General features: G+C 41.7%; 1 protein-coding gene across 1 annotated transcript; it reads left to right on the forward strand.

The window, feature by feature from the left end:
* The first annotated feature begins 41083 nt into the window (after nt 1-41083).
* Nucleotides 41084-225898, forward strand: LOC122798644 (zinc finger protein 615-like). Its single transcript, XM_044067730.1, has 4 exons — nt 41084-41269; nt 124690-124816; nt 185393-185515; nt 223810-225898. Exons 1-4 carry the CDS (start codon nt 41258-41260, stop codon nt 225762-225764), a joined length of 2217 nt encoding a protein of 738 aa, XP_043923665.1. The 5' UTR covers nt 41084-41257; the 3' UTR covers nt 225765-225898.
* The last annotated feature ends 62460 nt before the right edge of the window (nt 225899-288358 follow it).

Genomic DNA, 288358 nt, shown 5'->3' on the forward strand with positions numbered 1-288358 from the left:
TATATTATAAAAGCAAATCTAAATATGACACTCTCTTAAACATATAAATTATGTGCTAAATTCAAACCCTGGCTCACATGTATTGTGAGAATTAACCTATACCAGTTTCCACAGTGAATGTTATTTATGGACAGTACCTGATGTACTTAAATTCTTCTACTTGAAGTAACCGTTCCACATCACCTGTAGAGAGGAATCCATTGTTTTCTGGAAGAGAATCATGATCTCTGATTTGAAGTGCTAATTTTCTTCCTACCAGCTCCATACTCACTGGAGATCTACTTCATTGCACTTAAGAGATCACACTCAGTTAAGGCCAAGACAACAGCATCAGTGCTAAACCATATAGATGTGAACATTTTATATCCCCAGATTGCACATCTGTATACCTGGTCTATACCTTGATATCCAGTCCCCAAAATTTATGAATAACACAGGACACAAAACACTTCCTAATGTTAGTCATATACCAATCTTTAACATATTCTACTTAACTCAGAATGCATTCTGAACTCTTGCTCTGCAAATGCAGGGACTAGATGCACACAACAGTGGCCCATGAATCCCATCCTTTTGTAGCACTTCATACCTTTTCCATGACACACAAGGATGTGATGAAGGGAGATACTACCAGCACAGCTATCAGAAATTTTGTAAATAATTATGTGTCATTTTTGAATATAAACATGATTTATATAGAAATGTGACAAAGGGAGATACTGCCAGCATGGCTGTCTGGAAGTTTGTAAATAATTATATGTCACTGGTGAATACCGAAATAATTTATATAAGATGCTTGTGTTACAACTGTATTACAACTGCATGTCATGTGTTTATCAAACTGCTGGTACAGAAGTGTGTGTTGGAAAGATTTTTGCAAAGTGATATTTAAAATGTAACCACAGTGTGCTCTTCTGGAAGAGAACAGAAATGTACATGCACTATTCTTCTTCTTCTTTTGGCTTTTCCCGATTAGGGATCGCCACAGCGGATCACCTGTCCAGCTTTGATTGGCAGTGAAGTTTTACGGTGTCGAGTTGCCAGCCCGGTGCCCAACCTTTGACAGAAGGCACACATATGCACGCACTCATGCCTAGGGCCAATTTAGAGTGTCCAATCCACCTACAGCATGTCTTTGGGATGTGGGAGGAAACCGGAGCACCCGGAGGAAACCCACGCAACCACAGAGAGGACATGCAGACTCTGGACAGAAGGCACCCCAGCCGAGGATCGAACCGGAAAACCTCTTGCTGTGAGGTGACAATGGTAACTGTTTAAATATATTTTAACAGTGGAAACTTGAATACAGGAGGTTAACTTCAGTCCAGCAAAACTTCAGAAAAATAGCTGAAATTAAATTACTTTATGGCAACAAGAGACACAGGTCTGTGCTGAGAAGCTTTTGTTATTGTCTTTGGAGAGAACTAATACTACAATTGTTTTATGACTTTCAGCATCTGTCAAAGATCTAAGGTTTATGTATTTTAACAGGTAGATGCTAAATACTACTAGCTTCCAGCGGTGGGTCTTTCACCTGGGATAGAGTCAGATGACAAGAAATTATGTCATTCTGAAAGTTATCCCAGCAGAAATATTTGAGATATTAATTTAAGAAGTCTCTTAGACACAGCATTCTGCATTCTGTCTTGGATCTGACAACAACTTAAGAAGACACATTCACCACACATCTGCCATGCTTGTTCTTAAGTTGATTGGGGTATAGTAGCTGTCTTAGATTTACTTAAGACTATAGTGAAGCTTAGCTTAGATATTTTTCTTTATTTATTTGAGACTGTCCTGCAATGTTGTTTTAAATATTTCCTGTGATTTTGAACTCTGATGTCACTGTAAATATATATTTAGTATTGTCTTTTTCTTGTATTATTTATTATTAAATATATTTAAACCTCTTATTGTGGCTGATCTGTGTAGAGATATTTAAGCTCTGGGAGTGCTTGCATATTTATTTGGTGACACTGTGTAGGCCACTCCTAATAGCCTTGCTCTTGGTCAAACTACCATTTGTATTAATAGTAACATTATACAGTAAGAATGGATAGCCTTTGTTAAGGGCCTTTAAGTAGCTGATAAGGAGTTGGCTGGTGGAGGCGATAACTACCTTATAGCCTGAGCAAAAAGGGGGATAGCTAGTGAACCTGTGTCAGCCTTTCCCAGCTGTGTGTGTGTGTGTGTGTGTGTGTGTGTGTGTGTGTGTGTGTGTATAAACCAAAACTCAAAGAGTCTGTGTGTCAGCTACTTGAAAAGGGACATGAAGCACAGGTTGGACAGAGAGGGTGCTGGAGGTCTTGGTTTGGTGACTCAGTGGCAGCAAGAGACACATGTCTGTGCTGAGAAGCTTTCTTTATTGTCTTCAGAGTAAATGAATTACTACAATTGTTTTATGACGTCCGGCATTTGCCAAAGATCTGAAGTTTATGTATTTTCACATGTAGATGCTAAATACTGCTAGCTTCCAGACATGGGGGTTTCACCTGGGATAGAGTCAGATGACAAGAAATTATGTCATTCTGAAAGCTATCCCAGCAGTAATATTTGAGATATTAATTTAAGAAGTCTCTTAGAGAGACACAGCAGTCTGTATTCTGTCTTGGACTTGACAACTAAAGAAGACCCATTCAGCACACATCTGACATCTCTTAAGTTAACTAGCATATAGTAATTCTCTTAGATTCAGACAGGAATATAGTGATGCTTAGTTTTGATATTTTTCTTTATTTATTTGAGACTGTCCTGCAATGTTGTTTTAAATATTTCCTGCGATTTTGAACTCCTATGTTACTGTGAATATATATTTAGTATTGTCTTGTTCTTTTATTATTTATTAAATATATTTAAAGCTTTCATTGCAGCTGATCTGTGTAGAGATATTTAAGTTCTGAGAGTACTTGCATATTTATTTGGTGACACCGTGTAGGGCAATCCTAATAGCCTTGCTCTTGGTCAAACTACCATTTGTATTAATAGTAACATTACACTGTAAGATTGGACAGCCTTTGTTAAGGGCCTTAAAGTAGCTGATAAGGAGTTGGCTGGTCGCAGTGATAATTACCTTATAGTCTCGGCAAAAGGGGGCATAGTTAGTAAAACTGTACGAGTCTTTCCCAGGTGTGTGTGTGTGTGTGTGTGTGTGTGTGTGTGTGTGTGTGTGTACATGTGTGTGTGTGTGCGTGCGTGCGTGTGTGCATGTGTGTGTGTGTGTGTGTGTGTGTGTGTGTGTGTGTGTGTGTGTGTGTGTGTGTGTGTGTGTGTGTTTATAAATCAAATCTCAAAGAGTGTGTGCGTCATCTACTTGGGCAGGGACACAAATCACTGGTTGGACAGAGAGGGTGATGGAGGTCTTTGCTTGCCACTCAGCTGAGATCTCAACTCTATAGCTGTGTCAGTGGGGAGTCTTACTGGGGCTCTAGAGAAAGATGGAGAAACCAGCCCCAGACTGACTGTGGTCTCTGTGTACTCTTAAGGGAAATCGCACTTGATGCAGAGAACTACATCTGGAAATACTGTGTGGGTGTACCTTGTCATTCTCTCAGTGTACACCACCCACTGTTGCCAGTGGTAAGGACTGAAGCTCCTTGATTATCGGTCCAGTGGTGGGTCGTCACAAAGGTTACAAGATCAGAAACATGCATCCAGATAGGATTGGTAACCTTTCCAATTTGTACAATGCCCCCAGATCATGTTTTGCTCCACTGCCATCAGTTATACTCCACCAGCAGATATTTAACAAGGATTACTGTGGCCAGGGCATGGTACTTTACATTTGTACATTGTGCGCCATGAGTTTGGGACTCTCCCATCCTCACCTGCCACTATGTTGATGATGTTCTGTATCCTCATTGTTTGACATCAACATACTTATGAATACTAGACTCAAGAAGGACCCCTGTGGTACTCCATTAGTCCATTTCCTTATTCTCAACATCATAATTTTCACCATAAAACTTGTGTCTTGCCAACTGACCATGCAGCACTGCCATTCATTAGTTGTGTACCCACCTCTAATCAGTGCAGTTTTTAGCAGCCACCAGTATGAGACCAGGCCATAGACCTTGGTGAAGTCCTGATACATTGCATCTGCCAGTAGTTCGCTGTTAAATTGTCTTGTAAACCAGGCATAACACTTGATAGGATTTCACTCAAAGCTGATGTTGTTCATTTATTTATTTATAGTATATTAACAAGGCTAGTGAGCTGGTACAAGATCCTTTTCTGGCACTTTCCATATCATAAAGCTACAAGAGATAAAATAGCACATGTATAAAATGAGTAAATGGTCAATGTTGCAGCACAAAACAGTTTAGAGAATGAACAGCAGACGTGTGTGTGTGTGTGTGTGTGTGTGTGTGTGTGTGTGTGTGTGTGTGTGTGTGTGTGTGTGTGTGTGTGAGAGAGAGAGAGAGAGGGAAACAATTTGTCAAATACACTTGGCAACAAAGAAGTATTAAAGTAATTTGAAATAAGAGCATGGAATGCTGTGATAAAGAAAGCATTGATGTTTTTATAGATTTTTATCCAATATCTCAAAAATATGTCAATTTATTGTCATTCATTAAGTGAGATTTTAATTGTTTTCTATCTACTGACAGAACCTGTTGTTCAGCAAACTGGCCAGGAAGACTTTTCCAGGAAGCAGAAGCTTCATTCCGAGGTAGCTAGGGTAAAACGTTGACCTATTCAACTTAATAGTAAAGTGAGATCATCAACCTTGTGTAGGATGAGTTTTGAAATGTAATCATTTAACCAGAGGATGGCAGTATCTGTACAGGAATAGTCTGAACATAAGTTTGTTGCTCAAGAGAGATGCTTTAGTGGAGTCAAACAGGAGTAGTACTGTAAACTAACTTCTTATATGTCCTAAATATGTGACTGAGGGTTTCGAAGTATTGACAGTAAGTTTATTTATTTATTGACATTTGTTGACCGGGAAAATCCACTGGGTCAGAGACCCATTTTCAGTGGAGGCCTGGGGAGAAAAAATCCAGGAAAATACAAAATATTAACATCATTGTCACTAATAGAACAGTACAAAGCAGATAATATTCAGTTTTGATAAACTGACATTATAATTTTATGTCGACAAACATTACAACAAATGATAAAAAATTGCTGTTAATAAACAAGAAAAATTATACAATAACTATGAAAATCAGGAAAGTTTAGGGAGGGAAATGGTTTAATCTGGCAGTGGGCAGATTAAGAGTCAGTAATAGGAAAAGTTAGTAAGGGAAATAAACTTTCTCAGTCTTTGAAACTGCTATTGCAAGCGCTAGTAAAGAAGGTTCTAGGAAGAAACAAGGTGTAGGTATGCAAATGTATAAAAACTGGATATGGTGGTTTGTTTTAAGTAAGCCAGTCACAAAGCAATGATAAGTCACTATGCTAAGAGGAGGTGATTTGTTTGACACATTCCTTAGCAGTACTGAAGACGATACCATCTGTATAAAACATTATGTTTAGGAAAGGCAAGTCTCAAGGAAGACTGTTTATATATAATGAAAAAAGCAATGGATACAGCACAGAGACTTGAAGCACCCCAGAGATCCATAGGAGAAGTGACCCCTTTGTCCAGTAATGAGAACTGTTTTATCTGTAAGAGAGATACTATACCAAGTAGCTACATCTGATTAAAAATTTAATCTGCAAATGTGCTAAGCAGCAGACTGTAAGTATGTTATTTTTACGTAAAGGAAATGGCCCCAGCTGGGAAACTCTTTTTCATATTTGATAAATTGCCAGAGGTGAGTTTGTTTTTATTTGTTTTTTATAAATTTGTAAGAGCAATGCTGTCTTCTAACAGTGCAGCTCACCTTCTGCCCGGGTTTTCTTCATGATCTTTCCTGCCACTGCTTTTAAGCTAACATGTCAATAACAACCATGTATTTACTGAAATGTACAAAAGTAAGAAAAACAGGTGAACATATTATTGCATAACCCAACTCAGATATTTTCACATACCTATATCATGAGTTACAAACAGAATAAACACAAGAATAGGTGGTAAATAGGGCACATTAACATATCCTATCAGTAACAACAAACAGTTAAAAAAATAAATGTTATGGTGTAGTCAGAAGTAAAAATTATATGTGTTTTCCTGCTCCTCCCTTACTTAAGGCCACCACACTTGATGTCATCCATTCCTCAGGCACTTCCCCATTAGCCAATGATATACTGACAGCCACTGTGAAGGGATGTGTCAGCACTCTGGCCACATTTCCAAGGTTCCTGAGAGGCAGTCAGTTTCATCCCATTGCTTAATTCTCTTATAGTGAAGGCAGTTTATTCTTATCCTCCTTCATGACAGTTGTGGTGTCTGATCATTGGTCTCTCCACTCTGCTATATCTTCCATTCAGAATAGTGCCTTCCTTACGTTCCACTTTAAGGACTGAATTGGAACATTCATGAAACCTCAGCTTGGCCACATTTTTCTATGCTTTGCCTCCCATTTTTGCTCACTCTGGCAAGGTCTGACCCTCCATATCTTCTTCATGGTATGCACCTAACGAAGCATTGGTTCTCTCCTTGATCTCTTCTGCAAAGTCCAGTTCAGCTTCTATCTCTGCTGCCCACCTTTGTTTCATTAGTTTGCATTGACTTCTTGTAATTTGCCTCATCCACCCCTCCCTTCTATCTCTTGAATGCCATTTTGAGCTGATAACTAAACTTTGCCATCATGCATATCCACATTTACATTCTATCTGCCAATTCCCTCTTCCTCCAATACTTATCCACAACCATATTTATTCTATCTTATTGTAATACACTCCTCTAATCTCCAAAATCATTGTCTTTCTTCTTATGTTCTAAACCTTCCTCCTTTTCTGAGTTATCCTATGCCATGATCATTTGTGGCTAATGACATCTCCTCCTGGACTCGCTGATTCCCTCCATCTTGCGTAGGACAGCATTCAGGATTCTTTTCTTTCCCAAGGTTTAGGAAGAAGATGCAGTCATCTGTTACCCTGAGTATAAAAGCAGTACATTAAGAAACTCAGGTGATTTATTATAAGGAAGAATTTGAAACAGGAAGAATACATTAGTGTAGGTATAAAGAAAGAATCTTTAAGGGATATAGTAGTTAGCTTATCTCAGACTGCAAAAAAGTTCCAAAAATGAGCCATTGAATGTAAATATGATATAGTTAATTAATGAGATGTAGCTGCTGATGGAGAGACTACTATCCACAGAAATGCATGGCTGTATAGAAAGAATAGACAGGACAATGCAATTAGTCAGAAAGCATTTTCATTCCTAATACCTAGGTACGCCAGAAACTAATCCCAAAGATCCCGGACTTTGCATGAGGCAAATAAAACAAGAGCATTACAGCAATTTGAAAAAAAAAAAAAAGAAACAGCCAGTACAGAAAGAATAGAAGTAATCTTAAGCAAATGTAATGAAGGCCAAAGAGTGGCCACTTTCAAGCAAAAACAATGCTGTGACTGTCCCATCCTGTTATTTGTATCCCCAAACATTCTGAGTGGGATAGTCTCCTTCTTCCAGTAGCAGTGGTCCTTCTGGACCTTCAACAGATAGGTAAGAGATGATGGTTAAATCATAGATTTTGCTCAGTTCCCTCTCTTTCTTTGAATGTCACCTCTCCCAGAGAATCTGTTGTTCCATGCTGTTTTCATTCTTCAACAGCTTCTGGACCACAAAGTAATGGAATTTCTTCCATTCTCAGAGAAAGGGAAATTATTCTCCTAAAGACTACTCCTGTGATCCAAGGGTGGGGGAAATTGGAGGTATGTTCTGGATGTGCGCTGCCTCAAAAAGTATGCGACAGGACCTGCCGAGTTATGCAATTACCTGTGTCTCAGCTGCTCATTTGTTTTCTTCCTAGGTTGAGAGAGAGACCTTCTCAGATTAGCAGAGACCCATCTGGTCATTAGTTCCTTTGTAGGGTGCTGTATCAGCTCGTTCAATCCCCTGAAGGTGATAGTCAAACATTAGAGAGTGGGCCAGACTGCTAGTCCAGTAGAGTTCCCCCAGCCTAACTCTTTCTTGTAAGCATTTCCACAAATGCTGCTACTTAAAGAGGAGCATGATTCCATGGCTTGAAAGCACTTTGCCCTGCCACAAGGGCAAGCTAGGCCCATTGTTGAATGTAATAGACTTGCTGTCATACCAGCCATTCCACCTTTCTCTCACAGGGTGTGGCTTTCACTGTCTCCGTCCTTACCTACCTGATCATTCCTGTGTCTCTGCCACTGGTTAAACACAAGTCATTTAGGATGTAGTTAGGGGTTTGTCTCTCTCTCTCTCTCTCTCTCTCTCTCTCTGTACATCACAGGGCCAGGTAATGAACCTGATCAAGGAGTATATCAAAAGACAACTGATCTTCCAGACTATACTTGTGGTGACCCATTTGCTTTATTTCTACCTAAACTGGCAGATGGAACTAAAGAAGAAACATCTACATATAAAATGGGAGATACTTCTCCATAACACTCTTCATGCCTTCCAGTCAGTTCTCAACATTAGTGTCCTTCAGATTGTGAGGAACAATGCTACAGTTATTTGTTACATAAAGGAGGAGGGGCAATCTTTCCTACCCCAATCTCCCCCTCACAAATCACCTGGGAACCTTTGGAACATGACAGTCTCAATCTAATCCTTCTGTCAGTCCTACAAATTTGCTTAACAGATCATCAGAACAGGGACCAGAACAATTATTCTGAATGGAGAGGGCCTTATTGACAACAGAATGAGATTTTACAGCACAGGCATAGACCTAGCTGAATCTCAAGAAAAAAATAAATAAAAAAATACTATCTCTAGAGGTTCTGCTCAAAGTATTCTTGCTCATGGGCGTTTGCCACCAGTGCCTGCTGTACACTTTTCCTTCATCTCCAATCACACATAAAGTACTTCTGAAAGCAAGCAGAGAAAAGCAAGTCTAGTATTGATAGCTTTGTGTTGGCCAAAGCAAGAATGATTTTCTCAGGTAATGCATATGTCCAAAGCAATCCATGCAGTAAGATTTGACTCATCATGACCCTCTACTTCAAAGGACTCAGGATACCCCTCCACATTCACCTTTTTTCTCCTTATTTGATTCCTAATCTAAATGAAGCAAGAAGACCCAACACAGGAAGTCTTGCATATCTGCTGATTTGTATGGAAAAATCTATTTAACTAAAATAACTGCAGTTTCTTTCTGGTTTTACAGAACATCTCATGGTTGTGTGATCAAGGCCTTGTCTGCTTATATTTTATGTATTTATTTATGTTTTTGCCTTGTATGTCCACCGGACATATGAACCTTTCCTTTGGTGACCTGAGAGCACTGTCTGTTTAAGTGACATACCCAGAGTCACATAGTAGGTAAGGGGGTGCGAATGGAGAGATGATAAAATCAGCAAGCAAAAGAGAGTAGTATTGCTGAAATTGAATTCATCCTCAAGTCTTGGTGAGTATCTTCGCAAGGTAAACCCTGTTTTTTTTTTTTTTTTTTTTACAAAATCTCACCAAGATGACACTGATATATAGACTGTTTTTTATATAGCGTGTATCATAGACAGAAGTAGGTTAAAAAAATAAAAAAGATAGCTGGGTGCACAAGACCCAGGATAAAAAAGTGCCCAATCCTGGTAGGCACACTGGTACCAGGACTAGAAGCATTCCTACAGAGAGGCTAGGCGAGGCACAGGGGGAGGATGCTCCCAATGTTGTTGAAGGTAGTAGCAGTCGACAAAAAACACAAAAACTGATAAACGAAAAAAGAACTATAAAGATGATAGAGTGGACCATTAAGAATAAGAAAGAAATTATGTATTGTTACTATTATGTAAAAAGCCCAGAATTTCCAAACAGAAGTTATACAAAAGATTAAGAGAGAAATTAGAGGAAAGAAAAATACTTCCACAAGAAAAAGTCATAAGCTTCAAATAAAAATTTAGGTTCATTAATACAAGAGATTTATGAAAAACAGTATATAGACCAAGGTAGTCTGTGTGCAAACTGAAGTAATTGAGGAAACGTGTCAATGTAAGGGGTAAAATCTAAAGACCTTTGAAAAATATAAAAAAGAAATATGGACGTGGAAAAGAAAGAGAGAACTGATATGGTGCGATAGTTATTCAAAGGAGAAAGCTAAAGTAATCAACACAAAAAAGGCAGCCTTAAAAGATATTCAAAGAAAAATACAGGCAAAGCCATCTAGATATGGAAAATTTCACAAAAAAATATAGGATCACAAAGAGAGAACAAAGAACAGAAGATTAGTAAAGTAGAAGTTAAAAAAATAGAAGATGAAATGATGGAATACTTGTGAAGTGAAGGATTTATTATAGAAAATCTTACACGGGTTACATCACAACATGATGGAACAATGGATCCCCAAATTAAGGTAAAACCAGTGGAGTGGGAAACATCTGATCAGCTGCCAGATGAAGATACATTGCGGCCTTCCATGGGAAACCAGTACAAATTTTCAGCTGAGTTAAACAGCAAGGGGAGAAACAGGAAACTGTGGCAACTCTAATGCAGCCAATGTTGTAGGGTGACAGGCCGGTGAGTTCCCAAATGAAAGAGCAATGGATGACACAGGAGGCTGCAATGCTGAGTTCCCAAATGAAAGAGCAATGGATAACACAGGAAGTTGCAATGCTCTTTAATGTTGGTTACTAATAGGTCCAGTATGTTTGAATCTCTGATTTGGATTGCACATTATCTGGTCCAGGACGTTTATGTTGATAAAGTCCAGAAACCATTCTGCCTACGTTAGATGCAATATATGTTTCACAGTCTATAGAAGGGTAGTTAAAGTCTGCAATGAATAGGATAAATAGTTGGATGGTGAGCACCAGTAGTAGGTATAGGTAAGAGTTGGGATCATCATGGGTCATAGAGGGTGACCTGTAGCTAGCCAGGGAATGGAAAGGAACCTTATTTATGGAGACTTGGACATGGGGTGAACTCCTGGGCATCATCCTGTTCAGCCAAGCTGGAGTTGTATTTGAACCAAGTCTCAGTAACAGTACAGATGTTAACATTCTCCAAAGTGAGGAAAGATTGTAGGGTATGGAGTTTTGTGTTTAGGCTCCTAGTATTGAGCAGTAACACCGTAAAGTTGCTTTGAGTTTTTTTTTTTTTTGCTATGTTGATAGTTTTGTTATTTTTACATTGCCTAAAACATTTTAGCCAGCATCTGTGATGGATTACATTAGCAAACAAGACAGAGAGACAGATCAACAAAGCTGCTGCATGCAGACAATGTGGAATTACAGGCAGACTCTGAGCAAGAACTTCAGTAAAGGATAAGGGAATGAAATACAAAACTGAAAGCATGGGATGAAACTAAAAACAGATAAGATAGTGGTAATGGCAGCAAATTGGGGAAATCAGAAGAAGCTGAGAACTCTGATAGAAGGAAAGAAAGTGGAACAGGGGTGGCTGAGGAGAAAAGATGTCTGAATGAAGAGGTCAAAGCTAGAGTGAGAGGGGCTGCAGTCAACTGGCATAGAGTGTCAGGTGTAGTGTATGACAGAAGAATGCTAAAGAAGCTGAAAAGTAAGTTGTACAGGATAGTAGTGTGACCTGTACTACTGCTTGGTACAGAAACCTGGGCAGAAAAGGCAGATCAGATGAAGAAGACAGAGGTGATGGAAATGAAGTGCCTGAGATGGGTAGTAGGATTCACACTGTGGGAAAGATGAATAAATGAGGACATAACAGCAGAAGCCAAAGTAGCTCCAATTGTAGAAAAGGTAAAAGAGAACAAATTACAGTGGTTTGGGCACATGTGCTGAAATGCAGAAGACAATCTGATGAAGAAGATTTGGGGCAGACAGGAAGAAGGCAAGAGGAAATGAGGACATCCAGCAAAGAAGTGGATGGATTGTGTGTGAGAAGATGTGTGACAGTCAGGAATGAGTATTGAAGAGGGTAAGAGTGTGGCACTGAATCAAGAGAGATGGCGATAGTCAACATGACACCCTGACCCCATATAGAAAATGGGAAAAGGGGGTTGATGATGATGTGTAAGAGGTGGCACAGGACTTGACTTTAAGACTTTATAGGTCAGGTAGGGTCTCCCTCAAGAGTCTGTAGGAAACAGACAGGTAAGGTAGTCAGGGAAGAGAATATGATAGCAGTAAGGAAGTAAGTGGAGAAGGGATAGTAAGGAGGCATAAGGAATGAAAGTGTACTTGTTCACATTTAGGGATATAGTTTATCCTGGTTTTGAGCAAGAACAGAGACAGATTTTAGCTAGGAAGTATTTCAGAGTGGTTTTGAAAGATGGGAGGGAGGTTACTGACCTGATGGATATAGGTAAGGCGTTCCAGGCCTTAGCAGCCTTATACAAGTACAGACAATGCCCAGCAGATTTTTTAGGTTTGTAGACAGACAGGAGGTTTTGGTCACTGGATCAGAATGACCAACTGGGAACATAGTTGTGTAGAATAGTTTTTAGTGCTGGACAGGCAGATGGATGCTGGGTAATTTTATAGGTGGTAAGAAGCTGTGTGTATGTTAGTAAATGAGGCAGTTCTAACCAATTTAGGCTTTGTGGTGTTATATAGTGGTGGGTTTTGAAAGGGGTATTTGCTGCAAATGTAGCAACTTTGTTATAGCATTGTTTAAGTTTTCATTTTTGTGAAGCCTGGGGGTTAGTAGGTTTGGGAGCACCATAAAGAAGAGGGGAGAGGAGATAGTGGCAAGTGTAGTTTTAGTTGCATTGTTGAGAAAGTTTTGGGCTCTGTAAAGCATCCCTAGTTTTTGATGAGTTGTTCTTATGCAGTTTTGTATATGCAGGTCAAATTTAAGATTATCATCCCTTATCACCCCTAATAATTTGCTATGAGAAGAGACTTCAATGGTTGTATTAGGAAGAGAGAGGACTTTACATTTTTTATTCATGAGAGAGGGGTTTTGGGAAAAAGGTAGTAGTTTGGTCTTTTTTTGGGTTGGGCATGAGTTGTGAGTTATACCTTTTGCACCGTGGCACACATGAAAACATAGCAGAGCCACGGTAATGTCGTACTATATAAGGAGTTTGCTGGTAGCTAATGTCAGCATGATTGATGGCTAGTAGTATACTAGTGGAATTATAAAGTGCAAAATAAAAACAGTTTCTGTAAAGGTGCAGGCATGTACAGAGACAGTTTGAACATGTTCTTGGACAGCCCTGTTTATGGAGTAATCTTTCACCAATTAACACTTACATTTATACTCTATAAATACAGGTAGGTAGCGGGGTGTGCCTTCTGTGTGGAGTCTGCATGTTCTCCCCATGGTTGGGTGGCATTCAAAAGACATGCGTAAATGGGCGTGCCTTCGTTTAAGGTTGGACGTCGAGCTGGCACCTCGGCATTCATGAAAAATCTACTGCCAATCATTAGCAGACCAGAGTTCCACCGTGGCGACCCTTAACCAGGAAAATCCGAAAGACAAGAGCAACATACAGGTAGGTAGCCATATGAGAGGGATACTCCAATGACATGGGGTGGGAGGTTGGTATAATGGTTAAGTTGTTTACCTTACAGGCACAAGGTGCAGGGTTTGATTTTTACAAGGGGTAATTGGCTAGGCTTAAAATGGCCCATAATGGCAGTTAGTATAGTACTAATCTATGAAGCTATGAACATATGACAGGCTCACATTGGTGGGAAGGGTGACAAATACTCCTTACCACACAATGTGCCTCCTTGAAGTTGTCTGTGGTCTGAATACTCCAGTTTTTATCTCCAGTCATTCAGAAGTCAGTAATGCAGTGGTGTGCAATTTAGTGTACAGAATGGCAGTAAGGTCACTGTTTGTCTCATTACATGCCTGACTGAGTAATAGTTATGCAAATGAGGACAGGTAGCATAAGTGACAAAGACTTTGTTTATGTTTCTGATGTGCATCAGCTGAACAAAGTGTAATTTGACACCTACACACACCCCAGACATCTTATGGCTGTGTACTCAATTCATAAGAGCTGTACGTATATGCACAATGCACCTTACTGCATCTACTAGGAGCACTAAGTAAAATTCAGGGTCACAATAAGAGTGCGATTTACAAGCCATCATCTTGTATCACAGCAACCTGCCAACATTTTATTTTATTTTTCTGTACTTTTTCATCTTAACCTGGCATACCAGCCCCAATTCCCTAGTACTGGAGATTCCTTGCCCTTTCAGATCTGCATGGGAGTCTGTCTTATGTACAGAATTGATGCCATCCACACAGTGGAGGTGTTTTTTGTACTCCATGGGGGTGATGTACCCAGGTATATCACTATGAAGATTGTCTGTTTTCCCATCATACCTAGACATGCATGCTACACTCCTTTGCATTCACAGAAAAGAGCTACCATCATCTACTTAGGTAGTCACACAACATGCCCTTCCCAAATGACCACTGCTTTTGGTCCTATGTACAGCTTCTGCCTCATGACATCAGAGCACCAGAACTGGCCAGCCATGATCCACCCCCACACAGAATAGGAGCTGCACATCTTCCCTTGCTTTCTCATTAGTCATTTGAGACACTAATCAAATCTGGGTCACATAGGCTGCACTCAGGACTTTATCAACATGTGGTTACCTGTCAACAACATTTTATAACTGTTCACACTGCAATGACCACTTCATCTAGAGTCCAAAGGAGAGCACCTGCATGGTGTAGGACAGCAAAAGAATGCTGTAACTTCACTACCACTATGGGAAGAGGTTACTAGATACCCCCAATGAAGGTTCATTCTATGAAGCTGATGCCTGGTGTGACCTTGCCAAGGAATTGTCCTCACCCCTTGGCATATCCAGGTCAGGGGGCAGTGCAGGCATTGTTATAATGATCTGTGTCTGGGAAATGAAGATTAGGGAAGCACAGACCCAAAAGCACTGTAAGTGCATACTTTGTTGGTTGTTTAACTTTTTGGGTGTGTCTGCTTTGTGTATGGATGTTTCCCTTTGCTGTGGAGAGGAGTTTATTCCTGTATTTTTTGCTTTGGAAGGGTGTGTTTGGAGCACACACTGTGGCACTGTCAGGCCTGTCTGCTTGCATCACATGTTCATGGCAGCTGATTTATATTCCCAGGCTGTTGTGAGGGTGGTGGTGTCATATGCTTTGATATGCCTACACATGCATTTTTGCCTGTCCAGAACTGTGATGATGCTATGACATGCTCCACCTGTGGTGTCCATGTACCTGTCTTTATGTATATATGTATGTGTATCTAAATGCTGATTCACAGTGACCTTGTGCCTGGGATGTACCTAAGGTGGATATACACAAAAGACTGTGCCTTCTATGTGGCAGTCTGACATCCTTCCTTACACATATCACAGTCTTCTGATGTGGCCCTTTGTCTTGCAGTACAGGCAGAATATAAGCTGATCTGTCCATAAGAGACAGTGCTGATTGGTGGCCAGCTATGGTGAGTTATAGGTAACTATGCCCACTTGTCTTCTGCATCTCCATTCTTTTTAGAATATGACCGCTCATGCCATTTGTCTTTTGTGAAGTTCCCTCTCTACAGGTTCAAATGTCCCATGTACTCTGTAGGCAGCTCTGCTATAGCGCATCCCTTGTGAGTCTGTTGGGGGGGGTGATGAGACTGTGAGTGTCTCACCAGAGGGTAGTTCCCACAACTCAAAGGCAGTTCGTCTGCCACCATTACCTGCAACAGACCAGCTACAGCTTCCACATAGAAAGAAGAGAAGCCAGGCATATAGAAAATTCTCATTAACTCCTAGACTGAGATTGATCTGCAACATTACTTATCTGGCCTGACCATGGATGACTGTACATCCAGAAGAGGGCACTACTACCAACAGAATACCTGGTCCGTATAGCAGTGATAAATAACAGTTTTGACCTTCTGAGCCAGTACAACAGATGGCATGGTGCTGCCTGTTATTCACCATTTATTCAGAATAGTGTTCTCCTTATTTTTATAGGTTCATAGGTTCATAGGTTCATACTAGGCTATCTGCCCGAGGGCATTTATAAGCCTAGCCCATTGTTTTGTGGCTTACGCCACCCCTTTAGTATGGGGAACTATACCCATTATTTTGCTGTGCCTCTGTCGAGCAGTGACACTGAGGTAATTCCTGGGGTATATCTGCGATCTCCCATCCATTGGTCAAGATTTCTCTTGAACAAGGCCAGCGAGGTGCTCTGCCTCACATGTACCGGGATTTTGTTCCACAGCATAGGGAGTCTTTGGGTGATGAATCTATCTCTCCAGCACGTCCTATTAATAGCCGTGTCGAGGTTTAAGTCTCCGCCCTTGTGGCTCTGATGGATCTAGATTTTTGAGGTGAAGCATATTCATCAAATCTGGGTTTGACATGGCCTTGTATGTTAGGCAAAGGTCACCTCTGAGCAAGCGGTGGCGACTGAATAGAGCTGGAGTTCTTTCAGTCGGGCAGCATAGGACAGATTTTTGAGACCCTTTATCCTTTTGGTGAGGAACTTTTGTGGCCTCTCCAGCTGCTGCAAGTGTCGGGTCAGATACATTCCGAATGGGGCATTGTACTCAATCATTGGTCTGATGAGTGATGCGTAAAGGGAGACTATGACCTCCCTTGATCTAGATGAGAATCCCTTCATGATAAGGTGGGCAATGTAGAAGGACTTCCTAACTACTTTAGCTACATGGGTGTCGAATGACAGACTACTATCAACCTGGGTCCCCAGGTCCCTGATAACTTCTTCTGTGCTCAGTGGATTGCCACCTATTTGGTAGCTAGGGGTAACCTTGTTTTTCCCGAAGGGTATGACTATGCATTTTTTGGCATTTAACTTTAGGCCGTGGCTCTGGCACCAGTTATCCGTTTCTGTGAGACCCTTCTGAAGGATATCTGTGTCAGATGTGTTTTCTACTATGGCCCAGTTTGCAGTCATCTGCAAACTTTGTCAGCCATAACCCTCCTGTGTTTGCTTGTACTTGGAAAAGTAGATGCCAAACAAGAGTGGGCCCAGGACTGAGCCCTGTGGGACACCACTTGTGACAGGCTTTGAGTCTGACATGGCGCCAGCAACTCTGACCCTGTGGGTTCTGTCACTCAGCCAGTTTGTAACCCATCTTGTGATGTATGGGTTAACATTTAAGCTGATGAGTTTTTCAATGATACCCGAGTGGGGTATTGTATCGAAGGCCTTAGCCAGATCGAGGTAGGCTGTATGGACTGCCTTTCCCTCATCAATGGCTTTGGTGACTGTTTGAAAAAGTCAACCAAGTTTAAAAGGCATGATCTGCCTTTGACAAAGCCAAACTGGGTTGGATCCAAAGTCTGCAAATTCCCTATGTCTTTATTTATGAGGTCCATTATGATCCTCTCCATGGCTTTGCAGATAAGGCTCGTCAAGCTAATGGGCGGTAATTTCCAGGGTCTGTGGAGGCACCGCCTTTGTGAAGTGGGACCACAGTTGCAGTGCGCCACTCCTGGGTGCGTATCCAGAGGTAAGACTTTGATTAAACAGCTGTCCTAGCTGTGGGTTTAATTCCCCATTGAGTTCGTGGAGCGCACAGCCGGGGACACCATCGGGTCCCATGGATGCTGTGTTTTTTGGTGTGGAGAGGGGAGTTGTGACTTGGGCGCTGAAGATGTTTGGGGGCTGCACTCATTTGGTATAGATATCTCTCCTTTTGGGGAGGGGAGAAGTTTGCACTGAACCTGTCAGCCAGTATGTTGGCAATGTCTGTAGGATCAGTAATCTTCACATCATTTTGAACTAGTTCTGAGCATATCTGGGAGTTTCCTCCTAGGTTTCTAACATAGCTAAAGAAGGCCTTATGATTGTCTTTTGAGTCTTTAGCTATTTTTCTCTCGAAATTTGCTTTGGATGATTTTATGAGAGCTCTTAGTTTTTACTTATAGTGATCAAGGGTGTCTTACCTTTTAAGGATTTTGCTCTATCTTGTAGTAGCTTCCTCCTTTTGTTGTAGAGTTTGTTTATGGCTGGGGTCCACCAGACTGGACGCTTGCCTTTGGTACAAAGAGTCTTTGTTTTGCTTGGGATTGCCTTATCCATGCAGTCCTGCAGGTGCTGGTAGAAGGCGTTTGTAAGTGATTCAGCGGCTTGAGTATTGTTTTCCGCCGGCTCGGGGCCTGAAAGGAGACCACACTAGTCTTTAGAAGTGTGAAGTTGGCTTTTGAGAAGTTCTTTACTGTGGTCTTTTTATTTCAGGTGGGGTGGGATGAGGACCTCCAGCGAGATTAGTTTGTGATCTGATCTCACCAGTGAGGGGTATACTTCCAGTGTTGAACATTGTGCTCCCATGTTCGTGATGATGAGATCAAGTATGTTATCTCCTCTTGTGGGGATGGTGACTAGTTGTTCCATGGCATTTGAGTTTATGAATTCCAGGAACTTTTGGGCTAGGGTGTTTGGGCTTGAGTAGTGTTCCCAGTCTATATTAGGGTAATTGAAGTCACCTAGTATGATGGTGTTTGGTGATACATTTATCCCCTCTAGTGTTTTCAGGAAGGCCATGTGAGTTTCCTGAGTTTGTGAGGGTGGCCTGTAACATGCTATAATTTGCAGAGCAGTCTTGCCTATGGTTAATTGCACCTGGATGGTCTCCGATGCATCGTGCGTTGCCACCAGTCTTGAGGTGTGGGTGTCCTTGATGAATATGGATACCCCTCCTTTCTTGGTATTGTCCGGATTTTGGGGCGGAACGCATGATATGAGGTAAAACCTGATAGCTGGGGTGCTCTCAGGAGCCTTGAACCAGGTTTCTGTCACAGCACAGACATCGATGTTCTCCATACTGAGAAGGGCCTCGAGTGCGTGCATTTTGAGATTTAGACTTCTGGCATTGAGCAGCATTACCCTTAGTTTTTTTCCTTTTTTGTTCTAGGGTGGTAGGTTTAGAATTTGAGCCTTGCCTAAAAAAGGCACTATGGGGGTGGCAAGAGCCTTTGCCTATATCCGAATCCCAGGGTGACAGGTGCAAGCCGTCCCTTGAAGCAGCGTGGCTTGTCCAGCATGTCATCCCAGGCAGACAGACACTGGATCCCCTTTGAATGACACCAGTGTTTAAGCCAATTGTTAAAGCTGATCATCTTATCTCTGTATTGTGGCATCATTCTTGGTGAAGGTAGGATACTGCTCAAGGTCAGGGTCATACCTGCCTGGGCTACATAATCAGAGAGCTCCTCAATGTCTCTTTTCATGTAGTCCAAGGAGGTACGTCTCAGGTCGTTTACACCAGCGTGGACAATGACTGAGTCATATTTGTACCTGCTGTTGAGAGACCTGAGTGCTTGCGTTATGTGGCGGATTCTAGCGCCCGACAGGCAGCTTACTGTGACCTTCTCCTTTTGTATCACAGTCCCATACCCTGTGTGTTGTCCAACCCTTGCCACCCCCCCTCTGTCTGATATATGTCTGTGTCCATCCTCTCTCTTTCACAGTAGTGTGATCACATCCACCTTTCCTTCTGTTCTGTTATATATCTGCTTATGTGCTTTTATACAGTCCTACTTCCCTATCATTCCCTTTTCTTCCTGTCACAGATACCTCCCTTCCCTTCTCCTTCACATAGAAAAATGGGAAGAAAATGGTGCCCTGCCTTCTCCCCACTTTTACCTTCCTGTCATTGTGTGTGCATGTGTGGGGGGTTGTGTAGGGCTATCTGCTTGCTGATGTTTTTCTGACTTTACTGTTTACCTTTTTCCTCAGATTTTAATGCAACAAATGAGTGCCCATGTCATTGGATACCATAGGGATAAAGTTTAGTGCTCTATGAATGGCATTCCCTGAGTGCCACTTGGTGCCAACTGTAGTAGAAGGAAGTCACCCAAGGCTTGCATGCAATAACACACATCCATTCATTCCTAAGCCTTCTGCACTAAAGGATGTATACTTTCCTAAACAGGCAGGCTTAGTATTGCCTCCTATCCAGATTTTTCTTTGATGAAGAATTTAAAAATCAGAATGACTGTTTGGAAAACAGTGTATAAACATTGTTATTCTGTTCAGCAAAACAAACTAATGCAATGTGAACAGGTCTGTAACCAGAAAATGAAGACATCACACCACCACTAACATGAGCATCTATGTCAGAAAATGGGTGTGGATATGGGTGGAGTCTGTGGAGAAAAGTGGAAGAGCCATGTGTGATTATGAGTAGTGACAGGGGTGTGGCTGAGGTCTGGCTTTGGCTACAGCAAAGGTGTTAAACCTAGTTAGGCTGTCTTGCTTACCTGCAGCCATGTCCAGTTACATAGTAATGAGCTCATCCAAGTGCCTGGAAGGGATACTTCTCTGATTTGAATATTCATTAATGATTGGCTGTGCAAGCCTTTTGCATTTACACAGTATATTTCTAGGGGTAGGACAGTGGTGCAGCACTTAATGTCACCTCACAAGAGGTTCTCCGGTTTGATTCTCAGCTGGGGTGCCTTCTGTGTGGAGTCTGCATGTCCTCCCTGCATTCATGTAGGTTTCCTCTAGGTACTCCGTGTCCTCCCACATTATGAAGACATGTGTGACACCCCTGGACTGGCCCAGTAATCAAGGAGCCTCAGTTCTCACCACTAACACCAGTGAGGGACGTGCTCATTGGGAGGATGACAAGTACACACACAGTAAATTACAATTTCCCTTAAGAGCACACAGAGATCACAGTCAGTCTGGAGCTGGTTTCTCTCTCTCTCTCTCCAGATCCCCAATAAGACTCCCCACTGGCACAGCTGTAGGGTTAAGATTTCATCTGAGTGGTCATGCCAAAACCTCCAGCACCGTCTGTGTCCAACCAGTGGTTCGAGTCCCTGCCCAAGTAGCTGACACATACACACACTTTGAGATCTAATTTATATGCAAACACACCAACATTCCTCGGGACGGTTGGCACAAGTTCAATATCTATGCCCCCTTCTGCCCAGACTATAAGGTACTACCAGCTGCTACCAATCACTACTTATCAGCTACTATAAGGCCCTTACCAAAGGGTGTCCAGTCCTACTGTGTAATATTACTGTTATCCAAATGGTAGTCTTGACCAAGCTTTTAAGGCTACTTAACTCATTCACTCTGGAGCAGCTCAGAAAAAGCTGCCTGCTTAATTCCACCATAGGAACAATAGTGCATCCTGAGCTCATTTTCAGAAAATCCATTTGTAATACCATACAGAAAACAAATGTTCATAACTCTTTAACTATGAGAGCTAGATTAAAAATGGAAATGCAAAAGTTGTTCAGACGACACTGACCTTTCCAACACTGTAAATGTTGATGGGGCATATCAAAGTCATTGTTAAGTATTTGGCAAGGAATGTTGATATTGTGCAAATTTTTTACCTTTTTGGAAAAGCAAAGCACAATATCTTGGTTAATGTACCATGTAGACCCATACAATTTAGATTAGTTTGTTAGTATGAATATCAGCTTTAAAATGATACCTTAACCATTACTGTGTGATGCTCCTTTACGGAGATATTCACAGAAATATGATTAATATAATATTTCCTCATAATTGATAAAAAAGCATAATATATCATCACCTGTAACAGAGCCTACATATCCATGTAGAAGTTGTGCATCTCAATGTCAGCTTCAAAATGATGCATCATTTGTGTCATCACCATGCTCCCTTGCAAAGATATGCGCATAATATTGAGAAGTATTGGAAATGTATAATTTTCATAATCCTACAAGACTAAACAAACTGCAATATCTGTACATGTGTACACTGCACAGACACATTTCTTTTACTATGTTGTAAGGAGTAACACTGTCTTCAAAATAAGGTATTACCTGGCACACTGACATGCTCTCTTGAAAAGTTATTTACCAAAATATGAAAAAAAATAATAATTTCCATAACCTAACTCCAAAACAAAATTTGATATTGGCACATGTGTACAACATACAGGCACAATTCTTTTACCATGTTGGAACCAGCAATACTGTCTTCAAAATGAGGTATTACTTAGCACATTCAGATTCTCCCTTGCAAAATTATTTACCAAAATATGAAAAAAATCATAATTTCCATAACCTAACTCCAAAACAAAATTTGTTATTTGCACATGTGTACAACGTACAGGCACAGTTCTTTTACCATACTGGAACTATGAATACTGTCTTTAAAATTAGGTATTACTTAGCACATTCAGATGCTCCCTTGCAAAGTTATTTACCAAAATATGAAAAAAAAAAATAATTTCCATAACCTAAGCCCAAAACAAACTTTGATATATGTACATGGTGTACAACATACAGGGACAGTTCTTTTACTGTGTTGGAACTATCAGTACTGTCTTCAAAATGAGGTATTACATAGCACATTCAGATGCTCCCTCGCAAAGTTATTTACCAAAATATGAAAAAAAATCATAATTTCCATAACCTGAGTCCTAACAAAACTGATATCTGTACATGTGTACAGCATTCAGAACCAGTTGTTTTGCCATGTAGACACATATGATAGTAAATCTACACATTCTTGGTGTAGCCAACATACTGCTGAATGGGTGCATGTAAAGAGAAAAAGCAAGGTAAGGACTGCCACTATACTAATGAACCCAGAAGAGCCATGGGACTTCACTGGCAGGCAAGGCCATCTGATCTGTCCAATAGCTGTGCTGGCTACCCAGTCAGACAGCTGATGCCAATGCAGTCTCACAACCTCCTTCAGTGTCAGCAGTCTGCCTTACCTGTGCCTTTTCTCTTTACATGTGTCCATTCAGTAATGGACATAAGGGATCAAGTTCTGTATTAGTAAGCCCTTCCTGTCATCTAAACTCTTCACATGCCTGATAAAAGCAGAATAAAAAAAGAGGTATTGCAGGATGGTCACTGACATATTAGATTGTACGTGGTAGCACTCTTCTGAAACAGTTGTTCTTTCTCAGCATCTTCACCAGCTTCTTACTACAGTTATTTGTCAAACTCAGAAAAATATATTTTACACAACACATTTCATAACAGAATTTTACTTACCATACTGGTCCTACTTGGTCATGGGTGTTTTTCATTCTTCTCACAAACTGCATGTTACCAATCCTGCAGAGCGCTCCTCATGCTATTGTGGAGGTCAGTCAAGAACAATGCAATTCCCTCCTCAGTTAGGTGAATGCTATCCATTCTGAACAGGTGAACATCTTCCTTGGTGATGCTGTCATGGCAGATTGCAAATCCACTGACCCTGTGCATCAAGCCATGCATGAACTCATTCTGTAAACATCTGGCCTTGTGAGCTGCCCATTGACTGTTTGCTGTTTTCCATAGCTGTCGAGAAATTATATCAGACCACACAAAATGACAATGTGACTACCACGACTGCAGGTGTTCAAAAATTGCTGTGATTTGAAACCATAGCCTTCCGAGTGGTTGACTGATGACATCATTCCCTCCAATGTGCAGCACAAGAATGTCGGGCTCAGGGTAGATTGAACACTTCTCTTTCAACAATTGCAGTACTCTGCTCCAATGCATATCTCTTCTTGCAATCCAGTATGCCTTCACACTGGAGTTGGGGAAGCTCAAGTTGTACTGGTTTTCAATTTCGGAAGCATGGCTGGCAGCCCAGTGAATGTAGGAATGGCCACATACTCACACTCCCATTTGTCTTTCTCCTGGCCGTGAAGCCATGTCAGTGTCAGAAGGTGGACAAACCTGCACAGGAAAGAAAATGCAAACAGATTACTACTGATGTTTGACAGTTGTATTGGAAGACTGCATAAATATGTATGTCATATACATTATCTGGTTAGCCCATTCAAATCGTCCATCCTAGCCACATGGGCAGTATTCTTTGCATTATGTACATAAGTGGTGATGATGTTTCAGAGGTACATACCTACTACCCATGAAAACATGAATCACATGCAATTCAATTGTTTATTGATTAATTAGTTCACAGGATATGATGTCATGTATTAAAGAGTATATATAGGATATTTTAAAGATTTTGGTATTTTGGCTTGAAGAAGCCCAGTGGGGTGAAAGCGCTTGCCATATCTGTTTATTTGTTTAATAAAACAGAAACTTTATCCTATCCATGAGGTGAAGACTGATTTTTCTGATGGTGAAGTGAAGACTGCCTGTCTTTTGCTTTGTTTCTCTTACGGAGATTCGTTGATGTGGATTGCCTTACTCTGCCGACTTGTACTCCTGTGTTTTGCCTTTGATCTACTTAGATTTTTGTACAGGAGTTTTAACTTTTGGGCAGCATTTGTTGACACTCAATTCATTATATTACATTGTGCAGCTGTTATGTAACACAGACTCATTATCATCAGTAAGGAGAAGCCCTGAGTCATTCGGTCAAATAGTATAACACTTAGATATTACTGAGCCCTTCCTCCCACCTAATTTCCAGGCATGACTGACAAAGCCAAGAAAAATTCCCCAAATATATGGTAGCTCCATGCTGGTAGTAGTCAGCTGTTAGTAACATTTATCTCACTCAGGCAACTACTGAGTATAATCAGAAATATAATAAGACAAGCAAAAATGTCAAACTTATCTGGCTGATTCATTTAAGAATTAATCCCACAAGTAGCAATTCATGTTATCTCACCTAAACATACATCTGGTTACAATACGGCACACAATTCAAAAAGGCAGAAATATTGGCAAAATATCTAGTTGAGCTATGCCAACAACCTGATAACAAACAAAGGTTAGACCTAAAATTTGCATGAAAACCATGGACATTTCTGAAAAGTGTTGTGTTGAACACCAAGACATGTTACCTAGTCTACATAGCTTATCTGCTAATAGAAAATATACTTTAGCAGTGTCATAGGTTGCTACTAGCAAAAAACTTAATATTTCAGTGTTTCATCTACAAATTCAATGCCTGCTGCTCTTGAAGAAGAAATAGCCTATGTTACATTAAAAAAAATGGTAAGCTGTTAATATTGCAATAAGGAATGGATGGAAAACTGAAAACAGGTTCATAGTTACTACGTATCTCACCAAAAACAGCTGAAGCCAAAGTCCACAGGAAATGATGAAGGAACACAAATTTTATTGTTGTAAAGCGCTTTTCGTCGCTCAAAGTTTGAGCAACTTCTTCAGACATAATCCACTTACTTAATTAACTATTTATAGAACAAACAATTTAAAAACCACTCTTATTTAAAGTGGTATGATGTTAAATAAAAACCAACTCACATAAAATAGTAAGCTGGTCTAGCTTACTTTTTAACTTACTTTTTGTGAAACATGCAGTCACATATAAAAACTTTTATACTAAAAACAATAGTATTAATATGTTAAACAGTGTTCATAACTGTATGTAATTGTGCTGAAGACTAAATAGATTCGTCTTTACCCAATAAACCAATATGAAATAGTACTTCTTAATAAAACTGAAAACACTCCAATAAGTATACTAATACATAGACAACTATATAGGTAACTTGTCTTTGTAAAGTAAATATTGTGCAAATAAATATGTATTATATATTACATGTAACCGTAAATAACCTGTTTTGTTTTTAATTTTTTAAAATTATTTAAGTAATAGAAAGAAAAATAGAAACTACTTTTATTACTCTATGAAAAAATATTTATATATTGTATATAGTTTGTCATCATAGCCTACTAAGTTATAGTTAAACTTAATAAAATGCAATAGTGTAAATTATTCTAAAATTTTAAAAGTTTTAAGAAATTTTACACTAATACCAAGTTCAACTAATTTTTCAACTTTTTCAATTTTTTCAATTTTTTCAATTTTTTCTTTTCTTTTCTTTTATTTTGGTTTTCTATTTTCTGTCTAAACTTCTTAGCTTCAACAAACAACTGATGTTACAGTGTTCATTTAAACCTGGTTTTACAAAAGCGTTTGTTCTCCACTGCCATGTCAATTCACGGTCTTCTAATAACAAATTGTATGGACCCCCTCTAATGTTAGTTTGAATTTGGTCAAACGCAGTGAACTTAAAATTGTGGCCTGGGTTAGTTGAAATGTGTTTAACTAAGGCACTGTCTGTCTTGTTGTTTAATATAGCATATGTATGTTCATAGACTCTCTCTTTGAACTGACGTTCAGTCTTTCCAATGTAGAAAGCTGGACATAGAGTACATGTAGCGACATACACTATAAGTTTTGAATTACAATTAAGTTTGTATTTTATTTTATATTTTGTGTTGTTAATAGTGACTACGTATCTCATCCAAAGCAGGACAAACTCAGGACTGCAGCACCCCTGTTATGAAGAAAAACAATAATGGCAATCCTACAATATCCAATATATGCCAGTACCAATAAAAGCAACATTAACAGCAACAGCAATCCAGTTAACACCAATTGGCCTAAATTCAAAGTAATGCCAAAAATATCAGCAAAGATCCATTAATGGATGAATAGTAAAATTCAGTTCACTTCACCCCCAACCAAAAAAAGGAAATTTCCTGGGAGTACAAGATCAAATCAGAGGCACTTTAACACATGAAATGCTGAAATAATGTTTCAAAATCTATAACTGATTCCTTGTGCATCGTAGATAATGCTCTGAAAAATACCCTTTCACACAGCTTAAATGATATTTCATCCATTCATGCACTAATACTGTCACAATCTCACAAACACACACACACACACACACACACACACACACACACACACACACACACACACACACACACACACACACACACAAGCCTAGCTTTTACAGTTTACATATCGGCTCACCATCTTGCTCATTACAAAGTTGTAGGTTTATGCATAAATAACATACTGGAGATATAAAGCGCTGTTCCATTCCATGTGCCAGAAGCGGAGGCACAGAAGATGGTACAGCTGTCCTCAGTCTGCAAATCCTGGATTCTCACAGTGAACTTTTTGTCTGACGTATCATATCTTGCAGAGAATCTAGACTGCAATTTTTGGGGCACGTAACTCTAGTTAACGAATTCAAGTAAAATAAAGTAACAAATAAAATGCATAACGTTAATGGTTTCATGCTTATTTGCATTATCTGTACTGCTTTAATGTATTTGTTCACTTTGAGTTTTTGTCAATTCATTTGAAAGTATATATAATATGGTTCTTTTTTGTTCTGCACTAAAGTTCTGAGGAAGTTCTGATTAAAGGAGGAAAGTGCTTTGCTTTATATTTGTGCAGTGGCAGCTTGTTTTGCCGTCTTCTGTTTTTTAATAGTTTACAGATTAAGGTGTGTTTTTATCCGCTGGTGTTTTCTCTATGGAATTGTTTGCAGAATGGAACCCGGCAGTAGCACAGCTGTTGGTTTCTTTGACAATTGAACTTAACTGTTCATTCCATGCCCTCTGACCTTCTGGATTTGAGCCAACTGCTCATTAACCTTATTGCTAGAGCACATTTTGTGTTAACTGATATTCAAAACCATAGGAGCAGTTCTGCATTGTATGCTATGGCTGGTAAGAGTGTCTTTTGATAGCCAGAAAAATTTACCTGATGAACGAATACATTTTGGACAACAGTCAGTTTCTAACATTCATTCTATGGGTTCCTGCTTTGATGTGGACGGTCTGTTACAAGTGAGCATTAATCCTTTTATGATTCTTTGCCATTCGGTATTCCAGCTGATGTTGGTTCTCTCAAAGATTGTAAACAACAGATTTTGGAGTTGGAAAAGCAACTGACTAAGTTAAAGACTTTAGAGTTGGAAGTCTTTTATTTAGAAGATTGTATAGGTTCATAGGTAAGTACTAGGCTATTGGCCCTAGGGCATAATTAAGCCTAGCCAAAATGTTTCGGCTTTTGCCTCCCATGAGCATGGCCAGAGACGTGATTCCCGGGGTGAATGTTCTGTTTCCCATCCATTTTTATGTATTATGTTGCAACAGGTTCCATTCAGTTTGCGAGTATTTAAATTTCCAAATGGAACCCAATTCAGTAATGGACTGTACAGTAAGCTCAGGAATTTATTCAATAATATTGGCATACAGCTTATGATACTTGTAGCAGATTATAAAGAGAGAATTAAGTCTTTAAGAGAGTCTGTTAAAATTTTAGATGAAGTTGTTCACAAAAATAAGCATTTTACTGATTGTACAGTTGAGTATAACACTACTGTGGCATAACAAGTGTTCAATTTCCCACCATCTGTACTGTCGCACTCAAAAGATAGTCTGATCTCCTTTACTGCAAAATCTGGCTTCTGGGTTACTTTCACTTCACCCCAAACACCTGCAACAATCAACATACATTCATGAGCACCGGAACAAGCACTATTTATTACACTGTAATAAAAAACCCTTCTTCCTTGACATGACATTATAGTATAGAGGCAGAAGTTTTACAACAAACATGTATGTTGCTGAGTTAACAAAAGATATAATCTATACTAACTCCTGTAGTATCGCATGACAGTGTGATGGACTGTCCGATAAAATGTACGTTGCTAGGTTAACTATTTCATTTTCACTATTCTGGCTACTGCTTTAGTTTAATATCAAGTTCTTTATAATTGTTAATATGTTGAAGTTTTTCTCAGTCTAAGAGCATGCCATGACACCACCACAAATCACTTTCACAAATGGCTAGTAGGTAATTGAAGGATGAGGGATCCAAGGGAACAAAGACAAAATCAGGGACAGTTTATTACTGTTATAAAGTTGGTAGACTAATATGTTTCACATAAAAACACTGTCTTAACTTAGATCTGGGGGATGGAGGTGTTAGTCAATTGCTGACTTGGATTCCAAGAATCAGATTGGCTGCCACCAGTTGCTTCCTGCAACACATACAGAATTGGCTTGCTGTGATCACAAGCCGATACACAGTTCATGGCAAGCCAATTTTCTCATAAACTTTAAATATAAAGCTGATATTACTCCACACTGAAAACAAAGTTGAGAAGGTACCTGACAAAGTTCAGGTACTTTTTCAACTTAATTTTTAACAGTGGAGCTAAAACTTTTAATGCAAAGTTACTGGCACTTGCAGAAGTCACTCGGGTGGAACAGCATGGCTTTTCAAGCATCTCAGAGAGCGCTCGGCTGTAAGCACAAAGGCGACCTGAGAAGGTACTTGGGGTTAATGAGTTAAGAGTGGCCTGTACAGTGTCACCAAATGCAAATGCAAGTACTCCAAAAGCTCAAATATATATCACAAATAGCCACAAATATAGGTTGAAATATATTTAATAATAAATAATAAAACCACAAGACAATACTCAATAACTCAAAACAGTGACTACAGAACTACAGAGTTCAGGATCACAGGAAATACTTTAAAACAACATTGCAGGACAGTCTCACATAAATACAGAAAACATCTAAACTAATCTTGCTATATTCCTATCTATCTCTAAGAGAAATCAATGTAATCTAGTTCTTACTATTATCAACGTAGAAGTGCTGGTGAGAGGATGTTTCTTGATCCAAGACAAGATACAAAACACACAGACTTACTCTCTGAGATGGGTCTTAAATTACTATCAAACATTTCTGCTGGGCTACCTCAGATTACATCATTCATTGTCACCTCTGCCTTTAGTTCCCAGGGTAACAGGAACTTAAAATATAACACCTCTGTGCCAAAAACAGTTACACACTTTTACCTTTGAAACATGAAATGATTTATGTTTCCAGACAATAGAAAGAATTTCTAACTGCAGACATTCTGCATCTTTGCATTAACTAACTTTACAGCACAGTCGTAAACAATTTCAACTTATTTTCTCAGAGTTTTGCAAGTTAACAACAATTTCAACTTATTTTCTCAGAGTTTTGCAAGTTAACTCTGTATGTTCCAACTTCTACCATGAAAACACACATTTGCACAGGCATATAGTGTATACGCATTTCTGCTCTTTTCCAGCAGGGTACACCGTGGTTACATTCTTGAAGATCAGCACATAACATACAGTTTAACATAACATATAGTGTAATTACATTTGTAAGAATCAAGCATACAAACCATAATACTATTCACAAATAATACAGAATTATTTTGCAAAATTCCAGCTAGCTGGGCTGGCAGTCTTCACAATTCTCCCCATATGAGAACTCAAGCTAGTTTTTCAAGTGATCCTTGAGAAACACTGCTTGATAGGGTTGAGCCTATCTGGGAATACCTTACCCCATTCCCTGTCTTGAGAGTCCATCTGCATGCTGCACTGTCATATCATATGCTTGCATCCCTAGGCTCCACCTTAGTAACTTATCATTTTGCTGGCTGGCTCAATGTAGCCCTGTTAGGGGATTGTGGTCTGTAACTACAGTGAATTTCCTTCTATACAGATAAGGCTGAAGTTTCTGCAGTGCCCACACTATGGGTAGGTATTCCTTTTATTTATTTATTTATTTTACATTTGTTGACCGGGCTAGTCTAGCTGGATACATGTCCATTTTCAGTAGAGGACCGGGGAGAAAAGCTCCAATAAATCATACAAAGTTAATATAGAAGTTATGACAGATATTATAAAAACTGCAATTGTTACATAAGAACATTAGTGGGTTTTTTTTTTCACACAAGAAGTACAAATTATAATACTCATAGTGATTTTGTGAGAAGGTACAATATACATATATACATAAATTTTATATGCAATGATATAGTATATTGAAACATAAAGGGAAGATAATAAAGGATGTAGGGTGAGAATTAGTGAATAGGAAAAGAGTTCATCAGGGTTAGTACAGGAGCATAGCCAGTGTTTATTGAGAAATAGTTTTAGATTCCTTTTAAAAAGTGGGAGAGAGGTCTGAGATGTTAGGTCAGGTGGTAGTTGATTCCATAATTTTCCGACAGCGTTAGAGAACAAGGAGTCACCTGCTGAGTTGTTGGGTTTGGTAGTATTGATCAGCAGTTTATTTGAGGAGCGTAGATTCTTGAGATTATTATAAGGTGTAACGAGGCAAGAGAGTATTGGAGTGTTGCTGGGTTGATACAGGGTCTTGTAGGCTATTGTGAGCTGGTAAAATTGGAGCTGGTTAAGGAATTCTAGCCAGTCTAGTTGTCTTAGATTCAAACAGTGATGGGTCCTAAAAGGAGAGCCTGTAGCAAATCTAGCAATATTATTATAGGATGTTGCTAGTTTGTTGAGGTTGTTTTTAGAGAGATTGGTGTATATTGGAGAAGCATAGAGTAGAGTGGAGATTAGGTGAGTTCTGGCTATAGCGGTCCTGGCTACTTGTGTAAGATAGGGTTTAATTCTGTAAAGGGATCCTAGTTTTTTGTTAACTAATTTTATTGTGGTGCTTATGTGAGTATCAAAGTTGAGATTGTTGTCTATTGTTATTCCTAACAGTTTAGTGGTTGGGTCAGGAGAATTAAGAGTACCGTTGTTGGAAGTGAGAGTGAAATGTAAAGAGGTGGACTTTAGGGTTGGTGTGAAGAATAACAGTTTAGTTTTCTTGGGGTTTAGGAGGAGGCAGTGGTGTGAGAACCATTGTTCTACAGTGTTGAAAGCTTTTCGGGTAAGAGACTGAAGTTCAGTTTGAGAAGTGGCTGAATAGATTATAGTAGAGTCATCTGCATATTGAATGCAGGTAGAGTATGGAATAGCTGATCGCAGGTCATTAATATAAATGTAAAATAGGGGTGGGCCTAATATGGAGCCCTGTGGGATCCCGAGGGAGATAGAAAGGTGATTAGACAGTTTATTTTGCCAGAGTACAGCCTGCTGTCGGTTTTCTAGGTAAGATGTGAACCAATTCATAGATAGAGGATCAAGTGAAAGAGAATTCAGTATGTGTAGAAGTAGTTGGTGATTAACCATGTCAAAAGCTTTAGATAAGTCAATGAAGACTGCAGATGAAAGAATATTTTTGTTGCGGTTATTGTTGATGCAGTTTGTGAAGGATAGCAGGGCAGTGGTGGTACTGTGGAAAGGTCTGAATCCATGTTGACAGTTGGCAAGTAGGTTGTTATGGAGAAGGTGGTTAAGTAGTTGTTTATGGATGCACTTTTCCATAATTTTTGCAATAGGGGATAGTAGAGCTATGGGATGAAAGTTAGAAAAGTCATTGGAGTTCCCCCCTTTATGTAGTGGGATGATATGAGAAATTTTCCAGATAGATGGGATAGTTCCTTCACTTATGGATCTATTTATCAGAATGGAAATGGGATAGGCAATGGCTTTAGCTCCTTTTTGCAGGAATTCTGCTGGGAGTTTGTCAGCTGAGGGGGTGGTAGGTTTTAATTTTTCTACAGCTGCATAGCATTCCTTCCAGGGTTGGAGCCTGTGACTGAGATAAACCACTGGGTGCTCTTCTCCCTCTTTAGAAATCTGGCTAAGTCCAGCCCCCAGCCATGGTTTGAAGCATACATGTGAACAACAGATTTTTTGCTGTAATCTGGACTAGCTAACACAGGGGGTACTCCCAAAGCTCCTTTACGCGTCTGGAATGCCTAATTACATGCTGGGGTCCACAGTACCTTATCTGGCCTGTTTTCCTTGTCAGGTCTGTGAGGGGAGCGGCTATAGTATTATAATTAGGGACAAACTTTCTGTAGTAGCCTGCTGTCCCTAAAAATCCCCACTTGCTTTTTGGTAACAAGAGCAGGCCATGCCTGAATGGCTTCCACTTTGGCAGGTTCTGGCCTGATCTTACCACTCCCCAGTCTATGTCCTAGATAGGAGACCTCTGCCATACCCACTTGACATTTGCTGGGCTTAAAGGTCAACCCTAACCTCTGTAGTCTGCCCAGCACCTCCCTGACATGCTGAAGGTGGTCTTGCCAGGAATGGCTGTAGATGGCATTATCATCTAGGTAAGCAAGGGCAAAAATGCCTGCTTCTGCTAGGATATGATCTACCAGCCTCTGGAAAGTCACTGGGGCATGTTTCATCCCAAAGGGTATCTTTGTGAACTCATACAAGCCAAAAGGAATCACAAAGGCTGACCTCTCTCTAGCACTGGGAGTCAAGGGCACCTGCCAGTAATTATTGGGAAGATCAATGGTGGTAAGATACTTAGCCCCACCCAGCTGCTCTAGGGCTTCATCTGTCCTAGGTATGGGGTAAGCATATGACTCTGTGTGACTATTTAATTTCCTGTAATCCACACAGAACCTGGTGCTGCAATCCTTCTTTGGTACCAGCACCACTAGGGAGGCCCAGGGACTGCTGGACTCCTGGATTACCCCTAGTTCCAATATTTCTTGTATCTCCTTCCTCAGAGTCTGTTTGACTCTTTCAAGCACCCTATAAGGGCCCTGCTTAATAGGCTTTTGGGGTCCTGTATCCACATGATGCTGTACCAGGTGGGTGCACCCTGGTTTCCCAGTGATATGTCCCCAAACTCCTGTAACACTGTTCAGATTTCTCGAACTTGGATAGGAGATAGCTGGTGGGACATTTCTACCCCTTCCACTGAGGTGTCAGTCCGAGCCTGACTGAGGAGATCAGTCACTAGATCTCCCTCAGACTCCTCCTGCAATCCACTGCAAATACTCAGCACAAGGGCCTCCCTATCACAGTAAGGTTTTATCATGTTAACATGGTACAATTTGTGCCCCTGTCTCCTGCCTAGCAGTTTCACCATGTAGTTAACATCACTGACCATCCTTACCACCTTGTAGGGTCCCTCCCAAGCTGCCTGCAGCTTGTTGTGTCTGACAGGAATGAGAACCATTACCTGCTGCCCTACAGCATACTCTCTAGCTCAAGAATTTCTGTCATACCAGATGTTTTTCTGCTGTTGGGCTTCTGACAGGTTCTCCTGGGGCAAGCCCATGAATTCCCTGACCCTTGTCCTGAGGTTTAGGACATATGCCACAACAGACTCCTTGTGGGATTCACACTCACCCTCCCACTCATCTCGAATCAAATCTAGAGGTCTCCTCACCCTATGCCCATACAGCAACTCAATGGGTTAAAAAACCTGTGGATTCCTGGGGAACCTCTCTATAAACAAACAACAGATGGGGCAAATATTTGTCCCACTACCTCTTAAACTAGTCTGCAAATGCCTGTAGCATCATCTTGAGGGTAGAGTTTAACCTCTCAACAAGACCATTAGTCTGGGGATGGTAGGCAGTGGTCTTTAGGTGCTTCATCACACAGTACTTCAACAGACAAGCCAGCAGATCTGACATGAAATTGGCACCTCTGTCAGGATTTCTTTTGGGAAAGCTACCATGCTGAAAATCTTTAACTAAGCATTTGCCACCTTTTCTCTCTCAATGGAGGACAGAACCACTGCCTTAGGGTCTCTTGTAGCATAATCTACTACCACTAGGATATACTTTTTCCCTGTGGTACTTGGGATACTCAGAGGCCCCACAATATCCATAGCTACCTTCCAAAATGCCCCCTCAATCACAGGCAAAGGCATCAAAGGAGCTTTCACCATGTCTCCTGCCTTGCCTACCCTTTGGCACTGCTCACAGGTCCTGCAGTATCCTGTTACATCTCTGGAAATCCCAGGTCAATACAAGTTCTGCATAATACTTCTCTTTGTGCGTTTTATGCCCATATGACCTGCAAAGGGAATGTCATGGGCTATGTCTAGAAGTGCCAGATGGTTGGCTCTAGGCACATCCAACTGCTGTATTTTCTCATGCTCTACCCCTCCCTCAGGGGCCACTCTCTGTACAGTAACCCTTTGTCCCAGTATACAGATCCCCCCTTCCCTTGAGAAGCAGGTGCTTCACTAGCTACCTCTCTTAGGCCTTGTAATGCAGGGTCTGAGAGCTGAGCCTTTCTCAGCTCACTCTTTGTAACCCTTCCCAGCTCCCCATTCATAGGAAGTCTGGTATCCTCTGACAGCGGTGCTCACTGTCAGCTTGGGTACTACTACTCAACTCTGCCCTTGCAGTCACTTTGTCCAAGGCAACATCAATACCCACAAGCAGCTGTGGCTCACCTTCAGTCTCACTGCTACAGGGTAGCTCCCTCCCTGAAGTAACCACCTCACCAGTCCTGGCTGCAAGCATGAGGCCTGTCTGGGTCCCCCCAGGCTAACAGACCCACATGCTTGTCTCCAAGGCTGACTACATGTAACTGCATAAACATATGGTATTGCATTACCAAAATAATTCCCTATTAGGACATCTGCAGGGTGGTAGCTTGGTACCCTTGTTGTCTTAAGACAACCTACCGTTGGCATTTTGTCATTCCCACATACTGGCTCTCCCAAATTTTGTTCCCCAACTTGCCTCCATGGACATCTGTATGCTACATGGCCCCACTGGTTGCATTTAAAACATTTAACCCTAGGTCCTGGATTTGTACCTGGATTAGTGGCTTCCCTTGCTACTGGTGGACTCTGTTGGGGCAGTCTGGGCTGCCCACCATGGGTTTTCTTAGACCCATGAGCAGCACTGGGTGTCCCTTTCCTGTGCGGTGATGCCCTGCTTGCTAGGTATAGGTCTCCATTCTTCACCAACTCATCTGCAGTACAGCATTGTCTATCAGCTAACTAGATTCTGATGTCCTCAGGCAAAGTGCTAAGGGCTTGTTCCCTCACAAAAAGGTCTGCCTGTCCTTCAAAAGTGGTGATCTGACATCCACTCACCCACCTATGAAAATAAGTGCTTAGTTCAGCAACATATTCACACACAATTTCATATGCCTTGCGTCTATGCTCACAAAACTTTTTTTCTATAAGCTTCAGGTGTTAACTCAAAAAAATTCTACCAAACAGTTCTTTACAACATTATAATTTAAGCATTCATTATCAGACAATTTGGAGATAACAGTTACAGATTTACCATAGAGTAAGGGGGTTAGGAACTGTACCCAGAACCCTTGGTCTACATTATACTGTTTACATACCCTTTCAGAAATATGAATGAAACTATCAAAATTATCCCCCCTCTGTAAATCGTGGAAGAAATTTACTGACCTTTGTTGCTTCTGGGGTTTGGTTACCCCCTTTCTGATCATGATTCCCATGATTCTGGCAAAGAGTCAGTATCCCCTTTTCATGTTGCCTCTGCCTCCCCTTCTCCTCATCTTCCAGGTGTCTCAGTCCCTCTGCTGCTTCTATCTCCAAATGCTTGGCATCCAACCCAAGTCTCTTTAACACTCGACAGATTTTTAAGTCCTCTGAGGAAAGGCCGAGCTGTCCATTTTCTGTGAGTTGCATATCTCCATGAACAGTCTGATTATCTTCCTGGTTACTATTCTCCAAAGCAGCCATAACTACTAAAGCTGCAATCATGTCTGCTTTAGTCAGGTTGGCATGCAGCAATCCTTTAGCATGGCACATCTCTGCCTACTGGCTCCTTGTCAGCTTGCCATACTTCTCTGCTGACATGCTTTCCTGCTCTCCCTGAGTAACTACGCTAACAAAAAAAATAAAATAAAACAATTGTGATATGAACTTTGAATGTTCACTGTGTGGCTGATTAAGAGTACAAATACCTTCAGTGATCACCGTACACAAGCTACAGGAATTCAATATCCACACCAATACAAGCCAATTAATATGTTGTGAGGCTGTCTCACCACTATCAACCAATTACTATGTGATGTGTGTATCCCACCACTGCCAAACAATTAATATGGGATGGCCCTGCACTGGTCCCAGTAATCAAGGACCCTCAATCCTCACCGCTAACACCAGTAAGGAACGTGCACATTGGGAGGATGAAAAGTATACACATAGTAAGAGCACAAAGAGATCACAGTTAGTCAGGGGCTAGTTTTTCTGTCTTTCTCCAGATCCCCCAATAAGACACCCCACTGGCACAGCTATATGGTTAAGAATTCAGCCAAGTGTTCAAGCCAAAACCTCCAGGACCCTCTCTGTCCAACCAGTGCTTCGTGTCAGTGCTCAAGTAGCTGACACACACACTTTGAGATCTGATTTATATGCAAACACACAAACACTTCTGGAGAAGACTGGCAGAGGTTCACTAGCTATGCCCCCTTCTGCCCAGACTATAAGGTAGTACCATCTGCCACTAACCACTACTTATCAGCTACTATAAGGCCCTTACCAAAGGGTGTCCAATCCTACTGTGTAATGTTACTGTTATCCAAATGGTAGTCTTGACCAAGCTTTTAAGGCTATTTAAGAGCGGCCTGTACAGTGTCACCAAATACATATGCAAGTACTTTAAAAGCTCAAATATGTATCATAAATATTAGCCACAAAGATAGGTTTAAATATATTTAATAATAAATAATAAAAGCACAAGACAGTCCTCAATAACTCAACACAGTGACTACAGAGTTCCCTTTTTCTCCTGTCACCCATAATTCCCTTCCCTTCTCCTTCACATAGAAGAATGGGAAGAAAATGGTGCCCTGCCTTCTACCCACCTTTACCTTCCTATCACTGTGTGTGCATGTGTGGGGGGGTTGTGCATGGCCCTCTGCTTGCCAATGTTTTTCCTGACTTTACTGTTTACCCTTTTCTTCAGATTTTAATGCAATAAATGAGTCCCCATGTCATTGGATACCATAGGTATAAAGTTACTGCTCTATGCATGGCATTCCCTAAATGCCTCTTGGTGCCAACTACATTAGAAGAAAGTCTCCAAGCGTTTGCATGTACTAACACACATCCATTCATTCCTAAGCCTTCTGCACTAAATGATGTATACTTTCCTAAAAAGGCAGGCTTAGTATTGCCTCCTATCCAGATTTTTTTATGGACAATCTAGTAATCAGAATGACTGTTTGGAAAACACTGTACAAACTTTGCTATTCTGTTCAGCAAAACAAACTAATGCAATGTGAACAGGTCTGTAACCAGAAAATGAAGACATCACACCACCACTAACATGAGCATCTATGTCAGAAAATGGGTGTGGATATGGGTGGAGTCTGTGGAGAAAAAGGGAGGAGCCAGGTGTGATTATGAGTGGTGAGAGGGGTGTGGCTGAGGTCTGGCTTTGGCTACAGCAAAGGTGGTAAACCTAGTTAGGCTGTCTTGCTTACCTGCAGCCATGTCCAGTTACATAGTAATGAGCTCATCCAAGTGCCTGGAAGGGATACTTCTCTGATTTGAATATTCATTAATGATTGGCTGAGCAAGCCTTTTGCATTTGCTCAGTATTTTTCTAGGGGTAGGACAGTGGTGCAGCACTTAATGTTGTCACTTCACAGCAAGAGGTTCTCTGGTTTGATTCTCAGCTGGGGTGCCTTCTGTGTGGAGTCTGCCTGTCCTCCCTGCATTCACATAGGTTTCCTCCAGGTACTCCAGTTTCCTTCCACATTCCAAAGACATCCATTTGGAGTTTTTCTCACCAGGCCTCCACTGAAAATAGGTTCTGTCCTAGTTGGACTTTCCTGGTCCACAAATGTTAAATAAATAAATAAATGCTATCCTCTGCTTCTGTACTGCAGAACATACACATTAATGGTATGGTATTCCCAAACTACTTTTTATGCTGTCTAGGGGGAGGCTAAAGGCCTATTCTATGGTTTGAGGGAGGCTTACTATCAAAGAGTTTGAGAACCTGTGGGCTGCAACAGTGTATCAGCATACCATTCTGCTGTCAGGCAATGCTTAACGCATTAAGTCCCTTTCACATTAATGCACCATTCTTTGGGGATGGTGCTGCTGTTTCTGTGAATCACAATGTTATGGGGCATCACAAAGCACAATGCAGTAACTTGCAATGCACTGGGAGACAGATAAGTAACTGGTGGTAATTTTACTGATGGACAATGCTGCCATTGCATATCAATGAAAACACCTTTCATCAGTCGCTCACTTTGCACTTTTCTACACTGTCGTGCAACCACTCAGTCACAAATCAGGGTGTTGGAGTTCTCCTTTAGCCTCCTTGTTAAAAATAAATCTTACTTTGTGATTTCCTGGAAGTGTTTTTCAGCTGTATGTTTTCCTAGACTTGTGCATCAGAAATTTACATTCAGTGCATCATCGTAAACCTAACAGACTTTGGGTTTATTATTCAGTTAAAAAGTGTTTGAGTCCCTACACATCCCTAGTTTGAGTGAAACATCAGCCTTGTCCAGTGTCACATTTACGCATCCCATCATGACCACCACTGTGTACTTTTTGCATGGGGTCTGATTCAGCACTATTTTTCTATTGGTTTCAATTATAATTTTATTTCCTTTGCCTATTGTCATTTTCCATGGTCATTCCTCTCCTTCTTGCCTTCTGTCTACATTCCATTCCATTTAAGGCTTTAGGATCATCTACATAAATACACATGAATTGCTCTACACCTTCTGTAAGATCTCCTTCAGTGAGGTTAACAAGGGACTTGACAAGTTCTAAATTAAAGTAATATAGGATTGGACTGCCATAAGATAGTTGTAAGACCAGTGCTATCCAGTTATCTTCTCCTTCTCTGAGGATTTACATCACTACTTGTAGACCGGTCTATTAGTCACCATCATCTGAGACACTCCCATCTCCCAAATGTGTTTGTTAAACCTCAAATGATATTTATCAGGTACCTGACCAAAGTCTATGTGGCCTGTGTTGATTACCCATTCACAGCTGTATTAAGCAACGTAGCTCCCAAAAACAAATTGTGGAGTGGTCATCTGACAGACACTTTTAAGTTAATCCACATTGTCCTGCATCATAAGTTCCTTTACATGATTAAAATAATCTCACATTTCTGCATGAAAACCAGTACCAGAAAACTGACAAAACCATAAAACAAAAGTAGTAATGGCAGTGTTTACTTATAACTGTGAAAGGGATGAGCTGCATATGCAGCATAGCTGACTTTCTTAGCTTGTCTCCCTTCGCCATAAACAATGTTATCTCTGGAGAATATTTACATTAGTGAGCGGGGTGGTGGGGAGTCACTTTATCCAGCAATATATTGGACAGACTTCATTTCAGAAATGGAAGCCATTCACAATTACAAAATATGCAAATGAGTTGTGCCCGATCATTATAGGTAACCAACTCTTAAAGAATAATAATCTGGAGGTAAAAGAAAACTTCCAGCCCACAAGAAGCCTGCACTCCTACATGTCCTCCTACTTGTTTTCACAGTTTGTGGAGCTTAAAAGTGTTTACTTATTTCATGTAAACTCTCTAGTTTGTACGGTACCAGAGTTGACATATTCAGTTAGCAGGGCTGTGGGTGGCAGGAGGACTGGCAAGGTGCATTGCTCTTTTTTTCTTTCTTTGCTTTTATTGTCAGGTTATTATTTCACATTTCTCTTGTGATTTCATTTTTAACAGCCTGCAGGTATCCATCTTTTATGCTGGTATTTTGTGATACAGAACCTTTTAAAAGTATATAGCAGACTTCAATTACTTTGGGCTTGTTTTTTGTCAGAAGGAAGGAAGGAATACATTCCTCCACTCTTTGTGAACTTGTAGTGTTGGCACATAAGCACTGCACTTTAGGCTACATACTGACTATAATGCTATAGGGTACTGTATAAAGAAGCAGAAAATAGAGAGAGAGACAGTACTGTGGCCATGTGTGTTGAAACAGCTCAGGTTTTATAATACATAAAACTATATCCACCTAAAGTATTGTTGTATAAGTTCATTAACATTCTGGTGGGCAGTACCCACCCAGGCAGGAACAATGATATTACAGGTAACCAATTATAAAACCCTTTTATGAAGCACTGTTTGTGCATCAAGGGCAAAAATGATTCCTCATCAGTTTGAGCAACAGTGTATCTTCTGAATGTCTCGTATTAGAAACTGATCTAGTTATTGAGTGCATATAATGTGAGAGTAACTATTTCTTATTTCCTTTTATTTTTCTGGTTCTGGTTATTCCTAGCCCGTTTAGCAGGAATGCATTCTGTACTTGCTATGTAAGGGTACTTCCTATCATTGCCTTATCTTTTTCTCATAACAAATAGCAGTAGGACCCATCGTATGAAGAGGCTGAAAGGGACAAATGTGCCTGAATGAGAAATTACACAAGTGAGCACACTGCATTTTTATAATATTTTATTTATATATTTTATAATGCATCCAGTGGATATATTTCCATCAGCAGTCAGCCCAAACAACCAAACTGCTGTTCCAGAAAATTCACTATTGTCTGATTGCAATGTGAAGGAATGAACCACTTAGGTACAAAGTGAAAAAGAAGAAAAGTGGACAGATACGCATTACTTCACTATATTTCACAGTGAAGGGATAACACCTTCTTGTCAGCGTTGGGCTGTAAATAAAAGCACACCGATGAAACTGTTAAGTGTTAAGTATCCTCCCACACAAGCTAAAGAAACACTCCTCCCACCACCTTCACATATTATGAATATTAATCAGGTTACCAGCACAGGGAAGAGACACAGTTCAGAGGCAGACAGGAAGTGAGTTTTAACTTGCATGAGCTTTGGATCCTGTACAGAAGAGCATAAGCGTACATTGATTTTTGTGATTGTTTATTCTTCTTGTGTTTTGGCACTTACAAAAGGCAGTTGTTTAAGTTCCTGAATACTGTGGCTTGTGGGGCTGAAGACTGAAGCAAGAAATCATGAAGTTGGAGGTAAGAACTTTGTACATGATGGGAAAATCAACTTTCTGTGTACTTATGTCCTTTATTCTGTTATTCTCTGAAAGGCAGCAGGACTTGAGCTTATAAACAATGCACTGTGTCTTGTAGGGCAGAGGCAGGGTGAAAACAGGGAACATGAAATTGTGGCCAAGTAACTCTGATCTTCAGTGAGCTAGAAAAGGAATTGGTTATGTTAGTTCTTTGTATTTCTAATCCTGAAACATAAAAGGGCAGCAGTATTCTTGTGTTTCTGCACTCTGTAGTTTATATTTGTGGGCTTAGAAACAGTATCATGATCTTGTGGATAAGAGATGTGAAATACAGCAGGAACTACAGGGAACTGAGTTTCTGTGAATAATTATCTTTGTGGTTTAAAACAAGTTTGTAGAGTAACACAAAAATAAAGCTAAAATTCAGCTGTGCTGCCCATATTTGCTGTCCTGTTTTATAATTTTCAGTATTAAATATTAGCAAATATATAAATATTTATTTTCAAACACATGCTGTTATAAAATAAATAAAATATAAAATTTTGAGAAAAAAATAAAAGCAAGGTAGGGAAGCTTAGTAGCACATATTTTAGAGTGCTTACTCACAGGTAGTGGTTGTCCAGTTCATTTCTTGTCTGGGGTCCTCCCTGTACCCATGTTGGTTTGTGCCTGCTGTGGTTTAATTCCTCTTCCCAAACATGTGGTACAGCTAAACTGATGATCCCACAAGCTTTGTGTGTGTGTTTGTTTTGTAACATGCTGGCACCCCCATTTTGAATTAGGTTTTCTGCCTTATGCCCATAGAGTGGCAGGAAAGGCTCTTGCAAAATAATGTAACATACTGCCATGATGCTGCTAGTTTTAGCATTCTTGGAGGGAGGGGGGGCTGTCATCCTTATTAAAATTAAAAGAAATGCCAAATTAATTAAAAAAAAGAAACACAGGAAACTATAGTCAAGCTACTGTTATGATTAACTAACTGCCCTCAGAAAGTAAAAGGAATAAAATGACTGCATTTTTTTTTCACTACCGTTGACATTCTAGTACAATTGTGTAATATCTTACCATAACAGTAAATGTCCTTGCTTTCACTGCTGCAGTATTCACTCTGTTTGGTATACTGACCAGACAATGGGCTCTCATGGCATTGAATCCCCCAGATGTTAAGAATACTGCAGCAGTGAATGTAAGGACATGCTGCTGTTATAACAAGTTTTCCAGTAGAGGTTGCAGTGAATCAGGTGGTCAGATGGTGGATGGCAGCCCCACACACATGCTAAAGCCAGCTGAAATGTAGACTTCATTTCATAAATTATACTGATTTCCAAGAAAAGCTTCAAAGAAGTGGGAGAGTAGGTTTAACATGCATAAAGGAGAAATTATGTATATGTGTATGCAGCTCATAATAGTTTTCATCAGGCTACAACACAGCAAAAATTCAGCAGGTGAACATGAGAGCTACCTCTGAACCTGATGATTCATGCCTTGCCCCAGGATGACATTAATGGAAATTGCCCTATTTATTTTAGTCACATGTAGCAGACAAGGATATTTCCCAGTCTGTAATCTGGTGATAATTCAGAAGCTGCACAATGAGTTTTATGAAGCAGTAAAACACTGTTATAACAGGAGTAATAGCAGGGTGTGAGGGAGACATTTGCATCACTATATTTGCCTCATGATGATGGTGTCAGTAGCATCAGTGAGTCACCAAGTCCATGCTCCGTTCTAACTGTAACTAAAGGCAGGAATATCCAGGGTTGTGAAAACTAAAGTGGGAGATACTACACTGCAATATAACGCCCTCATGACCCTGACTGTTAAGTGGGTAATTAGAGAATGAATGTCTAAGTGGAAATTGTGACACTGACCACATTCTCATTTGCTGGAAAGCTACAAAAACAAGCAAAAGTTCTGACTACTATGTAATATTCATTACATTTTGGGTTAAAGAGGGACCTAGACACTATAAAATTGTAGAGATATAAATCATTAATGTAAATCATGTAGGTCAGCTGTACTCCGCCCAATCCAATAAACATGTTGATGTATGGGTCTTTCTTATTCACACCTAAACTGTATCATCTGATTTTAATATGTTTTGCTGAACTTCCAAGTTATGCGTGTACCTTTTCTTCAAAATTTGGAATAGTTACTTAGCTCAAATTATGGTACAGACTGTAGTATTTATTTGTAAGTATGCCACAACTGTTTTCTGGATCATATCGTAATAGAAATATGAGCTGTAATTAATTGTGATAAAACTTGCAGCAGGTAAATTAAAAAAGTAATTTTTTTGCAGTATGTAAGTGTTCCTCACCATGAGTATATGTATAAACTTCAACCCATTTTTTCTGTGAAGATAAAATGAAAAAAAGATGAATATGGAATTTGTCTAGTGAAATTCTTTCCATTTGCTGGGCAACACAGTGATTAAGTTTTGGATGTGAAATGTGTGACTCAAATGTGAAAACATAATCACAGAATATTGGTCTATTTCCTGCCAGGAAGCCATTGGCCATAAAAAGAGCAATTAGATTTTTTTCAAAAATATATGAAGACCAGAGCAAGTAGGTAGGCACATTAATATGCAAATGTGAAAATGCATGTATGTCTGCGAAGATATAAGCTATGGCTGATGGAACATTTTTAGAAAAAATACTTAACAGTTTACCTGATGCAATTGTCTCTGCTTTATTCTATTGCAACTTACTGTTCAGTAATTCTTCTATATAAGAATAGCCAGGAAAAAATGTCTGGAGGAACCCAGTTGAGTAATCTGGGGTGAGAAAGTGAGAATGTAAGAGATTATTTAAAGTATATCTACAGTGGGCAAGAGAACACTAGAAAGCCTCGAAATTTGAAAGAGCGGTTAAGAAGGATATTTGAGGAACTAGCCAAAGACACTGCTTAATGTGAGGTTCAGTGTGGAGCCCCTTCTTGGATGTGGACAGTGAAGACTCATTCCCAGGGCAACAGCACCTGCTTGCTGCATACTCTTACGGCTAGTCTACTGTAACTGAATTATTTAGCTATTTGTGTGCCGTGTTTATACTTTGGCATCGGTGCTGTAAATGAGAGACCATACCCCTTGTAGCCATTTACATTGCTTAACAGCGGTGGGATTCAAACTCTATCTGACAATCTTTCTTTACATTGGGTAGCAGAGGTAGAATTCAATCTTCACCTGTTTGCTAACATCACTTCCTTTTAAATTAATTGGCCATCATGGGATTTAAACCCCATTCAAATATCAGGATTTTCATACACAGACTATGTAGCAGAGGTTAAAGTGTATAGAAATGGTGATCTGAGTATGGGAAGTGAGAACTATTTTTTGCGGTATTGTGGAGGCATAATGTAAATATATTGAACTGAGGTCCCCATCTGGGTAAGCTGGTGGAAGCTCATGTGGATGTAAAACATCTCTCAATACATATCAAAAAGAGTAGGGATACATTATTAAAATCACACAAATAAATAAACGTAGCACAACCTACACCATATAACGATTACATGTTAACAAAGTGTAAATTAAATAAATAATTCCAGTTAAAAAAAAATAAAAGAATGCTCAGAGGCAAAAAAGAAAATTATATTTTTGTATTTCTTAAATTCTGCCCCTCACTCTTTTTGTCATAATCAGTACTTAAGCTTCACCACTTATCTCATTGAACAGAACTTCCTTTGTTTTTGTCTCAGAAACATTGTATATTATCACCATAGATACTGTTTCTCGTTTCCTGTATTTCTATGGTCAAGATAATATCCATATATAATCTTTTGCATGTTAATATCCTTAGGTTTTTCCCATTCTTATCAAATTTTTGCATAACATTTTTAACTTAAGGACACTGTTAAGAATAGTTACCTCTGCAGTAAAGTCACGTCTTTCTTCTACTTTACATTTCATACAGTCTTGCATTCTTTGCTTTATAGAACATTATGTTTTTAACCAATCATTTCTGTAATATTAATCACCACAGGAAATCTTTCCGCTCCTCCCATGTCTTAAATCATTCTTTCCTCCTCTTAGTAAACCTGCCTTAGGATCATACTGAAGGGTGACAGACTGGAAATGTTTTCGCTGAATCTGTCAGCCAGCAAGTTTGCTATATCTATGGCATTTGTTTATCTGGTGTCTTTGACCACCAGTTCTGAACAGATCTGGGTGCTTCCTTTGAGGTTGCAGATGTGTGAAGAAGGCCTTATGATTGTCTCTAGTAGATGTGGCCGATTTGGACTCTATAAGTTTGCTTTGGAGGATTTCACTAGTGCTCTTATTTGCTTGCTCAGGCTAAAGAGACATTGCTTTCAATTGGGTATCTGCTCCTTCTTGGACTTGAGCAATTTTTTCCTTTTGTTATAGAGTTTATTTATTGCAGATGTGCACCAGACAGGTTTACTCTTTCTTGCGGAGAATGACTTGGTCCTGCTGGGTATTCCTGATTCCATGCATCTATATAAATGCTCGTATAGTGCTTTGGTGTAGTTTTGGATATTGGTGCCAGTTCCTAAAGAGGGGGAGGGGGTTGTGAAGCTGTTTATACCATCCCTCAGGAGGCTGTAATCAGCTTTAGAGAAGTTTTTATGTCTGATTCTAGCTAGAGGGGAGTCAGGGGAGATGGTGACTTCAAAAGTGACTGCTTTGTGGTTGGATCTTACCAGGGTGGATGATACTATAGGGATGCTGCAGTGGTTACTCATGTTGGTTAATACCAAGCCCAAGATATTATCACCCCTTGTGGGGGTATCGACTAGCTGTCCCAAGGCATTTGCATTGACAAAAATCAAGGAATCTCTGGGCATTTATATTCTGGCATGAGTAGTTGTTTGGGAAGTTGAAGTCATCCAGGATCAGGGTAAATGGGTGAATCTTGATAGATGTGAACAGGTCCAAATAAGCGGATTGGGCAGATTTGTGGAGCAGTAGCTAGCTATAATTTGAATAGGGGTCTTGTCAGTGGTTAACCTGGAGTGTCTCCTGTGCATCATACTATTTGACCATCCTAGAGGTGTTTATGTTTTTAATGTTTATTGAAACTCCACCTCATTTGGCTTTACTGCCCACAGTTTGGGGTCTCATTGTATAATAGGACGAGTAACCAGGTAAGGCTGGGGTACTATCTACAGCTTTGAACCAGGTTTCTGTGACTGCACAGATGTCAGCATTTTCCAGAGTTAGGAATGGTTGCAATGAGTGCAGTTTCATGTTTAGACTCCTAGCGTTTAGCAGCATGACCTTTAATTTGTGTTTTGTTGACATTTTTATGTTGGTAGTTTTAACCTCATCACTTTTCCTATAGGGGAGGCAAGAGTCTTTGCCAGAAGCCTGAAGCCCAGGTGAGACAGATGCAGGCCACCTCTGGAAAAGCATCGTGGTCTGTGAGTCAATATCTTTCCAGGCTGTCAGGTATCGCATCCCCCAGGAATTACACCGGAAACTAAGCCAATTATTAAAGTCAATTATTTTCTGTTTGTATTGGAGCATCATTCTGGGTGACGGCAGAATGCTGCTTAAGGCAAGAGACATACCTACCTGGGACACATAATCCAGTGAGCTCAATCATGTCTCTGTTTATATAGTGCAGAGAGGTACAGTACATCTCGAGTCATTCTTGCCAACATGGACTATGACGGAGTCATAACAGTACCTGTTGTTGAGGGACATAAGTGTGTGTGTGTGTGTGTGTGTGATTATGGCAGATTCTGGCACCTGACAGCCAACTGACCATGACTTTCTCCTTGTCCAGCTTGGTGAGAGGCACATCTGTGTGTCTTACAGTGGAGTCTTCTATGACTAATATGTTGGGTTCCTGGTGAATCCTTAAGTGGTTGCGAGGCATAGGTGTGTGGACTATGCATGGTATGTGGTGTGGAGGTCTGTGGAGATCATGTGTGTTTTTGCCTTGGAGGTCTCCTTTGTTTAGGTGTGTTTGTAGGTGTGGGTGGTGTTTGAGGTGTAGTGATTATGTTGACAACCTTTTCTGTGCCAGATATTCTGTTTTGAGAGGGAGAGAGCTTGGACTCTGTGCTCCTAGGTGGTAGTAGTAGATGGTTGTCAGTGTACATGAGACAGTTGCTACACTGTCTCAGGATGCCAATATCAGCCAAGCTGGCAGGAGAAACTGTCCATCCATATTTGTCAGAATCTGAGGGAGAAAGACCAGGGAGAGCTAAGGGGTGGACCTAAAGCCCAAGTGCTTAAACCAAAACTAAGAGCTTAGAATAACACTTAAGAATAACACATAATTCAGACAGGCTATAAACAAGCAGTAATAAATGCAACAGAAAAGATGCAGTTGAACACTTTAGAGAACAGGCAACAAGTAGTAGGAAAAAGCAAAGCAAGATGAAGTAATGGAGTAGTAGGAAGAAACAAATAAAAAAAACAATGAACTGATGAAAGAACACACAAGGCTGATGGTAATCTCCAAAAAGTTTATGTAAGCGCTTCCGTTGAACAAGTAATCCAACTTCTTCAGACACAGGACAACAGTTAACCATTCAATTTAAAATATTCCAAAAGGAAATGACATCAGCAATAATGTCAACAGGAAATGACATCAGTAATAATGACATACTTATAAAAAAATATAAAAATATGTTGTTTGTACAATACTACTATGAATAAAGCTATAATATTAAACAAGTATAGTTTATATACACCAATTGTAAAATAATGCCTCCCAAATAAAACTTATTCATCTTTGAAGTGCTTTTAACTTTAAAATGCACTTCTAAGAGCAGTACTCATTGAGACATGGATAGGCAGAAGCATTAAGTTTCAACTGCCAATACAATTCTCTACTTTCTAAAATTAATTGCCATGGGCCATCTCTCTTGTTTTTTTGGTGTGTGTGTGTGTGTGTGTGTGTGTGTGTGTGTGTGTGTGTGTGTGTGTCTGTCTGTATCTATATGGCCGAGACCATTTGATCGAACATATGAAATATCGAACATAACAAAAAATAAAACACAAAAACGACATGTTTTTAGCAAGGGACAAATCCCCCACACCCCTTGCAATAAATATACAAACTCAGAGATTGCACTACATTGCAGAAGAGGGAAATCTTCCCATTCTGCTCTGTATGGAAATTTCCATTCAGATGGTTTGAACTTTTAAAGGTTCAGTCATATGGTCTCGACCATATGAAAGTTAAGCTTTTAAAAGTTCGACCATCTGAAGGGGATCCAACTTCCTTTATCCACATCTCTTTATAAAAAAAAATATATATATATATATATGGGTCTACTTTACTTCATTGAAATCCCATTTCATTGACATTCATTTCACTGAGACCAAATCACCTGAAGTTCACAACACTGACAACTTCATTTCACTGACAGCTTACAATGCTACATTTCACAAGACTAAATGGGAAACAATAAACAAATTCACAAAACTAAAGCCTACCTCTTTCTACAACTTAAAAACTACTTATTTATCCTCTTAACAGAAACCAGACAATATAAAACTAAACTAAATGGGGGGCTACACACCCCTCCTAACTATATATATATATATATATATATATATATATATATATATATATACTAACTCCAGGTCACACTACAGTGGGTATAAGGGCATATACCCTTTACTTGCCTTACAGTACTCTACACACTGCTACATCAAGTCTATAGCTTACATTTAAGTGAAATGAGATTCAGTGAAATTAATTTTCAGTAATTTGAACTTTAGGTGATTTGGTCTCAGTGAAATGAATGTCAGTGAAATGGGATTTCAGTGAATTGAAGTAGACCTATATATATATATATATATATATATATATATATATATATATATATATATATGTGTGTGTGTGTGTATGGATCTATGTTGATGCATCGAAATTAGTTCATCGACACGTAAACAAGCGCCCCTGCACCCCCCCATGTGGGGGGCTGCACCCCGCACAGCCCCCTACTTAAATATACTAACTCCAAGATTATACTACAGTGGGGAAAAGGATATATTCCCTTATCCCCACTGTAACATGATACAGTGAATCAGCTTTCGCGAAAGTGCACTTTCGATGTAGTGCACTTTCGCGGAAGTGGGCCTGGCCTTCTGTTTGTCGAAGTGTACTTTCGACAATAGGAGACCAATAAAAAAAAAAATATATATATAATGAATAGTTGCCTCTGCAATTAAGTTGCTTCTCTTATTTTTTTTCATATATTCTCTTTTCACTAACTATACATGGATTATTTTTCCTTGTAATGAATTCATTGTAGCCTCTATCCATCCATCATTGTATCCTTTATGTGTTGTTTGTTTTTGCATTCCATTTAAACTTCCAAACTGGACTTGTTAGCTTTATATATGGGGTCATACGTCTGTTCCCCTGTGCAAGTTTTTGCAAGATAACCTTATGGAATTCTAATACTGTGGTACAAAATACGCACATATTGTTTCATCAGAATGTTCCCCTCTACAGCTTTGAACCAGGTTTCTGAGAGGCTAAACCATTTGTGTCTATGACACACAGATATAGAGGTCACATTTTTCTTTGACAGATACTCCTTCCAGTACACCGTATCAGTAATCATTCAGAAAGGGTGCTACAAATGGTCTTTCTTTCATATATTGTTTCTCTTCCCAAGGTGTTGCCATATTCTGTATACTTCTAATGACTTATTAAGAGGAAAATGAAAAACACAATGACCAAAAATACTTATTTCACCTTGAGGCTGCCATACACACACTGTGCTCTCAACAAGCCATATCATTTTTATTCAGCAGTGATGCATTCATTTACTTCATGCCTTTTCACACCTGCTTAAAGAAAAAAAAAACAACTCCCGATATGTGTTCACATTTTATGTCTGATTGTGATGAAAGTGAAATAAATGATGACCACAGCAATTTAGCTCAACCTGTTGCATTTTCTACATATGTACATGCCTCTGAAGTAGCCATTTCCATGATTGCTCTGCAAGAGTCATAGCTACCCTTTACTTTAAGACACAGTTTTTAAGACAGTTTCTATGAAATTGTTTGATGTGTGGTTGTGAAAAAAGGAAGGACATTGTGACCTCAGAAATTAATTTTAACTCACAGCTCATAAAACACAGGCACTGCCATAACATTTGCCACATCACATAATTATACCACACTTTACACATAACTTGCCTCCTTAACCCTGCAAAAATAACCACCTTCTGTGTACCCCCTCTGATAGGTTGTGGTAAAATGCAGGGAAAATATCACAGTAGTGTATGTCAGCTTGTAGCTCTATAACACAAAACCCTGTTCCCATCCCACCAAGCCACAATAGCCATCATGTTACTATGATAATCCCAGACGTGCTTTGTGTGCTATATACTGCCATTCTGAACAGATGTCACTTCTGGGAATTAACTGTCATGTGTTATAACCAGACATGGTGACAAAACTTCCACTATACATATTTTTAAATTCATACTAGTCGTCAACCCAACCTCAGATTGATCATGGAAGATGGTAAGTTTGACAAATAAATAGGAGTGTTTTGTGCTGTGGACAATGAATATTGTTGCCACTGGTCACATATCTATCTTGTTTCATACCAGTATGGAAAAAAAAAACATACATGCCAAAGAAAAACATCACTGAATATTGAAGTCTCCTTCAAGTAATATGACCAGAGATTGCTGGGAAAGCATTAAGATTGGTTGCTAACAGCTACCAATTGCTTGATACACTGGAAAGTATTAGGGTACAACCCAACACCCTAATAATGGGTGATTTCAACTACCCTACCATTAACTGGGAAAACTACTCGTGTACCAACTCTTTTGCTCAACGTTTTCTGGAATTCATAAATTCCAATGCCTTGGATCAACTTATTCACACCCCCACCAGGGGCAGCAATATCCTAGACCTGGTCATTGCCAACATGGGCAACCGATGTTCCACACCAGAGGTCAATCCCTCGTTGGTCAGACCCAACCACAAGCTAATCACCCTAGACATCCACATCCCGCCCCTACCCCCAATTAGGGAAACCACCATAAAAAAACTTCTCCAAAGCCAACTTCACACTTCTTAAGACAGAAGTGGCAAACTTCATGACACCCATGCAGACGGACAATAGAGGTACGACTGCTGAATCCTACACAAATGCACTTTATAAGCACTTACACAAGTGCGTGGATCATGCTATCCCTAATAGAACCAAGATGCTATTCTCCAAAAAAAGGAAGCCAATCTGGTGGTCCTCTGCTATAAACAAACTGTACAACAGAAGAAAGAAACTGTTGCAAAAAAGAGTAAAATCCCATGACTGGAGGAACTCCCTGGTCAACCTCAGTAAGAAGCTGAGATCCCTCATAAAATCCTCCAAAGCTAGTTATGAAAACAAAATTACCACTGACTCTAAAGACAACCACAAAGCATTCTATAGCTATGTCAAGAATCTCGATGGCAACATTCAGATCTGCTCTGAGTTACAGCATAATGGCACTAAATATACAGAACCAACTGATATTGCCAACATCCTGGCAGATAGGTTCAGTGCTAACTTTACCCCCCTCTCACCCCCTAGAGGGCCCTTACCCCCCTCTCACCCCCTAGAGGGCCTATCTCTATACCGGAAGAATGCAACGTTCCTGTAATCACGGCTGCACAGGTAAAAAAAAACACTCTCCAAAGCCAAGAACACAGCATCCAAGGGACCTGACAATATCCCAGGATGCGTTCTACACGAACTACAGAATGAACTAGCACTCTACCTAAGTACCATGTTCAATCATAGCCTCACCTCAGGCTTTGTGCCCACTGAATGGCGCACTGTGACGGTTATCCCACTCCACAAAGGGGTAGCCACGATGGACCCTGGGAACTACCGCCCCATTAACCTGACGAGCCTGGTCTGCAAGGCTATGGAAAGTATCATCATGGAACTCGTAAACAAAGGCATTGGTAATCTCCAAACTCTGGTCCTTACCCAGTTCGGATTTGTAAAAGGCAGATCATGTCTCCTAAACCTGATTGACTTCTTTGAAGCAGTCACCAAAGCCATAGATGAGGGTAAAGTGGTTCACACAGCTTATCTAGATCTCACCAAGGCTTTCGACACCATCCCCCACTCTGGAATTATAGATAAGCTCACTAAACTAAGTATAAATCCCTATGTCACAAGATGGGTTGCCAACTGGCTCATGGGCAGAACCCACACTGTGAAAGTAGCGGACTCCAAATCCGACTTCAGACCAGTGACAAGTGGAGTACCACAGAGTTCAGTCCTGGGTCTTCTCCTGTTTGGTATCTACTTCTCTGAAGTACAGGCTAACACAGAAGATCTTTGGCTAACAATGTTTGCAGATGACTGCAAACTAGGAGCCATAATCAAAACTCCTAATGATGTGGACATACTACAAAAGGGCCTCACTGAGACAGATACCTGGTGTCAAAGCCATGGCCTGAAGCTCAGTGCCAAAAAGTGTATTATCATCCCCTTTGGTAAAAACTCTGTACCCATGAACTACCACATAGCTGGTAGTCTACTTAATGCTGAAAATGTGATGAGACCTTGGGACACAAGTGGAAAGTAGTCTTTCCTTTGATAATCACATCGCCACAGTGGTCAGGAAATCCTTCTACGTGTCTCACCTCATTACAAAAGGTTTCTCATCCAGAAAAAAAGAGGTCATTGTTCCCCTCTACTCATCACTCATTAGATCCATTGTAGAGTACAACGACCCTTTTGGTATGTACCTCACAAGACATCTACAACAACTGGAAAGGCCACAGAAATACCTCACAAAGAGGATTACTGGCCTCAAACAGATGCCCTACGCAGACCGTCTCAAAAAACTCCAGCTTTACTCCGTCGCATATTGCCTACTCAGAGGCGATCTCTGCCTAACATACAAAGCTATGTCAAACCCAGAGCTGTTGGACATGCTCCACTTAAAGAAATCCCAGTCACTCCGAGCTACATGCTCTAGGGACCTAAATCTTGTCACCACAATAAACAGACATGCTGGAGGGATAGATTCCTGTCCCAGAGACTTCACATACTCTGGAACAGACTACCTATCTATGTCAAACAGAGCTCCTCATTAGCACTCTTCATGAAAAATCTTGATAATTGGATGGGAAATAGGAAATTCATCCCAGGATCACTTCTGTGGCTCTGCTAGACAGGGGCACAGTACTTTTTTGGCTAGGCTTATATAGGCCCTAGGGCCAATAGCCTAGTACCTACCTATGAATCTATGAATTAGGTGGTATAGTAATAGACTTGAGTTGACTACCCATGTCCTGTCACTATGTTTGTGGGAGTAGAGATCTGAAGTCCTGGTAATGAATAGCATAACCTCACTTCCAGGTTAGACTTTACATTGATTGTAATCAGAAACTTCAGGGTAATTATTTGGCTGGTACAGTTACTGAACTAGACAAATAATTATCTCACAGATATGCTGAGCAAGGGAGATTTTTTTTTAATTGGCTGCACACCTGTTTTAAAATAATAGTGTAATAAAGAAAAAAATGATTAACCTTGGCACCCACAATTGGATCGCTTTCATTTGTGCTGAGATAACTTGGCACCTATGATTTAAAGTTGTGATTTTACTTATCCAACCTCAAACAACCGAGCAGTTAATTGAACCCAAGTTGCTGGGCAGTAGTCAGGACTTTATCCCTGCATGACATTACATGTTTTTGTAGATCTGTTCCTTAGCAGCTAGCAAAGAAGAGATGGGTGTACACTGACCTCTGAGAATTCCACTCATGTCCACAAGGGACTTTCCCTCCAAGCAACTCTTCCTTACCTCTGTAAAGCATGAGGGATAGTTTACTCAGTGTTCATCAGGTAAATCACAGCAAGTCACTGTACCCTTTAGTTTGCACAACCCTTCCCACCACCAAGAAAGGCAAGTGGGACGTGTCCCTTCACTTCTTCCTCTTCCCTGCCTTGCTTCTCCAGTGGTAGCCCACTAACTGAATCCTAGTCACCTTAGTCTTCTATGTGAGCCATGGAACCAGGCTAATTTAGCTCAGAAGAGAGCACCATCAATGAATGATGCATATAAATAAATTCCTTCAGAAGTGGATACATTTTACGTTTTTGAACAAGCATGTGGTATATTTGGAAGGTTTTTATTTTGTGTTATAATATACCAGCAATCCAGCAACAGCTACCTTAGAGCCGGAGAGAATTGTGTGCGCATGTGTGTGCGTGTGTGTGTGTGCCTGCGTGTGTGCGCGTATGTGCTAACAAAAGTAAATATAATCATCCTAATGCTGTAATTCCTAATAATGATGTTTAAGCCTAAAAGGGGTGAGTCTGTAGCATTAATGTTGCTTTTAAAGAATGGTACCTTTTCAGAAAATCTTTGTTGAACATCAAATTTTATTGTTTTAAAATCATCAAAAAAAGTAGTGCTCTAGAATGCTCTGTAATAGTGCAATGTTTGTATATCTGTGTTTCTTAATACCAGACAGTGCCCCTGAGGATCAGTGTTCTACCCTGGTTAACAAATACAAATAAATAATACTCTGCCCCTTGTTTCATCATTTCTTATGCCACCAATGATCCTTCCGCTTATTAGACCATCAGGTGGCTCATCTGATTCATATTCTTTAGCTTTGTTTCTCTGCTCATGCACATCCATCAGCAGATTCAGTAGGGGCCTTTTCTCTTCTAATATCACATGTCCAATAAATAGCAAGTTCTTTTTAGGTTGACGCTAATGACTGAAATTTTCTCTTAGAATTGCTGTTTTGTTTTATATCTCTTCAAGAAGAGAAGTTAGATTTATGTATATTTATGGATTCATTCCCAAAAAGGGCATACAGAAAAGTGTACATCCCAGTTTGTAAAGATTGTTCAGCTAATCCATTCGCAGTGAGGACTATGTCAAAATTCTATGCAAGGTTCTAGTTTTTAGACCAGTTCCCTTCCTGATGCACACGTTTTTCAGTGGATTGTAGCTGAACTATTTCCACTAGGAATTAGTATTTCTGTAGGTCCAAATACAATATTGCTTGTTAAAAAGTATATCTCTTCAATTTTGCAGGTGCATTTCTTTACTTCCAGCTGATATTTTTATCCCCTCCCTCAGACCATGCCCTGTCTGGAGACTTGTATATAACCCATGTAAAGTAGATGTGGACACAGTTCTGTGAGGCCTGCACGGCTAACTGAATTCTCTGGGACTTCTGTGTAGTACATGATGTGACAGTCCCACTCCCTTAGACCATGTCATGTTTGGAGACTTGTATATAACCCATATTAAGTAGATGTGGACACAGTTCTGTGAGGCCTGCCCTGCTAACTGAATTCTCTGGGACTTCTGTGTAGTACATGATGTGACAGTCCCACTCCCTCAGACCATGTCATGTCTGGGGACTTGTATATAATCCATATTAAGTAGATGTGGACACAGTTCTGTGAGGCCTGCCCTGCTAACTGAATTCTCTGGGACTTCTGTGTAGTACTTGATGTGACAGTCCCACTCCCTCAGACCATGTCATGTCTGGAGACTTGTATATAACCCATATTCAGTAGATGTGGACACAGTTCTGTGAGGCCTTTGCACTGCTAACTGAATTCTCTGGGACTTCTGTGTAGTACATGATGTGACAGTCCCACTCCCTCAGACCATGTCATGTCTGGAGACTTGTATATAACCCATATTAAGTAGATGTGGACACAGTTCTGTGAGGCCTGCACTGCTAACTGAATTCTCTGGGACTTCTGTGTAGTACATGATGTGACAGTCCCACTCCCTCAGACCATGTCATGTCTCCAGACTTGTATATAACCCATATTAAGTAGATGTGGACACAGTTCTGTGAGGCCTGCACTGCTAACTGAATTCTCTGGGACTTCTGTGTAGTACATGATATGACAGTCCCACTCCCTCAGACCATGTCATGTCTGGGGACTTGTATATAACCCATATTAAGTAGATGTGGACACAGTTCTGTGAGGCCTGCACTGCGAACTGAATTCTCTGGGACTTCTGTGTAGTACATGATGTGACAGTCCCACTCCCTCAGACCATGTCATGTCTGGAGACTTGTATATAACCCATATCAAGTAGATGTGGACACAGTTCTGTGAGGCCTGCCCTGGTAACTGAATTCTCCGGGACTTCTGTGTAGTACATGATGTGACAGTCCCACTCCCTCAGACCATGTCATGTCTGGGGACTTGTATATAACCCATATTAAGTAGATGTGGACACAGTTCTGTGAGGCCTGCACTGCGAACTGAATTCTCTGGGACTTCTGTGTAGTACATGATGTGACAGTCCCACTCCCTCAGACCATGGCCTGTCTGGGGACGTGTATGTAACCCATATTAAGTAGATGTGGACACAGTTCTGTGAGGCCTTTGCACTTCTAACTGAATTCTCTGGGACGTCTGTATAGTACATGATGTGACAGTCCCACTCCCTCAGACCATGTCATGTCTGGGGACTTGTATATAACCCATATTAAGTAGATGTGGACACAGTTCTGTGAGGCCTGCACTGCTAACTGAATTCTCTGGGACTTCTGTGTAGTACATGATGTGACAGTCCCACTCCCTAAGACCATGTCATGTCTGGAGACTTGTATATAACCCATATTAAGTAGATGTGGACACAGTTCCGTGAGGCCTGCATTGCTAACTGAATTCTCTGGGACTTCCGTGTAGTACATGATGTGACAGTCCCACTCCCTCAGACCATGTCATGTCTGGGGACTTGTATATAACCCATATTAAGTAGATGTGGACACAGTTCTGTGAGGCCTGCACTGCTAACTGAATTCTCTGGGACTTCTGTGTAGTACATGATGTGACAGTCCCACTCCCTCAGACCATGTCATGTCTGGAGACTTGTATATAACCCATATTAAGTAGATGTGGACACAGTTCTGTGAGGCCTGCCCTGGTAACTGAATTCTCTGGGACTTCTGTGTAGTACATGATGTGACAGTCCCACTCCCTCAGACCATTCCCTGTCTGGAGACTTGTATGTAACCCATGTAAAGTAGATGTGGACACAGTTCTGTGAGGCCTGCACTGCTAAATGAATTCTCTGGGACTTGTAGTACATGATGTGACAGTCCCACTCCCTCAGACCATGTCATGTGTGGAGACTTGTATATAACCCATATTAAGTAGATGTGGACACAGTTCTGTGAGGCCTGCACTGATAACTGAATTATCTGGGACTTCTGTGTAGTACATGATGTGACAGTTACTGTAGCTCATCGTCATGTAAAGGTGCGCACCCCTTACCCAACACAGACTAAAGGGGAACATAGTTAGAGGATTACTGCAAAAACCTGATGCACCGACAGAGACTGAAAAGTAGTATAGATAGCAGTGGCAGTGGAATATCCCTATTATTATGTATATATGTAGGTAGTCAGTTATTGCTGAAATCTGAGGCAGTGACTCATTTAGTTCGAGATATATATATGAGGGGCATATGTCGGAAGCTAGTTTCAGGTGGGGGGGTTGTTGAGCCAGCCCATCTTAGTTGTTAATCATTGCACGAGGTGTATTTTCTGTGTTGTACTTCCAATACAAACAGCATTTCTGTGAATTTGTCCAGAGCCGATAGATCTAACTTCTCCTGGCTGTGTGCAGAGTTGGAATCTATTCCCATCTGATATTCCAAACTGATGAGTACACTTTTTGCATACTCAATTTGCATTGTGCTGCATTTATATATTTGCTTTATTATTTATATAATTGCTGTGTTGTTTCTGTCCTTTGTTGTCTGCACTGTGTTTGCTCCCCACCATCCCTCCCAATTGTTGTAGTTGTCTTAAACTTTGTGGCTTTGAATTTGCCCGGCCCTGCTGTAAATCTGATCTTGGTCACTGCTCCCAGTACAATGTCAGTTGATCACTCAACATAGTGCAGTGAGATTATTTGGGCAGGACTACCCCCTTGTTTCTTTGATTTTGAACACTCCTTCCTGTCCTATCTCATCAGCTTAATGTACACAGTAGAAAGAGAGAGCATTTTGGTCAGGCCTACCCCCTTAGTTCCCTAATCTTGAACTGTCTTCTTTTTCCTCCTCCATTTAAAAAAATGTGTACACTTTATTCAGCTGCTTTTATTGTAATTGTGTTCTTCATACTTTGTTACGCTGTTGCCTTATTTTTGCTATGTGCTCTTCGCTGTTCAAGTGTTTTTGTTCTGCTGCATTTATTACTGCATGTTAGTAGCCTAATTGAATTTATCTGTTATTCTAAGCATTTTAAGCTTTGGTCTTAGCATTTGTGTTTCAGGCTAGTTACTTTACATTCCATTTAAGAAGGTTCTTGTGGTCTACACTCTTGTGGACAAACGCTTAACAAAATCCTCTCTCCATAAATATACCTAAGCATTAGGAACACTGTGTCTGGACAATTCCCATCACTTTCTCCTGCCAGCCTGGTCAAAATGGACATACTGAGACAGTGTAACAACTGCCTCATGTTTACTGACAACCCTCTTCTCCTAGCACATAATTCTTCCACCTGCAAGAAATTCATGTACATTGGTAACCTGGAGTCCAAGCTCTTTTATACCACAGTCACTAATTCTGACAGAGGAGATTGCCAGCACAAACACCACACCACTCACATCACATAGTCGAGCACAACACACACACACACACCTATGCAAAGGTCCTCAATAAAAACTTAGCTAAAGCAGAGACCTTCAAAACACACTCACAAGCATTCCACACACAACACCAAACACATCACGCACAGCATCACAAACGCAGCCCATAAGGCAAAACAATAAACCATTGCAGCCCACAAGCCATAATAAACCAAACACACTAGTCATTGGTTACTCAATTGTGAGACACAGCAGTGTCCTCCTCATCAGGCTCAACAAGGAGAACGTCACGGTCAGTTGTTTGTCTGCTGCCTGAATCTGCCACATCACTCACACACTTAAATCTCTGCACAGCAAGTACAAGTATGACACTGTCATTGTCCATGTTGGTGTGAATGACTTGAGATGCACCTCCCTGGACTATATGAAGAGAGACATGATTGAGCTCTCAGAGCATGTGTCCCAGGCAGGTATGACCCTAGCCCTAAGCAGCATTCTACCTTCACCAAGAATGATACCACAATACCAACAAAAAATAATTGACTTCAACAATTGGCTTAGTTTTTGGTGTCATTCCAAGGGGATCCAGTATCTGTCTGTTTGGGATGACATGGTCGATAGTCCTCAATGCTTTGCCAGAGATGGCCTTCACCTGTCACCACTGGGTTTCCAGATCCTGGCCAAGGCTCTTGCCTCCCCCATTGTGCCTTTTTTAGGCAATGTCCCAAAGACAAACCTTCCAACATAAAAGATCTGTCAAAAAGTAAATTGAAGGTCATGCTGCTTAATGCTAGGAGCCTAAACCTGAAAGTGGACTCGCTGAAGCCCTCCTTTCACTGGAAGATGCTGATGTCTGTGCAGTCACTGAAACTTCCTGATTATTCGCTTATGTGAGCATTCGCTGTTTTGATTTTTCGGCATTCTAAAGTAGACCCTTCTGAAAGCCTCTATGCTGTTTTTCACTTCTGGGAGGCGAATAAAGTTTAAGACAAGAACAGATACAGCCTGTGCTCTTACTTACACTAACTGCTAAGTTGCATCTTAGCATGAATACATTTTTGGTTAGGTATTTAGGTAATACATGTGTGTGCAGCCGTCTGTTTGGGACGGTTTGTCCTATACAACCTGGTTTAAACGTAATTATTTGAAGACTTGCATAGCTTTGTGTGTTTTTAAGTTATGGGGGTATTTGGTGTGTTTTTGAGGGTTTTCATTAAAACAAAATCATGTAAAATGTGACACAGGTTCAAATGGAGATTTGATGAAACAACTGTGTAAAATCAGTTTGCCAAACATTAGTGGATGCATGCAACACAAAAGCTGGAAGTAAATTATTAAAAGCTGTCCATATATATAAAAGGTGAGAAATACATACTTAAGTATGCTAGATTGCACTGCATGTGAATAGTTTTTACTACTTTTCTGTAAAAAAAAAAAAAAAAAAAAAACTAAGCCTGTTTCCTACCTTTCCTGTAACTAGTGTTTCAGGTACAGATTTGCTATATCGAGGACTGTATGTAAGCTTCTGAGCCCCCCAAGCCTTTCTGTGTTGGAGGGAAGCCTTTTAGCTTATCAGTGGGGAGGGTAAGCACTAGGCAACCTGTCTACCACATAAGGAGTGGTTCTAGCCCAGAAATTGTTATTGGCCGTTTGGGCAATCTCTTCCATTTCCCTCAATTTTCTGATTTGAAAGCCTGCATTTGCACTTGTTTCTGTCCTGTAACTCCTCTAGTGCAGATGCAGATTCGTAGTTTTAACACTTAAATTTGCTTATTCATGCTCAGCACTTGTTCAGAACTTGTAAGCACTAAATAAGCTACTAATTACTATAGCACTCAATCTTCCTCATTACCTAGAGGAAAACATTTTTTGTACTTACTTTTCTGACTTGCTTGGAGAAAAACAGCTCTTGTACTCACTTTCCTCACTTATCTAGAGGAAAATAGTTTTTATTCAGGCGTGTCGAAGGGTCAGCTCCCCGTGTTCTCTCCTGCCTATCAGATGAATCTGGGCATCTTGAGGCAATGTAGAAATTGCCTCATGTGTACAGGCAACCCTCTCCTCCTATCACCCAACACTACAACTTGTGAGAGATGCACTTATCTAGCCAAACTGGAGGTAAAGCTCTCTCCAACCAAGTTTGAACTTGACAGTCATGAGGAGAAGGTAAACATTTGCACCACACCACACTCATCACATAGTCTCACTAAATCTACACCACCAAAATCCACACATAGTAACACAAAAACATTTGCAGAGGCTCTCAATAATAATCTGTCTAAGCAACAGAGACCTCCAAAGCAGAAATGCAAACAACCTCCATCCCCCAACACAACCCAAGTGACACATAGCCCACAGAATGTGTGCAACTCAACCACAGCCAATAAGGGAAAACAACGTACCCAACACACTAGTCTCAGGTGACTCTATAGTCAGGTACACTGATGTCCCACTCACCAGGCTAAACAAGGAGAAGGTTACTGTCGGCTGCCTGTCAGGTGCCAGGATCTGCCACATAACCTTGCACTCGGGTCACTCCACAACAAGTACAAATATGACTCTTTCTTTGTCCATGTTGGTGTGAATGCCCTGAGACATACCTCCCTGGACTACATGAAAAGAGCCATGGAAGAACTCTCCAGTCTTATAACCCAGGCAGGTATGACCCTAGCCCTGAGTAGCATTCGGCCATCGCCCTGAATGATACTGTAGTACAAGGACAAAATGATTGACTTCAACAAATGGCTAAGTTTATGGTGTCATTCTAAGGGGATCCAGTATCTTTCTGCATGGGATGACATGACCACGATGCTTTGGCACAGATGGCCTGCACCTGTCATCCCTGGGATTTCAGATACTGAGTAAGGCTCTTGCTGACCCTATAGTGTCTTTTTAGGCAAGGTTCAAATAACAAATTCACCACTGTAACAAGAACAGGCAAGCAAAAACTGAGGGTAATACTACTCAATGCTAGAAGTCTAAGTCTCTGAATGCACTCACTCGAGGCACTCCTTAAAATGGAGAACATCAATTTCTGTGCAGTGACTGAGACCTGGTTTAAGGCTCCAGAGAGCACCCCTGCACTACCAGGCTATAACTCATACCACACTTTTCGGCCATGTAACCTGGACCGAAACACCAAAGGCAGAGGTGTGTCCATATTCATTAAAGATATCCACACCTCCAGGCTAGTTGCTCAGCATAATGCATCCGAGGTTATCCAAGTGCAACTAACTCTGGGCAAAACTGCAATCCAAATTGTAGCTTGCTACAGATCCCCCACCATGCCCCAGGATTCCCACCCCTCTTTTCTTGATGTACTGGTAAATATTAGGGTTCAACCAAACACCCTAATAATGGGAGGCTTCAACTACTCTACCATTAACTGGGAAAACTACTTGTGTACCAACTGCTTAGCTTAACGCTTTCTGGAATTCATAAACTCCAATGCCCTGTATCAACTTATCCACACCCCCACCATGGGCAACAATATCCTAGACCTAGTCATTACCAACATGAGTGACCGGTGTTCCACACCTGAAAGTCATCTCCTTGTTGGTCCGATCCGACCATAAGCTAATCATAGTTTCATAGTTTAGTACTAGGCTATCTGCCCTGGGTCATTTGTAAGCCTAGCCATAGTGATGTGGCTTTTGCCACCCCATGAAATGGTACAAAAATGTACAGAATAAATTTAGAATACTGTGCCTCTGTCTAGTAGTGACACAGATGTGACCCCTGGGGTAAACTTACGATCTCCCATCCACTCATCAAGATTTCTCTTGAAGAGAGTCAGTGAGGGGCTCCGCCCAATATGAACTGGGATCTTGTTCCAAAGCATGGGAAGCCTCTGGGTTATGAATCTATCCCTCCAGCATGTCCTATTCATACTTGTGCCGAGGTTTAAGTCTTTAGCTCTCGTGGTCCTGATGGATTTGGATTTTTTGAGATGGAGCATGTCCATCAGATCCTGATTGGACATGGCCTTGTACGTCAGGCAGAGATCACCTCTGAGCAGGCGGTATGCTACTGAATAGAGCTGAAGTTTCTTTAGTCTGGCAGAATAAGACATATGTTGGAGACCCTTGATCCTCTTGGTGAGGTACTTTTGTGGTCTCTCCAGCTGTTGCAAATGCCGGGTGAGGTACATACCAAATTGGGCATTGTACTCAATCATGGGTCTGATGAGGGAGGAGTATAGGGGTACAATGACATCCTTGGATCTGGATGTGAATCCCTTCATGATGAGGTGTGCAAGGTAGAATGTTTTTCTAACCACTTTGACAACGTGGGTGTCAAATGAGACGTCATTGTCGACTTGGGTCCCTAGGTCTCTGATTACTTTTTCGGTACTCAGTGGGTTGCTGTCTATGTGATAATTTGTGGGTGCTTTGTTTTTCCCAAAGGGGATGACTATACATTTTTTGGCATTTAGTTTAAGGCCGTGACTCCGGCACCAGTTGTCCATTTCCGTGAGGCCTTTTTGTAGGATGTATGTGTCCGCTGGTGTATCGACTATGGCGCCTAGTTTGCAGTCATCTGCGAACTTTGTCAGCCACAACCCTCCCATGTTTGCTTTAACATCTTAGAAATAAATGCCGAACAAGAGGGGTCCCAGGACAGATCCCTGTGGGACACCACTTGTGACTGGCTTTGAGTCTGACATTGCTCCAGCGATTTTAACTTTATGGGTTCTGTCCTTTAGCCAGTTTGCAACCCATCTAGTGACATAAGGGTTTAAGTTTAAGCTGTTGAGCTTATCTATGATGCCTGAGTGGGGTATTGTGTCGAAGGCCTTAGCCAAGTCCAGGTAGGCTGTATGGACTGCTTTGCCCTCATCAATGGCTCTAGTGACTGTTTCAAAAAAGTCAACCAGGTTCAAAAGGCAGGATCTGCCCTTTACTAAGCCGAACTGGCTGGGGTCAAGTGTCTGTAGGTCCCCTGTGTCTCTGTTTATGAGTTCCATAATGATTCTTTCCATAGCTTTGCAGACCAGGCTGGTTAAGCTTATGGGGCGGTAGTTCCCAGGGTCTGTAGAGGTACCCCCTTTCTGGAGTGGGACCACTGTTGCTGTACGCCAGTGTTCAGGTACATATCCTGTAGTAAGGCTAAGGTTAAATAGCATTTTTATGTGCGGGTTTAGCTCCTCTTGGAGTTCACATTGCACTCAACCTGGGATACCGTCAGTTCCCATTGATGCTGTGTTTTTAGCTTTGTTGAGGGCGGTTCTCACTTGGACATCTGAGATGACAGGGAGATTACATTCAGCTGGGATAAGTATTTCTTCTTTTGGGGGTGAGGGAGGGGAGAAATTTGCACTGAACCTGTCAGCCAGAATGTTGGCAATGTCTGTGGGTTCAGTGTATTTTTTGTTGTGAACTAACTCTGAGCATATCTGAGGGTTTCCGCCCAGGTTTCTAACATAGCTGAAGAAGGCTTTGTGGTTATCTTTAGTGTCTTTAGCGATTTTTCTCTCAAAGTTGGCCTTGGATGTTTTTATGAGCGAACGTAGTTTTCTGCTAATGTTGATCAGCGATGTCTTCCCTTTATGGGATTTTGTTCTGACGTACAGTAGCTTCCTTCTTTTGTTATACAATTTGTTAATGGCTGAGGTCCACCAGACAGGATGCTTGCCTTTGGTGGAGAGGGACTTGGATTTATTTGGGATTGCATGATCCATGCATTCTTGGAGATGTACATAGAAAGCATTTGTGAAGGATTCGGCATTGTGGGATGTGGTATCCACTGGCCCAGTGGGCTTAAAGGATACCATCTCAGTCTTAAGAAGAGTGAAGTCTGCTTTTGAGACGTTTTTCACTGTGGTCTTTTGTGCTGGGGGTAGAGGTGGGATATGTATAGCCAGGGTGATTAGTTTGTGGTCAGATCTCACTAGTGAGGGGTATACCTCCGGTCTGGAGCATTTTGTCCCCATGTTTGTGATGATCAGGTCTAGTATATTATCTCCCCTAGTGGGAGAGGTGACTAGTTGTTCCAGTGCATTTGAATCTATGAATTCCAGGAACCTTTGGGCTAGGGTGTTAGGGCTAGAATAATGTACCCAATCTATGTTTGGGTAGTTGAAGTCTCCCAGTATGATGGTATTTTGTGATACATTCATATCCCCCAATGTCTTCAGGAAGGCTGAGTGGGGTTCCTGAGATTGGGAGGGTCGTCTGTAACATGCTACCAGTTGTATAGCAGTTTTGCCTATGGTTAGTTGCACCTGTATGGTCTCTGATGCTTCATGTGTTGCTACTAACCTGGAGGTGTGGGTGTCCTTGATGAATATGGACACTCCCCCTCGCTTTGTTGTTCGGCCCGGGTTTTGGGGCCGAAAAGCATGATACAAGGTGTAGCGCTGGGGTGCTCTCAGGAGCCTTGAACCAGGTTTCAGTTACTGCACATACGTCAATGTTCTCCATGCTGAGGAGTGCATCGAGTGCCTGCATCTTGAGATTTAGACTTCTGGCGTTGAGCAGCATTACCCTTAATTTTTTTCCATTTTTGTTTTCTAAGGAGGTAGGTTTGTCTTTTGAGCCTTGCCTAAAAAAGGCAGTATGGGGGTGGCAAGAGCCTTAGCCAATATCCGGAAGCCCAGTGGTGACAGGTGTAAGCCATCCCTTGCGAAGCAGCGTGGCTTGTCCAACATGTCATCCCAGGCAGACAGACATTGGATCCCCTTAGAATGACACCAGTACTTAAGCCAGTTGTTAAAGCTGATCATCTTGTCTTTGTATTGTGGCATCTTTCTTGGTGAGGGCAAGATGCTGCTAATCACCCTTGATATCCACATCCTGCCCCCGCCCCCATTAAGGAAACCATGGGAAAAAAATTTCTCCAAAGCCAACTTCATGCTACTTAAGACAGAAATGGTGAACTTCATGACACCTATGCAGATAGACATTACAGTTACAACTGCTGAATCCTACACAAATGCACTCTATAAGCACTTACACGAGTGCATGGATCGTGCTATCCCAAACAGAACCAAGACACTATCCTCCAAAAAAAGGAAGCCAATCTGGTGGTCCTCTGCCATAAACAAACTGTACAACAGAAGGAAGAAATTGTTGCAAAAGAGAGTAAAATGCTATGAGTGGAGGAGCTCCCTGGCCAGCCTCAGTAAGAAGCTGAGATCTCTTATAAGATCCTCCAAAGCTAGCTACGAAAACAAAATCACCACTAATTCTAAGGACAACCACAAAGCATTCTATAGCTATGTCAAGAATCTCAATGGCAACACCCAGATCTGCTCTGAGTCACAGCACAAAGGCAAGAAAATTACAGAACCAACTGATATTGCAAACATCCTGGCAGATAGGTTCAGTGCTAACTTTACCGCCCCCCCTAAAGGGCCCATATCTGTACAGGAAGAATGCAGAGTCCCTGTAATCACAACTATGCATGTAAAAGCTATACTCTCTAAAGCCAAAAACACAGCATTCATGGAACCGGACAACATCCCAGGCTGCGTTTTACACGAACTTCAAAATGAACTGGCTCCCCACTTAAGCACCATGTTCAATAATAGCCTCACATCAGGCTTTGTGCCCACTGAATGGCGCACAGCAACAGTTATCCCACTCCACAAAGGGGGAGCCATCACTGATCCCGGGAACTATCGACCTGTTAGCCTGATGAGCCTGGTCTGCAAGGCCATGGAACGTATCATCATGGAACTCCTAAACAAAGACATTGGTAACCTCCAAACTCTGGATCCCACCCATTTCAGGTTTGTGAAAGGCAGATCATGCCTCCTGAATCTGATAGACTTCTTTCAGGCAGTCACCAAAGCCGTAGATGAGGGTAAGGTGGTTCACACAGCATATCTTGACCTCGCCAAGACTTTCAACACCATCCCCCATTCTGGAATTATAGCTCAACTCACTAAACTAGGTATAAATCCCTATGTCACAAGATGGGTTGTCAACTGGCTCACTGACAGAACCCACACTGTAAAAGTTGCAGACTCCAAATCTGACCTCAAAGCAGTGACAAGTGGAGTGCCACAGGGTTTCGTCCTGGGACCTCTCCTGTTTGGTATCTACTTTTATGAAGTACAGGCTAACACAGAAGGCTTCTGGCTAATGAAGATTGCAGATGACTGCAAACTAGGAGCCATAGTCAAGTCCCCAAATGATGTGGACATCCTACAGAAGGGCCTCGCTGAGACAGATGCCTGGTATCAGAGCCATGGCCTCAAGCTCAGTGCCAAAAAGTGCAATGTCATCCCCTTTGGTAAAAACTCTGTACCCATGAACTGCCACACAGGCAGCAATCTACTTAACACCGAATGTGTAATAAGAGACTTTGGGACCCAGGTGGACAGTAGTCTCTCCTTTGATAGTCACATCACCACAGTAGTCAGGAAGCCCTTCTACATGGCACACTATCATAAAAGGGTTCTCATCCAGGAAAAAAGAGGTCACTGTTCCCCTCTACTCGACATTCATTAGACCCATTATAGAGTACAACGCCCCTTTTGGAATGTACCTCACAAGACATCTGCAGCAGCTGGAAAGGCCACAGAAGTACCTCACAAAGAGGATTACTGGCCTCAGATAAATGCCCTACACTGACTGCCTCAAACTCCAGCTTTACTCTGTACCATATCGCCTACTCCGAGGTGATCTCTGCCTAACATACAAAGCTATGTCAAACCCAGAGCTGTTGGACATACTACACCTAAAGAAATCCCAATCCCTCTGAGCTACACGCTCTAGGGACCTAAACCTTGTCACCACAATAAACATGACATGCTGAAGGGATAGATTCCTGTCCTAGAGATTTCCCATACTCTGGAACAGGCTACCCATCTATGTCAAGCAAAGTTTTTTATTAGCACTCTTCAAGAAAAATCTTGATGAGTGGATGGTAAATAGGAAATACATCCCGGTGTTCACTTCTGTGTCTCTGCTCGACAGTGGCACAGGAAAATAACTTTCTTGGGTGGTGTAAACCAGGGTACCTTGTTAGCTAGGCTTATGTAGGCCCTTGGGCCGATAACCTAGTACCTACTTATGAACCTTATGAACCTAGAGCACCCCTGCCTTACTAGGTTATACCTCATTCCACACATTCCGACCCCAAAATGAGGTTGGGAAGACTAAGGGTGGTGGAGTCTCTATCTTCATCAAGGACAGGCAGACCTCTAGACTGGTTTGCCAGCATGATTCACTGGAACTACTCCAGGTACAACTGACAGTTGACAAGACACCCATTCAAGTTACAGCTAGCTGTAGACCTCCCTCCATGACTCAGGACAGGCACTCCTCTTGCTTGGATGTATTCGACTCCATCAAGGTACCCCCTAACACCCTGATCCATGCTGATTTCAACTACCTCACCATAGACTGGGTGAACTATTTTTACACTAATGCACTGTCTCAATGATTCCTCGTCTTCATCAGTTCTAATGCACTAAATCAGCTTGTCTCATCCCCCACAAGTGGAGATAACATTCTGGACTTGGTTCTCACCAACATGGGTGACCACTGCACCACACCCATAGTATGTCCTTCCCTGGTTAGATTAGATCATTGGACTGTCTCATTCAAAGTTTCTTTCCCACCCAACCTCCCCAGCCGAAATCAAACTAAAAATCTTCTCAAAAGCTGACTACAACCTCCTAAAGCAAGACAACATACCTAACACTTTAGTCACAGGTGACTCTATAGTCAGGCACACTGATGTCCCACTCACCAGGCTGAACAAGGAGAAAATTACAGTCAGCTGCCTGTCTGGTGCCAGAATCTGCCACATAACACATGCACTCAAGTCACTTCACAACAAGTACAAATATGACTCTGTCATTGTCCATGTTGGAGTGAATGACTTGAGACGTACCTCCCTGGACTACATGAAAAGCGATATGGAAGAGCTCTCGGATCATGTGGCGTGGCCCAGGCACATATGACCCTAGCCCCGAGTAGCATCCTGCCTTTGCCCAGAATGATACCACATTATAAGGACAAAATGATTGACTTCAACAATTGGCTAAGCTTTTGGTGTCATTCAAAGTGGATCCAGTATCTGTCTGCCTGGGACGACATGATCGACAGACCATGATGCTTTACCAGAGATGGTCTGCACCTGTCGCTCCTGAGATTCAGGTTACTGGCTAAGGCTCTTGCCACCCCTATAGTGCCTTTTTTAGGCAAAATTCAAAGGACAAAACCTCCACTATAACAGGTACAGGCATGCAACATCTGAAGGTAATGCTACTCAATGCTAGAAGTCTAAACCTCAAAATGCTCTCTCTCTCGGGACTCCTAAAAATGGAGAACATCGATATCTGTGCAGTAACTGAGACCTGGTTCAAGGATCCAGAGAGCACCCCTGCAATACCAGGCTACAACTCTTACCATACTTTTCGGCCACCAAACCAAGACCGAAACACTAAAGGTGGAGGAGTGTCCATATTCACCAAGGATATTCACACCACCAGGCTAGTTGCCCAACACAATGCGCCTGAAATTCTCCAGTCACAACTAACACTAGGTAAGACTGCAGTCCAAGTTGTAGCTTGCTACAGATCCCCCACCATGCCTCAAGATTCTCCACTACACCTTTCTAAACATACTGGAAAATGCCTCAAGATTCTCCACTACACCTTTCTAAACATACTGGAAAATATTAAGATACAACCAAACACCCTAATACTGGGTGAGTTCAACTATCCTACAATTAACTGGGAAAACTACTCATGTACCAACACCTTTGCCCAACGGTTCTTGGAATTCATAAATTCCAATGCCCTGGATCAACTAATCCATAGTTCCACCAGGGGCTCCAATATCCAAAACCTGGTCATTACCAACATGGGAAATCAATGCTCCACACCTATAGTCACCCCCTCTTTGGTCAGGTCTGACCATAAGCTAATCATCCTTGACATCCACATCCCTCCTCCACCCCCCAGTAAGGAAACCTCCATAACAAACTTCTCCAAAGCCAACTTCATGCTATTTAATTCAGAAGTGACAAACTTCATGACACCCATGCAGATAGGAACTGAAAGTTCGACTGTTGAATCCTACACTAAGGCACAGTACGAGCACATCCGTGTTTTCATGAATTGTGCCAAGATGCTCTCCTCCAAAAAAAGGAAGCCAGTCTGGTGGTCCCCTGCCAAAAACAAACTTTACAACAAAAGGAAGAAACTGTTGCAGAAAAGTGAAAAATCCCAGGATGCAAAAAACTCCCTTACAAACCTCAGTAAGAAGATGACATCCCTCATAAAATCCTCCAAAGCTAGTTACGAAAATAAAATTTCCAAAGATAACCACAAGGCATTCTATAGCTATGTCAAGAATCTAACTGGCAATGCTCTGATCTTCTCTGAGCTACAACAGAATGGCATTAAATATGCTGATCCCAAAGATATTGCCAGTATCCTGGTAGATCTATTCAGTGCCAACTTCACCCCCCTCTCACCCCCTAAAGGGCCCATCTCAATACTGAAAGATTGCCAAATTCCAGTAATAATGGCCACACAGGTAAAAAATGCACTCTCCAAAGCTAAGACTACAGCATCCATGGGACCAGACGACATCCCGGGATGTGTACTACATGAACTACAAAATGAACTGGCACCTCACCTTAGTTTCATGTTTAGTCAAAGCCTCACCTCAGGCTTCATGCCCATGGAGTGGCTCACAGCAACATGTGTCCCACTCCACAAGGGCGGATCCACCTTGGATTCTGGGAACTACCGCCCCATCAGTCTGACAAGCCTGATCTGCAAGGCCATGGAACGTATTATCATGGAACTTATAAACAAAGACATTGGCAACCTTCCAACACCGGACCCCACCCAGTTTGGGCTTGTGAAGGGTCGATCTTGTCTCCTGAACCTGATTTACTTCTTCAAATCAGTCTCCAGAGCTGTGGATGAGGGTAAGGCAGTCCACACGGCCTATCTGCACCTCACCAAGGCCTTTGACAGCATCCCCACTATGAAATCATAGATAAACTTACTAAGCTGGACATTAATCCCTACGTCACTTGATGGGTTGCCAACTGGCTTACTGACGGAACCCACACTGTTAAAGCAGCCAACTCCAAATCTGTCTCCAGACAAGTGACAAGTGGAGTACCTCAAGGTTCAGTCCTGGAACCGCTCTTTATTTGCCATCTACTTCTCTGAAGTTAAGGGACTCTGGCTAACAAAGTTTGCAGATGACTGCAAACTGGGAGCCATTATTGAATCCCCAAATGATGTGGATATTCTACAAAAGGGCCTTACAGAAACAGATACTTTGTGCCAGAGCCATTGGCTCAAGCTCAATGCCAAGAAATGTATAGTTATCCCCTTTGGGGAAAAAACATGTACCTGTGAATTGCCACATAGGTGGCAGTACACTAAACACCAAAAGTGTGATAAGAGATTTAGGGACACAGGTGGACAGTGGTCTCGCCTTCGATAACCACATCGCCACAACAGTCAGGAAATCCTTCTATGTGGCACTCCTCATCACTAAGGCCTTTTCATCGAGAAAAAAGAAGGTCATTGTCCCACTGTACTCATCTTTCATTAGACCCATTATAGAATACAATGCCCCATTTGGTATATACCTCTCAAGAGATTTGCAACAACTGGAAAGGCCACAGAAATACCTCACTAAAAGAATCACAGGTCTAAAGCAGATGCCTTATGCTGACCATCTAAAAAAACTCCAGCTATACTCTTTCGCCTATCTTGTACTCAGAGGCGATCTCTGCTTAACATACAAGGCCATGTCAAACCCAGAGATGTTGGACATGCTACATTTAAAGAAATCCCAATCCCTCAGAGCCACATGATCCAGGGATCTAAACCGTGTCGTCATCACAATGAACAAAACATGCTGGAAGGATAGGTTCCTGACTCAGAGACTCCCCAGACTCTCAAAGAGACTGCCCATACATGTCAAGCAGAGTGTCTGTTTGGCCCTCTTCAAAATGAACCTTGACAATTGGATGGGAGATGGGAAATTCACCACGGGGGTCATGTCAGTTGCCCTGCTAGACAGGGGTCCAGGGAAGTAAATATTGTGGGAAGAAATAGCCAGGGGATTGTTATGGCAAGGCTTGTATAGGCTCTAGGGCCGATAACCTTGTACCAACCTATGAACCTATGGAATGATATTCCTCATTTTTCTGTGCTTTTCCTATGTACATACAAAATAGCATCACCTCCTATTGGTCAGGAGTGCACTTATTCCCTCGATGCAGGTGGTCCTAATTTGCATAAGGATGAGAGTCACCCACAAAGGGCTGTTGTCAAGGCAGCAATGGAGGAGTTTGTGCCCTGATTGAACCTCTTCATTTGTGAGCTCTTATTTATTGTATATGTTTATTAATATCTTCATCAAAATCATTATCAGTACCTTATTCATAATGATAGCCGCACTAAAGAGAATAAAGTACAAAAGTACAAAGGAAAAAGAACATAACTATAATTCTTCCATTCCCATCTGTTTACTTCTCTTCCCTCAAAAAAAATGTACACATATCTACATGGTTCAGTATTTGAATTGCCCCGTTCCATAGCTATGACATAAACCTTTAACCAAAAGCGGAGTCTCTCACTGATGTTCGTCATGTTTCACTGTTGCAGTCATTACTGTTGGTTATCCTGCTGGCAGGCGACCCGCGGTCGGCCAGAATTCCAAAGTCTAGGTCCGGCGTCGGTTGCTGTCGCCTCTTCCCTGACGTCAGTGCGCCACAGGTATAAAAGATGCAGTCAACGCCATTTTCTTCAGTTTTTCTTGCCCCAGATGTCAGGTGCCCCCAAAATAGGGTAAAAATATTATGCCAATAATTATGCATGCAGTAAAATAAACATTTCCTTCATCTACAAGCAAATACACCCACATAGGTTGTATAAGATAGAGAAGTATAGGTAAGTCCTAGCAAAGAAAAGGGGGATGGAGGGAGAACAACCTGGACAGCAACAGTGAATACACTTGAACATCTACATTTATGGTAGGTACACAACTGTACTATGTTCATCGTGTTTCACTATTGCAGTCATTACTCTTGGGTTGAATCCCAAAGCTAAGGCTGGGTGGCTGGGCCTAAAGAGGATTATGAGAGGCTAGAACACCTTGTAAAACTGCAGTGGTGAAGCCTGCTCCGGATTTAGAGTAGAGAGGTAAATGGTAGTGCTTTGTAAAAGTGTGCACTGAACTCCAAGTTGCAGCCTCTAAAATGTCTTTGGTTGGTACTCCTCTGAGAATGGCTGCTGTCCTGGTAGAATGAGGTTTAATGGCCTTGGGCACTCATTTGCCATGTTGTGAGTAGCAGAAACGAATGCAGTGGCCTATCCATTTTGAAATAGTCTGTTTTGAGATAGGCTTTCCTTGAGATCCTGCAGCATATGCCACTAAAAGTTGCTCAGGTTTTCTGAAAGCTTTAGTTCTGTCCAAGTAGAAGCGTAGTTGTCTGTGTATGTCCAAGGAATGCAGAAGTCTTTCACCCTTATTTTGCGGGTTTGGATAAAAGGTAGGCAGATGAATAGTTTGGTTGAGGGCCATACTGGACACTACCTTAGGCATAAATGTAGGGTTCATTCTTAGAGAAGCCCTGTCTGGGTGGAAAATGATGAAAGGTTCCACAGCCATGAGTGCCTGTAACTCTGAAAACACAACTGTACTTTTTTTTATCATTTTGACCTTCCTGTATCTTTAAATCCCTTTAACACTCTTACTAATTGTCTATGTATATGTTTGTAAAAGTTAGTCTTCCAATTATTCATTATGCATTTTCTTTTCTTTAACCAGTAATAATGTTATCAAGTTGCCCAGTACTCATCCAGTTTCCCATATCTTCTTCTTACCTTTCCACCTCTTGGGGGTAATGGCTAGTATCCACAGTTTCCTGTCAAATGGGATCTTAATGTTATAGATCTGCTTCCTTAAAGCTTTCAGTGCTTTCCAGCATTGTGGGGAAATGTGCCCTACCAAAATTTATGCTGAATCCTATATCTGCAGCATCTGTAATTCATTTTACATGTTTCCTTAAGTAGACATTTTGGTGTAAGATGCCAGTTGTATAACAATCCTTTTTGTTGATCATAGTGCCTGGATGACCTTTTCAAATAACTTGCATTACTAGTGACAAGTGACAAGTGGAGTACCTCCGGGTTCAGTCCTGGGACCGCTCTTGTTTGGCATCTACTTCTCTGAAGTACAGGCCAACACTAAGGGACTCTGGCTAACAAAGTTTGCAGATGACTGCAAACCGGGAGCCGTTATTGGATCCCCAAATGATGTGGATACTCTACAAAAGGGCCTTACAGAAACAGATGCTTGGTGCCAGAGCCATGGGCTCAAGCTCAATGCCAAGAAATGTATAGTTATCCCCTTTGGGAAAAAGCATGTACCTGTGAATTACCATATAGGTGGAAGTACACTAAACACCGAAAGTGTGATAAGAGACTTAGGGACACAGGTGGACAGTGGTCTCACCTTCGATAACCACATCGCCACAACAGTCAGGAAATCCTTCTATGTGGCACACCTCATCACTAAGGTCTTTTCATCCAGAAAAAAGGAGGTCATTGTCCCACTGTACTCATCCCTCATTAGACCCATTATAGAATACAATGCCCCCGTTTGGTATGTACCTCTCAAGACATCTGCAACAACTGGAAATGCCGCAGAAATACCTCACTAAAAGAATCACAGGCCTAAAGCAGATGCCCTACGCTGACCACCTTAAAAAACTCCAGCTATAATCTGTCGCATATTGTGTCTACTCCGAGGCAATCTCTGCTTAACATACAAGGCCATGTCAAACCCAGAGCTGTTGGACATGCTACACTTAAAATTGTTGAAACCAGTGGAGTATAGTTCAGATTTGCTCAACCAATAAGAGATTGCAGCTATACCAGCCTCATGGGGGATGCTTGTATAAAGAGATGACACATCTAGAGTACATAACCACCAATCCGCTTCCAATTGTGAATCTTGAATAATGTTAAGAAATTCTGTGGTATCTTGCATCCTTGATCTAACATAAGACAAAAGCGGTTTCAAATAGTACGTGAGGAAAGCGGAAAATGGTTCCGTAAGAGAGCCTCTCCCAGAGACTATGGGTCTACCTGGGGGGGGGGGGGGGGTTAGTAAAGTGTTTATGGATTTTAGGAAGAAGATATAAATATTGGGGCATAGGTTCAACCACTTTAAGTTGTTTGCAAACCTGTCTGCTAATAATACCTTCTTCTGTCGCTAACTCCAAGAAAGAGTCTATCTGTGCCTTAAAGTAAGGCGTAGGATCCACAACCATCTTAATATAAAAAGGGGCATCTGACAGCTGTCTATAAGCCTCATCCTTATATCTGCTGTGATCCATAACAACTATACCACCCCCCTTGTCAGCTGGAGTAATGACAATATCATGACTGAGTTGAAGTTCAGTTAATGCATATCTCTCTCCTTGAGTAAGATTATTGTTGATAGGTTGGTATCTATTTGATAAGTCTTTAATGACACATTCCTTAAAAATAGAAACATGTTTATCCATTGGTGGTACAAAATCTGATTTGTCAAATTTGAAACCAGTAGATCTTTGAGTAGAATCATGGTCTGAAAAAAATATTTTAAGATTAAGCAACCTACAAAAATCATTAACATCATTTAGCAAACTGAATTCAGAAACAGGTGAAGAGGGGACAAAATTAAGACCTTTATTTAGTACTTGGTTATGTACAGGTGATAATTCAAAAGATGAAATATTATGTACATTATTCACTATTTCACAATCTGTTGTAATAGAACCTGTAAACTGGATGTTCCTGTTTCTGTTTCTATGCTTTCTGCCCCCCCTGCGTGTCTTGTGTCTAAAGGGTCAGACTGTTTTCTCTTAGCAGCAGGAGACACCTGGTGTGAAGGGACATCATAGTCTGTAGCAAAGGAAGTTTCGTCCTCTGACGTGACGCTAAAGGAAGATTCTGTCCTTCTTAATATTGATCTAGGCCTTTTTCTGCCCTGAGTGTTTTTGCTGGTTCTGTCTGTGAACCTAACATTCTTAGATGTAACAAAAGGTTTGCCCTTGTCGTAGTCCGACAAGTCTCGGTTAAATTTGTCTGTTTTTCTTTTAATCAGTTGTTGTTCCAAATTAGCCAAATCTTTCGCTAAAACCGAAATATGTTCCTTGTTGAATACTTTTGTTTCAAGCACTGAAGAAGGCTTTTTATAGCCGAAACCGGTTTGCTGCAAGCCATTTATTTATTATAAATGGCATTGATGCTCACAATAAATTTATTTAACTGCATTACCATTGTGCTGGTCCATTTTTGAATTTTTCGTCTTTAAAAGGAACCTTGGCAATTGGATGGGTGAAAGGAAATTCACCCCGGGGATCACGTCAGTCGCCCTGCTAGACCGGGGTCCAGGGAAGTAAATAGTGTGGGAGGAAATAGCCAGGGAATCGTTATGGCTAGGCTTGTATAGGCCCTAGGGCTGATAGCCTAGTACCAACCTATGAACTACGTATTGTCTCATTCTTCTGAGGCTAAAAAACTCCTTCATTCTGCCATATTTTATGAAGTGTTCCATACTGCTCAGTCTCTCTTCCCAAAGATGCCTTTTAAATTAATTTCACCCATCCTATCTTCATCCCATTTTTTCAAGGTATTAGTCTTACCCCTTCCACCTCTGTCGGATTCAATATTTCTTTTACGCAGTTTGATATAACTCAACCAATCTCATGATTTGAGCCAATATCTCTGATTGGCTTCTCCATACTTCATATAATCGTCTCTTACTTTTCTGCTTGACATCCTTTTTATGTTTCCACTCACATAATCCCTTATTTTCCCACTCATTTGCTCTTCTCTTGGATAGGCCTTCTAATATAGCTGGATGTTGCCAAATTACATCCACCAGTCCATGCTCCTGTTGATAATCCCCAAGTATACACACCACCTTTTCCATTCATCCATCTATGCTCAACCCCTTTTTCCCATTTTGCACATGGGGTAGGGGTTTCACTTCAAGAATGACAATCATCTTGGGCCAAGGTTTACACTACCAGGTGGCTAGCCTTGCTGCGGTAGTTCAGTTGTACCACACACACACACACACACACACACACACACACACACACACACACACACACACACAATTTTCTGCTTTTTGCCACTCTATAAATCAGTTAGGGTTCACACTCCCTTAATCTCCCAACCCATCTGTTTTCAAGAATCAAATGTCCCTGATCTTCCCACCACATTTGTATTAATTACACCAAATGAGTTGCAGGTATGTGCTGTTTTAAATCAAGAAGAACCCTGTCCTCCATAGGAACCTGGTAACTGAATTTTGCCTCTGAAATCCTTCTTCCTATCTATTACACATTAATTTATTTTTTTGTTATCTTGCTATCTGTGGATGAAAAGGTCATAAGGAGATAATCCTAACTGTAAATAATGTATGTGGCAATATCATTATTATAATTAGTATTTATTTTCCCCACAAGGGTAGAAGACTTTCCTACTTTCTCCACCCTCTTCTTTCCACCTTTCCATCACAAGATACAAATTTTTTGTACATGTATCCCCTAAGTAGACTACCCTACCATTCCCAAATATTTGTGATATACTTTTTCCTTAATAGCCAAAATATAAACAATTTGGGAAGTGAGGACCATCATTGTCTTGTCCCTCTGCTTCTCTGTCCCACTTGTTAAAGGTCACCATTAAGAAAACACCGTAAGTCGTTAATTCTGATATAGTGCTTTTATTTAATTGATACATCTTTTCCATCATGTTACTGCTTGAGGAAAAATGTTCCATTCTGCCAAATCAAAAGCCTTTTGAATATTAAAAAAAAATAGGAATCCAAAGGAATCCATCAGATTTAGTAGGCATGACCTACCCTTGACAAAGCTGAATTGGGTTGGGTCCAGTGTTTGGAGGTTTCCTACATCATTACTGAGCAGGTCCATTATTATTCTTGTGATGACCTTGCATATAAGACTCATCAAACTTATGGGTCTGTAATTTCCTGGGTTAGCTGATGGTCCCCCTTTATGCAGTGGGATGACTGTTGCTGTCCTCCACTCTATCTGGACAAAGATGGTCCAGAGGCTGTAGTTAAATAGAGATCCGGATGGGCCTGGTGTATCATTGGCACCCATCAAAGCTCTGTTTTTAGCTTTAGAGAGCTCTGTGGAGACCTCTTCTTTGGTAATAACTGGTGGAGGAATAGTGGAGGGTATTTTTTGGTGGGAACCAGGGGTGAAGGGGAGGTAATATTTTAGCTGAATTTATTGGCCAGAATGTTTGCTATATCTTCTTCATGAGTATAGGTGATGCCGTCTAGAACTAATTCTGCACATTATTGGGTATTGTTTTCAGGATCATGAACATAACTGAAAATGCCTTATGGTTATCCGTATCTCAGGGATGCTATTTCTTCTCAGAATTTGCTACCAAAAACTTTTCTAGTCCCCTGATTTGCTTGTTTAGACTAACGAGGGGTCTTTTTTGCTGCTGTGCACATTCTCTTTTAATTCAACAGAATGTTCTTTCCTTTCTTGTACGACCTACTAATACTAGGGTTACCTGTTTTTGCAGATTGGCCTGTGCTTCTGTTGGTCTGGTACTGATTTTTCTATGAAGTTGCTTATATGGTCACAAAAAGCTTTTGTGTATACCTCCGCATAGGCTTCTTTGTTTTCTGGATTTGTGGGGACCTTGGAAACTAGCGAGGTAGTCAGTTAATGGGATGTAGTTTGCCTTAGAAAAGTTCTTAAAGCTTTTAGGTTAGGTGGGGGGGGGTCTAGTTTTAAATTTATTTCAAGGGAGGCCACTTTGTGATCTAATCTAACCATTGAGGACATCTCACTTGGGGGGCCTGTAGTGCCCTCACATTTTTGTGAGTACCAGGTATAGGGTATGTGTTGCCCTAGTGGGAATACAGACTAGTTGCTCCAGTGCATTTGAGTTTACAAAGTCAAGAAATCCTTGGGCCTGTATGTTGGTGTTCATACATGCCTCCCAGTTCATGGAGGAGTAGTTAAAATCACTCATGAGAATGATATTGGGCTGGATAGTGAGTGATTCAAGTAACTTAAGGTGTGAAGTATGGTCTTCCTGGTTCATGATGGGGGACCTGTAGCTAGCAAGAATCATCATCATCATCCCCCTTTCCCCCCATTTTCTGCATTTTATTTTTTTGATTTTATTTTACATTTGTTTACCAGGAAATTATGACTGAACACAGGTCCATTTTCAGTGGAGGCCAGGGGAGAAAAGCTCCAATATCATACAATATATAAAGAAAAAGTACTGAACACAATAAAAAAATTCGGTACACAATCCATAGTTTTTAAGGATAAAAAGATGCAATGTAGTAAAAGATCTATCGCCATAAGGTAATTATTTATAACAGGTAATGGTTTCTAAGAATATAATAAATATTTTTAGTACCATGCAGTAAATGGCAAAAATAGTAACATTGTTTGAGGTATAATCAGAATAACAGCCTGAGTGTGTCTGTTACCATCTCTCATGATTCAATGCTACACTCCTGCCTTCTTCAACACTTTTGTGCCTGACTATCGCAGACCTTCTTTCATACAATCCATCTGCCTCTTTGCTTAGACACCCTCATTTCCTCTTACCTTCTTACTGTCTGCCCCATATCTTCTTCACCAGATTGTCTTCTGCTTTTCTGCACTTGTCCAAACCACCATAATCTTTTTCTCTTTGATCTTTTCTGCAACTGAGTTACTTTGGCTTCTGCTCTTATGTCCTCATTGCTTTATTTGTCCCACAGTGTTCACCCTACCACCCTTCTCAAGCACTTATTTCTATCACATGTAGCTTCCTCATCTGCTCTGCCTTTACTTCCCAAGTTTCTGTACCATACAGTAGTACTGGTCACACCACTGTCTTGTACAACTTAATTTTTGGCTTCTTTGACATTCTTTTGGCTTTCACTACATCTGACTATGCCAGTTTGGCAGCAGCCCCTCTAATTCTACATTTGACCTCTTCATTCAGACTCCTTCCCTTCTCCTCAACCACCCCTCCCAGACACTCAAAGCTATTAACGTGTTCCACTATCATCCCTTCTATCTCAAGTCTCGGCTTCTTCTGATTTTCCCAGTTTGCTGCCATTATCACTGTTTTGTCTGTACTCATTTTCATCCCACGTACCTTTAGTTTTGCTTTCCATTCCCCTATCCTTTGCTGAAGTACTTGCTCATTGTCTGCTTGTAATGTCACATCATCTGCATACAGCAACTTTGTTGATCTGTCCCATACAACCTGTTTACTAATGTAGTCTGTCACCAATATGTAAAGCAGTGGGCTCAGAGATGAAGCCTGGTGCACACTTTCTCCCATCAGGAGCCCTTCTGTGAGACAGAACACTGTTTCTACTTGAGCCATTGGGCCCTTGTACATAGCCTGCAGTAATTCTACTAATCTTTTGGAGACTTTGAACCACCCCAGTTCTGCCGAAATCTGTATTCTTGGGTCTTCGCCATATGCTTTCTCCAAGTCTAGGAATGTCCAGTTGGACTTTTTCCTCATGTCTTGCTTCTTTTCAACTGTCTGTCCCACTTCAAATATCAGGCCATCTGTGCTGCATCCTGATCTGAATCTGAACTGGTTATATCACATATTACTTTCTGCTACTCTGCATATCTATTTATCAGTTACCATCTCCAGAACTTTCATGGAATGTAACAGGAGTTTGTTGCCTCTTTACTGTCCATAGTTTTGGATGTCCTCTTTGTTCTTGTACAGTGGCATGAGTATGTTTATTCTCCAGTCATCTGGGCTACACCTTTTTCTCCAGATTGCTGTGAGTACCCTCAGGAGCCCTTTCTTCTCTGTCTCACCCAGCATCTTTATCATAACTGCTGTGACCTCATCTCAGCCTGCTTCTTTCCCTACGTTAATTTTCCTTAATGCTGTTTTTACTTTTTCAAGGGTGGGTGTGAAGGCTGCCAGCCCAGCTAGCTGGAATTTTGTAAAATAGTCTTATCTCATTTGTGAATAGTAATATGGTTTGTATGCTTGATTCTTACAAATGTTAGAAAACTATATGTTATGCTCAACTATATGTTATGTGCTGAGCTTCAAGAATGTAACCACAGTGTACCCTGTTGGAAAAGAGCAGAAATGTGTATACACTTTATGCCTGTGTAAATGTATGTTTTCATGGTAGAAGTTGGAACATTCAGAGTTAACTTGCAAAACTCTGAGAAAACAAGTTGAAATTGTTTATGACTGTGGTATAAAGTTAGTTAATGCAAAGAGACAGAATGTCTGCAGCTAGAAATTCTTTCTATTGTTTGGAAACAGAAATAATTACAGGTTTCAAAGGTAAAAGTGTGTAGCTGTTTTATGACTTTTAGTTTTAGGCAAACTTCTAAAAGATAAATATTTTTGACACCAGAGTGTTATATTTTAAGCTCCTGTTAGCCTGGGAACTAAAGGCAGAGGTGACAAAGAATTATTTAATCTGAGGTAGCCCAGCAGAAATGTTTGATAGTAATTTAAGAGCTCTCTATGAGAGGCATTTTGTATCTTGTCGTGGGCTGGTAAACATCAATTCAGGACTTGTATTTGTCTTGCTCTGTAAATACGATTTAGGTAAAGTATTTATCTTAGAGATAGATAAAATACAGTAAAGAGTAGTTTAGATGTTTTCTGTATTTATGTGAGACTGTTCTGCAGTGTTGTTTTAAAGTATTTCCTGTGATTCTGAACTCTGTAGTCACTGTGTTGTTATTGAGTATTGTCTTGTTCTTTTATTCTTTATTATTAAATATATTTTAAACATTTTAATTGTTGCTGATTTGCTAGAGATATTTAAGCTCTTACAGTACTTGCATATGTATTTGGTGACACTGTACAGGTCACTATTAAATAGCCTTAAAAGCTTGGTCAAGACTACCATTTGGATAACAGTAACATTACACAGTAGGATTGGATACCCTTAAGTAAAGGGTCTTACAGTAGCCAATAAGTAGTGGTTGGTGGCAGCTGGTACTACCTTATAGTCTGGGTAGAAGGAGGCATAGCTAGTGAACCTGTGCCAGCCTTCCCGAGGAGTGTTTCTGTGTTTGTGTAAAAATCAGATCTCAAAGTGTGTGTGTCTGTGTGTCTGTGTGTGTCTGTGTGTATGATGAAGCAGTGGTTGGACAGAGAGGGTACTGGAGGTTTTGGCTTCACCACTCATCTGAAATCTTAACCCTATAGCTGTGCCAGTGGGGATCCGAAGAGAGAGGGAGAAACCAGTCCCAGACTGACTGTGATCTCTGTGTCCTCTTAAGGGAAATTGTAGTTTACTGTGTGTGTACTTGTCATCCTCCCAATGTGCACATCCCTCACTGGTGTTAGTGGTGAGGATTGAGGCTCCTTGATTACTGGGCCCGTGCAGGGGCATCACAGTGGGGTCCTGTTCTTTCATTATAGGCTGTGTTTGGGTCAGTACAGCTTCTGTGGGTTTTTCTTAATTCAGAAGCTGTTGGAAGTACTCCTTCCTTCTGCCTTTGATGTCCTATAGACTGGTGAGGAAGTTGTTGCTGGCATTCTTTATGAAGGGTGTCTGACTGTCTTCTATAGCTTTCTGTCTTTACCTTGAAATATGGTATAGTCTCTTTGTGCCACCTACTGAGTCACTTTCCAGAAGCTGGTGGAGTGCCCCTTTTCCTTACTATTGCAACTTCTTTCTTAGCCAACCAGTAATACATCCTAGCCTGTTCTGTCAGATTTCTATCTCCCAATGTTTCCTGCACTCCCTTCTTTTGATGACTTCTTGGGCTTCATTCCACCACCAGCTTTTCTTATGTACCTTGTTTCCATACCTGGCTCGAGAACATATCTGTTTTGTAGTCATCACTCATATCATTTTGAGGCACTGCCATTCTTCAACTCCACCTATTTCCTCATCTTCTTGGGGTGCTACAGCCCTGAGTAATTCATTGAACTGTTGTACTTTCTCTCCAGTCAACTTCCAGATCTTCAGTCTGGGCTCTGTTAACCTTACTGCCTTCTCTGACCACTGCTTGAAGATGATTGTGGAAACCAGTGGTATATGTTGTGGGTCGACTGTTTCACTGGGGATGATTTCAGTCATTGAGTCTACCCCATTGCCCTTTCCTTATTAGGATGAAGTCTACCTGAGCTGGATGGTAGCTATGGTTGTAGGTGATGATGTGACTGTCTCTTTTCTAAACCATGCGTTGGCTACTATGAAGCCATTTGCCAGACAAAAGTCAAGAATGGCCTCTCCTTCTTTCTTCCTGTTGCCCCACCCATGTGGACCCAGGCAGTCCTCATATCCTGTTCTGGCTGTCCAGATATGGGCATTCAAGTCACCCATTATCAACACTAATTCATGTTGTCCTGCTTTATCTAGTAGGTCTTGCAACTTCTGTCTGAATGCTTGCTTTTCTTCCTTGTCACAGTCCTGCTATGAGGCATGGGCTGAGGCTATGAATACTGCCCTGTAATTATACTGGAGTCTGATTGCCATGAGTCTGATATCCCTCACTGCCTTCTGAATCCTCTCTCTCCCCACAATTCCTACACCATTTCTAGCCTGTCTTCCTTCTGAGTAGTAGACTCTGGATCCCAAGTCAAGTGGCTTTGCTACACGGCCCTTCTATCTTGTCTCTTGCATACATAGGTTGTTCAGCCTCCTCCATACCATCATGTCACAACTTCAAGCTGCATCCTGTCAGAGGACCTACACTAAGTGTAGCAACTCTCAGTTCATGTTTGGCAAGTTGATTGGTTTTACATTCAGCTTTCACTCAACAGAGCTATCCCAGGTAACCCAGGCTGGTGAACTGGACATTGTGGAGTTGGCCAGTAGCTTATTGACCCAGGATGGCTGGACTTTATGGCTGGCACACACACACTGGCCAGTAGGAACATGTACACCCTTTCCATTATTAGCATGGGTACCTGGCGTAGGTCAGAGTAGACCTTGTTCTCAACCCACTTATCACTGGCAAATACACATGCCCATTTGGCAACAAAAGTCAACATGACCAAGTCACCTAGAGCCATATTTTACACTGAGTGGCTAGCCCTGCCATGACACTCATTCTGTGATCCATATTCTCCTATCTTGAGGATACCGTGCACCACAGTAGATGCCCAAAGTGGTTGGTTTATAGAACTCTTCCCCCTATTGGGCACCACACCCACAGCTCCACTCATTGGTGAGGTGGAAAAACTCAGCATGTTTTTCAGAGGTGGGTGGAACGCCAAGATGCCACAGAGAGAACATGCAAATTCCAAACCGGCATTGGTCTGAGATGATAATTGAACCATGTACCTTGTGCTGGAGGCAAATACCTTAACCATTGTCAACTGTAGCTAGCAATAACATGATAATGGATTTTTTCCATGGTTAGCTGGACATGGAGCAGCTCAAGCGTGTCATATTGTTTGACCAGTTCTGAAGCTTGCTTATCCTTTATGTGGATAGATACACCTCCTCCTTTTGCTCAATGTTCAATGGGTGATTGGAACATATGAAAGTCATTAGAGCTATGCACTGCCAGAGTGTTTTCTGTGGCTTTGAACCATGTTTTAGTAACTGCACAGATGTCAAGCATTCTCTAGGGTCAGGAGAGCTTCTTGCTTCAGTTTCTTGCTGAGATTCCTACCATTGAGCAGTAACACCTTTAGCTTGTTCCAAGTAGATTTTGCTGTGTTGGAAGGTTTGCCTGTCTGGCAATACCTAAAAACGACACTATAAAGGTGGAGAATGTATTTGCCATTATCCAAAATTCTAGTACTGACAGGTGAAGACCATCATTAATAAAACAGCATGGCCTGTCAACCGTTTTCTCCCAGGCTGACAAGTATTGGACCCATTTAGAATGACACTGGTAGCTAAGCTGATTGTTCAAGTCAATCACTTTGGGTTAGTATTGTGGCGTCTTCCTTGAGGATGGTAGAATGCTGTTCAGTGCTAGGTTCATACCTGCCTGTGACACATACTCAGAGCTCATAGGTTCAGAGGTGTGCACTAGGATAATGACAACAAAGGCCTTTATAAGCCAAGCGATGCATCCAAAATCTGACAAGTTCTGGAACCCCAGATAAGTGTAAGCAGGAGCTTGAGAGGAAACATTTATAATCAGGGTTCCTGGGAGAGGGACCATTTAAAGGCTGCCTGTGTTACATAGGTACCAAACCTGGGATAAATTTCCTTTTCCCCATCCAATTGTCTGAGTTGCACTTGAATTGGATTAAGGAGGAACTCTCCATCACATGGATGGTAAGTCTGTTTCAGAGTAGGGGTAGTCTCTGGGATACATACGTGTCTCTCCACTAGGTCCTATTTATATCACAGGTAAGATTTTCGTCTTTAGAATGGGTAGTTCTTTTGCTGTTTGTTTGGCGGATATGCAGAAGTTCCATCAGAGTGGGTCTGACAATGCCTTGTATACCAGGCATAGACCTCTCCTATGTACTGTAGGACTGTAGGAGACACACTACAGGGATAGGGCCTTGAGGCAGCCTGCATAGGACTTGTTACTTGTATGCTATATTCAGTCTCTCAGAAAGATCGTCTCTTTTCATGCAGTCCGGAGAAGTACTTATCGGGTCATTTACACCCACATGGACTATGGCTTGAGTCATACTGGTAATTGTGTTTGTGAACTGAGTGCTTGCATGATCTGGTGTATCCTGGCCCCTGAACTGACCTGGTCTGTGACCTTCTCCTTATCCAGCCTGATGAGAGGAACCTCCGTGTGTCTTACAATGGAGTCTCCTATGTCCAGAATATTGGGTAGTGGGGTGTTTTGTCTTATGGGGTTCGTAGTTGAGATAGAATGAGGTATGGTTTTATGTGTTGTGTTGGTAATTGTCTTGTTTATGTTCATGTGGAGTTTCAGAGGACTGCACCTTTGAGGGGGGTTTGGATAAGTTATATGTTAGCATCTCCACATATCTGGGTCTATTTGTCTGGTCCTTTGTAGGTGCAGTCAGTGGCATGTGTTTGTCACTAACAGCCTGTTTGTTGTTTTTTGTGTCTCTATGTGAGAGTCTAACCTCCTGTGTCATTGTGTAAGTACATCTCTAACATACTGTGTTTGTCTGTTCCAGAATTCAGTTGCCAGTGTACAAACGTCAGTTGCTTTATTCCCTCAGGATGTCCATGTCCACCAAGCTTGGTGCAGAGACAGTAGGAAAGTTCAGTTCCTAATATGTTGTTGTTGTGTCTTTCAACTTTTCCCGGTTAGGGGTCGCCACAATGGAACTCCGGTCCGCTAATAATTGGCAGTAGATTTTTACGTGCTGAGTTGCCGGCTCTGACGCACAACCTTCAACGAAGGAACGCCCATTCACGCATGTCTCCACACAGAAGACGCTCTAGCTGAGAATTGAACAGGACAACGTCTTAACTGTGAGGTGACAATGCTACCGCAGCAGTACAACCATCGCAGTTCCTTGCAACGGATAGGAGTGTAGGAGTGTGTTTGTAATGAGAAGAGAGATGGATGCATACTTGGTGTAATCTATGGCTAACCAATCCAGCAATGCTGCCCAGCATCCAAACCAGATGTTTTTAGAGCAGCGATTGTCCTGTGTGCAGTAACAATGTAAATTAGACCTAAATAGTCCTAAGTAAATGTGGCAGTGCTGCTCGGTGTGCAGTCTAATTGTACAGTAAGTAGTGCAGGACTGGTGAAATTTCAGTAGTAGGTTTTATAGGGAAAGTATAACTTTTGGTGATTGCAGATACACGGTGCACCTCTAACTGCCACTGCACAAAGAGCAGTGTATGCAAACTTATGGAATTAGGTGTTAATGCTTGTGACACATTCTGGGTAGCCGGCTAGTTCTCCGACAGGAATCAAAAAGTTAGGATAGAGGAGACCACATTCACAAAGAGGCCAGTCACTAACAAGAGTCTCTCAGGCTTGTGTACTGGGTCTGAACTTTTTTGGCATTTACGTCTTGTAAATCAAAGCCATTATCCAAGGTCTCCAGCTGATCAAGTTTACAGATGATTGCAAACTAGGAGAGTCAAAGAATCCCCAGAATACTAACATCCTACAGGTTCTGACCATAGCAAACTAGGAGAGTCAAAGAATCCCCAGGATACTAACATCCTACAGGTTCTGACTATAGCAAACTAGGAGCAGTCATATAATCCCCAGGATACTAACATCCTACAGGTTCTGACTAAAGCAAACTAGGAGAGTCATAGAATCCCCAGGATACTAACATCCTACAGGTTCTGACTATAACAAACTAGGAGCAGTCATAGAATCCCCAGGATTCCAACATCCTACAGGTTCTGACTATAGCAAACTAGGAGAGCCATAGAACCCCCAGGATAATAACATCCTACAGGTTCGGACTATAGCAAATTAGGAGCAGTCATAGAATCTCCCAGGATGCTAACATCCTACAGATTTTGACTGTAACAAACTAGGAGAGTCATAGTATCCCCAGGATACTAACATCCTACAGGTTCTGACTATAGCAAACTAGGAGCAGTCATAGATTCTCCCAGGATGCTAACATCCTACAGATTCTGACTACAGCAAACTAGGAGCAGTCATAGAATCCCCCAGGATACTAACATCCTACAGGTTCTGACTCTTGCAAACTAGGAGAGTCATAGAATCCCCAGGATACTAACATCCTACAGGTTTTCACTATAACAAACTAGGAACAGTCATAGAATCCCCAGGATACTAACATCCTACAGGTCTGACAGTAGCAAACTAGGAGAGTCATAGAATCCCCAGGATACTAACATCCTACAGGTTATGACTATAGTAAATTAGGTGCAGTCATAGAATCCCCAGGATACTAACATCCTACAGGTTCTGACTATAGCAAACTAGGAACAGTCATAGAATCCCCCCAGATACTAACATCCTACAGGTTCTGACTATAGTAAATGAGGTGCAGTCATAGAATCCCCAGGATACTAACATCCTACAGGTCCTGACTATAGTAAATTAGGAGCAGTCCTAGAATCCCCAGGATACTAAAATCGTACAGGTTCTGACTATTGCATACTAGGAACAGTCATAGAATCCCCAGGATACTAACATCCTACTGTTCTGACTATAGCAAACTAGGAACATTCATAGAATCCCCCCCAGATACTAACATCCTACAGGTTCTGACTATAGCAAACTAAGAGCATTCATAGAATCCCCCCAGGATACTAACATCCTACAGGTTCTGACTCTTGCAAACTAGGAGCAGTCATAGAATCTCCTAGGATACTAACATCCTACAGGTTCTGACTATAGTAAATTAGGTGCAGTCATAGAATCCCCAGGATACTAACATCCTACAGGTTCTGACTATAGTAAATTAGGAGCAGTCATAGAATCCCCAGGATACTAACATTGTACAGGTTCTGACTATAGCATACTAGGAACAGTCATAGAATCCCCAGGATACTAACATCCTACTGTTCTGACTATAACAAACTAGGAGAGTCATAGAATCCCCAGGATACTAACATCCTACAGGGTCTGACTGTAGCAAACTAGGAGAGTCATAGAATCCCCAGGATACTAACATCCTACAGGGTCTGACTGTAGCAAACTAGGATAGTCATAGAATCCTCAGGATACTAACATCCTACAGGTTCTGAATATAACAATCTAGGAGTGTCATAGAATCCCCAGTGTACTGACATCCTACAGGTTCTGACTATAGCAGACTAGGAGCCATCATAGAATCCCCGGAATATTAACATCCTACAGGTTCTGACTATAGCATACTTGGAGTAGTCATAGAATCCCCCAGGATACTAACATCCTTCAGGTTCTGACTATAGCAAACTAGAAGCAGTCTTAGAATCCCCCCAGGATACTAACATCCTACAGGTTTTGACTGTAGCAGTCATAGAATCCCCAGGATACTAACACCCTACAGGTTCTGACTATAGCAAACTGGGAGAGTCATAGAATCCCCAGGATACTAACATCCTACAGGTTCTGACTGTCGCAAACTAGGAGCTGTCATGGAATCCCCAGGATACTAACATCCTACAGGTTCAGACTATAGCAAACTAGGAGCTGTCATAGAATCCCCAGTGTACTAACATCCTACAGGTTCTGACTATAACAAACTAGGAGAGTCATAGAATCCCCATGATACTAACATCCTACAGGATTTGGCTATCACAAACTAGGAGCAGTCATAGAATCCCCAGGATACTAACATCCTACAGGTTTTGGCTATTGCTAAAGAATATTCACAGCCAAATGACTGAAGCCAAAGCAATGGCGTAAAACTCAGTGCAGAGAAATGCATAATAGTGACCTTTGAGAAGTCATTCATCCTAGGAAACTACCTTATTGATAACACACCCCTAAGACTTAGCACTGTGATCAGAGACTTGGTGCATATGTAGATAGTGACCTGGTTTTTGACCAACATGGGTCTGAGTTAGTATGGAAATCATTGTTCACCTTATAAGCAAGAGCCTCACATTTTGGTCCAAAAAGGTCAGTATTCCTCTGTGTTTGTCCCTTATTAGACGCTGACATTTACATGACTAGGCACATACAGTAGCTAGAACATCCCCAGAGGTTCCTCACAAAAAGAGTGCAAGGTGTTAAAAACATGGTATATGCAGATCTCCTCAAAGCAGTATTTCTGTACTCTTGTTTACTACAGACTTTTAAGAGATCTTTGTATGGCATACAAGGCATCCATGGATCCTGCTCAGATGGATATTTGCATATCCTCAAAACAAATAGTATCAGAAGTACTTGATCTAAGGACCTGAACCTTGCTTCCAGTGTAAATAATACATGTTGGAGGAACATTCCCTTTCTTTGGAACAGGCTTCCTAGCTATGTGAAGCGGAGTTCTTCCCTACCTCTATTCAAACAACCTGAAGCAGTGGATGGGCTCTATTAACCAATGGGTTGCCTTCCCTTTTTAGCCATCAGTATATTCCCTTCTTCATTAACTGAACTTCAGGCTGGAAAATATATAGCAAAAAAATTCTACATTTAAAAATTCCTCTCTTTTCCTAAGTTCCTCTGTTTAATCAGTATTTCTGCTTGACTCCCGTTGTACTCTGTGTGTAACTGATATCCCTTATCCTTTAAATTTAAACAGTTTGTTCTTCTTCTTCATCTTATTCCTTCCCTCTCCCATTAATTGTCCCATAAGAACAGCCTTGGATGCTTCCCACCATTTCTGGCAGGGGATTTTGTATTAATTGCATTCCTCCTAATAACATCATTTACCCAGTTAGCTACTTGCTGCCTTCCCTGCTGTGTATTCCATTTATAAAGCATCCATCCCCATCATTTGATCCCTTAGTACTGTCCATCTAGTATTTGTAATGCATCCATCCCCATCATTTGACCCCTTAGTACTGTCCATCTAGTATTTGTAATGCATCCATCCCCATCATTTGATCCCTTAGTACTGTCCATCTAGTATTTGTAATGCATCCATCCCCATCATTTGACCCCTTAGTACTGTCCATCTAGTATTTGTAATGCATCCATCCCCATCATTTGATCCCTTAGTACTGTCCATCTAGTATTTGTAATGCATCCATCCCCATCATTTGATCCCTTAGTACTGTCCATCTAGTATTTGTAATGCATCCATCCCCATCATTTGATCCCTTAGTACTGTCCATCTAGTATTTGTAATGCATCCATCCCCATCATTTGACCCCTTAGTACTGTCCATCTAATATTTGTAATGCATCCATCCCCATCATTTGACCCCTTAGTACTGTCCATCTAGTATTTGTAATGCATCCATCCCCATCATTTGATCCCCTTAGTACTGTCCATCTAGTATTTGTAATGCATCCATCCCCATCATTTGATCCCCTTAGTACTGTCCATCTAGTATTTGTAATATACCCAGCCATGGGGCATGATCAGAAAGGGTGACCTCCTAAGAGCTCACAATTATAAATCGTAGGTACCAACTGTCGCTCGTCTGGTCAGGATAAAACAGACAAGTGGATGCGGGTTCTGTTCAAGCAGCTTTATTATACACAAACACATCAGAAATTAGACTTTGTAACTTAAATAAACTTTTAAACAGACTGACTACTGCATTCATACATGCTAACACTCTGGTTCTTCTCTTAAAATGGCACTGCTGCCTGCACGTGCTGTGTGTTTACATGCACGTGCTGAATCTGGAAATGTTTCTTAAAGGTACATAGACACGCACCGATCTACATCCTCCCTCTTTGAGAAATAGTCCGTATTACAAAATGACCATTTTCATTGACATGCAATTTACAGAAGTGATCTTTTGACATGCAGTTATACACATCTCATCATTTGACATGCAATCTTATGAAATCAGACAGATGTAAAACAATTATGTCCAAGTTACTGTGTATTTTATGCTATGTCTTGAAATGCGACCTGACCATGTAACATAAAAGTCAGAATTGAGTCTAGCAATGGGGACTGTCTTCTGGGAATGTTCAGCTTTGGGGACATCTGGTATATCATCAGGAATGGAAAAGGATACTTTGACATGTTCATGGCTATGAACATTGTCAGGGTTGCTCTGAGATCTAGTGTCTGTATGACAGGTACAATGCTGCAATATCATTCCTGTCACAGGAGGCAGATGTCTGCACGTTCTCCTGTACTCTGTACCCTCAGATTCCACTAAGCAGGATCTCAGTTCAGTACATATATCTCTCGCATGACCAGTTCGATCAAACCTTTAGCCGTTTGCATCCTCGCTGTCTCTCCTTTTAACGGATGAAGAAATCTGCTCCTTTTGTCATAGCTGGACTTCTGAGAAGAACAATTCTTAAAAAGTTGGGCTTTGATTGCTCTGCTGTATTAGCATTAGGTGCCAACAAACTAGAGCTGATGGGCAATGTTCTGGTTTTTCTGTATAAGTGTCTGAGTAGGTGAACCTTGTAGATTGTCACGGGGTATATTACTAGGTTGAGTAAATTCAAGAAGATGTCAATATTGTCACGCTTTGACCTTTCCAGCAATTGCTTTGCAGTCTGTACTGTACATTCAGCAAGTCCATTTGACTGAGGATATTCAGGACTGCTAATAACATGGATAAAGTCCCACTTTTTAACAAATCTCTGAAATAATTGACTGGTAAATTGAGAACGATTGCCAGATATAAGTTTGTGTGGACTACCATAGACTGAGAAGTGATGTTTCATCCTAGTACTGTCAGCACTGGACATTTGGTTAGGTAGCAAATTGATGTCAAACCAGTTTGAGTAAGAGTCTACCAACACTAAGTAACGTTGATTGCTCCACTCAAATATGTTAGTTGCTATTCTTGACCAAGGTAGTTTAGGAATTTAGCTGAAGTGGCTCTTTTTGCAAGTGCAGCTTTGTACTGTTGCACACTGAACAAGAAGAAAGTACTTTATCAATGTCTTTTACTAGAGAAGGCCAAAATACTGTTCCTCTCACCCTTCATTTGGTAGAGTCAGAAGCAGGGTGGCCACGATATAAAATCTGAATGTATTCCCATTGTAAGTAAGTAGGAACAACAACTTTTGGACCTTTGAAAACGATACCATCTTCCATCAGCATCTCATCTCTGTATGGAAAGTAAGGTTGTACTTCTGGCAGTACACTAGATTTCTTTGATGGACATTCTGCATTGATGTAGTGGTTGAGCTTCTGCAAAAAATAGATCAGTCTTTGTATCATCTCTCGGGTCTTCGTGGTAGAAAAATCACATACTTCCATTACATCAAAGTCAAAATTCTCTGCATCAAGCTGTTCCATATTATTTCTGTGCAATCTGGATAAGTTATCAGCCAGACAAAGATGTTTATTTTATTTATTTCACATTTTTTAACCGGGTTAGTCCAACTGGGTAAGAAATTACCCATTTTCAGTGGCGACCCGAAGGGAAAAGCCCCGAACAAAACATACCGATACATACAAATAGAGACAAGTTAATAGTATAAAGAGCAAAACAAACTTATGGATACAATGGATAAGAAAAATAAATATAATCCAAAGAATAGTACATAGCTATATAGAAGGTCAGAAGATGGAAAGTGCAAAAGAAGATAGGAGTAGAGCAAAAATGAAGTCATGTAGAGGAAGGAGGAAAAAAAGAAGAACAGTAGGATAACGTAAATTATATAAAGAAGGAGGGTATAGAAAGAAGGACAGTAGGATAAAGTAAATTATATAAAGAAGGTGGGTATAGAAAGAAGAACAGTAGGATAAAGTAAATATATAAAGAGGGAGGGTACAGAAAGAAGAGCAGTAGGATAAAGTAAATTATATAAAGAAGGAGGGTATAGAGAGAAGAGCAGTAGGATAAAGTAAATTATATAAAGAGGGAGGGTATAGAAAGAAGAGCAATAGGATAAAGTAAATATATAAAGAGGGAGGGTATAGAAAGAAGAGCAGTAGGATAGAGGGAGGGTACCGAAAGAAGAGCAATAGGATAAAGTAAATATATAAAGAGGGGGGGGTATAGAAAGAAGAGCAGTAGGATAAAGTAAATATAAAAAAAGAGGGAGGGTATAGAAAGAAGAGCAATAGGATAAAGTAAATATATAAAGAGGGAGGGTATAGAAAGAAGAGCAATAGGATAAAGTAAATATATAAAGAGGGAGGGTATAGAAAGAAGAGCAGTAGGATAAAGTAAATATATAAAGAGGGAGGCTATAGAAAGAAGAGCAGTAGGATAAAGTAAATATATAAAGAGGGAGGGTATAGAAAGAAGAGCAGTAGGATAAAGTTAATATATAAACAAGGAGGGTATAGAAAGAAGAGCAGTAGGATAAAGTAAATATATAAAGAGGGAGGGTATAGAAAGAAGAGCAGTAGGATAAAGTAAATATATAAAGAGGGAGGGTATCGAAAGAAGAGCAATAGGATAAAGTAAATATATAAAGAGGGAGGGTATAGAAAGAAGAGCAATAGGATAAAGTAAATATATAAAGAGGGAGGGTATAGAAAGAAGAGCAATAGGATAAAGTAAATTATATAAAGAGGGAGGGTATAGAAAGAAGAGCAGTAGGATAAAGTAAACTATATAAAGAGGGAGGGTATAGAGAGAAGAGCAGTAGGATAAAGTAAATTATATAAAGAGGGAGGGTATAGAAAGAAGAGCAGTAGGATAAAGTAAACTATATAAAGATGGAGGGTATAGAAAGAAGAGCAGTAGGATAAAGTGAATATATAAAGAGGGAGGGTATAGAAAGAAGAGAAGTAGGATAAAGTAAATATATAAAGAGGGAGGGTATAGAGAGAAGAGCAATAGGATAAAGTAAATTATATAAAGCGGGAGGGTATAGAGAGAAGAGCAGTAGGATAGGGAGGGTATAGAGAGAAGAGCAGTAGGATAAAGTGAATATATAAAGAGGGAGGGTATAGAAAGAAGAGCAGTAGGATAAAGTGAATATAAAGAGGGAGGGTATAGAAAGAAGAGCAGTAGGATAAAGTAAATTATATAAAGAGGAAGGGTATAGAGAGAAGAGCAGTAGGATAAAGTAAATTATATAAAGAGGGAGGGTATAGAAAGAAGAGCAGTAGGATAAAGTAAGATAAGAAAGAGGAAAAAGGTCTTAATGATAAGTCTAGTAAAGGAATGGGAATATGGAAAGGGAGGAGTTAAGTAGGATGGTTACAGGTACATATAGGGTTGTTATGGAGGTACAAAATAAGGTCATGTTTGAAGTTAGGAAGAGAGGTATGACTTCTAATATGGAATGGAAGATTATTCCAAGTAAGGGAGATGGAGTGTTTATAAAGTATTTTACCTATGTTAATACTGGGTTTATCGGAGCTGTGCAGGGATCAGGGAGGGGTGTACTAGGAGATCAGGTTGGACAGAGATGGACAGTCAGAGTTAGAATTAAGAATTCGGAAAGCTTGGATCAAATGACATTTGGTCAGAAGGTGTGGGAATTCAAGCCAATGTAGTTTTTTGAGAGTAGAACAGTGATTTGATTTATAGGGGCTGCTGGTGTCAAATCTAGCAATTTTGTTATAAGTTTGGTCAAGTTTTGCCAGCAGGTTATATTGTAAATTGGAAAATAGAGGGGAGCCATAGAGGAGGGCGGGAGGAGATAGGATTGGGCTAGCAGTAGTTTAGAGTTGGAGGTCAGGAATTTTTACCTTTTGTATAAACCATTTTGAAGTTGTACTTTTGTAATTTAAGCATCATTCTTTGTAGTATCATTGTAGCAGAACCCATAGGCTTCTTTAAAATAATGACTAGAGGTTGATGGTCAGTTTCTGTCAGGATTGCTCGGCCATAAATATAATCATGGAACTGCGAACATGCGAATACAATTGCCAAAAGTTCCTTCTCAGTTTGAGCATACTGCGTCTCAGATTGGGTAAGAGTTGTCGATGTATAGGCAACTGGTCCGCCTTACTGAAGAATAACTGTGCCAAGACCGAACTTTGAAGCATCACAGGAAGGAACAACTGGTTTGAGGACATCATAATATCTTAATGAAGGTGTATTAGCAATTTGTTGTTTGAAGTTTTCAAATGGTGTCTGGTATTGTTCTGATATGACCATACAACATTTTTGTGTCAGCTCTCTTATAGGTGCTGATAACTCACTAAAGTTAGGGATAAACTTGCCCAAATAGTAAACCATACCAATAAATTATTGTAGAGCTTGGACATTGTCTGGAACTGGCATCTCAAGAATGGCTGTTTGAAGGAACTGGTAGTAAGCCTGTACTGGTAAATAAATGACCTACATAAGTAACTTCTGCTAGTCTGAATTTGTACTTCACAGAATTGAGCTTTAAATTTATATCACGCGCTCTGTACAGAACTTTCCTGAAGTTTCTGTCATGCTCTGCTTCACCATTACCTACAACAAGTAAATCATCAACTATTATTGAACATGGGTAGCCTGAAAAAATTTGCTCCATTGCATGCTGAAAGACTTCACTAGCAGAATGTAAAGGCATCCTGAGGAATCTGTATCTACCAAATGGGGTACTGAATGTAGTCAGTACTGAAGATTTGCAATAAAGCATCACTTGCCAAAAGGAATTCTTTGCATCCAAGACTGAACAAATAGTGGCATTTAGCATGAGGGTTGCAATCTCTTTGACTGTACGCATAGGATGATGAGGTATTTTTAATGCCTTGTTCAAGTCTCTTGGCTCAATGCACATTCCGATTTAATCTGAATTTTACTTATGAGCAGCTACCATGGCAGATACCAGTGGGTTCTGTGACTGGATAAATCACACCTTGCTGCACCATTTTGTCTAAATGGACCTTGACTTTGTCCTGTATAGCTATTGGAACTCTCCTTGTTGATCTGACCCCTGGATTGACCTCTGGGTCTAACAACATGGAGTACCAAACTGGATGTTTGCCTAGCCTATCAGTGAACACATCAGCATACTCTGAGAAAATAGCATTACTGAAGCTGGAACTGAGACATGTGCTTACATGTACTTCTTTCGTAAAAGAAAGTAGTTTCTTTTTCACACTGTCTCTGAGACCTAATAATGACTGTACAGGTCTTCAGACTATATAAAATTGCAAGCTGTAACTGTTCCCATCTGAATAGCATGAAAGCACTACAGAGCCTTTGGTTTGAATCTCTTCACCTCCATAAGCAACAAGCTTTACACAGTTGAGTTGACCAAATTAAGTTGCTCACCAGCTCGCACTTTAGCAAATGTCTGCTGACATCACATTACACTTTCAACCAGTGTCTACTTTGAGCTCTGTGGATTTACCATTTGTCAGGACAGTACAAAATACTTCATTCTTTGCAAACAAATCTACTGCATTAAACTTTTCACCAACCACCGATACACCATCGACATAGAAAGTAGAGTTGCAGCTTTCTATGTTATCAACTTGCTTTTTTGAGTGACCCTTCTTAATAACTGAATAAGGTTTGCTTGATTTACAAAACTTTTGAAAATGGTTCCAGTTTTTACACTTTTGGCATTGTTGACCAAATGCTATGCACATGACTCTCTTAGACTCATGGTTGGCTCCACAATTATGACAGTTAACAATAAGACTTGACTTGGGTTTTGCTGACTCACCCTTACACTGTACTTAGCAGGCACCTTTAACTGAACTCATCTTGGAACTTGCTAGAAAGCTACAGGGTTTCCTTGCCACACCCACAGGGATTGCTTCTGCCATGTGCTTAGGCCTACTTCTGCTTGCCATGTGTTGCATGCTATCTATGTTTGCTCTAGAAGCTGCTGAAACCATACTCTTATCATTTACATGCATACTTGTGTGCCTTTCTGTGAGCTCCTGGATTTGACAAATCTCTATGGCTGTGCAATGTTAAATCACTGTCATGAAGCAAAATCTTTCTCACTGCAGCACTATTAACACTACACAAAAGCCTGTCCTTTATTAACTCATTTTTCAAGTCACCAAATCTGCACATTTTCGCTTTATTTCTCAAGTCAGTGATATAAGCTGCAAATGTTTCAGCTGGCTTTTGGTCTATTGTATAAAATAAACATCTCTCTAATGTAACATTTGCCTGGGGATTGCACATTTCCCTAAATTTATGTTTTAAGTACCCAGCTTCCTCCCTTGATTCAGCCGGTGGTTCCCCCTTCTCCTGCATATACTTCTGATAAATACACAAATGAGCGCTTTCTTTCAGTAGCTTCTGACACAGCTAAGTTAAGCAAAATGAATGCCCTTGTTTGTGCATCTTTATCTGAAAAAGCTGCTTGTATGAAAATATCGTATCCCTGCTCCGATACTCTCCAGTGCTTTGCTGTATTATGATCAAGCACAAGAGGTGATGGTCTGCAAAATGCGTCTGCCATATCAACATACAGTAGTGAAGGTGCTTGGAATTATGTACGAATGTACACATACATAAATATGCCAGACGTTTATGCCAGTACTTATAAGTATGCCCAGTAGCGCAACAATCTCTTTGAAAATAAGTCTCTGTATCACAAGAACACACTGAATTATGCCCAGTAGCACAACAATCTCTTTGAAAATAAGTCTCCGTATCACAAGAACACACTGAATTTACTGTACTTTATGAAACTACTTCTTATCAGTATAAGAAATACTCAATGACTGCACTTTATGAATAAATTGTGCACAATGGAAAGAGCTCAGATTAAAAAGCACTTTGAAATAATGCACTTTGCAAATAAACTGTATACCATATAAGAACCTTTCAAAATGGCTGTACTTTGTGAAATAACTCTGCACAGTGTAAGAAACACTCTGAAATGGCGCCTTTCTATGAGTAAATGCACAAACAATGATTTTTATTTTCAAAATGTCTGTACTTTGCACTTTGCAATATAATTGTACTTTGCACACAGCAAACTCTTTGAAATAGTTGCACTGTAATAAAGCACATGCTCTGCGGACACTTTACACACACTGCAATACTTTGAACAAACTCCAGTTATGCATTGAATGGCTTCAGTCAATTCGAAATAGTAGTTTATGCCCAAACACAGTCTTTTACTGAAAAACATGCAGATACCTTGCCCTTTTAGTTTAATTTGCCCTTGTATTGGACTTGTAATGCCTTTTAATCTCTTATCATGCTCGTTGTACTTTTATTGTGCTTGTAATGCCTTTTAATCTCTTCAGATGCTCATTGTACTTTTATTGTACTTGTAATGCCTTTTAATATCTTATCATGCTCATGGTACTTTTATTGTACTTGCAATGCCTTTTAATCTCTTGTCATGCTCATTGTACTTTTCTTGTTCTTGTAATGCCGTTTAATCTCTTATCATGCTCATTGTACTTTTATTGGACTTGTAATGCCTTTTAATCTCTTATCATGCTCATTGTACTTTTCTTGTACTTGTAATGCCTTTTAATCTCTTATCATGCTCATTGTACTTTTCTTGTACCTGTAATGCCTTTTAATCTCTTACCATGCTCATTGGACTTGTAATGCCTTTGAATCTCTTATCATGCTCATTGTACTTTTTTTGTGCTTGTAATGCCTCTTAATCTCTTATCATGCTCATTGTACTTTTATTGGACTTGCAATGCCTTTTAATCATGCTCATTGGACTTGTAAAGCCTTTTAATCTCTTATGCTCATTGTACTTTTATTGTACTTGTAATGCCTCTTAATCTCTTATCATGCTCATTGTACATTTATTGGACTTGTAATGCCTTTTAATCTCTTATCATGCTCATTGTACCTTTCTTGTACCTGTAATGCCTTTTGATCTCTTACCATGCTCATTGTACTTTTATTGTACTTGTAATGCCTTTTAATCTCTTATCATGCTCATTGTACTTTTATTGTACTTGTAATGCCATTTAATCTCTTATCATGCTCATTGTAATTTTATTGGACTTGCAATGCCTTTTAATCTCTTATCATGCTCATTGTACTTTTCTTGTACTTGTTATGCCTTTTAATCTCTTATCATGCTCATTGTACTTTTATTGTACTTGTAATGCCTTTTAATCTCTTATCATGCTCATTGTACTTTTATTGTACTTGTAATGCCATTTAATCTCTTATCATGCTCATTGTACTTTTATTGTACTTGCAATGCCTTTTAATCTCTTATCATGCTCATTGTACTTTTATTGTGCTTGTAATGCCTTTTAATCTCTTATCATGCTCATTGTACTTTTATTGTGCTTGTAATGCCTTTTAATGTCTTCAGATGCTCGTTGTACTTTTTTTGTACTTGTAATGCCTTTTAATCTCTTATCATGCTCATGGTACTCTTATTGTACTTGTAATGTCTTTTAATCTCTTGTCATGCTCATTGTACTTTTCTTGTTCTTGTAATGCCATTTAATCTCTTATCATGCTCATTGTACTTTTATTGTACTTGTAATGCCTTTTAATCTCTTGTCATGTTCATTGTACTTTTATTGTACTTGTAATGCCTTTTAATCTCTTATCATGCTCATTGTACTTTTATTGTACTGGTAATTCCTTTTAATCTCTTATCATGCTCATTGTACTTTTATTGGATTTGTAATGCCTTTTAATCTGTTATCATGCTCATTGTAATTTTATTGGACTTGTAATGCCTTTTAATCTCTTATCATGCTCATTGTACTTTTATTGTACTTGTAATGCCTTTTAATCTCTTAACATGCTCATTGTACTTTTATTGTACTTCTGTCTTTTAATCTCTTATCATGCTCATTGTACTTTTCTTGTGCTTGTTTTACTTTAAACATGCTCATTATGTAAACCAAACATTATTCTGAGCCCCATATGAAAAGTTTTGCACATTTTATCAAATATGGTAGTTTGTTAACATTTTGTTTGCTTAATATTGATTAATGAGTTTTGTGCCTTATAAATGGGCAGTTTCATTTTATTTGCCAAATGGATCACTTGTGCAGTTTTCTTTGCCTTTAGCTTGTTTCTGGCCCTATTTTGTCTGTCTGTGCTCGGTTTCACTCCATCTGCTTGGCTTGCTTTCACCTTCCACTCTGCACCTGAATCTATATTACGTTGTCGAAAATTCAAAATGTCGAACAGCACAACAGCAAAAGTGCTAAAAAGTCAAAGGTCTGTTTTTGAGATCTTAGTACAGTGAAGATTAGGATATTTGCCCTTTCCTTACTGTAGTGCGGTCTCGGAGTAAGAATATATGTTTAGTGGGGGGGGGGGTTTGGCACAGCCCCCCACAATACGGAATTCAGGTTTCGACATTTTCACTTTTGTGAGCATTCAACATTTTGTGTCTTCGATGTTCTAATGTGGACTCCTGCACCTCATGGCTTGAAGAAGTATCTTTCTTAATCCCTCTTCTAACACCATGTCACTCGTCTGGCCAGGATAAAACAGACAAGCAGATGTGGGTTCTGTTGAAGCAGTTTTATTACACACAAACACATCAGAAGTGAGGTTTTGTAACTTAAACTTAAATAAACATAAACAGACTGACTACTGCATTCATACATGTTAACACTCTGGCTGTTCTCTCAAAATGGCATTGCTGCGTGCACATGCTCTGTATTTATATGTATATGCTGTATCTGGAAATGTTTCTGAAAGGTACATACACACGCTCTGATCTACACCAACTAATCTAGCATCATGATCAAATCAGTCCTGCTGACTTGTCTAGAAATTCTTCTAGAACACATATCAATATCCTGGCCATGTAGTCTTCTGCACATATCCATGTTTTTGCTACTTTTGCTGCTTAATGTTCTTTTTCCCCAAAAGTTAATCTAAACTTTACTCCAGGACTAAGTTAAAATTCCCAAGCAATGCAACCACATCTACATTTATTACAAAGGAATCCCTGTATGTAGTAAATTAATAAAATATTGTAACTATTTGGAGCATGAATATTGTCTGTCACTCTTATCTTCCCATAGATTCATAGGTGATTACTAGTCTAATGACACAAGAACCTTTACAAGCCTATCCATGCAATTAACAGTTCCCCATCCAGTAGGACAAATTATTTTTGAAGAGAGCAAGGGTTGGGTTTTGTTTTACAAAGAAGGGAAGTTTATTCCATAGATGAGATAAGCCTTTGAGATACAGATCTGTCTCTCCAGCTTGTTAACCTCTTCCTTTTACTCATAATTTCTCGATCTACAGCTATGAAATTCTCTACATGTGAACACCTTCATTTTATATGGCTTTAACAGCTTACCCAAACTTGTTATGTAATATTACATGTATAAAATCGTAGGTTATTTTAGGTTTATTGTATGAAACAGTTATGTCTATAATTTCTATTTCTCAAATTTGTAGCCTGTGGCATCTTATTTCTACTTTGTTTATGTTATATACTATAAACATCTTCCTATTTCTGTGTCAGAGCTTTTCTACTCCGGTGTCCACTGAAAATGGGCCTTAATTCACTTGGACCAACTCTATTAACAAATGTCAAATAAAATAAATTAATAAATAAATAAATACATTTCTGCTAGAGTCAAAAATAAGCTTCAGGTCCACAGAACCCTGTAACACACTTATAATTTTTCTTGCAAATATGTAACGTTGTCATGAGGGATGGATCAGAGAACATCTCGAAGGGCAGGCATAAGTCATCCCCCAGTAAACAATATAAGATGGAGTAAAGGGATAGGGCCATTAGTCGGTCTGCATAAGATGTGTCTTATGCTTTGTATTTTTTTTAGTGAGAAACCCTGGGACCACCACATTTGGTGTAAGTGCCATGCAGAAGGGATCATTGTACTCAATTATGGGCCTGATGAAGGCCGAGTGCAATGGCACTATGACTTCCTTGGATCTTGACACAATGCATTTACTTATAAGTTGAGCCACACAGAAGGATATTTCCTCACTACTTTAGCTACCCGGTGGTCAAATTGTATGTTACGTCTGTCTGTCCTGTGTTCCTAGGTTCCTCACCACTGGGTCTACTTTTAGGGGTCATTATTATATTATAATTTGTGGGGATATCTGATTCAGTGAAGGGTATGTTTGTGCATTTTTTATCAATTAGTCTCATATCATAGTTTTGGCACCAGTCATTTCTCATTTTTAGGCCTGTTTGCAGGATGTCAGCATTGTTTGGGGATTTAGTGATTGCTCCCAGCTTACAGTCCTCTGCAATCTTGGTGAGCCAGAGGGCCCCAACATTGGCCTTCACTTCAGAGAAATATATACCAAACAGGAGAGGTCGCAACACTGAATCATGTGGGACTGCTTGTAACCAATTTCTTACTGGAAGCAAGTTCATCTATCTGGACAACATGTCCTGTCAGTGATCCTGTTGGCTATCCATCTGACACTATAGGGGTTTATGCCTAACTTAGTAAGTTTATCTATGACCCCCTATGTGGGGGATTGTGTTGAAAGCTTTGGCCAGATCTAGATAAGTGGTATGTACCCTTTTATCCTCATCGATGGCCCTGGTGACTTTCTTGAAGAAGTCCACCAGACTGAACAGGCAAGACCTCCCTTTGACAAAGCCAAATTGGGTGTGGTCCAGTGTTTGGGGAGTTTCTGTGTCTTTATTGATCATATGACTTGTCAAGCAGCTTATGGGTCTTTACTTCCCTGAGTCAGTTGAGAGGCCCTCCTTGTGCAGACTGACAACTGTTGCAGTCCTCCATTCCTCTGGGACAACGGCCGTCCAAATGCTGTGGTTAAAGAGGGTTTCTTGTGGCGCTGATAGTTTAAAAGAGAATCTATTTAAGAAGCATCCTGGAATATTGTCAAGACCCACAGAGGCTGTGTTTTTGGCTTTAGTGAGCGCAGGAAGGACCTGTTCCCTTGGAATGACTGGTACGGGGATGGTTGCGGGTATTTCATTGGGTGTGGTAGGAGGTGATGGGAGGTTTGAACTAAACTTGTCAGCCAGCAAGTTTGCTACAGTTTCAGGCTGGGTGTAAGTGCTGCTGTTCATGATTAACTTGACACATTGCTGAACATACGAACATAGTTAAAAAAAGCCTTATGGTTATTTCACCTAGGAGGCTATCTTTGCTTCATAGTTTGCTTTGGCAAATTTGACCAATTGTCTACTTTGTTTAGACTGGTGAGTGTCTTTTTGCACTGTTTTGTGTGTTCCTTCTTGAATTTGGAGAGGACTTTTTTCCTTTGGTTGAATAGTCTGTTTATGCTAGGGGTTCACCAGGTTGGCTTATTTTGCCAGTTTGCACAGGTTTGACTCTGAAAAGTACTACCTCCTCTATGCAGCTGTGAATGTGGTTGTACAGTGCTTTTGTGTACAGCTTAGAATAGGCCTCACCGTCATTCAGGTTTGGAGGGACTTGGAAGTTTAATGAGCTGTCATTTTGAGGTAATTGGTCTTAGCTAGGTTCTTAACAGGTTTGGAGTTTTCATAGGTTCATAGATTAGTACTTGGCTAACTACCCTTGTGGGCCATTTCAAGCCTAGCCTATTACCCCATGTGAGAATCAAACCCTGCAACTTGTGTTCGTAAGGTAAACACCTTAACCATTATGCCATCCTCCCACCCTTTTAACACTAAAGGAAATCATTTTGTGGTCATATCTTACCAGGGAGGACTTAATGTTCGGGAGTGAGCAGCACCCTCTATGTTTGTGAATACTAGGTCTAGGATATTTGTATATCTAGCTTAGAAGCTAACTACTTGCTCCAGGTTGTTTGCATTGACAAAGTCCAAAAACCTCTGAGTAGGTGAGTTATGGGTTGTATAAGTCTCAATTTATGGAGAGCTAGTTGAAGTCACTCGTATGGTGTCAGGCTGAATCTTAAGAGATTCCTGTAGATTTAGGTAGGAGGCATGGTTTTCCAGTGTCATCCTAAGGAATCTGTAACTAGCAGGGATATGATAGGGGGTCGCACATATGGTTAGTTAGGCATGGAGTAGCTCAAGTGAGTCATATTGTTGGACCAGTCTAGCAGTGTGTTTGTCCTTTATGAACACTGAGACACCTATTCCCTAATCTCCCCTTTCCAGAAAAGCCATCCACTCAGACCACTACTTCATATCTGCTGTGTACAGATATGCAAGTGATTACTAAAATCATAAGCACTCCCTTCTTCTGTCATTCAGGGTTATGACTAACAAAACACTGGAATATTGTTTATTTCTAAACATAACAGCTTCTTCTATTTTCAGTTTAGTTTTTCTCTGTGAATCGTTTGCAGTATTATTTTCCTACAGATAGGAAGGTCACTGCCCTCTAAAATCCATTAGCTCATTTCTTTGCTAAACCATTCCCTACTGACCACTTGTATCTTACAAGATAATCTTCTTGGCTAGGATGTCACTTGGGTGTAATCACACCAATGTCCAGACTGAGGAATCTGGTGGCTGTACCAATATCTATCTCCATCAGTATACTTAAGATAATTGAAATAAGCTCTTCCTGACCATAATGTGTACAACAAGGCAATCCCTGTATTGTCAAAGCAGCACCCCAGGTATGCTTACCAGACTTGGTTATTCCCATACAAACATTTCCCAAAAATAATGAACTGTCTTATTATTCTTTAAAATATGTTTCTGCTATAAAAGATTCTGATTCTAGTAATCAATTACTAACTGCCATATGTTATCTAAATCTTACCAGCGACTGTAATGCATACAAAGCATGCGGATATAACACTTCCCAGCAAGAACTGTTAAAAAGACTTGCAAACACCACTTTGTACCTAAATGACGCATTTTTCACAACACCCAGTATCACCGGTGTTTAGATGTCAATGTTCAATCTATTAAGCTGTATTAAATATTTGAATTTAGTTACTAGTATACCTGTGATAAGAGTCTGTTGCTGAGGTTGTTCGTTGCCCTTGTTAGACTCAATGATATAACCAGCACTGTTATTGAATTACTGCTGCAACTGTTCAATTGCTGTGCATTGCTGTTCTCCCTTGCCTCTTTCTCTTTGGCTGCTGTCTACACTGTCCACATCATATCTGCAGTCAGTACTTATCGCAGACACACACTCACCTACAGCCCTCATCTGATTTCTCCCCTTCCTTACCCCCGTTTTCAGCTATCTCTAACTGTTGCTTGCTCTATTCCCTTTCTTATTTATACCTCCTGTTCTTTTCTGCTCAGCTAATTTCCTCATCTCCTCTATCCTAACTATCCCTATGCTTTTCTTTGCAGATAATACTCACCTTGCGAACACCCTCTTCCTTCTCTCAGCCCTGAGGTACATGAGAAACATTGTTCATGAGCAGTGAGAATTTTTTACTGCTCAAGAAAACAAATAACTACCTTTTACCTGAGCCACCCTGACAATGTATGTTAATTCACTTACATCTTAAATGTATTAATGACTACTATTTAGTTAAGTGTTATAGCAAATCTATATGTATTCGCCGACTCATACATCACCACACTGAGAGTCTGTGCTTAACAAGTCTAAAACTTATCTTTCTTGGCTCAGCTCCTAGCCCACCCAGTGGCCTCCCCCATAGAACACCTAGCTGTCTCTACTGTCCAGTCTATCCCCTAATCTCCCACCCCTCCCTCCTACCTAAGAACTGCTGCGCCCATAACTTTCCAATACTACCTTGATTTTGCTCTGGTTTCTTGGCCATATACACTCCACTGCTTGGACCTCTATCACCCTATCTATCTCAGACTGTTTTTAGCTATTCCCTTTTTCTCCTACCACACTGTCTTGTAGAAAGGTTGCTCCAAGGTTATTGTAATGTTTAAGCTCAAACTACTCTAGCAGAAGCTATTTTATATCAACCCAGCTTGCTGGTAGTTTTTCATCCCAACTACTACACATTAAAGCTACTCTTATACCTTTCCACCATACTGATTGTTTTGTTTTTGGCACTTTGAGTCCTTCTCCCTCCAACCTGCTCCGCTCAGGCTCACTATGCTCCCCTACCAACCCCCAACAACCTCAGATTTATACCTAACTAACCACATCCCTAACTCCTCTCAACCAGTCCACACCCATCTACCCAATATCATCTCTAACCCCACCTACTCATTCCACCCCTCACTATTTTTCCACCTGCCCCACTTCCACACCATACACTTCAACTACACGTTAATTCACAATACTCGGCTGTTCCTTTTTCTTTACCTCACCTACATCTCCACCTCCCTCCACTCATGCCAAATCAGTCATGTCCAGTCACCAACACTACCACTATCCACTGTACTCTCACAATCATGCACCTATAGCAACATTAACCCACAACTCTATAATCACACAACCACTCTGCTATCAACTCTCAAACATTTACACACCAAACACCCTAGTTCTTCGGGTTCTAAATTACACAAAATAGCTGACAAACTTTGACTGCTTCTATTATACTCTATTGCACATATTAAACTGGAAGCCGACATCCACCCCAACCCAGGTCCCATTAATAACATCACTCAGCAGCTACAAATATATTTACAGGAAGAAAAACTTCTCCCCCACTACTTTTAAACTGCTACTCCAACAATGTGAATGGACACCACTTAAACACCTACTTTTAGACTTAGCAGTTCAGTACTTCAATGACACTTTCCTTGCAATACTTGATAGTCTTGCTCCCATTAGGAAAGTGTACATGAAATCTAAGCTCCTTCCTGGGCTAACCTATGACACCACACTACTACTGAAGCACAGAGACAGAGCCTGGTTAGCCTACTACACATCCAAAGACAGACTTGACCTCTAAACTTATCAGCAACTAAGAAACCTAGCAAAGAAACAAATCAAAAAAGACAAACAAACATTTTTCCAGTCCTGTCAACAGGAACACCAAAACAATCCCCAAAAATTCTGGCAATGCATCAACTATCTACTCAGCCCCGGTCATACCCCAACCCCACCCCCAGTCACCTTAAACAACTTAGACCCTATTACAACACAATTCATCTCCCAGTTCATAAACAGTATCACCGCTCTACTATACAACCAACAATCCCAGCCACTTACTGTCCCCACCCCAGCCCTAGAAAATCCCAACCCCTTCACTTTTAAACCTATACAAACTAATTACATAAAAACTCTCATATCCAAACTTATACTGCTGCAGACAAACTTCCAAATGAATTCCTTAAGCTTGCCACTCTTTCAGTTGCCTATGCCATATCAATATTGATTAAGCGCTCCATAACAGAAACATATGTCCCACTTCTATGGAACATATCTCATATCATACCCCTGTACAAAGGTGGACCTTCCAAAGAACTATCGCCCCATAGCAGTCCTTTCCAATCTTGCTAGAATCTTAGAAAAATGCACCCACAACCAACTTGTCAACTATTTCCTTGCTAATAATCTGCTTTCCAGTTCTCAACACGGCTTTAGACCCAAAACATAGTGCCAGCACTGCCGTATGAACTTTCATTAACACCATTCATCATCTCATGAATGAAGGCCAGCTTGTTTCTTCTATCTTTCTTGATATGTCCAAAGCCTTTGACACCGTATCCCACCAGCTACTGCTAAATAAAGTGTCTTTGTATGGCCTCAGTTCATCAGCCCTTACTTGGTTCCATAGTCATCTCTCCAGTCATCAACAAGCTGAAAAATGGGGAAGCTCACTCTCCCCTCTACTCCCCATCTCCGTGGGGGTACCCCAAGGTTCCATACTTGTCCCTCTTCTCTTCATCATATTTACAAACCACCTCAGTTCAGCTACCCAGATAGCCTCCATAGTTCAGTACACAGATGATGCTACCCTTATCTGCTCAGCCACCTCTCCACAGGAACTTCAATTAAAAATGCAAACTTCTTTTCAAGACATTGAAAAATACCTCTCTGATCACCAACTCAAACTGAACACCAACAAAACTATGTATAATAGTTTTCAGAAAAAAATATTCAGACCTTCCCACGTCTCTCTCACAATCATCTCCTCAAATGGAACCAAGATAGTACCCACTGACCAGACAAAACTTTTAGGTGTTGCTATTGATGCTAACCTAAAATTTGATAAACATATCACTCTGACAATCAAAAAAGTCCATATTAAACTGTGCACCCTTTACAGGGCCAAACCATACTTAACCCCAAATGCCAGGCTAGCTACTGCGAGGTCTCAACTGCTATCCACCCTCCTGTATAGTTCCCTAATATTCACTAACCTGCATAAGACAGACCTCAATAACCTAGAATAATTTTACAATAAGATTGCCAAATTTGCCTCTAACCACCCATACAGATCTCACTACTGCTCAGTTCTCTCACTGCTAAACTGGCTAGAACTCCCCAACCTTTTATCACTCAGTCAACTTACCTTAGCCCACAAAATAGTTCATCAACCTAGTAACTGCCCTGCCTTCTCCAGCTTAGTTGAACGTAGTACTAATTTCAGACCCCTCGGGTCTTCTAATAAATTTGTGCTAAAAGTTGCCCACTCCCACAACTTTCATGGTGACTCCCTCTATTCTCACAGAATAACCAAAATCTGGAACACTCTCCCTGAGTTCTTAGCAAAAAATCCTAACTACTGTGTATTCAAACTACTCCTGAAGGAACACCTTGCTAGTCACTGGCTTTGCTCTTGCAATTCTTTCCCACTTCCATTTACTTTTATCATCTCCAACTTGGTTTCTCATTTTTTTTAGCTATGCAGAATTTCTTTCAACTCTTTACCACTTAGCTTTCTTGCTGTTTTACGTATACCTTCCACTATTTATGGATGTACTCGTATGTAAAATGCTCTAAACTGAAAATGATTTTAGAATCCGTCTCAGTGCCAAAATGTTTTTCTCTGTATATTTGTGCAATCTGGTATATATTTAATTTGCTTTTCAGTTTTGCTTTTCATTATGTAAATTACTATGATTTTGTCTGTATTGTACTTTCTGGAGCTTTTCTCCCTGGGTCTCCACTGAAAGGGCTCCTGGCCCAGTTGGACATTACTCGGTTAACAAATGTCAGAAGTAAATAAAATAAGTAATGAAACTAGAATAACAATTAGGTGGTTACCCATCACAGCTCCCAAAACAGAGGAAAAATATTTGCAGGTCACACTTGAGTTGAAAAAGAATAACATAATCATAGACTATGTACTGGACATTAGATGGCTCACATAGAATCCACCACTTCATCCCATCAATAGAACAAAACCTAACTGTCCATTAAAAGTTCAGGCATTCTGTATGCTTTGATCTAATCTCTCCAGTCCTTTCTCAGACTAGCAGTATTCATCTTTGGAATCAGATGATCCTGAAAAATTTCAGACCATGTTTTTTATTTTTATCTTATTTTATTTTTGTTTTATTTTACATTTGTTAACCGGGATGGTCAGACTGGACACTGGTCCATTTTCAGAGGAGGCCCGGGGAGAAAATCTCCACAGTAAGTAAAATTTTACACAATATGTTAAAATACAGTATACAGAGAATTTTCAAACAATATGTTAAAACACAGTATACAGCAGAATACATAACAAGACCTGTATATACAGGTAAAAATGGTTACACATGGTTAATAACAGAATAAGTATACAAATTCAATCAGCATTAGGAGAAGATGTAGACTGTAGTATATATTACAATAGGTATATTAGGAAGTGAGGTATATAAGTGGAATAATTTGAGGACTTATGTAATGCATGGGCATAGCCACTTGTTCTTTAAGTGTGTTCTAAGTGAGATTTTAAAGTGAGAAGAGGTAGGGGCAAAAATCAGAGCAGGAGGGAGATTATTCCAGGTTCTAGCTATGGAGTGGGAGAACAGTGCTTTCCCTTCAGTATTGTTAGCCCTAGAGGTACAGTGGAGGGGTTTGTCAGAAGATCGGAGAGGACAATTTGTATTATAGTGGGTGAGAAGTTGGTCTAGTGCAGTTTTGTTTTTCTGGATGTGTTACCACATTGTAGGCAATGACTAATTGGTGATAGGTTAGTAGCTGGGGAGGTTCCAGCCATTGCAGTTCCCTTAGAGCCTGGCAATGGTGGGTTCTAAAGGTGGAGTTGTTTGCAAACTTGGCGATCTTTATTATAACATGATTCGAGTCTGGCAAGGTCAAGTTTTCTAAGCTGGGTAAGAACTGGAGCAGCATACATTAGGGTAGACAAGAGGTGAGTTGGGGCTAGGGTAATCCGTGCTTGTTTTGAGAGGGATTTCCTGTGCCTATACAGTGTTCCCATTTTTTATGGACTTTTTTGACAGTTTTTGAAATGTGGACGTCGAAGTGTAGATTTTTATCAATTTCAATGCCTAGGAGTTTGGTATAGTCAAAGGGAGAAATAATAGTGACATTTTTGGAGCAGATAGTGAAGGATAGAGGGATGGAAATGGTTTTGTTGGGGGTGAAAAGCAGTAATTTGGTTCTATTAGGGCTTAGGATAAGTTGGATCTGAGTGATGAGAGAGCTAAAGGATTCCTGGGTGAGTTGTTGTAGGGTGGGAAGTGATGGAGCTGAACAGATAAGAGTTGAATCGTCAGCATATTGTATAAGTGAAGCATGCTGTGTGGTGGTATGGAGATTATTGGTAAATATGGAGAAAGGAAGTGGGCCTAATATGCAGCCTTGTGGTACATCTATGGTAGTTGGGAGTAAGGGGGATAGTACACTTTGCCATTGGACAGATTGTTACCTATTTGACAGATAGCTTTTAAACCGGACTAAGGGGAAGGGGCAAAGGATAGGAATGTCAGGGTGTCTAGTAGTAAGGAATGTGAAACCATGTCAAATGGTTTGGAGAGGTCTAGAAATATTGCAGATACAAAGTTATTATTATTTCTATGTTGGTTTATCAGACTGCTGAAAGAGAGCAGAGCGGTGGTTGTGCTATAGTGTTGTCGGAAGTCATGCTGTGTGGGGGAGAGGAGATGGTATGAATTTAGGAATTGTTACCTGAGAATGTATACATTTCTCTAGTATTTTAGATAAGGGGGGATAGAATGGAAATGGGGAGATGATTTGAGTATTTGTAAGAGTTTCCGCCTTTATGTAGTGGAATAATTTATGCTACCTTCCATAGCTGTGGGACATATGCTTCTTGTATGGAGCAATTGAGAAGAATAGAAATAGGGTAGGATAAGGATTATGTGCAATAGAGTAATTTAGAATACTGTTTAGTTCTTGTATATTTAGTTTACAATTGTCTCTAACTTGTCTAAAAACAATGAGTTTGGCTATGTTGGTACGTTTCCGCAGGGGGAAGGATGGGTATATGTTCACTAAGACCATCAGGAAGGCATCCTGTCTGATAGTTTTGTTTGGGGCAGTTAACTAGTGTCCAATCTAGAATAGACTGTTTCTGTTTTTTTTTTGTTGATTCTAGTGGGTTCTTGGATAAGTTGGTTAAAACTGTAAAGATTAATATGGTTAGTGGGGTTGTTAGATGTACAGGCTGACAAATCAGTGTTGAAGTCATCTAGTAAGATGGTTTCTTGGGGGAGATTATCTGTGGCCCATTGTAACATTTCTTCATTGATGGGAGAGTTAATACCCGGGGGAATAACAGCAGAGAATGATGATAGCTTTTGTGTCATTTATGCTGAGGGTTAAACCTAAGGTTTCGGCATTTTGAAATTTAAGTATGGGGGTTTGTAACACTAAAGTGCTTTCAGCTACACTAGTGTATGTTAGAGTTGTATTTAATCTGTTCTGTAAACTGACTCTTTCCTTTTTCACTGTACACATGCACACTACTGGTCGCCCTGATGCAGGGTCTCACAGTGCAGGGCAATGAGACAGCCTTGGGTAGATTGGACGTTGGCCAAGACACTTAACTTACTGGTTTTCTCGGGACTAGTATCTCTATCATCCGTATTCTCATTCCTATGTATTCTCTGACGTTATTTATCCCATAACATAAATATTTGTCTATTTGTAGTTATTGTCTTGAACTGCTCCTCCTTGCTGGAGCCTGTGTCTCTTTCTCCTTGATATAAATCCTCCTTTTGCAGGTGGGTCTACATTAAGATTTTGCCTCCCTTTATATATTCAAGATCTTTAATTTCCTTTTTTCCTCTGTCTTTTTTTTCTTGTTCCAGTCTCCTTATGTCATCCTTGCTGCTCCCTTATTAGTCTTTCAGTTATTTATTACAAAAAAAAAAATCTTTTCTCCATCCACTCTGACAACACAGTTTGCTCGAGATACTAAGGTGACTTGGTGATTATAGTTCTAAAGCTCTTATTTTAATCTAAGCATTTGCTGGTGCAAAGTAAACAGGGTGAATAATTTGTTATAAAAGTCAAATTATATGTCCCCCACTGTACTATATGATCTACTATTCACTATAATCCATTCTTGTGTCCTAGTGGAGCGTATAGCCATTAATACCTGCTGCATTCAAGCGATATAATTACATGATGTATTTTGCCTCCTTCCAATATGACGTGGTCTTTCAGTTTCAGGATATAAAAAAGAAGGTACATGCATCATCACTTTCAAGATTTTTTTCCACAACCATTTACAACTCGCTGTCTTTTACAGATTGAGCTGAATTAATGTCCACATTAAGGGACAGTCTATCCTCCAAATCATCCATTTTGTCTATATGTTGTTTTATTCATTCACATCTTTCCACTGTTTCCCAAACTACTTCCCAATTCTGTTATAGCATTTTAACTGTTATTTGTAAAACAGGCATCTTTTGCTCAAGTTCTTTATTTTTTCCTGCTGCCTCAGGGCTTTGTCATGGTAAACCTCAACTACTGCAGCCAAACAGGTCATTCTTTTAAAAAGGATGAACAACTGATCATTGGATAAAGCAATTTTTTTTTGAGCAGATGCAGTTGGTCTAAATTATATTCTCCTTCTCCTGATTTTATGGGGAGTCTAACAAAATACTTTAACTCTAGCTAAACACATGTCATTCCACTGGACTGGTCAGGAGCTCTTTTTTTCAAGCTGCCATATCATTCTTAGGCTAGTCATACCCCCCCTTAATATGTGAGGGTTTTTTTAGGTGGGTTATGCCCTTGTCCTGATGATATGAAGAGCCTCAGTTGTTGTGTCTTTCGGCTTTTCCCGGTTAGGGGTCGCCACAGCGGAACTCCGGTCTGCTAATGATTGGCAGTAGATTTTTACGTGCCGAGTTGCCGGCCCTGACGCACAACCTTCAACGAAGGTACGCCCATTCACGCATGTCTCCACACAGAAGATGCTGTAGCTGCGAATCGAACAGGACAACATCTTACTGTGAGGCGACAATGCTACCACAGCACCAAGAGCCTCAATCATTTCCCTAAAATGAGAATGTCTGCATTTCATACCTCTCAGCCTCTTATTGAAAGAAATCTGGACAATGCCTGACAAAAATGAGGGGGGATAAAAGCCCAAAAATAGGGACAGATTTTAAATATTGCTCTTATAAATTTACTACATTTCTAGAGTAACAGGGTTTATGTTACCGTATTTAAGTATTTTTTTCTGTTTTTTACTTGGAATACCTTCTCTTGCTTATTTTGAACAAGCTTATACTGTTTTTTTAACTGTTTGCTGCATTATATAGTATCTGCACTTAAAATTTTACCTGGTTGAAAATTGATTGAAAATCTGTTGTCTGTTTGTTTAATTTAACTGTTGAGGCTGCCCACTAAAGTGTGCTAGCCTGTGTAACTGATTTATTACTACCTTCTGTATTTCTGTGTGTTTTCTATCTAAAAACAAAAAAAAACAAAAAAATAATCCTTGTTTTCCCACCTCTCCTCCACTAGTTTAGACCAGTTTACAGGCTTTGCTGTATTCTGGGCTGTGGTGTAGTTTCTGTGTTGTCCATTACCTTACTTGGATAGAAGGAAGTTTCTTTGCTCACCAGTGGGAGTGGGGAGCCTTGAGCAGCCTATCTGTCCCTGAAGGAGTGACCTCAGCACAAGAGCTGTAGTAATTGGTTGTTTTGGACCATTTCTAGTTCTTTTGAAGTTCCCTGTTTAAAATCCGCCTCAGAGCATTTTTTTCTGGCTATACTACTCAGAGACATCTCCACGTGGTCCTGCATAGTGGTCCTAGCTACAGAGAACTGAGAAAAGCGACTACTTTCCTGATTTAAGTATTTTTTTCTGTTTTTTACTTGGAATACCTTCTCTTGCTTATTTTGAACAAGCTTATACTGTTTTTTTAACTGTTTGCTGCATTATATAGTATCTGCACTTAAAATTTTACCTGGTCGAAAATTGATCAAAAATCTGTTGTTTGTTTGTTTAATTTAACTGTTGAGGCTGCCCACTAAAGTGTGCTAGCCTGTGTAACTGATTTATTACTGCCTTCTGTATTTCTGTGTGTTTTCTATCTAAAAACAAAAAAATAATCCTTGTTTTCCCGCCTCTCCTCTACTAGTTTAGACCAGTTTACAGGCATTGCTGTATTCTGGGCTGTGGTGTAGTTCCTGTGTTGTCCATTACCTTACTTGGATAGAAGGAAGTTTCTTTGCTCACCAGTGGGAGTGGGGAGCCTTGAGCAAGCCTATCTGTCCCTGAAGGAGTGACCTCAGCACAAGAGCTGTAGTAATTGGTTGTTTTGGACCATTTCTAGCTCTTTTTAAGTTCCCTGTTTAAAATCCGCATTTGCGTGGCTTTGCGCGATTGTGCGCATAGCGCAACACTGGTTAAACAGGGTTAAACTTTTTCTGGCTCCGCCAAGTCTGCTCTTCAAATTTTCCCTTAGACAGCTCTACTCTTAGAATAACCAGTCTACTCGTTATATTATAAGCCTAGCACTTGTTCTCAAAGCTTCTCTTCTAAGTAAGCACTCTCAAACTTAAGTAGAACTACATCCACCTACCACCCCAAACACTTCCCTTAAAGGCACAGCACTCTGTTATAATATTCTAGCATGTCGAGTGGTAGATTGCTAGCATCTTCTCCTGTTCAGCTGGTTAATCTGGGAATCTTGAGACAATGCTATAATTGTCTCATGTACACAGACAACCCTCTCCTCCTCCCAACAAACACAAATACATGTGAGAGATGCAACTATATAGCCAAACTGGAGGCTGAACTCTCTCAACTCAGGACCGGCAAGACCAGACAGGAGGAAAAGGTAGCCACTCACACAACAAACCCAGTCACACATAGACCTACCCCAACTGCAAATCAAGCACATAATAACACAAAAACATACTCGGAGGCTCTATTAAAAAACTTACCAAAACAACAGAGGCTCCCAAAGCAGACACCCAAAAATCCACCACCTCAAAACATAACACATACTTCAATAAATCGGTGTGTCAATAAATCACAGCCCTTAAGGCCAAACACTATGCCTGATACACTAGTGATAGGTGACTCTATAGTCAGACACACTGACGTCCCACTTACCAGACTGAGCAAGGAGAGGGTAACGGTAAGCTGCCTATCGGGGGCTAGGATCCGCCATATAACACACGCACTCAGGTCACTCAAAAGCACGTACAAATATGACTCCATCATTGTCCATGCCGGCGTGAATGACCTGAGACGTACCTCCTTGGACTACATGAAAAGAGACATAGAGGTGCTCTCTGATTATGTAGCCCAGGCTGGTATGACCCTGACCCAGAGCAGCATCTTGCCCTCACCAAGAATGATGCCACAATACAAAGACAAGATGATCAGCTTTAATAATTGGCTCAATTACTGGTGTCATTCTAGGGGGATCCAATGTCTGTCTGCTTGGGATGACATGCTGGACAAGCCACGCTGCTTCGCAAGGGACGGCTTGCACCTGTCACCACTGGGCTTCCGGATATTGGCTATGGCTCTTGCCACCCCCATAGTGCCTTTTTTAGGCAAGGCTCAAAAGACGAACCCACCTCCTTAGAAAACAAATGGAAAAAATTAAGGGTAATGCTGCTCAACGCCAGAAGTCTAAATCTCAAGACGCAGGCTCTCGAAGCACTCCTCATCATGGAGAACATCGATGTCTGCGCTGTAACCGAGACCTGGTTCAAGGCTCCTGAGAGCACCCCAACGCTACCAGGCTTTACCTCGTATCATGCTTTTCAGCCCCAAAACCCGGGCCGAACCACAAAGGGAGGGGGAGTGTCCATATTCATCAAGGATACCCACACCTCCAGGTTAGTGGCAACTCATGAAGCATCGGAGACCATCCAGGTGTAGGTAACCGTAGGCAAAACTGCTATACAATTGGTTGCATGTTACAGACCACCCTCCCAATCTCAAGAACCCCACTCAGCCTTCCTGAAGACATTGGAAGATATGAATGTCTCACCAAATACCATCATATTGGGAGACTTCAACTACCCTAACATAGACTGGGTGCACTATTCTAGCCCTAACACCCTAGCCCAAAGGTTCCTGGAATTCATAAACTCAAATGCAATGAAACAGCTAGTCACCTCTCCCACAAGGGGGGATAATATACTAGACCTGATCATCACAAACATGGGGACAAAATGCTCCACACCGGAAGTATCCCCCTCACTGGTGAGATCTGACCACAAACTAATCACCCTGGATATACATTTACCACCCCCAGCACAAAAGACTACAGTGAGAAACTTCTCAAAAGCCAACTTTACACTTCTTAAGACTGAGATGGTATCATTTAAGCCCACAGGGCCAATGGAAACCACATCCCACAATGCTGAATTCTACACAAATGCTTTCTACGGACATCTCCAAGAATGCATGGATCATGCAATCCCAAATAAAACCAAGACCCTCTCCACCAAAGGAAAGCGTCCTGTCTGGTGGACCCCAGCCATAAGCAAATTGTATAACAAAAGAAGGAAGCTACTGCAAGACAGAGCAAAATCCCATAAAGGGAAGGCATCTCTGATCAGCACTAGTAGAAAGCTATGTTCTTTCATAAAAACATCCAAGGCCAACTTTGAGAGAAAAATCGCCAAGGACACTAAAGATAACCGCAAGGCATTCTTCAGTTATGTTAGAAACCTGGGCGGAAACCCTTAGATATGCTCAGAGTTAGTACACAACGACAAAAAATTTACCGAACCCACAGATATTGCCAACATTCTGGCAGACAGGTTCAGTGTAAATTTCTCCCCTCCCTCACCTCCAAAAGAAGAAATACTCATCCCAGCTGAATGTAACCTCCCTGTCATCTCTGATGTCCAGGTGAGAACTGCACTCAGCAAAGCTAAAAACACAGCATCTATGGGACCTGATGGTATCCCCGGCTGCGTGATACGTGAACTCCAAGAGGAGCTAAACCCGCATACAAAAATGTTATTTAACCTTAGCCTTACTACAGGATATGTACCTGAACACTGGCGTACAGCAACAGTGGTCCCACTCCACAAGGGAGGCTCCACTACAGACCCTGGGAACTACCGCCCCATAAGCTTAACCAGCCTGATCTGCAAAGCTATGGAAAGAATTATTATGGAACTCATAAACAACGACATTGGGGACCTACAGACACTTGATCCCACCCAGTTCGGCTTTGAGATTTTTGACTGGCTCATATGTCGGCATACAGGCCTATCAAAAATGACAAACTCAAGCCCCTTCTGTTCAATGTGGAACTGCCTGCTGTACTGCATTAAACAGAAGATACTCCACTTTACAATTTTTGATTAGCACATATGGAGGTATACGAGTGAATCAAAAATCACAAAGCATCCCTCAAGCAACCGGAAACTACACTTAACCGACATCTACCAATCCCCATGGGCGCCAGTTAAGTGAGAGTTTACTGTATCTGACTTCTTCTATGGTATCTCATTGCATTCTGTCATTGATGTAGAAGCTAGAGGCATCTTGACAAAAACTGATCCATCAATCTCCTAAAAAAAAGATGTGAACATTTAGTTATTTCTTCTTTTGCTGAACAAGGCTATACATTGCACTGAAATTATGTTTTTCCACCTATCAGATCATGCACAGTCTAACAAGATAAAAATATTTACACGCATAACTTACAGAATTACTCCAGATGGTTATAACTGTAGAACACCTATGAACTTAATAATGGCTGCACCTCTATACACAGATGAAGCCTATTACGTGCCCAAAAAAAAACAATACAGCCTGGCAGACCATTTGCTCACCTTCAGTGTCCCAAGATGGATCAAATCAAGGAAAATAAAATTTGAGAAATATGACCAGCATTTACTCTAGGAAAGCCATTTGGTCTCCCAGTGTGCAAAATGCCTGTCCAGGGCTCTATATATTTCCTGTTCTGCTTCATACTGATAACAGTGAAATCTGAAAAGCCTTACATCCCATACACTTCATATGTCTATCCACCAACCAACCTCTTACCTCTTTTTGTGTATTAGGAAAAATACTATGGGCATGCTGTTGTCTTAGAAGGATTTATTTGCAAGCCTGAAATTCTTGCAAGGGAAAAAATGACAGCATGAGCCATAACAAAGTAATCAAGTTCAGGGAGGTAACAACATAGCATCTGCAAACAAACTGATTGACAACTTGGGTACATTCATAAACTCCCCATCAGTTCTATTATTTTACTGCCAAAGGCTATACAGCTGAAGCAAACAAAAGGACGAGAGGATACCCCTGACTAAAACCAAGCATTATTGGAAAAATATTTGACAAATAAGATCTCAGCTGCACATAAAAGTTAGATCCTGTCATATTCTGTATGTAATGTTATATGCCACCCAAAAAGCATCTAGGACTTACAGTGGTACAAAGTGTAACTTTCACGGACATAGAGAACTAGCTGACGTCTTAAATAAGTGCGACACTGTATATAAAACTGCACACCTTCTTTCCACAAGAGAACATAAAGCTATAGCAACTTATGCACTAATACCTACATTGGAATCCACATTGCTACTTTTTCCTCCCTCTCTTTCTCTCTCTACTTTCAATACTACACTGCTACAGACTGTTAAAATAAAATACTTAGGTTAATTTATTTAGCAAACTTTAGAGTATATTATTGTCATACCATACAGAAAACTAATTGGTTACCTATCACTCTAAGAGCTACTATTCTTCTAAATATTCTTTCAAATTGCTTAATGAAAGTTGCTGCCCTCCAATAGCTACCAAACTAACTAGAAGAAACACCTTTCTCTGTAAGAAATCAAGATATTCACAAGTTCCAAAGGTTTCTACTTTCAGTGTCAATGAAAAAGGTTTCAGTAAACAAGTACCTGCTTCATGACTAAACAAAACTTCTACAATGGACAGTCTTCCCTTATTCAAAAGGAAACTGGTTACATCTAAAAGTTAATACCAATGCAACTGCTTCTGAGACATACGAAAATCATAAACATTATACATTTGAATCAGCACGTCAGCAATAATCTGTTTCCTTCATATGTAACAGCAAATTCATGTCTTCACTTGTCTATGACATAATAAAAACAATTCATTATTATCACATGTATTTCTTTGTATTTTAGCGGTCTTTGATGCACATCCTGTAAACTTTCTAAACTTGTTAATCTCAAATTGTTTTCTTTTGCACTTTACAACAATTGTATGTTTTTTTGATCATGCTGAACTTTGTTTCTGCTATGTTGTTGAAATGTTCTGAATGGTGTGACTGGGTAGGGTTGGGGGGTTAGTATCATGGTTAAGGTGCTTATCTCATAGTCACAAGATACAGGGTTTGATTTTCACCTTTGAAAGGGAAGTTATCTAGGCTTAAAATGGCCTACAATGGCAGCTAGCCTAGTACTTACCAATGAACCAATGAACCAATAAAGGGCAGATCCTGCCTTTTGAACCTGGTTGACTTTTTCGAAACAGTCACTAGAGCCATTGATGAGGGCAAGGCAGTCCATACAGCCTACTTGGACTTGGCTAAAGCCTTCGACACAATACCCCACTCAAGGATCATAGATAAGCTAAACAGCTTAAATGTAAATCCATATGTCACAAGATGGGTTGCAAACTGGCTAAAGAACAGAACCCTAAAGTCAAAATTGTGGGAGCCATGTCAGACTCAAAGCCAGTCACAAGTGGTGTCCCACAGGGCTCTGTCCTGGGACCCCTCTTGTTCAGCATTTACTTCTCAGATGTGAAAGCAAACATGGGAGGGTTGTGGCTGACAAAGTTCGCAGATGACTGCAAACTAGGCGCCATAGTCGATACACCAGCTGACACATACATCCTACAGAAAGGCCTCACCGAAACGGACAACTGGTGCCGGAATCATGGCCTTAAACTGAATGCCAAGAAATGTATAGTCATCCCCTTTGGGAAAAACAAAGTACCCACAAATTATCACATAGACAGTAACCCACTGAGTACAGAAAAAGTAATCAGAGACCTGGGGACCCAAGTTGATAGTGACCTCTCATTTGACACCCACATTGCCAAAGTGGTTAGAAAGACTTTCTACCTTGCCCACCTTATCATGAAGGGGTTCACATCCAGATCAAAGGAGGTCATTGTGCCCCTGTACTCCTCCCTTATCAGGCCCATGATTGAGTACAATGCCCCATTTGGTATGTACCTCACCCAGCACTTACAACAGCTGGAGAGACCCCAGAAGTACCTCACCAAGAGGATCAAGGGTCTCCAACATATGTCATATGCTACCAGGCTAAAGAAACTCCAGCTCTATTCAGTAGCATACCGCCTGCTTAGTACACAACGACAAAAAATTTACCGAACCCACAGATATTCCCAACATTTTGGCAGACAAGTTCTGTGCCTGATGTACAAGGCCATGTCCAACCAGGAATTGATGGACATGCTCCACCTCAAAAAATCCAAATCCATAAGAACCACGAGAGCCAAAGATCTAAACCTCAGTACAAACATGAATAGAACATGCTGGAGGGACAGACTCATAACTCAGAGGCTTCCCATACTCTGGAACAGAATCCCAGTTCATGTTAGGCAGAGCCCCTCACTGACTCTCTTCAAGAGAAATCTTGACAAGTGGATGGGAGATCATAGGTTTACCCCGGGGGTCACCCCGTGTCGCTACTTGCCAGAGGCACAGTAAACTAATTTTAATAAGTAAGGGGGTCTTCAATGTGTCACTACTAGACAAAGGCACAGTATTCTAAATTTATTCTGTACACCTTAGTACCACTACATGGGGTGGTGAAAGCCACATCTCTAGGGCTAGGCTTGCAAATGCCCCAGGGCAGATAGCCTAGTACTAAACTATGAAACTATATGTTTTCCATAAGATTTGAAGTCTTTAACTCAAATGTGCTGTATGCCATTATTTAGTGACTTCAGTCTTCAGATCATCCCAGTGATTTGTCAGAAATTCACAAATTTTATGAGAAATAGACCAAAAATATGAGGCACAAATCTGGGCAGTCAACAGGCAAGGGTGGACTCTCTTGCATGGGGAATTATATGACATCTCCACCTCAGCTACCATAGCCTTCATAGTCTTTGATGGTATTTCTTTTAGGCCGTAAATAAACCCACCCCTGGTGGCTTATGTGTGCATATTTATGGTCCCATAAACAAAAGCAAGGAAGCTATTAGATGTGCTGTTCTTACATGGAATCCTGTGGGATACATAGGTTCATAGGTATGTACTAGGCTAATGGCACTGGAGCCTTTACAAGCCTAGCCCATAGAAGTGCCCTGGCATCGTGCCGCCCAGTGTTAGTTCCCACTGCCTCTGTCTAGTAAAGCCACTAGAGTGATCCCAGAGGTGAACTTTCTATTTCCCATCCACTCATCAAGATCTCTTTTGAAGAGGGCCAGTGAGGTGCTCTGCTTGACATGTATGGGAAGTCTATTCTAGAGCATGGGCAGTCTCTGAGTTAGGAACCTGTCCCTCCAGCATGTTATGTTGATTGTGGTAATGAGGTTCAGGTCTCTGGAGCATGTGGTGAGGAGGGATTAGGATTTCTTTAGATGTAGCATTTCTAACAGAGCTGGGTCAGACATGACATTGTAAGTCAAGCAGAGATCGCCTGTTAGTAGATGATGTGAGACAGAGAATAGCTGGAGGTTTTGAGTCTGTGTAGGAAATGTGTTTAAGGCCTAGGATCCTCTTAGTGAGGTACTTTTGTGGTCTTTCCAGCTGTTGCATGTGTCTAGTGAGGTACATGCCAAATGGGGCATTATACTTGATGATTGGCCTAATGAGGGAAGAGTAGAGAGAGATGATGATCTCTTTCTTCTTGGATGCAAAACCCTTGGTAATGAGATGTGCCACAATGAAGGACTTTCTGATCCCAGTGGCAATGTGGCAATGTGGTGGTTGAAGGAGAGGTTGCTGTCAACCTGTGTCCCCAGAGCTCTTATAATGCCTTCAGTGTTCAGTGGGTCCCCATCGATGTGGTAATTTCCGAAGGGGATGATTCATTTTTCGGCATTAAGCTTAAGGCTATGGTGTCATCACCAGTCATTGGTCTCAGTGAAGCCTTTCTATAGGATGTCTACATCATTTGGGGAGTTAATAATGGCTCCCAGCTTGCAGTCGTCTGCGAACTTGGTCAGCCAGAGTCCCTCCATGTTGGCCTGGAGTTCTGAGAAGTAGATGCCAAACAGGAGAGGACCCAGGGCCAATCCCTGTGGGACACCACTCGTTACTGGTCAGCAGTCTGACTTGGGAGTCCAATACTTTCACACTGTGGGTTCTATCTGTGAGTCAATTTTCAACTCACCTAGTGATGTAGGGGTTGATACCTAGTTTGGTGAGTTTATCAATAATTCCTAAGTGGGGAATGGTATCAAAGGCGTTGGCCAGATTGAGGTAGGCTGAATCAACTGCCTTGCCCTCATCCACAGCTCTGGTGACTGACTCAAAGAAGTCATCCAGGTTGAGCAGGCATGATTTACCTTTCACAAAACCAAATTGTGTGGGATCTAGAGTTTGGAATCAGAGATTCCCTATATCCTTGATAATTAGGTCCATCATTATGCGCTCCATAGCCTTATATATCAGACTTAGGGTAATGGGGACATAATTCCCAGGGTCTGTAGTCGCTCCCCTTTAGATATGGTGCCATTTCATTTTGTTGTTCATGCAGAACACATCCAGAGATATTGTCGGGTCTTATGGAAGCTGTATTCTTTGCCTTGGACAATGCAGCTTTAACCTGTGCTGCTGTAAAGCTGGGTGCCTGATATTGTGATTGTCCTTTGGGGGGAGAGAGGGTTAAAGTTGGCAGTGAATCTGTCGACCAGTATGTTGGCAGTGTCTGTTGGCTCAGTATAGGAAGTACCACTGTGCAGTAACTCGGAGCAAGCCTGGGTATTGCCATGGAGATTATTGATATAACAATAGAATGCTTTGAGGTTGTTTTTAGTGTATGCCACAATTCTGCCATCTTAGCTGGCTTTAGAGGTTTTGATGAGGGATCTCAACTTTTTGTTGAGGCTAATAAGGGAGTTTTTCTAGTCCTGGGACTTCACCTTTTTCTGCAACAGTTTCTTCCTTCTGTTGTAGAGTTTATTAATGGCAGGGGACCACTAGATTGGCTTCCTTTTTTTGGAGGAGAGCATCTTGGTTCTGTTCGGTATGGCGAGTTCCATGCATTTATGTACGTGTTCATACAGTGCATTGGTGTATGATTCAACAGTCATGCATCTATTTTCCATTGACAAGGGTGTTGTGAAGTTAGCCACCTCTGTTTTTAGGAGCCTAAAGTCAGCCTTGGAAAAGTTTTTCATGGAATACTAATCCTTGGGGACTGTGTATAACATTGGCTACCTTTGTTGTAGAACCATCCAGTAGCCACCAGGGGGGAAATGTGAGCATATCACAGGCATCCACATCAGAAATACTACGCATCCACATCAGAAATACTACACCATTTCTTTGATGTTGTGCTGCAACATGTGGTAAAGCATATGTGATACCTACTTATGCCAGGAGACAAAAAGTGCTATGTGTGTGTTCTGTAAAATAGCCCACTTCTTGGAGGAACTAGGGGCCATTGACTGCACCCCCATTCCCATTAAGCCTCCTCTGGTCCACATAGCCACTGGTATATTAGCCAGGAGGGTTTCTACTCTCATTTCCCAGGTGGTGTACAACCCTCAGGCTATTAGAAACAGTGTGTCTGTTCATTCTGCAGGCATTTCACATGATTCTCACATCTAGTGCATGTCATATGTACCATTTGTATGTGCAGAGTGACTTCCTACAAGGCATTTTATTAGGACAGTTTTTCAGTAGGCATGGAAGATATTTTGGGGCATTTTCCATCTTTGCCAGAATTATCTGATGTCTCAAGTCTAATAAAGATGTTTAAAAAAGAATCAGAATCAGATACAAAGAAACCCCCCTCCCAAAAAAATGGTTGTGAGAATTGATTTCATATAATTTAATAGCTGCAATGAAAATGCTGACGTGTGATCTGATTGTCTTAATATTTCTGGCCTTCTGAGTCAGTCTGAATGCAGTAGGTGACTTGTCTTGGTTATAAAATGATATAATTTGATTTTCCTTTATAGATTAATGAATTCATGTCTTGCACTGCTTTTTATTCTAACTGCTCTGAAGTAAATGCTGTTTTGCTGGAAGTGAATTAACAGATGATATCATTCTGGCTGTTATCCACTGCTAAAAAAGATGAGTTTTTACAAAACCTTCATTGAAAGTGAAGAAAATAAGATTTATTAATTCTCTCGGATTAGCAACTAATGCTCCGTTTGGCAGTTTTGAACATAGTTGCATTCTTTTTGAAACATTTTAAACTCTCTTCTCCGTACAGTCAGATGAAGAACAAGTAAATATTTCTGCTTTCAGGTTCCACAAAGCTTTTCAGATGTCGCTGTTGAGTTTTCAGGAGAGGAGTGGGAGATGTTAAGTAAACCGCAGAAAGAGCTACACAGGAACGTGATGGTACAGAACTACGAGAACATGATTTCTGTAGGTAAGGGGATCTTAGACATGCCATCCGAATTTGTTGGGTACACTTATCTGTAGAAATAGTGCTGCTAATGTGAAGAAAATTTTTAAACGGTTTTGTAAAATTTGTTAATGTTTTGTTCCATTCTGAAAATTAAAATATATTACATTTATCAAAATCTAGTTTACATCTTATTTAAATATTTGTTTTTTTCCTTATATTTTATTTTGCATAACTGCACAGAAAACAGGGCTGACAAACCTAGCCAATAACTAAGGCCAATATTCAGAAACAAATAGCACAATGCAATAGATGAAAATGCAGTGTGAGTAGTGACATGCAGGGTTGGGCCAATTCAAGGACACAGTTACAGCCATCATACAATTAGATGAAATTGTGCGGTCAGCATCCTATGTAAATGACCAGAGGATGATGTAGAAATGGGTAACGTCATGGTGATGAACCCAACTGTGCATGCAAATGAGAGTAAACAACATGGCAGAGTAATTTAGAAATACATAAAAGTTGTGTGATGACCCATGGCTTCCAGTGAGTTTGTAAACCATCATTTCTTTGTGAACAGAGACTGGGCTAAAATAGTAGCATCTGTGTTAGCCAAGCAGCATATGCTAAGGGTGGTTCTCACAGCTGATGTCCACAATGAGGCTGTATCTCTAACTGTTATTGCTGCACGAACCTTCCAGCAGCCATCAGGGGACACAATGGGCATATAAATTAATTTCACTGGATGTCCACATCCCGACCCCACCCCCAGCCCAGAAAACCACAGTGAAAAACTTCTCAAAAGCGAACTTCTCACTTCTCAAAACCGAAGTGGAATCCTTCAAGGCCCCAGGGCCAGTGGAAACTACGGCCCAAACTGCAGAATCCTATATAAATGCATTCTACAGACATCTCCAGGAATGCATGGATCATGCTATCCCAAACAAAACCAAGACCCAATCATCCAAAGGCAGGCGTCCAGTCTGGTGGACCCCTGCCATAAATAAACTGTACAACAGAAGGAGGAAGCTACTACATGATGGAGCAAAATCCCTAATAGGGAAGGCATCTCTGATCAGTACTAGCAAAAAATTACGATCCCTCATAAAATCCTCCAAGGCCAGCTTCGAGAGAAAAATTGCACAGGACAGCAAAGACAATCATAAGGCTTTTTCAGTTATGTTAGAAACCTGGGATGCAACTCCCAGACTTGTTCTGAGTTGATTCTAAGCGACAAAAATACACTGAACCCACAGACATCGCCAATATCCTGGCAGACAGGTTCAGTGCAAACTTCTCCCTCCCCCAAAGAGCAAGTATCTATCCCGGCAGAGGGCTGCCTCCCAAACATCTCAGATGCTCAGGTGAAGGCTGCCCTCTCCAATGCAAAAAACACTGCTTCCATGGGACCAGATGGCGTCCCAGGTTGCGTCCTACATGAACTACAAGAGGAACTAATCCCTCAAATAAAACAGCTATACAGTCTCAGCCTCACTACAGGATATGTGCCCACAGAATGGCGTACAGCAACAGTGGTCCCACTCCACAAAGGTGGAGCCTCTACGGACCCTGGAAACTATCGCCCCATAAGCCTGCCTAGCTTAGTCTGCAAGGCTATGGAGAGGATCATCATGGAGCTCATAAACAAAGACATTGGGGACCTACAGACACTAGATCCTACCCAGTTCGGCTTTGTCAAGGGCAGATCCTGCCTTTTGAACCTGGTCGACTTCTTTGAAACAGTCACCAAAGCCATAGATGAAGGGAAGGTAGTCCACACATCCTATCTGGACCTTGCAAAGGCATTTGACACAATACCCCACTCGGGCATCATAGATAAGCTATCCAGCTTAGATATAAACCCCTATGTCACAAGATGGGTCACAAACTGGCTCAAAGACAGAACCCACAGAGTGAGAGTTGCTGAAGCCATGTCAGACTCGAAACCAGTCACAAGTGGCATCCCACAGGGTTCTGTCCTGGGACTACTCTTGTTTGGTATATACTTTTCCGAGGTACAGGCAAACGTGGGAGGACTATGGCTCACCAAGTTCACAGACGACTGCAAACTGGGCACCATAATCAACTCTCCAGTTGACACAAACATCATTCAAAAAGGTCTCACAGAGACAGAAAACTGGTGCCAGCGCCATGGTTTAAAGTTAAATGCTAAAAAATTTATAGTCATACCCTTTGGCAAAAACAATGTGCCCACAAATTACCACATAGGTGGAAACCCATTAAGTACAGAGAAAATTATTAGGGACCTGGGGACCCAAGTTGATAGCAATCTCTCCTTTGAAAACCACATTGCCAAAGTGGTTAGAAAGACCTTCTACATAGACCACCTCATCACGAAGGGTTTCACATCTAGATCAAGAGAGGTAATCGTGCCCCTTTATTCATCCCTTATCAGGCCCATCATAGAATACAATGTCCCTTTTGGGATGTACCTTACCCGACACCTGCAGCAATTAGAAAGACCCCAAAAGTATCTCACCAAGAGGATCAAGGGTCTCAAACAGATGCCATATGCTGCTCGGTTAAAAAAACTCCAGCTCTACTCAGTTGCATACCGCCTACTTCGAGGCGATCTATGCCTGACATACAAAGCTATGTCAAATCCAGAATTAATGGACATGCTCCACCTCAGTAAATCTAAATCCCTTAGAGCCACACACTCGAGGGACTTGAACCTCAGCACAGAAATAAATAGAACTTGCTGGAGGGACAGGTTCATAACCCAGAAGCTCCCTTCGTTCTGGAATAGAATTCCAGTTCATGTGAGGCAGAGCACCTCATTAAATCTCTTCAAGAAGAATCTCGATAAGTGGATGGGGGATCGTAGGTTTGTCCCAGAGATTACTCCCGTGTCACTATTAGACAGAGGGACAGTAAACTAAACTTTAAAAAGGGCACAGTATACTCAAATCAAGGGGTGGCGTAAGCCATACAGAATCGGGCTAGGCTTATAATTGCCCCAGGGCAGATAGCCTAGTATGAACCTATGAACCTATCACAGGCATCCACATCATAAATACTGCACTAGTTTCTTGGTGTTATGCTGCAACATGTGGTAAAGCATATGTGATATCTACTGATGCCAGAGTAGACAAGCACCACTATGTGGGTGTTCTGTAAAATGAGCAATTTCCCCGAGATATTAGAGGCCATTGATAGCACTCACGTTCCCATCAAGGCCCTCCCTTGTCCACATGGTTACTAGTATATCAACCTGAAGGGTTTCACCATGGAGCAGGTTATTAATGCCCTCTAAAAGGCAAAAAATACAGCCTCCATGGGACCTGACAACATCTCTGGCTGTGTACTACATGAACTCAGGCAAGAGCTCTCAACACCACTAGGAACTCTATTCAACCAAAGCCTGTGCACTGGCTTCATCCCAGCAGAATGGACGACAGCCACTGTCACCCCCCTGCACAAAGGTGGAACGTCCTCTGACCCAGGCAGTTGTAGGCCAATCAGCTTAACTAGCCTGATCTTCAGGGCCATGGAACGCATTGTCGTAGACCTTATAAACAAGGACATAGGCAACCTGAAAATGCTTGATCTTGCACAGTTTGGTTTTTGTCAAAGGGAGATCATGCCTGTTAAACTTTGTCACCTTCTTCGACAAAGTCACCAAACCCATGGATGAGGGCAAGACGGTGCACACCACCTACCTTGACCTAGCCAAAGCCTTGACACTGTTCCCCACTTCGTCTTAATAGATAAACTCTCCCAGCTAGGCATCAACCCATATGTTACCAGATGGGTAGCTAACTGGCTTATTGATAGAACCCACTTTGTCAAAATAGGAGAAGCCACCTCTAGTAGTAGACCCATAACAAGCGGCATACCCCAAGGATCAGTCTTGGGGCCTCCACTCTTTGGGATATACTTTTCAGAGGTGCAAGCCAAAACCAATGGTTGGTGGCTGACCCAAGTTTGCAGATGACTGCAGGCTGGCCACTGTCATAAATTCCCCTAGTCATGTGAACATCTTCCAAGAGGGCCTTAAACAAACTAAGGACTGGTGCCAGAAGCATGGCCTCAGACTCAATGCCAAGAAATGTGTCATTATCCCCTTTGGGGAAAATGGTGTCCCCACTAATTATCACATTAATGACAGTATGCTAATGACGCAGTCAGTCATGAGCGATTTTGGCACCCAGGTTGATAGCAACCTGACTTTTGACCACCATGTTGCCTCTGTTGTACGGAAGGCTTTCTGCATGGCCCACTTCATAAGTACGGGTATTTCATCCAGGAACAAGGCGGTCATAACATCCCTGCACTCATCCCTTATCAGACCCATTATTGAGTACAATGTCCTCTTTGTCATGTACCTTGCCAAGCACATGCAGCAGTTGGAGAGATCACAGAGATTCCTGACCAGGAAAATCCAGGGTCTCAAACACCTATCCTATTCAGATAGGCTAAAAGCCCTGTCCCCTCTACTCAGTCTCATACAGACTGCTCAGAGATGACCTGTGTCTGGCATACAAGGCCATCTCAGACCCAGCCTTGATGGAGTTGCCGCATATCTGTAAGTTAAATTCCACTTGCTCAACCCACATGCAAGGTCTCAACCTGCTCTGTGATATTAATAAAACTTGTTAGCAGGATAGATTTGTGTCCCAATAAATCCCCCATCTGTGGAATAGACTTCCTGTCCATGCCAAGCAAAGTACCGCACTAGCTGTCTTTAAGAGGAGTCTGGACGTCTGGATGGGAAACAGAAAATGTACTCCTGGGATCCCACCTCTGTCCCTGCTGGACAGGGAAACAGGTGCTGACTTTCTGGGAACATGGGTGAAATTCTTGGCTAGGCTTATAAGAGCCTCCAGGCAAAAGCGTAGTATCGTCCTATGAACTTATGAACCTACTCTGTCACTGCCAAGTGGTGTGCAACACTCATGTTATTAGAAATAGTTTGCCTGTTTATTGTGTAGGCATTTCACATGATTCCCACATCTGATAAATGTCATTGATTTATGCAGGGGTACCTTCTGGCTATGCTGAATTTGCCCTGGAGCCATGCTTTGATACTGATATGGAACCCACAGAGCATGACAGAGATGCAGTACAGTCTTGCACTGTTGCTGATTTTAGAATAATTGTTCAGCATTTATTTGGTTTATTGAAATCCCACTTCAACTATTTGGGGATGCACTGCAGTATGTTCTGGAGTTGTGCAGCAGGATATTTACTCTTGGTGAAATTCTGCACAACATGGTAGTATACAAACAGCTAGGGCAGGGTCTTGCCAGTGGAGAACTAGACCAGTGTCAGTGGTAGAGGAGGGGCATTTTGTGGAGCTGCTGGTGGAGTCATTTGCTGGGGAAGATCATGAGCACAGAGACAAAGAGAGATGCCATATTCTGGAACACTAGCAACAAACAAACAAAAAATCCACAAGGGAGATAATTCCTCTGAACTTGATAACTTTAGGCCGCTAGTAATCCTATCGCCCCTTTCCAAACTTCTAGAAAAATGTGTTTACAATCAGATCCTTCTCTACCTCTTATAGGAGAACCTACTCACCATGGCTTTCTGCCCTAAACACAGCACCTCCACTGCCCTTATCTCCTTCATAAACACCATATCCCAAGCCAGAGATCAAAACAAACTTTTCTCATATCTATTTTGTGACCTCTCTAAGGCTTTTGACACTGTCTCCCACCCCTCCTCTTAAACAAACTGTCTGAACTCAACCTCTCCACCTCCACTATCTCCTGTTTCACAGCTACCTCAGTGATCAACTTCAATCTGCTAAATGGCTTTCTGCAACTTCTCCACCTCTACCTGTCCAGATGGGTGTTCTCAAGGCTCTATCCTTGGCCCACTACTGTTTAATATCTTTACTAACCTGTTGTCTACCTCTTGCCCACAGTCATCTGTTGTGCAATATGCAGATGACTCAGCAGTTATTACCATATCTGATACCCTCTCTGATATAAGTACAAGAACACAGGAATCCTTCTTATCCATTGAAACCTGGCTTACCAAGAATCAGGTAATTCTTAATCCAAAAAAAAACTAAACTCCTGCTTTTCATCTCAAATGTATGAATCATCTCAAACCTTCCTTCTCAATCTCATCCCTTAATAACACTCCTGTTACTGTGGAATCTCGCACTAAACTACTAGGGGTCATTATTGATGACCATCTTAAATTTGACCTGCATGTTCTCAGCAACATTAAGAAAACTTATCTGTAATTTGGTCTCCTTTACAGGAACAAAATATTGTCAAATAAAGCCAAAAATCTCCCTATCCTACACCGATCTTCTCTCTACCCTATTCTATGGCTCACAAATTCTGACTAATCTTCAAACCTTTCTCTCCTCAAAAATTGAAGCCACCTACAGTAAAGTTGCTAGGTTCACAGTCATCCTTTCCTACCAGTCACACAACTGTCTTGCTCTGAGAAAATTAAACTGGCTAGAACTCCCTACCATCTGCTCTCTCCCAGCTTCAAATAATACATTCCATATTGTACCTGCCCTCCTTCTGTCCCAATATTGCCCCACTACTCTTCCCCCTAGGTCCCTATGAAGCTCAGAACAAAACCTTCTTCAGATTTGCAAGCCTAAAACCAAAATAGGACAAAACGTCTACAGTTACTTCCCAGCTCAGTTTTGGAATAAACTTCCCCTGGATATTAGAAATGTTCATCACCAACATAAATTCAAAATTGCTACAAAAAAGTATCTAAAGAGTGTATGGCTCTGTCACTGCAGCCACCCTCCTTGACTAACTACTCCACACCATTCATCTCACAGTTGCCTAACTCCTCATCCTTCATCTGTCCTTACTCATCCGTTTACGTTGACTTGTACCCATTCTACTCTAGCTTAAATTGCTATTACAAATGAAGGAAACCCTTGATATACAGCAGTTAGGCTGCTTCACTTACTGTTGTTACTACTCAGTGAACTGACGGTGTTGATTGTGTTCAAAATGTAGAATGTTCTTACTCTGTGCAGGTTAAGCATGTACTTCTTTGTACTGTTGATTAATGTTTTTATTAATCTGACTGTATCTACTTTTCATCTTTTGTTATGTTACATGAACTGTAAATTGCAGAGCTTTTCTGCTCAGGCCTCTGCTGAAAAAGTACTTCAGCTCAGTCAGACTAACCCGGTCAACAAATGTCAAATAAATAAAAAATAAAATAAAAAAGCATATCCACACTATGCTGTAGTGTGGTATCCACACTATGCTGTAGTGTGCATTAATTGGACATGCTGTGCATCAGGTATAACCTACCCATGTAGCACAGCAATGAGGGCAGTGCTTAGTATAGTATAGTAACATCACACACAACACACTAACTGGTTATGGTTTGTCAGACATTATCTACCCATGTAACACAGCAGTGAGGACAGTGCTTAGTATAGTATAGTAACATCATACACAGCATATTAACTGGCCATGCCGTGCATTAGAAATAACCTACCCATGTAACACAGCAGTGAGGACAGAGCGTAGTATAGTAAAATCAAATACATTGCATTAACTGACCATACTGTATGTCAAACATTACCTACCCATGTAACACACAGCAGTGAGGACAGGGCACAGTATAGTATAGTAACATCAAATACAGCATATTAACTGGCCTTGCTGTGTGTCAGACATTACCTACCCATGTAATACATTAGCAGTGAGGACAGTGCTTAGTATAGCATAGTAACATCACTCACAGCACATTAACTGGCCATGCTGCATGTCAGATATTACCTACCCATGTAACACAGCAGTGAGGACAGTGTATAGTACAGCATAGTAACATCACACACAGTGCATTAACTGTCGGACATTACCTGCCCATGTAACACAGCAGTGAGGACAAAGCATAGTATAGTATAGTAACATCACATACAGCACATTAACTGGCCATGCTGTGTGTCAGACATTACCACCCATGTAATCCAGCAGTGAAGACAGCACGTAGTATAATGTAGTAACATTGCACACAGCGTATTAACTGGCCATGCTGTGTGTCAGACATTACCTACCCGTGTAACACATCAGTGAGGACAGCACGTAGTTTAATGGAGTAACATCGCACACAGCATATTAACTGGTCATGCTGTGTGTCAGACATTACCTACCCATATAACACACAGCAGTGAGGGCAGGGCACAGTATAGTAGCATCACAAAGTACAAAAACACTGAGATGGAAAGAACATCCAACATTCTGATAGGAACTGAATAAACAAATATTTTATTAATTGTTAAGCACTTTTGTTCCTCCAAATGGAACTTTATTAGAACAATAAAAAAACATTAATTTTATGTAAAAACCCTTGTACCTCAAATCACGGGTAAATATTGACCAATCATAAGTAACAATCAAAATAATAAAATGCTTACTTCCTTTTTATTCTATTGATGTGACCCAGAAAAAAACTGAGAGATCCTTTATTGTCTCTTTCACTTTGGATAGTAACCCAATTTTGGATATTTATGTAAAAATTTGGATTCTTTTTAATGAAAATAAAGAATTAATAAAGACACTGGGGAAAGACATTGTTAGATATAGAAAAAATAGGTCTTTTAAAAATCATTTGACTGCGAGGGACCAACAAGGAATTGGGATATTTAAATGTGGCCATTGCCACCAATGTCTCTACATTTTGAAAACCAATGGTGTAATTGTTAAGGGGAAAGCTATTTATTATAAACATAGGGCAGGATTCACGAAGCCTCCATGTAAGAGATACAAGGCTTACACGGAGGCTGCAGTTAAACGGTGTGACGTCAGCATGTCATGCATATGCATGAGGGCATGCTGAATCACACCTAAGGTTAACACGGTCCGTGTAAGACAGTAGGGGGCATGTCCATAGGCCGAGCCCTGCAAGCGGACACGCCCCCAGAAGAGTAAAAGTGCCCAAAGTAAACACCCACGACAGAGTCCATGGAAATGTGAATAAACACAACACATGCCCCCACAGACTATGAACATAAAATATATAAATGAACATGTTATATATTTTTTTAGATCGTAAAGATGTTTGCCCGTGAGTGCCCTCATTTGCGCGGGCGTGCCCGTAGCTTAGCCACAGTTAGCAGTCAGTGGAAAAGCATATACGAACTAAATATGTAAAGTAAGCCAAGAAGCAATAGCGTAGCGGTAGAGACGTCGGCTGAAGAGCAGGCATCCATGGTTCGAGCCCCCACAACATCAATTTTTATTTTTAGTAAAATAAGCACGAAACAAGTCCCTGACAAATATGTACACATATAATATTTTATGTGAAATGTAATGAAATAGTCCATTTATTTTGAAGAAATGTGAGATAACAAAACAATAAAAAATGCGAGATGTGCCTACAGCTGAGCTACAGTTTAAAAAGGTGAGTGCATCTGCCCGTAGGTAAGCAGTGGTTTAACAGGTGCAAAATGAGTGCCCGTAGGTGAGCAGTGGTTTAACATGCTGAAACTGTGTGCCCCTAGCTGAGCTGAGTGTAATATGCGTGCTAACAGCCAAACCTAGCTGAGCTGAGCGTAATATGCGTGCTAACAGCCAAATGAGGCGTAAACCAGCGTAACCCATTTGCGTGGAGCTGCGCACCGCGCTAACAAGCTAACTGGCGGGCAACATTGAGCAAGCTGTAACAAAACTGCCTTTACACAGACACACCCCCTAGCCTGTCTAGACAGTCATAAAATATAAAAAGCAGTAGCCAGGTTCGAACCCAGGATACCATGCACCATAGTCAAGGTACTGAACCACTAAGCCACAACAGCTGTACTTAGAAATGCAGTAATAGCAAATATATAGGAATGAATAGAAAGTGGAGCATGATAAAGCAGGTTTTGTAAAGTTGATACAATTCCAAAATGGCCAATCACAGATAAGTGTGGGAAAAACGGCATATATAAGCCCCATAGGCGGGAATACACAGCATAAACGATTGTAGAACTGACTTGCAGCCAGAATGTCAGGAGTAGGTGAGGGTAGTTGCTTTCGAGCACAGAGGTGGGGCGTTGAGTCCAGATACATGGTCTGGCTCCTAGTCCACAATCATGAGGCCCAACTCATGCAGGGCCAGGTCCTGTGGGGAGCATATAAGGCTGAGGCGTGGGACCGGTTGGCTCATGATCTCACCAGTGCCACAGGGATTCCAAGGACTGGTGAGCAGGTCCGTCACCACCATGCGGACCTGAAGAGACATAAGCAGGACCAATTGAACCTTTGGATCCAGGAGGCCCGGCAAATGCCCAACGCCCCACTACTGAGCAAGTTACATTTAATTATGTATGTAAGAAATTAAATTAGCTGATATTATGGAGATGTGTATTCCAATATTACTTCATTTATATTACAGCTGCAGGTGTCCGTTCTGCGAACCGCAGAGCCTATGGCGATAGGCTGGTGCGGTTGCGCCACCAGGCAGGTCAGTAATCCACTCCCAGTAACTGTAAAGAAATATAAAAGTATGACAGTTAGCAAAAGAGTGCAGTGTAGCCACTAAGTAATAAAATGTGCAAGTAACAGTGTAAAAGTGTTTGCAAGTATTGCTTGATTACAAAAGTGTGTTGCAGTCTGTAATCCAAACAGAAAAATGAAAATGTCTGAAATAAAGTCTGAAATAAAGATGCCCCACCTGTAATATAATAGTACACAACCTGCAGCAGGGAAAAGTACAGCTGCAGAAGATGAGCAAATCACGTGTGTGAAATATATCCCTGTTGAAATACTGAAACATGACAGAAGTGAGACTGCTGGAAAGGATTGTAATAACTACAGGTAAAACATGTCAATAAAGCCTAGAAGTAAGTACCATCCTGAATAGTAAAATGAAAACAAGTGAGAGAGTGTGAGAAAGAGTTATGAATCCACCAATAAAGTAGTAAGAACCCCTGAATAAAGTATACTGCAGTCAGTACAGAATGAAATTAATGTGACAAGTAGAACCAAACTGTGAAATGTGTTCAAAGTGTTGCTGCAGCTGGAATGTGTATCCCAAAATCTGGATATGTTGCTCTCGGTCTTCAATATGCAGATAGTATGATTGTCTGAAATATCAAACATCCACAGTTGTCTATAGCTATATAAAGCAAATGTAGCAGGATGATGTAGCTGAACAAAGCCAGATATGAACGTGTATGAATAACAATAAAATGTATATTGATGTAGCAGTAACAGTCCTATCACCAAATTGAAGTAGTTATCATATAGGAAACTGTAGTTAGAACAGTAGTGTGTATATATCTATAGCTATTAGATGTATTGGTATTCAAAGGTGTTAATAATATTTTCTTCACCCCACCCTATAACCACATATAATCCATTCCACGTGAAATTGGTATGTGCAATCACAATTAACACCACTGGACATTTGTCCTGTTGGGTCATAAATATTTGCATGTACGTTGATGCGTCTGCCCTGTTCATACATCCAAACCTGATGGCCTGTTGCCATCAATCAACCCTGCATGTTTTTGGACTGTGTATTGCTGTTCAAATTATGCATGTGTTATGCTCGCTGTTCAATGGTGTGAATATCTGGGTGTTTGGTTAATGGGAATACTAATGCATGCTGTTACAACTTATTGCGAATGGTATTGTATGTTACTAACCCAAACTGTCATGACATAATGCAAAACATAGGACGACAGGGAAGGCGGGTTCCAGCGGACCCACTTCCCCCACCTCAGCTGGCGGGTGCACCTGGCACTAGTGCCCAGTCTGGACCCTCCTCCGGTGGCCCTGTGCCACCTTCAGGTGGAAGAGCTGCAGGGGATGGGGCCCGTCCCCCCTCTGCAAGCGTGGCCGGAGGAGAACCACCACTCACCCTCCGTAGCGTCCGGACTGTGGTGCGTATGGAGATCCAGGACTCTGTTCTTGGGCCCCTATGCCAGCTTGAGGCACAGGTGGCACAACTTACGGGCATGCCTGTTGCCCGGCCTACATAGCCCCCAGCACAGCCCCATCCTGGGCAGTGAAGGAACAGTGGCAACTGCCCATGGGTGGGGATATCAGTTCCACTGTTGCCATCTGCGGGCTCATGGGCTCTGGATATCCAAACCTCCGTCCCAGTCAATTGTGTAACCCCCCCACACGTGTCATACACCGCCCCTGTATGCGTCTTGTTTGTCTTGTCTGTTGACCTACCCAACCTACCTCCCCAGCTATACCGACTTCCTTCACCTGACATACCACTCTCACCTGAAAAAAAAAAAGGGCACTCTGTACCCACAAAAAAATTATGCCCCATACATAGCTGCCCATTCCACACATATGTCTGCTGGACATGGAAACTATCAATTACAGTTGGCTGTACAACAAGTATTATTGTTGTCCTGACAACTCTCTCAGGGTGGAAGGTTTCAAATGTCACACCAAATTACATACATATGCACAGCTGTTGCTGATGAAGAAATGAGCAGCTATGGGCCTTACCTACATCCCTCCTGCAAAACCCGAGCTTGTTTCCCTACTGTCTTACCCTCTTGTGACCCCTTTTTCACCACTTTCCTGTCTCCCCATTTTCATTTCTTTCAAAGAAAATAGCTGGTGTGCAAGAGTAAGCATGTTTGTTGTTGGGGGGTACCGCCCACTGCTTGAGGCGAGATCTATGCCTGACATACAAAGCTATGTCAAATCCAGAATTAATGGACATGCTCCACCTCAGTAAATCTAAATCCCTTGAAGAGCCACACACACTGAGGGACTTGAACCTCAGCACAGAAATAAATAGAACTTGCTGGAGGGACAGGTTCATAACCCAGAAGCTCCCTTCTGCTCTGGAATAGAATTCCAGTTCATGTGAGGCAGAGCACTCTCCTAAATCTCTTCAAGAAGAATCTCGATATGGATGGGGGATAGAGGTTTGTCCCAGAGTTACTCCGTGTCACTATTAGACAGAGGGACAGTAAACTAAACTTTAAAAAGGGCACAGTATACTAAATCAAGGGGTGGCGTAAGCCATACAGAATCGGAGCTAGGCTTATAATTGCCCCAGGGCAGATAGCCTCAGTATGAACCTATGAACCTATCACAGGCATCCACATCATAAATACTGCACTGAGTTTCTTGGTGTTATGCTGCAACGTATGGTAAAGCATATGTGATATCTACTGATGCCAGAGTAGACAAGCACCACTATGTGGGTGTTCTGTAAAAATGAGCACTTCGAGATATTAGGAGGCCATTGATAGCACTCACGCTCCCATCAAGGCCTCCCTTGTCCACACATGGTTACTAGTATATCAACCTGAAGGGTTTCACCATTTCTAAGGAGCAGGTTATTAATGCCACTCTAAAAGGCAAAAATACAGCCTCCATGGGACCTGACAACATCTCTGGCTGTGGGTACTACGCGAACTCAGGCAAGAGCTTCCTCAACACCACTAGGAACTCTATTCAACCAAAGCCTGTGCACTGGTTTCATCCCAGCAGAATGGATGACAGCCACTGTCACCCCTGCACAAAGGTGTGAACGTCCTTCCCCTGACCCAGGCAGTTGTAAATCAGCTTAACTAGCCTGATCTTTCAGGGTCATGGAACGCATTGTCGCGAGACCTTATAAACAAGGACAGGCAAACCTGAAAATGCTTGATCTTGCACAGTTTGGTTTTTGTCAAAGTGGGAGATCATGCCTGTTAAACTTTGTCACCTTCTTCGACAAAGTCACCAAACCCATGGATGAGGGCAAGACGTGCACACCACCTACTCTGGACCTAGCCAAAAGCCTTTGACACTGTTCTACCCGCCGTCTTAGATAATCGCTCTCCCAGCTAGGCATCAAAACCCATATGTTACCAGATGATGGTAGCTAACTGGCTTATTGATAGAACCCACTTTGTCAAAATAGGAGAAGCCACCTCTAGTAGTAGACCCATAACAAGCGATACCTCTAAGGATCAGTCTTTGGGGCCTCCACTCTTTGGGATATACTTTTCAGGTGCAAGCCAAACCAATGGTTGGTGGCTGACCCAAGTTTGCAGATGACTGCAGGCTGGCCACTGTCATAAATTCCCTAGTCATGTGAACATCTTCCAAGAGGGCCTTAAACAAACTAAGGACTGGTGCCAGAAGCATGGCCTCAGACTCCATCGTGCCAAGAAATGTGTCATTATCCCTTTGGGGAAAAATGTGTCCCACTAATTATCACATTAATGACAGTATGCTAATGACGCAGTCAGTCATGAGCGATTTTGGCACCCAGGCTGATAGCAACCTGACTTTGGACCACCATGTTGCCTCTGTTGTACGGAAGGCTTTCTGCATGGCCCACTTCATAATCACGGGTATTTCATCCAGGAACAAGGCGGTCGGCAACATCCCTGCACTCATCCCTTATCAGACCCATTATTGAGTACAATGTCCTCTCTTTGTCATGTACCTTGCCAAGCACATGCAGCAGTTGGAGAGATCACAGAGATTCCTGACCAGGAAAATCCAGGGTCTCAAACACCTATCCTATTCAGATAGGCTAAAAGCCCTGTCCCCTCTACTCAGTCATACAGACTGCTCAGAGATGACCTGTGTCTGGCATACCGTACCATCTCAGACCCAGCCTTGATGGAGTTGCCGCATATCTGTAAGTTAAATTCCACTTGCTCAACCCACATGCAAGGTCTCAACCTGCTCTGTGATATTAATAAAACTTGTTAGCAGGATAGATTTGTAGTCCCAATAAATCCCCATCTGTGGAATAGACTTCCTGTCCATGCCAAGCAAAGTGCCGCACTAGCTGTCTTTAAGAGGAGTCTGGGCGTCTGGATGGGAAACAGAAAATGTACTCCTGGGATCCCACTGTCCCTGCTGGACAGGGAAACAGGTGCTGACTTTCTGGGAACATGGGTGAAATTCTTGGCTAGGCTTATAAGAGCCTCCAGGCAAAAAGCGTAGTATCGTCCTGTGGTATGAACTTATGAACCTACTCTGTCACTGCCAAGTGGTGTGCAACACTCATGTTAGTTAGAAATAGTTTGCCTGTTTATTGTGTGTAGGCATTTCACATGATTCCCACATCTGATAAATGTCATTGATTTATGCAGGTACCTTCTGGCTATGCTGAATTTGCCCTGGAGCCATGCTTTGATACTGATATGGAACCCACAGAGCATGACAGAGATGCAGTACAGTCTTGCACTGTTGCTGATTTTAGAATAATTGTTCAGCATTTATTTGGTTTATTGAAATCCCTTCAACTATTTGGGGATGCACTGCAGTATGTTCTGGAGTTGGCAGGATATTTACTCTGGTGAAATTCTGCACAACATGGTAGTATACAAACAGCTAGGGCAGGGTCTTCTGCCAGTGGAGAACTAGACCAGTGTCAGTGGTAGAGGAGGGGCATTTTGTGGAGCTGCTGGAGTCATTTGCTGGGAAGATCATGAGCACAGAGACAAAGAGAGATGCCATATTCTGGAACACTAGCAACAAACAAACAAAAAATCCACAAGGAGATAATTCCTCTGAACTTGATAACTTTAGGCCCGCTAGTAATCCTATCGCCTTTCAAACTTCTAGAAAATGTATTTACAATCAGATCCTTCTCTACCTCTTATAGGAGAACCTACTCACCATGGCTTTCTGCCCTAAACACAGCACCTCCACTGCCCTTATCTCCCTTCATAAACACCATATCCCAAGCCAGAGATCAAAACAAACTTCCTCACATCTATTTTGTGACCTCTAAGGCTTTTGATTTTTCACTGTCTCCACCCTCTTAACAACAAACTGTCTGGAACTCAACCTCTCCACCTCCACTATCTCCTGTTTCACAGCTACCTCCAGTGATCAACTTCAATCCACAAATGGCTTTCTGCAACTTCTCCACCTCTACCTGTCCAGATGGGTGTTCTCAAGGCTCTATCCTTGGCCCACTACTGTTTAATATCTTTACTAACCTGTTGTCTACCTTCTTCGCCCACAGTCATCTCCCGTGTTGTGCAATATGCAGATGACTCAGCAGTTAATACCACTTATCTGATACCTCTCTGATATAAGTACAAGAACACAGGAATCCTTCTTATCCATTGAAACCTGGCTTACCAAGAATCAGGTAATTCTTAATCCAAAAAAAAACTAAACTCCTGCTTTTCATCTCAAATGTATGAACTTCATCTCAAACCTTCCTTCTCAATCTCATCCCTTAATAACACTCCTGTTACTGTGGAATCTCGCAGACTAAACTACTAGGGGTCATTATTGATGACCATCTTAAATTTGACCTGCATGTTCTCAACAACATTAAGAAAACTTATCTGTAATTTGGTTCCCTTTACAGGAACAAAATATTGTCAAATAAAGCCAAAATCTCCTATCCTACACCGATCTTCTCTACCCTATTCTATGGCTCACAAATTCTGACTAATCTTCAAACCTTTCTCTCCTCAAAATTGAAGCCACCTACAGTAAGTTTGCTAGGTTCACAGTCATCCTTTCCTACCAGTCACCAAGCACAACTGTCTTGCTCTGAGAAAATTAAACTGGCTAGAACTCCTCACCATCTGCTCTCCCAGCTTCAAATAATACATTCCATATTAGTACCTGCCTCCTTCTGTCCCAATATTGCCCACTACTCTTCCCCTAGGTCCCTATGAAGCTCAGAACAAAACCTTCTTCAGATTTGCAAGCCTAAACCAAAATAGGACAAAGCGTCTCATAGTTACTTCCCAGCTCAGTTTTGGAATAAACTTCCCTGGATATTAGAAATGTTCATCACCAACATAAATTCAAAATTGCTACAAAGTATCTAAAGAGTGTATGGCTCTGTCACTGCAGCCACCCTCCTTGACTAACTACCCACACCATTCATCTCACAGTTGCCTAACTCCTCATCCTTCATCTGTCCTTACTCATCCGCTTACGTTGACTTGTACCCATTCTACTCTAGCTTAAATTGCTATTACAAATGAAGGAAACCCTTGATATACAGCAGTTAGGCTGCTTCACTTACCGTTGTTACTACTCAGTGAACTTATCGGTGTTGATTGTGTTCAAAATGTAGAATGTTCTTACTCTGTGCAGGTTAAGCATGTACTTCTTTGTACTGTTGATTAATGTTTTATTAATCTGACTGTATCTACTTTTCATCTTTTGTTATGTTACATGAACTGTAAATTGCAGAGCTTTTCTCTGCTCAGGCCTCTGCTGAAAAGTACTTCAGCTCAGTCAGACTAACCCGGGTCAACAAATGTCAAATAAATAAAAAATAAAATAAAAAAGCATATCCACACTATGCTGTAGTGTGGTATCCACACTATGCTGTAGTGTGCATTAATTGGACATGCTGTGCATCAGGTATAACTTACCCATGTAGCACAGCAATGAGGGCAGTGCTTAGTATAGTATAGTAACATCACACAACACACTAACTGGTTATGGTTTGTCAGACATTATCTACCCATGTAACACAGCAGTGAGGACAGTGCTTAGTATAGTATAGTAACATCATACACAGCATATTAACTGGCCATGCCAGTGCATTAGAAATAACCTACCCATGTAACACAGCAGTGAGGACAGAGCGTAGTATAGTAAAATCAAATACATTGCATTAACTGACCATACTGTATGTCAAACATTACCTACCCATGTAACACACAGCAGTGAGGACAGGGCACAGTATAGTATAGTAACATCAAATACAGCATATTAACTGGCCTTGCTGTGTGTCAGACATTACCTACCCATGTAATACATTAGCAGTGAGGACAGTGCTTAGTATAGCATAGTAACATCACTCACAGCACATTAACTGGCCATGCTGCATGTCAGATATTACCTACCCATGTAACACAGCAGTGAGGACAGTGTATAGTACAGCATAGTAACATCACACACAGTGCATTAACTGTCGGACATTACCTGCCCATGTAACACAGCAGTGAGGACAAAGCATAGTATAGTATAGTAACATCACATACAGCACATTAACTGGCCATGCTGTGTGTCAGACATTACCCACCCATGTAATCCAGCAGTGAAGACAGCACGTAGTATAATGTAGTAACATTGCACACAGCGTATTAACTGGCCATGCTGTGTGTCAGACATTACCTACCCGTGTAACACATCAGTGAGGACAGCACGTAGTTTAATGGAGTAACATCGCACACAGCATATTAACTGGTCATGCTGTGTGTCAGACATTACCTACCCATATAACACACAGCAGTGAGGGCAGGGCACAGTATAGTAGCATCACAAAGTACAAAAACACTGAGATGGAAAGAACATCCAACATTCTGATAGGAACTGAATAAACAAATATTTTATTAATTGTTAAGCACTTTTGTTCCTCCAAATGGAACTTTATTAGAACAATAAAAAAACATTAATTTTATGTAAAAACCCTTGTACCTCAAATCACGGGTAAATATTGACCAATCATAAGTAACAATCAAAATAATAAAACGCTTACTTCCTTTTATTCTATTGATGTGACCCAGAAAAAACTGAGAGATCCTTTATTGTCTCTTTCACTTTGGATAGTAACCCAATTTTGGATATTTATGTAAAAATTTGGATTCTTTTTAATGAAAATAAAGAATTAATAAAGACACTGGGGAAAGACATTGTTAGATATAGAAAAATAGGTCTTTAAAAATCATTTGACTGCGAGGGACCAACAAGGAATTGGGATATTTAAATGTGGCCATTGCCACCAATGTCTCTACATTTTGAAACCAATGGTGTAATTGTTAAGGGAAAGCTATTTATTATAAACATAGGGCAGGATTCACGAAGCCTCCATGTAAGAGATAAGGCTTACACGGAGGCTGCAGTTAAGCAGTGTGACGTCAGCATGTCATGCATATGCATGAGGGCATGCTGAATCACACCTAAGGCTAACACAGTCCGTGTAAGACAGTAGGGGCATGTCCATAGGCGAGCCCTGCAAGCGGACACGCCCCCAGAAGAGTAAAAGTGCCCAAAGTAAACACCCACGACAGAGTCCATGGAAATGTGAATAAACACAACACATGCCCCCACAGACTATGAACATAAAATATATAAATGAACATGTTATATATTATTTTAGATCGTAAAGATGTTTGCCCGTGAGTGCCCTCATTTGCGTGCCGTAGCTTAGCCACAGTTAGCAGTCAGTGGAAAAGCATATCTGAACTAAATATGTAAAGTAAGCCAAGAAGCAATAAGCGTGTGGTAGAGACGTCGGCTGAAGAGCAGGCATCCATGGTTCGAGCCCCACAACATCAATTTTTATTTTAGTAAAATAAGCGAAACAAGTCCCCTGACAAATATGTACACATATAATATTTTATGTGAAATGTAATGAAATAGTCCATTTATTTTGAAGAAATGTGAGATAACAAAACAATAAAAAATGCGAGATGTGCCTACAGCTGAGCTACAGTTTAAAAAGGTGAGTGCATCTGCCCGTAGGTAAGCAGTGGTTTAACAGGTGCAAAATGAGTGCCCGTGGGTGAGCAGTGGTTTAACATGCTGAAACTGTGTGCCCTAGCTGAGCTGAGTGTAATATGCGTGCTAACAGCCAAACCTAGCTGAGCTGAGCGTAATATGCGTGCTAACAGCCAAATGAGGCGTAAACCAGCGTAACCCATTTGCGTGGAGCTGCGCGCCGCTAACAAGCTAACTGGCGGGCAACATTGAGCAAGCTGTAACAAAACTGCCTTTACACAGACACACCCCTAGCCTGTCTAGACAGTCATAAAATATAAAAAGCAGTAGCCAGGTTCGAACCCAGGATACCATGCACCATAGTCAAGGTACTGAACCACTAAGCCACAACAGCTGTACTTAGAAATGCAGTAATAGCAAATATATAGGAATGAATAGAAAGTGGAGCATGATAAAGCAGGTTTTGTAAAGTTGATACAATTCCAAAATGGCCAATCACAGATAAGTGTGGGAAAAACGGCATATATAAGCCCCATAGGCGGGAATACACAGCATAAACGATTGTAGAACTGACTTGCAGCCAGAATGTCAGGAGTAGGTGAGGGTAGTTGCTTTCGAGCACAGAGGTGGGGCGTTGAGTCCAGATACATGGTCTGGCTCCTAGTCCACAATCATGAGGCCCAACTCATGCAGGGCCAGGTCCTGTGGGGAGCATATAAGGCTGAGGCGTGGGACCGGTTGGCTCATGATCTCACCAGTGCCACAGGGATTCAGGACTGGTGAGCAGGTCTGTCACCACCATGCGGACCTGAAGAGACGCAAGCAGGACCAATTGAACCTTTGGATCCAGGAGGCCCGGCAAATGCCCAACGCCCCACTACTGAGCAAGTTACATTTAATTATGTATGTAAGAAATTAAATTAGCTGATATTATGGAGATGTGTATTCCAATATTACTTCATTTATATTACAGCTGCAGGTGTCCGTTCTGCGAACCGCAGAGCCTATGGCGATAGGCTGGTGCGGTTGCCACCAGGCAGGTCAGTAATCCACTCCCAGTAACTGTAAAGAAATATAAAAGTATGACAGTTAGCAAGAGTGCAGTGTAGCCACTAAGTAATAAAATGTGCAAGTAACAGTGTAAAAGTGTTTGCAAGTATTGCTTGATTACAAAAGTGTGTTGCAGTCTGTAATCCAAACAGAAAAATGAAAATGTCTGAAATAAAGTCTGAAATAAAGATGCCCCACCTGTAATATAATAGTACACAACCTGCAGCAGGGAAAAGTACAGCTGCAGAAGATGAGCAAATCACGTGTGAAATATATCCCTGTTGAAATACTGAAACATGACAGAAGTGAGACTGCTGGAAAGGATTGTAATAACTACAGGTAAAACATGTCAATAAAGCCTAGAAGTAAGTACCATCCTGAATAGTAAAATGAAAACAAGTGAGAGAGTGTGAGAAAGAGTTATGAATGCACCAATAAAGTAGTAAGAACCCCTGAATAAAGTATACTGCAGTCAGTACAGAATGAAATTAATGTGACAAGTAGAACCAAACTGTGAAATGTGTTCAAAGTGTTGCTGCAGCTGGAATGTGTATCCCAAAATCTGGATATGTTGCTCTCGGTCTTCAATATGCAGATAGTATGATTGTCTGAAATATCAAACATCCACAGTTGTCTATAGCTATATAAAGCAAATGTAGCAGGATGATGTAGCTGAACAAAGCCAGATATGAACGTGTATGAATAACAATAAAATGTATATTGATGTAGCAGTAACAGTCCTATCACCAAATTGAAGTAGTTATCATATAGGAAACTGTAGTTAGAACAGTAGTGTGTATATATCTATAGCTATTAGATGTATTGGTATTCAAGGTGTTAATAATATTTTCTTCACCCCACCCTATAACCACATATAATCCATTCCACGTGAAATTGGTATGTGCAATCACAATTAACACCACTGGACATTTGTCCTGTTGGGTCATAAATATTTGCATGTACGTTGATCGTCTGCCCTGTTCATACATCCAAACCTGATGGCCTGTTGCCATCAATCAACCCTGCATGTTTTTGGACTGTGTATTGCTGTTCAAATTATGCATGTGTTATGCTCGCTGTTCAATGGTGTGAATATCTGGGTGTTTGGTTAATGGGAATACTAATGCATGCTGTTACAACTTATTGCGAATGGTATTGTATGTTACTAACCCAAACTGTCATGACATAATGCAAAACATAGGACGACAGGGAAGGCGGGTTCCAGCGGACCCACTTCCCCCACCTCAGCTGGCGGGTGCACCTGGCACTAGTGCCCAGTCTGGACCCTGCTCCAGTGGCCCTGTGCCACCTGCAGGTGGAAGTGCTGCAGGGGATGGAGTCTGTCCCCCCTCTGCAAGCGTGGCCAAGGAGAACCACCACTCACTCTCCGTAGTGTCCGGACTGTGGTGCATAGGGAGATCCGGGACTCTGTTCTTGGGCCCCTATGCCAGCTTGAGGCACAGGTGGCACAACTTACGGGCATGCCTGTTGCCCGGCCTACATAGCCCCCAGCACAGCCCCATCCTGGGCAGTGAAGGAACAGTGGCAACTGCCCATGGGTGGGGATATCAGTTCCACTGTTGCCATCTGCGGGCTCATGGGCTCTGGATATCCAAACCTCCGTCCCAGTCAATTGTGTAACCCCCCACGTGTCATACACCGCCCCTGGCGTCTTGTTTGTCTTGTCTGTTGACCTACCCAACCTACCTCCCCAGCTATACCGACTTCCTTCACCTGACATACCACTCTCACCTGAAAAAAAAAAAGGGCACTCTGTACCCACAAAAAAATTATGCCCCATACATAGCTGCCCATTCCACACATATGTCTGCTGGACATGGAAACTATCAATTACAGTTGGCTGTACAACAAGTATTATTGTTGTCCTGACAACTCTCTCAGGGGTGGAAGGTTTCAAATGTCACACCAAATTACATACATATGCACAGCTGTTGCTGATGAAGAAATGAGCAGCTATGGGCCTTACCTACATCCCTCCTGCAAAACCCGAGCTTGTTTCCCTACTGTCTTACCCTCTTTGTGACCCCTTTTTCACCACTTTCCTGTCTCCCCATTTTCATTTCTTTCAAAGAAAATAGCGCGGGTGTGCGCAAGAGTAAGCATGTTTAAGCGGTTGTAAGCGGGTGTGCGTTGAGCTGAACGCCAGTGCGCATGTGGGAGCTCCACGCAAACCCGGTTACAACTGCTTAAAAGTGCCTTAGTCACTCTGATTGACAGGTCCTATAGTCAGTTCAAAAGCAAAATAAAATCCCACTGTCAGTCCCGAACCCAGGACCTTGGAAACAGTAGTCTGCATGAATGTAAAGGGAATATAGGATGTGTAGTACACAAAGCATGTCATGTATATTTACTGTCAAATCTAGTGGATATCTATGATAGTAGTATGTGAACAGAAACAGCCATGCTAGTTGGTAGCTAGTAGGTAATAATGTCACTGTAGCACCTTGCAAGCCACACACATACTCACAGCAGGATAATCACTGCCCATACCCCACATCCTGTTACAGGAACACATCCAGACCAAGTAATAAAATATGTGGAGCAAAGGGCCAAAACCAGGGACACATTACAAATAATGTTACAACAAACTTAGACAGTTCAGAGAGTAACAGGTTCTGCATTTTGTGGGATGTTTGGAAGGGTATGAAGTCTGAAACTTAAATGTTTGTCACTATATTCTGACTTGAGCCCAGAGTGATTTGCCAGAAAAAGCTGTGCATGAGATATTGACCAAAATATGAGGCAGAAATGTGGACAACCTGCAAATATTTGTACACGAGAGGTTTGACACCACCATATTTGAATAGTTAAGAGCCTAGACATAGCAACAGTGACTGAGTTACAGGGATGACCCACAGACTACATGTGAAATGTACAAACAGTAGGCAGAAAGGTGTTACAACACATGCAATGGTAACTATGAAGTCCTGAAAGTATGCACCACTTGCATGGCAGAAAAAATGTAGTAATACATATGCTCATGCTATCCCACAGTCAAAACTGCAGCATACCAGACAATTTAATGGGTGTACCCCACTGATATGTACCATTCCATGAGGCAGATAACAGATGCACCTGAGAGTCTTTGGGGCCTGCTCAGCAGCATACTCAAATACCCTAATAGATGTCAAGGCCCACACCATGGCCAGACCACACTGCATGCTGTAACACCCTAGCAGATATAGCAAGCATTCCAAGGTGTGAATGTGCATGGAAAATAGGAAAGCCACAGCAGCACACTACAGTCAGGACACCTAGCAGGCATACAAGTAGTGACTGTAAAGGGCAAATATTGAAGCCATAGCAACAAAGTGCAAGAGCCACTGCTATACACCAGTTACACCACGTCCCACAGGAAAGCACACACACACACATTAACAGTAGTAGTAGTCGTAGGTGTCAGTGTACACACACAGTTAGTACAGGAAACTGGAGAAATGAATGGAGAAATGTTAATCTACAACACAGCTGGAAATATGAGAGAGATACCAACCTTTACACTCACAGAACATTGTCCACAGCATACCAGCATGGTCCCTGCCCTTAAAATCTGAAAGGGCTACGCCTATCTCGCATACCTTTTTATAGCACTGTTCTGAAATCACAGTGAGAACTGCAATCAGTACACAACTGGCTGCATGCAATTAGCAAATGCTGGCTAACAATTGGTGCAGAGGCCATCACATGGACATATGCAGATACCTACAAAAGCATGCTGTACTCCCATTCCACACATGCAATACTTTCATTGCACCCTGAGGAGGAAGTGAGAGACAGAGAGAGAGACAGACAGAGACAGAGACAGAGAAAAACAAAATTAAACCTACACAAACAAAACTGGTCAGCAACAGCCGCCTGAAAGATGACAACTGGCAAGTGGAGCAGCAGGACACAAAACCAGACGGCGACACAAGCAGCTGTGACAAACACAGGTAATGTAAAGTAATACTATAAAGGTCTACATACTGTGAACCCTCCATATGTGTCATTGGTCTGTATCCATATGTATATGAAGATGTGCAAAGAGCAGGGGACATAAAGCAACTATCAGTGAAGGCTGTACATACATTTGTATGTGAGAGCATCTATGTGCACATATCAATGTAGGTTGAATGTAGGTTCTAGTGCAATGTACAAAGTAGGTTTCACAGTTATGTATGTTTAGCAGTATGTTAGTGTGTGTATACAGTATGGTAACAAACATGTTGATATACCTATCTATCATATGGATACGTATGTATGTCAAAATATGTATATATATATATATATATATATATATATATATATATATATATATATATATATATATAATATGCATATATGTATACATACATAGAGAGAGATGTAGGAATACATAGACAGATGTAGATAGATAGAATATGTACAAACATATATATGTAATACACACATACACATATAGATATATGTAGATACATATACATAGACAGACAGATCTGACTATCTACAGGTATGACTGTATATGACGACCTCAACACCCCCTGTCCCACCCCCTCTGTCACACCCCCCCTCTCCATATCTATAGCAATATATGTACATCAATATATATATATGTGTATATGTATACAGACATATATATATATATATATATATATATACATATAGATATATCTATATCTATATATATATATATATATATATATATATATATATATATATATAGAGAGAGAGAGAGAGAGATGTATATATATATATATTCTGAGTGAGGCACATGTGTACAGATGTATTGCAACAGGTGCCTGTTGACAAAGGCATGGAGTGAACACCAGTGTCAAAACTGGAGTACCATACCTCATTTCAAATCACCTACACCAGTAACCACCAGATATGTTGATTGGCTGCCCACCACTGCATGTGTCAGGGGTGAACAGGGTCATAAATGTGTACAATAGTCCCCCCAATGACATTCACAGTGGCACACTATTCCTGGAATACCTGAACATGGTATGTGCCAGCAGACGTGGTGTGTCAGCTATGGACATGTAGGTCAGTGTACCCCTCCACACCACATAATGGCTGCCATTGTATGTACCTCACATGACAGCTACAGATATGGAGAAGGACACAGTGACATGTACAACACTGTGACAATGCACTCAAACACATTACCAATGCACAGTGACTGACAACACCACAGAGTACACACATACTACCCACATAGAGGTTACCACTCCTGGATTTACATACTTAAGTCATACCCATGACAGATGTCCAACAACCATAGTAACACCTCACACAATCCACAACCTAAATGACTGCTGTGTGTCGTCCATGCCACTGCAGTAGAGAGCACTTGTGGAGGTAAAGGTTCCTACCCACAGATAAGACATACCTTGCAATAAACCACACAGTGTTAAGAAGCAAGACTCCCCATGAGTACATGTCACACATACCCCTGCTGAATGTTAGTCATATAGGTAATATGCCATATGATTCACCCTGTGTAACTGTTTGACAGCAGCAGGTACCATCACACCACATGTGTCACAATGATCAGGGTAGCAGAACAGTATGCTGCTGTAGTCCCAGGGGCAATAGCATATTGTATAGTATTGTATTGTAATGTATTGTATTGTGTTGTATTGTATTGGTATGTTGAGGTGCCTCCTTCGTGGAGTGGAACCACTGCTGCTGAGCGCCAGTGTACAGGTACATATCCTGTAGTCAGGCTAGTGTTACATAGCACTTCTATATGCGTGTTTAGCTCCTGTCAGAGTTCATGTAGCATGCAACCGGGGATACCATCAGGTCCCATTCATGTTGTGTATTCTGCTTTCCTTAGGGCGGCTCTCACCTAGACATCTGTGATGACAGGGAGGTTACAGTCAGCTGGGATAACTATGTCTTATTTTGGGGGAGAGGGAGGGGTGAAACCTGCACTTAACCTGTCTGCCATAATGTTGTCAATATCTGTGGTTTCAGTGAATTATTTGTTGTTGTGTACTAACTATGAGCATAGTAGAGGGATTCTGACCAGGTTGCTAACATAACTGAAGAAGGCCTTGTGGTTATCTGTAGTGTCCCTCTTGATTTCCCTCTCAAAGTTGCCCATGGATGTTTGTATGAGGGAAAATAGATCCTTACTAGTGCTGCTCAGACATGCCTTCCCTTTATGGAATTATGCTCTGTCTTGCAGTAGCTTCCATCTTTGTAATACAATCTGTCTATGGCTGGGGTCCACCAGACAGGATGCTGTCCCTTTGTGGAGAGTGTCTTGGCCATATATGGGATTGCATGATCCATGCATTCACGGAGATGTCCGTAGAAAGCATTTGTGAAGGGGTCAGCATTGTGGGTTGTGTCTTCCACTGGCCCAGTGGGCTGAAAGGATACCATGTCACTGTTACAAAGTGTAAAGTTTGCATTTGCAATGTTATTCACTATAGTCGTTTGTGCTGGTGGTGGAGGTGGGATATGTATATCCAGGGCAATTAGTTTGTGGTCAACTCACAGTAGTTGATGATGTAGCCCATACAGTACCTAGATACAAACCCCCAGAGTGAGGAGGTGCTCTGGACCTGAATCAGTGTTCTGACTGCTGGGGTTTGGTAGTATGTCGTATGGAGTGTGCCAGGTACTGTTGCACAGTTGCTGGCTGAGCACTGATACCTGGCCATTTACATGTGTATCCACCAATAGACAGACAGATGCTATATATGTGAGATATGTCGTATCATAACAGTCGAGTAGCATGTGTAGTATGTGTGCCAAATTCTGCTGACATATATTGCTAGTATCAGGTTATTTCCTTTTTCAGGAACATGGCTCACCCAATCAGCTTACTCCGCAGCTGAGGATGAGGAGATACACCAGAGCCTGGTGCGGGATTATGCAATACTCTTTTCCCGCACCAGCCAGAATCAGCAGGAGAGGGCTGCACTGTGGCAAGACCTGGTCCATCGGGTAAATGACATAGGCACGCATAATAGGACATATGAGCAGGTACGACATCACTGCAGTGATTTAATCAGAAATGTCCATCAGCGTGCGTCGGATATCCACAGGCAACGGGTTGCCACAGGTCGTGGGGTGGCTACACATCCCCCACTCACCAGACTGGAGGGACTACTCATGAGTGTAGTGGCTCTAGTACGCCAACAACAACAACAACAGCAGCAGACATGCATTATGATGAAGGCTGGAGCCACGCAGCAGCAAGACTATGAGCGTGCAGCTAATATGCCATATGTATAGTTGACTGTTGTGTACACTGGTAGTTAATGCATGTGTGAGGTGTGTCCTTGGTTTGTAGCTGTCATCATAGTATTTAATGTGCAAGTGTGATATCCTCAATATCAGCAGCTGACCTGTGAAAGGCGACTGTTGTACTACTGACCTGTATCATACTCAGTAACAGTGGCACAGTTGTGCCCACTGACATTAGTTTCCTCACTTCTGCAGGTCCCTCCGGTGTAACAGCAATGCAGCCTATCCATGCTGGTGAGTGTGTATTAACAATACCTTTAATAGTCTTGATAGTAATAGTAATATTAGGCTCACTTAGTAGTGCTCTGTGTATGCATGCAGGTGTGTCTGTGTCTGTGTGTTGATATCTCGCATACTGAGTAGTGTACAACTGTGTGCAACTGTGTGCATGTGTACGTGTGCACGTGTGCACGTGTGCACCTGTGCATATGTGCGTGCATGTGCACATGTGTGCATGTGTGCACGTGCGCATGTGTGCATGTGCGCATGTTTGCACCTGTGCATGTGTGCACGTGCACATGTGTGCATGTGTGCACGTGTGCACATGTGTGCACGTGCACATGTGTGCACCTGTGCATGTGTGCATGTGTGCATTTCTGGACCTGTACATGTGTGGATGTGTGCATCACTGGTAATATTGTGTAGACATTGTAAACTGTGTTTCCCTCCCACAGGTTCTGGTGCTGCTCTGGTGTCATGCGCAGGGAACCTGAATCAGGTGCTGTGGGTACTGATAATGATGAAATCTGTGTAATGGCACAGGAAGGTATGCCAGGGTCCATCATTGGTCAGTCGATTGACAGTACACAGCTGTCAACCCCATCAATGCGCACAGTTATCCTGCCAATACACTCTTTGTCACCAATGTCCCTAGGTGATGGACAGCATACAGTGGGTATTGACCAGGGTAATGTGGTGTCTGTGGCACATGCCTCCCCACACAGCAGCCATGGGCATGGCCCTGAGATGGTACCACACAGACAGATGTCCAGGGGTTCTCGTGGGAGCATCCGTGGGCATACTGCCCCTCAGGCGATGCCCACAGAGGTCTTGCAACCTCAGCTATGTTTTGGGCTGTTATGCAGGCACAGTCACGTATGGAGCGGTACACCAGACAGGGTCTGAGGGAGCTTGACAGCATGTCACACAGCCATGACTGATAGTATGCATGACATTGCGGCTGCCATCCGTAATTTCACGATGTCATAGACAGGCGTTGTGGACCATTCCACAACTACATGTCCATGAGCCAGGGCAATGGTGGGCCGGTTGAGTCGGCGTGGGCATATACCAGCAACAGCAGCAGCTGGCAGTCATCGTGGATGACAACAGGGCATGACGCCCCCATAGTGCCAGCAGCAGCCCCAGCAATGCTGGGTCTGTGCTGTCATCAGACCGACCCAGGAGACCATGTGCACGTGGCTCTGGCCAGGCCCGACAGAGATCTGTGTCCAGTCAGCGAACACCTGCTTCCTGATGACGGTACCCAGTCTGGGTTTGTTCCGGATACGGTCCGTAGCACCTGCAAGCACAGGTACTGTGTCTGTGGCCAGAGACACTGATCTGTATGACCTGGCAGGTACAGTCTGTGGCTGTCCACAAACACCAGTATATGGCAGCCATGAGGGTGGAACTGTGTGCATCCATACACACATGCAAATTGACAACACCTAGGGCTACTGCATGCACGCACACTGCATCAACATTGCCCCACCTTGTACTGCTGTCCCTCACCAACACACATACACATACATGTCAATTGGTGGTATCGGTGGCTGACTCAGGCATGCCAAGTTCACACCCTGTGCATATGATGAAACTGTGCCACCTCCTGCAATCTGTAACATCAGTGCAAGTACAGGCTTTACGTGTTGCTGATGCACAGGGTGACTACATAGGCGATGTAGTGATAGTATCATGTTAATTAGCGGTACTGTGTGCTGAAATAATTGTGGGTATATCACAGCATGCCTGATGCAGTAAGGGTATGATTGTCATGTACTGTTGTCTACACCCATTAGTAAGTACAATAGTGTATCATCTGCACATGTTGGCATACTGGTTGTAAGGATGTCAACAGAGGCTACATACATAGGTAGCACAGGGGATAAGGTAATGAAAGTATGTAATGCGCAATGATGGACATATAAACTGCAAGTGGCATGTTGCCCACACTGGACTCTGCAATGCGGATGTTTGAGGATGTTGATATGTGTGCAGTACTACTCGACTGGTACAGGACACAGGAGCACCCTAGCACTGCAAGCTCACATCTCATACCATGCTAGACAGCCCCAATACACACAAAACTAACTGTCACAGGAGGGAGTGTTCCCATACATGTTAGGGATACTGTGGTGGCAGGCCAGGTAGCATACATCCTACTAAGTATGGAACCACTGAGTGAAGGCTCAGTGTCTGTTATTTGACATGTGTATTACTGCAGGTATGAGCACATGGGTTTCCATCCAGTTATTGTACATCCTGAATGGTACATGGTCTGTACACTTGTGTGCGCTGAGACTGGACCCTAGCCATCTGACTGTGTATTTCCATGTACATGCATATTGCCTGCATATTTGCAATGTTACCTACTGGAAGTGGTACAGCTTCTTTGTTGTACAATGGACTATATGCAGCCCTGCTTACTGTAGCATTGTTTGCATGCATGTTTGCTTGCAATTACCCTGGAATACTGATCCCACCTGCAATGCATAGTTACAAATTCTGTGGACTCCTAGTGGCGTCTGCATAGCTTACTATATGTATGTCCATGTCCCACTTGACAGAACGTCACTGTTTGTCCTGTTCACATGTACGTTGCCTGTGACACATTGCATATGACTTACCTGGCATTTGTTCACGTGAGCAGTCATATATGCCACTGCTAACTAATCACAGGCACTACACCCTCACATACTCATCTTCTATTGAACCACCTGCTTAAGCTAGGGGCGGCTTGACACCTGTCACCCCTGGGCTTCGGATATTGGCAAAGGCTCTTGCTACCCTCATGGTGCCTTTGTTAGGCAAGGCTCAAATGACAAACCCACCTTCATAGGTATTTTAAGGATAAAACTAAGAGTAATGCTACTGAAGCATGAAGTCTAAACCTCAAGATGCATGCACTCAAAACTCTCATTAGCATGGAGAACATAGATATCTGTGCAGTAACAGATACCTGGTTCAGAGACTACGAGAGCACCCCAGCACTACCAGGTTATACCTCATACCATGCTTTTCAGCCCCAAAACTTGGACGAACCACAAAAGGAGGGGTATTGATATTCATCAAAGATACCCACACCTCCAGGTTGGTGGCAAAGCACCAAGCATCAGAGACTATCCATGTGCAACTAACAATGGGTAAAACTGCCTTCCAGGTTATAGCCTGCTACAGATCACCTTCCCAAACCCAAGAACCACTTTCGGCCTTCCTGAGAACAGTGGAAAATATGAAGGTCTCTCCAAACACCATTATATTGGGCAACTTCAACTACCGAAACATAGACTGGGAGTATGACTGTAGCTCCAACACCTAACCCAAAAATTCCTAGAATATATGAACTCAAATGCTATGGAACAACTTGTTACCACTCCCACAAGAAGGAAAACATACTGGACCTGATTATCACCAACATGAGGACTCTATGCTCCAGACCAGAAGTGTATCCTCACTGGTAAGATCAGACCATAAAATAATCTCACTGGATATTCACATCCTGTTACCCCACCCTTCCAGAAAACCACAGTGAACAACTTCTCTAAAGCAAATTTACACTCCTCAAAACTGAGGGTGGAAACCTTCAAAGCCCGAGCCTGTGGAAAATACGGACCAGACCGCAGATTCCTCTATAAACGCATTCTATGGACACCTTCAGGAATGCATGGATCATCGATCGAATAAAACCAAGACCCAATCCTCCAAAGGCCAGGCGTCCTGTCTGGTGGACCCAGACATAAACAAACTATACAATAGAAGGAGGAAGCTGCTAAATGATACAGCAAAATCCCAAAAAGGGATTTTTACCGGGCTGTCAAAAACCCCAAATTGGTCAGTCGATTGACAGTACACAGCTGTCAACCCCATCAATGCGCACAGTTATCCTGCCAATACACTCTTTGTCACCAATGTCCCTAGGTGATGGACAGCATACAGTGGGTATTGACCAGGGTAATGTGGTGTCTGTGGCACATGCCTCCCCACACAGCAGCCATGGGCATGGCCCTGAGATGGTACCACACAGACAGATGTCCAGGGGTTCTCGTGGGAGCATCCGTGGGCATACTGCCCCTGTCAGACGTGCCCACAGAGGTCTTGCAACCTCAGCTATGTTTTGGGCTGTTATGCAGGCACAGTCACGTATGGAACGGTACACCAGACAGGGTCTGAGGGAGCTTGACAGCATGTCACACAGCCATGACTGACAGTATGCATGACATTGCGGCTGCCATCCGTAATTTCACCGATGTCATAGACAGACGTTGTGGACCATTTCCACAACTACATGTCCATGAGCCAGGGCAATGGTGGACGGTTGAGGCGTCGACGTGGGCATATACCAGCAACAGCAGCAGCTGGCAGTCATCGTGGATGACAACAGGGCCGCGGCCGCCCCCATAGTGCCAGCAGCAGCCCCAGCAATGCTGGGTCTGTGCTGTCATCAGACCGACCCAGGAGACCATGTGCACGTGGCTCTGGCCAGGCCCGACAGAGATCTGTGTCCAGTCAACGAACACCTGCTTCTGATGACAGTACCCAGTCTGGGTTTGTTCCGGATACGGTCCGTAGCACCCCTGCAAGGCACAGGTACTGTGTCTGTGGCCAGAGACACTGATCTGTATGACCTGGCAGGTACAGTCTGTGGCTGTCCACAAACACCAGTATATGGCAGCCATGAGGTGGAACTGTGTGCATCCATACACACATGCAAATTGACAACACCTAGGGCTACCGCATACACGCACACACTGCATCAACATTGCCCCACCTTGTACTGCTGTCCCTCACCAACACACATACACATACATGTCAATTGGTGGTATCGGTGGCTGACTCAGGCATACCAAGTTCACACCCTGTGCATATGATGAAACTGTGCCACCTCCTGCAATCTGTAACATCAGTGCAAGTACAGGCTTACGTGTTGCTGATGCACAGGGTGACTACATAGACGTGTAGTGATAGTATCATGTTGTTAACGGTACTGTGTGCTGAAATAATTGTGGGTATATCACAGCATGCCTGATGCAGTAAGGGTATGATTGTCATGTACTGTTGTCTACACCCGTGGTAAGTACAATAGTGTATCATCTGCACATGTTGGCATACTGGTTGTAAGGATGTCAACAGAAGGCTACATACATAGGTAGCACAGGGGATAAGGTAATGAAAGTATTAATACGCAATGATGGACATGTAAACTGCAAGTGGCATGTTGCCCACACTGGACTCTGCAATGCGGATGTTTGAGGATGTTGATATGTGTGCAGTACTACTCGACTGGTACAGGACACACAGGAGCACCCTAGCACTGCAAGCTCACATCTCATACCATGCTAGACAGCCCCAATACACAAAACTAACTGTCACAGGAGGGAGTGTTCCCATACATGTTAGGGATACTGTGGTGGCAGGCCAGGTAGCATACATCCTACTAAGTATGGAACCACTGAGTGAAGGCTCAGTGTCTGTTATTTGACATGTGTATTACTGCAGGTATGAGCACATGGGTTTCCATCCAGTTATTGTACATCCTGACGGTACATGGTCTGTACACTTGTGTGCGCTGAGACTGGACCCTAGCCATCTGACCTGTGTATTTCCATGTACATGTGCATATTGCCTGCATATTTGCAATGTTACCTACTGGAAGTGGTACAGCTTCTTTGTTGTACAATGGACTATATGCAGCCCTGCTTACTGTAGCATTGTTTGCATGCATGTTTGCTTGCAATTACCCTGGAATACTGATCCCACCTGCAATGCATAGTTACAGAGTTTCTGTGGACTCCTAGTGACGTCTGCATAGCTTACTATATGTATGTCCATGTCCCACTTGACAGAACGTCACTGTTTGTCCTGTTCACATGTACGTTGCCTGTGACACATTGCATATGACTTACCTGGCATTTGTTCACGTGAGCAGTCATATATGCCACTGCTAACTAATCACAGGCACTACACCCTCACATACTCATCTTCTGTTGAACCACCTGCTTCGCTAGGGACGGCTTGCACCTGTCACCCCTGGGCTTTCGGATATTGGCAAAGGCTCTTGCTACCCTCATGGTGCCTTTGTTAGGCAAGGCTCAAATGACAAACCCACCTTCATAGGTATTTTAAGGGATAAGAAACTAAGAGTAATGCTACTGAACGCCAGAAGTCTAAACCTCAAGATGCATGCACTCGAAACTCTCCTTAGCATGGAGAACATAGATATCTGTGCAGTAACAGATACCTGGTTCAGGGCTACCGAGAGCACCCCAGCACTACCAGGTTATACCTCATACCATGCTTTTCAGCCCCAAAACTTGGACCGAACCACAAAAGGAGGGGGAGTATTGATATTCATCAAAGATACCCACACCTCCAGGTTGGTGGCAAAGCACCAAGCATCAGAGACTATCCATGTGCAACTAACAATGGGTAAAACTGCCTTCCAGGTTATAGCCTGCTACAGATCACCTTCCCAAACCCAAGAACCGCACTCGGCCTTCCTGAGAACAGTGGAAAATATGAAGGTCTCTCCAAACACCATTATATTGGGCAACTTCAACTACCGAAACATAGACTGGGAGTATGACTGTAGCTCCAACACCCTAACCCAAAAATTCCTAGAATATATGAACTCAAATGCTATGGAACAACTTGTTACCACTCCCACAAGAAGGGAAAACATACTGGACCTGATTATCACCAACATGAGGACTCTATGCTCCAGACCAGAAGTGTATCCCTCACTGGTAAGATCAGACCATAAAATAATCTCACTGGATATTCACATCCTGACCCCACCCCCTTCCCAGAAAACCACAGTGAACAACTTCTCTAAAGCAAATTTACACTCCTCAAAACTGAGGTGGAAACCTTCAAAGCCCCCGAGCCTGTGGAAAATACGGACCAGACCGCAGATTCCTCTATAAACGCATTCTATGGACACCTTCAGGAATGCATGGATCATGCGATCCCGAATAAAACCAAGACCCAATCCTCCAAAGGCAGACGTCCTGTCTGGTGGACCCCAGACATAAACAAACTATACAATAGAAGGAGGAAGCTGCTAAATGATACAGCAAAATCCCAAAAAGGGAAGGCATCACTTATCAGTATTAGCAAAAAACTACGGGCACTCATAAGATTGTCTAAGGCCAGCTTTGATAGAAAATTGCACTGGACACTATGGATAATCACAAGGCTTTCTTTAGTTATGTTAGGAACCTGGGTGGTAATTCCCAGATATGCTCAGAGGTAGTCCAAAATGTCAATAGAAACACCAAACCCACAGACATTGCCAACATCCTAGCTGACAGGTTCAGCGCAAACTTCTCCACACTGAAAGGGCAAATATTTATCCCAGCAGAGTGCTGCCCCCCTGACATCTCAGATGCTCAGGTAAGAGCCGCCCTCTCCAAAGCAATAAACACTCAAACCCACAGACATTGCCAACATCCTAGCTGACAGGTTCAGCGCAAACTTCTCCACACTGAAAGGGCAAATATTTATCCCAGCAGAGTGCTGCCCCCCTGACATCTCAGATGCTCAGGTAAGAGCCGCCCTCTCCAAAGCAATAAACACTGCATCAATGGGACCAGACAGTGTCCCGGGCTCTGTCCTACATGAACTCCAAGAAGAGCTACACCCAAACATAAAACTACTGTTCAATCCCAGCCTTACTACAGGATATGTGGCCAAAGAGTGGCATACAGCAACAGTGGTCCGCTTACAGAAAGGTGGTGCCTCAACGGATCTTGGACACTATCGCCTCATAAGCCTGACTAGCTTGGTCTGCAAAGCTATGGAAAGGATCATCATGGACCTCATAAATAAAGATATTGGGGAACTACAGACATTGGATCATACCCAGTTTGGCTTTAAGGGCAGATCCTGCCTCTCAAACCTGGTTGATTTCTTTGAAACAGTCACCAAGGCCATTGACGAGGGGAAGGTGGTACACACAGCCTACCTGGACCTCGCAAAAGCCTTCGATACAATACCCCACTCGGGCATTCTAGAGAAGCTCACCAGCTTAAATATAAACCCCTATGTCACTAGATGGATTGCACACTGGCTCAAGGACAGAACCCACATGGTTAGAATTGCTGGAGCCATGCCAGACTCCAAACCAGTTACAAGTGGTGTCCCACAAGGCTCAGTCCTGGGACCTCTCTTGTTCAGTATATATTTATCGGAGGTACAGGCCAACACGGAAGGACTGTGGCTGACCAAATTCTCAGATGACTGCAAACTGGCCACCATAATCGACTCCAGCCAACACAAGCATCCTCCAAAAGGGCCTCATAGAAACGGGCAACTTGTGCCAGAGCCATGGCCTCAAGCTGAATGCCAAAATGTGTATAGTCATCCCCTTTGGCAAAAACAAAGTGCCCACAAAGTACCACGTAGGTGGTAATCCATTAAGTACAGAAGAAGTAATTAGGGACCTGGGGACCCAAATTCATAGCAATCTCTCATTTGACAACCACGTGGCCAAAGTGGTTAGAAAAACATTTTATATAGCCCACCTCATCATGAAGGGATTCACATCTAGATCAGGGGAGGACATCGTGCCTCTTTACTCATCCCTCATCAGGCCCATAATTGAGTACAATGCCCCTGTTGGGATGTACCTTACCAGACACCTGCAGCAACTGGAAAGACCCCAAAAGTACCTCACCAAGAGGATCAAAGGGCTCAAACGTATGCCATATGCTGACCGGTTAAAGAAACTCCAGTTCTACTCAGTGGCATACCGCCTGTTCAGAGGCGATCTGTGCCTGATGTATAAAGCCATGTCAAACCCGGAATTAATGAGCATGCTGCACCTCAGAATATCCAAATCCCATCGAGCTACACGCTCGAGAGACTTGAACCTCAGCACTGAAATAAATAGGACATGCTGGAGGGACAGATTCATAACCCAGAGGCTCCCTTCACTCTGGAATAAAATCCCAGTCCAGGTTAGGCAGAGTCCCTCATTGACTCTCTTCAAGAGGAATTTGATGAGTGGTTGGGACATCATAGGTTTTCCCCGGGTATCACTTCTGTGTCACTGTTAGACAGAGGCACAGTATACTAAACTCGAAAAAGGGCATAGCAAGATAAATTTACAATGATGGCGACAGCCAAACACATTCTGGCTAGGTTTATAAATGCCCTAGGGCAGATAGCCTAGTATGAACCTATGAGCCTTGTTCCCCATTGGCCCTATGTGCTGTTAATCACCATGGCAATCACAATACTATGGTAGCATGTGCAAAGGTCAGTTGTCAGTCACCTCTATGGTACAGTTGTGAAATATGTGGGTCATGTGGCAATGTCGCAGCTGCCACATGTACACAGTCAACCCTCTCCCCTACACATGGACGTACAACACATGTATGAGATGGAACCACATAGCCAAACTGGGGACTAAGCACTCTGAACCCAGTACTGGCATATAACCTGTCAGGTGGCATGAAATACTACAGTGACTACAACACCAGTCTGATGTAGACCTACACTGACAGCAATACAAGCACGTGAACACACTGGGCCATTCATGGAGCCTAAGAATAGCATCCTGCCTGAGCGGCAGACACCTCTGCAGCTGGCACACAGGCATACGTTATGCCAGAACACATCACGCATAACACATAGCATTCAAATCCTGTGTGCCAAACAGTCACAGCCTGTATGGCTAGACAACACACCTGCTACAGTTGTGTTAGGTACCTTTATTGTCCGGTACAGTGAGGTCACGCTCACCAGGCTGGACAAGGTGAAGGTCACAGTGATATGCCCGTGGGGCACTATGGTCCACCACATAAAACAAGCACACAGGTCAGTCAGAGGCATGGACACATATGACTCCATCATTGTCCATGCCACTATGGCTGACCTGTGATGTACCTCCCTGGACTACATGATAGGGAACATGGAAGGGCTCTCTGAGCATGTGGCACAGGCTGGTATGACCCTGACCTTGGTTGACATCATACCCTCACCAGGAATGCTGACATATTACTGAATGCTGATGAATTACTGTAGCTACAACACTCTAGCTGAAAGGTTCCTAGCATGTAGTCACTGCATTGCTATGGAACAACTTGTTACCACTCCCACAACAGGGGAAAACATGCAGCACATGTTCATCAACAACATGTAGACTATATGCCCCAGACCAGATGTGTATCCCTCGCTGCTAGGTTGATACCATCTACATATCACACTGTATATACACATACCACATGCAGCACCCGCACAGAAGACCACAGTCATAATGTTATCCAGTGCAAATACCATGTATTCACATGTGGCAGGCATCAGACATGGTAACTATTGAAGGTCACAGGTACATATGTGTATTTGGCACACACATACATCATCTGTGTCCATTGCCATTACTGGTTTAATCGATGTCATGCATTATTGTGAACAACAACCCACACACATGGGCATTTTGTGTGACAAAAACACACGTGGCATGTCTGGAATCCAATGCCATAATTAACTGTGCTATGACAGTAGTGAGAGATGCAGTAGCAGAGCGTGCTATTTGCATTACTGGGAGATTTGCCCTCTTCCACTGTACTTGTAGGGTGCTGACATCATCTCTGTGTAGAGATTGGAATATGCAGCAGCTGGTGTGTTGTACTGGTTGGCAAAAGGGTCCGTTCTCTCACACATGTAATTGCACACACACTATTTTCACCCTCTCCCACACACACTTGCTATTTGAAGGATTCAAACCCCTCCCTGACTATGTTATGACACTCAAGACGGACGCATTAGCAGAGCACGCTATTCGCATTACTGGGAAGTTTCCCTTCTCCTGCTTTACTTATAGGGTGCTGACATCATCAGTGTTTAGAAAGGGGAATGTGCATCCTGTAGTGTGTTCTCCTAGTTGCCAAAAGGGACGTTTCTTTCATACAGACTTGCACACACACTAACCCCCTCCACACATACTGAGCATTTGCAGGATTCAAACCCCTACCTAACTATGTTATGACACTCGAGACGGACGCATTAGCAGAGCGCGCTATTCGCATTACTGGGAAGTTTCCCTTCTCCTGCTTTAGTTATAGGGTGCTGACATCATCAGTGTTTAGAAAGGGGAATGTGCATCCTGTAGTGTGTTATCCTAGTTGCCAAAAGGGACATTTCTTTCATACAGACTTGCACACACACTAACCTCCTCCACACACACTGAGCAGTTGCAGGATTCAAACCCCTACCTAACTATGTTATGATACTTGAGACGGACGCATTAGCAGAGCGCGCTATTCGCATTACTGGGAGGTTTCCCTTCTCCTGCTGTACTTGTAGGGTGCTGACATCATCAGTGTTTAGAAAGGGGAATGTGCATCCTGTAGTGTATTTTCCCAGTTGCCAAAAGGGACATTTCCCTCACACAGACTTGCACACACACCAACCCCACTCACCCATCCACACACACCCACACACACACACACACACACACACACACACACACACACACACACACACACACACACACACTGAGCATTTGCAGGATTCAACCCCCTACCTAACTATATTATGACACTTGAGGGAGAAGCATTAGCAGAGCGCACTATCCGAATTACTGGGCATCTGTTCTGCACCTGCAGTATTTATAGGGTGCTGACATCACTATTTCTACAGAGGTATGTACATCTAGTACTACCTGTCAGGTGGGGGATAGCATATATGTGCATTTGCAGCCACCTACGTCAGGGTCAGATATGCACATCGCACTGGCAGGTTATGTTTTATACCATGCTTCGTGACCACAGGACCTGTAACACACAACACAACCAGTCCTGACCACCCCTCCCACATCCAGGACACACACTTTGCTTCCCTGGGAACAGTGCCAAGATATGCAGGTGTTCACATACACCATTCCAGTTGTTAACGTCAGGTACAGGCATATTGTGTGTGGGAACTACTCAAGCCTCTACAACATTACCCTACAGCCACTACAATTTGTGAGTCCATGTGCTATGGCAGAACCACTCACCACAGCCACAAGGGGGAATACATATTGCACCTGACCATCTACAACATGGGTACTCACTGTTCCACACCAGAGGTAGACCACCATTGTTGATATCTGACCATACCCACCTTTCCCTGGCCATCCATATCCCATCCCCACCCACAGGCAAGGTTGTCACTGCAAACAAACTGTATTTATCAAAAGCAGACTTTACACTTGTGAAGACTGGGGTGGAAGACTTCAAAGGACCCATGCTAGGGGAGTATACAGGCCACTCTGCATAATCCTTGACAATTGCATTCTATGAGCATGTGGAAGGTTTGCATTGATCATGCTATCCCAAATATACCCATGACTGCTCCACAACAGGACACCTGTCAGATGTACACCAGCCATATATGAGCTGTCCAACAGTCAGAGTGAGCTAATACATTGCAGAGCAGTAGCCCACAGAGGGAGGACATCTCTGAACAGTACCGGCACGACACTTCAATCCCTCATAATCATCATGACACAGTGTTGACAGTGAAATTGTCCAGACAATGCAGATAAGGCTCCCCTCAGTCTGTTATTGACGCCCACTTACTGTTAGAGGTCCTCAGCAACCCTCTTCCAGCACACACCAACAACATGGCTGTGGCTTAGCAAATTCAAACCCTGGGATCTCCACTGTGTCCCTGCTTGACAGAGGCACAGCACACTAGCCTCACACGGTGCCTTATGTGACCTACTTTACAGTGGCACAGTAGCCTACTGTACTGGGGAGGCAGACGCCAAGCACACGCTGGCTAAGCTGTCATTCCCTAGGGCAAACAGCCTAGTGTTGACCTCTACACCCATATGTTTAATTGTCAGATGCACATTATTTGTTGCTGATAGACTGTTTGCAGGTCTTTATTGCCATAGCATTCCCTGTTTGTATGAACGATTTGTGTATCTGTGGAAGATGTTTGCATATGGGAGGGATCCACTATATCACGTATGTCTCTGTAGTCATTTAACTGTGTGCACTGGGCAGATTGCTGTAATGTGGTTGGTTCCTGGAATAACACGTACAAATACCAGATATGTGTGACCAACTGCTAAACTGAGATTTGGCCTAAGTGTGTGAGCATGCCCAATTCAGCCTTCCCATGGCATGTTGTCTGACATATATCTCATTTATCAAAGTGTGTGAGCATGCCCAGTGTGAGCTTTCCATATGTTGTACTCTGCAGCCCACCACATTTGTGGATGAGTGTGAACTTCAGCAAATATCTCCCGTTTATGGTTGTGTGTTGTGTGTCATGTTGTGTAGTTACTGTCCAACTGCTTTGTGTGTGAACACAACAGGGATTATACTGTGCCTGCAGGGTTTGCATGGGATACTTTGCATACAGTTGTCAACATCCTTTCATACTGACCTAACACTGTAGTACCGTATAGTGTACTGGTTCAGTACTTTCACTGTGGTGGACAGTATCCTGGGCTTTAGTCATATCACTGCTTTACATTTCCATAGTGAGCACAACAGCCTGGGGCCAGTTGTGCACATCTGACCATGTTGCATTATGTTCAGATATGAACTACTTAAACCAGGCTTGTCTAACATTGGTAGTGTATTCCACAACATAGGTGTACATTTGCAAACACTAGCGATGTGCCCTAGGCCATTTCTAATGCTAGTCGGAGAGTGTGTTTGTCCTTCGACACACATTGTAAGTGGAGTTTGCCATGACATTTGTCATGGTTAGTATACTGTGCCTCCGTCTACCTGTGACATAACAGTGATAACCAGGGTAAACCTACCATCTCCCATCCACTCATCAAGATTCCTCTTGAGGAGAATCGATGAGTGACTCTATGGATAACCTGTACTGGGAGTTTACTCATGAGTGGGGGTGGCTTCTGTGTTATGGATCATGCAGTACAGCTTGTCCTATGTATGTCAGTGCTGGGGTTCAGGTCTCTCATGTGCATAGCTCACTGCCATTCAGATTGTACAAGGTGCAGCATGTTTATTGATTCCAGCTTGGACATGGCTTTATACATCAGGCACAACTTGCCTCTGGGTGGGCAGTATGGCAGTGTGTGTAGCTGCAGTTTGTTTAATCAGGCAACACATGGCATCTGTTCAAGCTATTTGATACTCCTGGTGAGGTACTGTTGGGGACTTTACAGTTGATGGAGGTGTCTGCTGAGGTACATCCCACAGGGGCTGTTGTAGTCAATTGTAACGCTGATGAAGGATGACTGCAGAGCCACAATGACCTCCCCTTATCTAGATCTGACAACCTTCATGATTAGGTGGGTATATGGTATGTTTCTGTAAACACTACAGCCACATGTTTGTCCAATGCAGGATATCTATCACCTTGTGTCCCCAGGTCTCTCATTACATGTTAAACGTAATGGGTTAACACCTATGTGGTAATTGGTGGGCACTTACTGTATATACACGGGGGTTGACTATACACTTTTCTTCAATTAGCTTGCTGACATGGCTATGGCACCATTTGTCTGTTTCTATGTGGCCCTTTTGTGGGATGCTTGTGTCAGCTGGAGGGTCAGATATGGTGGGCAGTTTGTAGTCCTCTGCAAACATGTTCAGACACAGTCCTTCCATGTTGGCCTGTACCTATGGGACATATATACCAAACGAGGGAGGTCCCAGGACCAAGCCTTGTGGGATGCCAGTTATATCTGGTTTGTAGTCTGACATGGCTGCAGCATGTCTGACCATGTCATTTCTGTCCTTGGTCTGGTTTGCAACCCCTCTACTGACATAGGGGTTTATATTTAAGCTGGTGAGCATATCTATAATGAACACGTAGGGTATTGTATGGAAGCCTTTGCAAGGTCCAGCTACGCTGTGTGGACCACATTGTCACACTGGGTAGGGTCCGGTGTCAGTAGGTCCCCAATATCTTTATGTCTGCGGTACATGCTGATCCTTTCCATAGCTGTGCAGACCAAGCTTCTCAGGATTCTGGGGTGGTAGTTTTCAGTATCCATTCAGGCAACACCTTTGTTGAGAACGACCACTGTTGTTGTACACTGCTCTTTGGGTACATATCCTTTGGTAAGGCTGACATTGAGCAGTAGTGTGATTTGGCATTCCATTCTTCTTGGGAGTCCATGTTGGACTTAGCCCAGGACACCATCTCATACCATTGCTGCTGTGTGTTTTGCTTTGTAGATGCTGGCTGTTACCTCAGCATCTGCAATGTCAGGGGGCCAGCAGTCTGCTGGGATAGATATTTTGCATTCTGGGGGTTGCACTGCACCTGTCAGGATGTATGTTGGCAATATGTGTGTGTGTTTGGTATGTTGTTTGTAATATTTGTGTGATTCAGAGCATATCTGTGAATTCCCAACACAGTTCCTATCATCAGTTGAGGAAGCCTTGGGATTATCCTTAGTGTCCTGTACAATTTGTATCTTCATAGGTTCATAGGTTCATACTAGGCTATCCACCCTAGGGCATTTGTAAGCCTAGCCAGAGTGTGTGTGGCTTTCGCCACCGCTTGCTATGTGAATATTATGGCCATTTATGATTTGCTTTGCTGTGCCTCTGTCTGGACGTGATGCAGTGAAGACCCCCAGTGTAAATCTACGATCATCCATCCACTTGGCAAGATTCCTGTTGAAGAGCGTCAGTGAGGGGCTCTGCCTAACATGGAGTGGGATTCTGTTCCAGGGTGTGGGGAGCCTCTGGGTTATGTATCTGTCCTTCCAGCACATCCTATTTCATTATGTGTTGAGGTTGACATCTCTCACTCTCACAGCTCCGATGGCTTTGAGTTTTCTGGGGTGGAGCATGTCCATTACTCCTGTGTTGGACATGGCCTTGTACAACAGACATACAATGTCTCTGTGTAGGCAGTATGTGACTGCATTCAGCTGGGGTGTCTACAGCCAGGCAGCATATGACATATATTTGAGACCCTTTATCCTCTTGGTGAGGTACCTTTTGAGGTCTTTCTAACTGCTGCAGGTGTCAGGTAAGGTACATCCCAAATGAGGCATTGTACTAGATTATGGGTCTGATAAGAGAACAGTATAGGGGCACAATGACCTCTGTTGACGTAGATGTGAATCCTTTCATGATATGGTGTCCAATATAGACCGTCTTCCTAGCCACATTGGCAATGTGAGTCTCACATAACAGGTTACTGTCCACTTGTGTCCCTAGGTCCCTGATCACTCCTTCCATACATAATGGTTTACCACCTATGTGGTAATTTGTGAGTACATTGTTTGGTATTTGGTGGGACATTCATACTGTCCAGTGTCTTCAGGATGGCTGGGTGGGGTTCCTGTGTGTGAGAGTGTGGTCCGTAGCATGCTACAGACTGTACAGCAGTCTTGTCTACGGTTAGTTGCACATGGGTGGACTCCAGTGCCTTGTGCATTGTCAGTTACCTGGATGTATGGGTGTCTGTGCTGAATATGGATACTCACCCTCCTTTTATGTTTTGTTCCAGGTTTTGGGGCCATAACGCATGATATGTGGTATAACCTGGTAGTGCTGGTGTGCTGACAGGAGGCTTGCAGCAGGTATCTGTCACTGCACAGACATCGATGTTCTCCATACTGGGGAGGGCCTCGGGAGCTTGCATATTGAGGTTTACACATCTGGCATTGGTCAGCATTACCCTTATGTTTCTTTCCACTTATGTTTTCTAGGGTGGTGGGTTAGTCTTTTCAGCCTTGCCTACGAAAGGCTCTATGGAGGTGGCAAAAGCCTTATCCAATATCCAGACGCCCAAGGGTAACAGGTGCAAGCCATCCCTGGAACAGCTGCGTGGCTTAAGCATGACATCCCAAGCAGACAGACATTGGATCCCCTTGGAATGACACCAGTAATTGTGCCACTTGTTATAACTGATCATTCTGTGTTTGTACTGTGGCATCATTCTTGGTGAGGGTAGGATGCTGCAAACGGTCAGTGTCATACCAGCCTGGATTACATAATCAGAGAGCTCATCTATGTCTCTTTTCATGTAGTCCGGGGAGGTACATCTCAGGTCATTCACACCAGCATGGACTATGACTGCATCATATTTCTACTTGCTTTGGGGTGACCTGCATACTTGTGTTATGTGGCGTATTGTAGCAGCCTACAGGCAGCTTACTGTACCCTTTCCCTTGTTCAGTCTGGTGTGCGGGACAGCAGCGTTTCTTACTATGGAGTCACCTATTACAACTGTATCAGGCATGTTGTTTCTCCTTCTGGCCTGTGACTGTTTGGCACACCAGCTTTGTGTACTATGTGTTGCATGTGCTATGTTTGGAGGTTGTTTGATTGGGTGTCTGCTTTGGAGGCATCTGTTGGTGTGGTGTGTTTGTAATTCGGGCCTCCGGGAATGTTTTTCTGTGTTTGTCTTTGGTTTGCAGTTGTGATAGGTCTATGTGGGACTGGGTTTGTGGTGTGTGTGATTACCTTCTCCTCCTGACTAGTTTTGGGAGTACTGAGTTGAGGGAGCTCAGCCTCCAGTTTGGATAAATGGTTGCATCTCTCACATGTATTTGTATTTCTTGGGGGGAGTTGAGGGTTGTCTGTGTACTTGGGGCAGGTGTAACATTGCCTCAAGATTCACAGATTCAACTTGTTGTAGCTGGCCTTAGTGGATTGTATGTGTGGACATATTTTATTGCCATACTACTGATCAGTGATTACTTCTTTTTTTATGTTTTCTCTATCATGTAGTAGCTTCCTCATTCTCTTGCATGGTTTGGTAATGGCTGGAGTCCACCATGCCAGATGCCTGCGTGTATGGCATTGTGTCTTGTTTTAATTTAGGATTGCATAATCCAAGCATTCCTGGCAGTGTTCATGGAATGCCTGTATAACAGGTTCTGAGGTGTGGCCCATATTTTGCACCTGCACAGGGCCTTTAATGGATTCCACATCAGTTTGGAGGAGTGCAACGTTTGCTTTACACATGTTTTTCACTGTGGTTTTCTGGCCAGGGACTGTGGTCAGGAAGTGTATATCCAGTGTGATTACTCTATGGTCTGGTCTTACCAGTGAGCAATACACTTCTCATCTTGCCATCCAGTACCCATGTTGCTGATTATCACATCCAGTATGCTTACCTTTCTTGTGGGAGTGGTACGTTGTTCCTGGGCCTTTTGGTTTATGGATTCTATGAACTTTTGTCCTACAGTGTTGGAGCTAGTATAATGCTCCCAGTCTATGTCTGGGTATTTTCAGTCACCCAATATAATGTGGTTTGGAGGACGTGATATATTCATGTATTCCAACATAGGCCAGGTGCAGTTCCTGGTGTTGGGACAGTAGTCTTTAGCAGGCTATAAACTGGGAGGCAGTTTTAGCCACTGTTACTTGACCATGGCTAGTCCATGCAGCTTCTTGTTGTGGTACCAACATGGGGGTGTGGTTATCCTTGACAATTATTGCTAGTCACCCTCCTTTTGTAGCTTGTTCCATGTTTTGAGGCTGTACAGCACAGTATGAGGTGTAACCTGCAAGTGTTAGGGTGCTGTTGTGAGCCTTGACCCAGTTTTCTGTTACAGCACAGATATCAACATTCTCCATACTGGGTGAGTTTAGACTGCATGCATCTTGCTGTTTAGACTTCTGGCATTGGGTAGCATTACATCTAGGTTCTTATCCCTTCTAATACCTATGGAGGTAGGTTTGTGTTTTGAGCCTTACCTATTCAGGGCACGCTGTGGGTAACAACAGCCTTTGCCAGTATCCATATGGCCTGCACCGATAGGTGCACGCCAGTCCTAGCAGGCGGAGCATCATGTCATGCTCAGCATGTCATCCCAGGCTGGCACACATTGGATTCCCTTTGACTAACTGCAATACTTCAGCCCATTATTGCAATTGATCATCTCATTGTCATATTGTGGCATGATGCTTGCTGAGGGCAGGATGTTAGTCACGGTCCTCAGGTGTGCATATAGTACATGGTGTTACATTACTTAACACATGGCATTCATGCCTCAGGTGGTGCTGCAGGGCTGCCTCTGTCGGATGCACATATTACACTCCCTGTACATGTTTGTGAGCGGGTCATGCCATTTTAGGCATCCCTGTTATTATTTGAGCGAGTCGGAGGGGGTATCATTCCCAGGGTTCATACTGAGCCAGTGTATGTGCTATGCGTTGCCTCTTTACCAAGGCCAGGGCATACTGGGCACGCCTCCTTCTGCCTACTGGGGCAGGCTCAGGTTGTTCCTCCTCCGAGTCACGCTCTGCCTGTGATGGCCTTGGCAATGGTGGGGGGCTGTTTGGCCCAGCCCTATGCTGGTCCTGCTGCAGCTGTTTTCGCAAGATCATATTATGTAGCATAGCACATACCATGACAATTTGGGTACATGTAGTTGGTGTGTACTGCAAGGCTCCACCAGATGTGTCCAGACACCGGAACCGTGACTTGAGCAGCCCAAACGCATGCTCTATTACATTACGTGTTTGTGCGTGTGCCTCATTATGGCGTTCCTGTTCAAGTGTGTGTGCGTTTCTGATGGGTGTCATCAGCCACGGCTCCAGTGCATAACCTACATCTCCCACTAGGTGTCCGTGTGGGATGTCCCCATTGGCAAATGTCTGGTACAGCTGTGTCAAATGCCAGATGTGGGAATCATGGTAGCTCCCAGGGCAGCCAGCACACACATTCATTATTATGCCCTGGGCATCACACACGACCTGGCAGTTGATGGAGGGGAAGCCCTTGCGGTTAATGTAGGCCCTACCCCGCTCACCGGCTGGTGCTTTGATGCGTATGTGCGTGCAGTCTATTGCTCCCACTACCTCAGGGTATTCCGCTATTTGCTGGAAGAGACGCATATTGCTGGCCAATACCTCACAGGCATTGGGGAAATATACATGATCACCGACATGTGCTGACATGGCATCCAGGAACTGGTGCAGTACCCTGGAGGCTGATGCCTGTGATATCCCCATCATATCACCAGTTGGTCTTTGGAAGGTACCTGTTGCTAGTATTCTTAGGCCAACACATACCTTGGTTTCCACTGGGATGGGTTCCCCTCTGTTGGTTCTGTGTGTGAGGCGTGGCCTGCACAGCTCAACTATTTGCTGCAGGAGCTCTCTGTCCACTCTGTAGCACTCTACTATCTCCAGCTCATGTAACCCGTGGTAGGTGACCCTGGGCCTGTACACTCTTCTCCATCTTCTCACTGTGGGTTGTCTGGCACCATCTGCATTGTCACCACCCTCAGCAAGTCGCCTATGTCTCATTATGACAGCTATGGCAGCCCCTAACATTTCTGCTCTGAGTTCAGCTTTTTCAGTTTTCACTTCTAATAGCTTACTCCTGTCTTGCAGTGTCTCTTGAGAGAAACATCCTGCACTGCTGTTTGCAGAGTTTTAAGTGCTGGGCTGGGCTACTATTCTGCCTGTGTAATTGCCTGCTTCTAATTGTTTTCACCTGCTAGCTCCAGCAGTATTCCCTGCTAGCTTCCTACGAATTCTGTTGCTTCCTTTTTCCTTTCTGTTTTCTCAGGGGGGAGCAGCGTGCATACCAGCAGAAACACGCTCACAGTGGCTTACATGCGCGCACACATGCTTACACGGTTCAGAATCTGCTTATTCGGGTTAAAACGCGCGCACACCAGCGCAAACAGTGTTACAAATCTACCAACAGGCTCCCACATGCTCAGTCTGCCTTACACGCTCGCACACTCTCCTACTCGCGCTTCATGGCGCGCACACGTGAGCATGCACGCCCAGCAAGAAACTTTGGTGTAGGCAACAGTGTACACCTTCCATTTCTTGACTTTCCCATGCTTATGTTGTGGTACTCCTCTTTCCATGATATGTGTCTGACATCTGTCTTGTAACACTGACCTCCAATGAACTGCATTTCTTTCTGCCATTCCCCCCTGAGATGTCACCTATTTCCTACTCTGTTCCTCCCCCTTATGTAACTCTTACACTACTCAGAATGTGCTCATTTGCTATGTGACAGTGGAATTCAGCATCCTAACACTCATTTGCATCAGATTGCCTACTAATGCTTTTTTACATGTCTTAGACTCAGCTTCCCCCCTTAGCAACCACTAAACGGTGGCCATGTTGTTTTTGGTCTGCTGGTCCCTGCATTGTAAATCCATGTATTGCATAAAACCCACATTTGTGGGTTTATAACCTTCATTTTTATGTTTTGTATAGCGCAGCCCGTTTATTTATTTCTCATATTTGCATCGGGGTACCTTGCCAATGGCCACATATTTGGCCATTGGCATGCTGCCTGACACATATGCACCCTTTATTTGAAGCTGACATGGCTCCATTGTGTTTTTTGCAGAAACTTACTCAGTTGTCAACTGAGTACATTTCTGCAGCTAAAACGGCTCTTACACGGGCTGCTTTGGGCTTCCTGGATCGCTAATCTACCTCATTTGCATGCTATTCGGCTGCAAGTGAGGTGATTAGCATATCCACGTCCACTCCATGTAAGAGACGTTTTAGCTGGTCTCTTACACGGACTTTAGGGCTGTTCCTGGATCGCGAAGGCTGCATGGAGTCTTACACTACTCTTAGACTCCATGCAAGCCTTCGTGAATCCTGCCCATAATTTTTCTTGTGATTCAAAAGGTGTGATTTATTTGGTTGAATCTAAATCATGCCCAGCATTTTATATTGGAAAAACTAGTGAAAATTTGAGGGAAGATGTTTATGAACGTGATTATGATATTAGGAAAAAGACAAATACAAATGCATTATTCATGTGTATTGAGGTATATGGGGGCATGAATTTGCATTGTTTTGCATTGGAACAGGTAAGACTGCACCCCCCTGGAGTGGATTTATTGAAGAATTTATTATAGAAAGCCGTGAGCTGTTGTGGAATTTTATTTAATGCTACAGATTTTCCAGGCCTGAATGAAAAGTCTTCTATTAATTGTATTTTAAAATTAAATCACTGTGAGGTTTGAACATTAATATTTGCAGTTATTTCTATAATTAATATTTTGATTTTAGATTTTTGTAATGTTAATGAAAAAGTAAGTGAGTGTTTTATTATGTTATTGATTGTTATTTATGATTGGTCATTATTTATCACATAATTTGAGGTACAAGGGTTTTTAAAGTAAGTTAATGAATTTTTTTATTGTTCTGATGAACTTCTGTTGGGAAGAATGAAAGCACTTAACAGTTAATAAAATATTTTGTTTGTTTAGTTCCTGTCTGGGTGTTGACATCCTTTGCATCACAGCAAGTGTTTTGTACTTTGAGTTCATGTCCTTTGTTCTGTTTTTTTTTTTTTGTTTGGTTATAGTAGCATCACATCCAGGATGTACTATACAGTGCATTGACTGACCATGCTGTGTATCCAACATTACCCACAGATGTAGCACAGCATGGAGGAAAAAACACAGTTGTTGTTATATGCAGAGACATGGAGGAGAACCGTAGCAGGGATCAGCAATGGGTAGAATGGTGGAAGGGGGCTAAGAATGTGGGAGTGAGTGAGTGACGTGGCTGGGTAATTGTTGGAGCTAAGTACACAGTGCAGGGAGGAGGAGGTGCTTCCTGGGGGGATTAGTGTCCAGTTGTAGAGTTTCCTTGCTCAGTATGAGTTACAGGAGATGTAGCTCCTGCATTTGTGGTTGTACTGTGTGTCTGTGGCTTTGACAGGTGTTGTGGGATCTCAGGTGGGAATAATGCAGAACATGCACATCCTGTCCATACATACAATCTCTCATATGAATGTCAGAGCACCAACACCTACAGGCAAGGATGAAGGTGAACTGTGAGACATCACCCAGCTGGCTGTACCATGTACTTGACTGCCACACAAACTAAGTCTGAGCAAGTAGCCACAGTGTACCACACCATTTTCTCCACTGGTAGGTGGCTTGAGGGAGGAAGTAACAGTATATAGGATCATAGAAAGTTACAAGGCAATTCACCCTGAGGCCTTTATAAGCTTAGCCAGGTGTTTAGTCCATGTTTAGACAAGTCATCACCCAAAGCCCCTGTCCAGCAGAAACGCAGGTGGAATTCCATGGGTGTATTGTTTTCCATCCAGTTGTCCAGGTTGCACTTAAAAAGGGATAATGAGGTGCTCTGCTTGATGTGGAGAGGGAGTCTGTTCCACAGATGGAGTCTCTGGGACACAAATCTGTCCTGCCAACAAGTCCTATTGATGTCCGTGACCAGGATGAGGTCACACTTGTGGGTTACTCAAGTGGAGCTTGATTTGCAGATATGCAGCAGTCCCATCAAGGCGGGGTCTGAGATTGCTTTGTATGCCAGACAGAGGTCACCTCTGAGGAGTCTGTATGAAACTGAGTAGAGAGACAAGCCCCATCTGTATACGGTAGATGTTTGAGGCCCTAGATTCTCCTGTGAGGAACCTCTGTGGTCTCTCCAGCTGCTGCATGTGCTTTGCGAGGTACATGCCGAAGGGGTCATTGTACTCGGTAATTGCCCTTAGAAGGGAAGAATACAGGGATGTTATGACCTCCTTGTCCCTGGATGAGATACCTTTACTTATGAGGTGGGCCATGTCATGACTGATTATGTGCTTAGGACATTGTTGTTAATGTGATAATATATGGGGACATCACTATCCCCAAATGGGATGATGATGCATTTTTTGGCATTCAGCTTGTGGCCGTGTTTCTGGCACCAGTCATTTGTTTGGGGAGACCCTCTTGGAGGACATGTACATCACTTGGGGAATTGATGACTGGGCCCAGCTTGCAGTCATCTGCAAACTTGGTCAGCCATAGCCCACTGGTTTTGCCCTGCACTTCAGAGAAGTATATCCTGAATAATAGAGGCCCCAAAACTGATCCCTGGGGTACACCGCTCATTACGAGTTTCCTAATTGAGGTGGCTTCCCCTGTTTTGATTAGGTGGGTTCTGTCATTGAGCCAGTTTGCTACCCATCTGGTAACATATGGATTGATGCCTAGTTGAGATAGTTTATCTATTATTCCCGAGTGGGGAATAGTGTCGAAGGCTTGGGACAGGTCAAAGTAGGTGGTGTGCACCTTTTTCCCATCGTGCATGGCTTTGGTGACTGTCTCAAAGAAGTCGACCAGATTTAACAGACATGACCCCCCCTTGACAAAGCCAGATGGTGTTGAGTCAAGTGTTTAGAGGTTGCCAGTGTCCCTGTTAATGAGGTCCATGATAATCCATTCCATGGCCTTGCAGATCAGGCTAGTTAGGCTGATGAATCTATAATTTCGCAGATCGGCGGATGCTCCACCTTTGTGTAAAGGGATGACAGTGGCTGTCCTCCATTCAGCTGGGACAAAGCTGGTCCTCAGGCTCTGGTTGAATAGGGTGCCTAATGGTGCTGCAGTTTTATGCCTGAGTTCATGTAGGATGCAGCTTGAGATGTTATCAGGTCCCATGGAGGCTGTATTGTCTGCCTTTGAGAGGGCATTGATGGCCTGTTCTCTAGAGACAAGGAGAGGGAGCAGGTACTGGAGATGCCCTGATTTTCTAATGAGGGGACAAAGGGGTAAAGTTTTCACTGAATCTGTCAGCCAGTAGGTTGGCTTATATATACAGCATTTGTGTATGTGGTGTCCTTGACCACCATTTCTGAACAGATCTGGGTACTTTCTTTGAGATTGCGGACATATGTGAAGACCTACTTGGGACCTAAGCCTACTTGTCCTGTGGGTTTACCCACAGTGGAAGCAGATGAGTGGCAGCCATGGGAACATCACTGGCTTTGGTGCATAGAGGTAAACTTCTCCATGGAGGTACCTATTTCGACCAAGTCCTTACATATGTTTAATTCAGGCAGCACAGTACATATAATCTCTGGTATCACAGTGATGGTGCTTGCCTATGCATGGATGACTGACCTGCACATTCATTGTGTAATGCCCATTGTGACACTCAGTTTGATATGTGAGCGGTAACCCATGGCATTAGCAGGCACCAGCCTGCTGCTCTTGACCTTTGTTCCCACACTCTTTGGAGGTGCCACTGCCCAGTGCTCTGCACTGGCTGGGGATAATGGTGTTTCCTTGTATGTTTGCTAGGTATGACCTTTCTTTCTACAGGCTGTGGAGAAGAGGGAGCAGGTTGCACAAGCAACAGAGCTGTGCCACTAGGTGGGGGTCATATTTAGACCTTCACTTTTACCGTTGCTGACAGTGGCACTGGGCTCTCAGACTGTGCTATAGCTGGGCTGCCATCATTGTTAGTGTCTAATGCACCAGGCATGCCTTATTACTTACAGGAGAACCCATTGACCACAAAAATGTTTGAAAGCAGACAGTCATGTATGAGACGTGTGATAGCCCTATTTTTCAGTGCTCAGTGACAGTACAGTTAATTATGTACAAAATGCACACAAACGTATCGTGTTGTGCCTTCTTGCCTGCATCCTAGATATACCTGCAGTGGAGATATTGGAGTGTTGGCCATCCCTGAGCTCATGGCTTTGGCGTGCCACAAAAATGTGCTACCACCATAAGGAAATACCAGCCTGTTACATCCCCAAGAGAAACCTGAGATACTGCATCCAGTTCCTGCCCCACATCCAGGCTTCTGCCAGTTTACAGTGTTCCTTTACTCTTCCCAGACAGAGACACCAGGAACTCCTTCATGACGGTGAGTGTGATCTGTAGAGACAGACCTTCCTCCATGGTCATCTCTCCAGTGCAATGGTGTGCTCCTTTGTGCTGGTGTATTGGTTAACCAGTAACAGATCTTTTGAGCAGATTTGTTGTAGCTACTGACTGCACTGACATACACAACCAGATCACACCACACACACATTCCTGGAAGATTGTATTAGTCTTGTGAGAATCCACCATCCTTGCTCATGAAAGCCTGCAGTAGCTGCATAAGATGCCATGCCTATCATACTCCAATATCACAGGCCACTTTCCCATGGTGGTCCTGTAGGCAGCCTGGGGATGGACTGTGTTGTGACATTCAGCTTGTCATCTGCTTATACTGACCTATGCCCAACAAAGCACAGCCAACATGTGCCCCATATACTAACTCATACCCTGGATCATTTATTTCCTCCTCATACACTGTTTACCATACCTGGGCTAAGCATACAGAGGTTATATTTTGCAACACATCCACCAATGCCTGAGTCACTTACCAGGGAGCAAACTACACCTCAGTCAGTCCCTCAGTCATACATATTATTGGCTATTGCTGCTTGTGCATGTGTTTGTTTTCTGTTATTCATTTCAACCCTTCCTATGCTACCCATTCCTCCTGTCAGCAAGTTGCTGTGGAGAAACCCCAGTAAAAAGTCATGTTGGGTTGGGGATTGGTGTAATGGTTAAGGTGTTTTCCTCACAGACAAGAGGTACAGGGTTTGATTTTCACTAAGGAAAATTGGCTAGGCTTAAAATTATCCATGGGGCAGCTAGTACTTACCTATGAAAATATAAACCTGTATAGGTATCTAATTATTCTCACTTGCCACTGATATGTGTGCCATTACCACGGCAGGTACACCGCACCTCTGTAACTTATAGATCAATATTATTATTTAATGCATAGAGCCATGACAAGTGTCAACCATGCTCTTCCTTCCCTTGTCAGCAAGTTACTGTTAGTCAACCCCCTATTAAAAAACTTGCCACCCTGTCCACAGGATACTGGCCTCAAGATCCTTGCCATAGCAGATGTTATTCACTGTATAGACCAATGTACTTATTTTATTCAGGATTCAGATGCTATGCAATTAGATTAGATAAGAAGGCAAGCACCACATTGGTAATTGTTTAAATCAAGCTGTTTTGGGACTTGTAGCATTGAAGTTTTGGTAATGAAGCAATTTAGGGTAAATCTCTCTCAATTACATGTTTAGAGCAATAAGTACCAGCCATAGACGTCCCAGTAAGACATGCACCTGCCTCTGCATACATATTAGACTGCAAAGTGGTCTGCACATGTGTAGGAAAGTCCATGACTTCCACATAACTGTAGGCTTCTTGACATCTGTCTAGTAATCCTTAGATGTGCTCTGCCACCATCATGCCATGACCGGTGGTGTGGTGGTAAGCTACTAGATACCAGATTGGAATGTACAATCTTGACAACTTGTATGCCTACTGTGAAGAAAATGAAAACACTGTCATCTGTGCTAGCATGTCTGACAGGAGATGTGTATATTCTCAGATTAACTTGTATTGTATGCCAGCATGTGTAATTATGAGAATGTAGATAAGTTTTAAGATGGGTATTTCCCTGTTTATGCAAAATGTTTAAAGGGTCTGTCAGTGTTTTGACATATTCCTAATTGCACATGTTTATGAGAGAGATTCTAAAATACAAACTGAATAATCAGCTGATCAGTAAGTGATGTCGTTAGAATGTTCTTGGTTCCTATGTGATTATTTGAACAGATGACTGACAGGAAAAATAACTTTTTCAAACAGCTGATTATCATTTTTAAAATAAGACAGTTGACACTCTTAACCTGGACTGTAGAAGAAACTGCTGAAGTCAGTTAAAGGGCAGTTAGTTAAGAGTTATAGTCAGTTACAGTACTGTACAGTGAATACCCAAAAAGGACTCAACAAAATCTGTAGGCTTGCCTTTGCCTTACTGTTATGTTTTAGATTAGATCAGAGACAGTATTCTCTAGTTAGATTAGAAAAGTTTAGTTATTTAGATAAAGTTTTTTTCTAAAATGATGGACTTCTACCCTGCAGTTTAATTTTCTATTTCTGGTTATTCTAGTTATTGATTTACATTTTTTTAAATAATCTTTTTACTTATTAAATGTTTTTCATTACTTTACATTGTTGGACAATCAGTGTGTTCTTTAGAGATTAGAGAGTGCTTATACCTGTTTGATACTCCCCTAAGTCACCTCAAATGCCTGACTGCTTCTGATCATAGCTATAATTTATGTTGATATTTAATTTTTAATAATTGATCACCCCTTGAAGGGCATGTAGACCTGTATGACTCTGGTGGCATCATTACCATTTGTATTGGTGATGAGACACCGCTGAAAATCTGTGTCAGGTTGCCTGTAAGTGTTTGAGTGTATGAGATTTAAATTTATTTTAAATGTGAGTCAGAGGTCTTAAACTGGAATGCATTGCTCTGAAGTGTATAATAAGGGATTACAATTATCACCAGTTGTTCTCATTTCTTTCTGTTTGTTTCTTCTTGTTATTTCTCTGTGTCAGTACCTTTCCAGTCAGTCTTGCCTTGTGTTGGCTTATCTGCTCCTGCTGCCAGCCTTATGCCCTTTAACCTGTCTACCCATTCCCCATGCTACATTTTCCCTCCAGCTTTCTAGAAAATATAAAAAAGGGTACCTGTACCACAAGAAAGTATACCCTTGCTGCCCTATGCCATGCTGAACTGCCTTAACTTTTGTGTTCCTGTGGTTGATTGCTATTTATTCCCCTTTCTGCTTCTTCTATACACCATTTCCTTTCCATTTGTATTAAAAACATAGTGGAGACTTTGCTGTATAGCTCTTCTCTGGGCTCAGTCATATGTCATTGTATGTTTGTGAGTACCAGTTATTATGAGCATGCTTCATGCACAGTGCTCTGTTTATACAATCTTGTGACTGACAATACTACTGTGATGGTCAGCACATGATATGCTCTGTTTTTGTGAATGAATTAACTGTTTATTCAGGCCTTGTCATGCAGTGGTGCTGTGACAACATAGCTAATCATTACTGAGCCACATTGTGGTATGCCCTTGACATGCAGTGTCACTACTATACAGTCAGTATTGAGCCACATTGTGATATGCCCCTGCCATGCAGTGTCACTATTACAACATAGTTAGTATTGAGCCACATTCTCTTATGTTCCCTATCATGCAATGTCATTGTTACAACACAGTCAGTATTGAGATGCATTCTGGTAAGCGTCTGTCATGCATTGTCACTTTTCCAGCACAGTTAATCAGTATTGAGTCACGTTGATCCACATTACGGTACTTTGCTGTTGTGCACCTGCTTAAGCAGTTTTTATGAATCCTGGACAAATTTTAGTTTGCTATTAATACTCCTGCTTCTAAACAGCATAAAATGGGTTATAGGACCAGGATAACCCATGTACATTTGTGTGGCTGTTGCCAGACCTATATATCTGACTCCAAAAATGAAAGGGCTGCTGTGACAGAACCCATCTGCATTACTCTGTGTTAATATTGTAATAGTTGTACAACCATTGCAGGGGTGTATTATCAATAAGTAAAGTGAAGTTGCAGTCCAATAACATTGTGAAGAAGTTAATGTCCACTTGATAGTGAGCTCTTCTTGCTCTATAGCACAATATCACATCTCAATCTTACTTAACTTCCTGCTGAGGTAGCAGATCAGGATGTTTCTCACCACATACTTCCTGAGAGTACAGCTGCTAACCATATTCCTGAAATAGCACAGCTGCTAACCCTATTCTTGAGATAGCACAGCTGCTAACCCTATTCCTGAGAGTACAGCTGCTAACCCTGTTCCTGAGAGTACAGCTGCTAACCCTGTTCCTGAGACAGCACAGCTGCTAACCCTGTTCCTGAGGTCGCACAGCTGCTAACCCTGTTCCTGAAATAGCACAGCTGCTAACCCTATTTCTGAGATAGCACGGCTGCTCACCCTGTTCCTGAGACAGCACAGCTGCTAACCATATTCCGTGAGATACCACAGCTGTTAATCATATTCCTGAAATAGCACAGCTGCTAACCCTATTTCTGAGATAGCACGGCTGCTCACCCTGTTCCTGAGACAGCACAGCTGCTAACCATATTCCTGAGATAGCACAGCTGCTAACCCTGTTCCTGAGATAGTACAGCTGCTAATCCTACTTCATATACATCAGTGCATGCAATAAAGGGTTTATTAAAGTCAGAGCTAACTAAGGCTGGATCTATCCATAAGATAACATTCTAAGTGTTCAAAAGTTTCAGCTGTTGCTACCATACATCTTTTCTGTATGGGAGGCTTACCTTTTGTAGCTCAGAAATTACCTCTGTATTTCTCAGTAAAGATTCTCTTGCTTCTTACTGTTGGGTCTTACAGAATTCTGTGTCTGTTTGCACATTATGGATCAGATTTTCTGCTATTGTTTTGGGTGTCACTTTCCAGGCTAAGTACAGAAGATTCATCTTCTTTCCATTAATTTAACACATTTATGTTTTATAACTGTTCTAATTATCTTTTTCCAGCTTCTCTTATTTTGTAGCTCACTTAATTCAGTTTATTTCACTAGTAACTTTTTTCAGCAATAGGAGTTAATACTATTACTTTGTCCCCTCTTTTTAACTCTCTGGCATGTTTGTCATGCTCCTTCATCTGGTGTGCCCTTTACAGATGTTCCCAAATTGCTGGCACAACAGTTGTAATCTGTATTGCAAGTTTGTAGGATTTGTTATCATACTTGTAATTTTCTGCTGTTTCTCTCAAGTCTCTTTTGCTGTGCCCAACAAACCTCAGGATTGTCTGCCATGTATTAACTGAAGTGGATTAAATCCTATTGAACCTTGGGGCACCACTCTTACAACCATAAAAATTCCCATATTGTTATGTGGCCTCCTTTAGCATAGATTTCAGAGTCTTGTTAAGTTGCTCCACTGGACAATTGGTTTAAGTGTTTTACACTGAAGTTCTTAACTGTTTTAATTTGAAACTCTGGTAATGCCGGTGTATTACACTGTGAAGGCACAAGATCTTCTGGTATGTATTTCTTTAGGAATCCTACCCTGGAGAAAAGTACAGTAATTCTTGGCTTTGATTTAGCACCGTCTTTTTCAAAGTATACCGGTTCAGGAATCTTAGAGGTATAGTCAGCAATTACTAGAGTGTGTTTGTAGCAATTAATGATTGACCAATAACATTCATACTAACTGCTGAAATTAAATTTCAGTAGTGGGTTTAGGATTCAGTGGACATTTGACCCTGGGATGAGGTGCTGTATTTTGACATTCTAAGCAAGCAGCAAACTTCTAGATTTGTTGTTCATCACCAAGTGTCCTTCCAAAATACGGTGGGTGGTGTACTGATTTCATCACAGGTATTCTAAAGTCAGTGTAACACTTCACCTTTATTTACCTTGTTTAGGAATTCATTCTTCAACTCAGAATGTGGGTGTGGGATGAGGCTATCCAGCTAATCTGGGCTCCTTCTCTTCTGGTTATATTTACTCCAGGCCATCTTCATGTGTTATCCTCCCACAGTGGTTCTTAAACTGTTTATTATTCATCTGAAAATCTACAAAGGTTAATAACACTTTTGTCAGCGCACTGTCCAGACATAATAGGTATAGTCTCTTCACCTACAAATAAGGAGATATATTTTTGTCCTGTTCCCATTTCTACAAAAGGCAGATCATGCCAATAGCTTTCTTCTACTTTTAGTTCTGGCACCTCCTATACTTTTACTTCAGTAATGGTCTGTTTCATAATAGCCCTTTGTTAAGATTACAGAGGGAGGCACAGGGCTGTGTTCAGGTTTCCTTTGTTCTTTACTAAGTTTGCCATTAGAGGTCTCTGTCTTTGTCACTGCCTCAGTGTCCATCTCTGTTTCCATCTCCTTCTTCAGTGACATCTCTGTCCTTCTGCCCACATGGTCATCCTTCTTTACTTTAATTACTGGAATATTCTGATAAGGTTCCACGTCCAGCACTAAGGGTTCTTCCCATGTGCTTCTACACTGGTTGCAGTTATTAACTTAACTGGAATTTTTTGGTAATACTCATAAATGGGTTTCTGTTAACAATCAGATTCTTCTTTCCATTTCAGCCAAATCTGGATGATTCTAGTTTCTGTTACAGTTTCTGTACCTGTCCATTTCTGTTTATCAGGATTGTGTACTTTCACCATTGTCCAAGCAGCAAACTGTCTGCTGAAGAGGGTAACTGCTGAGCCAGAGAAGTAGTTTAACAATAAAACATGAAAAAAGGTGAGAGGGAGGAAAAAACTAGGTCTTATTATATGGTGGGTTTTTACCTTGAATGGGCTTTTTATACTCCTGACAAGATTGCAGAAATGACTGCCAGCAATAAATTAGTATGTTGGAGACATAAAATATAAACCAGAGATGACTTCTGATGCATCACCTATGACTGTGCATTATTGAAAGAATTCTTCAGAATTTTATCTTTCAAACCTTGTGGTGAGAGAAATTTTCTGCTTCCAATAATTTGATTCCATTTAATGTTCCTGAGTCTGTCAAAAACAGACCAGTTATTCATCTTATGGTCTGGTCTAGCCATTGCAAAAATTTTTATCACAAGAATCTGGAAAAGAACCTTTACTTCTCAATTTGGTGAATTTCTTTTTCTGAGACAAATAATAAATTAAGAGACTGATGTGAGAAAACAGAAGTCACTTCTAAAGAGTAATGAATTAAATCCATGGTCAAAAGTATAATGATTGATGGAGACTTTGGTCTCAAATTACAATTTACTATGAGGGTTGACTATGGACTAGCTATTATATTTCTTTTGTTTTCCCATATCATGAGATAAGATACATAAATAATGTATGTTGTCAACACCAACTATCTCTGAATGTCAGTAATGAGAAGGAAGTTGGTGCAGAAATTAAATGTAGCAATATTTTGCTTAAATGGATTATGGTGGTTATGTACTTGTAAGAACATGAAAAGTAGCTATTTGACTACAGATGTGACTAGTCCTTGTACATGGTTCTTCATGAAATTATGCTATATTTAACACTGTCCATCAGCTCTGTATAAAAAAGTAACTGTAAACATAATGCAGGCTTCCAGAAGGCATGTTTTCTAACTGTGCAATTTCTGCTGATTTTATTTGCAGGGTATCAAATCCCAGTGGAGCATCTTTGGGTATATATTAAGAACAATGAAACAATTCTATCTGCTGCCAGTGAAGGAGACATGGCGGTGCAGGAAATGCAGCTTCCTGATATAAGTATCAGCAGTAAGTACAGGATAACCTTTTGAGTTTTTTCCCTCCCATAGTTAAGTGGGTGAAATTTGTGGCTAGGCTTATAAGGACCTCCGGGCCAATAGCATAGTATCAACTTATGAACTAATAGTTTGAATAAGTAATAATATGATGCAGGTCTGTTAGAGATGGGTACATCAGTCCTCCAAAAACCTGAAAGCATCCCAACTTGATTCATTATAATGGCGCATCCCAACTTGATTCATTACAATGGCCCCAAAAAAACAATATAATTTGTGAAGTAAAGGATCCTGTTTTGGTTTTATGACCTTTCTTCTGAAGCCTTTTAAATCAGGGTGGGGAGGAATTTGATAAATCAGTACTGAAAGGTGGGGGAGGGGTGAGGAGCAGGAGAATCACAGTTTGTTAAAAAAGAACTTCTGAGACATCCGAAGAGTTGGGGGGGGGGGGGTCAGTAAATGAACACTATACAGTATTGTATGGTACTGAAAGTTAAAGGTGAACAGTACTGCTGAAAGGTGGGGGAGGGGTGAGCAGCAGAAGAAGAATGACAATTTGATTAAAAAAGAACATCTGAGACACTCTGAAGGGTTGGGGGTCTGTAAATGAACACTATACAGTATTGTATGGTACTGAAAGCTAAAGGTGGACAATACTGTTGAAAGCTGGGGGAGGGGTGAGCAGCAGGAGAATGACAATTTGATTTAAAAAAGAACATCTGAGACACCTGAAAGGTTGGGTTCAGTAAATAAACACTGTACAGTATTGTATGGTGCTAAAACCTAAAGATGAACAGTACTGCTGAAAGGTGGAGGAGGAGTGAGCAGCAGAAGAATGACAGCTTGATTAAAAAAGAACATCTGAGACACCCTGAAGGGTTGGGGGTCAGTAAATGAACACTATACAGTATTGTATGGTACTGAAAGCTAAAGGTGAACAGTACTGCTGAAAGGTGGGGGAGGGGTGAGCAGCAGGAGAATGACAACTTGATTAAAAAAGAACATCTGAGACACCCAAAGGGTTGGGGTCAGTAAATGAACAGTATTGTATGGTGCTGAAAGCTAAAGGTGACCAGTACTGCTAGACGTAGAGGGGTACTGAACTCTCCCGAGTAAACTGTTTACTTAAAAATAGGCTCAAAATAAAATTACAAGGTGTAGTATTATAACTTTTGGTAGACAACCCTTCCCATCATCAGTCTGTATAGACAATGCACCACTGCAAAGCAAAAATGTATTCAGAAACCTAGGAAGTCGAGTTGATAATTTCCTCTCTTTCAACCATCACATGACAACAATTGTCAGAAAATGTTTTTATTTAGCACAGCTAATTACTAAAGGAATATCATCAAGGTCAAAGAGGTCATCACTTCCTTGTACTCAGCATTCATCAGACCATTTATCAAGTACAACACTTCCTTCCAAATGTATCTCACTAAATGAGATCACAGGATCTTTGTTACAAGGCAACTGAGTTGTTAGACCATTTCCTCCTTGCCAGTACTAATCTCTAGGCCTTGCTTCTCCTTCCAAGGAAGACCAAGCCTGTTACACCAGGGGATGAATTTGAGTTCTTGGACTACAAGTACCTTATAACCCTATAACCAAGCCGAGCAAAAACAAAGACAGTATGTTCACCAAAGATAGTGGCTCCAGATATAACATATCCACGAACTGTTAAAATCCAAAATCAAACTTCCTTTAATGAACTGATACCAAATTAAAAACAAGAAACAAAATAAAAAGTCCCTTAAAATCCACACGATAAGCGCTTTCGACAAGTGTCTTCCTCAGATCGTAATGCAGAAGACGGGACCAGCACTGATCTTTAAAATGAAGGCTTTTAATTTTCTGACCAATCCAAACACAGGTTGAAAGACTATCAGCCAATCCATGTGGGTATTTCACCTCCTTATATACAAGAGCACAATCACTTCCGTTTCCACCCTTTTTGAAGACAGAAACTAATATGCAACTTAAGCTGTGTAATCAACCAATCAGATTTAATAAGAATCATATGCGCTAGTGATTTGTGGAAAATCGTACTTTTTGTTTAATCACAGCCCTGGTTTAATAGCTTGCCTTTGTATGACATAGCCTGATAGTAAGCATGTTATTACATCAGCTGAACTCTCAATATTACAAAAAGGGTTGACGTTTATTCCATCATTTAGGTCAGGTCTGGACGAATTTGTAATTGATTTAAGATGTTTTGGATGGAACGTAACATTAAAGAATATCTTTGGTACTAAACAAGAACAGAGTAATAAACCAAAGAAGCTTAGCACCTTTGTTCCAGTTAGCCTTCCTGCTGTGGAACTTTTTACTAGACTTTGTACTAATGAGGTTGTCAAGCTAAGAATGGCCCTAGTGTTAAGAATTATAAAAATATCACTTTCAATGAAAAGAAGGCTATTTCTAACTTGCAACAAAACCATGATATTATCTTGAGGCCAGCTGACAAAGGAGGTGCCATTGTGATGATGGATACACTGTGGTATGTGAACAAGATGAAGGGAATGTTACAAGACCCTAAAACATACATTGAAGTTTCATCCTTAGAAATAACTAGAGCCATGAAAAACATTAATTCCTGCTTAAATGATTTGGCCAGGTAAAAGAGATGTGAGGAAGGCTAGGAAGAGCTAAGAGGTAATATAAGTAGTAGAGGACAGTTAAGCAAAACAGCATAGTAGGCAGTTAGGGCACTGTTTTAGGGATAGTAGAGAAGGTTAGGAAGGGTGAGTACAGTGGCAGGACCAGTGACTTTTTAAATATTCCTTGGTAGCCGATTTGAATTGTTTAAGTTCATTGAGGGATCTAATTTCTAGTGGAAGCTTGTTCCAAAAAATTGCTGGATGGTAACTAAAGAGGTTGCATCCCATTTTGGTTTGGGTTTGTAGATCTGTGGAAGGTCTTGGTCTGAGCTCCGTAGAGATGTTGTGGGAGAATAGTGAGAGATAAGAGGAGATAAGCCAGGGCAGTTGGAAGACTGTTATAGGATGCAGTGAATGATCATTGTTGCAAATTGTTTCTGTAGGCTACACACTAAAGTGCGCTAGCCGATTTACAGCATTTATAGCATTTACTGTCTGTTTTTTTCCTTATCTCTGTAATAAAACAAAAAAATCTCTTGTTTTCCCACTTTACTGAACTAGAGTAGTCCAGTTTCAGAGTTGCTGATCCCTGGGCTTTGTTTTTAGTTCCTGTTACTGATCCATTGCCTTATTAGGAAGGAGGGAAGTTTCTTTGCTTACCAGTGGGAGTGGGAAGCACTGAGCGGCCTTTTTGTCCGATTTGGTGAAGTTTCAGCCAGAAACTAGTAGTCCATTGGTCGCTTTGGGCCAATTCCTAGCTCCCTTCAGCCCCTGCTATAAAACACGCTAAACTGTACTGCTGATCTAACCAGCATATCCTATAACTGAAAAGTTCATCTCTACTTGATTCCCAAGTAGACTATTCTCTATCTGTAAAGCCTAGCACTTACTCCTACAGTACTTGCACCTTGATAAAGCACTCTTATTATAGATAGTACCCCACCAGCCCAAAACCCACTTCCCCGAGTCCTTTGAAAGTTCTTTATCTACTACTTCTAGTATGTCGAGGGATCAGTTGCTAGTGTCCTCTCCAGCTCAACTGGTGAACCTGGGAATATTGAGGCAATGTTACAATTGCCTCATGTACACAGACAATCCTCTCCTTCTCCCACAAAACACAAATACATGCGAGAGATGCAACTATACGGCCAAACTGGAGGCTGAGCTCTCTCAACATAGGACTGGCAAGACCAGACAGGAGGAGAAGGCAACCACACACAATACATACCCAGTCACACATGGTACCATCACAACTTCAAATCATACACATACTCACACAAAGACATACTCGGAGGCTCTGGTCAAAAATTTACCAAAACAGCAGAGGCCACCAAAGCAGACACCCAAACAACTACCACCTCACGACCCAACACATGCAACACATAGACCACACAGTCAGAGTGTCAAACAGTCACAGCCCTTAAGGCCAAACAAAATGCCAGACACACTTGTCATTGGTGATTCCATAGTCAGACACACTGACGTCCCGCTCACCAGACTGAGTAAGGAGAAGGTCACAGTAAGCTGCCTGTCGGGCGCTAGAATCCGCCACATAACGCAAGCACTCAGGTCTCTTAACAGCAGGTACAAGTATGACTCAGTCATTGTCCACGCTGGTGTCAACGACCTGAGACGTACCTCCTTGGACTACATGAAAAGGGACGTCGAGGAGCTCTCTGATTATGTAGCCCAGGCAGGTATGACCCTGACCTTGAGCAGTATCCTACCTTCACCTAGAATGATGCCACAATACAGTGATAAGATGATCAGCTTTAATAATTGGCTTAAATTCTGGTGTCATTCAAAGGGGATCCAATGTCTGTCTGCCTGGGATGACATGCTGGACAAGCCACGCTGCTTCAAGGGACGGCTTGCACCTGTCACCCTGGGCTTCCGGATATTGGCAAAGGCTCTTGCCACCCCATAGTGCCTTTTTAGGCAAGGCTCAAATTCTAAACCTACCACCCTAGAACACCAAAAAGGAAAAAACTAAGGGTAATGCTGCTCAATGCCAGAAGTCTCAATCTCAAGATGCACGCACTCGAGGCCCTTCTCAATATGGAGAACATCGATGTCTGTGCTGTGACAGAAACCTGGTTCAAGGCTCCTGAGAGCACCCCAGCACTAACAGGTTTCACCTCATATCATACGTTCCGCCCCAAAATCCGGACAACACCAAGAAAGGAGGGGGTGTCCATATTCATAAAGGACACCCACACCTCAAGGTTGGTGGCAACGCACGATGCATCGGAGACCATCCAGGTGCAATTAACCATAGGCAAGACTGCTCTGCAATTTGTAGCATGTTACAGGCCACCCTCTCAAACTCAGGAACCTCACATGGCCTTCCTGAAAACATTGGAGGGATAAATGTATCTCCAAACACCATCATACTAGGTGACTTCAACTACCCTAATATAGACTGGGAACACTACTCAAGCCCGAACACTCTAACCCAAATATTCCTGGAGTTCATAAACTCAAATGCCATGGAACAACTAGTCACCATCCCCACAAGAGGTGAAAACATACTTGATCTCATCATCACGAACATGGGATCAAAATGTTCAACACCGGAAGTATACCCCTCACTGGTGAGATCAGATCATAAACTAATCTCGCTGGAGGTCCTCATCCCCCCACCTGAAACAAAAAGACCACAGTGAAAAACTTCTCAAAAGCCGATTTCACACTTCTAAAACTAGTGTGGTCTCCTTTAAGGCCCCTGAGCCAGTGGTAAACATTACTCAAACCGCTGAATCACTTACAAATGCCTTCTACCAGCACCTACAGGACTGCATGGATCAGGCAATCCCAAACAAAACTAAGACTCTCTGTACCAAAGGCAAGCGTCCAGTCTGGTGGACCCCAGCCATAAACAAGCTCTACAACAAAAGGAGGAAGCTACTACAAGATAGAGCAAAATCCTTGAAAGGTAAGACACCTTTGATCATTATAAGTAAAAACTAAGAGCTCTCATAAAATCATCCAAGGCAAATTTTGAGAGAAAAATCGCCAAGGACTCTAAAGACAATCATAAGGCCTTCTTTAGCTATGTTAGAAACCTAGGAGGAAACTCCCAGATATGCTCAGAATTAGTTCAAAATGATGTGAAAATTACTGAACCTACACACATTGCTAACATACTGGCTGACAGGTTCAGTGCAAACTTCTCCCCCCCCCAAAAGGAGAGATATCTATTCCAGAAGATTGTAGCCCCCCAAACATCTCCAACGCCCAGGTGAGGACTGCCCTCACTAAGGCAAAAAACACAGCATCCATGGGACCGGATGGTGTCCCCGGCTGTGTGCTTCATGAACTCAACGAGGAATTAAACCCACAGTTAGGACAGCTGTTTAATCTTAGCCTCACCTCAGGATACGTACCCAAGGAGTGGCGCACGGCGACTGTGGTCCCACTTCATAAGGGCGGTGCCTCCACAGACCCTGGAAATTACCGCCCCATTAGCTTGACAAGCCTTATCTGCAAAGCCATGGAGAGGATCATAATGGAACTCATAAATAAAGACATAGGGAACTTGCAGACTTTGGATCCAACCCAGTTTGGCTTTGTCAAAGGCAGATCCTGCCTCTTAAACTTGGTTGACTTTTTCGAGACAGTCACCAAGGCCATTGATGAGGAAAGGCAGTCCATACAGCCTACCTCGACCTGGCAAAGGCCTTCACACAATACCCCACTCAGGTATCATCGAAAAACTCATCAGCTTGAATGTAAACCCATACATCACAAGATGGGTTGCAAACTGGCTAAGCGACAGAACCCACAGGGTCAGAGTTGCTGGAGCCATGTCAGACTCAAAGCCTGTCACAAGTGGTGTCCCACAGGGCTCAGTCCTGGGTCCACTCTTGTTCGGCATCTACTTTTCTGAAGTACAAGCAAACACAGGAGGGTTATGGCTGACAAAGTTTGCAGATGACTGCAAACTGGGCCATAGTCGAAAACACATCTGACACAGATATCCTCCAGAAGGGCCTCACAGAAACGGATAACTGGTGCCAGAGCCATGGCCTGAAGTTAAACGCCAAAAATGCATAGTCATACCCTTCGGGAAAACAAGGTTACCCCTAGCTACCATATAGGTGACAATCCACTGAGCACAGAAAAGTCATCAGGGATCTGGGGACCCAAGTTGACAGTAGTCTTTCGCTTGACACTCATGTTGCTAAAGTAGTTAGGAAAACCTTCTATATCGCCCACCTGATCATGAAGGGATTCACATCTAGATCAAGGGAGGTCATCGTCCCCTGTACTCATCACTCATTAGACCTATGATTGAGTACAATGCCCGCTCGAATGTATCTGACCAGACACCTGATGCAGCTTGAAAGGCCCCAAAAGTTCCTCACCAAAAGGATAAAGGGTCTCAAAAATATGTCTTATGCTGCCCGACTGAAAGAACTCCAGCTTTATTCAGTCTCATACCGCTTGCTCAGAGGTGACCTGTGCCTGACATATAAGGCCATGTCAAACCCAGATTTGATGAATATGCTTCACCTCAAAAAATCTAGATCCCTCAGAACCACAAGGGCGGGAGACTTAAACCTTGACACGGTTATAAATAGAACGTGCTGGAGGGACAGATTCATCACCCATAGACTCCCTATGCTGTGGAACAAAATCCCGGTACATGTGAGGCAGAGCACCTCGCTGGCCTTGTTCAAGAGGAATCTTGACCAATGGATGGGAGATCGCAGATATATCCCAGGGATTACTTCAGTGGCACTGCTTGACAGAGGCACAGAAAAATGATAGGCATAGTTTTTATTCAAACTAAAGGGGTGGCGAAAGCCACATAACTATGGGCTAGGCTTATAAATGCCCTTGGGCAGATAGCCTAGTATGAACCTATGAACCTATGAATCAGGAGCTGAGAGAGGAAAAGCTGGTGTCATAATTCAAGCCAATTTAAGTGAGAGACAGTGATGAGATTTAAATGTTTGGTTTGCTGCAAATCTGGCTATTTTCTTATAGGCTGATTCTAATTTAGTAAGAAGAGAGGAGCTGAGATTTGTCAGGATTTAGGAGCTATGAAGTAGCCTGGGTCGGAGGTAAGCATGAGAGAGGGTTTCTTTTGCTTTGTTAGTAAGAAACTTTTTATCTCTATACAGGAGGCCAAGTTTTAGCTGAGTCTTCTGAATTCAGTTATTAACATGTAGGTCAAACTTTAGTTGATCATCTATGATAACACAGTTTTGTGCTTCATTCAACTTCAATGGGGGTCTTTTTGGGAGACTGTATAGACACAGTATGTTTACGGTGGTTGTTATTTTTGAGTAAGAAAAGTAGAAGTTTAGTTTTCTTTGGGTTCAGAATAAGCAGATTTTTTGAGAGCCAGGTTTCTTACTGAGTTAAAGGATGCCTGAGTGGTAGAGATGAGTTCATAGAGGGTGTCAGCAATGGTGGTAACTGTAGAGTCATCGGCATGGTGTATCAGAGATGATTGGGGCAGGAAGTGTAGACTTGAGTAGTGAAGATATTGAAAAGTAATAGGCCAAAAAGGAAGCCTTGCAGGACACCCGTTTTAACAGAGAGAAAAGGGAAGAGAGCAGAGTGCCATCCAGCTGATTGCAGTCGATCAGTAAAATTGCTGGAAAACCAGGCAACAGCAGAAGTAGAGAAGTTAAGATTAGACAATTTAGACAGTAGAAGTGAGTGAGACACAATGTCAAAGGCTTTTGAAAGTTCTAAGAAAAGAAAAGATACAAGTTTGTTATTATCTCCTCAAGGGAGAGAGTGCTAAGGAAGGATATGAGGGCAGTAGTGGTACTGTGTTTAGGGTGAAAGCCATGTTGTGTGGGTGTGAGGAGGTTTTCCTGTACCAGGTATTGCATGACTTGCTTATGGACGCATTTTTCTAGTATTTTTGAGAGTGGAGATAGGATGCTGATGGGTCTAAAGTTAGCGATTTCAGTGGAGTTACCTCCTTTATGTATAAGTAGACTGTAAAATTCTTTCCAGATAGAAGGCACCTTTGACTCGGTGATAGAATGATTTATTAAGATAGACACTGGGAGAGCAAGTGTGTCTGCAGCTATCTGCAGGAAATAGGAAGGTATTTTGTCAGCAGATGTGGAACAGAGTTTTAGTTTAGAGAGCAGAGATTTAATGTAGCAGGTAGGGACAGATGTAAGGGAGAGAGTATTAGAAGAGTTTAAAGTTGGAGGGGGTTCGGAAGAGTTAGTAGACCAGTTGATACTAGAGTTTGTGGTGTTGGTGGAAGAGGGGTCAGAGATAGAAATTTTGGATATGGATTTGATGAAGTAGTTATTAAAGATGGCAGCAGTTTCCTCAGGTGTCTTGTTGTGGCAGGGATCAGGAGAAGAAGGGTTCCTGGGATGTAATATTTGGTTAATAGAGTTCCAGAATTTTTTGGGGTTGCATCTTTGAGCTGAGGGAGGGTTAAGGTAGAATTATTTTTTATCCTTAATAATGATTTTTTGGTCAGATTTCTGAGTTCTTTGTACTTTTGTAAATCTGTAGGGAGCTTAGTTTTCACCCATGTTTTCCACATCCTATCTCTAGAATTCATTAGGGTGCGAGTAGCATTTGTTATCCATGGGGATATGTTTGATTTTATATGGACTGTGCGAAGAGGTGCAAGGCTTTTGACAATATTAAGAAAGGTAGAGTTGAATAAGTGGACTGCTTCATTGAGGGGAAGTCGGGTTAGATAGTTCTAATTGATTCTAGAGAGGAGGGCTTTAATAGTCTCAGGGCAGAAGTTAGTTTGTGACGTGATATATTTGTGTGGCCTTGTAATGTGAGGAGTGAATCTCATAGCTTTTACTGGGGAGTGGTCACTTAGGGAGTTTGGGAGGGTTTCAGCATTATGTTAATGTCCTTCAAGAATGCAACTGCAGTCATAACATGTGGGTTGTCCTGCCTCAGGCAGCCCTCGGTCGGCCGGATTCCAAAGTCTGGGTCTGGCGTCGGCTGATGTCGCATTTCTCTCCGACGTCAGAGCGGCTGGAGTACATAAGCATCAGCCGACGCCATTTTCTTCAGTCTTTCTTGCCGCGCGGTACCCGAAGCAGAAGCAGTTCGCAAGTGCCAGTCGGTCAGCTCCTGTATTCTTCGATACCGAAGTCATCAAAAAAGCTAAGTACCCCGTTGGGGTCCTTTTCTTGCCTCAGCTGATGTCAGAAATAACTGAAAAAGTTAACAATTGTCTTTCTTTTGGTAAACAAATACCTCATAAGGATTACCACTCTTACTGTCTTCCTTGCCTGGGCCCAGACCACGACGTCTCGGCCTGTGTAGCCTGTGCTCACTTCAACAAGCGCACTCTCAGGCGCCGGGCGAAGTTCGCTGAAGACTTTTTCGCCGATAAATTTGCTTACACCATGCCGTCGGATCTTCCGACATCGCAAACTCCCAAAAAGCGAAAAGACCGGGACCGACATCCTCGGCCCGCGTCTACCACCGACTCCACGCCAAAACCTAGCACGAGTGCTCCGGTTCCCTCTGAGACGGTCTCTCCACCGCTCCGAACTGAAGACACCGCATTACCGACGACTCCGATTCCGGACATCACTCCGACGCCAGTTATCGATTTTCCTCCGGATACCGAAACCGAGGAAATGCCCGAGACCATTGCTGTAGACAAGGTCACTCCTGCACGTGGAGCTGCCAGGCCTCCTATGGCCATGTCTATTAAGGCCTACACTAGTGCTAAGGCAGCCAGCAAAACAAAGCATATTACTTCTAAATCCTTACCTCAGCCTACTCCAGAGACACAAATTATGTCCATGGCTGCTGATTTAATTTCCATGATTAGAGGTTCACAGGCCCATCCTGCGAGAGGATCCCAGCCTCCTTCTGATAAAAGGCCCCGGGTTGAACCCTCTGAACCTATTCCTTCAGATGAAGATTCTGAGGGCTCTGTCCACTCTGATAGCCAGGAAGAGCTCTTCCAGACCTATGAGGACTCTGATGCAGAAGATTCCATCCCCTCGGCCTCCCCTCCTGAGGATATTTCTTTTGGGGAAATTCTGCACACCATGAGGGAACATTTCAAGTGGAAAGGTCAGGAATATTCTGATTCTAGGAAACGCCTGAGGACTTTCCTTAAGAAGCCCCAGCACAGGCCCTTAGCTATTCCTCCTGTACTTGATGTTCTGGATGATTTATATTCTGACTCTAGTGCTACCCCTGATTCTCTTCCTCCTGCTCCAGCCAAGCCAGACGGGTATTACAGGGTCCCAGAAACTCATTCCCATTTATTCAGGGCCCATTCTGCTGATTTGGAAACTATTTCATAGGGGCCTAAAGGAGTTTCAGCCTCCACCTCTAAAAATCCATTGCCCTCCAACAGGGAGGCTAGATAATTAGAGAGATGGGGCAAAAAGGTTTACACATCCACTACCTTATCTATGAGAGCTTTAAATTGCCTTTTTCATATGTTACAATATCAGGATTACCTTTTAGAAGATTTACAAAAAACTTTAGCCACTCCTGATCCTTTAGACAGGAAGACTTTGCAGGAAGCTGTACATAACACTCAGCAAGTAAGCAATCACTTCCTGCAGTGTGGACTGGAAGCTTCATGTAGGGCAGCTATGACAGGGGCAGTCATTCGTAGACATGCTTGGTTAAAAGATCAACCTCTACCAGATCATGTAAAAGCAAAACTTCTGGATGCACCTTTGGAAAAGAACAAGCTTTTTGGTGCCAATGCTAAGGATGTGTTAAAGACCATCAAAGAAAAAGCAAAATCAGTTCAGACGGTGAAAGATTTCCTCCAGGTTCAACCCCCCAGATTCAGTAGGAATTGGCCTTCTAAAAACTGGTCCTTTCCTAATACAGAAAAGTTTCAAAGGGGTAAGAACAGACGTGGCCGAGGAAGAGGCCAATACAGAGGCCCTTACAGGGGACGACAATGGCAGCCAGGAAACCAAAGAAGTGACGCAGGGGTTTCACCTGCCCCACAACCACAATCTCAATGACTTTCCTCTACTACCGCCTACCAGGGAACAAATAGAAGCTCCCTTGGGCGGGAAATTATCTCTGTTTGCAGAAAATTGGCACAGACTGACAAAGGACAAATGGATTTTGGACATTATAGACCGAGGGTACGGTTTCATTTTCATACCTTACCAAGAAAACAAGGCATGCCAAACCTACCACAAAACCAGAGGGCAGAGGCTATCAAGCAAATCACTCTGCTGACTCGGATGAAAGCAATAGAAAGAGTTCCACAACAAGAACAAGACCAGGGGTTTTACTCAAGACTGTTCCTTGTTCCAAAAAAAGAATCTCAATGGAGACCAATACTGGACTTGTCCGCATTAAACACCTTTCTCATAGTACCAAAGTTCAAAATGCTGACTCTACAGCAACTTCTTCCCATGCTGGGCAAGGGGTCTTGGCTGATTACTCTGGACCTCAAGGAGGCATACCTGCATGTCCCTATCAGACACAGCTGCAGAAGATACCTCAGATTTCTTGCAGGGCCAGAGCATTATCAATTCTCAGCATTGCAATTTGGCTTATCTACTGCGCCCAGAGTATTCACAAAATGCCTGGCTTCAGTAATTGCTCATTGCAGGCTCCAGGGGATACAAATTTACCCATACCTGGACGACTGCCTCATACAAGCGGACGACAAATTGATGTTGACAAAAAACCTGGATTATGTCATACGATTACTTCAAGCTCTGGGATACACAGTCAACTTCCAAAAGTCAAGACTGCAGCCATCCCAGCAAATAATCTTCTTAGGAGCCAAACTAGACACAGCCTCTCAGATGGCTTACCTGACAGAAGACAAGCAAGAGAAGTTAACTCATTACTTCAAAGGTTTAGCAAAACTCACCCAGATGACTGCAAGGAGATTCCTACAGGCCCTGGGTTACATGGCATCCTGCATTCTCCTGGTTCCATTAGCAAGACTACACATGAGAAAGCTTCAATGGTACCTAAAAGGTATTTGGTCTCAACACAGCAACAACTTAGAGACAATCATACCACCGCTCATTCCATGCCTACAAAAGGAATTCCTATGGTGGGCCTCGGTGAGCCAGGCAAACACAGGTATGTCATTCAAAAAACCACAGATAACACAGACCATGACCACAGATGCCTCAGACCTTGGATGGGAGGCGCACATGGAAGGCAGGTGTATACAAGGACAATGGTCTCCAAAGGAAACACATCTGCATATAAACCAAAAGGAAATGCTGGCAGTAATGCATGCCATCGAGGCTTTTCAACACCAACTCCAGCAAGGCCATTTACTGATACGGACAGACAACACCACTGTGGTACATAAACAAGCAAGGGGGCACCCACTCTTACCCCCTTTGCAGACTGACAATGCATCTTTGGGAGAAATCACTGAGCCTAAACATCCAGTTACAATCCCAGTTTGTTCCAGGAAAAGACAATGTGTTGGCGGACAGCCTAAGCAGGAATTTCACAGATCCACACGAGTGGAGGTTACATCCGAAGGCCTTCAGACAACTCACTTCGACATGGGGCAAGCCAGAAGTGGACCTATTTGCCTCTCATCTCAACCATCTTCTACCAAAATTTTGCACAAGGACATACCATCCAAAAGCTTGGAAAATAGATGCCCTCTCATTCAAATGGAACTCCCTAACAATCTATGCATTTCCACCTCTGCCACTGATGACCTCAGTATTACTAAAGATCAAAGCAGAGAGACCCAAGGGAATCATAATAGCTCCGGACTGGCCAAGACAACACTGGTACCCATTACTACGGAGTATATGTCACACCAGGAGGTGGGCCCTTCCCCAATGGCCTCTACTTCTGACTCAACACAACTTCGAAACAGTGCATCCAAATCTACAGACACTGCAGCTAACAGCCTGGGAGATCCCATAAATAACTTCAGCCTATCTCTCCAAGGAAGTACAGCGGATACTAACAGAGGCTCAAGACCATCCACCAGAAAGGTTTATTTAGCAAAGTGGAAAAGATTCAGCAATTGGAATACCAGCAAGGGACATGATGCATCATTGTTGAACATCCCACTCATCTTGGAATATTTGGCAGATATGTTAAAGAACGGACTCTCATATTCTTCCATAAAGATACATGCATCTGCTATTTCAGCTAGATACAACACTGATCCTACTGTTTTTTCACACCCTTTACTAAGGCAATTCCTCAGGGGAATCAAGAACATTAAGCCACCAAGAAAGGCCCCAGTTCCAGCCTGGGACCTCAATTTTGTCCTAGAAAAACTGACTCTACCTCCATTTGAGCCAGCAGCTTCAGTTGACTTGCAATTTCTCTCTTGGAAGACAGCTTTCCTGTTGGCAATTACATCAGCAAGAAGGGTTTCGGAGCTACAGGCCCTAATGGCAATACCACCCTTTATTATTTTTCACAGAGACAGGGTTTCATTAAGGACCAACCCTACTTTTATGCCAAAGGTGGTATCTAGGGTTTCTTTAAATCAAGCCATTCATCTGCCTGCTTTCTTCCCCAATCCTGAGAACAAGGGGGAAAGACTGTTGCATACCTTGGACATTCACAGACAACTTCGTTACTACCTGGACAGAACCAAGGCCAGTAGGAAGTCTGAACAACTTTTTGTAGCTTACGCCCCTGCAGTACAAGGAAAAGCAATTTCAAAACAGACCATTTCAAAATGGATTGGACATTGCATCAGATTCTGTTATTCCTTTCATGGAAAGACTGTTCCAGCCAATGTCAGACCACATTCCACCAGAGCTACAGCCACCTCTACAGCATTCTTAAGAGGGGTGCCTACTAAGGACATTCTAGAAGCTGCTACATGGAGCTCCGTGCATACATTCTCCAAACACTACAATCTCCCTCTATACTCCAGATCCAGAGCAGGCTTTGCTTCGGCAGCCCTGCAGGGTTTGATTGTCACTCCATCTTTTTCCTAGAGCATTCCTCCTCCCCCAGCTAAGCTATGGTATTCTACCCACATGTTATGACTGCAGTTGCATTCTTGAAGGACATAGTACAGTTTTGTACCTACCATAAATGTAGATGTCCAATAGACATGCAACTGCAGTCGGATTTTCCCACCCTCCATACCCCTCTATGCCTAGGGTCCACTCCTATCCCTGTTTCTCTTAGCTGGGGATATCTGTTATGGTGTATTTGTTTTATTGCTCATTTATTTGTTTGGAATCCTGTTTTTGTCTTCCAATTTGATTACAACCTTCCTTGGAGGGCACCTGGCATCTGGGGCAAGAAACACTGAAGAAAATGGCGTCGGCTGATGCTTATGTACTCCAGCTGCTCTGACGTCGGAGAGAAATGCGACATCGGCCGACGCCGGACCCAGACTTTGGAATCCGGCCGACCGAGGGCTGCCTGAGGCAGGACAACCCACATGTTATGACTGCAGTTGCATGTCTATAGGACATCTACATTTATGGTAGGTACAAAACTGTACTTTTCTTGGGATCGGATACTAGGATCCACTTTAAAAGCTTGCTGGAGTTATTTGGATTGTTGATATGGGTAGGTTCAGTTATAAGTTGAGGAAACCCATGTAAGTTTATGGACGTGGTAGAGTTAGGAGAGCAAAGGGTAAGCCAGTTAATATTTACATCCCCGAGGAGGATGGTTTCATTAGGGAGATGTTGTGAGAGGTATGAGAGAATATTTTCAAGTACAGGAATGTTGTCCCCTGGAGGGATGTAAATGGCTGCTACAGTGATATTTATTTAATTGTTAACTTTTAGGTTGGCCGTCAAGGTTTCAACAGGAGGAAAGGATGGGATAGGTTTGTTAGAGCATGTAAGAGTGTGTTTGTTGGAGAAGACTATAGCAACTCCACCCCCTTTTTTCTTTTGGCGATCTAGTTGTAGGATATTATAACCAGGTGGGAGTATTATCAGGGTTTCGAGGTTTCAGCCAGGTTTCAGTGAGGGAGATTATATCAGGATTATAGTTTGCAATCCAGGCATGGAATTCACTGACTTTAAGTACACTTTGAATATTCACAGAACAGAATGAGATTTGTTTATTGGGACATGTGCGATGTGTTACATTAGGGGTAGTAGCTTCTTTGGTGGGAGAGTGCAGGGTAGAACCTGGATTAGAATAAATGTCACCTGACAAGTAGGACAAGTGATAGGAAGTAGAGTTTGTGTTTATATGGGTGATAGTGGAGTAGTTTAGTTTTGTCTTTGGAATAAGTGTAGGAAGGAGGGATTTTTACCTTAGGAGGTGGAGTATGCAAGGGTAGGATAGATGCAAATTACAAAAGACTGTAATGGGGAAGATTAATTATTTGTTTGAGTGTTTGTGAGATCAGTGTACATTGGAGTTAAATAGTAGTTATAAGGGGTAAGACTGGAGAGGAGAAGCAGGCAGAGAATGTAGTAAATTGAAAAAGTCATATTTGAGTGTAAGAGTCTTAAAAATTAAAGAATCTAGTGCTAGAGTAGTATGGGAAGTATGGTGCCACTAATATAAGAATGTGGGAGGAGATTTAGAGACGTCGCCAGTAGATGGGGTTGATGTAGGTCAGAAGGCACAGTCAGCTGAAAGAGTCTGGAGTATAAGGTGTGTGAGAGGGGCAGATGTTTTTCGGAAGTTGCCAGAAGACAGGAAGGAGAGGGACTTCCTGGGTGGTTAGGTCTAAAGGAAATGTTACAGGTGGTGGGTAGGGGAGTGGATTGAGCCTGAGAAGTCTGATTGCCTGGTGTAAAACAAAAAGCAATCAGTAACACAGGCTTGGAGAGTTTCCGGAGTTCAGGGAAGCTGATCTATGAGGCTAAAAGGAGAGTTTTATGGCAGTACTGCAGACAGATTATTGGGAAAATGTATCTAGTACAAATGTATAAAGTTTAAGATTGAATTTAACACATTGGAGGTTGATTTAGAAGGTTTCTTTCAGTTGCAGAAAAAGGATTCAGAATTAAACAGAAAAGTAGATGGAGGGGATGGGAACCCAGAGGCATTTTGGTGGGGGGAGATATAGGGACAGTGGAATACAGCAGCCACTATTGTATAGTGCAAGTATAGGTTATATGTTTTTATGAGATAAACATACAATGTCAGATTGGATTTTCCTTGGAAGTGCGAAGACTTGGCTTGAGGTAGGATACAGGGGTACCATGCTTTGGTTCAATTTTCCTGGGCAGGATACAACAGCAGACACCAGGGCTGTATATTTGGTTATAAGATGTGCCACATAGAAGGATTTCCTTACTATCGTGGATACGTGCTGGTCAAAGTTCAGATTGCTATCAGCCTGAGAACCCAGATCACGTATCACTGGGTCTACACTTAGGGAGGCACTGTCTGTAATGTAATTAGCAGGGATGTCAGCTTTCCCAAAGGGAATAATAATGCATTTTTTTCATGTAGTTTTAATCCATGGCTTTGGCGAAAATCATTAGTGTGTGTTAACCCTGTCTACAGTGTATTAAGATTGTTGGGGGACTCAATGATTGCTCTCAATTTGCCAGCATCAGTGAACTTGGTCAGCTACAGACTGCCCAAGTTTGCTTGGACTTCTGAGAAATAAATTCCAAGCAGTAAGGGCCTCCGCACAGAACCCTGTGGTACGCCACTGGTGACTAGTTTTTACTAGAGGTGAAGTCACTTCATTTGACAGTATATTCTTTATCAGTGAGCTAGCTGGACACCCATCTTGTAATATAGGGGATAATTCCCAATTGGGAAGAGTTTCTCTATAATGCCTGAGTGGTAGTGGTGGTGAGAGAGAGGCTTCAGAAGGCAGTGAGGGATATCATTAGAATTAATGACAGACTCATGGCAATCAGACTCTGACAGACTCATGGCAGTCAGACTGCAGTGTAATGATAGGGCAGTATTCATAATTTCAGCCTATGCCCCACAGTAAGGTTGTGATAGTGAGGAAAAGAGTGCATTCAGACAGCAGTTGCAGTACCGTACAATACAGATAAAGCAGGACAACATGAATTGGTGTTGATAAAGGGTGACTTGAATGCACATATCGGGACAGACAGAAAAGTATATGAGGACTTCCTGGGTCCACATGGGTGGGGCAACAGAAATAAATTAGGAGAAGCCATTCTAGACTTCTATCTGGAAAATGGCTTGATAGTAGCCAACACATGGTTCAGAAAGAGAGACATTCACAAGATCACATACAGGAGTAGCCAACATGCAAATCAGGTAGACCTCCTCCTAGAAAGGAAAACGTACATGGGGCAGAATACATATTTGCAAACTCATCCAACGTGAAACAGTCAGCCCACAGCATAAACCATTAGTTTCCACAATCAGGTGCAAGCAGTGGCCAGAGAATGCTTTAAGGTCAACAGAGATTAGGCTGAAGACCTGGAAATTGACCGGAGATAAAGTACAGCAGTTCAGGGAATTACTCAGGGATGTAGCACCCCAAGAAGAGGAGGAAATAGGTGAAGCTGAAGAAGAGTGACAGTGCCTAAAAACAGCATGTTTTAGGACTGCAGAAAACATATGTGGCCGAGCAAGGTATGGAAATAAGGTACATAAGGAAAGCTGGTGGTGGAGTGCAGAAGTCCAGGAAGTCAGCAAAAGAAAGGAGAAGTGCAGGAAGAAATGGGAGATAGAAAAGACTGACCAGGCTAGGAAGGACTACTGGTTGGCTAACAAAGAAGCTAAGAAAGGAGTTGTGATAGGTTAATAGGTGTTTACTAGACTAACAACCACAAGGGCCTTTTAAAGCCTAGCCATGCATCCCAAATCTTTGACAGGTTCTGATACCCTTGATAAGTGTAAGCATAGGCCTGGGAAATGAACCATTTACAGGTTACCTGTTTGCATTAGAGACATAGGTGCCAAAACAGGGATGAATTTCTGGTTTCCCATCCAATTCTCCCAGTTGCACTTGAATTGGATTAGGGAGGAACTCTGCTTCACATGGATAGGGAGCCTGTTCCATAGTCCCTGCCTGTCAAGTAGCTGATCTAAATGTGTGGAAGGCATTATAATCCTGCACTGTTGGTGTGCTGTCCATGGCTTTAAACCATGTCTCAGAGACTGCAAAGAGATCAGCAATCTTTAGGGGAAAGAGCGCTTCCAGGCAGTGGATTTTTTTGTTTAGGCTCCTAGCATTGAGCAGTAATGCTTTTAGATTTTCTTGGTTTTGATTTGCTATGTCGGAAGTACTTTCAGTTTGGCATTGCCTAAAAAAGGCACTATGGGAGAAGACAATGTTTTAGCTAATATTCGAAAGCCTAGATGGGAGAGGTGCAATAACAAAGAATAGGGGATTGGAGGCACTCTACCAGCTTCTGGAAAGTGACTCAGTAAGGGGCACAAAGAAACTATATCAGGTTGCAAGACAAAGCCAGAAAGATAAAGAAGATAGTCGGACACCCTTCATAGGGGATGACAGCAACAGCCTGCTCACTAGTCCACAGGACATCAAACGCAGATGGAAGAAGTATTTCTACCAGCTTCTGAATGAAGAAAACCTCACAGAAGCTGTACTGCCCCAGAAACAGCCTACAATGAGAAAAGAAGAGGATCCCACCTTAGAAGTAAGAACAGCACTAAAGAAGATGAAGTCAGAGAAAGCAGCAGGCTCAGATGAGGTCACAGCAGGTATGATAAAGATACTGGGTGAGATAGGGGAGAAGTGGCTCCTGAAAGTATTAATAGCAGTGTGGTGAGAAAGGCATATCCCAGATGACTGTAGAATAAGCATACTCATGCCAGTGTACAAGAACAAAAGGGACATCCACAACTGTGGGCAGTACAGAGGCATCAGACTCCTACCATATTGCATGAAAGTTCTGGAGAGGGTGATTGATGAACGGATACACAGAGTAGTAGAATGTAAGATGGGAGCTGAGCAGTTTGGATTCAGATCAGGATGCAGCACAACTGACCCAATGTTTGCATTGAGACAGATACTTGAGAAGAAGCTAGAGATGAGGAGAGAGTCCAACTGGGCATTCCTAGACTTGGAGAAAGCATATGACAAGGTTCCAAGAAAACTGATCTGGGCAGTACTGTGGTGGTTTGAAGTCCCGAAAACATTGGGTAGCATTAGTGCAGGCTATGTACAAGGACCCATTGACTCAAATACGAACAGTGGTTGGCCTCACAGTGGGGTTCCCAGTGGGAGTGGATGTACATCAGGGTTCAGCTCTGAGCCCACTACCGTTCATACTGATGATGGACTACATTAGCAAACAGGCTGGAGGGGACAGATCAACAAAGCTGCTGTATGCAGATGATGTGGCAGCACAGGCAGACTCCGAGCTAGAACTTCAGCAAAGGATAGAAGAATGGAATGAAAATCTGAAGGCACATGGGATGAAACTAAGCACAGATAAGATGGTGGTAATGGCAGCAAACTGGGGAAACCAGAAGAAGCTGAGAATAGAGACAGAAGGGAAGGTAGTGGAACAGGTAAACAGATTCAAGTATCTAGGAGGGGTAGTTGAGGAGAAGGGTAGTCTGAATGAAGAAGTCAAAGCTAGAATCAGAGGGGCTGCAGCCAACTGGCATAGAGTATCAGGTGTAGTCTATGACAGAAGAATGCCAAAGAAGCTGAAAAGTAAGGTGTACAAGACAGTGGTGCAACCAGTACTACTGTGTGGTACAAAACAAGGGCAGTAAAGGCAGAACTAGAGGTGACGGAAATTAAATGCCTGAGAAAGGTGGTAGGATGCACACTGTGGGACAGATGAAGAAATGAGGGCATAAGAGCAGAAACCAAAGTAGCTCCAATTGCAGAAAAGATCAAAGAGAACAGATTACTGTAGTTTGGGCACATGTGTAGAAAAGCAGAAAACAGTCTGGTGAGGAAGATTTTTATTTATTTATTTTATTTTAACCGGGAAAGTTCGACTTGGAACGAAGCCAATTTTCAGCGGAGGCCCAGGGAGAAAAGTTCCAGATGCATGTTTTTGTAACGTGGGAGGAAACCAACACAAATGCAGGGACGACAAGCAGACTCCACACAGAAGGCACCCCAGCCGAGAATCAAACCGGAGAACCTCCTGCTGTGAGGCAACAATGCTACTACTGCACCACTGCGTCATCCATTTTTGACAGAGAGAAAGAAGGTAAGAGGAAGCAAGGTTATCCAGCAAAGAAGTGGATGGAGTGTGTGAAAGAAGATCTGCGACAGGCATGAGTGTTGAAGAAGTCAGGAGTGTGGCACTGAATCAAGAGAGTGGGTGACAGTTAACACGATACCCCGACCCCATGTAGAAAAAAAATGTGAAAAAGGGGGTCTGATGATGATGACCTGAGGGGCAGATTGTGTCATATGCCTTGGCTAACTCAGGATAGGTGGTTTGTACTGTCATTCCCTCATCTAGGGCCTTGGTGACTTTCTCCAAGAGGCTAATTATATACAATTGCTTAAGTGGTTATACAAGGCATTGGTGTACACCTCTGCATAGTAGTCCATGTTATCTACATTTGAGGTTGCTTTGAAACTTATTTTACCATCACTTAGTAGGAATTAATTTGTCTTAGAAAAATTCTTAAGACTTTTTGAGCTTGATGGGGTATCTAGTCTTATAATTACATCAAACAAGACTAATTTATGGTTCTGTCTTACCAGGGAAAACATCACACAGGAGGGTGCAATACTCTCCCATGTTAGTGAGTACTACTTCCAGGGCATTTGATCCTCCTGTGAGTGTGCTGACTAACTATTCCAGAACATTTGCATTGACAAAGTCCAAGAAACTCTGAGCCAGCATGTTTGTCGTAAGTATGTTTCCCAGTCGATTGGAAGACAATTAAAATCACTAATAATTAAGGTGTTGGGTTTTATGGTAAGTGACTTCAGGTAGTCCAAACGTGGTATGCTTTTACTTTTCCATGGTGGGGGGCCTATTGCTAGCTGTGATTGGTAGGGGACTTACCTATAGTTAACTGGACATGGAGTAGCTCAACAGCATCATACTCTTGACCAGTCTCAAGGTGTACTTATCCTTAATGAAGCTGGATATATCTCCTCGTTTGGTTCTTTCATATTCAGTTTGTGGTCTAAAAGTATGGAAGGCATTGCACCCCTGCATGGCTGGGGTACTTTCCATGCCTTTGAACCATGAAGTGACTGCACAGATGTCAGTATCTTCCAAAATGAGGAGTGCTTCCAGGGAGTGCAGTTTCTTGTTTAGACTCTTAGCATTAAGCAGCAGTACCTTGAGTTTATCTAGGGAGGATTTTGTTATGTTGGAAGGTTGGTTATTCTGACACTGCCTAAAAAAAAGCACAATAGGGATGGCTAATGCCTTTGCCAGTATCCAAGAGCCTAAAGGAGATAGGTGCAGTGTAGCAAAGCAGCATGGCCTTTTGACCACATCTTCCTAGGCTGACAAAAATTGGATCCCCTTGGACTGACATCAGAAGTTATACCAGTTGCTAAAATCAATCATTTTTGTGTGTATTGTGGCATCATCTTTACAGAAGGTTGAGTGATGCTTAAGTCTAGGCTTATACCTGTTCATTACACACAGTCTGAGAGCTCGGGCCTGTCTCTCCTCATAGGCCAGTGAAGTACATCTGAAGTCATTCACCCCCACATGGACTGTGATGGAGTCATATCAGTATTTGTGGTTGAGTGACTTGAGTGTTTGCGTGACTTGATGGATCTTGGCAGCTGATATGCAGCTAACTGTGAACTGCTTCTTATCCAGCCTGGTAGGGGGAAAATCTGTGTGCCTTACAGTGGAGTCACCTGTGGCCAATACATTATACTTTTTTGGTGTTATGCCTTATGGGCATATTAATTGAGACATTTGTGTGTGTATGTGTTGTGGTTGTGTTTTTTGCATTATGTGTCTAAGTGGTTTCTGTTTGGGAGACCTCTGATCTTTTGGTAAGTTACTACTGAGCACCTCAGCATATGTGGGATTGTGTCATGTCCTTATTTATTGTGGGAAGTGCGAGTTAGCTTACAGCCTCTTTGGCATTCAGTTTTCCTTCTATGAAAGTCTTTCCTCCAATTTCATAGTGCAACTACATCTCTCACATAAAGTATTTGTTTTAGGAATAAGTGTTTGTCAGTATACATGAGACAATTGCTACATTGTCTCAGGATGCCATGTCTATTAGGCTGGTCAGAGAGATGATGGGAAACTCCCCATCCATGATAGCAGGCTCTTACTGTATTTTTTATTAGGGAAGGGAATGGGTTAATTTGGCAGAACTGTGCTGTGCTGACATCTTCTTAATGTAGAATAGCTAGTTTGCAGCCCAGGTGTAACAAGATCACACAAAATACCTACAACAGACCTCCAACTAACAAATGCAGTGTAATACAGTGCAATTAACTACTCAAAGCAGCAGCAGACAATTTGTTTTTGAAACTGCTAAAATACAGTCACAGTGTATAAGAGAAGTGCAAAAAGATACTTGGAGCCCTTGTGTGTGCTTTCCAGCTCAGATAGACTGGGTAAGCACCTACTGCCACGAGATGAATAATCCCAGTCCTCCTAATGTAAAAGCACAGTAAAGGAGTATCTGGAGTGAAATGCTACCACAAACGAACTTAAAAGTAGTGAATTCCTACTACAAACAACTTAAAGATATGGATACAGAAGTGTACTTTAAACAGCTTATAAAAGTGTGATTATTCAATAAAAGTCTTTGCTTTGTGTAAATGAGCTAATAGCTACTCAATTGTACAGAATTTATAAAGGCACTAAAACAAGATAAGTTGATTAGTAAGCCCACCAGCCAATACAATTACATGCAGAAATCTCAAGTGTTTCCCCAACCTAAACAGACAAGGCTTCTTCAAAGTACACTAGATGGGAAATCCACTAACTGCTTGATGAAAAAACAAGTTTTTGCTTGAGTGTGTAAAATACACTACTTTACCCAAGAGCTAGCTCGATAATGAATTCAGAGCAAGTAAATCAATTGAACGGACAATGAGAGGAACATTTACTTTTTCAGTATAAGCACAAGGAAAAGTAAATAAAACAGCAGCAGTGTAGAAATGAAGGTGCGTATTAAGCTCAATTTACTTTATGAGAGGGCAGCTTAAAATCACCAGGTTTAAAAAGCAGATCAACAAAGGGGAGTGTAGGCGGGGAAAACTAGCAAGGGATTACCAACAGTACTTTTGGTTATGCAGGCTTGAAATGTTTTCAGCAAAAGACAAAGGGCACTAATTCACTGTGTATTTAAGTAACACTCAGACAATTTAACCAATGAAAAAACATGTGAAATGTGCAGCCTATCTAATTTGTGCCCGTTTCTCACATAGAATAAAAGTACCAGGCCAAGCAGATTTCTTAAAACAGAAAATAAACTGGAGTAGGTTAAACAGAATGCAGCTTTATCACTCACAGAAGAAAAATATAGGTTTACTTTCCTCACAGAGCAGGGAATCACCAGCAGTGCTTTAGTTTATGCAGGCTTGAAATCTTTTCAGAAATTATGTCTTTCATATTGACTGGCATTTTCTTGATATATACATTTTTCATTTGACACAACGTACACCTTCTGCTATAACATTCTTTTTTACTGTTTCAAACCTATTCTGTTATGCAACCATCAAACTTTATAGCCTGCATTATGAAGTGTTAGACAATGGGTGACCAATACATTGGCACCTGATTGGAGAATGAATGTTCTACAGCAGGATGTTAATATGCAAATAATGCCCTCAGAAAAATGAGTCTGTCTCCCCATAGCAGCATATCAAGCTGCTGTGGAGCTCAGACTGAAAAAAAAAACTTAATGGCCACTATTATTTTACACTTGTAAAGTATATCTTTTTTGTTTAGCAAGGTTTAAAATGATAATCTTGAAGTGGATTCGGTTGACTCCACTTTGAACGAAGGCTGGAGATCAAACAGTGAGAATGTCAAACTCTGAATCTCACCCCTATCTTAACCCATGTTAATGCTTGTCCCAAAAATGCATTTGATTTGTAAGTCGACATTCCTGGAGTTCGAGACTGTCAGATTTCACAGACGTGGGTTGATGATATGACCATTCAACCAAGTTCACTTCTAGATTCTGATAGTAACCAGATTAGCAAGTGTAAAATACAAAAAAAAAAAAATAAAAACAATTGAAAAAATGTGTGTTTGCGTGTCTGTGTGTGTCTGCATTTGTGTGTATGTCTGAGTGTGTGTGTGTGTGTGTGTGTGTGTGTGTGTCCATGTCCAATCACTGGCAGCAGCAGTAAAGAGCTTTGTATACTGCTGGACTCCTCAACTGAAGAAATCTGGATAAAACCTAAAATAAAGGGGGGGGCAAATTCTCAAAAAGCGGAGTATGTTTTTGTTATTGCTCTTGTAAAATTACATACTTGCTTAAATAAAAGGATTTGTATTTGTATGAATTTTCTGAAGGAAATAAAAGTCTAAAACTCAAATGAATGTCATTATTTAGTAACGTCAGTCTCCAAAGGCTGATGATAAACTAAATGATTTAGGAGTAAGGCACCATAAAATAAAGTAAATACCTTTAATTTTTAAGGTGCTATATTTTGGATGTAAAATGCCTCCACCAACATCATTAACATATACTACAGTGAGTTTGAAATATTAGGCGGAAGAACTTTTTTTTGCATCAAAAATGTACCAAAAAAATAGTAGTAAAAAAAGTAAGTAAAATGCAACAATTTTACCGATAGCCCATCTAAGCGCACTAATGCCCTCCTGTGTGTGTGTTACTGTGTAAATAATGCCCTTGCAGGGGTGTAGTCCTGACACCACTGGGTGGGCATTATTTACACTATAACACACACCCTGTTGGGCATTATTGCTTGCTTATTGCAGGTTCTTTTTGCTGACCTCTTACTTTTCTCTAGCTTGTATATCACTTACTGTTGTAACACATCCCGACATTATTACTTATGTAAGTAGAGATGGAAAAAGGAAAGGATGTAGGGAATTGCAAGGACAGGTGAAATATAGTTTTCATTTAACAGAAATTAGGTTTGCTATTACAGCTGTTATCAAACTGCTTTGTTAGTTGCTTTGTACTGGCTATAAAGTGATTGCTCTCAGTTATTTCACACGTATCCTTCCTTCCTTAATTCTTTTTACTGTGTACTAGTAATTTCTTGATGTCTTCACATGGCCATAGCTTTTAATAAGGTCAGGAATGTTTCTTTAACATCTTGCCCTTTATCAGATCACATCTTATTTTCAAACTTGACGAATACACAGTCTTTGGCACATTATTGTAGTTTTGGGAAGGAAGCACTAATAAATAGTAAGTAATTGTTTCTGCATCTACAGTCCTCAACAGCAGTTCTGTGCTACAGTCTTTGCAATTCCAAATGGTTCTAAATGGCTTGTTTGTTCTAATAGTCTTAATAAAACAGCACTTGGCATTTTTGTGTGAATTATGCACACACAACTCTACCTTACAGTTCTAAGGTCTGGAGTTTTATTTCTGAGTTCTGATCTCTGTCAAAATAGAATTTGCATGTTTTCAGCTTGTCTGCATTATTTTTTTCCAAGTACACCAGTTTCCTCCCAACTGCTGAGGACATACTGGTTGACTGGCTGAGCAGAATTGTCCATGAGCTGTGGGTCGTGACTGCAAAGATTTTAAATAGGTCTAGCTCATGCAGTAGGTTAATTAATTAAAATGTTGCTGTTCAAGACTGTATTTTTGACATTATAGCCAGTGAGATCTTTTGATATCAGGTAGTTGGCTTAGAGGATTAAGGAGCTGTTAACGAATTGTTTCCTGTGGTCCAATGGTGCAGGGTTTGATTCCTTCAGCTGCTAATTATTTTTCCTAATGGTGCTTGTTCATACCCCGAGACATGAGCATACATGTATTAACTGGATAGATTCCTTACACTGTAACTATGATGGAGCAAAAAAACACTTCTCAGTTTAACAAGGCTGTTAGTAAATGTAACTGAGAGATGAACCTGAATCAGTAGTGGATTGATGTAACCAACAGATATCTATATTCCAAGATGAAAAAACAGATAAAGTTTTCCAGCAAACCAGTAATGTTGATCATACATACTGTACTTTTTAGTTATTTATTTAAAATTTGTTTACTGGGAAAGTACGACTTACAAAGCCGATTTTCAGCAGAGGCCTGGGGAGAAATGCTCCATATGCATGTCTTTGTAACGTGGGAGGAAACCGGAGCACCCGGAGGAAACCCACACGAACGCAGGGAGGACATGCAAATTCCGCACAGAAGGCACCCCAGTCGAGAATCAAATCGGAGAACCTCTTGTTGTGAGGTGACAAAGCTACTGCTGCACCACTGCATCATCCATCTTAACCATCTAATGCTGTAATTATTATAATCAGATAGAAAAATAAACCTGAAACATTTCATAACACAGCTGTTGGGAGGGGGGATTTGAAACCATAGGCATTTTCTCTATGTAAGCACAGATTTATCATCCTGAGCAGTTTGTCCAAATATATGACAGGATGCAAGACTAGGCATGCTATAACAATATTAGTCACACTGGTACCTTTGAGATCTGGCAGTTATAACAGAAGTAGAACTTGAGTATGAATGATATTTATTTTGGGAATAAATCCGTGACACTGTTAATATTCAAGGCAAGATAGTCTGGAGCAAATATACCTACCCTAGCACTCTCTTGGGTACTCCAGTCATCTGCCTGTTCTTTTCTACATCTTCTGGAGCAATAGATATTATAGGTTCATAGCTTCATACTAGGCTATCTGCCCTAGGGCATTTATAAGCCTAGCCAGTGTATGTTTGGCTTTCGCCACCCATTTTAAATTAATTTTGCTATGCCCTTTTCCAAGGTTAGTATACTGTGCCTCTGTCTAACAGTGACACAGAAGTGATACCCGGGGTAAACCTACGATCTCCCATCCACTCATCAAGATTCCTCTTGAAGAGAGTCAATGAGGGACTCTGCCTAACCTGGACTGGGATTTTATTCCAGAGTGAAGGGAGCCTCTGGGTTATGAATCTGTCCCTCCAGCATGTCCTATTTATTTCAGTGCTGAGGTTCAAGTCTCTCGAGCATGTAGCTCAAAGGGATTTGGATTTTTTGAGGTGCAGCATGTCCCTTAATTCCGGGTTGGACATGGCTTTATATGTCAGGCACAGGTCGCCTCTGAGCAGGCGGTATGCCACTGAGTAGAGCTGGAGTTTCTTTAACCGGGCAGCATATGGCATCTGTTTGAGCCCTTTGATCCTCTTGGTGAGGTACTTTTGGGGTCTTTCCAGTTGCTGCAGGTGTTTGGTAAGGTACATCCCAAAAGGGGCATTGTACTCGATTATGGGCCTGATGAGGGATGAGTAAAGAAGCACGATGACCTCCCCTAATCTAGATGTGAATCCCTTCATGATTAGGTGGGCTATATAAAATGTTTTTCTAACCACTTTTGCCACGTGGTTGTCAAATGAGAGATTGCTATCAACTTGGGTCCCCAGGTCCCTAATTACTTCTTCTGTACTTAATGGATTACCACCTATGTTGTAATTTTTGTGCCCTTTGTTTCTGCCAAAGGGGATGACTATACACTTTTTGGCGTTTAGCTTGAGGCCATGGCACTGGCACCAGTTGTCTGTTTCTATGAGGCCCTTTTGGAGGATGATTGTGTCGGCTGGAGAGTCGATTATGGCACCCAGTTTGCAGTCATCCGTGAACTTGGTCAGCCACAGTCCTTCTGTGTTGGCCTGTACCTCCGAGAAATATATACCGAACAAGAGAGGTCCCAGGACTGAGCCTTGTGGGACGCCACTTGTAACTGGTTTGGAGTCTGACATGGCTCCAGCAATTCTAACCATGTGGATTCTGTCCTTGAGCCAGTTTGCAACCCATCTAGTGACATAGGGGTTCATATTTAAGCTGGTGAACTTATCTATAATGCCCGAGTGGGGTATTGTATCGAAGGCTTTTGTGAGGTCCAGGTAGGCTGTGTGGACCACCTTCCCTTCGTCAATGGCCTTGGTGACTGTTTCAAAGAAGTCGACCAGGTTTAAGAGGCAGGATCTGCCCTTAACAAAGCCCAACTGGGTAGGATCCAGTATCTGTAGGTCCCCAATATCTTTATTTATGAGGTCCATGATGATCCTCTCCATAGCTTTGTAGACCAAGCTAGTCAGGCTTATGGGGCGATAGTTTCCAGGGTCCGTTGAGGCACCACCTTTGTGGAGAGGGACCACTGTTGCTGTACGCCACTCTTTGGGTACATATCCTGTAGTAAGGTTGAGATTGAACAGTAGTTTTATGTTTGGGTTTAGCTCTTCTTGGAGTTCATGTAGGATGCAGCCTGGGACACCATCTGGTCCCATTGATGCTGTGTTTTTTGCTTTGGAGAGGGCGGCTCTTACCTGAGCATCTGAGATGTCAGGGGGGCAGCGCTCTGCTGGGATAGATATTTGCCCTTTTGGTGGGGGGGGGAGTTTGCGCTGAACCTGTCAGCTAGGATGTTGGCAATGTCTGTGGGTTCGGTGTATTTTTTGTCATTTTGGACTAATTCTGAGCATATCTGGGAATTCCCACCCAGGTTCCTAACATAACTAAAGAAAGCCTTGTGATTATCCTTAGTGTCCTGTGCAATTTTTCTCTCGAAGCTGGCCTTAGCCTATTTTATGAGTGCTCTTAGTTTTTTGCTAATACTGATCAGAGATGCCTTCCCTTTTTGGGATTTTGCTCTATCGTGTAGTAGCTTCCTCCTTCTATTGTATAGTTTGTTTATGGCTGGGGTCCGCCAGACAGGACGTCTGCCTTTGGAGGATTGGGTCTTGGTTTTGTTTGGGATTGCATGATCCATGCATTCCTGAAGGTGTTCATAGAATGCATTTATAAAGGATTCTGCGGTCTGGGCCATATTTTCCACAGGCCCGGGGGCTTTGAAGGATTCCACCTCGGTTTTGAGGAGTGTGAAATTTGCTTTAGAGAAGTTTTTCACTGTGGTTTTCTGGGCAGGGGGTGGGGTCAGGATGTGAATATCCAGTGAGATCAGTTTATGGTCTGACCTTACCAGTAAGGGATACACTTCTGGTCTGGAGCATAGAGTCCCCATGTTGGTGATGATCAGGTCCAGTATGTTTTCCCCTGTTGTGGGAGTGGTAACAAGTTGTTCCATAGCATTTGAGTTTATGAATTCTAGGAACCTTTGGGCTAGGGTGTTGGAGCTAGAGTAATGCTCCCAGTCTATGTTTGGGTAGTTGAAGTTGCCCAATATAGTGGTGTTTGGAGAGACCTTCATATTTTCCAGTGTTCTCAGGAAGGCCGAGTGGGGTTCCTGGGTTTGGGAGGGTGGTCTGTAGCAGGCTATAAACTGGAAGGCAGTTTTACCCACTGTTAGTTGCACATGGATAGTCTCTGATGCTTCGTGCTTTGCCACCGACCTGGAGGTATGGGTATCTTTGATGAATATCGATACTCCCCCTTCTTTTGTGGTTCGGTCCAAGTTTTGGGGCCGAAAAGCATGGTATGAGGTATAACCTGGTAGTGCTTGGGTGCTCCCGGGAGCCCTGAACCAGGTTTCTGTTACTGCACAGATATCGATGTTCTCCATGCTAAGGAGAGTTTCGAGTGTGTGCATCTTGAGGTTTAGACTTCTGGCATTGAGTAGCATTACTCTTGGTTTCTTATCCCTTGTGATACCGATGGAGTTGGGTTTGTCTTTTGAGCCTTGCCTAAAAAAGGCACTATGGTGGTAGCAAGAGCCTTTGCCAATATCCGAAAGCCCAGGGGTAACAGGTACAAGCTGTCCCTAGCGAAGCATCGTGGCTTGTCGAGCATGTCATCCCAGGCTGACAGGCATTGGATCCCCTTTGAATGACACCAGTACTTAAGCCAATTGTTGAAATTGATCATCTTGTCTTCATATTGTGGCATCATTCTTGGTGAGGGTAAGATGCTACTCAAGGTCAGGGTCATTCCGGCCTGGGCTACATGCTCAGAGAGCTCCTCTATGTCTGTTTTCATGTAGTCCAGGGAGGTACATCTCAGGTCATTCACACCAGCATGGACAATGACTGAGTCATATTTGTACTTGCCTTGGAGTGACCTGAGTGCTTGTGTTATGTGGTGGATCCTAGCGCCCGACTGGCTGCTCACCTTGACCTTCTCCTTGTTCAGCCTGGTGAGCGGGACGTCAGTGTACCTGACGATAGAGTCACCTATTACAAGTGTATCAGGTGTGTTGTTTAGCCTTAAGGGCTGTGACTGTTCGGCACACTGGCTTTGTGAGATATGTGTTGCACGTGTTTTGTTTTGGGGTAGCGGTTGCTTGGGTGTCTACTTTGGAGGTCTCTGCTGCTTAGGCAGATCTTTATTTAGAACCTCCGAGTATGTTTTTGTGTGATTATGTGTTTGGTTTGCTGTCGTGGTAGGTCTATGTGAGACTGGAATTGTAGCGAGTGTGGTTTCCTTCTCCTTCTGACTGGTTATGCCAGTACTGAGTTGAGAGAGCTTAGCCTCCAGTTTGGCTATATGGTTGCATCTCTCACATGTGTTGGAATTTGTTGGGAGGAGGAGAGGGTTGTCTGTGTACATGAGGCAGTTGTAACATTGCCTCAAGATTCCCAGATTCACCAGCTGGACCAGAGAGGAGATTGACAACTGACCTTTGGACATGCTAGAATAATATTGGGAATTCCTTTATAATTGAAAACAAGGGCCAATGGGGAGTAGTGAGGGTGTAGTGCTTTTAATTTTTAGTGCTGACTTATATAATTGCTTTAGTGAGCAAGTGCCAGGTAACTTAAGTGCAATGTGTTACAGGTAACTTAAATGCAAAAACGACAAACAGTAACTTTCTTTCAAGTGAAACAAGGAAATAAGTACAGTAAGCAATGCAGATATCACTAGGGATCCACAGAAGCGCTGAGAAGCCGTGTTTTAGGTGGAATTAGCGTTCCAGGGAAATAACAAGCAAACAAACAACAAGCATACAAACAAAGCTAGATTCAGCAGGCCTGGATCTAGTCTATGCTACAGCAAACAAGGTGTACCAATTTCAGTAAGAAGCAGTTCAGATATGCATGCACTATAAGCCTTTAACCAGAAATTCCCAGCTCAGAAGGGCAGAGTCCAGCCTCTCCTCCCACAAGAGTGCAGACCACGAACCCTCTTAATGTAAAATAACTGGCCTGAAAGCCCAAGTGTTTAAACCAGAATTAATACACTTTTAGAATAACAGATACTGAGCCCTCAATCAGCAGTTCCCAACTTAGAAGGATGTAAGCTACCTGTTCTGCCACTACAGTGCAGACCACACACCCTCTTAATGTAAGACAACTGGTCTGAAGCCCAAGTGTTTAAACTAAAAGGCTTAGAATGAGTTACACCAAGCAGAAATAAATACAACTGAGTACTTTTAAGATGACGCAAAAGCAAAATAAAGTAGGAAGAAACACAAGTACAGTAAAAGCAGATGAATTTTTTTTTTTTTTTTCAGAAAAGTAGCAAAAGCAGTAGTAAATACAATTCTCATGTAGTGCAAGCTGGCACACTTGAATATGTAGCAATATTAGTCAGTTAAAATAACTTACTTAAAAGAACACTGTATAGTATTTGTGGATGGCTTTTAGTGCTAGCTTAATAGTGTAACTAACATAAGTTCTACTTAGAGTACATAGGTGGTCCTGCTGCTTAACTTAATCTTCCTATCAGCCAAGGAGGTCAGGATTGTGGCACCTCGTGTTACTGTAATGGTGATGATACTGTTCCCCCATGCGAGGGATACCAGTTGCATGGGTGACAGCCTGGGCCAAACTGTTCCAGCTTCCATCTTATACTAAAATCCTTTACAGCACTTCTGCCGGAGTCTCTGGCTATAATCCTGATATATGAAATGTGGACGGCACAGTGGTGCAGCAGTTTGCATTGTTGCCTCACAGCAAGAGATTCTCTGGTTCGATTCTTGGCTGGGGTGCTTTCTTTGTGGAGTCACATCTCCTCCCTGCATTTGTGTAGGTTTCTTTCAGGTGCTCTGCTTTCCTCCCACATTACAAAGACATGCATCTGGAGCATTTTCCCTGGGCTTCCAAGATTGGCTCATTCCAAGTTGGACTTTCCCAGTAAACAAATATTAAATAAATACATTTAGAAACATTTTTTGTGTCTTTCTCATACCACTTCAGTGCTGTAGAAGAAGCATCCTACTGTAACCATAATGTCTCACTTTGAAGAATGTCATGGACAAAATGGCAGAGAATTAGTGGTCAGATTAGGCCTCCCTTATGCCGTTTGTCATGTAACAACTGGTATTGAATACACTTCATTTGCATGATACATGACAAAACTGGGGTTACTGTGGAAAACAAATTCATAGGTTCATAGGTTCATACTAGGCTATCTGCCCGAGGGCATTTATAAGCCTAGCCATAGTTTTGTGGCTTACGCCACCCCTTAGTTTGGAGAAGCTATGCCCATTATTTAGCTGTGCCTCTGTCGAGCAGTGATACTGGGGTAACCCCTGGGGTGTATCTGCAATCTCCCATCCATTGGTCAAGATTCCTCTTGAACAAGGCCAGCGAGGTGCTCTGCCTCACATAAACCGGGATTTTGTTCCACAGCATAGGGAGTCTTTGGGTGATGAATCTATCCCTCCAGCACGTCCTATTAATAACCGTGTCGAGGTTTAAGTCACCCGCCCTTGTGGCTCTTAGGGATCTAGACTTTTTGAGATGAAGCATATTCATCAAATCTGGGTTTGACATGGCCTTGTATGTCAGGCATAGGTCACCTCTGAGTAAGCGGTACGCAACTGAATATAACTGGAGTTCTTTCAGTCGTGCAGCATAAGACAGATTTTTGAGACCCTTTATCCTTTTGGTGAGGAACTTTTGTGGCCTCTCCAGCTGCTGCAAGTGTCGGGTCAGATACATTCCGAATGGGGCATTGTACTCGATCATTGGTCTGATGAGTGATGAGTATAGGGAGACTATGACTTCCCTTGATCTAGATGTGAATCCCTTCATGATAAGGTGGGCAATGTAGAAGGTCTTCCTAACTACTTTAGCAATATGAGTGTCGAATGAAAGGCTACTGTCAACCTGGGTTCCCAGGTCCCTAATAACTTCTTCTGTGTTCAGGGATTGCCACCTATATGGTAGCTAGGGGTAACCTTATTTTTCCCGAAGGGTATGACTATGCATTTCTTGGCATTTAACTTGAGGCCATGGCTCTGGCACCAGTTATCCGCTTCTGTGAGACCCTTCTGAAGGATATCTGTGTCGGATGTGTTCTCAACCACGGCGCCCAGTTTGCAGTCATCTGCGAACTTTGTCAGCCATAACCCTCCTGTGTTTGCTTGTACTTCAGAAAAGTAGATGCCAAACAAGAGTGGGCCCAGGACTGAGCCCTGTGGGACACCACTTGTGACAGGCTTAGAGTCTGACATGGCGCCAGCAACTCTGACCCTGTGGGTTCTGTCACTCAGCCAGTTTGCAACCCATCTTGTAATGTATGGGTTTACATTTAAGTTGATGAGTTTTTCAGTGATACCCGAGTGGGGTATTGTATCGAAAGCCTTCGCCAGGTCTAGGTAGGCTGTATGGACTGCCTTTCCCTCATCAATGGCCTTGGTGACTGTTTCAAAAAGTCAACCAAGTTTAAAAGGCATGATCTGCCTTTGACAAAGCCAAACTGGGTTGGATCCAAAGTCTGCAAATTCCCTATGTCTTTATTTATGAGATCCATTATGATCCTTTCCATGGCTTTGCAGATCAGGCTTGTCAAGCTAATGGGACGGTAATTTCCAGGGTGGGTGGAGGCACCGCCTTTGTGGAGTGGGACCACAGTCGCTGTGCGCCACTCCTGGAGTGTATCCGGAGGTGAGACTAAGATTAAACAGCTGTCCTAACTGTGGGTTTAATTCCTCGTTGAGTTCATGGAGCACACAGCCGGGGACACCATCAGGTCCCATGGATGCTGTGTTCTTTGCCTTGAGAGAGCAGTTCTCACCTGAGCGTTGGAGATGTTTGGGGGCTACAATCATTTGGTATAGATATCTCTTCTTTAGGCGGGGAGGGTGGGGAGAAGTTTGCACTGAACCTGTCAGCCAGTATGTTGGCAATGTCTGTAGGATCAGTAATCTTCACATCATTTTGAACTAATTCTGAGCATATCTGGGAGTTTCCTCCTAGGTTTCTGACATAGCTAAAGAATGCTTTATGGTTGTCTTTAGAGTCCTTAGCTATTTTTTCTCAAAATTAGCTTTGGATGATTTTATGAGAGCTCTTAGCTTTTACTTATCGTGATCAGCGGTGTCTTACCTTTTAAGGATTTTGCTCTATCTTGTAGTAGCTTTCTCCTTTTATTGTAGAGTTTGTTTATGGCTGGGGTCCACCAGACTGGACGCTTGCCTTTGGTACAAAGAGTCTTTGTTTTGCTTGGGATTGCCTGATCCATGCAGCCCTGCAGGTGCTGGTAGAAGGCATTTGCAAGTGATTCAGCAGTTTGAGTAATGTTAACCTTGGCTCAGGGGCCTTAAAGGAGACCACACTAGTCTTTAGAAGTGTGAAGTCGGCTTTCGAGAAGTTCTTTACTGTGGTCTTTTTCATTTCGGGTGGGGGCGGGATGAGGACCTCCAGCGAGATTAGTTTGTGATCAGATCTCACCAGTGAGGGGTATACTTCTGGCGTTGAACATTGTGCTCCCATGTTTGTGATGATGAGATCAAGTATGTTCGCTCCTCTTGTGGGGATGGTGACTAGTTGTTCCATGGCATTTGAGTTTATGAATTCCAGGAACTTTTGGGCTACAGTGTTTGGGCTTGAGTAGTGTTCCCAGTCTATATTAGGGTAGTTGAAGTCACCTAGTATGATGGTGTTCGGAGATACATTTATCCCCTCCAGTGTTTTCAGGAAGGCCATGTGAGGTTCCTGAGTTTGCGAGGGTGGCCTGTAACATGCTACAATTTGTATAGCAGTCTTGCCTATGGTTAATTGCACCTGGATGGTTTCCGATGCATCGTGCGATGCCACCAATCTTGAGGTGTGGGTGTCCTTGATGAATATGGATACCCCTCCTCCTTTCTTGGTATTGTCCGGGTTTTGTGGCCGGAACGCATGATATGAGGTAAAACCTGATAGTGCTAGGGTGCTCTCAGGAGCCTTGAACCAGGTTTCTGTCACAGCACAGACATCGATGTTCTCCATACTGAGAAGGGCCTCAAGCGTGCATCTTGAGGTTGAGACTTCTGGCATTGAGCAGCATTACCCTTAGTTTTTTCTTTGTTTTGTTCTAGGGTGGTAGGTTTAGAATTTGAGCCTTGCCTAAAAAGGCACTATGGGGTGGCAAGAGCCTTTGCCAAAATCCGGAATCCCAGGGTGACAAGTGCAAGCCGTCCCTTGCGAAGCAGCGTGGCTTGTCCAGCATGTCATCCCAGGCAGACAGACATTGGATCCCCTTTGAATGACACCAGAGTTTAAGCCAATTGTTAAAACTGATCATCTTATCTCTGTATTGTGGCATCATTCTTGGTGAAGGTAGGATACTGCTCAAGGTCAGGGTCATACCTGCCTGGGCTACATAATCAGTGAGCTCCTCTATGTCTCTTTTCATGTAGTCCAGGGAGGTACATCTCAGGTCGTTTACACCAGCATGGACAATGATTGAGTCGTACTTGTACCTGCTGTTGAGAGACCTGAGTGCATGCGTTATGTGGCGGATTCTAGCACCCGACAGGCAGCTTACTGTGACCTTCTCCTTACTCAGTCTGGTGAGCGGGACGTCTGTGTGTCTGACTATGGAGTCACCAATGACTAGTGTGTCTGGCATAGTGTTTGGCCTTAAGGGCTGTGACTGCTAGACACTCTGACTGTGTGGTCTATGTGATGCAGGTGTTGTGTTCTGAGGTGGTAGTTGTTTGGGTGTCTGCTTTGGTGGCCTCTGCTGTTTTGGTAGATTTTTGATCAGAGCCTCCGAGTATGTCTTTGTGTGTTTATGTGTATGATTTGAGGTTGTGATGGTATTATGTGAGACTGGGTCTATAGTGTGTGTGGTTACCTTCTCCTCCTGTCTGGTCTTGCCAGTTCTATGTTGAGAGAGCTCAGCCTCCAGTTTGGCCGTATAGTTGCATCTCTGCATGTATTTGTGTTTTGTGGGAGGAGGAGAGGGTTGTCTGTGTACATGAGGCAATTGTAACATTGCCTCAATAATCCCAGGTTCACCAGCTGAGCAGGAGAGGTTATTAGCAACCGATCCCTCGACATGCTAGAAGGAATATACAGAAAAACTTGAAAGGTTTTGGGGATGTGGGTGACCGAGAAATGGGGTTTGCTTTTTTTGGGGTACTTTCTATAACAAGAGTGCTGTATCGAGGTGATAAGTACTGTAGGAGCAAGTGCTTAGCTATACGGATAGAGAATAGTCTACTTGGGAGTCAAGTAGAGATAATTTATAGTTGGAGGATACACTAAATAGAACAGTAGTACACTTTGAGGAAGGTAGTTTTAAGGGAAAATTTGAAGAGTGAACTTTAGGTAGCCCTAATAGTTTAAATCTGCTTAACCGGTGCTGCCCTAGTGTGCAACGGTAGCAGCTCCGCGCTAAATCGCGCTAACAAGTGCTTTATAGCAGGGGGCTGGAAAAAAACAGGAAATGACCCAAAATGGCCAACAAATTACAAGTTGCTGCTTCTAACCACTCCTCTGAGGACAAACAAGCAGCTCAGTACTCCCCACTCCCACTGGTGAGCAAAGAAACTACCTCTGGCCACACAAGAAAATGGAGGAACACAGAAACCAAATACAAAGCCCAGGGATCAGCAAAATCTGATCACTGGAACAACTAGCAAGTAAAGTTTAGGAAAGGAGAAATATTGTTATGGTTCACATGCCACTTTAAGGTGTAAAACATAGCAGCAGTATATCCCTGTGTATCCTGTTTAGACATCAGGCACTAAACATACTCCATCTACAGATGACTAAGTATCTAGTTACAGACTCACCCTGTTCCACCTGAAGGCATGGCCTAGACTGCTCATTCACAGTGCTGCCTGCAGGGACCCAGGTATGTGCACTGTATTAATTACAAATGAGTGCAGTGTTTAGCAGGATTTCTTACTGTGAAATATGAGTGAATCAGAAATTGTATTGAGTTAAGATCTAAGTAACATACTCCTTGCGACCAGACAGGTGAACATGCACAGTGCAACATGAGGGTAAGCAGAGTTCAGTACCTCCCACAGCTAAACATGTCATGTATACCTGTTTTAAAGTGCTATTGTGTTGTTCACCATAATATTAAATAAGTTAGAAAATTCTTTTACTTGTTTTTGGGAAAATGCATTGACCTTGGTACTGCAAGAGTAAGGTATCAGAAACATATTTAGCAAGTCCTTAAGCATGAACATGAACACTCAGCTGGGTTCATATATGCAGTGGGTGCAGAACTAAATTGCTTTGCATCATTGGCATACACTTATATGCTCATCTTAATAATGTTCCTCAGGAAAGTTTATATTTCTGAATTGCACACACCTTGTGCTTCACTGCTCCTCATGCAAAGATGTTTAACTCAATGCTGTACAGTTTTATGAGTCATGATTATAGCTTAACGATCTTATACAAAGAAAAGGCAACAAGCAGCAGATCAGTTTTCAATGTTAAATGCAATTAGAAGGAACAATAAGGCACATCGAGAGGGGAGATATGTTTTTGGTGATCGTTACAGTAATTTTACTCAAAGGTTCACTGTTTTCTGCATTTGAAAATTTAGAAAAGGTTTCTGTGAGGACACATTAATGTACATTTTGTACTTTAACACTTGGAGCAAGAAAGTAACCTGTGTCTGTGGCTCATTACATTCTGACACATTCATTTTTATTTTAAGTCAACAGGAGCACAGATTGTACTGAGGTCTGGAGTCTGCAGTCAACACAAGACACATCGCTTAATTCTGAGCCTGATCAAGCTTTGCTGGAGAACTTAGTGATTACAAGACACAGCCTGGTGCCAAGTGAAAGGAAACATCATAACTGTATGGAAAACAAAGATGAATTTGGCAAGAAAATTGAAATGGAAATGCATCTGGAACCTCAAGAAGGAAAAGAGCCATACAGGCTTAATCACAACGATAATTTAATGCTTCACTTTAGTGGCCTGACTGATCAGTTAATTCACACTGGCAAAGGAAGAATGAATATGCCAGCAATATATAAGCAAGTATACAATAAAAAGAAACAATATAAACATGCCATACATGACAGGGGTATCACAAGTAAAGTGAAATTAGCAGCGAGTAACACTCCTCATACTAGAGAGAAACAATTTAAATGTAACAGCCATGAAAAATGTTTTACACAAAAGTCCAGAGTAGAAAATTTTCACTATATCCACACTAGTCTGAAACCTTATGTATGTGCTACATGTGGAAAGGGGTTTAAATGGAAGGGTGACATGGTAAGCCATCAGTATATACACACTGGTCTGAAACCTTATAAGTGTGCGATATGTGCAAAAGAGTTTACATGGAAGCGTACCTTTGTAAGCCATCAGTATACACACACTGGGCAGAAACCTTATGTATGTGCTACATGTGGAAAGGGATTTGCACTGAAGGCTACTATGGTAAGCCATCAGTATACACACACTGGGCAGAAGCCTTATATGTGTGCTACATGTGGAAAGGGGTTTAAATGGAAGGGTGACATGGTAAGACATCAGCGTACACACACTGGTCTGAAACCTTATAAGTGTGCTACATGTGGAAAGGGGTTTACAGAGAAGGGTGTCATGGTAAGCCATCAGTGTATACACACTGGTCTGAAACCTTATAAGTGTGCTACATGTGCAAAGGAGTTTATATGGAAAGGTGCCTTTGTAAGCCATCAGTATACACACACTGGGCAGAAACCGTATACGTGTGCTACATGTGGAAAGGGGTTTGCACTTAAGGCTACTATGATAAGCCATCAGTATACACACACTGGGCAGAAGCCTTATAAGTGTGCTACATGTGGAAAGGGGTTTAAATGGAAGGGTGACATGGTAAAACATCAGCATACACACACTGGTCTGAAACCTTATAAGTGTGCTACATGTGGAAAGGGGTTTACAGAGAAGGGTGCCATGGTAAGACATCAGTATGTACACACTGGTCTGAAACCTTATAAGTGTGCTACATGTGGAAAGGAGTTTACATGGAAGCGTACCTATGTAAGCCATCAGTATACACACACTGGACAGAAACCTTACAAGTGTGCTACATGTGGAAAGGGGTTTAAAGAGAAGGTTGCCATGATAAGCCATCAGTATACACACACTGGCCTGAAACCTTATAAGTGTGCTACATGTGGAAAGGAGTTTACATGGAAGCGTACCTTTGTAAGCCATCAGTATACACACACTGGGCTGAAACCTTATGTGTGTGCTACATGTGGAAAGGGGTTTGCACTGAAGGCTGCTATGGTAAGCCATCAGTATACACACACTGGGCAGAAACCTTATAAGTGTGCTACATGTGGAAAGGCGTTTACAGACAGGGGTGTCATGGTAAGACATCAGTATACACACACTGATCTGAAACCTTACAACTGTGCTATATGTGGAAAGGGGTTTATACGGAAGGGTGACATGGTAAGCCATCAATATACACACACTGGTCTGAAACTTTATAAGTGTGCTACATGTGGAAAGGAATTTACACGGAAGGATAACATGGTAAGGCATCAGTATAGCCACACTGAGCAGAAACCTTATATGTGTGCTACATGTGGAAAGGGGTTTAAACGGAAGGGTGACATGGTTAGCCATCAGTGTACACCCACTAGTCTGAACTGGTATTAGAATAGATCAGAATCTATCATGAACTATTGCGAATAACAAATTAAACATTTCAGCAATGGCTGAAAAACTTAGAAGACATACAGATAAATATATGGGAAAACTACAAAATAAGCAATTTATTGATGACCCAAAAAAGTTTTATAGAGAACTGGGAAACAAGGTAAAAGGAATTAAAAGACCACCAAAAAAGAGGATGTAGATATATTTTGGAGAAGTATATATGAAGATCCTGTATCCTGTGGAACATAACAAAGACGCTAAATGGATTGAAGAAGTAAAAGAAAGAATAATAAGTTTAAAGGTACAGGATATGAAATGGGATGATGTAACAGCCAGAGATATTGAAAAAAAATTAAAAGCTTCTAACTGGAAAACCCCAGGCCCAGATGTAGTACCTAACTTTTGGTTAAAGGTATTAACATCTTTGCACGAGGATTTAGCTGTGAGTAAGAACTCTTTATATGCACACCCTGAACAGACACCACACTGGCTAACAACAGGCAAAACAATGCTCTTACTTAAGAGTGAACCTGCAAGGTACTCTAAAAATTATAGACCAATAACTTGCCTTCTGACAGCGTATAAACTACACATGAGACGCCAACAGTGTTTGTAGTCATTTACAAGAAAACTCAATTATGGCAGTAGAACAAAAGGACATTAAAAGAAAGTCATATGGAACAAAGGATCATTTGTTGTTAAATAAAGTTATAGTGGAGATTTGTAAAAAGGTGAAGAATCTAAGTATGGCATGGATTGACTACAAAAAAGCATTTGACAGTATCCCACATTCATGAATAAAAGAGTGCTTAAAAATGTATAAGATACGCCCTACACTGATTGACTACCATTACAGTGACCATGAAATAATGGCAGACCGTGTTGCAATTATGCCATGGTAAAGGACAGATTATTATCCCAGGGATAAAAATTCAAAGGGGGATATTCCAGGGTGACTCTCTGTCAGCATTGCTATTCTGTTGTGCCATTAACCCATTAAGCTGTTTACTTAACAGCTTAGGCCATGGCTACAGTTTGTCTCCTAGAAAACAACAAAGTCCAATGACTTCTCATCGTCGATGATTTAAAACTGTATAGCTCATCAGATGAGGAACTGAAAGCACAGCTGGAGGTTTTCAAAACTTTTTCAGATGATATTAGAATGTCATTTGTCCTTGATTAAATGTGCAAAAGCAACCTTTAAAGGTGGAAAACTGCAGCACCAGGAAAACATCAGTCTGGGACAAGAATGTGATTTAAAAGAACTTGAGCAAGAGGGGCTGTATCAATACTTGGGAATTGATAAAGGATCAGAAATAAAACATGAACAAATGTGAATAAAACTCAGCAAGGAATACTTTAGAAGACTTAAATTAATCCTGAAAACAGCATTGCCATCTAGGAACAAGATCCAGGCTATAAACCAATTTGCTGTCCCTGTCCTAACTTACAGTTTTGGAGTGAGTGACTGGCTCAAAAAAGTGTTGGATAGATTAGATATTAAAACAAGAAGGATGCTTCATGCTCACCAAATGATTTATAAACATCAATGTATACCAAGATTATATATTCCCTGTTCTGAAGGAGGGATGGACCTCCTTGAAATTGATTACATGTACAGATCTGCAGTCATGGGACTCCACACATATCTACTGACCTCAAAGATCCAAATGTAGTGAAAGTTCTGAAACATGAAGAGAATAACTCTAAGATGACTTAAGCAGAAGCATGTTGACGTCAAGCAGGAATGGAAGTCAAACCAGAAGTAGATAAAAACCAGGCAGCAACTGAATGTGCCAAAAAACAAAAGAAAGAATATAAATTAAAGGATCAAATGAGAAGGCAAGACATGTGGAAAAAGCATAAATATAGTTGCAAATATAGAACACTTCTGGAAGAACCTCATGTTGATCAGGAACAAATGCAGGAATGGTTAAGGAGAGGCGCATTCAAACCAAAAAATGAAAGGTTAATACTGGCAGCCAGAGATAATGGGCTACATACACGCTGGTTTACAAAGTCCACTGAACATGTGGGAGAAATGGACAAATGTAGGTTTTGTAAAACCAAACTGGAAACAGTCACACACCTTGTTGCTGGTTGCGACACACTAATGGCAGATCGACTGTATACTGAAAGGCATAATAATGTGGTGGGACTGTTGTACTGGCGATTGTACAAACATTACGTTATCAACGTGGCTGAAAAACACTGGAAATGTGAGCCACAAAGCATCATAGAAAATGATGAAGTTTATATCACATGGGATCACCCATTACCAACAGTTCAAAAGATCGATGCTAGAAAACTGGATAGAGTGGTCCAAGAAAAGAAGACAAAAGTAACATTGCTCATTGAAATAGCCACACCTATTGACTACAGTGTCTAGCATACAGACAGACACAAAGTCATAAAATACCAGGATTTGCAGGCAGAAACAAGAGCAATAAGGAAGACAGATACCCAGACAGTTCCAATAGTAATAGAAACAATGGGCCTTTAATCTACAATCATATTTAGATATGTTACCAATCCATGTAACCCCATATGAATTGCAGAAAAAGTCATTACTGGGCACATTGCAGGTGCTGCGAAGAGCATTTCTGGCCGACATTAAAGACTGAAACAATACTAATTTCATGAACATTAATCGTAGTTTGACTTGGGGATGGGGGTCCATTCCTGTCATGGTATTAGAAACTCAAAAAGATTTCAAGAAATAAAAACAAAAAAAAAAGCAGAAACCTTATGAATGTACTTCTTGTGGCAAAGGTTTTGCATACAAGGGTGCCATGCCAGTAGATCCATATATCCACAGAGGGCTATATGTGGCAAGGGTTTTACACAGACGGGTGCTGTGGTAAAAGGTGAGTTAATTCACACTGGACAGCAGCACTGCAACAACTGAATGTGCTAAAAAAAAAAAAAGAAAGAATATAAGGTTAAGGACCACATGAGAAGACAAGAAGTATGGAAAAAGCATATAGTTGTAAGTATAGAAAACTTCTGGAAGACCCTCATGTTGATCAGGAAGGAAAGCAGGATTGGTTGAGGAGAGATGAATTCAAACCAAGAGATGAAAGGTTAATACTGGAGCCCAAGACAGTGGGCTGCGTACACATTGATTTAGAAAGTCCATTGAATATGTGGCAGAAACGGACAAATGTCAGTTTTGTAAAACTGAATTGGAAATAGTCACACACCTCGTTGCTGGTTGCGACGTACTAAGGCAGAAGGACTGTATACTGAAAGGCATAATAATGTGGCAAGACTGTTGCACTAGTGATTGTGCAAACATTATGGTATTGAAGTGACTGAAAGACATTGGAAACATGAACCACAAAGCATCATAGAAAGTGAGGAAGCCTACATCACATGGGGTCACCCATTACCAACAATTCGAAAGACAGTTGCAAGAAAACCGGATCTAGTGGTCCAAGAAAAACAAACAAGAGTAGCATTGATAATTGAAATTGCCACACCCAGTGACTACAGTGTCTTGCATAAATGGAGAAACAAAGTCATAAAATATCAGGATCTACAGTCAGAAATGAGAGCATTGTGGAAGAAAAATACCAAGACAGTTCCAGTAGTAGTAGGAGCAACGGGTCTTACAATTGCATTTAGGTATGTTACTAATTCATGTAACCATGTACGGATTGCAGAAGGAGTCATTACTGGGCACATTGCAGGTGCTGCGATGAGCACTATTGGCAGACGTCATAGATTGAAACAATACTAATTTCATGAACTTTAATTGTACTTTGACTTAGAAATGGGGTCCGTTCCTGTCATGGTATTAGAAACCAAAAAGAGTTGGAGAAATTAAACCCAGAGAAACCTTACAAAATACACAGAAGAGTGCCTTAGGTACACTTCAGTATACACACACACACACTGGGCAGAAGCCTTATAAGTGTGGTACATGTGGCAAAGGTTTTACACATAAAGGTTCAATATAACACATCAGTATATTCACACTGAGCAGCAGTTAATATTATGCAAAAAGCCCAGAATTTTTAGACACAAGCTATACAAAATGATTAAGAGAGAAATTAGAGGAAAAAAAAATACTTCCAAAGGAAAAACTGTTACAAGCTTCAAATAAACATTTGCTTTCATTAATATGACAGATTTTCGAAAAACAGTATATAAATCAAGTAACTTTGATCTCTTTGGAAAAAGAAGCATCTGAGGAAGTGAGAAAATATAAACAGCAAATGTAGAGATATTTGAAAAATATAAAAAAAGAAATATGGACATGGGAAAGAAAGAGATTTGATATGGTGCAATATTTACGCAAAGGAGAAAGCAAAGTTAATTAATATGGAGAAGGCAGTCTCAAAGATATTCAAAGAAAAATACAGGCAAAGGCATTCAGATATGGAAAATTTCACAATAAAAAGGCTAAAAGCATAAAGATTCAATGTAGAAAAGGCTATTGGTGAAACACAACTCTGCCAGATAAGCAGAGTACTTACTTTCCTCTGACAAACTTTTATGAATACAATGCAATATCTTTCCCATCAATATGCCAACACCACAGTCATTCATAAATCATCTCTGGACTTCTATACTCCTGTGATAATTAGGGGAATGTCTCAGGATTTGTACCACTGTTACCAGTAAATATACATTGTAAATAACCAAGTGAGTGAAGCATGGCCTTATTAGCAACCAACAACAACAACAACAACAACAACAACAATGAACCTATGAACAAAGTTAACATAGCTACTGGTAGTTTGACTAAACTATTGCATTCTGACTGACATACGCATGCGCGCACGGGCACACACACAGATTAATTTTAGGAAATGTTTATAATATATTTCATGAAGTAAAACATTCCTGTTTTCACCATAGATAGTTAACAACCAGACCAATCTGCCTCACTGAATTTACTGCTCTTAGAAATGAGCAAGTTAAAGCATAAAAAAAATAATGGTAGTTTGTAGCTTAGAAGTCTCTTCCACTCTTTTTCAGGGGTGAGTTCCAAGATTTCTTGTACACCTACAAACTAGTCCATGATTTAATAATCAGCTGAAAGTGTTTTTGTAATTAAATAAATATTAGTCTTAACTGAATGAAATTAAGAAATCGCTGAGAAAATTAAATGTACAGACAAATTATTGCACAAGGAAACAGAAAATAAGTTTGAGAGAGATAAACTGCCTTAGAAAAGTTGTATACATGAGATGGCTAGCCCTATCAGTAACCTCTAAATAAAAGAGGTGCTAAAATTCTGTCACTATATTTAAAAAGTGCAAAATTTAAATTGGTAAAGTAAAATTAAAGTCTGTATGCAGTGATGTCCAATCAACAACTATTTGAAAATGTCTGCCAGATCCAGATCTTCCAGGATAAGATTGTTCCAGTGACACCTGGAGAAATGCCCGTGCAGATTCAAAACTGGAGAATATACAGTCAACATAATTCTTTCAAACCAACTCCCCTTTACTAAGTTAGAGTCCCTGGTACTATCTGCATGAATCAAAATGTTAAGTGTTTTTCTTAAAAGCTTTTCTGACAGGAAATGCTTGAGATTGTCTAAATGAGTATGAATGTATTTTGCTGTCCAATGGAATAGAAATGAGCATAATTTATATTTTACATTTTTTCGTCATCTGTACAGTAAACACACGTTTGCAACACTTGTATCATATAATGCTGCTGTACATTTTCTCAAGTAGTTTCAGGATTTGTTATACAGTTTTTCATCCAATATCTCAAATTTCCTTTCCCCATAACAAAGTCAAATGAATTTTCTTGAGGCAACTCCAAGTAAGGAAGTTTGATTTGTGATCCTGAAGTTTTTACTGAATGGTTTGTCTGTGTGACCTTTACACCCTTTGGTTTGGATGCCAGTTCTTTTCCTTGAGACACTATTTACACTGGCATTGATCTGACTGGGTTTGACCTTTGCACCCTTTGGTTTGGATGCCAGTTCTTTTTCTTGAGACACTATTTACACTAGCATTGATCTGACTGGGTTGTCTATGTGACCTTTGCACTCTTTGGTTTGGATGCTAGTTCTTTTTCTTGAGACACTATTTATTTACATTGGAATTGATGACACATTTTCTGTACTGAATTGTCATAGTATGGGTCTGAAATTACATGCTCTTATTTTTTTTTTTTTATTTATTTAACATTTGTTGACCGGGAAAGTCCGATTAGGTTCCACAGAGCCTGTTTTCAGCAGAGGCCTGGGGAGAAATGCTCCAGACACGTCTTTAGAATGTGGGTGGAAATCGGAGTACCCAGAGGAAACCCACGCAAACGCAGGGAGAACATGCAAACTCCGCACAGAAGGCACGCCAGCTGGGAATCAAACTGGAGAACCTTTTGCTGTGAGGCAACAATATTAACCGCTGCACCACTGCGCTGCCCATCTATGCAAGTTACCATTTTAAACTATGTTTCTACATAAGTGCTTAGACAGATTTTACAGTACATATAGCAATAAAGTTTCTTGAGAGCCCAGACTATGCCAAATCATTTATGTACAGCTGTGCAGACCTTTCCTAGGCTAAAACTTGCACTTGAGATCCACTGATGAGTACTGTTCACCCTTTGAAGACACCTGGATAGGTACATCTCCCACATTGTGGTGTGAAGTATCTACCTGTGCAACAAAACTACTGAGGATAATTATGGCTGACTGGTAGAGAGATCCACTTAAAGGAAAACTCCACCTTAGAACTCAAAAAACATATTTTTTTTATTGTATCTTCAATTTTGAGCTATTTTAATGCCTCAAGATCAACCCAAGTGCTTCTTTTACAGTTTTAATGTGTTTCTCTCAAAATGGCAGATGATGGGGCCTGTCTTGGTAATGTGATCTTATTTTCTTGCTTTCCTTCCTTCTTCCCAGAATACATTTCAAGTCCTCTTTATATGACTCATGCCAGACATAAGGAAGTAGTGCTATTTTCTCATGCCATTAAAATATAATGACAGGACTGTGAAGCACTGCCATCTAAATGCACCTTCTATAAAAGAGCTGCTTCTATGTTTACCTGACTGAGCTTCATTTATGTGTCTGCCAGAGCTTGTTCTATGCTATAAATAGCTGTTGGCTACTTGCAACAAAGAAAGCAGATAAAAACAGTTTTTTTTGTAAGAGTCGTCTTTTGTAGTCCTAACAAACTTGATAAACCCTCCCCCATACTCTCATGCTGAGGTGTGAAAACTCTCACTGCAGTAAATAATCCTTGCTGTACATTTACAAGTGACAAGTAGTAGGACTCTAAACTTATTCTGTCTGCTACTTCCCTATGCCTTCAGTGGGAGGATTTTTCTCTCTCATGAATGATGCAGACTTAAAATGTTCTTTACTAGTTCCTCGATTATTTCTGTCATGTTCCCCCTCCTTTTTTCTATTTCATATTTATTTATACATTGGTAACCCAAGTGAACTGGTCCCAGGACCCTTTAGAGCCACAACATAAGCTACACTGGCAAATATAACAGTTATTAAGTGCACTTATCAATACAAATGAAAAAAATAATGACAGAAAGACATTGACAAAGATTGCAAGTGGAACACACAGCCAATGTGTGACAGTGACCAAGTAAATCATTGAGCAGCATTTACTAGAATGTATACATTAATAATGCTTAACTATACTATGTTGTTTATTATAAATAATTCATTGTATGCACACATATTACACACACGCATGTGTGTGTGTTCTGTATATGTGTATGTATATAAAGTACATGTGTACAGAAGAGTGTGTGTGTACATTTAAACATAGATAAGCACTTCTGATTTCCCTTTCTTAGTGTTCTTAATGCAAGGGCACATAGTAAATGTATTTTAAAGTAAATTCAGCTGTATGTTATAGTTACTCTCTGACAATGCAAGGACTGACTCAAAGTAAGTCGGAATCTCTTACAATGGGTCTGCGTGTACCAGATATGCACCCCCCTCTGGGAGGATGTCACACAAAGCATAAATAGGGTTGCCACCTTTCATTGTGGCTAAAACCGGAGTAAAGCCACACCCCTCGCATCACCATTAACCCCACCCATCCCACCCCCTCTCCTGCCCATATTCTGCCCATTTTGTGACATCACTATGACATCACTCTGTGCGGAACACCCTCTTTTTCCATTCCGGCTGAATGCTTTTGGCTGATTTACTATGCTTTTCTGTAAAAAAGCATAGTAAATCAGCTGATTTACAAACTCCGATAGTCTGTTTCCTTTTTTAAACAGAATACTGGAGGTTTGTAGAGTGTTTTCCGGACTACTGGAGAATCAGTTTCATTTCCGGATAGTCCGGAAAAAATTGGTGGGGTGGCAACCCTAAGCATAAAATACCCTTTTTTCTAGCAGTATCAGTGCACCTAGTTGATAGGGTTGCCATCTGAGTCTCTTTCTGCAGTTCTGGCCTGTGTGTGTGGCGGTGGGGGGGCTTGAAAATGTTAAATGTATTTATACTTTACAAGAGAAATATTTGCTGACTTTTCTCTAAATGTCACAGAAATCTTTAGTACTACTCTTAAGTTATCCTAACACAAACTATTATAAATAACATTTAAAGCTTAAAATTTCAGTACAGTGTAGTATTTGTCAGAAGAGTTGACAGTTGCCTTAAACCCCTGACTGATTTCATTGCTTTGTTTTGCTATGAAAGGGGAGTGTTAATTTCTCCTCCCCATTGCAATAAAAACAGTAGAAAGAATTCCACAGCTTTCTGTCTTTTTTATATCAGCTGCTGTGTTCCTGACATTAGCAGGATTAATTACCCATCTAAGATTGACAGCAGTACCTGAAAGGGTAAACTACAGATTTAACTGTGTCTATGATATGTCATGCAGGTGGAGACGAATTTCTCTGCAAACTATGTGAGAAGTTGAGTTAAAAAAAATAGATGGGCTTTCCCTTCCTTTGACTCCAATGTAAGGAAATAAACATGTAAACTACAAGCAGGTTTTTGGTACATACACAATGCTGGAACCATATTGTAGGGAGAAAAGAAACCTAATGATTGAGTTGAACTGTATGAGAGAGTGGAGTTTTCCTTTAAGGTCTCTGTCCAGATTTTTTTTTTAGCTTAATGTCTGTAATTGGAGTAGATCTTTTGCTGTAGTGGCAACAAATTTCCAGTAGTACCACATTGCCCCTACCTTTATTGGATTTACAGATTTAACCTGACCTCAAAAGACACTGCACGGTAAAAACACTGGAGTAGATCTTTTGCTATAGTGGCAACAAATTTCCAGTAGTACCACACTGCCCCTACCGTTATTGGATTTACAGATTTAACCTGACCTCAAAAGACACTGCACGGTAAAAACAGTAGCTAAAAAGTGTACCGATCCAAGTCGACCTGTTCAACACTCTCTGTTTGCTAGGGAGACCAACAAATCCATTGGTTTTATTCAGGAAACATGAAGTAATCTCATTCTTCTTAGGCGACTTCATCAGTTAGTACTAACGAAATGTATTTTGAAATGTACTTCTTTGGTCTCTAAGGTTGCCACCTTCCTTCATGGCTAAAACTGGAGTAAAGTCACACCCCTCATGTCACCAGTAACCCGCCCACCCCACCCCTGCCCACATTCCGCCCACTTGGCGGGGAACACCCTCTTTTTTTGTTCCTGCTGCCTGCTTTCGGCTGACTTACTATGCTTTTCTGTAAAAAAAGCATAGTAAATCAGCTGATTTACAAACTCCGATAGTTTGTTTCCTTTTTGAAACAGAATACCGGAGTTTGTACAGTGTTTCCGGACTACCGGAGAATCAGTTTGATTTCCGGATAGTCCGGAAAAAAACAGAGGGGTGGCAACCCTATTGGTCTCCCTAAAAACAGAGAGTAATGAATAGCTTGACTTACATTTTCAGCGATGTGCATTTTTTTCAAGGTCAGGTCACATCTGTGAGCTGAGAAAAATAATCTGTATGGAGCTATTCTGTTTGAGTGGTACACTTGCTGAGGACATCTTCTGATCTTTGCAATAAATGTATTCTGGTCAAGAGTAAGCCTTCATAAAGCCATAATATAATAGGGAGACATACGTAATGCATCCTGGATCCTGACAGCCTTGAATGAACACCAAGGTCCTTTGTCAGTAAGTTAAAGAGCACTTCTGGAATTGATTTACTGCACATCTTTCAAGTTGTTGGTTGTGTAAGGCTTACTGAACAACAGCCACTAGGACAAAGTGAATGATCAGCCTAGTTACTTCCCTGGTAGTGCACTAACTGTCCTTTTAATTTTTTACAAATTTCACATGGTTTGCTATGTACTGGCAGATGGCAAGTCTCTTAGGCTTTAATTCATTATTTGCAACACTACTGCCATCCATTCCTTAGCAAATATTTAGCAAGCCACATAGGCAGTAACTCACTCACTGCTTCTGAAGTCTGTAACTTTAGTTATGCTCGTTTGCAGCTCAGCAGCCCAGGGCATATGTATTACATTATTACTGAAAGATATAAAACACACCAAGAAATGTAGCAAACAGTTGGCACAGTTTTTACCTGCCTGCACATAGCACTTCCCAGTTTTAGTAAAAAAAAAAAGTGTAACAAACTGTTTGCTACAATGCAGCAAATGGCTGCTATAGTATAGACCATATGAAGAACAGTACATCATAGATCTGAACAAAAATGCTTTACAGTAAAGAACACACTGGTGATCGGCAGGATTTATCTTTCTTTTGCACTGCACTGCACTGCATTGCATGAAACTAGTTACAGTAATGGATCGGAACATAACAGTGCTTTGAACTTATTGAAAAATTATTCAAAATGCCTGTTTATCTGAAGGGATTGGAAACAAAGCAGGGTTGTGTTTGTTTTCTCAAGGGAATGAAAATAATCCTGGGAAAGGTCAAGTAGGGTCATGTTTAAAGAGCTGAGGGTAGGGAAGGGGTGTGTATGCTGACATCACACTGTGAGTGGTACTACCAAGCCAGGCTGAAAGCGGGATGCTCCTGAAGTAAAAAGAGCAAAATTGAAAAATAGAATAAGGGGAAAGGTGTAGAAAGAGTGACACAGGCGCACTTTGCACTACTTTAAATATTTTTGGCACTCTCCCTTTAACTGTTATGACAGCCCCCAAGCCTCAAAACTGCTGCTTTGCTTTTGGATAACCACAGCAGGAGTCAAGACTACAATCTTTTAATCTGAAGCCAGATACCTTGTCCATTAGGCCACATGGAATCCCTAATCAGTGGATCCTGATTTCATTGCAGTGTTACTTTTTGGGGTGCAGCTTCACTTTAGTAACTGTTTGTGCTCTCTGTGGTTGTACGAGTGTGCAGTATAAATACCAAATTGTTGGTGGGCTTTGTAACTGCAGCCCTTTGTGGATGTGTTATCCTTCCCTGTAAACCATACTGTTATGTGCTGGCAGTGTTTTTATAGAATAGTAATTATGTGATAATATCAGACATTCTGTTTTATATGCTTTATATAACCCTTATATTATGGTATGAACTCAATGGTGTGTATATACAGTACATTATTGTAGTAAAACCTGGAACTAAGACCCCATATTGTTATTATTATTGCACTAACTGGACAGTAGTGTATATTAAAAGCACAGTAATGTAGTACAGCCTGGAAGTAGTGTAGTGTAATGACAATCATCTGCAGAAATATTGTTAAAGGAAGAACTAGAAGCAAACAATATGTGAGATGTCCATCTGTAATAAAAAACAATGTGATTTTGTGGTCAATAGTGGAGCCTTTGGTGGACCCTGACCAGAAGTAGCTGTGGAAAATAGGAGTGGAATTCCTACCTGTGGATTTACTCAAGGAGCACCAGGAATCTAACTGTAGATTTATTCAGTGAACACTAGATCCTAACTGTGAATTTACTCAAGGAGTAACATGATCCTAACTGTGGACTTATCCTAACTGTGGATTTACAGTAGGAGTATTAGGAACCTAACTGTGGATTTACATAAAGAGTATTAGGAACCTAACTGTGGATTTACAGTAGGAGTATTAGGAACCCAACTGTGGATTTACAGTAGGAGTATTAGGAACCTAACTGTGGATTTACAGTAGGAGTATTAGGAACCCAACTGTGGATCTATTTATGGAATATAAAGCTGTTTGATCAGAGCTGTAATAGCAAACATAATTTTTGTTAATGAAAAATATATTTTACCTAACATTACTTTTCCCTTGTATACTTTCCTTTTTCCATGCTGTACTTAAAACCTTACTTACTTAACAAATCCCTTAAAACTGCTATTACCTCACCTTTCAGTGCTTTCATTTTGACTAGCACCACATGATGATATCACCTGCATAATTTATTATCACTGGGATTGTAGTCTTATTCCGTATATATTATACATGCATCTTGTACTTGTAGTTCAGTTTTTAAAGTCACAGCATTTATTAATCCAAACAAAGCAGTGTTCACTGGGCATCCCTGTTTTATAGCTTTCTCTACATTGATTTCTTCACCTATCCACCCACTTAAAGGATTTACCCGAGCTTCACATAAGCACTTTTAAGAAATATATCAAGTCAGACTTCTAAAGGAGTAGCATTTCCATTCATTTCTCATGACTTTCATTGTTGTATGCATTTAGCACATCACAGGCAACTACATACATTTCCATTTGTTCTTCACAAATTTCATAACTTCATATGAGGTTACTAAGCCAATAGCCACAGAGCCCTTACATGCCTAGCCATACTTATCTTGAGTTGACCCAGTTGTCAGTGGTTAGGTGAGTGAAGTTCCCAGAGTTGAGTCTATGGTAGTTAATACCAACTTCCTCTGCCCAGGATTGACATGGGCAGCACCCCAGGAGTGAATATACAGTCACCCATCCATTGTTCTAGATAGCATTTCAAAAGGGTCAAGGAAGGGCTCTGTTTCACTTGTATTGGAAGCTTTTTCCAGAGAGTGGCAGTCTGTGGAGATGTATCTATCACTCCAGCATTACCTGTTCATGTCAGAAGCAAGGTTAGGATCCATGGAGCAAGTGACCCTCATGCAATCGATTTAGAAATGTATCATTTCCATCAGGACCGGATCAGAGACTGCTCTATAAGGCAGCCATAGGTCAACCTATAGCAATTTATAAGAGACAGAAAATCTTTCAGTCTTTCTGAGTAAGACTTTTTTGATTACTCTGTAATTTCTTTGTGAGAAAACCCTGTAGTCTGTCCATTTGTTGCAGGTGTCTGGTGGGGTACATGCAAAAAGGAGCATTGTACTCAATTATTGGTCTAATGAGGGTCAAGTATAACGGAATTATGACATCCTTTGATCTAGATGCAGTGCCTTTACTTATTTAATTATTTTACATTTGTTGACCGGGAATGTCTGAGCTGGAGTAGCTCTTTTTCAGTGGAGGCCCAGGGAGAAAAGCTCCACAAACTATGCAATAAAAATTAACCATTTAAAGAATTGAACTGAAAATTATTTACAGTACATGTCAATAAATAATGCAGTATAAAGAAGTATAATTTGTACATATATTGGAGAAATAGAAGAAAATTGTATTGTAGTAACTGTTACTGCATATTTCAGAGCGGGAGAGAGGTGAGAGATGGATATTTTTTGTAGTAGTAACAGGAGGTTACTGTTCATGGTAAAGATGCCAGGTAAAAGAGATGTGAAGAAGGCTAGGAAGAGCTAAGAGGTAATATAAGTAGTAGAGGACAGTTGAGCAAAACCGTATAGTAGGCAGATAGGGCACTGTTTTAGGGATAGTAGAGTAGATTAGGAAGGGTGAGTACAGTGGCAGGACCAGTGACTTTTTAAATATTCCTTGGTAGCTGATTTGAATTGTTTAAGTTGATTGAGGGATCTAATTTCTAATGGAAGCTTGTTCCAAAAAATTGCTGGATGGTAACTAAAGAAGTTGCATCCCATTTTGGTTTTAGGTTTGTAGATCTGTGGAAGGTCTTGGTCTGAGCTCCGTAGAGATCTTGTGGGAGAATAGTGAGAGAGAAGAGGAGATAAGCCAGGGCAGTAAGAAGACCGGATGCAGTAAATGATCAGGAGCTGACAGAGTTAAAAATGGTGTAGTAATTCAAGCCAGTTTAAGTATTAAAGTGAGAGACAGTGATGGGATTTAAATGTTTGGTATGCTGCAAATCTGACTACTTTCTTATAGGCTGATTCTAATTTAGTAAGAAGAGAGGAGCTGAGATTTGTCAGGATTTGGGAGCTATGAAGTAGCCTGGGTAGGAGGTAAGCATGAGAGAGGGTTTATTTTGCTTTGTTAGTAAGAAACTTTTTATCTCTATACAGGAGGCCAAGTTTTAGGTGAGTCTTCTGAATTCAGTTATTAACATGTAGGTCAAACTTTAGTTGATCATCTATGATAACACATAAGAGTTTTGTGCTTCATTCAACTTCAATGGGAGTGTTGTTGAGAGACTGTATAGAGACAGTATGTTTAAGGTGGTTGATATTTTTGGGTAAGAAAAGTAGAAGTTTAGTTTTCTTTTGATTCAGAATAAGCAGATTTTTTGAAAACCAGATTTCTACTGAGTTAAAGGATGTCAGAGTGGTAGAGATGAGTTTTGAGGGGGTGTCAGGTATGGTGATGACTGTAGTCAAAAGCATATTGTACCAGAGATGATTGGGGGCAGGAAGTATAGAGTTGATTAGTGAAGATATTGAAAAGTAATAGGCCAAGAATGGAGCCTTGCAGCACACTCATTTTAACAGAGAGAGAGGAGGAGAGAGAGCAGAGTGCCATCTAGCTGATTGCATTCGATCAGTAAGATAGCTGGAAAACCAGGCAACAGCAGAACTAGAGAAGTTAAGATTAGACAATTTAGACAGTAGAAGTGAACAAGACACAATGTCAAAGGCTTTTCTTTTGAAAGGTCTAAGGAAAGGCAAGAGATGAGTTTATCTCTTGCAAGAAAGATGGTGCTAAGGAAGGATATAATGGCAGTAGTAGTACTGTGTTTAGGGTGAAAGCCATGTTGTCTCAGTGTGCGGAGGTTTTCCTGTACTAGGTATTGTATGACTTGCTTATGGATGCATTTTTCTAGTACTTTTGAGAGTGGGGATAGGATGTTAATGGGTCTAAAGTTAGTGATTTCAGTGGAGTCACCTCCTTTATGTATAGGTAGAGTGTAAAATTATTTCCAGATAGAAGGCACTTTTGACTTGGTGATAGAGCGATTTATTAAGATAGACACTGGGAGAGCAAGTGTGTAGGGAATAGGAAGGAATTTTGTTAGCAGATGTGGAACAAGGTTTTAGTTTGGAGAGTAGAGATTTAATGTAGCAGGTAAGAACAGATGTAAGGGAGGAGAGTATTAGAAGAGTTTAAAGTTGGAGATGATTCAGAAGAGTTAGTAGACCAGTTGATACTAGAGTTTGTAGCATTAGTAGAAGAGGGGTCAGATGTAGAAATTTTGCATTTGGATTGAATGAAGTAGTTATTAAAGACGGCAGCAGTTTCCTCAGGTGTCTTGTTGGGGCAGGGATCAGGAGAAGGGATCCTAGGAGGTTTAAAGTAGAATTCTTTTTTATCCTTAATAATGTGTTTTTTGTCAGATTTCTGATCTCTGCACTTTTATAAATCTGTAGGCAGCTTAGTTTTCACCCATGTTTTCCACATCCTATCTCTAGAATTCATTAGGGTGCGAGTAGCATTTGTTAGCCATGGGGATATGTTTGATTTTATATGGACTATGCGAAGACGTACAAGGCTGTTGAGAATATTAAGAAAGGTAGAGTTGAATGAGTGGGCTGCTTCATTGAGGGGAAGTTGGGTTAGATAGTTCCAACTGATTCTAGAGAGAAGGGCTTTAAAAGTCTTGGGGCAGAAGTTAGTTTGTGACATGTGATGTATTTGTTTGGCCTTGTAGAGCTTTTACTGGGAAGTGGTCACTTAGGGAGTTTGGGAGGGTTTCAGTGTTATGTTATTTGTGGGGATCGGATACTAGGATCCAATCTAAAAGCTTGCTGGAGTAATTTGGATTGTTTTATGGGTAGGTTCAGTTATGAGTTTAGAAAACCCATGTAAGTTTATGTATGTGGTAGAGTTAGGAGAGCAAAGAGTAAGCCAGTTAATATTTATATCCTGAAGGAGGATGGTTTCATTAGGGATATGTAGTGAGAAGTATAAGAGAATATTTTCAAGTACAGGAATGTTATCTCCTGGAGGGATGTAAATGGCTGCTACAGTGATAGTTATATAATTGTTAACTTTTAGGTTGGCCGACAAGATTTCAGCAGGAGGAAAGGATGGGATAGGTTTGTTAGAGCATATAAGAGTGAGTTTGTTGGACAAGACTATAGCAACTCCACCCCCTTTTTTCTTTTGGTGATCTAGGTGTAGGATATTATTACCAGGTGGGAGTATTTGTTTATCAGGGTTTCGAGGTTTCAGCCAGGTTTCAGTGAGGGAGATTATATCAGGATTGTAGTTTGCAATCCAGGCATAGACTTCACTGACTTTAAGTACACTTTGAATATTCATAGAATAGAATGAGATTTGTTTATTGGGACATGTGTGGTGTGTTACATTAGGAGTAGTAGCTTCTTTGGTGGGAGAGTGCAGGGTAGAACCTGGATTAGAATGAATGTCACCTGACAAGTAGGGCAAGTGATAGGAAGTAGAATTTGTGTTTATATGGGTGATAGTGGAGTAGTTTAGTTTTGTCTTTGGAATAAGTAGTGTAGGAAGGAGAGATTTTTTACCTTAGGAGATGGAGTATGCAAGGGTAGGATATATGCAAATTACAAAAGACTGTAATGGGGGAGCAGATTACAAAAGACTGTAATGGCGAAGATTAATTATTTGTTTGAGTATTTGGGGGATCAGTGTACATTGGAGTTAAATGGTAGTTATAAGGGGTAAGACTGGAGAGGAGAAGCAGGTAGAGAATGGAGTAGATTGAAAAAGTCATATTTGAGTGAAGTGTAAGAGTCTTATAAATTAAATAATCTAGTGCTAGAGTAGTATGAGAAGTATGGTGCCAATAATATAAGAATGTGGGAAGAGTTTAGAGAAGTCACCAGTAGAGGGCGGGTCTATATTATATCATCGAACGCTTAAAAAAGCGAACGCTGATTGATCGACCTAATTTAAGCGAAAGCTTACAATCTCGAACTGTCAGATCAGCGATTTTTTTCCCAGGGAAAAAAAATCCCTGATCCAAAACACATACACACAACACAAGCACACCAAACAAACAGAAATCCACACACATACACCTAAAATCTGATACCTAACCCTACACTAAACTATGCACACACCACAAACCACCCACTTACCTTAACCCAAACCCTAACCCTAAGGTCTGTCACTATCGCACACTCACCTCACTCGCTCCCTAACCCTAACTCACTTAAATCCACCCTAACCCTCATGTCCACTCAATCACACACATACCTAACCCGAGCCCTAACCCTAACTCTAACTCACCTAAATCACCCTAACACTCACATCCACACAATCGCACACTTACCTGAATCCAACCGGTAACTTTCCACCATAGCACTGAAAATGCAGAAGCAACAGAAACGGGCAACCAAATTCTTTCCCTAGGAAAAAATTCGAGTTTCTGCTGCTTCGATATTTTGCAGTTTTGTGAAAATAAGTTTGATCAATCAGCGTTCACTTTTTTAAGTGTTCGAGGATATAATATAGACCCTAGAGGGCGTTGATGTAGGTCAGAAGGCATAGTCAGCTGAAAAAGTCTGAAGTATAAGGTGTGTGAGGGGGTGAGTTGTTTTGGAAGTTGCCAGAAGACAGGAAGGGGAGGGAGATCCTGAGAGGTTGGATAGAAAGGAAATGTTATGGGGGTGGGTAGGGAAGTGGAGTGAGCCCAAGCGTAGCAAGGGCGAATGGAGCGGGTTAAGCCTGAGGAGTCTGTTTGCTTTTTGTTTTACACCAGACAATCAATAACATAGGCTTGGAGAGATTCTGGAGTTTAGGTAAGCTAATCTATGAGGCTAAAAGGAGAGTTTTATGGCAGTACAGTAGACCAATTACTGAGAGAATGTATCTAGTAGAAATGTATGAAGTTTAAGATAGAATTTAACACATTGGAGGGTGATTTAGAAGGTTTTTCTCAATTGCAGAAAAGAGATTCAGAATTAAACAGAGAGAGAGAAAAGTAGATGGTGGGGTGGAAGCCCAGAGTCGTTTTGGTGAAGGGAGATATAGGGCAAATGGAATAGAGCAGCCACTGTTTTATAGTGCAAGTATAGGTTATATGTTTTTTTTGTGACATAAATATACAGTGTTAGATTGGCGTTTCCATGGCAGTGAAGACTTGGCCTGAGGTAGGATACAGAGGTAGCATGTTTTGGTTCAATTTTCCCAGGCAGGGTACAACAGCAGACACCAGGGCTGTATATTTGGTTATAAGATGTGCCACATAGAAGGATTTCCTTACAATTGTGGATACATGCTGGTCAAAGTTCAGATTGCTATCAGTCTGAGTACCCAGATCACGTATCACTGGGTCTACACTTAAAGCGGCACTGCCTGTAATGTAATTAGCAGGGATGACAGTTTTCCCAAAGGGAATAATAATGCATTTTTTACATTTAGCATTAACCCATGACTTTACCACAAATCATTAGTGTGTGTTTGTTAACCCTGTCTATGGTATATTAACATTGTTGGAGGACTCAGTGATTGCTATCAGTTTGCCAGCATCAGTGAACTTGGCCAGCTACAGGCAGTCCAAGTTTGCGTGGACTTCTGAGAAATAAATTCCAGGTAGCAAGGGCCCCCGCACAGAACCCTGTGGTACACCACTGTTGACTGGTCTTTTACTAGAGATGAAGTCACTCCCTTTGACAGTATATGCTTTATCAGTGAGCCAGTTGGACACTTATCTGGTAATATAGGGGTTAATTCCCAACTGGGAAGAGTTTCTCTATAAAACCTGAGTGGCACTGGTGGTGAGAGAGAGGCTTCAGAAGGCAGTGACGGATATCATCAGAATTAATGACAGACTCATGGCAATCAGACTCTAATGACAGACTCATGGCAGTCAGACTCCACTGTAACGATAGCACAATTTTCATAATCTCAGCTTATGCCCCACAGCAGGGTTGTGATTGTGAGGAAAAGAGTGCATTCAGACAGGAGTTGCAGGACCTACTAGATAAAGCAGGACAAGATTAATTAGTTTCGATAATGGGTGACTTGAATGCACATATTGGGACAGACAGAACAGGATATGAGGACTGCCTCGGTCCACATGGGAGGGGCAATAGGAATAAAGAAGGAGAATCCATTCTAGACTTCTGTCTGGCAAATGGCTTGATAATAGCCAATACATGGTTCAGAAAGAGAGAGACAGTCACAAGATCACATACAGGAGTAGCCAACATGCAAACCAGGTAGACTTCCTCCTAGTAAGGAAAAGGCACTGGGGTAGAATGCATGATTGCAAAGTCATCCCCAATGAAACAGTCAGCCCACAGCATAAAACATTATTCCACAATCAGCTGCAAGCAGTGGTCAGAGAAGGCTGTAAGGTCAACAGAAACTAGGCTAAAGACCTGGAAGTTGACTGGAGAGAAAGTACAGCAGTTCAAGGAATTATTCAGAGCTGTAGCACCCCAAGAAGAGGAGGAAATAGGTGGAGTTGAAGAAGAGTGGCATTGCCTAAAAACAGCATGTGTTAGGACTGCAGAAAAGATATGTGGCCAAGCCAGGTATGGAAATAAGGTACATAAGGAAAGCTGGTGGAATGCAGAAGTCCAGGAAGTCATCAAAAGAAAGGAGGAGGGCAGGAAGAAATGGAAGACAGAAAAGACTGACCAGGCTAGGAAGGGCTGCTGGTTGGCTAACAAAGAAGCTAAGAAAGAAGTTGCAATAGGTTCATAGGTGTTTATTAGGCTAATGATCACAAGGGCCTTTTTAAGCTAGACATGCATCCCAAATCTCTGACAAGTTCTGATACCCTTAATAACTGTAAGCATGGGCCTGGGAGACGAACAATTTACAGGTTACCTGTTTGCGTGAGAGACATAGGTGCCAAACCAGGGATGAATTTATGGTTTCCCATCCAATTGTCCAAGTTGCACTTAATTGGATTAGGGAGGAACTCTATTTCACATGGATAGGGAGCTTGTTCCATAGACGAGGTAGTCTCTGGGATACATACCTGTCTGTCTAGCAGGTCCTATGTATATCACAGACATGGTTTAAGTCATTAGAACGGGTAATTATGGTACTGCTTGTTTTGTGGATATGCAAGAGGTCCATCAGAGTGGGGTCTGACAATGTCCTGTATGCAAGGCATAGATCTCCCCCTCAAAAGCCTGTAAGAGACAGAATACAGGGATAGGGCATTGAGGCGATCTGCATATGTCATATTACTTGCACCCTGTGTTCTTTTAGTAAGGAACCTCTGTGGACATTCCAGTTGTTGGATGTGCCTGGTTAGGTACATACCAAAGGGGGCATTGTACTCCATGATAGGTAGAATGAATGCTGAATACAGTGGAACAATGACTTCCTTGGACTTGGATGCCATACCTTTGTTTGTAAGTTGCACAACGCAGAATGATATCTCTAAGTCCATGACTACTGTGTCAGCTCTAAGGAGTGTGTTGTCAATGTGATAGTTACCAGGGATGGGTGACTTCCCAAAGGATATTATTATGCATTTCTTGGCATTTAGTTTTAGTCCATGACTCTGACACTAGTTTGTGTCAGCCCCTCCTGGAGAACATTTTTGTCAGTTTGAGATTCAATGACTGCTCTCTAATTTGCAATCATCTGCAAATTTAGTCAGCCAGAGACCACTGACATTGGCCTTGACTTCTGAGAAGTAAATGCCAAAATGGAGTGGTACAAGGACTGATCCCTGAGGGACTCCACTTGTGACTGGACTCTTTGTAGAGGTGGACTCCCCAATTCTAACTTCCTGGGTCCTGTCTGTGAGCCAGTTGGCTATCCACCGGGTGACATATGGGTTTGTACCTAACCTCTTGAGTTTGTCCACAATACCCGAGTGAGGTTGTGTGTCAAATGCTTTGGCTAGGTCAAGGTAGGCAGTGTGAATGATTTTGCCATCATCCATTGCTATGGTGACCTTCTCAAAGAAGTCCACCAGGATGAGTAGGCATGGTCTGCCCTTGATGAAACCAACCTGGGTTGGGTCCAGTTTCTGGAGGTTTACTATATCTCTATTGATCATTTCCATGATAATTCTTTCCATGGCTTTACATACAAGACTAGTGAAACTTATGGGTTTGTAGTTTTCAGGGTCTTGTAGATAGTCCAGTTTTGTGCAGAGGGATGACTGTTGCCTGTCTCCATTCATGAAGCATGAAGCCTGTTTGGAGACTACAGTTAAATAGTAATTCCAGAGGCACTGATGGGTCATGTTTCATGCTATTTAGAAGGCATCCTGGGATATTGTCTGAGCCCATTGATGCAGTGTTCTTGGTCTTAGAGAGAGCATTAAGGACCTGTTCCTTAGTGATAGTAGGAGGAGTTATATTTGATGATATTTCCGGAGGGAAGGTTGAGGGAGAGAGAGGAGTAAAGTCAGAGCTGAATTTATCAGCCAGGAGGTCTGCTATATCTTCTGGCTCAGTATAGGTGGCTCCATTTACAATGAACTCTGCACACAATTGTGTATTGCCTTTGAGGTTGCGGACTTAGCTAAAGAATGCTTTGTGGTTGTCCTTGGCCTGGGAGGCCAAACATATCTCAAATTTGGCTTTGGTAGACTTTATTTGTCCTCTGAGTTGTTTGTTTAGTTTAATTAGTGCTTTTATCCTACTGGGTGCTGCACCTCCTAATTTTTGCCATGATTTTCTTCATCCTGTTATACATTCAATTGATTTTGTGATTCCACCAGGGTGGCTTGTTTTTTGAGTTAGTTCTGTACGTCTTCCTGGTGGGTAAAGCTGCCTCTATGCAGCTATTAACATGCTTGTACAGGGTTTCTATGAACAGTTCTGCATAGGCACAAGTGTTCTCATGGTTTATAGGGGTTTGGAATTTTGCCAGGTTCTCACTTAATAGCAGGAGCTTAGCCTTAGAATAGTTCCTGAATATTCCCAGTTTAGCTGGGAGTCCAGGTTTTATTTTTACTTCAAAGGAGACCATTTTGTGGTCTGACCTTGCCAAAGAAGGCATTACAGTAGAGGGTGTGCAGCACTCTCTCATATTAGTGAGGACCAGATCCAGTATGGTTGCACCCCTGGTTGGTGTATTGACTGTCTAGTCTAGGGAGTTTGTGTTAACAAAATCCAGGAATCTCTGTGCATGTACGTTTGATGTCATATAGGATTCCCATTTAATAGTGGGGTAATTAAAGTCGTCCATGAATATGGCATTGGGTTGGATGGTTAGTGTTTCTAATGAGTTTAAATCCATGGTATGAGTTTCCTGGGTCATAGAGGGGGACCTATAGCTTACAAGGAAGTGGTAATGGATTTTACCTATGCTGATTTGAACATGGAGTATCTCAAGTGCATTGTTCTGTTTGACCAGCGTTGGAGTATATTTATTTTTGATGTAAATAGAGACCCTTCCACCTTTTGTCCCTGCCTGTGAAGTAGGTGGTCTAAATGTTTGGAAGGCATTATAACCCTGCACTGTTGGTGTGCTGTCTACGGCTTTAAACCATATCTCATAGACCAGACAGAGATCAGCATTCTCTGGGGTAAAGAGAGCTTCCTGGGAGTGGATTTTTTTTGCTTAGGTTCCTAGCATTGAACAATAATACCTTTAGATTTTCTTGGTTTTGATTTTCTATGTTGGGAGTACTTTCAGTTTGGCATTGCCTAAAAAAGGCTATATGGGGGGGGGGGGGCATTGTTTTAGCTAATATTCGAAAGCCTAGAGGGGAGAGGTGCAACAGTAAAGAATAGGTCATCGGAAGCACTCTACTATCTTCTGGAAAATGATTCAGTAAAGGGCACAAAGAAACTACATCATGTTGTAAGACAAAGCCAGAAAGATGAAGAAGATAGTCAGACATCCTTCATAAGGGATGCCAGCAACAACCTGCTCACCAATCCACAGGACATCAAAGACAGATGGAAGGAGTATTTCCAGCAGCTTCTGGATGAAGAAAATCCCACAGAAGCTGTGCTGCCCCAGAAACAGCCTAGAATGAGAGAAGAAGAGGATCCCACCTTAAAACAAGTAAGAACAGCACTAAGGAAGATGAAGTCAGAGAAAGCAGCAGGCTCAGATGAGGTCACATCAGATATGATAAAGATGCTGGGTGAGTTAGGGAAGAAGTGGCTCCTGAAGGTACTAATAGCAGTGTGGTGAGAATGGTGTATTCCAGGTGACTGGGGAATAAGCATACTTGTGCAAGTGTATAAGAACAAAGGAGACATCTACAACAGTGGGCAGTACAGAGGCATCAAAACTCCTACCACATTGCATGAAAGTTCTGGAGAGGGTGATTGATAAATGGATATGCAGAGTAGTAGAATGTAGGATGGGAGTTGAGCAGTTTGGATTCAGATCAGGATGCAGCACAATTGACCTGATGTTTGCATTGAGATAGATACTTGAGAAGAAGCTAGAGATGAGGAGAGAGTCCAACTGGGCATTCCTAGACTTGGGGAAAGTATATGACAAGGTCCCAAGAAAGCTGATCTGGGCAGTACTGCAGTGGTTTAAAGTCCCATAAACATTGGTTAGAGTTATTGCAGGCTATGTTCAAGGACCCAGTGAGTCAAGTACGAACAGTGTTCAGCCTCACAGAGGGGTTCCCAGTGGGAGTAGGTGTACATCAGGGTTCAGGTCTGAGCCCCATGCTGTTCATACTGGTGATGGACTACATTAGCAAACAGGTTGGAGGGGACAGATCAACAAATTTGCTGTATGCAGACAGTGTGGCATACAGGCAGACTCTGAGCTAGAACTTCAGCAAAGGATAGAAGAATGAAATGCAAATCTGAAGGCACATGGGATGAAACTAAGCACAGATATGACTGTAGTAATTGCAGCAAATTGGGGAAATCAGAAGAAGCTGAGAATAGAGATAAAAGGGAAGATAGTGGAACAGGTAAGCAGCTTTAAGTATCTGGGAGGGATGGTTGAGGAGAAGGGTAATCTGAATGAAGAGGTCAAAGCTAGAATCAGAGGGGCTGCAGCCAACTGACATAGAGATTAAGGTGTAGTCTATGACAGAAGAATGTCCAAGAAGCTGAAAAGTAAGGTGTACAAGACAGTGGTATGACCAGTACTACTCTATGGTACAGAAACAAGGGCAGTAAAGGCAGAATAATTGAAGCTAGAGGTGATGGAAATGAAGTGCCTGAGAAAGGTGGTAGGATGCACACTGTGGGACAGATGAAGAAATGAGGACATAAGAGCAGAAGCCAAAGTAGCTTCAATTGCAGAAAAGATCAAAGAGAGCAGATTACTGTGGTTTGGGCACATGTGTATAAAAGCAGAAGACAGTCTGGTGAGGAGGATTTGTGATAGACAGGAAGAATTTAAGAGGAAGTGAGGACATCCAGCAAAGAGGTGGATTTATTGTGTGAAAGAAGACCTGTGACAGTCAGGTACGAGTGTTGAAGAAGGCAGGAGTGTGGAACTGAATTGAGAGAGTTGGCAACGGTTAACACGATACCCCGGGTGTATATTAGAACACCGAACTTTCAAAATTTCAAGTGTTCTAATATCGAACCCTATTAATCGAAAATTTAAAACATTGAACATACAGAACAGCAAATTTTTTTCCTTGGGGAAAAATATTTGCTGTTCCAAAACACATACACACAACACAAGCACACCTAACAAACAGTAATCCACACACATACACCTAAACTCTTACACCTAACCCTACACTAAACTATACATACACCACCCACTAACTATCCACTTACCTTAACCCACACCCTAACCCTAAGGTCCGTCACTATCACACAGTCACCTCACCTGTGCCCTAACCCTAACTCACCTTCCCTGCCTTAACCCTCACGTCCACACAATTGCACACTTACCTGACCTGCGCCCTAACCCTAACTCACCTAACCCACCCTAACCCTCACATCCACACAATCACACACTTACCTGAACCCGACCCGTAACTTTCCCCCACAGCGCTGAAAATATCGAAGCAACAGAAATGGACAACCAAGTTCTTTACCTAGGAAAAAGTTTGGTTTTCTGTTTCTTCAATATTTTCAGTGTTTGCTGAAAACGGGTCGATATTAGAACATTCGAAATTTTGAAAGTTCAGTGTTCTAATATAGACCCGATACCCCGACCCCATGTAGAAAAAAAATGTGAAAAAGGGGGCTGATGATGATGACCTGAGGGCAGATTGTGTCGTATGTCTTGGGTAAGCTAAGATAGGTGGTATGTACTGTCTTTCCTTCATCCAGAGCCTTGATGACTTCCTCAAAGAGGCTGATTCTATACAACTGCTTAAGTGGTTATACAAGGCATTGGTGTACACCTCTGCATAGTAGTCCATGTTATCTATTTTATTTATTATTTATTTTGCATTTGTTGACCAGGATAGTCTGACTGGATACATGTCCATTTTCAGCGGAGAACCTGGGAGAAAAGCTCCATACTATATATACTGCATACATACATTTTATCATATATACATATATATCACTTTTACAATTTCTATACAGACTTGCGTTCTTTAAAAGGATATTTACATTCTTTAAAATGCTATAACATCACTCAGTCCCACAGTTTAATACAAAGCTATTGTATTATTAACCAGTTAGCTGATATAGTCATTAGAGGCAAGAAGTCCTCAAAAGGCACACAGTTGATGGGGTGGAAGTTAGTCAGGAGTAAAGCAAGGGCATAGCCATCATGTTTTAAAGAATTGTATATGATTTTTCTTGAATTGGGGGTAATGAGGTATCAGATGTTAGGTCTGCATGAAGTGAGTTCCATGTTTTGCCAACAGAGTTGGTGAAAAGAGCATCTCCAGCTGAGTTGTCAGTTTTGAAAGTGTAAACTAACATTTTGTTGGAGGACTGGAGAGACTTGAGGTTCTGGTAGGGGGTGATGAGGCTTTTAAGAACAGGAGTGTATTCAGGTTGGTAGAGAGTCTTATGGGCAACAACTAGTTGGTTGACCTTAAGTAGGTTAGGTAGTTCAAGCCACCCCAGTTGATTAAGTGGTGAGTTGTATAGGTTGTAGCAGTGGCAAATCTGGCAATGTGATTAAAGCAGCTAGCGTATTTGTTCAAGTCAGCTTTACTCAAGTTTGTGAATAAGGGGGAGGCATAGAAAAGGGTAGAAAGTAGGTGTGTGGGCAATAACAGTCCTAGCTAGGAGAGTTAGGAAGTGTTTAATCTTGTAGAAAGAACCAGTTTTTTTATTAACTGTTTTAATTGTATGGTTAATATGCAAGTCAAACTTTAGGTTATTGTCAACTATTACACCTAGGAGCTTTGTCAGGGGATCTGGAGAAATAATGGTGCTGTTGTTTGATTTTAATGTATTTTAATAAGTACTTAGTATTTAAATACTAAATATAATATTTAGTAATTTAATGTGAAGGTTGGTCCAGTGGACCTTTGAGATGGAGAGAACAGCAGCATTTTATTTTGTTGGGATTTAATATGAGACCGTGATTAAGAAGCCAATTTTCAACTGTATTAAAAGCATTTTGGGATAAAGACTGCAACTCTGTTGGGGATGTGGCTGAGCATATAAGAGTCAAGCCGTCCACATATTGAATGAAGGTAGCATCCGGGATGACCTTGTGCAGGTTGTTAATAAATATAGAAAATAAGAGGGGTCCTAAGATGGAGCCCTGGTGGGACTCCAAAAGTGATGGGTAGAAGGGTGGATAGGTTATCCTTCCATAGGACTGCCTGTTGCCTACTATTTGGGTATGATTGGAACAATTGGATAGCCTGGGTGTCTAAGGAAATGGATTTCAGTATTTTTATAAGTAGATTGTGGTTTATCATATCAAAGGCCTTGAAAAGGTCTAAAAAGATGGCTGAAGAAAGTTTGTTATTGTTTCGGTTTTGATTTATGATGTTAGTGAAGGAGATAAAGGCAGTGGAGGTACTATGGTATGGTTTAAACCCATGTTGCGAGCTTGTCAGGAGTTGTTAATGATAAAATGGTTCAAAAGTTGTCTATGTATACATTTTTCCATAATTTTGGCAAGTGGAGACAGTATAGCTATGGGTCTGTAGTTTGAGAGCTCAGTGGAGCTGCTTCCTTTATGGAGTGGGATAACATCGGATATCTTCCAGATGGAGGTGATAGATGCTTCAGATATGGTTCTATTGCCCAGGATGGATATTGAGTAAGCTACAGCATCTGCTGCTTTTTGTAAGTACTCTTCTGGGAGGAGATATGCAGATAGAGTAGTATGTTTTAACTTTTTAATCAGTTTTCTGATAAATGATGTTGGGACATGTTGAAAGTTGAAGGTAATTTGGGCACTGGATGCTGTAGTAATTGGATTTGGGCAGCTGTGGGATAATTGGATAGCTAGATGTTGAATAGTTTCTGTAAAGAAGCTATTAAAGGGATTGGCAACCACAGCTGGAGGTTTGTCATTAGACGTTGAGGCAGTAGGGGTGGCGGATTGACCTGGGTGGAAAAGTTTATTTATGCCTGCCCCAAATTTTTGGTGCTTATTTTAGTGGTTCTGTTATAAGTGGCAATAATAGTTTTTTTTTTTTAGTCCTAATAGATTTTTTGCATTTGAGGGAGCTTTTAAACCTATTTTACCATCACTTAGCAGGAGTTAATTTGTCTTAGAAAAATTCTTAGGCCTTTTTAAGCTTGATGGAGTATCTAGTCTTATAATTACATCAAACATTACTGATTTATGATTCAATCTTACCAGGGAAGACATCACACAGGGGGGTGCATTACTCTCCTATGTTAGTACTACTTCCAGGACATTTGATCCTCTTGTGAGTGTGCTGACTAACTGTTCCAGAACATTTCCATTGACAAAGTCCAAGAACCTCTGAGTTTGTCGTCATGTATGTTTCCCAGTTGATTGGAAGACAATTAAAATCACCAAAAAGTAAGGTGTTTGGTTTTATGGTAAGTGACTCCAGGCATTCCAGACGTGGTATGCTTTTCCTTTTCCATGGCCGGGGACTTATTGCTAGCTATGATTGGTAGGGGGATTTACCTCTAGCTAACTAGACATGGAATAGCTCAACAGAGCCATATTGTTTTACCAATCTCAAGCTGTACTTATCCTTAATGGGGATGGATATACCTCTTCCTTTGGCTCTTTCATGCTCAGTTTGTGGTCTGAATGTATAGAAGGCATTGGAGCCCTGCATGGCTTGGGTGCTTTCCATGCCTTTGAGCCATGCCTCTGTGACTGCACAGATGTCAGCATCTTCCAAAATGCTCCCAGGGAGTGCAGTTTCTTGTTTAGACTCGTAGCATTAAGTAACAGTAGCTTGAGTTTATCTAGAGAGGATTTTGTTATGTTGGGAGGTTGTTTATTTTGACACTGTTTAGAAAAAGCACAATAAGGATGGCTAAAGCCTTTGCCAGTATCCAAAAGCCTAGAGGAGACAGGTACAGTCTGTCGCAAAGCAGTATGGCCTTTTAACCATGTCTTCCCAGGCTGACAAAAAATTGGATCCCCTTAGACTAACATCAGAAGCTATGCCAGTTGCTAAACTCAATCATATTTTGTTTGTATTGTGACATCATCCTTGGAGAAGGTTGAATGATGCTTAAGGCTAGGCTTATACCTGTCCATTACACATAATCTGAGAGCTCAGTCATGTCTCTCCTCATATAATCTAGTGAAGTACATCTCAAGTCATTCACCCCCATATGGACTGTGATGGAGTCATATCAGTATTTGTGGTTGAGTGACCTGATGGATCCTGGCAGCTGACATGCAGCTAACTGTAAACTGCTTCTTATCCAGCCTGGTGGGGGGAAAAAAATCTGTGTGCCTTACAGTGGAGTCACCCGTGACCAATATATTATATTTTTTGGTGTTACGCCTTATTGGCATATCAGTTGAGACACTGGTGTGTGTGTGTGTTATGTGTTGTGGTTGTGTTTATTGCATTATGTGTGTAAGTGGTTTCTGTTTGGGAAACCTCTGATCTTTTGGTAAGTTACTACAGAGCACCTCAGCATATTTGGGTTTGTGGCATATCCTTATTTATTGTGAGAAGTGTGAGTCAGCTGACAACCTCTTTGATATTCAGTTTGTCCTTCTATGAAAGTTTTTCCTCATATTTCATAATGCAACTACATCTCTCACATAAAGTATTTGTTTCAGTATACATGAGACAAATGTCTATCAGGCTGGCCAGAGAGATGATGGGACTCCCCATCCGTGATAGTAAACTCTTACTGTATGTTTTATTAGGGAAGGGAATGGATTAATTTGGCAGGACTGTACTGTGCTGACACCTTGTTAATGTGGAATAGCTGATTTGGAGCCCAGGTCTAACAAGACAACATAGACTACCTCCAACTAACAAATACAATGTAATACAGTGCAATTAACTACTCAAAGCAGCAGAAGACAATATTTTTACAGTCACAGTATATAAGAGAATTGCAAAAAGATACTTAGAGCCTTTTTGTGTGCTTTCCAGCTCAGATAGACTGGATAAACACCTACTGCGATGAGATGAATAATCCCAGTCCTGCTAATGTAAAAGCACAGTAAAGAAGTGTCTGGAGTGAAATGCTACCACAAACAAACTTAAAAGTAATGAAATCCTATTACAAACAACTTGCTATGGATACAGAAGTGTACTTTAAACAGCTTATAAAAGTGTGATTATTCAATAAAAGTCTTTGTTTTGTATAAATGAGCTAATAGCCACTCAATTGTACAGAATTTCTAAAGGCACTAAAGCAAGATAAGTTGATTAGCAAGCCTCCAGACAATAAAACTACATGCAGAAATCTCAAGTGTTTCCCCAACCTAAACAGACAAGGCTACTTCACAGTACACTAGATGGGAAATCCACTAAATGCTTGATGAAAAAACAAGTTGTTGCTAGAGTGTGTAAAATACACTACTTTATCCAACAGCTAGCTAGATAATGAATTCAGAACAAGTAAATCAATAGAACGGACAATGAGAGGGAACATTTACTTTTTCAGTATAAGCACAAGGAAAAGCAAATAAAACAGCAGCAGTGAGAAAGGAAGGTGCTTATTTAGCTCAATTTACTTTATGGGAAGGCAGCTTAAAATCACCAGGTTTAAAAAGCAAATCAACAAAGGGGAGTGTGGGTGGGGTAAACTAGCAAGGAATTGTCAGCAGTGCTCTAGGTTATGCAGGCTTGAAATCTTTTCAGCAAAAGACGAACACCAAAAATTCACAGTGTATTTAAATAACACTCAAGACAATTTAACCAATGAAAAAAAGATGTGAAATGTGCAGCCTAGCTAATTTGTGTCCGTTTCTCACATAGATTAAAAGCCCCAGGCCAAACAGATTTCTTAAAACAGAAATTAAACTGGAGTAGGTTAAACAGAATGCAGCTTTATCACTCACAGAGAAGAAAAATATAGGTTTACTTTCCTCACGCAGCAGGGAATCACCAGCAGTGCTTTAGTTTATGCAGGCTTGAAATCTTTTCAGAAATTATATCTTTCATAATGACTGGCATTTTCTTGATATATACATTTTTCATTTGACAGGATGTACACCTTCTGCTATAACATTCTTTTTTTACTGCTTCAAACCTATTATGTTACATAACCATCAAACTTTATAGCCTGCATTATGAAGTGTTAGACAGTAGGTGACCAGTACATCGGCACCTGATTGGGGGAATGAACGGTCTCCAGCAGGATGTTAATATACAAATACTGCCCTCTGAAAAATGAGTCTGTCTCTTCATGGCAGCATATCAAGCTGCTGTGGAGCTCAGAATGAAAAAAAAAACCTCAAGAGCCACCATTATTTTACACTTGCTAAGTAGCTCTTTTGTTAAGCAGGTGTAAAATAAAAACAATTAAAATAAAAAAAGTGTGTGTGTCTGTGTTTGTGTGCGTCTCTGCGTCTGTGTGTATGTGTTTGGGTATCTGTGTATGTGTGAGTGTATGCATGTATGAGAGTGAGAGAGACAGATTGTGCTGTTGTTGTACACTCACTAAGCAGCACTTTTGCTGTTTAGCCAGTGTAAAACAAATGAAATGGAAAAACAGTGTATGATTCTGTCTGCGTGTTTGAGTGAATGTTAGTATAAAAGCAGAAGAGACTGTGTGTGTGTGTGTGTGTATATATATATATATTTGGGTGTCTGTGTATATGAGAGTGTATGCATGTATGAGAGTAAGAAAAACAGATTGTGCTGTTGTACACTCACTATGCAGCACTTTTGCTGTTTAGCCAGTGTAAAAAAATGAACTGGAAAAACTGTGTATGTGTATGATTCTGTTTGCGTGTGAGTGAATGTTAGTATAAAAGCAGAAGAGACTGTGTGTGTGTGTGTGTGTGTGTCACCATGAAGAGTGAGAAAAGTCCCTGGCAGCAGCATTTAACAGGTTTGTTTACTTCTCCACCTCTTAACTGAACATATCTGGACAAACCTAAAATACAAGGGAAACATGCTCAAAATGAGAACACATTTTAAAGATTGCGTATATAAAGAGAGTTACTTGAATAACAGGATTTGTTTTAGCATGCATTTTCTGAAGGTGTGTGTGTCGGTGTGTGTGACCGACCACTAGCAGCAGCAGTAAAGAGCTTTGCGTACCGCTGGACTTTTCACCTGAAGAAAATCTGAATAAAACCTAAAATAAAGGGTGAACAAAAGCTCAAAAATCAGAGTAGATTTTAAAGATGGGTTGCCAACTGGCTCACTGACAGAACCCACACTGTAAAAGTTGCAAACTCCAAATCTGACCTCAAAACAGTGACAAGTGGAGTACCACAGAGTTCCATCCTGGGACCTCTCCTGTTTGGTATCTACTTCTCTGAAGTACAGGCTAACACAGAAGGCCTCTGGCTAACGAGCTTCACAGATGACTGCAAACTAGGAGCCATAGTCAAATCCCCAAATGATATGGATGTACTACAGAAGGGCCTCATTGAGACAGATGCCTGGTGTCAGAGCCATGGCCTCAAGCTCAATGCCAAAAAGTGCAGTGTCATCCCCTTTGGTAAAAACTCTGTACCCGTGAACTACCACATAGGCAGCAATCTACTTAACACCGAATGCGTGATAAGAGACCTTGGGACCCAGGTGGACAGTAGTCTCTCCTTTGATAGTCACATCGCCACAGTAGTCAGGAAGCCCTTCTACATGGCACATCTCATCATAAAAAGGTTCTCATTCAGGAAAAAAGAGGTCATTATTCCCCTCTACTCGACACTCATTAGACCCATTATAGAGTACAACACCCCTTTTGGAATGTACCTCACAAGACATCTGCAGCAGCTGGAAAGGCCACAGAAGTACCTCACAAAGAGGATTACTGGCCTCAAACAAATGCCCTACACTGACCACCTCAAAAATCTCCAGCTTTACTCCGTAGCATATCGCCTACACTGAGGTGATATCTGCCTAACATATAAAACTATGTCAATCCCAGAGCTGTTGGACATGCTACACCTAAAGAAATCCCAATCCCCCTGAGCTATACACTCTAGGGACCTAAACCTTGTCACCACAATAAACGGTACTTGCTGGAGGGATAGATTCCTGTCCCAGAGACATCCTATACTCTGGAACAAGCTATCCATCTAGGTCAACAAAGTTCTTCATTAGCACTCTTCAAGAAAAATCTTGATGAGTGGATGGGAAATAGGAAATACACCCCGGGGATCACTTCTGTGTCTGCTCAACAGTGGCACAGGAAAATAACTTTCTTGGGTGGTGTAAGCCATGGAACCTTGTTGGCTAGGCTTACGTAGGCCCTTGGGCCGATAGCCTAGTACCTACCTATGAATTGTTGCTCTTGTAAAATTACAAACTTCCTTAAATAAAAGGATTTGTGTTTGTATGAATTTTCTGAAGGAAATAAAAGTCTAAAATTCAAATGAATGTCATTATTTAGTAAAGTCAACCTCCAATGACTGGCAACAAACTAAATGATTTAGGAGTAAGGCACCATAAAATAAAGTAAATACCTTTAATTTTTTTAAGGTGCTGTATTTTGTATGTAAAATGTTTCCTCCAGCATCATTAACATATACTACAGTGAGTTTCAAATATTAGGCAAAATATTTTTTTTGCATCAAAAATATACAAAAAATAGTAATAAAAAAGTAAGTAAAATGCAACAATTTTACCAATACCCCATTCTCTAAGTGCAGTAATGCCCTCATGGGTGTGTGTTACTGTGTAAATAATGCCCTTGCAGGGGTGTAGTCCTGACACCACTGGGTGGGCATTATTTACAGTATAACACACACCCTGTTGGGCATTATTGCTTGCTTACTGCAGGTTTTTTTCTGACCTCTTCCTTTTCTCTAGCTTGTATATCACTTACTGTTTCACCACATCCTAACATCATTAATTATGTAAGTAGAAATGGAAAAAGGAAAGGATACAGGGAATTGTAAGGACAGGTAAAATATATAGTTTTCATTTAACAGAAATTAGGTTTGCTATTACAGCTGTTATCAAACTGCTTTGTTAGTTGCTTTGTACTGGCTATAAAGTGATTGCTCTCAGTTATTTCACACGTATCCTTCCTTCCTTAATTCTTTTTACTGTGTACTAGTAATTTCTTGATGTCTTCACATGGCCATAGCTTTTGATAAGGTCAGGAATGTTTTTTTTAACATCTTGCCCTTTATCAGATCACATCTTATATTCAAACTCGACAAATACACAGTCTTTGGCACATTATTGTAGTTTGGGAAGGAAGCACTAATAAATAGTAAGTAATTATTTCTGCATCTACAGTCCTTAACAGCAGTTCTGTGCTACAGTCTTTGCAATTCCAAATGGTTCTAAATAGCTTGTTTGTTGTAATAGCCTTAATAAGCCGGCACTTTTCATTTTTGTATGAATTATGCAGACACAACTCTACCTTACAGTTCCAGGGTCTGGAGTTTATTCCTGCATTCTGATGTCTGTCAATATAAAATTTGCATATTTTTCAACTTGTCTGCATTAGTTTTTTCCAAGTACACCAGTTTCCTCCCAACTTCCAAGAATATACTGGTTGACTGGCTGAACAAAATTGTCCATGAGGTGTGGGTCATGATTGAAAAGGTTTTAAATAGGTGTAGGTCATGCAGTAGGTTAACACACTGATTTAATTAATTAATCAAAATGTTGTTGTTCAAGGCTGTATTTTTGGCATTATAGCCAGTAAGCTCTTTTGATATCTGGCAGTTAGCTTAGAGGATTAAGGAGTTGTTAATGAATTGTTTCCTGTGGTCAGGGTTTGATTCCCTCCACCTCCATTGCCTTACTGTGTGGTTCTAAGCAAGGCACTTAAGACACTGTTCCCACACTGAGTTTGTAAAAGGTCCACACAGATCAGTACTCTACCCTGGAAAACAAATACAAATAAATAAATGTTTGTGCAGCTATTACACAGTGAGTTTCTTTCACTGGACATGCTAATTTTATAAGAAGCTGCTAATTATTTTTCCTAATGGTGCTTGTTCATACCCCGAGACATGAACATACATGTATCACTGGATAGATTCCTTGGAAAGTAACTATGATTGACCAATAAAACAAAACATTTCTCAGTTTAACAAGGCTGTTAGTAAATGTAACAGAGAGATGAACCTGAACCAGTAGTGGATTGATGTAACCAACGGATATCTATAGTCCAAGATGAAAAAACAGAAAGTTTTCCAACAAACCAGTAATGTTGATCATACATACTGTATTATTTATTCATTTATCATTTGTTTATTGGGAAAGTCCAACTTGGAGCAAAGCCAATTTTCAGCGGTGGCCCAGAGAGAAATGCTCCAGATGCATATGTTCTTCGTGTTTCACTGTTGCAGTCATCACACATGGGTTATCCTGCCAGGGATAGCCCTCAGTTGGCCCAAATACCAGAGGCTTAGTATTTCTGCATCGGTTGCCATCACTGCAGTACTGCTGTCAAGTCATCAGTGGTATAAAATCAGGCAGTCGACACCATTACATCAGCCTTTCTTGCTGAGAAGCCCAAAGCAGAAGCAGTTTGCACGAGTGCTGGTCAGCCGCTACCTGAGTTTTTGTTTCAAATTGAAGTTGAAGTCTTCAAAAGCTAAGTATCCCATTGGGGAGCCTTTTTTCTTGCTCTAACCGATGTCAAAAAAAGTAAACAATTGCCTTGCCTGTTTAGGCCTTGAGCACGACGTACCTCATTGTCGCTTTTGTGCTTTGTTCAATGCCAGAACTATTAGATGTCGGGCCCGTATTGTTGCAAATAATTTTTGCTCACAACTCGCGCATTCCAAAATGGCTTTGGTAAGCCAACCGACTACCGATCTTGCGAAAAAACGAAAGGATAAAGACAGAGACAGACCGCACAGGTAAAAAACTACCGACAATGCTCTTGATAAACCAGTCGTCAGTTCGCCAGTCCTCAGTGAGGCACTTTCGCTGCCCCTGATGCCCGCTTCTATGGATTCGCAGGCTGCTACTGAGACCCGTTCAGAGTTCGGTATGCCGTGACACTTCTGCAACTAAGGAACCTTTGGATGTCTCTACCTTGGATGGGTCCAGAGCCGCTCAGCAGGCACCGGCTTCCGAAAAGGTTCTTTTCACTACCGATACTAGACACAAACTGACGACTACTACCGCGTCTTTTGTTCTTTCTAAAACTACTGAGTTCCTAAGGCCCAGGGTACAAACTACACCTAAAAAAATTACCCAAGCTCAGGTGCCCACTTCCATTCCTCAGTCTCAGATACTTAAAATGGCAGAAGACCTCATTATGCCTATTAGGGGGAAGTCAGGCTACCCCTTCTAAGAGAAAAAGAGCCTTGTCCCCAGTGGTTTTATCGGAGCAGGAGTCCGATGACTGCGACCTTTCTGAATATGAAAACATACAACCCCTGTCTGCTTATGAGGATTCAGATGCAGAGGAATCCATTCCGTCTGCTTCTCCTCCAGAGGATTTTTCTTTTGGGGAAACTTTAAGGGAGCATTTCCAATGGGAAAGTCAGGACTTCCCCCAGTCAAAAAAGAGACTAAGGGAATTCTTAGATTTGCCACAGCACAGACCTTTAGCCATCCTTCCTGTCCTTGATGTTGTGGATGATGTCTTCATCAAATCCAGTTTGACTCCTGACACCCTCCCTCCTGCTCCCAGGACACTGGACAGGTACTAGAGAGTTCCTGACACTCACAGATTCCTTTTCAAAAATCCTACAGCTGACCCAGAGGTCATCTGCCAAGGACCAAAAGGAATTAAGGCTACCTCAGCTAGGAATCTCACCCCCTTAGACAAGGATTCCTGAGCTTTGGACAGATGGGGTAAAAAAGTATGCACCTCTACAACTCTTGCAATTAGAGCACTAGATTGTCAGTTCCACATGCTGAAATATCAACAGCATATCTTGGAACTCCTCAGACAGAAGATTACCACCTTTCCTGCTTGTGCAGAAAATAAGGATTTACAAGAACTAATACATTCCGCAAACCAAATTAATAAGCACACCTTACACTGTGGCTTTGATGCACTAGAAGCATCTTGCAGAGCAGCAGTCACTGGTTCTGTTCTAAGAAGGTATGCTTGGCTCAAGGAACAGACCTTGCCAGACCATGTCAAGTCAAAATTATTGGATGCACCATTGAACAAGGACAGTTTGTTTGTCACCAAAGCAGAAGAGGTTCTTAAAAATATGGAAGAAAAAGGGAAATCCATGCAGACAATTAAAAACTTTTTACAGGTCCAGCCTCAGGGGTTTATAGAAATTGCTCCGCCAAGAGCTGATCCTTTCCAGCCTCCTTCAGACATTCTCACAACAAACCTAGAGGAAGCAAGCCCACCAGACAGCAGCCCCAGGGAATGCAGAGATCTAAACAATGGAGTTCATCCACTTCTAAGACAGGGAGTGCAAAACCACCCCATTCTGGTAAGAACTCACAGTGACTCCTCACCTCCACCCCTTACCTCTGCCCACTTACTAGTGTCCTTAGGAGGAAAACTGTCTCTCCATGCAAACAACTGGGCCTCTATTACCAATGACAAATGGGTCCAAAATATAGTGACCCATGGATACAAGTTCTATTTACACACTCTGCCAACCCCAAAGGGTCCCCAGATCTTCCTCCAAACCAGTGGGCAGAGGCCAAAAAGCAAGTCCTTTCCCTCCTCTCTATGAGAGCAATACAGCATGTTCCTGCAGACCAGATAGGCCAGGGCTTCTATCCCAGATTCTTCCTGGTTCCCAGGGAAGAGTGCACTTGATTCCCAATTCTCGAACTTTCCATCCTGAACACCTTTCTGGTGATACCAAAACTCAAAATGCTCACCTTCCAACAGCTTCTTCCTGGATACCTGGTTAGCCAACCTAGATCTAAAAGAAGCCTACCTGCACATCTCAATAAGGGAATCATGCAGGAAATATCTATGGTTCAGGGCAGGATCAATGCACTTTCAATTCTTTGTACTTCCCTTTGGCTTATCCACTGCTCCCAGAGTTTTCAGAAAGTGCCTGGCTCCAGCCATTGCCTTTTGCAGACAAAGGAATATACAAATCTACCCCTACTTAGACAACTGCCTCATTCAGGCAGACAGTCAGGAAAAGCTGTTACAGCTGCTGACCTAACTGGGCTATACTATCAATGAAAAGAAATCATACCTAATCCCCACACAAAAAATTGTATTCCTGGGAGAGAGCCTGGACACAGCTTCCCAGAAGGCATTCCTGACTCCAGAAAAACAAACTTTCCTGCCAGAGTACTTCTCTCAACTAGCCACCAGAACCCACCTATCCTACAAGCTCTAGGGTTCATGGCTTCCTGTATTCTACTCATTCCTTATGCCAGACTGCATTTGAGGAAACTTCAATGGTACCTAAAAAGCCTTTGGTGTCAGCACCCACAAGATCTGGAGACTATCATTCCCCTGATACCCTGTCTAAGGAAAGATTTTCTTTGGTAGGCAACAGCTTGTAATCACAACAAGGGACTTCCCTTTTCACAATCACACACCACCCAGACCCTTACCAAAGATGCATCAGACTATGCCTGGGGTGCGCACTTGGCTGGCAAGTGCATTCAGGGCCATTGGAGCCTAAATCAAATTCATCTACACATCAACCTAAAAGAGATGCTAGCTGTGCAACATGCACTGACAGCTTTCAGACCTCTACTCATCCCAGGGAATCTAATGATCAAAACAGACAACACCACAGTAATGTGGTGTTTCAACAAGCAGGGAGGAATCCACTCTTACCCTCTCTGCAGGTTAGCCATGACCCTTTGGCAAATGACCTCAGTCATGCAAATTTACCTGCTAGAACAATTCCTGACAGGCTCCCTAAACTCCCTGGCAGACAGTTTAAGCAGAAACTTGCTAGACCCTCATGAGTAGCAGCTGGACCACAAAACCTTCAACCTCATAACCCAGAAATGGGGCACCCCGAAGGTAGATCTATTTGCCTCCCACTACAATCATCAGCTCAGCAAATTCTGCACCAGGATACCTCACAGCAAGGCCTGGAAAGTGGATTATCTATCCTTCCTTCCCATGGGTCAACCTCTCGATTTATTCATCCCCCCCGCTACTCCTTCCAAGGGTTCTGCTCAAAATACTGGAGGAGAAACCAAGGGCAATCTTGATTGCTTCAGACTGGCCACGCCAGCACTGGTACCCCCTACTGTGCAGCCTGTCACCCCTACCACCTTGGCATCTTCCTCAGATACCAACACTCCTGACCCAGAAGGATGGAGAATTTGTGCATCCACATTTGAATACACTGAACCTGGCAGCTTGGTTTATTCCCTGACTTCTCCTCAAGCTGCCAGCCTAAGCAGCCATGTCCTGGAGGTTATTCAGGAAGCCAGACGACCCAGCACTAGAAAATCTTATGCTGGCAAGTGGAAAAGGTTTTGCAACTGGATCCAGGTTAAAGGAGCTAAACCAACTCAGCCCTCCCTTCCTCTCATCCTGGATTACCTAGCAAACCTACTGCATGGAGGTCTATCCTACTCTTCCATTAAAATTCATGCCTCTGATATCTTTGCTCATTACAATGCAGAGCAACCTCTCTTCTCACACCCTCTAATCAAACAGTTCCTTAGAGGGGCTAACAACTTAAGGTCACCCAGAAGGGACCCTACCCCAGCTTGGGACCTTAACTTTGTGTTGGAAAAACACACCCTTCCCCCTTTTGAACCTGTAGTTTCAGCAGAGTTAAAATTCCTTTCTTGGAAAACAGCCTTGCTTCTGGCCATCACTTTGGCTAGAAGAGTGTCAGAGCTACAAGCACTCATGGCTGTAGAGCCCTTTATCATATTCCATGCTGACAGGGTCTCCCTCAGGACTAATCCATTCTTCATGCCTAAAGTGGTGTCCAGTGTGGCTCTAAACCAATCCATTCACTTGCCCATCTTTTTCCCTAATCCACAAAACAGAGGGAAAAGGATCTTGCACTCCCTTGATGTGCACAGGCAGCTCTGATTCTATCTGGACAGGACTAAAACCTTTAAAGAAACTGACCAACTGTTAGTCAGCTTCGCGTCAGGGGCAGAGGGCAAGGCCATATCCAAACAGACAGTCTCCAAATGGATAGCCCACTTCATCCATTTCTGCTATGAACAGCATGGGAAACCACCCCCAAAGGGGATCAGGACGCATTTCACCAGGGCAACCTCCACCTCTGCAGCTTTTCTCAGAGGGGTCCCTACCAGAGACATCCTGGAGGCTGTAAATACCTTCACTAAGCATTGCCATCTGCCTATCTTCTCCAAATCTAGGGCAGGCTTTGCCACTGCAGTTTTTTGTACTTAAAATAGTCACTGTTAATAAAAGAGGAGGTAATTTGAATAGTCGTACAGAAAGTGTTGAGCAGGAATGGATACTCAAATTCCAGGCAGATGTACCACCTAGACTTAATAGTAAAGTATCCTTAAAACCTTTTTTAAGAGCAAGATCACTGAAACTTTAATATTTGTTTGTAATGTGTATATATAAAACACACCTTTTAGTAATATTTACTGTGCTTGGCCTCTCCATATATATTTTTATGCTTTTTATATGTACTGCATTTTTTGAACACACAGATTATATACTTATGTATTTTATGAGTATATTTGTGTGTATATACATATATATATATATATATATATATATATATATAATTTTAATACATGGCTTTATGAAGGTATTATTAGAGTTTTAAATAGTTAGGATATTTGTATAGTTGTTGACTATTTCATTTTATAACATTAGCACCTTGGTGTGTTAGCACTTTAATTTGTACTCCACATGCTTTTATGTCTTGTTTTTATTCGTTGCTATGTGATCTATGAGTCTATTTAAAATGTTTTGTTAAACCTGTTTAATGTTAGTCTGATGAAGCGGGAGTTGTCTGCGAAAGCACTTACTTTGTCTGTGTTCTTTTATATTAAACGCACTTTTGCTAACGTACCTGCTGTGTGCCACCAACAATTTTTTTCTCTGGATATTTTCCACTGCAGTGTTGCAGGGCATCCTAACTAGTCCACAGTCTCTTCCTGACGGCCTCCTCTCAATTCTTCAGCTTTGGTTATCAACCCAAGTGTGATGACAGCAACAGTGAAACTCGAAGAACATAGTACAGTTGTGTACACTTACCATAAATGTAGATGTTCGAGTGTATTCACTGTTGCAGTCCTGGTTTCCCACCCTCCACCCCCCTTGTCTTTTTCTTTCAATCTCTCTCCATCCCCCTTGTCTTTTTCTCTCAATCTCCCTTCCTCTATCTGTGCAGGGATTACTTTGATATTTACTTTCTACTGGTGGTATTCCTCGACCATAACATGGCTCCCTAATGGGTGGGGGCTCCTGATGGTTAGGGCAAAAAAAAACTGATGTAATGGCGTCAGCTGCCTGACTTTATACCACTGACAACCTGACGTCAGTACTGCAGCGACGGTAACTGACGCAGAAATACTAAGCCTCTGATATTCAGGCCGACTGAGGGCTACTCCTGGCAGGATAACCCAAGTGTGATAACTGCAAAAATGAATACACTCGAACATCTACATTTATGATAAGTGTACATGACTGTGCTGTCTTTCAAACGTGGGAGGAAACCCACACGAACTCCAGGAGGACATGCAGACTCCACACAAAAGGCACCCCAGTCGAGAATTGAACCGGAGAACCTCTTGTAAGGCAAACGCTACTGCTGCACCACTGTGGCATCCATCTTGATCATCTAATGCTGTAATTATTACAATGAGATAGAAAAATAAACTTCAAACATTTCATAACACAGCTGTTGGGAGGGGGGATTTGAAGCCATAGGCATTTTCTCTATGCAAGTACAGATTTATCATCCTGCCCTACTTTTCCAGATCTGACAGGATGCATGAGTAGGCATGCTAATATTAGTTGCACTGAGATCTTTTAAGATATGGCATTTATAACAGAGGTGGCATTGAAGTACGAACAGTATACATTTTGTGAATAAATCCCTGCCACTGTTAATATTCAAGGTGAGACAGTCTGAAGCAAATACACCTACCCCAACACTCTCTTAGGAAACCCAGTCTTCTCCTGTGCAGCTGTCTACATCTTCAGGAGCAATAGATATTAAAATAACTTACTTAAAAGAGCACTGTGTAATATTTGTGAATGGCTTTCAGTGCGCATTTAATAGTGTAACTAACATAAGTTCTACTTACAGTACACAGGAAGATGAGGTTATGCTGCAGGCACCACCTATCAGGAAAGGCGGGCAGGATTGTGGCACCTCATGTCACTGTAATGGTGATGATACTGTTACCCCATGTAAGGGATCCCAGTTGCATGGGTGACAGCCTGGGCCAAACTGTTCCAGCTTCCATCTTATATTGAATCCCTTTACAGCACTCCTGCAGGAGACTTGGGATATAATCCTGATAGATGAGATGTGGACAGCACAGTGGTGCAGCAGTTTGCATTGTCGCCTCACAGCAAGAGCTTGTCCGGTTCGATTCTCAGTTGGGGTACCTTCTTTATGGAGTCTGCATGTCCTCCCTGCATTCATATTGGTTTCTTTCAGGTGCTCTGGTTTCCTCCCACATTACAAAGACATGCATCTGGAGCATTTCTCCCTGGCCTCTGTTGAAGATTGGCTCATTCCAAGTTGGACTTTCCCGGTAAACAAATGTTAAATAAGTTTAGAAACATTTTTTGTGTCTTTCTCACACCACGTCAGTACTGTAAAAGAAGCATCCTACTGTAACCATAATGTCTGACTTTGAAGAATCTCATGGACAAAATGGCAGAGAATTAGTGGTCAGATTAGATCGCTCTGTCATCTGTTATGTAACAACTGATATTCTTTGTGTTTCACTGCTGTAGTCATCACATTTGGGTTATCCCTGCCTGGATAGCCCTCGGCCAGCCAGAATACCAGAGACTTCATATTCTGGCATCGGTTGCTGTCGCCTGCAGACTGACGTTAGGTCATCAGGGGTATAAAGGGAGGCAGCCGACACCATTACATCAGTCTTTCTTGCCGCGGAGCCTGAAGCAGAAGCATTTCACATGAGTGCCAGTCGGCCATTTACCAATCCTCATTTTCTGAATTGAAGTGAAGTCTTCGAAAGCTAAGTAGCCTATTGGGGATCCCTTTTTCTTGCGTTACCTGATGTCAGAGAAAGTCAGTAATTGTCTTGCATGTGGAAAACAGATTCCTCATCGTAATTTTCATTCTTACTGTATAACTTGCTTAGGCCTTGAGCACGACGTCCCAAACTGCCATTTCTGTGCTTTGTTTAACCCACGCACTATCCGTCGCCGGGCTAAAATTCTAGCTAAGCATTTTTGTACATCTTCAAAGTTTCCCTTTATGGCATCCGTTAGCCATCTGACAGCCGATCTACTGAAAAAACGTAAAGATAAAGACAGAGACAGACCGCAAAGGATTAAAACTTCCGATGACACTACCTCTAAATTGGGTGTCAGTTCTTCGGGCCTTGGTGAGACGCTTTCACAGTCCCCGACGCCTGCTACAATTACTGTGCTGGCCTCTGTTGAGACCCTTCAGAGTCCCCCATGCTGCAGGTATCTATCTTCATTAACGATCCTGTGTTTGTCTCCACCTTGGATGGGTTCAGAGCCACTGAGCAGGTACTGGCTTCTGAGGAGGGCCTTCGTACTACTGAATCCAGATCTAAACCGACTACTGCTATCGCTAAATCACTGAAATCCTTCCAAATTACGAGGAAAACTTTGACTAGAAAACCCACGCAAAAGCAACCGCTGACCTCTGCATCTGTACCACAGTCCTAAATGCTGCGTATGGCAGAGGATCTCATTTATCTTATTAGGGAATCCCAATCCTTTTCCACTAAACGTGAAAGAGACCAATCCCCAGAGCTTTTGCTAGATTTGGATTCTGAACAGTCAGAATCAACTGTTGTGCCAGAAGACATGCAAACACTGTCTGTATATGAGGACTCAGATGCTGAGGATTCTATATCCTCAGTCTCCCCTCCTGAAGACTTCTCATTTGGGGAAACCTCTGCATACTCTCAGGGAGCATTTTAAATGAGAAAGTAGGGATTACCATCAGTCGAAGAAGAGGCTTAGAGAATTTTTAGATTTACCTCAGCACAGACCTTTGGCCATTCCCCCTGTTTTAGAAGTGGTGGATGATGTCTACCTTGAGACCAGTTTAACTCCTGACGCCATTTCCCCTGCTCCCAGAAAACCTGACAGATATTACACAGTCCCTGACTCTCAATGTTTCTTGTTCAGAAACCTGGCTGCTGATCCAGAAGTGATCACCCAAGGACCCAAAGTGGTAAAAGCTACAGCTGCAAAACATCCTACACCCTCTGATAGAGAATCAAGGGCACTGGATAGATGGGGGGAAAAGGTGTACACGTCAGCTACCCTTGCCATTAGAGCTCATAGCTGTCAATTCCATATGCTAAAATATCAGCAGCACATTATGGAACTTTTAAAGAAAAAGATTGCTACCTTTCCTACTATGTCAGAATGTAAAGATTTAGCGTCTATATTACCTTATCATATGATCAAAATAGAGAACGCTATTTCATCGTACCAATAATGTCTAAAGCACAAAATATTGAACATACAGAGCAGCGAATTTTCTCCGCAAAAAAAAAAAAATGAAACACAAAGTAAAGCTGTGCCCCCCATCCCCCTACTTAAATATACCAACTCCGAGATCACACCATAGTGAAGAAAATGGCAAAGTCCCAAAGACAGCCCGCCAAATTTTTTCCCGGGAAAAAATTTGATGTTCCGTGACTTCTCTATTTTGCCATTTCGACAGTATCGGATCGACGAAATACCTTTCGCTATTTAGTCTATTTGATACGATAATATAGATGCAGACTTACAGGAATGAATGCATTTTGCCTGATAAGGTGACTAAGCATTCCTTGCACTGCGGTTTTGATGCATTAGCAGCTTCTTGCAGGGCAACTGCCACAGGATCTGTAATTTGTAAATATGCATGGCTCAGGGAACAGCCCCTGCCTGACCATGTGAAATCTAAACTTTTGGATGCACCCTTGCATAAACGCAACCTATCTGGTAACAAAGCAGAAGAGGTGCTTAAAAAGATAGAGGAAAAAGCAAAATCAATGCAAACTGTCAAAGACTTCTTACAAGTACGACCACCGAGGTTCAGCAGACACTACCCATCTAAGCATTGGGCGTTTCCTGCAACCTTCAAGCAAGGCCAATCTATGTCTAGAAGCAGCAAAACAACCAGGCCCTTATCCCAGGGCTCACAGAGAACAAAACAGTGGACATCTTCTATCCCAAAAACAGGGAGTTCCAAGCAACCTCCCTTTGGTAAAAACAATCAATGACACCCCCCCCCCCAACCCAAACAAATTTGCCTCATGCATTCCACCCTAGGAGGAAGGCTTTTAAACTTCTCTCACATCTGGGCCACCATTACAGATGACCAATGGGTCCTCAAAATAGTCTCTCTAGGATACAAATTCTCCTTTCACACCCTACCTATTGCCAAAGGGTGCCCGGACCTTCCTCCAAATCAAAGGACAGAGGCATTTTCTCATCTCACTGCAAGAATGAAAGCTCTATGGCATATGTGTTGGGTTTGGTTGGGCCATCCTTACAGTCTAGTAGCATTTGATTGCCCAAAGTGCAGATGCATATCATGCAGGTATCAGGTATCTTTCTAGTGACCATTCAAGGATTTCATAGTCTTGCAATGCACAGACCAGAGTGTATATAGTGTATATGTATAAAATTCATAAAACATTTTTAGAGCATCTGTACAGCACCCACACACAAAAAAATATGCACTGATGAGAAATGTTTCTAAACAGTCTGAAGTAGGCATACACTTCAGCAAAAAACACAAAATTCTTAAATATGTGTATTTCATTAGTAATTACAATCCATTTAGTGTATATGAGGTAACATGAAGGAAAGCATATCTTATAAATGAGAATCAATATCATAAAGGAATTAAAGAAAAAACAGTGGTATGACCATAAGTGCCCATCAGAAGGCCGTTGCTTTCCAAATAAAACAATATTATAAAATGGGTCCCCTACACATAACCAAAATGCCACTTACCCAACTTTCACATGATCGAGCCGAGAACACAGAAAGGACAAAACACCAACCACTTTGAACACCAATGGGTAATCAAAGAAAAATAGCACATTGGCCTACCTGACAAGAATACTAAAACAGAAGCAAAGATAACACACACACATGGGGGGTATCATCCCCCACACCCCCTAACCAAATATTCCAAGTCTCAGATCACACTACCATGGAGGTAAAAGTAAATGCTGACATGCTGGCCAAGCATTTACTTTCCGTTGGTTACCTGTCGGTGTTCCGAGTGGTCGGTGATATGTCTGTTCTGTGTTCTCACCTCAATCATGTGAAATTTGGGTAAGTAGCATTTTGGCTATGTTTAGGGGACCCTATAAAACTGGCATTAATAAGTCAGTATCCAACATGGGTGATATTCTATATGCTTTTAGGTTTTATTATACTAAACATTATAATTCTAGTAACTTAAGCAGAAATGCACTTGATTAAAGGTTATTCGAGAGGATCTTAGAACAAACCTTGACAAACAAGTATCCCTAAATGAAACTAAAGATAAAGTTAAACATTTTAAAACCAACAAAGCCCCTGGTTTAGATGGCATTATCATAGAGATCTATAAACTATTTCCTGCTTCCACCATATCTTTACTTCACAAAACTTTGACTGAAATACAATCTAAAAATATAATTCTGCCTTCTTGGTGATGCTCCCTGATTGCTCCCAGATGTAAAACCAACAAAGATCCACAACTATGTAACTCATACAGATCAATTTCTCTTTTAAATTCATACAGATCAATTTCTCTTTTAAATAATGACCATAAGATTTTCATGTTCATACTTGTTGACATAGTAAAAGTTTGACTTTCAGAAATGGATCATAATGATGAAACTGGATTCATATACAAAAGAAATGAATCATAATGATGAAACTGGATTCATATACAAAATACATACTCATGGCAATATTAAAAGAATCCTAACTCTTACTGAATTTCTAAACAGAGAAAATGAGGAAGCTCTGCTGGTCAGTTTAGATATAGAAAAACCCTTTGATTCTGTCAATTGGGTTACCCTGGGTCTGTATACTCTTCTCCGTCTCCTCACTGTGGATTGCTCAGCAGCATTCACATCCTCACCACCCCCAGCCTCTTGCAAATGCTGATTTATGATAGCAAAAGCAGCCCCTAACATTTTTTATATTGCTTTCGATTTGTAAAATTTCCCGGTGGTGCAGAGATTTTGGAAAAAACAAGGGGGAAAGGTGTTTGCATAGTTTATAGTGGTGTGGTGGGCTGGTCTGGTCTGCTGCCTGTGTAATTGGCTGATTCTGATACATTTCACCTGTCAGCTAAGCTAGTTCTCCTTGATTACATTCCTACTGCTGTTTTCCCTTCCCATAGCCTCCCTCTTTAAGCCCGGGGGCGCACCGTGCAAACAGAGTGCTCAAATGTGCACACGGCTGCTATTTCCTGGTTTAACTTCCTTTTTCTTCCTGTAGAACCCGGTGCATGGTACACACATCCGCTTACACTTTGTAAAGAGTGCTAGCCAGGTTTAGACACACCCCTAGCTTAGCTGTGCTAAGCTAGGAGCTAACCCGAGCCACAGGGTTCCAATCCACTTGCAGTATGCCGGACATCCCCCCCATGATGTCACCTATATCCTAGTCTTGCACCCACCTATTTATACTCTGACACTCTTGGGACCTGCCTCACACCCTGGGGAAATCTGGGATTCACTATCCTTCCCCTCATTTGCATAAAACTGCCTGCTAATGCATAGTTACATGTCCCACACTGAGCCTCCCACCTTAGCAACCATTACTCACTGGCCAGGTTGTCTTATACCTGCCATTGACTTGCATGTCAGAATACTGCTTTTAGTTAGAAGGCTTATTTTAGATTTATTTTATTATTTTCCCCCAATCCCATTTGAGCGCCACTGCCCTATGCTTACACAGCCGAGATCGGCGAAAAAAAATATATAAGTTGTTTTTTATAATTTTTAAACAGTGTGCAATGCCAATGGCCTTCTACTTGGCCATTAGCATGCTTCCTCAATAATATGCAGCCTTTATTTGGAGCTGTCATGGCTCAGTTTTGTAGTTTGCAGAAATGTACTCGGTTACTAACCGAGTATATTTCTGCAGACTGCACTCGTCCTGCACTGACAGCTGCCGGCTTCCTGGATCACAAATTATCCTCATTTGCATGGTTTTCACCTTCAAATAAGGGTAATTTGCATACAGGAGCTCGGTCCGTGTAGGATTAACCTAAGAGCTCACTTGCACATCCCAGGAGCTTGTTCCTGGATCGCATGTCGGCCATATTGCCGAAAATAGCTCTTAGGCTAATCCTGCACACTATGACGGGCTTCGTAAATCCGGGGGAGTAACTCAAACATGTGAAACAATTATTTACAAAGGTGTCTACTAAATAAAAATTTTGAAATTATCCATAGTTTTGAAAAAAATCAATTATGTTTATTCAGAAGTTGTTTTAAAGCTTTCCAAATGTTGTATGAAGAAGTGATTCTTGTGGTTCTTGATTTGATGGTGACAAGTTCGGGGTGGCAAACTTCAGTTGCAGTGTTCAAAAATTCATTGAAGCAATTCAATTCAAGGCACTCCTGAATGGCTGTCAGTTTTGTATATGCTGGCTGTCTCATGATGCATGTATTTTATTACAACTATGAATGCAAAGCTCATAATTGTTTCAGTGATGTACTTCACTATTAGTATTGGAATTCTCATAATTTTTTTCGCAAAAGGGCCTCTTTTGTGACTGAGATGGCTCTCTTGACTAGACCACTTAACCCCCTATCAAGATGGAAATAAATAATAATTTAAATAAATAAATAAATAAATATGTGTCATATCATGTATATTGCTTTAGTTGTTTAAAATGTATTTGCTGTACATTTTTATGTTTTTGCAGCTACATATATATTTGTATATATATATATATATATGTGTGTGTGTGTGTGTGTGTGTGTGTGTGTAGGACAGATACATATGAGTGTATATAAATCTGTCTCTGTGTCTGTGTTTATATATACAAATGTACACCTACCTATGAGTGTGTTGATGGATGTATGCATATATACATACACACACTCATACACTAGTATGCAGGAGGTATTGCAACTAGGTGACAGTATATCTGCTCCTAACAGCATCCGTGTCACTGACCCTTTATTGCTAGTGTTATAAGTAACAATCCTTTCCTTTTGTTGACAACACTATTAAAATTGTGATGACTCAAGTAACAAAGTATTCTTGTCTTCAGTCACGTACATTTTTAGAGATGATAATCTCAGTGTGTTGGCACATTCTCACAGTGTATTGGAATTTTTGTTTATATACCTAAGAATTTAGGGGGGTGGCATCACTGGAAACAAGCTGAGCAGCCGCTGGCCAAGAATATTGCATGTAGACATTAGTGGTGGGGGGGGGGGTACATAGGAAGAAGCAAGCTCAGCAGCAGGTGGCCAGGAGTAATTACATGTAGACATTAGTGTGTGTGTGGGGTGGTACATAGAAGGAAGCAAGCTCAGCATCAGCTGGCCAAGAATATTACATGTAGACATTAGTTGGGGGGTACATTGGAGGATGCAAGCTCACCAGTAGGTGGCCAAGAGTAATTACATGTAGACATTAGTGGGGGGTACATAGGAGGAACCAAGTTCAACAGCAGCTGACCAAGAATATTACATGTAGACATTAGTTGGGGGTACATAGGATGAAGCAAGCTCAGCAGCAGATAGCCAAGAATAATTATATGTAGACATTATTGGGGGGGGTACTTAGGAGGAAGAAAACTCAGCAGCAGGTGGCTAAGAGTAATTACATGTAGACATTAGTGGGGGGGGGCTACATAGGAGGAAGCAAGCTCAGCAGCAGGTGGCTAAGAGTAATTACATGTAGACATTAGCGGGGGGTACATAGGAGGAAGGAAGCTCAGCAGCAGGTGGCTAAGAGTAATTACATGTAGACATTAGTGGGGGGTACATAGGAGGAAGGAAGCTCTGCAGTAGGTGGCCAGGAGTAATTACATGTAGACATTAGTGGGGGGGGGGCTACATAGGAGGAAGCAAGCTCAGCAGCAGGTGGCCAAGAGTAATTACATGTAGACATTAGTGGGGGGTACATAGGAGGAAGCAAGCTCAGCAGTAGGTGGCCAGGAGTAATTACATGTAGACATTTGTGGGGGGGGGGTACATAGGAGGAAGCAAGCTCAGCAGCAGGTGGCCAAGAGTAGTTACATGTAGACATTAATGTGCCATTACAGAGTTGGAGTCTTCCAGGATATACAAACAGATGGCAAATAAGGCACTCCAAACTCAGATTGGGCAACACATGTATAGTTCAGGCAGGCAGCAATCAGCAAAAAGGGTGAGGTGGGTAATCATTGAACATTTTACACTATGTTGCTTTCACAGTGGGCTCATTTCAAGAGACTGCCACTAGAAACAGCACCACTACCAGTGTGGGTACACATTCATTCATGGTATCTGTGGAAAAAATAGAGTAACAGCTAATAAACGCTCTCAGTATAGGTAATTAGGTGGCTTACAAAAGGGTACTACAGCAGTTTAGAGACACTAAGAAGGTGCAAGGTTGTCAGATTGTATTTGTCACAGCAGTAAAACAATGGAAGGCACACACTACTGTTAGAACCTGATTAAAGCAAACTGAAGGCAGCATTACACCTGGCAACTATCAGCTGGCTGCACAAAGCCATGTGGTGGTAGTGCGAGCCTTATGGGACAAACTCCAAGTGATATATCAGTAATACAACAGATTGTTTTTCATAGCCTGTTGTTTATTAGCCCTGTGTGGAGCATTTCATTGGTCAGAATAAGAATATTCTAATGATAAAAAGGAGCAACCTATGACTAACCAATCGGTGAAGAACCAGTGGCTGGCTCCAACCTCAGGAACCACAGATTGGAATGTAGTACAATGTCTACAGAATTGCCAAACAATGTGTCTCTAACACAGAAATCCACTCCCAAGAAGGAGCTGTTTTCTTCCATGAGAAGGGTACCCTGCTTACCCAGCTTCAGGTAAGGGCTGTATTGAAGAAAACAGTGGAGTGATGAAGCTTGCATCCCAAACATATACACTATGCTCAGTTAGATTCCACGCTCATTTAGCATAGCAGCAGCTTCTCATGTACAATGGGCAAGAACATCATGGGAGAATATCAAAAAATTAGGAAGATGGAACCCCAAAGTTTATGAAAGAAGAGGTTATCATTCAGTTATCTAAAACACCTAACATTGTCTTTTCTTTGCAGAAACTGTATGTTACCTGTAAGACACACATTGCTCTTTCCAACAAACAATGTCTTCTGTTGACTGGAGCTTCCTGCAGCCTCCTGTATGTTTGATTGCCTTGTACCTTGCTGGTGACATTCCATGTGAATGGAAACACCTTTTTCATACATCGCCTTCTGGAACATGCTGACATTACTTGCAATGTATTGTGGTACAAAAGGTATAACATGTAAAATTTGTATTAACGCCCAAATTATGATATTTACACTGAGGCCAAATATTTTGCTGAGCTGTACACCCTTCTATAATCCTTTCTGTTGCCTACTATTCATGGTGATACCTACATCAAGGATTCAGATGGCACTTTTTGATATGTACAGTTCCTCCTCTGTATGCCATTCTTCATCAGACAGAGTGCTGTCCATCAGTGGGGTACATGGCCCATTCCAGCCTGCTTGACCTCGTACAGCTATGGAATACAAACACCACCATGAACACCCCCAGCAAAGACTGTAATTTTTTGTAGACACAGAAATAGAACACAGCTGGCACAACAGATTTTTATGCCAAGGAATCCTATACGTACTGAATATACTTCCTATGCATGTCAAGCAATGCTACTGATGATCTGTATTCATAAATATTCTGGATGAATAGCTGAGAAATCATAAATCCTCTATTCTTCTTGATTATGGAGTTTTAACTTGACAGTGCTCGAGCTTAGCTGGCTATGCTTCACAATGGTCTTTTGAACTGCATGCCTGGTACACATCTAGAAACTAATCAACCTAATATATAATTGCCAAGTATTTTATAAATGTCCATGCTGCATACAGAATATATATGCAGACAAAAACATCAGTTTATTGATGAATGCATTTCCATTATCCACCTCATTTGAATGTCATTATATGGTCATTAGTATATACTACTGACCACAGCAATTTGTACACTACCAGGATTGTGCTGCAGATATCTCTGAATTGTACAGGCCCTGCATGACAACACTTACTGCAGAGTTTAGCTTCACACTCTGTGCTATTTTTCCTTTCTGAATACTCTGTACTGTGTTTTATGCCCTATAATAGTACCAACAATGTACACAGATAACATGGTACCTGTAAACAAACAGTTGTGTATTTTAATAAATAATGAAAACAAATATTTATGTGCTGTGCCATGAAATAAACTTAACCTCTTTATGAAATCATTTAATTTATTCCCTTTTTTATTCAGCAGTTTTACTTATTAATTTCAGTTTGATAACCATGTAAGTGGGTTTTCTGACAGACCCTTTTGAGTCACAAGCTGAGCTCCATGGTACAAGACACAAACATAAAAAAATGTAAATACAAAAAAGAATTATACCACTTTCTGAAAGAATGTCAAACAGTTTGGCAAAATACAGAAGTGATTGGTTTGATTCTCAGCTGGGATGCCTTCTGTGTGGAGTCTGCATGTCCTCTCTGTGTTTACATAGGTTTCTTGCAGGTGCTCTGGTTTCTTCTCACATTCCAAAGACATGCACTAGGTGGAATGGACACTCTCAATTGGCCATAGGTGTGAGTGTGCATGCAACTGCATAGTGTGGAAGAGCTACCGCGGCAGGGCTGGCCATCTAGTGGTGTAAACCTTGGCTCAAGATTATTGTCACTGTTGAAGTGACACCTCAAACCCATGTGCAAAAGTGGGAAAAAGGGATTGTGGATGTATGTATGTATGTATGGATGGATGGGTGTATGGATGGATGGATGGATGGATAGCTGAAAAAATATAAGAAATGGAAATGAGGTCAAAATATAGCTATAACTTTGCAGGCTAGAAGGGCATTATTACTCATACTTGAAACGTATGTATGTAAATATGTAAAATGTATAAATATAAATAAGCTGTTTAACAGAGTGGGTATATTAAGTATAGAAGGATGTCTTAATTTTTATTTTTATGTGCAATGGTGTTCCTTAAACTAATGAGTGTGCATTACAGACATCTTGCATTGTTGTATCTTTGCAATGAAATATTACATTTGTTCTCAGTTGCAGTTTACATTGTTTCACTGTAAAACTGTTACATTATCTCAGAAATAGCTATCTATGCCTAGCTATATCACTCATTACAAAATAGTGAAATAAATAAAACTGATTTCACATGGAACCTATGCGTCTGCTTGCTTGTTTGTTTATTTTGTAAAATAAAAGAAACTACAACTTCACATGGAATACATGTGTCTGTTTACTTATTTATGTATGTATGTATGTATGTATGTATGTATAAAGTTTTACTGGCAAGTTCTAATCAGGAAAAAAATGACTGGCTAGTGTATAGGAATATACATGCAATAAAATCCATTCATTTATTGTCATTTCATAACATTTCAGTTATAACTGATGGCACACCTCAGTATAGACAGAAAAGCTTTGGCAGAAACATTTCACTGGTTAAAGTAGTTAAAGTCCAGCATAAAAGAGTAGAGAAGATTCATTTTACTCAAAAGTGTTACACAAGAACAAAAAGGTACAAGCAGAAGGCAGTCCATATGACTTGAAGATGACTGGTTACTCCCCAGGGAATACCCTCTACCATTTATCTCCCAATGTTAGTAAGGAATGGGTCTTCACTGCACTCTCTAGAGCTAAACACTTTACAACAATGGGCCCTGGTAACATTCAGGGATACCTCCTAAATAGTTTGAAACATGACCTGTTAGGCCCACTAGAATCTCTATTCAGCCACAGCCTCCAGACACGCATTGTCCCTAGAGAATGGAGGACTGCAATGGTCATCCCTCTACATAAAGCTGGATCATCAACAGATCCAGTGAACTATAGACCCATAAGTTGGATTAGTCTTATAGGCAAGGCCATGGAAAGAATTATCGTGGATATAATAAATAATGACAGGAAATCTTCAAACACTGGACCCATCCCCATTCGGTTTCATCAAGGGTAGGTCACACCTACTAAACCCAGTGGATTACTTTGAGAAGGCCATTTGAGTTATGCATGATGAGCAAAATAGTGTATACTGCCTTCATCAACATGGCAAAGGCATTTGACACAATGCCTCACTTGGGTATTTCAGACAAATTCACAAATTTAGACACAAATCCCTATGTAAGCCAATGGATAGTCAAATGGCTCCTGGATAGGGCACATGAAGTTAGGGTGGGGTAATCCAACTCCACCAATAGGCCTGTTACTAGTGGTGTTCCACAGGGCTCAGGACTGAGACATTCTGTTTGAGGTTTATATTCAAAACTTGGAAACTACATCGGTTGACTGGCATGTGGTCGAAAGGCAGTTTTCAAGTCGGCAGAATGTCGAATCAAAATATATCAACTACACTACAGCAAATGGGTAGCGTAGTTCGAGTATTTGGGTTTGACATTGTGCATGGAGATCTCACTCCAGTGAAGAACAGGGAATTACCCCATTTCCTCACTGTAGCGCAATCTCTGATTTGGTGTATATTTAATGTGCATGGGGTGTGGGGAGCACAGCCCCGCACATAGGGGTACAGGGGGCATAGACCCCCTGCAAAATATTACAATTAACGTACCACTGACTGTAGAGTATAATGGTACGTTAATGTGGATAGCATGGGTGACTGATGTCACATCCTGCTGTGTTGAATACATCAAACTACGGATGTCGGTGTATTCATTTTCGCCTTGCTTGCTGGTTTGATATCCTGAATTCAGCATTTTGGGTTGACATTCTGACTGGTCGACCAAAGCAGATTTGGAATTTTAATAGTAAACCTCTGTTGGAAATATACTTCTCTGAAGTCACAGGAAATATAGAAGGTTTTTGGCTGACCAGATTTGCTGATGACTGCAAGGTGGGTGCAATGAGTCATTCATCCAAGGATGTAGATATCCAAGTACCTGGTACCAAAACCATAGCCTAAAACTCATTGCAAAAAATTCACATTTATACCCTTTTGGAAGATGACCACCCCTGAAAATTGCAATATCGATAACACTGTCCTAAGAGTAGACCCAGTGGTAAGGAACATGAGAACTCAGGTTGGCAGTAACCTGAACGTTGATCACCATGTGGCCATGTGGCCATGGTGGTGAGAAAATCCTTCTATGTGGTGCAAGTTATAAATTATGACATGCATCCAGATCTAAGGAGATCATAATCTCACTATGCTCAGCCCCCATTAGACCAATAGTTGAGTACAATGCACTCTTTAACATGTACCTCACCCGGCATTTACAACAACCATAACAGCCACAGAGATTACTTATTAAAAGAATACAAAGTATAAATAACATGTCCTATGTAGTCCACCTCAAAGCCTTGTCCCTGTACTCAGTCTCCTACAGACTACTGAGGGGAATCTATGCCTAACCAACAAAGCATTCTCCGATCCAGCCCTGATGGATCTGCTACACATTTACAAAACAAACAGAACAAAAATTACCTGATCTAAGGAGAACAAGCTCCTCATTTATCTGAAACAGAGCTCTTCTCTAAACTTATTAAAATGACATTTGGGCCAATGGATGGGAAATCAGAAATGTACCCCTGCTTGTCATCTGTGGTTTTTATGGACAGCAGCAGCTTGTAGATGCTCTAAGGCACAGGCATATACCAAAGTCATTCTAGTCCTTGGGCATTGAAAACTGGGGCATGAATGGTTAGGCTTAAAAAGGGTCTAGGGCCCTAACCCAGGTAACCTCTTATGGGATTTCTTCTAGTGAGTTGCAAATGCATGAAATTGCTTTCCTGAGAAATATGTAAAATATCATCATGTTGGAATCCAGGAATACATATAATAACCAAACTCAACTATATTAGCTGCATGTATAGGAGGGTATCTGCTTGTACTCAGTCTTTTGTGAGTATAGATGCCAGGTGACTCCTGTCACTAGGGAAAAATAAAAAAAATGCTGGGCAGTACTCGCAGGTAGGGGGTATTTTGGTCGGATGATCCTTGAGTTCATCTGAAGCCTCTCTTCTTTCCCGATTCCTGCCTAGGCAGTCATTGCTAGGCTCAAAGATCTTGTCCGAATGAATCTAAGAGTCAAATCAAGCCCTTAGTTTTAAAATCAAAAAAGACAAGAATTTTTTCCACAGGTGGATAGCAAATGTTGGAAGTGTGATGGGCAAGAAAGAGGTGGCTGGAAACATATTTTTGGAAGTATGATGAGCTGGCAGACTTTGGGATTCCCTGCAGAATGCTCTGTCAGAGATGATGGGTGAGCAAATTGGACTGACTAGGGAGATGATTTTTTTGTGTTATGCTACAGAATCGAAATTGCCTAGACATAGTGAAGCCTTGCTGAGTCTAATTATGGTGGCTGCCAAAAAAGCAATTACTAGAACATGGAAATTAAAGTCTAGATCAAATTTACTAGAAGTAGTGAATATAGTAACAGCGATAAAACAACTGGAATTGGGATCTTTAGAAAAGGGAAGTAGCAAACTACATATGAAAATGGTAATTGTGGGAACTATATATGCAGAGCAGGAATGAGGTTTAAGAGGCAGGATCTGAATGAGCTATATAATGCTTAACTGACAATGACTGGATGGTTTATAAGTGATGTATAATGTTTACAACTACAGTTGTTTCAATGGTGTCTGTGATGTAAACTGTTTGCAACTAAAGTGATATCTTTATATGTTTTCCATTTATATAAATGTAAGATTGCCTTTGTCATATATGTAAATTTAATAAAGATGTTTGGAAAAAAAACACTAAGTCAAAAATAGCAGTTAACTCAGATTGCAATACAAAACAAAGACACACGGTCCTCAATCTTTTTGAAATCTTTATTGGCAAATGAGTGCTGCTTAGATCACTTAGGAGAGGTGGTTTACAACTCAGAATGTAGTGTATAGAAAGTGTGTGCATCGCAGGTACAAAACTCCCATTGATCAGTGGGGGCGGATAGGGGGTGGGTTACACCTTTATTATGGTTGCCCATGATGTGATGGGAAGATTGTCCTGGTGTAAATGTGGGTGGAGTTACAGAGAAGCATACTTAAGTAATGCCTTTCATTTAAGCAAAATGCTTCTACGATATCCCATGATATTCCAAACATGATAAAACTAAAGTTAATGAATTTTGCATTTGTAATGTCCGTGTATAAAGTTTATCCTCCTTGCTTCATATTACAAGGTGTTAAGCCAAAGAAGGTGTCACAAAAGTTTAAAAAATATACCAATTATTACACAATAAGTAATTTAATAAAAAGTCACAAACTGATCCTGCATGTGAGCCTATCAAAGTTATGTTGCGATTTTGGGTTACCTTTGTCAGATTTGCCAAAAATAAATTCATAGTGATTAAACAGTTTATGTTATTGCTTGTGAAGGCTGCCAGCCCAGCTAGCTGGAATTTTGTAAATAATTATATGTTTTATTTGAATAGTAATATGGTTTGTATGCTTGTCTTACAAATTTAAGACAACTATATGTTATGTTAAACTGTATGTTATGTGCTGAGCTTCAAGAATGTAACCACAGTGTACCCTACTGGCAAAAAAACAGAGTTAACTTGCAAACTCTAAGAAAGTAAGTGAATTGTTTATGATGGTGTTTATCTCAGCTAGGAATCAGAATGATTGCAGCTAGAAATTCTTTGTATTGTCTGGAAACAGAAATAATTGCAGGTTTCAAAGGTAAAAGTGTGTAACTGTTGTACAACTTTCAGTTCAAGGCAAACTTCTAAAAGATAAGTATTTTTTGCCACAGTGGTGTTATATTTTAAGTTTCTGTTAGCCTGGGAACTAAAGGCAGAGATGACACAGAATTATGTAATCTGAGATAGCCCAGCAGAAATGTCTGATAGTAATTTAAGAACTATCTCAGAGAGTGAGTCTGGGCATTTTGTATCTTGTCTTTGGACCTGTAAACATCCATTCAGCACTTGCATTTGCCTGGCTGTGTAAGTAATATTTAGGTATAGTATTTCTCTTAGAGATAGATAAGAATACAGTAAAGAGTAGCATAGATGTTTTCTGTATTTATGTGAGACTGTCCTGCAATGTTGTGTTAAAGTATTTCCTGTGATTCTGAACTCTGTTGTCACTGTGTTGAGTTATTGAGTATTGTCTTGTTCTTTTATTATTTATTATTAAATATATTTAAACCTTCTAATTATGGATGGTTTGTTTTAGAGATATTTAAGCTCTTAGATTACTTGCAAATGTATTTGGTGGCACTGTACAGGCCACTCTTAAATAGCCTTAAAATCTTGGACACACTTACCATTTGGATAACAGTAACATTACACAGTAGGATTGAACACCCTTTGGTAAGGGCCTTAAAGTAGCTGATAATGGGGTCTTGTGGCAGTCCTAACTAACTTATGGTGGGGGCAGAAGGGGGCATAGCTAGTAAACCTGTGCCAGCCTTTCCCAGGTGTGTGTTTGTGTATAAATTGAATATCAAAGTGTGTGTGTGTGTGTGTGTGTGTGTGTGTGTGTGTGTGTGTGTGTGTGTGTGCGCGTGTGTGTGTGAGCTACTTGGGCAGGGACATGAAGCACTGGTTGGACAGAGAGAGTGTTGGGAGGACTTGGCTTGGAACCCTGGCTAAGGACTAAACTCTATAATTGTGCCAGTGGGGGGTCTTATTTGGGGATTTAGAGAAACAGGAAGAAACCAGCCCCAGACTGTGATCTCTGTGTGCTCCTAAGGGACAATGTACTTTACTGTGTGTGTACTTGTCAAACACTCAATGTGCACATGCATCACTGGTGTTAGCGGTGAGGATTGAGGCTCCTTGATTACTGGGTCAGTGCAGGGGCATCACATTCCCTAAATGTAACATTGTTACTATAATGATGAAAAGGGTGAAAATTAGAGAAGAGCCTGGACCTTAAAGGAATGGTGCTGAAGATCATCTGTCTAACATGTGTGGGTGAGTGGTGTGGAGTCAAGAGACCAGGGCTAAGGAAGCTTTTCCACTTTTCTTTGCCTCACTTTACCTTTTTACCTTTTTACCTTAATAGCAACATTTTCACACTTTCACTATTTTTTAAAGATTTCACATTCCGGAGATGCACTTGTGCTATATTTATGATCTGGAAATCTTTTTGGGACATCTGTACACACACATGATTGAGCACTGTGGTTGTTTTTGGTTTTGTTTCTGTTTTCAGTTCCACCCCTCTGCCCACCCAGACAGACAGATCCATTAGCTGGCCCACTTAGGTGGATAGTTTTGGCCACTCACCCCCTTGATACCCTAAACCCTTGACAGACTTCCAAGATCACTCACTAAAACAGACTCACCTTGATATAATCAGGCCACTCATACTTTAGATGGGTGATCTTCCACACCATTCCTTTAAGGTCCAGGATCTTCTCTAATCTTCACCCTTTTCATCATTATAATATTATAATAACAATTTTACATTTGAGGAATAAAAAACGTTTAATCACTATGAATTTATTTTGGCAAATCTGGCGAAGGTAACCTGAAAGCACAGCATAACTTAGAAAGGCTCACATACAGGATCAATTTGTGACCTTTTATTAAATTACTTATTGTGTAATAATTTGTATGCTTTTTTAAACTTTTGTGGCACTCTTTGGCTTAACATCTCATAATATGAAGCAAGGAGGATACATTTTATACATAAACATCACAAATGCAAAATTGTTTAATTTTAGTTGTATCGTGCTTGAAATATCATGTGATATTATAGATTTGTCTTGCTTAAGTGAAAGGCATTACGTAAGTATGCTCCTCTTTAACTCTACCCACTTGCACACCAGGACAATCCTCCCATGACATCATGAGCAACCATAATAAAAGTTTAACCCTTTGCATCTTGCTCTGCCATACCAACATGTCCTCTCTCACCACATCCATAAACCTTATCTTAGGCCTTCCTCTTTTCCTGTTACCTGGCAGCTTCATCCTTATTATCTTTTTCCCAGTATACTCAGCATCCCTCCTCAGCACATGTCCAAACCAACGTAATCTGGCTTTGTTTCCAAACCTTCCAACCTGAGCTGACCCTCTAATATACTTATTCCTAATCATGTCCACTCTCGTCATACCCAGTGCAAATCTTAACATCTTTAACTTTGCCACATCCAGCTCTAACTCCTGCCTTTTTGTCAATGCCACTGTCTCCAACCCATATAACATAGCTGGTCTCACTATCCTCTTGTAGACCTTCCCTTTCACTCTTACTGGTACTCATCTGTCACAAATCACTCCTGACACTCTTCTCCATGCACTCCATCCTGCCTATACTCTCTTCTTCACCTCTCTTCCACACTCACTATTACTCTGAACTGTTAATCCCAAGTATTTAAGCTCATCCACATTCACCACCTCTACTCCCTGCATCCTCACCATTCCTCTATCCTCCCTCTCATTCACACACATATATTCTGTCTTAGTCCTGCTGACCTTCATTCTTCTTCTCTCTAGAGCATATCTCCACCTCTCCAGGGTCTCCTCCACCTGTTCCCTACTCTCACTACCGATCACATTGTCATCTGCAAACATCATAGTCCACGGGGACTCCTGTCTGATCTCATCTGTCAACCTGTCCATCACCATTGCAAATAAGAAAGGGCTCAGAGCTGATCCTTGATGTAATCCCACCTCCACCTTAAACGCATCCGTCACTCCCACCGTAGACCTCACCACTGTCACACTACCCTTGTACATATCCTGTACCACTCTTACATACTTCTCTGACACTCCCAACTTCCTCATACAATACCACAACTCCTCTCTAGGCAGCTTGTCATATGCTTTCTCTAAGTCTACAAAAACACATTGCAACTCCTTCTGACCTTCTCTGTACTTCTCCATCAACACTCTCAGAGCAAACATCGCATCTATAGTGCTCTTTCCTGGCATGAAACCATACTGCTGATCACTAATCATCACATACACTACTCTTCCCCATAACTTCCCGCTGTGACTGATCACTTTAATCCCTCTGTAGTTACTACAGCTCTGCACATCACCCTTATTCTTAAAAATTGGTACCAAAACACTTTTTCTCCATTCGACAGGCATCCTCTCACTTTCAAAGATTTCATTAAACAATCTGGTTACAAACTCCACTGCCATTTCACCTAAACACCTCCATGCTTCCACAGGTATGTCATCTGGACCAACAGCCTTTCCATTCTACATCCTCTTCACAGCTATCCTTACTTCCTCCTTGCTAATCCATTGCACTTCATGATTCACTATCCCCACATCATCCAACTTTCTCTCCCTCTCATTCTCTTCATTCATCAACCCCTCAAAGTACTCTTTCCATCTACTCAACACACTCTCCTCACTTGTGAGTACTTTTCCCTCATTATCCTTTATCACCCTTACCTGCTGCACATCTTTACTAGCTCAGTCCCTCTGTCTAGCCACTCAGTACAGGTCCTTTTCTCCCTCCTTAGTGTTCAACCTTTCATACAACTCTTCACATGCCTTATCTTTAGCCCTCGCCATGTCTCTCTTTGCCATGCACCTCATCTCCTTATACTCCTGTCTACTTTCTTCATCTCTCTGACAATCCCACTTCTTCTTTGCCAACCTCTACATCTGTATACTCTCCTGTACTTCCTCATTCCACCACCAGGTCTCCTTGTCCTCCTTCCTCTCTCCAGATGTCACACCAAGCACCTTTCTAGCCATCTCCCTTGCTAGATCTGCTGAAGTTACCCAGCTGTTCAGTAACTCCTCACTGCCAGCCACTCGTCCCTGAACTCCACCTCACAATTACCCTTTTTCAATTTCCACCATTTGATCCTTGGTGCTGCCCTCACACTCCCCCTTCTCTTCTTGATCACCAGCGTCATCCTGCAAACCACCATCCTATGCTGCCTAACTACACTTTCCCAGTCACCAGTTTACAGTCTCCAATCTCCTTCAGATTGTCCCTTCTGCATAAGATATAATCCACCCGTATGCATCTTCCTCCACTCTTGTATGTCACCCTATGCTCCTCCCTCTTGTTAAAATATGTATTCACCACAGCCATGTCCATCCTTTTTGCAAAATCCACTACCATCTGACTTTCTGCATTCCTTTGCTTAACACCATACCTACCCATCACTTCCTCATCCCCTCTGTTCCCTTCACCAACATGCCCTTTGAAATCTGCTCCAATCACCACTCTCACCCTTGGGTATAGTCATCACTATTTCATCCAACTCACACCCAACTTGTGGAGCATATGCACTAACAACATTCATCATTACACCATCAATTTCCAGCTTCATAAACATCACTCTATCCAACACTCATTTCACCTCCAAAACACTCTTAGCATACTGTTCCTTCAGGATAACTCCTATGCCATTTCTCCTCCCATCCACACCATGATAGAACAATTTGAACCCACCTCTGATACACCTATCCTTACTCCCCTTCCATCTGGTATTTTGCACACACAATGTACCAACCTTCATTCTGTCCATCATATCAGCTAGCTCTCTCCCTATACCTGTCATACTGCCAACATTCAAAGTTCTGACCCTCACTACCACAGTCCTAGCCTTTCTCCTCTCTTCCTGCCTTCGGCCATGCCTTTCCATTTTTCTCCTCCTTCGGCCAACAGTATCCCAATTTCCGCCAGCACCCTGTTGGATAACAGTACTGGTGGTGGTCATTGCTAACCCGGGCCACGACCGATCCGGTTTGTAAATCTGTACTGTTGTCCGCATGTATGATTTGGCAAAATTTTATGCCGGATGCCCTTCCTGATGCATCCCTCCCCATTTATCTGAGCTTGGGACTGGCACAAAGAAATGCACTGGCTTGTACATCCCCAGTG

This window comes from Protopterus annectens, chromosome 3.part1 (genome assembly GCF_019279795.1).
Source record: "Protopterus annectens isolate FY-2018-M chromosome 3.part1, PAN1.0, whole genome shotgun sequence".
In the NCBI taxonomy this organism is placed as follows: Eukaryota; Metazoa; Chordata; order Ceratodontiformes; family Protopteridae; genus Protopterus; species Protopterus annectens.

Excerpts from the sequence above, each read along its gene's own strand:
- LOC122798644 (XM_044067730.1), top strand. Across the intron at positions 124,817-185,392 it reads CGAGAACATGATTTCTGTAG|GGTATCAAATCCCAGTGGAG; the intron begins GTAAGGGGATCT and ends TTTTATTTGCAG. Across the intron at positions 185,516-223,809 it reads TCCTGATATAAGTATCAGCA|TCAACAGGAGCACAGATTGT; the intron begins GTAAGTACAGGA and ends TTTTATTTTAAG.